The sequence below is a fragment of the Aotus nancymaae genome, unplaced genomic scaffold, assembly GCF_030222135.1.
Source record: "Aotus nancymaae isolate 86718 unplaced genomic scaffold, 86718_ANA_hifiasm-v0.15.2.pri h1tg000010l, whole genome shotgun sequence".
In the NCBI taxonomy this organism is placed as follows: domain Eukaryota; kingdom Metazoa; phylum Chordata; class Mammalia; order Primates; family Aotidae; genus Aotus; species Aotus nancymaae.
In genome coordinates, this window is record NW_026988421.1 from 51,800,981 (window position 1) to 52,089,338 (window position 288,358).

Sequence of the window (288,358 nt, forward strand, 5' to 3'; positions counted from 1 at the left end):
TTGGTTTTATAAAACCATGTTTTGTCCATATGACATTAGATATCCAGATCTTTAAATAAGTAGCCAGTTACCTGATTCTTTCTCCTAAAAGTCTGTAATGCTAGAATGTCCCACCAATCTGTGCCCCCAACACGCAGCTCACAACTCAGCATTTTAACTATGCTCCCTCCCTTGTCCAAGCTTTCACTCTTCAGTTCCCGTTTGTCGTTGGAGGCAGCTGGAGGCAGCTGGAAGGCCTTTCTCCAATTCCTACTCTTTCTTCAAGACTGAACGCAAATGTTTCCTTCATCTTGATGTCATCTGTGAAACTCTACATCCGTCATTCCTCCTCCAAGATCTCACACCAATTTAGGTATCCTTGCTATAACATTTATTACAGTGGATTGTTATTCATTAAGGGACGATCCCACAAATCTATCCCATATGCCTAGCACTAAGAATTATGATTGGCACATAGGGAACACTCAACAAATCTGTATGAAATGAATGAATGACTGCATAGAAAACCTACTTACCTAAATCCTAATTCAAATGATTAATCAAATATCTTTCATTCAACAAAATGAATTGAGTGCATTTAGAAGGTATTGTGGGGTGAAGGAGTTGTGGCCCCTTCCTCTCTGGAGCTTAGAGTGTTTCCACTGTTGAATCTGAAAAGCTAGCCAAATACATGAGTAAACCATTTAAAATTTAATTTTTTTATCAATATAACATCAGATGACATGACTGTAATGATCAAATAATTACCTGATTTTTTCAGATTCTGTTTTAAATATTAAACATTCAGTGATGATTAACATACTTTCTGATGTGAAAGGGTGAGGATTGACTCATTACTGGGACTAGGACAAGGGCAAATCATGGCTCAGCACTGTCATTCAGAGCCTCCTGTTTGTCCTCTGTAGGTCAGCTCAGTCAGAGTAAGGTATGTGGTTTCTCTGAACACGTCATTCTTGTTTCATGCACTCAGATGCCTCCTTCCCATTGTCAACATCTGCTCTGAACTTTAAGTTAAAGTCAGGCCCACTTGTTTGTAGAATAGCTCATTGACATAAAGCAAATAATACATGCCGGTCAGTCAAATCCAAAAACCTCAGCTTTAAAAACACACTTGCATTAGAGAATTTCACTGTAAATCCATTCGTTATATTTATCTTTTTATTTTTAGATCCATATAAATATGTTTTTTTTTTTTTTAAATCTAAATTGCCATATTAACTTAACTTATAAAAGCCAAACCTGGGGCTGTCCCCCGTGGCTCACACCTGTAATCCCAGCACTTTGGGAGGCTGAGGAGGGTGGATCATGAGGTCAGAAGTTTGAGACCACCTGACCAACATGGTGAAACCCCGCCTCTACTAAAAATATAAAAATTAGCCAGGAGTAGTGGCGGGTGCCTGTAATCTCAGGTTCAAGAATCACTTGAACCTGAGAGATGGAGGTTGCAGTGAGCTGAGACCACATCATTGCACTCCAGCCTGGGCCAAAGAGCAAGACTCCTTCTCAAAAAAAAAAAAAAAAAAAAAGCCAAACCTTTAACTTGTTCATCTAGTTGAAATTCAAATACATCCCCAGATAGCTCTGTTAAGGAAGAGGGACAGAATACACGGTGAAATATTGTCAGGGTAAAGACAATGAAGATTTCTTTGTTTCAACACCATAAGCCAAGCCTGTAAATACCCGTCATCCAAGTGGAAACCAATATTGATTCTTTAACATTGAGATGGAAAGGCAGACCAGGAAGTAAACTATTCAGAGAAGTAGCTCTAAAGCTTGGAATTAAATCACACTAATTGTTCCTGAAAGGGAAAATAAACACAGGTAATTAACTTCTGGGGCCTCTGTTTTTTTGTTTTGTTCTGTTTTTTCTTTTCTTTTCTTATGTGCTTTTTCAGAGGCATTGTTTTTGTTTTTTTGTTTTTTTGTTTTTGAGACAGGTTCTCTCTTTGTTACCCAGGCTGGAGTGCAATGGCGCGATCTCGGCTCACCACAACCTCCGCCTCCTAGGTTCAGGCAATTCTCCTGCCTCAGCCTCCTGAGTAGCTGGGATTACAGGCACGCGCCACCATGCCCAGCTAATTTTTCTTTTCTTTTCTTATGTGCTTCTTCAGAGGCATTGTTTTTGTTTTTTTGTTTTTGAGACAGGTTCTCTCTTTGTTGCCCAGGCTGGAGTGCAGTGATGCAATCACAGCTCACTTCAGCCTTGATCTCCCAAGCTCAAATGATCCTGCTACCTCAGCCTCCCAAATAGCTAGGACTACAGGCATGTGCCACTATGACCAGCTAATTTTTTATTTTTTGTAGAGACAAAGTCTCACTATGATGCCCAAGCTGGTCTCAAACTCCTGGGCTGAAGCAATTTTCTTACCATGGCCTCTCATGGCAGGAGGTCTCTGAATTTTATCATAGTGTGGCCATCAAAAAAGGATATTTTTTAAAACTCCAAGGCCTTGTAGATATTTCACAGTCTAGCATTTGCCAAAGAGCTCCTCCAAAGCTGTCATAATTTGGATACAGGTAGTACTACCATATGTTTTAGCAAAAGGGGAAGAAATGGGTTATATAGGATCATGAAGTCTGAAGCCAGAAGGAACTTTGGAAACTTTGGCCCCACTCAGGCCAAATCTGGTCTCTTGATGTGTTGTTTGGCAGACCCAATGTTTTTGGTTTTGTTTTTAGCAAATTTGAATGAATTGCTGATGTTTTAACACCAGAAGATTTCACATAAAAATCTGAATTTCAGGATTCTCTCAAAACATTGAAAGCTCTGATAACACTGGGCCCTCATTCTTACATAACAATTAACTGGAACTGAGTAAGTTTGCCTCTCACTGGATGAAGCATTTTCTCTCCAGGACCTTCCACTCCCTACTGCCTCCCTGATCAAGGTTGCCTTGCATTTAGTTTCACCTCTGCCATTCCCCACATCTCCACACACCTGCTACCCAACCACTGCCCCCAGTCTTCTTTGCTCATGCATGATGCCAGTCTCATCTGGGTAAACCTTGTGAACTTGCCATCACTGATCTTATTCAACTCCTCAATCTACCCATGAGGAAACTGAAGCTGAGAGACGTCCTGCTAGGGGCGAGAACAGCTTCAGGATCCTTTACTCACCAAGCCAGTGAAGAGTCATCTAAGTCCTACTCTCAAACTCAGAAGAGAAAACAGCAGGCTCTGTAAAACACCCAGAGTCTGAGAAAAGATGGGAAGGTCCAAATATTTAAAAAAATAAATACAAAAAGAGAGTGAAATATAGGCAGAGTGAGGGCCAGGCACAGAGATACATTGGTGTCATCATCTCCCTGTGTCCCACACTGTTACCAGGGTCACTGTGCTCCCGGGCTCTTGTTTCAGTTTCTCTCTCCTCCACACAACCCTATCCTGCAGAGCTTGTCCTGAGAATAGTGTTCTGGTGAAGAAATCTATGATGATATTAACAACACTGATGTGCCGGGCGCTGTGGCCCACGCCTGTAATCCTAGCACTTTGGGAGGCTGAGGTGGGTGGATCACCTGAGGTCAGGAGTTCAAGACCATCCTGGCCATCATGGTGAAACCCCATCTTTAAAAAAAACAACAACAACAACACTGATGTGTTCTTTCAGTTAGCAAACGTTTTGCACGATTTATACATGATCATGTGAGGTCTGATCTGTTGTCTAAATGCATCCTTATAGTATGCCATGTACAAAGTAGTATGTTTACTGACTAACTGATAGGAAGTACACATTGAGATTTTACTCAACTACTTATTTTAGAAGGAAATTCATAAAACTGAAATTAAAGGCAAAAATACAGTTAAGGATGCTGACACTTTATATAAATATACCAATAATGTTCAATCACATTATAATTTCTTAGCATTAAGCTAAGAATTAAAAAAATCTGGGCCGGGTGCGGTGGCTCACGCCTGTAATCCCAGCACTTTGGGAGGCCGAGGCAGGTGGATCACGAGGTCAAGAGATCGAGACCATCCTGGTCAACATGGTGAAACCCCGTCTCTACTAAAAATACAAAAAATTAGCTGGGCACGGTGGCGCGTGCCTGTAGTCCCAGCTACTCAGGAGGCTGAGGCAGGAGAATTGCCTGAACCCAGGAGGTGGAGGTTTCAGTGAGCCGAGATCGCGCCACTGCACTCCAGCCTGGGTAACAAGAGCGAAACTCGGTCTCAAAAAAAAAAAAAAAAAGAATCAAAAAAATCTTAGCATGACATGTCCTAGTCTCCATAATCTAGCCCCATCCCACCTCCCAGCCTTATCTGTCTTAAATTCGAGGCTTCAGCTACTCCAACCTGCTTTGCTTCCTTTCAACACACCAGACTTCCCTATCTCTGTGCTATTCTCTTGTTCCAGTAGGCCTCTTTTCCATCAAGGAAATCTTCTTCCTTCATTAAGTCCCAGCTAAATTGCTACACCCACCCCATAACTTTTCTTCATACTTAACCTTGAATGAACCTCTCCTTTTCTGTGTCATTCAGTAGCACACAATTGATATTGCTACCATATGATTACATTTATACTATCTTGTAACATGGATATTTGTAAACATGTCTATTTTTCTCACTAAACCGTTGAAGGCAGGGACCATGTGTTCTTTTTTTGAACTTGGTTTTTAGTTATAGTTCAATCTCATCATCCATAAGGACTACTTTGGTGTCTGCCAAGAACCTCCCAAAGAAAAGGCGAAGTAGCTCAAAATACATATATTTTTGCAATCATTAATTAAAATTGAAGTCATTAAGTGATACTTTCTTGGAAAGCCATGATGGAAAACAATATGGTGGTTCCTCAGAAAAATTAAAAATACAACTACCATATGATCCAGCAATACCACTACATACCCAAAGGAAAGGAAAGTCTTATGTTGGAGAGATAGCTGCACTTTCATGCTCCTTGCAGCATCATTCACCACAACCAAGATACGGAATCAACCTAAATGTCTACGAGTAGATGAATGGATAAAGAAAATGTGATACACACACACAGACACACACACACACTAGGAGACTAATTCAGACTTTAAAAAGAAGGAAATCGGCCGGGCACGGTGGCTTACACCTTAATCCCAGCATTTTGGGAGGCGGAGGCAGGTGGATCACCTGAGGTCAGGAGTTCAAGACCAGCCTGGCCAATGTGGTGAAACCCCATCTCTATTAAAAACACAAAATATTAGCCAGTGTGGTGGCACATGCCTGCAATGCCAGCTACTCAAGAGGCTGAGGCGGGAGAATCGCTTGAACCCAGGAGGTGGAGGTTGCAGTGAGCCAAGATCACACCATTGCACTCCAGCCTGGGCAACAAGAGTGAAACTCTGTTTCCAGGTTCCTGTAATCCCAGCTACTTGGGAGGCTGAGGTAGGAGAATCACTTGAACCCAGGAGGCAAAGGTTGCAGTAAGCTGAGATTGCACCATCGCACTCCAGCCTGGGTGGCAAAAGTGAAACAACATCTCATTAAAAAAAAAAGAAAGAAAGAAAGAAAAAGGAAAGAGAGAGAGAGAAACTCCATCTCAAAAAAAAAAAAAAAAGGGAAACTGGCCAGGCACAGTGGCTCCATGTCTATAATTCTGGCCGTTTGGGATGCAGAGGCAGGGGAATTTCCTGAGCCCAGGACTTCAAGACCAGTTTGGGAAACATGGCAAAACCCCGTTTCTACAAAAACAAAAACAAAACACACACACACACACAGAAATTAGCTAGGTGTGGTGGCACGGGAGGCTGAGGAGAAGATCACCTGAGCCTGGAAGTTGAGGCTGCAGTGAGAAGATAGAAAAGAAAAGAAAGAGAAAGAAGAAAGAAAAGAAAAGAAAATGAAAGAAAGAAAGAAGGAAAGAGAAAGAAAGAAGGAAAGAAAGGAAGGAAGGAGAAAGAAAGGAAAGAAAGAAAAAAGAAAGGACAGAAAGAAAATGAAAGAAAGAAGAGAAAAGAGGAGGAAATCCTGTCATTTGTGACAACATGGGCAAACCTAAAGGACATTATGTAAGGTGAAATAAGACAGGCACAGAAAGACTTGAATCTAAAACGGTTAAATTCAGAGAAGTAAAGAATAGAACCCTGGTTACCAGTGACTAGGGTTGGGGTGAAAAGATGTTGATCAAAGGATACAAAATTTCAGTTAGGAGCAATAAGTTCAAGAGATCTATTTTGCAACATAATGACTATAGTTAATAACACCGTATTGTATTTTGAAAAACCGTTAAGATGGTAGATTTTAAGTGTCCTCACCACACCAAAAAAAAAAAAAAAAAAAAAAAAAAAAAAAGATAAAAATTCGAGGTAATGCCTAGGTAATGTTAGTTGGGCCATTCTACAATGTATTGCTATTTCAAAATAATGTGTTGTGCATGATAAATGTACACAATTTTTATTATCTAATTCATTAATTAGGGGTTGGAAAGGTTGGAGTGAGGAAGTAAACTTGAACACATGACCACATCTGTCTAGTTGTCATCCTCTAGCTAGAGTTGCATGGCTAGATCCACCCCCAAAACACCATAATGTGTCCTGATGAAGATTCAGACACCAACCAATTCCCACCACCTTTTCAGACTCCATCAGAAGCCAGAAAAGATTTCCTAATGTCTTGATCCACTCTTCTCGTATCTTTGGCTCCTCCCAATGCTCAAGATATGAAGGATACCTGTATCGCACTCACCTACAAACGAAAGAGAAGAATCCAAGAGGGATGTTCTTAGGGGATCAGTGGTGCTCAAAGTCTGAGTTTTTGCAAAATTGCAGGTTAAACTATTTTATTATCTAATTCCCACTTCCGAGGGATTTTCTTGGGGGGTGGGGGCAGTACTGGTTTCTCGCAATGGTATGGGTATTAACAATGATATGGATATTAATTTATTTAATAAATTTACATATTTATTATTAATTAGTGCAACAGGGAATAGAAAATGGCTTTACTGTGCATTCGGTCCAGGAAAGTGGAAGGGTTTTCCTATTAGAAGTTTTAAAAGAGGCTATAATCATGCAACAAGTAATTGGGCTTTCTCTTCGGAATCTTCTCTGGTTTCCTCAGCCCTCTGCCTATACCTGCCTGAAGAATTTCTCAAAGCTGAATCCAACTCAAATATAAGAAACCGTTAGGGCGTACCAATTTACAGAATTTGATGAAACAACCGAAAATCCTACTCTGGGGTGCAGGGAACGGGAGAATCCACCTTCAATATGAACTCTTATTCAGTTAATTCAATATTTTTAAAAACCACATCAAAATTGTAGCCTAGAAAATTGATCAAAAATGTTATATCGAACAACTTAGTACATAAGTAACATATTTAGTGTAAATCCTGACTAAACTTCCGGAATAGTTTGCGTTGGATGGACACCCAAAAAATAAGGTAAAGCATTGATTTGCTTTTGACAGCCAAGTTTGTTCGTGGTTATCAGCTCTCGGGAAAGCCTCTGGGCGCTGCTGAAGCCGGAGCAGGTTACCTAGGGCGAACCTAAGATGGGGCATTAAGCACCAAGTCCTCCCAAGTTCTGGCTCAGGGTCCAGAGGTGCCGGTGCCTCCTACTGCAGTGGCGAAGGCTGGGCTCCCGCGCTCTCCCGGGGCTACCGGGTGGTGCTGAACCTGGCGCCACGATGCAGAATCCGCCCACCCCGCGCGCTGCGCTCCACATATGTCAAGAATACCCGGGGCGCCCCAATCCCAACCCTCCGGGGGCACCTGCTTACTCGCGTTCCCGACCAAGACAGCTGGAGGCCGTTCGGTCCCCCGGGAAATAGAGGCCCACCTGGATTGCGTGCACCTCTCCCTGCTCTTCCACCAGCAACCCTAGAACCTCTCTCAGGAGTCCAGGGCAGGTCGTGGGGGAGGGGCACCAAACCACCCCAGGAACCCCTCTCTTTCTTTCAACTCCGTGCAAAATGCTGCCTTCAGATTTCCAGGGAAACTTGCCTACTTTGTAGAAGCACCCCATCAAAAAGCGGGATGGCGAGGGGCGGGCGCGGGCGCGCCGCGGACACTCGAACCCCCAGCATACACCGCAGACAAAAACCCGGTTTCACGCTGCTCCACCGCCCCCTCCTACTTTCGGAGTCGGAGTTACTTCTTGTCCCACCCTTGGCACCCTCCCCGCAAGCTCCAGCCCATTACCTGAATCCCAGCCTCGGCGGGGCCTCCGGGGCTCAGCAAGCGGCGCAGTGCCCAGGGCGGCCGGGCTGGTGGTGAGGTGGGACGGCGGCCACCGCTCTCCCCTGCAGCTCCCGGCCGGCCGGGCGGCTATTTATCCGGGCCAGCCGCGGCCCTGGCTCCTGCCGGAGTATTGGACAATCGGTCCCGCTACGCGCCGACCCGGGAGCCGCCGCCCTCTCCCCACACCGACCCCCGCGGCGGCGGCGGCCACATGGAGCGGGGGAGCCGGCCCCCTTTTCTGGGCTCCACCTTCTCTTTCTCCTCCTCCTCCTCCTCCCCGGAGTTTTTCCAGTTGTCTTTTTCTCCCTCGTCTCTCTTTGCGGGGCACCCCGGCCAGTCTGAACCGGTTGTGACTGCGCGGGTGGCTGGGGGAAGGAGGAGGAGGAGGCGGAGGAGATGGAGGCGGAAAAGCGGGCGGTAGGGGCGCTGCTCCTGCTCCCGCGGCTCCCGGCCCGGCCAGTAGGGAGGGCACTGCCCGAGCCGCGGCCCCGGCCTACCCGGCCTGGAGCCACCAAGGCCACGAGAGAGGTGGGCACCGCCGGCCAGGCGCCCTCTCGGTGCGCACACACGCTCGTCTCCAGGCGCCGCTGTGCCCACGCCACCCACCGCGTGCCCGGGCGGAGCCCGCCAAGGACCGTGCGCTTTTGAGGGGAGCCGGAGTCTAGAAATGAATGCAAGTAGTCCTTGGTCTCCCAGGCTCCCGGGGCCGCCGGCGCCCTCCTGGCCGGGGCTGTATACCCACCTGGCAGTGATCCCGGGGAAACAGGCACCAGAACTTTGTGAAGTCGGTGCTCCTGGGAAGTGAGGAGTGAGGATGCCAAGTGCTGTCTTTTGTGACAGCTCCGCGGAAAAGGAGGGCGTCCCGCGGTACACACACACACACACACACACACACACACACACACACACACACACACACACACACACAGGCTGCTTCTAAGGACGTTCAGTCTGTCCCGCAGGTGAACTGCTCCAACAATACTACCATTGGCAATACTATCTTTGGCTGAAAGGTAATGGGCTTGGGGGCGGATATGGATGTCTGTTTTATCCCTCAGAGTCACTGCAGCAGCTGGTGGTTGTCCATAGGCACCAGTGGTTCGCCAACCGTGAACCCTCCAAAGTGATACGCACTTTTTGTGTTCCTGTGTGTATGCATTTTTCTGGAAAGCCACACCATACTTTCTACTGGCTTCTCAAAGGGGACAGGGGCCCCCCACCACCTTGATGAGAACTCCCTTTATACACTGAAAGTCACTAGTCCGGGCCTAGGCAAAGATTCTACACCTGGCAAAGGGTTGGTTTCAGAAGTAGGGATCAAGCTGCGGCACCTCCGTTTCCTTGTCTATGAAATTTCCAAGAATCTTGCCTGTATCATGGAGTCTGTGTGGATGAGAGCTTAAAAACCTGTGGAGCCTAGGCAGCCGTGTCACGTTTTCTTACAGCACAAACGTGACGGAGGTTCCGCCATTTTGGCCTTCATCATTCCTTTCTATTCAATTTACTGACTTTCAGGTTACAGGGAAGAGAATGACCAGTGAGAGTCAATAGTATTTTGTTTTGTTCTAAGAGGGAAGAAGAGAAAGGGGGGAAAGTAACAGTGAGAATGAGAGTAAGGTGGGCCCAAGAATAAGTTCTGGAAGGAAAAATGGAGAAACTATACTGTCAACACCATTAAAAAACTTATTTCTGAAGAGGAGAGGGGACACAGTAGGGGATTCTTAAGCTGTATTTTTTACCTGGCTTACGGTTACTCAAGTGTGTTCTTTACATGGATAATTTGTATTCTTTATGTTTCAATTTTTTTTTTTTTTAAGATGGGGTTTCACCATGTTGGTCAGGCTGGTCTTGAACTCCCGACCTCAGGTGATCCACCCGCCTTGGCCTCCAAAGTGCTTGGATTACAGGCGTGAGCCACCGCGCCCGGCCTGTTTCAATATTTTTTTAAGTTTTTTTTTGAGACAAAGTCTTGTTCTCTTACCCAGGCTGGAGTGCAGTGGCATGATCTCGGCTCACTGCAACCTCCACCACCCAGATTCAAGCGATTCTCTTGCCTCAGTCTCCTGAGTAGCTGGGATTACAGGCATGCTAATTTTTGTATTTTTGGTGGATACGGGTTTTCACCATGTTGGCCTGGTCTTGAACTCCTGACCTCAAGTGATCCACCACCTTGGACTCCCAAAGTGCTGAGATTACAGGCGTGAGCCACTGTACCCGGCCAATAAAAGATATTTTTAGCAAGTCTGTCTTTGATTCAAATACTTCTTAAGCACCAGAGCACATGTTATCTTGATTGTTGCTCAAACCAGTCAATGTATATGAACTTATGTTTGGGGGGCAAGGAAACCATGCCTGGAAAATATACTACATCCACCAACTGGCTTCTGAAATTGACATATCCCTGTAACCACTTGCACCAAGTTTTCCCAGATTTTTTTTTGGAAGAGTATATGGCCAGCACTTCCATTTCTACTCAAGCCAGCCCTCGCCTATCAACTGAGAACCAAAAATGAGTTGGTGCTCACACACAGGGTTGCTCCCAGCTTTAGATGGCTGCAGGACCAGGCTTCTAATGCAATGAATGAAGTGGATAGAAGGGAGCTTGGAGGGCTCAGAGAGCTGGAATCTGGCACTGAGGCAGTGGACACTTGGCTCAGGGGACTGTTGCCAGGCTGGAATGTGAAAATTGCCCCCATCATCTTGTGAAGGTTCATTGTTCAGTCACACTGCAAGAGAGGATTGAGACATGTAAGAGAGAACTCAGAGATCTAGTCAAGTCCTGGCACTTTACTTGCAAAAGGAATTTGACTGAGAGAAGCTCAAGATGTGCTCCAGATCACTCTGGGTGTCGGGCAGGCAGGTAAGTCAGCAGAAATAATGCCCCCAAGTTTTTACCTCCAGCAACAAAAAAGATGCAAGATTCGCTGCCTTTGGAAGAAAAGGGACCTAAGAAATGCTTTTAAAGAAAAGCTGGGGTCGGGCGTGATGGCTCATGCCTGTAATCCAAGCACTTTGGAGGCCAAGGCGTGCAGATCCCCTGAGGTTGGGAGTTCAAGACCAGCCTGACCAACAATGGTGAAACCCCGTCTTTATTTTAAAAAATAAGAAGAAAAATAAAAATAAAATAATAAAAAAGAAAAGTTGATACAGAGGTGTCAACTAAATAAAGGAATCCAGTCTTTGCTTTGTATTGTTATTAGGAAGCATTTGTAAAGAGCTTCATAATTTGTGAAATGGTCTAAGGTCTCCCTTTCTTAAACTATTTGCCACCTTAGTCCTTCAGAGAATGAGATGGATGGAGAAATTAACCTAAAGTTGTTCTTTGGTTCTTATCCCAGCAAGGAAGCAGAAACACAAAACGCAGAGGACAGAGCAAGGTGTCATATGGTTAGGGGAAGGTGGTGCACTTGACCAGCACCTGATTCACTGGTCCAGTGCTTGCCCGGCTGACCAGACTTTCCTCCCTGACTTATCACACCATGCAGGTTTCTTATCTTTTCACATGATGTTCTTCTCCTGTTATGAATGACAGCATAGCTACAAAGACCGACTATGACTACACTTTGTAATAAAAACAATGAAAGAAAACTGACTTTGTGGCTTTTATAGCAGTTGGCTTGGAGATCTATCCGTAAATCATTCTATTAATTCCAATTTATTCTCTCACACTCTAACAGATAAATGGTCAGAAAATAATAAAAGTGGATAAATCATTCTCTCTTACACTTATAGAGCTTTGTTTAAAAGGACAATTTTTCAGCTGTTTAAAGTGCCCTTAAAGATATGCTATATTGTATTTTTGTTTGCAATTCTCCAGAATACCATTTCGTATTTTTCTGCCTTTATCTTTTATCATACTATTTGAAGTTTTTTTTAATTTAAGGGAAATGGGGAAGATAAATGAATGGTGTTGTTTCGTTTGGTTTTTTAGAGACATGGTCTTTCTTACTTCTCAACAAGACTAGAGTGCAGTGGCATGATCACGGTTCACTTCATCCTCAAACCCTTAGGCTCAAGGGATCCTTCACCTTAGCCACCTAAGTAGCTAGGCTACAGGCATGCACCACAACATCCAGCTAATTAAAAAAGTTTTTTGTAGGGTTTGAGTCTTGCCATCTAGCCCAGGTGTTCAAGATCAGGCTGATCTCAAACAGCTGGGCTCAAGTGATCCTCCCTTCTTGGCCTCCCAAAGTGTTGGGATTATAGCCATGAGCCACTATGCCCAGACTGGTTAAGTATTGGTATCTTCATTTTACAGATGATGACACTGGGGTTCAGAGAGGCTAAGTTACTTGCTGAGTCACTCAGTGGGTCAGTGATGGAGTGGGATTCTGAGACTGGCCTGGCCGATTGTTAAGCCTGTGCTCTTCCCAACTTACTTTAGCAAAATGATTCAAGGCTGGGGAGAGCTAACAATGAGAACTGACTTCTTACACTAATTTAAAGCTTCACAAGAAACCTAAGAAGAAGCTTCTACTATTCTCACCTGCCTTTTGCCAATAATGAACAAGAACTAGAGAGAAGCTAAATAATTTGCCCTCAATCACGTGAGAGGTGAAGCTAAGGTTTGAACCTCTGTTGGGAACCAGCCCAACTCCGAACGTGGGCACCCTTAGTCCCGGCGGTGACGAGGGATTGAGAAAAGGAAATAAAGACAGAGACACAGGAGTAGAATTTACAGCATGGGTCCAGGGGACCAATGCTGGCATGGGAACTATGTTGGCCCCTAGCTCTGGGCTCCAAACACTTTTATTATGTGCATAATCTCATTGATGTTATGGGCGTGGAGGGGAGGGTGGAGGGGTAGGTAAGATGGGTGGGAAGCACTTGAGATCCTTCTAAGACAAGCTAAACTAGTGTGCTGAGCATTTAACATTTGAGATCCTTCTAAGACATGCTAAACTAGTACTCTGAGTTTATCACTGATTGTTATCGAGGTGCAGCTGCATCAGAAGTATAGCGGATGAGGAGCCACCGGATCTGACCACACCCAATGCATCAAGGGGCTGTTATCTCCTAAGCATTGAGGGTGCAGAGCTATTAAAATTACTCCATATTCCAAGAACCTAGGCAGAGCCCGAGTCATTCTGTGATCTCTGCCCTGCAAGGCTTTTCTCCTCCTTGCCAGTTCCCATCTGCAAAGACCCTCCCTGATCTTGTGAGCAGAGGTCGCCTCCCTTCTCGGAGATCTTTGCACAAGTCCTCTTTATGAGACCTTCATATAGTTTCCATGTTGAGAAGGCATTTGTGGGACCAGAGCAGTATTGCCTGTTCTGCAACCACCCCGGTGTTCCCTGGTGTTACTGCGCTCTCGAACAGTCTTTGCCTTAGGCCTCCTGTTGCCGCTTGATTTCTAATTAACTGCACCAGTAATGTAGTTTAGTTCGGTGTATAAACTTCAGTGTACTCTGAGCCAAGTAAGATTATAATTATTTAGCTAGAATTAACATAGGTCTCCCCTGGCCATCTTGACCCACAAACTTCAGTGACCCTGCTCTGAACCGTCACTCTAAATTCTCATGAAAGCGGAAATCAGAAACATAAAATTATACAGAATGTGCATATTCTCATGTATAAGAAAAATTAAGGCCTGATGAGGTTAAGAGAGCTGCCCAAAGTTGGCACCAAAGTGACCGAGACAGGCAGACACAGGCGATGTGAGTCCAGGGTCCACACAAAATGTAGGACCTCCAGCTGTGCTTACAAAGCTTTATACCAGGCTCCAGCAGAGTACCTGGCACATAGCAGGTTCTCAAAAGTGCACTGAAGGAGAGGAAGAGAAAATTTCTGCATGTGTCCGGGACAGTTTGAAGCCATTTCCCACATTTTAAATCCACTCATAGAATAACATGTGTTACAAATTCAGCTTACATGATCTACAGTGTCATCATTAAGGAAGAAGGGTTTACTACCAAAGGCGGAGTGTGGAGTTCAAATGTACCAATGGATCCAATTTCTTCTTGTGAAAATACAGGTGGAGTAGATGAATACTATATAAATATAAACACAAGATGAGCAAATCAAATCTTTTTATGAAATAGTGCCAGTTTTTTAAATGTGCTTTTGCCTAAGTATTTGACTTAGATGTATTACATGAAGTTTCAGACAGCAACAGGTTTCACTTCAAAGTGTTAAATTGTAGGCTTCTTCTCTTCCTCGTTACCTCATGTAAGTGAAGAGCATGACTTTTACTCTGTGTACAGGGTCCATACTGCCTAAAATTTGTAGGTAGTCCAAAGACTTTGCCCCCTGTTTCATTAAGTAAATAATTTTTATTTGGAAAATATGGTCACCTTGGATCTATCTATTCAACAGGCTGCAATTTTGATTTCTTGGGAATGATTTAGAAGAAGGCAACTAACCCATGAAAGTGAATTATACTTTCTTTGGGGAAAAAAGTAGTCAAGCAGTTAACAGTATTTAAATCAATGAAATCAATGCAGACTGAAATCAATGCAGACAGAAGCAACCTAAAAGGATGCATGAATTATCCTCCATTTACCCGACCCCAGGCTGGGCTCACATAGAATGGTTTGCTCATCTGTTTCTACCACTTACCACATTGCAGAGATACATACACTTTTCCATCAAAGTACTTGGGAGTTATTTCAAGCTAGAGCCAAGCAACTTGCTATAGACATGAAATGTGTCCCCTGCTTTATGGTTTTTGTTTGGTTGGTTGGTCAGTTCTGGTGTTTTTTGTTTTGTTTTGTCTTGTTTTGTTTGAGGCAGGGTCTCTGTTGCCCAGGCAGGAGTGCAGTGGCATGATTTTGGTTCACTGCAACCGCAACCTCTCAGGCTTAAGTGATCCTCCCACTTCTGCCTCCCAAGTAGCTGGGACCACAGGCATGCAGCATTACGCTCAACTAATTGTGTGTGTATTGGGGGAAGTGTAGACAGAGTCTCACTATATTGCCCAGGCTGATCTCAAACTCTGGGGCTTAAGTGACCCTCCTGCCTCTGCCTCCCAAAGTGCTGGGATTAAAGGTATGAGCCACCACACCCAGTCTGCTTTATTTTGAAGATGTTTCTGAATCCTGCCTTCCCAATATCCATGTTTGTTTTTACATAATTAATAGTCATCTACTTGATAATTTAATAATTTCATCTTAATTATTTAATGCTAATAATTTAATCTAAAAACCAAAGCTCACATTTTAAAGAAATTACTATACACAGTGTATTAGGGTCTGAGCAGGAAACAGGATTCATCCCAGGTAGTCAAATAAAGAAATCTTAAGGCAAAAACACTTTATAGCAATGTGGGCAGAGGCAAAAGAATAAACAGGAGACACCTAAAGACGAGGGACAGTGGGAAGTCTTTACTGCTCCCAGGGCTTCAGTGACAAAGGGAAGACCTAGTGAGCCCAGGGCCCGGGCTAGCAGCACCTGAAGGGGGCTGAAATTGGGAAGGAAGGTAGTTTATTCCCAGAGACAAGGTATCAAAATGGGTGTAGAGCAAATAAAATACCCTCGCCTCTCTCTTTGCTCTCAGATCTCTTGGTGGTGCCTACCCTTGGCCAAGCCCAAGCAGAGGCAGGCATTGAGGGAGCTACGGGAATGCTGCCTCTAAGGGTTCAGCCTCCCAGGAACAGAGTCAAAGAGGGGCAGAAACTGGATTGGGATCGGGGGTTGGCAAATGAAGAATGACTAGAACCACCATGCACTGTGCTAAGTACTTTACCTATATAATTTTATTTTCATAATGTCAAACTTATAAGGTAGGTACAATTTCTTCTATCCAAAAAATGAAAACACAGAGGTATGGATATTAAAACCCAGGCTGTCTGACTCTGGATTCTGTGCTCTCATCTACTACTATTTAACCAAGCTGTATTAAAAATAACATTTTCTTTTTTTTTCTTTTGAGACAGAGTCTCGCTTTGTCAACAGGCACCAGGCTGGAGTGCAGTGGTGCGGGCTCAGCTCTCTGCAACCTCCGCCTCCCAGGTTCAAGCAATGCTGCTGCCTCAGCCTCCCAAGTAGCTGGGACTACAGGTGCGTGCCACCACACACAGCTGATTTTTGTATTTTTTAGTAGAGACGAGGTTTCACCATGTTGTCCAGGAAGGTCTCGATCTCTTGACCTTGTGATCCGCCCGCCTCAGCCTCCCAAAGTGCTGGGATTACAGGTGTGAGCCACCGCGCGTGGCTAAAAATAACATTTTCAGCGGGGTGTGGTGGCACCTGTCTGTAGTCCCAGCTATTGGGAAGCTAAGGCAGGAAAATTGCTGAAGCTCAGAAGTTTGAGTCCAGCCTGGGCAACATAGTAAGACCCCTGATTCTAAAAATAAATAAGTAAATAAAAATGATATTTTAAAACTACTTACCTAATTAGAAATTACTTAGCTAGTAACATACATGCTCTGTGTTTGTATGTTCTTCATCATCATTATCATCACTCCTACTTTAATGAATTTGCCCTAATTTCATCAGGAATTCTCCTATGGTCAGTCTTGTGTATTTTATGTTGATTCTGCTATCTTTTTTTTTTTTTTCTTTTTTTTGAGACGGAGTTTCGCTCTTGTTACCCAGGCTGGAGTGCAATGGCGCGATCTCGGCTCACTGCAACCTCCGCCTCCTGGGTTCAGGCAATTCTCCTGCCTCAGTCTCTTGAGTAGCTGGGATTACAGGCACGCGCCACCATGCCCAGCTAATTTTTTGTATTTTTAGTAGAGACGGGGTTTCACCATGTTGATCAGGATGGTCTCGATCTCTTGACCTCGTGATCCACCCGCCTCAGCCTCCCAAAGTGCTGGGATTACAGGCGTGAGCCACCGCGCCGGGCCGATTCTGCTATCTTAAACCTTCTATCCTTTTCTTCAGTTCTGGAGATGCATCTTATTTATTATCTATACCATAAATTCCCATGTATGAACTACAAGATATACTGTAATTTTATTTATTTATTCATCAAATAATTCTTGTAGCCTGGGCGTGGTGGTTCACACCTGTAATCCTGGCACTTTGGGAGGCCGAGGCAGGTAGATCATTGAGGTCAGGAGTTCAAGACCAGCCTGGTCAACATGGCAAAACCCCATCTCTACTAAAAATACAAAAAAAAAAAAGCTACACAAGAGGCTGAGGCATGAGAATCAGTTGAACCTGGGAGGCAGAGGTTGCAGTAAGCAGAAATTGTGCCACTGTACTCCAGCCTGGGCCACAGAGTGAGATCCTGTTTCAAAAAATAAAAATTAAAAGAAAGTAATAAATCTTGTTTATTTTGTGCCATGCATCATATAAAACAAAGGAGGTTGCAATCTAGGAAAGAAGACTGACAATAATTACTAGTATGGGCTAACCACCCCCAATCAGGGAACCTGTGCTGTGTTAAAGAAACACAGAGTCGGAGGCACTGCTTGGCTTGACAGGGATGCATTCCAAGACAGAAAGGAGAGCATCTGCAAAGTCTTCATGACATGAAAGACTCCCATGGTATGCTAGGGAATTACAGTGGATTATTACAAATGATTAAAAGTCAGAGTATTTGTGGGAAGTGGAAGGTAAACAAGCATAGGGCTTTTAAATGCAGGTAACAGTTCCCATCTCTTTACAGGATAGCATAAATTGGAAAACTTGGAAGGACTCAAGCCCATTTAGAGATCTCATTGGTAGGGACTACATATCCTCATAAGAAAATTAATGAGCTCCATCCTTGCAGGGTTTTATTCAAGATTCAAATTCCGGCCAGGTGCAGTGGCTCATGCCTGTAATCCAAGCACTTTGGAGGCCAAGGCGGGCGGATCACCTGAGGTAGGGAGTTCAAGACCAGCCTGACAAACATGGTGAAACCCTGTCTTTATATATATATATAAAAAACCATCCTGGCCAACATGGTGAAACCCCGTCTCTACTAAAAATACAAAAAAATTAGCTGGGCGTGGTGGCACGTGCCTGTAGTCCCAGCTACTCAGGAGGCTGAGGCAGGAGAATTGCTTGAACCTGGGAGGCGGAGGTTGCAGTGAGCCGAGGCTGCGCCACTGCACTCCAGCCTGACACCTGGTGACAGAGTGAGACTCTATCTAAAATAAAAAAAATGAAAAATAAAAAATATTCAAATTCCCAGAAGAAAGTGTGACTGACTTGACTTGGGCCATGTAACCATCTGTAAGGTAGGGAAAGACAGGGCACTTTGAGAGTACTCATTAGGGGAGAGATGATTCTCCATAAACAAACTAGGATGCTGACTAGCAAGAAAACAACAAATGTTCTCTACGATGGTTTAGACCATGGAAGTTCTTATCTTCAAATGAAGATTATTCAGCAAAGGAAAACCACTGAAACACTCTAAACAGGGGAAGGACATGGTTGACTTTGTGTTTCAAGGTGATAACTCTTAGAAACCATGTTGGAGGGTGCACTGATTGGGAAAGAGACTAGTTAGAAAGCTGATATAATTGTTGAGGCAAAAGATAGGAAAACTTAAAATCTATAAAATTATAAAATGATAGAGTGACCAATTTGAAAGATTGAGAAGTACCAAAAAAAAATAATAATAATAACAACTAGCTGGGCGTGGTGGCGTGCGCCTGTAGTCCCAGCTACTCGGGAGGCTGAGGCAGGAGAATTGCTTGAACCCAGGAGGCGGAGGTTGCAGTGAGCTGAGATTGTGCCACTGCACTCCAGCCTGGTGCCTGGCAACAGAGTGAGACTCTGTCTTAAAAAAAAAAAAAAAAGAGAAGTACCACACAACTGGTAGTTGCTGTGATTAGTAAAGATAAAGGTCTAAGGTAGTTTCTGGATTTCCAATTAGAATTTAGAATAATAGGCTGGGCTCGGTGGCTCACGCCTGTAATCCCAGCACTTTGGGAGGCCGAGGCGGGTGGATCACGAGGTCAAGAGATCGAGACCATCCTGGTCAACACGGTGAAACCCCGTCTCTACTAAAAAAAAAAAATACAAAAAATTAGCTGGGCATGGTGGCGCATGCCTGTAATCCCAGCTACTCAGGAGGCTGAGGCAGGAGAATTGCCTGAACCCAGGAGGCGGAGGTTGTGGTGAGCCAAGATCATGCCATTGCACTCCAGCCTGGGTAACAAGAGCGAAACTCCGTCTCAAAAAAAAGAAAAAAAAAAAAAAGAATTTAGAATAATAAGAACAAAGAATTGCTAGAAAATGAGGGAAGTGTGACTCACATTGCAGGATCCTCTAGGATAGTTCCAATTTCAAATATGATGTCTCATCATTCCAATAACACACAAAAAGTTCGTGAAACTCCAGCATTATTGAATCTAAAATACATCTTCAAGATTTTTTTTGCAACTGGAAATGGTACAAAGTTATTTTGTCAAACTCAGTTTCTTGATTTGTGACTTGGAAAATATAATCATAGATCACTGAAGAGATGCAACAGAAACAAAAAGTGGAAAACCTGTGAGATACCAGTATACTGAGGAACGGTGTCTGATAAAGCAAGTGCTAAAGTTTCACTGGAAATAGGCCTGTCCTAACCAAGAAGAATCAGAAATTGATGATTAGGCTAAAGAGGTCTTAGGAAAAAAAAAAAGAGAGAGAGAGACAATATCTTTTGGCAATAAGAAGCTAACATCTGTCAAATCCTTGGGGTACAGCTGGCTCAGATAGAAGCATGCCAATAGTTCCTTTATCCTCAAACAAATCTATCATTGTGTATTTAGATGAAAAGTCATTATGTTTCCAAATCTACAGAGAGGTATGACCCACGGTACAAATACTTGCATCCATCACAAAGACTCTGGTACCCACCAATCTAAGGCTGAATTAAGCGTCAGCATCATGAACAATGATAATTATAGGCATTTTCTTTTATTGGATGTGGTCCTTCAGACATCCTTGGAGGCACAAAGAGGTTGCTTCTGGGTGATTTAATTCCTAGGGATTTTTTGTCTTGATTATTTCTCTTAGTTACACATGGTCATGAATGCTCTTTTTGAGACTGCTGAATCTGAGCCTGAGTCTTACGAAAAGGACCCTGGAGATTAGCAGGTGCAACCTCATATTCAATGTAGGATTGAATCTTCTAATTTTTTAGATAAAGAAACAGAAATCCCAAGAGGTTAAAAGAAGCAGAGGACATATAGGAAAAGAGCACAGACCCTGAAGCCAGACTACCTATTTGCCTCGTAATCTTGATGAGGGTTATCTTCTTTGTGCCTGTTTCATCATCTATAAAATGGGCAAAATAATACCTACCTCATATGGTAGTTGTGAAGATTCATGAATTAAACAACAAAAAGTGTTCAGAACAGCCTAACACCTAGTAAGGAAGTGCTATCTGAGTACTTGTTGTCATGAGTATACCAAAGAACCCAAGGCAAGTAAGGTTCTGAACCTACTTGTCCTAAAGTTAAAAGAAGAAAAATCTGGGCCGGGCGCAGTGGCTCACGCCTGTAATCCCAGCACTTTGGGAGGCTGAGGCAGGCGGATCATGAGGTCAAGAGATCGAGACCATCCTGGTCAACATGGTGAAACCCCGTCTCTACTAAAAATACAAAAAATTAGCTGGGCATGGTGGCGCGTGCCTGTAATCCCAGCTACTCAGGAGGCTGAGGCAAGAGAATTGCCTGAACCCGGGAGGCGGAGGTTGCGGTGAGCCGAGATCGCGCCACTGCACTCCAGCCTGGGTAATAAGAGTGAAACTCCGTCAAAAAAAAAAAAAAAAAAAAAAAAAGAAGAAGAAGAAAAATCTATCCATTGACAAATTTACAATGACTATGAATGGATGTCATATACACTATTCTTTATCTCCATTACACGACTGGCATCTGGGTTATTCAAATTCATCCAAGAAGTTTCTGTAGTGACAAGCAGGTATGGTAACCAGTTCGGAGAATCAAAGTCCAGAGACCATAATAGTCTGAAACGTGGCCTTTTAATGTGAATTTAAATAGAATTAAATCACTCCTCAGGCAACACCCTTCTTCCACATCACATAAATATTTCTGTAACTCGGGTACATCTTCTATCAACTGTGGTCTTAATGAAGTAAAGGATTGGATTCTGCCTTAGATGTAATTCTTGGAAAGGCTGCTAGTTCAACTTTTCTTTGGCTGGTCAAGATTATTTTTCAATAGGTTCTCTAGCCAATAGTGTTATAATATATACCAAATAAATTAAGAAATGAACATTGCTATGAGGTGGAAAAATAAATACCTAATGGAACTCCTGTGGTGCTGACAAGTGTAATTTGCAAAAAGGTTGACTTACCAAGTGTGGCCCAAATGGCATATTTTATAAAAAGAAGTATGTAACTAATGAATAACCAAAGCAAAACACTCAATATGCAAAGAACCTGCTTGTGGAAAATTAGCTATGATAATTATTTGTAGTACACAGTGTTCCACCAACCCTGCAATAATAAAGTAATCTCTTAAAGTATAAAATAGCAAAGCAAATATTTGGCACCGCACACATGCCAGGCGTAGAGTAGGTACCCAGTGATTTAGTAGGTAAATAAATGTAATGACTGTCCGTGAAAAAGTATCTCATGTTAACTTGGCTCTTCATTACTTGACCTCAGGCACTTGAAGAAAATGTGAGAAATTTCTTATGTAATTAATAATTTAATATGCAATGGGTAATAAGGAACCCCAATAATAAGGTATGTTATTACTAGATGACATAAAAGAGAAATTTAAAGAAAATAAATGAAAGTTTTAAAACTCAAACTTCTTACTTTGGTTTGTGTTTTAAAACTTTCATTTTTTAAAAAATTTCTTTATTTCATAATCTGCCTATTTAACATATGAAATGCTGAATTACCAGGTGTCAAAAATGTGCTTCCTTTCCTAGAGATTAGGAGAAATATTTTCAAAAACTATAAAAGTGGGGCAGCCACTTTGTAAAATAGTCTGGCAGTTCTTCAGAAGGTTAAAGATAGAGTCACCATATGAGCCAATAGTTTCCACTCCTGGGTATATAACCAAGAAAAATGAAAACATGCCCTCACAAAGACTTGTGCATGAATGTTCATAGCAGCATTATTCACATTAACCAAAAAGTGGAAACAACCCAAATACCCATTAACTGATGAACAAATAAAGAATATGTGGTATATCCATACAATGGAATATTATTCTGCCATAAAAGTACTTATAAATGTTACAATTTATAAGTGCAGAAGTACTTATAAATACTAAGTGGAAAGAAGCCAGACAGGAAAGGCTACACGTTATATGATTCCTTTATTTGAACATCACAAAATTTAGGTGAATCTATAGAGACAGAAAGATTACTGGTTGCCTAGGGCTGGGGAGAGGGACCTGTTTGGGGGAAAAGGTGGAGAAGCTTCTTAAGTGTACTAATGGGCATGGGGTTTCCTTTTAGCATGATGAAATTTTCTACAATTGATTGTGATGATGATTACACAACTCTGTAAATATGCTAAAAAGCATTGAATTGTACACTTTAAATTGTATGTCAATTCTATATCAAGTGAATTGTATGGCATATGAATTATATCTCAAAAAAGATGTTACTAAAAAAATACAGCAGATGTAACTTTAGCTCTGTGTGTGTGTGTGTGTGTTATGTATGTGTGTGTGTGTGGTTTTTTTTGTGTGTGGTTATTTTGTTTTTTTGCTTTCATTTTTTTCTGATTTTTTTTCTCCTTTGTTTTTTTTTTTTTTAGATGGAGGCTGTTGCCAGGCTGGAGTGCAGTGGTGTGATCTCGGCTCACTGCAATCTCCGCCTTCCAGGTTCAAGTGATTCTTCTGCCTCAGCCTCCTGAGTAGCTGGGACTACAGGTGTCCACCAACACACCCGGCTAATGTTTGCATTTTCAGTAGAGATGGAGTTTCACCATGTTGGCCAGGATGGTCTCAATCTTTTGACCTTGTGATCTGCCCACCTCGGCCTCCCAAAGTGCTGGGATTACAGGGGTGAGCCACTATGCCCAGCCCCTTTATTTTATTTTTATATGAATAAGTTCTTTAGTGGTGATTTCTGAGATTTCAGTGTATCCATCACTGCAGCAGTGGACACTGTACCCAATGAGTCTTTCATCCCTCACCACCCCCACCCTTTTCCCCAAGTCCCCAGTGTCCAATGTATCATTCTTATGCCTTTGCATACTCATAGCTTAGTTCCCACTTATGCATGAGAACATATGATGTTTGGTTTTCCATTCCTGAACTGCTTCACTTAGAATAATGGTCTCCAATTCCATCCAGGTTGCTGCAAATGCCATTTTTTTTTTAATTTTTATTTTTATATAAAGATGGTGTTTCTCAATGATGGCCAGGCTGGTCTTGAACTCCTGACCTCAGGTGATCCACCCACCTTGGCCTCCCAAAGTACTAGGATTATAGGCATGAGCCACCATGCCTGGCCAAATGCCATTATTTCATTCCTTTTTATGGCTGAGTAGTATTCCATGGTTTACATATATATATATTACAATTTACTTATCCACTCGTTGATTGATGAGCATTTGGGCTAGTTCTATATTTTTTGCAGTTGTAAATTGTGCTGCTATATACATGCATGCTATATACATGTCAGGTATGTTTTTCAAATAATGACTTCTTTTCCTCTGGGCAGATACTGTAGTGAAATTGCTGAATCAAATCGGAGTTCTGCTTTTAGTTCTTTAAGGAATCTCCACACTGTTTTCTATAGTGATTGTACTAGTTTATATTCCCACCAGTAGTGTAAAAATGTTCTCTTTTCACTACATCCATGCCAACATCTATTATTATTTGATTACAAGAATTACAGCCATTCTTGCAGGAGCAAGGAGGTATCACATTGTGGTTTTGATCTGCATTTCTCTGCTCATTAGTGATGTTGAGGATTTTTTCATACATTTGTTGGACATTTGTATATCTTCTTTTGAGAATTGTCTATTCATGTCCTTAGCCCACTTTTTGATGGGATTGTTTGTTTTTTTTCTTGCTAATTTATCTGAGTTCCTTGTACATTCTGGATATTGGTCCTTTGTCAAATGCATAGGTTGTGAAGATTTTCTCCCACTCTGTGGGTTGTCTGTTTACTCTGCTGATGTTTCTTTTGCTGTGCTGAAGCTGTTTAGTTTAATTAAGTACCATTTATTTATCTTTGTTTTTGTTGCATTTGCTTTTGGGTTCCAGGTCATGAAGTCTTTGCCTAAGCTAATGTCTATAAGGATTTTTCCAATGTTATCTTCTAGAATTTTTATGGTTTAAGGTCTTATATTTAAGTCTTTCATCCATCTTGAGTTGATTTTTGTATATAGTAAGAGACGAAGATCCAGTTTCATTCTTCTATGTGTGGCTTGCCAATTATCCCAGCAGCATTTGTTGAATAGGGTATCCTTTCTTCACTTTATGTTTCCTTTGCTTTGTCGAAGATCAGTTGGATATAAGTGCTTGGCTTTATTTCTGGGTTCTTTACTCTGTTCCATTGGCCTATGTGCCTATTTTTATACTAGTACCATGTTGTTTTGGTGACTATGGCCTTATAGTATAGTTTGAAGTCAGGTAATGTGATGCCTCCAGATTTTTTCTTTTTGCTTAGTCTTTCTTTGACTATGGGGACTCTTTTTGTGGTTCCATATGAATTTTAGTATTGTTTATTCTAGTTCTGTGAAGAATGATGGTGGTATTTTGATGAAAATTACATTAAATTTGTAGATTGCTTTTGGCAATATTGTCATTTTCACAATATCGATTCTACACATCCATATATGTCAATTCAATTGTATAATATCTGAATTATATCTCAATAAAGCTGTTATTAAAAAAAAACCCAGATGTAATTTTAGCTCTGCTTGTGGTTTTAAAAAATATGTCAGAAAGGCCAGGTGCAGTGGGTCACACCTGTAATCCCAGCATTTTGGGAGCCGAGGTGGGCAGACCATGAGGTCAGGAGTTTAAGACCATCCTGGCCAACATGGTGAAATCCCATTTCTGCTAAAAAAATTAGCTGGGCATGGTGGTGCATGCCTATAGTCCCAGCTACTCAGGAGGCTAAGGCAGGAGAATTGCTTGAACCAGGGAGTCAGAGGTTGCAGTGAGCCGAGGTCGTGCCACAGCACTCCAGTCTGATGACAGAGTGAGACTCCATCTAAAAAAAAAAAAAAGTCAGAAAAACACAGCCTTTCAATTAATCTAGTAGAGCAACAGAGCTGCTTAATATTGTGGCAAGTTAGGGGTCAGGCAAGATCAGCTTGGAATAACCATGAAAAATCACAACTTTCAGAGAGGATTCACTGTTTAAATTGTGACATATACTGCCAGAAAGGACACAGAACAATACATAGGGCCAGGCGCGATGGCTCACGCCTGTAATCCCAGCACTTTGGGAGGCCGAGGTGGGCAGATCACCTGAGGTCAGGAGTTTGAGACCAGCCTGGACAACATGGCAAAACCCTGTCTCTACTAAAAATACAAAAATTAGCTGGGCGTGGTGGTGTGCACCTGTAATCCCAGCTGCTCGGGAGACTGAGGCAGGGAGAATCACTTGAACCCAGGAGATGGAGGTTACAGTGAGCCTAGATTGCATCACTGAACTCCAGTCTGGGTGACAGAGTGAGACTCCATCTCAAAGAAAAAAAAAAGAACAATACATAGAGAAGCTCTATCTTCTGCCATTGGAAATTTTCCCTAACCATCCATGTTGCAGGATAAATGTCAGAGAAGTTATGTAGAAGCTGATTTTTATCCATTCAGCTGTAGTCACACTGGGCTTCTGTAGTGTCTTTATTAGCAGTGCGAGAGTCTGTTCTCATGCTACTATTAAAGACATACCTGAGACTGGGTAATTTATAAAGAAAAGAGGTTTAATTGACTCACAGTTCCACATGGCTGAGAAGGCCTCACAATCATGATGGAAGGCAAATGAGGAGCAAAGTCATGTCTTAACTGGTGGCAGGCAAGAGAGTGTGTGCTTTATAAAACTGTCAGATCACGTGTGACTTATTCACTCTCATGAGACCAGTATGGAGGAAACTGGCCCCATGATTCAATTATCCCCACCTGGCCCTGCCTTTGACAAATTGGGACTATTACAATTCAAGGTGAGATTAGGGTGGGCACTGCCAAACCATATCAGCTTACTAATGCTTTAATGAGTTCTGCCCCCAGGGTCTTTGTGTCTGCTTTCCTTGGCATCTGAGTCCTCACTCTTCCTCCAGGCCTCCACCTAGCAGGCTCCTCACCAGTCAAATCTGCTCCAATGTAGCTTTCTCAGGAAAACGTTCATGCTCCTGCTAGCTAAAATATTCTTCCTCCACCTAAGTTCTCTCTCTCTCTTTGCTCTGTTTTATTTTCTCCACAGCAGACGAAATTCTCACGTGTTTATCAACTTCTTGTCTGCCTTCCTCCCTGAAAACAAGCTCCGTAAGGACAGGGGCCCACCTGCCTGGTACTCTAATATACCCTGTACCTACAACACTGCCAAGTAGGCTATGGGTACTTGATACATATTTATTGGGTGAATGATCTCCCTGGTATAAGTCATAATCAACTTTCATACACAACACCCAAAAGAGCAAGCTCTGTACTTGATATTGCAGCTTATACAAGAGTCCAGCAAACAGTCTGTAGCTGCCTCCCGGCTAAAATGGCAAATGAGTCTCCTGGTTCACACTGGAAACCTAGTTGGCCACCAAGGACTTCCCGTGCCTTAGCACTAATCCTTCCTCACCCTAGTCTCAGGTCAGATGGCAGATCGCCCTCAGGGGCCTTTCCTGTGGGTTTATAAATAAGTCTGGGCTCATTGTTGATCATAGACTGGCCTACATAGCATCTTGCCCTGCGTTTGCTCAGTGAGTGGTACAGCTCCCAGTAAGATCAGTAAACAGTCATGCAGACAACAGCCCAGAACAACACCCTGGGTCTAAGTGGTCATACAAACTCCACACATTTAAGATCCCCTCTCAAACCTTGCCCTCCATCTCTACAGAGACAGTTTATCCCAATTATGTGATAGACTTAGGAATTGTTCATTCCTTTTTTTTTTTTTTTTTTTTTTTTTTTAGATTTTAATGTTCCTTCCACTGCAAATCAAGGAATTGTTCATTCTTACTGGAACGGCTCTCTGGCTTACTTTTCTTGTAAGTCATTATCTTCAAGTGGACACTCAAATGTTACCCCATCTACAACCCTTAATGAGTCACTCAGCGCTTCATAAACTGAAGAGTGCTGGTCACACAAGAGGTATCATTATAAAGCCCAAACAATTGGAAATTGTTTCCAAATTATACCTATACTTGTAAGTTCTTTGAAAACAAATTGTTTAAAATAGTATTTGAGAGTTTTCAATTATTCAAAAAATTACATTAAAATGATTTTTATGGGTGCAGCTTTAATACATTTGGGTACTGAACACAGAACAGTGATCTGAGACTCCCATTTACAAGGCCTGACTTCATATTTAATAACACAAAAAAATGGAGCTTAATGACTGGAGAATACATATGCCATTTTATTGCAGACTGAAGACTTAGAAAAGAGGAAAGAGTTACCCGTAAAGACCTTGCAAATGGTCTCCTCATACATTTAGGACAGACATAACAGGTTGCATTTTCACTCATTGAATCCTTGAGTTAGAATTGGGATGCCCTCATTACAGTTCAAACCTCTCATCTTCCAAATGAGGAAGCAGTGAGGTAAGCAACTCCTCTGGCTTGTTATGAGGCAGAATCACTGAATGGTTTCAATCATTGGCAACAGGATTCTAGAGGCAGATGATTTTTGTAAGGTCTGTTCTCACTGAGTTTAAAGAGAAGAAACTGAGGCCAGCACAAGAAGATCTGATGCGAAGGAATTTATTCAGGCTCCCGACGAGGTTCTGCGGTCCGACAGGAGGGGCCGGAGAAGTCGCATGGACTCCTCTCAGACAGGGGGTTTTATAGGGAGTGAAATATCTCGATTGGTTGTGGGAGAGCAGGACTGCTATTGGGTAAGTTACAAGCCTTTACCTAGGACTTGGCTTCTTGTTGGTTGGAATTACTCGGCTGCTATTGGTTGTTAAGACTTGGCTGCTATTGGTTGTTAAGACTCGGCTGTTATTGGCTGTTAAGACTCGGCTTTATTGGTTGTTAAGACGCTAGGGTTACCACACCTTGTTTGCATACTGAGCTCTTTTAAGAGGTCAGGCTGTGTGAGCATGGGAGAAGGGAAAAAGCCTGAGCGTGTCCGAGCTTGCCTGAGCTCGTCCAGGCTTGTCCGAGCTTTTGAAAAGGGAAGGAGTGGGGTGCAGTCTGCGTCCGTGCTCCCGGCGAGGCAACCGGCCTTACAATTTTGAGTTGGGGGTCTTGCTTCTCTCACCTTCTAGCTGCATCACCACAGTCAGGATGTCCTGTATGAACCTGGGCATCTTACTAAATTTCTCCAAATCTGCATTTTCTCATCTATGAAATGGAAATACCTCTATACTTGTACAGGTTGTTTCATAATGTATGCAAAATACAGCACAGTACATTTATTTATAAATAACAAGGGTTCTGGAAGGCATTTTCTGACCTCTCTTCTTAATTCAGAATAATTTCTTCAAGGGATTACAGCACTAAGAAGGATGCAAGCCCACTTGAATTAATACCAAGAGATTATGAAATTAATAGTGCAGAGATATCTGTGCTCAGGTATGGCCTATCTATTAGTGGCAAGTGAAGAAACACTATTCAGTTCAGTTGGAGGGTTAATTATAACAGCAGCACAGGTAGACATTAAGTTCTATGAAACATCACAGAAATCCACCAGAGGAAATGCTGTGTTACCCAGTCCATACTGTATACATACATATTTGCCATGGATATTGCTACAATCCTTTTCCAGTTCTACCAAAGGCAGTCACAGATTCGTTACCTCAAAGAGCTACTCTTGGCCGGGTGCGGTGGCTCAAGCCTGTAATCCCAGCACTTTGGGAGGCCGAGGTGGGTGGATCACGAGGTCAAGAGATCGAGACCATCCTGGTCAACATGGTGAAACCCCGTCTCTACTAAAAATACAAAAAATTAGCTGGGCATGGTGGCGCGTGCCTGTAATCCCAGCTACTCAGGAGGCTGAGGCAGGAGAATTGCCTGAACCCAGGAGGCGGAGGTTGCGGTGAGCCAAGATCACGCCATTGCACTCCAGCCTGGGTAACAAGAGCGAAACTCCGTCTCAGAAAAAAAAAAAAAAAAAAAGAGCACTCTTGTCTTCCTGATGTTTATAACAATGACTTGGATTTACGTAATTCCTTTCTGGCATGCATTTTCATGTCAGTTTTAGTCCAAATCATTTGACATTCACAGATTTCTACGTGATGCAAAGCATATCGTATCTATGCTATTTTTTGTGTGTGTGTGTCTTTATTTTAATGCAGGAGGAGTATGAGACCCAGAAGGATTAAGCAACTTGTCCAAATGTCACATAGCTCAGTAGCCAGAGCAACAAGATGGCAGGAACAGTTAGTCATGTGAGCTGCCCAGGGCTTCTCATAAGGTGTGTATGGAACACTGGGGATTTTGTTAGAATGTGGATTCTGAATTCAGTAGGTGTCAGGGCGACTAGGATTCTGGATGCCTAACAAACTCCCAGAAGCTGCCACTGCTAGTAGTTCTGGAATCACCTCTCACTATTCCCTTCATAATACAACTTGTTTGTTTACAACTTGGCCTGGCTGCCCAGCACAATCTGGCAAGAAGGAACTGAATGAGTATTTTCTAAGAGTGAAAGAAAAAATAACCTATTGCCAATTATAAAGCCACAACACTTGCATATTAAGACTCTTATCACTTGTTGAAAATGGATGTTTGTCATGTATCTTTTCTTGTCTCAAGTCACATTATGATACATAGTTGTAATTGCCAGCTCCCAAAATGACATAACCAAAAGACGCCCTGGGAAGTCAACCAGTTTAGATCTACAGCTCCAGTGGAACTATGCCTAGGTTCCAGTGGAACACAGTCACCTTCTTGGGCCAATATGATGGGTTAATGTGAGGTCATTCTAAGTGTAAGGGAGAGTGTAAATCTGAAGGAAGCCACATCACTTTTGCTCCCCCCTGAGGATAATAATGACAGTGATCTATCATAGATTAAGGGTTTCCCATATGCCAGACACTGTACTAAGTACTTTACATCAGTCATCATTTCATTTTTCTCTACAACCCTATGAGCGAGGCTCTCATAGGTAAGGAAGCCGAGATATAGGGCTGTCAAAATATAGGAAGTGACCCAGGCAGTCTGGCTTCAGAATAGATTATTTGAACCACATTGTCTACTGCCTAGAAGCTTTCAGAGAAAAGAAACTACCTGAAAATAGGAGTAACCTGATAACAGTTTCCAACAAATCTCAAATATAGGAGTTTGGGGAGAAACACAGCACATCAACAGGAAGTGGTCCTTATACCCAAAATGTAGGGTCTAATAATGCAGTGTAGGAGAAGAATAGGATTTTCTGCTACTGTTTTCAATTAAGGTTCACTTTGACTCTATTTGGTTTGTAGTTAAATATACAACACTGCTGACTGGTTAAGAGCTGGTTAAAGGATATGTCAAAAAGGTCCAGATTCCTTTCACACTTAATTAGATCTCTTATGAAAACTTGCATTAATGATTGGGCCAAATCAAAGAAAATAGTTGTCACATAGAAGAAAACAGAATTTTGTTGAGCATGCGTGTCCAAAGTAAAAACTCAAAAAGTCTAAAGGACAGAGAGTCATATGTTTTTCAAAAGCTTAAAAAGTACAAGCTCAACAGTTATATTTTAACACTGACTGTGAGATACAGAGGAAATGGAGAACACAGGGGAAGAGAACCCATTTTTGAGTGGGACATAAGAAAAAAGTAAACTTGATCTTTCTTCTTGATAAAACAATTTTATATATGGAATAAGAAAATGGGGCAATATTAAATACAGAAATTTGGGCTTGAATAAAGAATTACTGTAAGAAAAACAGTTTAGCTCTACAGATTGGTTTTTAACTACACTTGTCTTATAGTTATTATTTACCTTTGGAGGCAACATATTACAGATTGTGAAGGCTCCAGATCTGGTTCCAGACACTTCCTAGTGTTGGCCTCAAACTGGCACAATTCTTCCAAGATTCAGTTTCTTCATCTGTAAAATGGAGGCAAGAAGCACGTACCACCTAGGATTATTGTCAACCTTACATTAAATGACATAGAGTGAGCATTTAGTCTCAAATAGGAAAGCAACATAGGGTACACTCTGCCTTCTCTCCTTTCTTCTAAGTTCTGTTTTCCTAAAATAATCTTTTCTAAGTATTTTCATTCTGAAGTCTGCGTTGATAGAAATATTTCTCACTCAATTGCCCAGGGTTAAGAAAAACAATCCACCTACAAACAGATAAATTATGTGTATAAGAAAATTGGTACAGCATATGTAAAGATTATGCTACTGGAATGTTAAGCTTGTTATGTTAAAATAGAATTATATAAAATGTCACATAGGTACACATCCTAAAAAAATCAACTTCACTCACAATCTCACCTATACATTTTAGTCAATACATAAAATAATGACTATGTTTTAAAAATCCAGAAGTTTTTTGTTTGTTTCTTTTTGTTTTGTTTTGTTTTGTTTTGCTTTGAGACAGGGTCTCACTCTGTCGCCCGGGCTGGAGTGCACAAACTCGACTTCCTGGACTCACATGATTCTTCTACCTCAGCATCCCGAGTGTGAGTGTCTGGTACTACAGGCATGCACCACCATGCCTGTCAATTTTGTTTAATTTTTAGTTTTAGTAGAGATGGGGTTTCTTCAGGTTGCTCAGGCTAGTCTCAAACTCATGGGCTCGAGGGATCTGCCTATCTGGGCTTCTCAAAGTGCTGGGATTACAGATATGAGCCATCACGCCTGGCCAAAAACCGAGAAGTTTTATGACTCAGTAGGATAGATGTTTTTGGGGAAAAAAAATCCACTTCAGTATATGTGAATGTTTCATAAACCATAAAGATCTCAACAATACACAATGTTGTTTGTATTGCAGTATTCTGTTGGCTTCTAGAATAAATTGGCAATGTCATAAAATGTGAGTCACTCAACATATTAAAATACAAATTTTTATTCACTGTAATTCAATTGGAAATTTACATGGAAAGTAAAGGAAGTCAGCTTTCTAAGAAGTTATCACAACATATATAATAGACATTAAGTCAACAAAGATAACAAACAAAATTTTTAGAAGTCTTCCCACAATTTCATCTTCTAGGCTTTTGGGATTAGTAGTAGAAATTAATATCCAGTTTTTACCAGTCATATCCAGAAAACTCCTGCTCCCTAGGAAAAAAGAGAAAAGTATCCTCAAATGAACACATTGATAATACTGATTCTTTCAATTCAATCTAAGATTTCCACTATAAAAGATAGTGACCAAGGTAAGTCTTCCAGGGAATATTCCATACCTATTTGTAAGCAATCAATGAAATAAAATATTTTTCTCTCCAATAAACACAAATATTTTTCTCCCATTTATTTGACCACTTTATGTCAAAATCACAGGCTTTTCTCTATGCCAAACTTGCCTTTCTTTCTAAAACAAACTGCTCAAGGAACTTTCATAATGGCCATTCCCTTTTCATGTTATCAGTATTAAGTTTACTTATGAAGTATCTACAATCATTTCAATCATTTTTATTGGCACTGGAGAAGCTGCTATTTCTCTAACTTGTACTATTGATGTTACCAGTAAGTAAGAATTTGAAGACACGAAAAAAGGCAGGTACCGATCAAATAATTTTTTTTTTTAATGGTATTTTTCTTTCCTCAAGATCCTGTCTCATGTTTTGGTCACTTACTAAGACATCAAACATTTAATTTCCTCCACATTTCTGTATTAATAAAACAGGATTTTAAAAATACCTGGAATTTGTGGTCTGCATTCCACATTGTTCTGTCGGAACATTTTACCAACTGTCTGTTAGGCAGGGCATTTAGAAACATTTTTAATCCCTTTTACAGGGAATGCAAAGGCAAATAAGTAATTTTCAAAGCCTTACACCAAAGGTCCCCATATATAGTCAACTCAAAATGAACGTCAATATTAAAAAAGGTGGCAAGATTTGGGTAGTAAAATATTTCATCTGCTATTTTCACCCCAAAATCAAAAAGGCAGGTTAACTTTTAAGAAAGAATGAGAAAGAGAGAAGGGAAAAGAGATGAGTACTCTGCCAGAGTACTCATTTTGAGCAATCTTGATTAATTTCTATAATAAATTGCTCCATTCCTAGAGAAGGGAATTACTTGCCGCAAATTATACAGCAATCATTAGCAAAAGAAACACCCAGAATTTTCCCTGCGTGCAACAAATCCTTTTGCCTGTGTTTCAGCAACAAGGAGCAAAAATAATACATGGGTTTGCAAAGTGATTTTCCTTCCCTCCGGAAACCTCAAACTCCACCTTGTGTTTCTTCAGTCTGTGGCTCCCGGGGGTACCTTCAACTCTCTACAAAAAGTAAGAGAGAGACTGAAATAAGAAGTGAGGAGGGGGATAGACAATCGGTGAGACATGAGGAGTGAGTACAGACCCACTTCTCACCTGAATTAATCCCAGGTAGTAGTAGGTAACACAGCTTCTCACTTTTCTGCTCTTGCCAGAACAAAGTGCATTCAGCACAGGTGGTCTCTTAGCAACCTTGACTCCTGTGTTAAAACATAGCAAAAGGGTTTATTGGACAGTGAGGTAGTGTAGGAAGTGGAGGGGCAGGGAGCTTACACAGAAAAACTTTTTTTTTCCTTTAATAAACAGGCATGAGTCTCTGAACACAGAAAAACTTCTAAAATGATTTTCAAAAATAGATAGGAAGGGGCTGGGTGTGGTGGCCCATGCCTGTAATCCCAGCACTTTGGGAGGCTGAGGCGGGTGGATCACCTGAGGTCAGGAGTTCAAGACCAGCCTGGCCAACATGGTGAAACCTTGTCTCTATAAAAAATAAATAAATAAATAGATAGGAAGGAGATGTCTAAGAATAAACTTTTGAAAATATGACACTTTAATTTCTGTTTATCCCAGAATCATATAGCTTAAAACTGAACATTGGACAGAAAGATTAAGCTAAATGTTAGGATTTCCCTGGTGGGGCAAACATTCAACACAATTTTTAAAGAAATAATTCCCTAAAAATTATTTGAAACCAAGACTTTAATATCTTCATGACAAACCATAAAAACCTTTGTATGTCAGGGAACATAACTCATGAGGTTCTGTGTCTGATTTTTAAGACAGTTATCCCTCAGTACCCATGGGGGATTGGTTCTAGGATACCCCACAGATACAGTAACCATGGATACCAAAATCCATAGATGGTCAAGTCTCTGATATAGATGGCATAGGCTTTACATACTACACATATCCTCCTATTTACTGTGAATCATCTCCATATGTTACTTATAATACCTAATACAATGTAAATGCTATGTAAATAGCTGTTATGCTGGAATGTATACAAAACAATGACAAGAAAAGTGTACATATTCAATAGAGACATATAGATTCTTCAAAATATTTTTGATCTGTGGTTGGTTGAATGCGTGGATATGGAACCCATGGATCTGGAGGGCCAACTGTATTATGTTTTAATATTTTGTATCATGTTTACAAACAAATTAGAAAATGGAGGAGTGAATTTGTTACAAAAGACCAGGCTATAAAATCTGATTGCTGTCTCCTTTAACCATGTACAGTCACACGCTGCCTAATGACTTCAGTAAATAAAGGATTGACAGTAGCCCATAAGATTATAACAGAGTTGTAAAGTTCCTATGTCCTAGTGAAGTCATAGTTGTTATAATTGTGGGTCAAGATGGCCAGGGGCAGACCTATATTAATTCTAGCTAAATAATTATAATCTTACTTGGCTCAGAGTACACTGAAGTTTATACACCGAACTAAACTACATTACTGGTGCAGTTAATTAGAAATCAAGCGGCAACAGGAGGCCTAAGTTAAAGACTGTTCGAGAGCGCAGTAACACCAGGGAACACCAGGGTGGTTGCAGAACAGGCAATACTGCTCTGGTCCCACAAATGCTTTCTCAACATGGAGACTGCATGAAGGTCTCGTAAAGAGGACTTGTGCAAAGATCTCCGAGAAGGGAGGCGACCTCTGCTCACAAGATCAGGGAGGGTCTTTGCAGATGGGAATTGGCAAAGAGGAGAAAAGCCTTGCAGGGCAGAGATCACAGAATGCCTCGGGCTCTGTCTAGGTTCTTGGAATATGGAGTAATTTTAATTGCTCTATGCCCTCAATGCTCAGGAGATAAAAGCCCCTTGATGCATTGGATGTGGTCAGACCAGGTAGCTCCTTATCCGATATATTTCTGATGCAGCCGCACCCTGATTGACAATCAGTGATAAACTCAGAGTACTAGGCCAGACATGGTGGCTCACGTCTGTAATCCCAGCACTTTGGGAGGCCGAGGTGGGCGGATCACCTGAGGTCGGGAGTTCGAGATAAGCCTGACCAACATGGAGAAACCCCATCTCTACTAAAAAAAAAAAAAAGCCTCAGAGTACTAGTTTAGCATGTCTTAGAAGGATCTCAAGTGCTGTTAAATGCTCAGAGCACTAGTTTAGCATGTTTTAGAAGGATCTCAAGTGCTCTCCCCTGGCCTATCTTACCTACCCCTTCACCCTCCTCTTCCTTGCCCATAAGATCAATGAGATTATGCACATAATAAAAGTGTTTGGGCTGGGCGTGGTGGCTCACGCCTGTAATCCCAGCCCTTTGGGAGACCAAGGTGGGCAGATCACTTGAGGTCAAGAGTTCGAGACCAGTCTGGCCAACATGGTGAAACCCCATCTTTAAATAAATAAATAAATAAAAAGTGTTTGGAGACCAGAGGGCCAACGTGGTTCCCACACTGGCATTGGTCCCCTGGACCCATGCTGTAAATTCTACTCTTGTGTCTCTGTGTTTATTTCCTTTTCTTTCAATCCCTCGTCACCACTGGGACTAAGGGCACCGAAGTACGGGGTTGGAGCTGGTACCCAACAATAATGTCATAGCACAATGCATTACTCATGTATTTGTGGTAATGTAAACAAACCTATGGCACTGCCAGTCCTATGAACGCATAGCACATACAATGATGTGTGGTACGTCATACTTGATAATGATAATAAATGACTGTTACTAGTTTATGTACTGACTATACTGTAGTTTTTATCATTAATTTAGAGTGCACCCCTTGTACTTTGTTTTTTAAAAAGCTAACTGTAAAACAGCCTGAGGTAGGTCCTCGAGGAGGTACTCCAGAAGACGGCATCATTATCATAGGAGATGACAGCTCCATGCAGGGTATTGTCCCTGAAGACCTTCCAGTGGGACAAGATATGGACGTGGAAGACAGTGATATTAATGATCCTGACCCTGTGCAGACCTAGGCTAATATGTGTGTTTGTGTCTTATAAGTGAAATTAAAAATTTTAATAGAAAAAAGCTTATAGAATTAGGATATAAAGAAAGAAAATATTTGTGTACAGCCATACAATGTGCTTATGCTTTAGACTAAGTATTATTACAAAACAGTCAAAACATTAAGAAAATAAAAATGTTTATAGGCTGGGCGCGGTGGCTCACGCCTGTAATCCTAGCACTTTGGGAGGCCGAGGTGGGTGGATCACCTGAGGTCAGAAGTTCAAGACCAGCCTGGCCACCATGGTGAAACCCCATCTTTAAAAAAAAAAAAAAAGTTTATAAAGTGTCTTCTGGCAGTTCTGCTGTAAGAAGAAAAAAAAGTTTAGAAAGTAAAAAATTATAGTATATGAAAGTTAATATTTTTTCTTTTTCTTTTTTTTTTTTTTTTTTGAGATAGAGTCTTGCTCTTGTTGCCTAGCCTGGAGTGCAATGGCGCCATCTTGGCTCACTGTAACCTCTGCCTCCCAGGTTCAAGTGATTCTCCTGCCTCAGCTTTCCGAGTAGCTGGGATTGCAGGCACGTGCAGCTGATTTTTGCATTATTAGTAGAGATGGGGTTTCACCATGTTGGTCAGGCTGGTCTTGAACTCCTCACCTCATGTGATCCATCTGCCTCAGTCTCCCAAAGTGCTGAGATTACAGAGGTGAGCCACCATTCCCAGCCTATTTCTTTATTTTGAAAGTTAATTTATTATTGAAGAAAGAAAAAAAATAAATTTAGTGTAAGCTAAGTGTACTGCATTTATAAGATGTACAGTAGTGTTCAGTAATGTTCTAGGCCTTCGCATTCACTCACCACTCACTCAGTGACTCATTCAGAGCAGCTTCCAGTCCTGCAAGCTCTATTCATGGTGAGTGCCCTTTACAGGTGGACCACTGTTTATCTTTTATACTGCATTTTTACTGTACCTTTTTAAATTTTTTATTTACTTCATTATTTTTTATCTTTTTGAGATTGTGTCTCATTCTGTCACCCAGGCTGGAGTACAGTGGCACAAACATGGCTCACTGCAGGCTCGACCCCCCACCCCCGCCCCGGGCTCAAGCAACGCTCTCACCTCAGCCGCCTGAGTAGCTGGGACTATAGGCGTGCGCCACCATGCTTGGTTAATTTTTTTTTAATTTTTTTGTAGTGACGGGGTTTCACCGCATTGCCCAACCTGATACTGAAGCCCTGAGCTCAAGTGGTCCACCCTCCTTAGCCTCCAGAGTAGGTAGGGCTACAGGTGTGCACCACCTTGCCTGGCTAATTTTTTATTTTTTGTAGAGACAGAGTCCTGCTATGTTGCCCATGCTAGTCTGAAACTTCTGAACTCAAGCAATCCTGGAGAACAGGAGTGTGATTCTAGCTCACTGCAGCTTCGAACTGCTGGCCCCAAGTGGTCCTCCCACCTCAGCTTTCCAAACCGCTGGGGAGCCACTGCACCTTGACAATGTTAAAACGTTTAAAAATGATTATGACTCATACTGATGACCACCCATTACACTCCTAGGTGTATTTCCCCACCTAAAAAAAATGCATGGCTATATGTAAACAACTTAAATGCCACTAGTACATGGATAAACTGTGGCCTGGTCATATAATGAAGTACTATACTGTCTGGTAGGGGACTTTTGACCCCGTTCCCCGGCCATGTGGAAAGGGCCTAATTCCCGACAAAGGTAGCCCTTCCTCCCCTGCAGGGAGGGGCCCTTATCTCATTCCATCCAGGCCCGGCCTGAGACCAGCAACCTTCCCGCCCGGCCGGTCGCTGAACCAATCACCATCCACCCCATCAGCTCTCCCGTAACCTCCCCTCCCACAAACTCCCGCCCGGCAGGTTTCCTGCCTAGCAACCAACCTGGCCAATCACTACCCGCCGGGTCAACTCCCCCTAGCCTATCACTACCTGCCAGATCAGCTCTCCCGCTGCCCCAGGCCCTCTGCCCCTATAAAACAGATTGAACAAAGAAAGCGCACGCGATTCCTCCCTGCCCGTCGGAGTCGCCCGGAGATCCCAATAAAGTCGGTACTGGTCACCACGCTTCCTGCCTCGTGTCGGTCGAGCGCCTGCCTGCCTCCGTGGGTCGGGGTCCCACAACCGGGGTCGCACATATACAATAATAAAAATTAAACTATAGCTGTAGACAGAAACAATGGTGAATCTTACAAATATGACATTGAATTTAAAAATACAAAGATGAGTGAATCTAACAAAGATAGCATTGAATTTTTAAAAGCAAGACGCAAAAGACAACAGTGTAAGTACATTTATATAAACTAGAAAATCCAGTTAAAGTGCATGGTTTAGGGGTACATGTATGGTTGGCAGTAATGCGGGTAGTAAATTTATCAAGAAAAGAAAGGGATTTGCTGCCACAAAATCAGAATAGGCCTGACTTTAGAAAGTATAGGAGAAGGAAATAGGCAAGAGATTCCAACAATGTTTCATTTATTGTCCCTAGTGGTGGTTACACTAGCAATCACTTTTTACTATTTACTAAACTTTACATAGAACCAACCTTCCTTCCTTCCTTCCTTCCTTCCTTCCTTCCTTCCTTCCTTCCCTCCCTCCCTCCCTCCTTTCCTCCTGTCTCTGTCTCTCTTTCTGTCTCTCTTTCTCTCTCTCTCTCTCTCTCTCTTTCCTTTCTTTCTTTAGTGACAGTCTCACTCTGTAGCCTAGCTTGGAGTGTGGTGGTGCAATCCTATTTCATTGTAGCCTTGAACTCCTGGACTCAAGCAATCCTCCCACCACAGCATCACGAGTAGCTGGTGCCACAGGCATGTGCCACCACACCCAGGCAATTCCTTTTATGTTTATTTTTGTAGAAACGGGATGTCACTATGTTCCTCAGGCTGGTCTTGAACTCCTGGCCTCCAGCAATCCTCCTGCCTCAGGCTCCCAAAGTGGTGGGATTACAGACGTGAGCCACTGTGCCTGTCCTTCATATGTTTTTCTGTATGTATGTTGGACTTCATAATTAAAACAGTAAACAAAATAAAAGACCAGAGAGAAATACATCCAAATGTCAATTGTGGTCATAGTTGTTAAGTTTGGGTGGAAGGAATTTGGGTGATTTCTTTTCCCTTTGCTGTTTCCATTTCTCACTTTTCCCCCCTTGCTGTTTCCATTTTTCACATTCATTCATTTAAAAGGATATTGCCTATATAACTTCAGAACACTAAGGAAAGTAGTCTCATTACTGCTAGTCTTCTTCCCTCTGATATACTTCCAAGTAATGTATACTGATTTTATTTTTGTCAAACCAATCATTATAACAAATACAAAAGAAAGGAAAATTACATTATCTATGAAACATTTTAAGAAAAATATGTAACTTCTATGATAAACAAGGCAAATCTCTTCCACCATGAGAAACAGGAACCATGGGGTTCCTGTTTGTTTTTTCCCCTTGATGTTAGATCTGTTTCTAGAGCTAAATAATTGGAAGGACGCAAATTTGTGTCATCACAAGTTTCCTAACACACCCAGGCTTTACTGTGGATTAAAAGTATGAGTCACATGGTGCTTTGATTTACATTTTGCTAATTAGTTTTCACTCAGCTAGAATCATGGTAGTGTTTCTTTAGGATAGAAGGGGTATTTATTGGAAAGAAAAGCTATTTAACAGCAGCAATTTTCAGGATAGAATATTTCCTAGTTTTTTTTGTTTGTTTGTTTCATCCTAGTTTTTTTTTTTTTTTTTTTTTTTTTTTTCCTTTGAGACGGAGTTTCACTCTTGTTACCCAGGCTGGAGTGCAATGGCGCGATCTCGGCTCACCGCAACCTCCGCCTCCTGGGTTCAGGCAATTCTCCTGCCTCGGCCTCCCAAAGTGCTGGGATTACAGGCGTGAGCCACCGCGCCCGGCCATCCTAGTTTTTTTTTAATCTGATAAAAACATGTACCAAAAAATATACACAAATTTTAAACATGTTAGGATATCTTAAAAACTATGCTACAACTTCTGAATTTGGCTTCAGAAAACAAAAACAAACAAAAAAACTGCGCTACAACTTATTGAATGTGTTTATCTCAAGACCTTGGTCTTTTTTTTTTTTTTTTAATAAAGAGATGGGGTTTCACCATGTTGGCCAAGATGGTCTCGATCTCCTGACCTTGTGATCCACCTCCCTCAGCCTCCCAAAGTGGTGGGATTACAGGCGTGAGCCACCGTGCCCGGCCAAGACCTTGGTCCAAGACCTTGGTCTTATCTTGAACGTAGTGTTTCAACATCATAGTTAAAATGACATGACCTTCCATGTCTGATATGACAGCTGAGGTTATTTTGGGTCAAATATTTATTTTATGTTGAAACTTCAGATGATGGTAAATAATTTCCCTTCCCATGTGAACGTCTCCACCTTTCTTTTCCCCATTTCTAGAGGCCATTGGGAGTCAATTTATTATTTTATAGAATGCTGTAATGGAAGTAGAATGGATACTCTTATCCAATGTATAAGTAATTTTTCCTTTGAGATTCTATCAAGATTCAGGTCCAAATAATCTAATTCAAATTGACCTGTTCATTCCTTATTAGATAGTTGAGTAGTGGTATCCCACAAAGTTAGATGGATGAGAATAGCAGTAACCCTTGGTTTCTAGAAGCTGGATTTCATTGTATTCTCTATTCTTCACTCTGCCACCAGTTTATAGGGCCTTGCCTATGAAACCTTTACTATTTTGTTTTTTTTTTTTTTTTTTTTTTTAAAGAGAGAGAGAGAATAGGAAGGAGAAAAAAGGAAGAGAAAGAGAGAGAGAGAGAATGGGGAGGAGGGAGAAGGAAAAGAAAGAGGGAGAGAGAATGGGAGTATTGCTTTCTTGCCCAGGCTAGAATGCAATTTAGTAATGGGTATTGAAAACCTCTTTTATACTGATAATTATACTTAATGATGTAGTCAGGAAGGAATAAGGGAAGAAGATAACAAACAAACAGCCAACCAATATTTAATTTAAACCTATGAAATGCTATGCGATTACTGAGGAGTGATTTACTTCCAATTATATAGTCACCTTTGGAATAGGTGTGAGGTGGTAATGTATGTTTTGTGTATTTGAAGTGGAGAGTACTATAAATATTTATTAAGTTTACTTGTTCCGGGTCTGAGTTCAAGTTTTGAATATCCTTGTTAATTTTCTATCTCGTTGATCTATAGAATCGTTAGCTCTTCTTGTTGCATTGATCCTTTTGCCATTATGTAATGTCATTCCTCGCCTCTTTTGATCTTTGTTGCATTAAAGTCTACTTTATCAGAGGTGAGAATTGCATCTCCTGCTTTTTGTTTATTAGTTTATTTTTACTCTCTGTTCAATTGGTAAATCTTCCTCCTTCTCTCTGAGTCTTTGTGTATTGTTTCATGTAAGATGGGCCCGGATGCAGCATACCGATGGGTTTTGGCTTTTTATCCAATTAAAATATATATAAGTTTAATACCAGCATTTGATGCTAGCTGGCTGTTTTGCCCATTAGTTGATGTGAATTTTTTATTGTGTTAAAGTTCTTTGCTTTTTGATATATTTTTGGAAAGGCTAATATTGGTTGTTCCTTTATATGTATAGTGCTTCTTTCAGAAGCTCTTGTAAAGCAGGCCTGGTGGTGGTGAACTCTCTAAGTACTTGTTTGTTCGCAAAAGATTTAATTTTTCCTTCACTCATAAAGCTTAGTTTGGCTGGATAGGAAATTCTGGGTTGAAAGTTCTTTTCTTTAAGGATGTTAAATATTGGTCCCCACTCTTTTCTGGCTTGTAGGGTTTCTGCTGAGAGATCTGCTGTAAGTCTGATAGGTTTCCCTTTATGGGTAACCTGAACTTTCTCTCTAGCTGCCCTTAGTATTTTCTCCTTCATTTCAACCCTAATAAATCTGGCAATTATGTGCCTTGGGGTTGGTCTTCTTGAAGAATATCTTTGTGGTGTTCTCTGTATTACCTGGAGTTGAATATTACCCTGCCTTGCCAGGTTGGGAAAATTTTCCTGAATGATATCCTGAAGAGTATTTTCCAACTTGGATTCATTCTCTTCATCACATTCAGGTACACCTATCAAACGTAAATTAGGTCTTTTCACATAGTCCCATATTTCCTGGAGACTTTGCTCATTCCTTTTCATCCTTTTTTCTGCATTCTTGTCTTCTCGTTTCATTTCACTGAGCTGGTCCTCGACTTCTGATATCCTTCCTTCCGCTTGATCAATTCGACTGTTTAAACTTGTGCATGCTTCGCGAAGTTCTCGTGTTGTGTTTTTCAGCTCCATCAATTCACTTATATTCTTCTCTAAATTGTCCATTCTCATTAACATTTCGTCAAACCTTTTTTCAAGGTTCTTAGTTTCTTTGCATTGGGTTAGAATAAGTTCTTTTAATTCACAGAAGTTTCTTATCACCCACGTTTGGAAACCTGCTTCTGTTATTGGAACACCCGTGTAATCTATTAAGCCTTGTTCCGTTACTAATGAGGAATTGCAATCCCCTGTAGAGGGAGAGGCATTCGGATTTTGAGTATTCTCTGCCTTTTTACGCTGGTTTCTTCCCTTCATTATATATTTGTCCGTCTGTCGTCTTTATAATTACCGACTTTCTAACTGGGTCTCTGACGTCCAACTTGTTGATTCCCTGCGCCGAAATCTGAGCAATCCACTGAGCCGGCCAAAAGAGCGGTGTTAAGATTGATGGTGCTTTTCTGCCCGGGAATATCCGGACTCTGCACCAAGAACTGGCGTGCTAAGGCACCAGCAAAACCGCCACGCCGGCCACAAGAGTCGCCCTGGCGACCCGTGGAGCTCCTCCACTGGGAATCTCGTGGTCCGTGAGCAACTAATATTCGTCTGAAAGTGTGGCGTCCTCTCGTTCTTTGCGCTTTCACTGGGAGGTACGTGCCCGAGCTGCTAATCATCAGCCATCTTGGATCTCTCTCCCCTCTACTATTTTGTTTTTAAATATTTTTTTAAAAAGGAGTTTGCCGGGTGTGGTGGCTCACGCCTGTAATCCCAGCACTTTGGGAGGCCAGGGTGGGTGGATCACGAGGTTCAGAGATCGAGACCATCCTAGCCAACATGGTGAAACCCCATCCCTACTAAAAATACAAAAATTAGCCAAGCACGGTGGCACACGCCTGTTGTCCCAGCTACTCGGGAGGCTGAGGCGGAACAATCGTTTGGACCCAGGAGGCGAAGGCTGCAGTGAGCTGAGATTGTGCCACTGCACTCCAGCCTTGCGACAGAGCAAGACTCCGTCTCAAAAATAAATAAGTAAATAAAAATTTAAAAAAGGAGTTTTTCAAATCAACTCTGACTCCAGGGACCATAAGAAGAGTGTATTTTCTAAATGGCTTGGTCCCCTAGCAAAAAAAAAAAAAAAAAACTACAACAAAACAAACAAACAAAAAATCCCACTGTTATATAAAAGTATTACTAGTTCTGAGACTTCACACTTTTCTCAATTTCTCCTAACCGCTAACATTTCTCTTTATTAAGTGTGGATTTTGGGTTAGGGCAAAGAACAGAATGAATATACTTTGCAAAGTCTCTTTTTCACTCAAAAGAAAAACATTTTTCATTGGATTCAAGTTTATAGTCTTAAACACATGAGTCACACTTCAAAAATATTTTCTTTTTTGATAAAAATTTTCTAATCCTTCTCCTTGTTTCAGTCAATATCTAACAGTTAAGATAATACTGATAGAAGTTCCCTAGAGGCACATGTTGAAAAATGAGACACAATTGAAATCTGTTCATTTTTTGCTTAATAGGCCACCTAAGTAAATAATATTAATAATTATCACCATTTATTGAGGGCCTATTATGTGCCTTGCACTGCTTATGCACTATCGGAAGATGAAGAACACTGAGTATTCCGTGCGGTAGTTTAGAAACTAATCCAGTACTTCAGCTTCCAGATGCCACACTCTTTCAAGTATACTGATTTATTCGTTTTCAAATGAAAAGTTACTTTTGAAAAGATCTACATTATAATGGAAATTGACTATACTGGCATGGAAACATCACATAATTATTAATGGCCTCTCTCCTTCTTCAGTGCTGGAGCCTTTCTATATATGTGAGCTGCTGCCTGTAGAACAATGGGATAGGGGGGCTCACAGTTACCCCTCTGGGCCTGGTAACCCCACATTTGCCAGAATTCACTTTACAACAGTTAGTTGCTAATTTATTCACATCAAAACAATCTGCCCCTTTGTAAATGGGACATTGCCCAGATCACAACTGTGAGCTCACTATTTAACAACAAATTTCGCTGGAAGTACAGTTTTTTGAGATTGAGTTTCGCTCTTGTTGCCCAGGCTAGAGTGCAATAGTGTGATTTCAGCTCACCACAATCTCTGTCTCCTGGGTTCAAGAGGAGACAGAGTCTCCTCAAGCTCTCCCCAGCTACTTGCCTCAGCTTCCCAAGTAGCTGGGATTACAGGCATGTGCTACCACACCAGGATAATTTTTGTATCTTTAGTAGAGACAAGGTTTCTCCATGTTGGTCAAGCTGGTCTCAAATTCCCAACATCAGGTGATCGGCCCACCTGGGCCTCCCAAAGCGCTGGGATTATAGGTGTGAGCCACTGTGCCTGGCCAAAAGTATAGTTTTTATTATTTATTTTATTATATTTTACTATCTATTTTATTCATGTTTATTATTTGTTTTTAACCACTTGTCACCTTATGGCAAACAAGTTTCTCCCATTGACTTCCTTAATATTAACTAAGCTGAGAAATAGTAAGAATGCCGCCAAGACATGGTGTTTGACAGATGGGTCTAGAATCAGACTGACAGCGTTTGAATCTCAAGTCCGCCACTGCGCGTGAGATCTTAAGCAAGTTACATTAACTCTGTGCCTCAGCTGGCGGTTCCATAAAATGGTGATAATGGTACCTGCTTCTTGGGGTCGTCTGAGAATTAAATGAGATAATACTTGTGCCTAGAAAGTAAACATCTAATAAGTGATAGTGTCTATTATTAATTACAGTCTAGCATATTACTGTTAGACAGTAGCCCTTGAATGAATCATTCTCCTCAAGTTCTCTTTAAGCGTCTAAACAGGCCAAACTATTCAACTCCTATTCAACCTTTAAGATTCAATGTCAGCTCCTCTGTGATCCAATCTGACTTCCTTAGACAGAATGTATTTCCCACTTGTCTGTATCATGTTGCCAGTGAGCACACTGTATCATGGTTGTTTACATGCAATACCCCATAGTCAGGGCTGCCTTCCTAGAAGGTGCGGGATGGCCTTATTCATCCTGTATTCCGGTACCTCACAGTCTCTGAAACTAATTAGTTCTCAACAAATACTGACTTGACTACATTAAAGTAGAAGCTTTCTGGGAAGAATGAAAGCTCACTTTGTCCAAATGACAATTATAACAAGAAAAATATACATACTAAGTCTACTTTTCCCAGAAAATAATTTAAAAAATAAAATCCCAAAGTTGGGTGCTTGCAACTTGTCTCCCTAAGGAAAACATCTCCCTTTCCCAGAATGTTTATGTTCAAGAAAATTGTCTTTTAGAAACTTGAGAAATCATATGGGAATTATGTCTTACTAATGCTTTTCCTTTTGTTTTTGTTTTTTTGCTTGTAATTGGGGAAGCAAGTCAAGTTGCTGGAAGACAAGAAAAACTTGGCACAGGAGCTGCAGGGTTTTAGAATGGGATGATCTGTTGGGATGGTCACTGTTTCTACGGCATACTGGAGGTTTGTCCTCACTGAACTCAAATTCGGGTAATTTGGGAAAATTTGGGCATATGCAATTGTAAATGGATTGTGTTCTGCAAGCTTCTAAAATTTGAGTTCAAGCTGCATTTTCTGAACTCATTAAGGTCTCTTTCAATTCTGCCCAAAGTTGAATCATATGCGAAAGGGAATTTAACACATATCCGAGAAATTAACTTATCAATGACATGAGCCTTGTATGATAGAAAGCTTGTATGAGAATTAAATAATGGCCTATGGCTCTATGTTTAAATGCTGGCAGGCATTATTCTTGCACCTTGTTTCCTGATAAAGACATGATTTCGAGCCGGGCGCGGTGGCTCACTCCTGTAATCCCAGCACTTTGGGAGGCCAAGGCGGGTGGATCACGAGGTCAAGATACCGAGACCATCCCGGTCAACATGGTGAAACCCTGTCTCTACTAAAAATACAAAAAATTAGCTGGGCATGGTGGCGCGTGCCTGTAATCCCAGCTACTCAGGAGGCTGAGGCAGGAGACTTGCCTGAACCCAGGAGGCGGAGGTTGCGGTGAGCCGAGATCGCGCCATTGCACTCCAGCCTGGGTAACGAGCGAAACTCTGTCTCAAAAAAAAGAAAAAAAAGAAAAAAGACATGATTTCAAGGAATTTATTCTCTTTCCAGCTAAGAAAAACAACGATGGGGAAAGATTGAAAGTACTAATGAAATGTTGGTATAGAAAAGATATTAGAGCTTTTGTAAACTTCTCGTTTGACAAATGAGGCCCAGAGAAGGGAAAAGACTTGTCTGAGGTCACGCAGCGGCTTTTTCCAAAGTTAGTGCCACAGTTGACTCAGTAATTTTCTGACATTTATGATAGACTGGATTCTGCGTTTCACCAGAGTTGGCTACGTGATCACCCTCCAACATCTTTCATTCGGGCCCATGTATAACCAGAGAGTCCAGAGCAAAGCAAATCACAAGTGAAAAGCGAAAAATGTGGCAGGTCAGGGCCACAGGGTAAAGAATTTGACAAAGTGGACTTCGACTGAACACAGAAACATGTTTTTCACAGATGATCAGGCAGCAAGATGGAGTGAGGAGACAGTACAGGCTTTGGACCGGATGGAACCGGTTTTAGATCCCGGCTCTTACCAGTATTAACTCTGCAACTTGGACAAAGCACCTAACCTCAGATGCAACCCCATCTGGAGAACAGAGAGAGTAATATCCATCTTGTGGGGGGTTGAAAGGACTTTATTCATAACTAAAGTTCAGTGCCTTCTACACACACTTTGATTTTAATCTCATACAACTTTACGAGGTAGAATATTCATACCACTATTATCTTACTCGAAAAGACGGAAACCCAGAGAGGTTAAGTAAGTTGTCCAAGGTTACACATGTAGTAAGAGGTGACCAAGGATTTTTATGGAGATTTGTTTGGCTCCAATGCCCACTGCCTTAGCCACTGCAATATTGCAGGACTGGTAAAAATGTAATCCAAGAGGCCAGGCGTGGTGGCTCACACCTGTAATCCCAGCACTTTAGGAGGCCAAGGCAGGCAGATCACCTGAGGTCAGGAGTTCAAGATCAGCCTGGCCAACATGCCAAAACCCTGTCTCTACTAAAAATACAAAAATTAGCTGGGCATGGTGGTACGCACCTTAGTCCCAGCTACTTGGGAGGCTGAGGCACAAGAACCGCTTGAACCTGGGGGGCAGCGGTTCAGTGAGGCGGGATCATACCACTGAACTCCAGCCTGAGTCTCACAAAACAAAACAAGCAAACAAAAATGTAAGCCAAGAGCCCAGCGTGCTGCCTGACACTCGATAAACAGCGCTTAGTTAAAGGAAGCATCAGATTCAGAAAGACAGTCATTTCCTTGCAGCCCAACCATGAAGAGGGATGGAGTGGCTGGGTTAGATGAGAGGAAATGAATAGCCCTTAAGAGATGGAAAGCCCAGAGAAGCTGAGGCAGACACACAGACACATGAGCAGCAGGCGTCGGCTCACCTGGCAGCACTCCTGAGGGGCCCTCTGATCACCCACCGGCCCCCGGTGGAAAAGCAGGTCTCAGACCCATCAGGATCCACTGTGTTTCTCTTCCCTTCAACAAAACCTCTCATGTTCTCTCTCTCTCTCTCGCTCTCTCTTTTTTTGAGACAGAGTTTCGCTCTTGTTGCCTGGGCTGGAGTGCAGTGGTGTGATCTCAGCTAACTGCAACCTCTGCCTCCTTGGTTCAAGTGATTCTCCTGCCTCAGCCTCCCGAGTAGCAGGGATTATAGGCATGTGCCACCACACTGGCTAATGTTTGTGCTTTTAGTAGAGACAGGGTTTCACCATGTCGAACAGGCTGGTCTTGAACTCCTGACCTCAGGTGATCCGTCCGCCTCAGCCTCCCAAAGTGCTGGGATTACAGGCGTGAGCCACCGTGACTGGCCCACTCAACTTCCTTTTTAGGTCAACACCTGTTCAGTTTTGGCTTTCCCATTGATGGCCATGCCTCAAATGTTAGAAGTAAATGTTCTAGCCCTAAAATGAACAATTTTTCTACATATGAACAAACATGACTTCTGAATCATCCACTATCAGGACTCTGAACGCTAAAGTTTCTAGCTGGCAAATTCTTGCCCTAAACAGATCATACATTGCCCCTAAGATGACATAAACTTACTCAGTTATGGGCACTGAACATTAAGAAATATCCTAGAACTGAAATAATCAAAATGTTAACAACATTCTCCCTGCCAAGTTTTCCAGCCCTCCTCATGAGTTGCAGTTGTGATGCGCTTTTACAAAGCCGGATGAAATGCCCCGGGCCCTGGCTGGGGACCAGCTGTGTGAGGCTTCCTCAGAGAGCCCCAACACAGTGGGGACAGTGGACACTTGTCCTTCGAGTGGTGTGAGGATCAGGAATGGGGCCGAGGGAGGTTGTTTGTTAGGTTTGTGTTTTTTGACCTGCACATCTCAGATATCCAAACAAGTGTCATTCCCATTTGGAGATGGTGACTGGAGGTGAGTGGGGCAATCTCAGGACTTTTTTGAGTTCTCAAAAGCATTTGACAAAACATTTTAAATGGCACATACTCCTTGGTATAAATTCACTGCTGGTAATATTTTTATGTTTTTAGGTGCAGATTTCATTTCTGAAACAAACTGATTGTTCTTTGGAGTCAAGTTTAGCCGAAAATAGATGGCTAGGCTGGAGAACAGAATTTCAAGTTTAAATGACAGACTATGACCACCTTTAGAGCAGAAATGATACCTCCAGCATTTTGTACAGAGCTTGGAACAAAGTAAGTGTACAATAACTCTTTTGTTCTCCATAGGGTGGATGAGGTGTGACTTTCAGGTGTTGCTCTTCTATGCTTCACAAAGTCATTACTTAGAAGTTGGTAGTTGGCCAGATGTTGTGGCTCATGCCTGTAATTCCAGCACTTTGGGAGGCCAAGGTGGTGGATCACTTGAGTCCAGGAGTTTAAGGCCAGCCTGGACAATATGGCAAAACCCTGTCTCTACCAAAAAAAAAAAAAAAGAAGAAGAAAAAATTAGCTGGGCATGTTGGTGCACACCTGTAGTCCCAGGTACTTGGGAGGCTGAGGTGGAAGGATCACTTGAGCCCAGGAGATGGAAGTTGCAGTGAGGTAATATCATGCCACTGCACTCCAGCCTGGGAAACAGAGTGGTACCCTGGCTCAAAAAAAAAAAAAAAAAAAAAAAAAGAGCTGGGCAAGGTCATTCACGCCTGTAATCCCAGCACTTTGGGAGGCCGAGGTGGGTGGGTCACAAGGTCAGGAGTTCGACACCAGCCTGGCCAATATGATGAACCCCGTCTCTGCTACAAATACAAAAATTAGCTGGGCATAGTGGCGGGCCCCTGTAATCCTAGCTACTCGGGAGACTGAGGCAGGAGAATCACTACCCTACTTGGGAGGCAGACGTTACAGTGAGCTGAGATCATGCCACTACACTCCAGCCTGGGTAGTGATACCCAAGGAGGACTGAACCATGAGCAAGCCCATTCTGACTTTTATAGATTCCATATTAGGTTAACACATGGTGTTTTGCACAGGGTAGAAATTAAACACATATTTGCACAATTAAAGTTTATAAAGGAAAACAAAAATCCAATCATATCTCCTGAGTTACAGGGCAACACTTTGGAAAACAGATGTTGAGACAACCCTCTTTCTGTCTTATCCAGACACACAGAATCTGATGTAGCAAGGATGGAAATCAGTCCTTTGGAAACATAGAAAGACAGCTAAAAGACAAATTTTAGAATGCTGATTATAATAGAACAGATAAGTTTATGGAAGTAACAGTTTATATTTTGAAGTGGTTTTGGGAGGTTTCTCATTATCGTTGATCTTAGCTGTAGACTTAATGTCTTGATTGCTAACAACATACCATCCTCCAATCCACCTGTCTTCAGCATTTGCATGATTTACACTATTCTAAAAATGAAGTTATTAAAAGTAGTAAAAGTCAAATATTGCCTCTACAGTTTAAATTCAGGTTTCCCATCAAAAACCACATTTGGAGGCTCTGGATTTAAATTGGAAACAAATGAGAGATAATTAGGAAGATTCAGGAAAAACTCAAAGAAGCAATTTATAAATGTGTTAAAATAACTGTCACTGTCACTATACTTGGCTGCTTAGAAACACTGAGTAAACCCCACCATGTTGTAAAAGAGACTGTGATTCTCATTTTTCAAATGAGCAAACTGAGGCTCAGAGTAGTTGAGTACTTACTTAGGATCACACAGCTTGTACGTGGTCCAAGCCAGGGCGCAGCAACAAGCCCACATCTGCCTCCTCCCAGTTCACTGTAATGCCTCCCTTACACATTTTATTTAGAAGCCTGGTGCACATGTTCAAGAACTGAATATACATAAGCAAAGCAGAAAGCTGTATTAGTCTATGGTCTTGAAGAAGGATTGGGGTATCAGGTTTCAGCTCTGCTGAAGAGAACCAAACAGGGCATTGGCCTTTCTGGGCCTCAGGGTCCCCCCTTTCTAGACAGAAAACATAGTGACCTACTTTGAAGGACTCTCAGAAGCAACCATTATAAAGAAGGCTGCAAAGGCAAAGCTTTTGGCTAAAAATCAAGGAAGTAATGAACCCATGGAACAAGACAGGTGCCCTCTGTGATCCAAACCTAGAGCAAGGGGGGAAAAGACCAAAAGTGCCCAGGTCTCCTGTCCAACTCCTGTCTCCTCCCCCTCATCCCCCACATATACTTTTCATATGTGAAAATTCTCTTTGAAATCACTGAAATTCTATATGGAGAAGAAATACAAGGAGACAGGAGGTCAAGCTGCGGCCACAAGGCTTGGTCAAGTAATTTATGTATCACTAATCCTTTGCTTCTCCTCCTGCCTTTATTTAACCAAAAGAAAATGAAAGGAGTAGAAATCTAATTCATTAATCTCTCTTTATAATCAGCCTTATAAAAACCAGAGATGTGTTGCAGGGAATAGGAAACAGGCTTTGTGAGTCTTAGTGAATTTTAACCTACTATATTCTCCCTCTATCAGAAGCACAGAAGAGTCACGCTAAACTTTCCTCCAACATCAACATCTTAAAATGCTATATTAAAAAAAACACACACTTACTGTTCAGGGTTTCAATAAGCGTAGTCCAAAGTCAAGGGAATGATCTCTCTCTTTTATGAAAAACACCATATGGTCTTGGTGGATCAGGAGGCTCACTGGTCTGTTATTAATAACTGGCTTAGAGCTTTATGAAGAAACATGAGCCAGAATGTCACAGGAGGAGGCAAGTGGAAAGACATTGACAGGCACAGGTGGAATAAATTATAAAAAGAGACACTTATGCCCACACAGGAACTCAAAGAACCCATGAGAAGGAGATCAGTTCCTCTACAATCAATAGACCTTTATGTCAAGTGTTTGAAGAGTTAAACAACCAACAAAAATAACCCGAATGTCAAAAAACACCATGACTCATTTAAGGTTATACTATCCTTGGCTCTTCTGAACAATTCTTTTCCATGGACATCTGAATATATTTTTAAATTTATACATAAAATGTACATATATTGTTTACATGTTGTTTACATTAACTCCTCAATTTTAGAAATATGTCAATAAACAGATTTTGAAATGCACATTATAAACTTTTTACAGTTGTTTTTACCTGTGAGCATATCAGCTGTCCTCCCTTAGAGATCCCAAAACAATTCCTGGAAACGTATAGGTATATGTTGGGGTTGGAGGCTGGATCTTGAGATTGTATCATACATAAAAAGAAACCTGTAGAATTGATGTGGTCAGAACAGAGGTGTAATTATCACCTGGCTCTGGTTTGCAGTGGTTCTCCTCTTTTGAAAACTTATATTTCAAAACCTTCCAAATTCTGTGCTGCCCCCTCCTCCCCCACAAATGATACCAAATTGTTTATACTATTAACAGTATGTTTTATACCTAATTACATTAAACACGGGCTCTGTCTGAAGTATCAAAAGAAACTGACAATTATGTGGCTGGGAGTGGTGGTTCATGCCTGTAATACCAGCACTTCGGGAGACCAAAGCAGGCAAATGACTTGAGCTCAAAAGTTCGAGACCAGCCTGGGCAGCATGGTGAAACCCAGTATGTACTAACAAATACAGAAAATTGCCCAGGTGTGGTGGCGCATGCCTATAGTCCCAGCTACTCAGAAGACTGAGGTAGGAGGTTCATTTGAATCCAGTAGACAGAGGTTGCAGTGAGCCAAGATCATGCCATGACTCTCCAGCCTAGGTAACAGAGCAAGACTCTGTCTCAAAAAATAAAAAAGAAAACTGACAATTAGAGAAAAGTTATTGAAATATATAAAGGTACATTACTTATCTCTTTATGGAGCAATGCTTGTTAAATTGCTTCTTTTTGTTTTTTAAATAGAGACCAGATACTCACTCTGTCACCCAGGCTGAAGTACAGTATCATGATCATAGCTCACTGCAGCTTTGAACTCCTGACTTTAAGCAATCTTCCCACCTTGGCCTCTTGAGTAGCTGAAACCACAGGCATGTGCCACTGTACCCAGCTAAATTTTTCTTTTTTTCATTTTTTGTAGAGATGAGGTCTTGCTATGCTCCCAGTCTGGTCTTGCATCCTGGACTCAAGTGATCCTTCTGCCTCCACCTCCCAATGTGATGGAATTACCGCCGTGAGCCACTGCACACAGCCAATTGCTTCATTCTTAAGATTCCAGCTACGTGTCACCCTGGCTCAGACCTAGTAACTGGTCTTTTGTCAAACTAAACCTTTTTTCAGCTAAATGCTGTGATGGGTGGGGGTGGACACCTCACTACAAAGCTCACACAGTGGAGAGTTATTCTACTGAGGCAACTGTGAAAAAGAGAAACTAATATGCTAGTGATACCCAGTTTAATAGATGGGAGAGAAGGAGTGGAATAGGTATAGGGCCTTTCTTTTTTTCCCATTCTCTGGTCAAGTCAAAAATTTTGAGTATCCACTGAATATGTGTATTTTCATTTATAGAACATATGCATGTACTATTGTAAATATGTCGTTTACATCACAAAATACAAATACCATTTTTTTTAATGTTATCAGGAGAAAGCTTGAGTACAAATACAATTTCTCAAAGAAGAAACGTAAAAATAAATAGACATTCTAGTGTTTTCTTAACACACTTCCAGTGGTCCATCTTTACGGGTCCCTGGGGCATGGACACCCCACTCTGCAGCTGACTGATGAGTGTTCAGAACACTAGGCCCACTATTAGCTGTTCCGGATTGAACTGCATCCGCTAGAGACATTTTCAAGCTCAAATCCTGAGTACCTGTGAATGTGACCCTATATGGAATAGGGCCTTGCTAATGTAATCAAGATGAGATCATGCTGGATTCGGGTGGGCCCTAATCCAGTGACCCAAGTCCTTGTAAGAAGCAGGAAATTAGGACATAGTCAGACACACAGGGAGACATCATGTAACAAAGGAAACAGATATTGGAGTGATGTGTCCACAAGCCAAGGAATACCAAGGACTGTTGGAAACCACCAGAGAAGCAAGTTAGAGGCAAAGAAAGACCCTCCCCCAGAGCCTTCAGAGGGGCCGTGGTCCTGCTGACACCTTGATCTTGGTTTTCTAGTCTCCAGAACTGACACAATAAATTTCTGTTGTTTTAAGCCACCCTGTTGGTGGTAAAATTGGGCTTCGAATACTTTAAAAAGTATTTCTATAAAAAACTAATGCAAATGTTTTAAGAATTCAAATTCATAAAATTTAGGTAACTCTTTTTTAAAAAAAGGACTACTTTAATATTTGTCTTTTGATAGAAAGAGCTGTCTTCTGAGTTCTCCAAGTTCAGCAAAATGCAGGCATACATTTGTATTCTATTTGGGCTTATTTTTCTGGAACTTAGACAGCTTTACTGATTGAATAAACTAGCATTATGTTTCCTAGATGTTTAAGATGATGAAAACTGGAGATGTGTGTTTAAGTAAATTATTATTCTGACAAACTTTATTTTAACAATAATTATGTTTTGTGGTATGTCAGCTTGAAGACGGTCTCCAAGATTTTTTGGTAACTTGAAACTTATGCTAGCTTAAGTTAGTTAATGGACAGTTATTAAATATCTACATCATTTCTAATAATATAAAATACTGAAATATTAATCATTAGGCATAATTTTAAGGCTCTATGTATTTTGCCACATGGAGAAGTTGTATTATAAGGACATCTAAGCTGTAAAACATTGTAAAGTGTATATTCGTAAGCTTTGCTACAAAATTGTCGTGTCTGACAGCTTACAGCTATCTACTTCATAGCTATCTCTGTTAAATAGGAGTTAAAAAGTCATGATTGATATTGTGAATGAGATTCTCTAGGAAAAGTAATTGCAGAGAAGAATAACTTTTATGCAACGTACTCAGGATGTATTTTTGTTAAGGGAAAGGAGCATAGTTTTGTCTTAAAGTAGAATGACTGACTGTTCCAGAACGATGAAGAAGAATAGGCAGCACAAAACCTAAATGTGTAGAAACCTGTAGAAGGTGCACAGGAAGGGAATTTTATTTGCCATAGTTGAAACTGGCTAAGGTTTAGTGGCTTTATTTATAAGATTTTTCTTAAAAAGAGCCTTGATATCAAATATCATGCTAACAAAAATTAAAACTGCTTTTCTCTCTGTTAAATGACAAAATTTTATTGAATTATTTATGTACTTTTTTTTTTTTTTTTTTTTTTTTTTTAGTAAAGACGAGGTTTCACCATGTTGGTCAGGCTGGTCTTGAACTCCCGACCTCAGGTGATCCACCCACCTTGGCCTCCAAAGCGCTTGGATTACAGGCGTGAGCCACCACGCCCGGCCTGTTTTTGTTTTTTTTTTTTTTTTTAAATTTATGTACTTCTTAAGAGGTTGTTAAGACTTTTCTTTACCTTCTGAGAAATCTACCTGAAAGGCAAGGATTCTGTTTTATCAGAATGATTTTCCGTGCTTTACGTTGAGTTTTTCATGTTTTTGATTACTTAAACGAACAGTCTTCTCACTCTTGAAAGAACTAAGGTTCTTTACAATTCTGTTACCGCCTATGTTTTTTTTAAAACTTTTCTACTGTCCATTTGATTTTAAATTCACTGCTTTGTTTTAAATGTCACAGAAACAACCAAATTTCCTTGTCAATTGCATTAGTTTTGTAATGAACTCATCAGATCTTTCATTTTTGAATAATTATCATTAATAAATTAACTACAGTCATTTTCAGTCTCTTGGCATCTAGAGATAGTTTTTTTGTTTGTTTTACTTTGATTCTTCCCTGAAAGCACTTGCAAATCAGCTATAGACCAGAGTGCTTTGACCTTAGAAACGACAGTCTCAGAGCCCCACAGAAAAAGATCATGCTGAGTACTCATGGGCACAGGCTTATAAGGGTATTGCTTAAATAGGTTGGGGCCCATGCCATTGGACCATCTAGGATTTCTGGCATTCTCATTAAGAAGTTAACAGGTTCATGAGGTTACTAACCCAAGATGGAACAGAGCAAGAATAAGCCTGAGCAAAATGAGGAGGAATCATTTGGGTTTTGTTTGGAATGCTGCTAATACTTTAACTTTCTATTTTCTGGATATGAGGGCTACTTTCTCTTTTACGCTATTATCTTAAAAAATGTAGACTAACAAAAACAAAACATTTAACTGTTTCTTCCTGTTTCCTCCAGAATTCGGAAACTTTTATTGAATATTCTTATTTCCATGGCAATATAGTTATTTGCATAGGTTAAATAAGAATCTGTTCTCCTTATTAAGAGGATGTAATTGAAAACATTGCTTATACAACAAAGCTTATTCTGAATAAGGCTTTGTTTAGAATGTCGTATTTGAGAATGAATTAAGATATGGCCAATAAGCCTTAAAGGAACTGAGCCTGACTTTACAGGGTAAGCTTATGGGGTTCTCAGCCTTACAGAGGAATAAGATTCTCTTCCCAGTGGGCCAAGGAAACTGAGACTATTTGAGTGACCTTGAGAAGAGAGGAATTTGCTCAAATCTATGATTAATGTAGGTAAAATCTGATGGTGAATTCTTGGCTTGGCTTGGCTTCTTAACCTCAAGAGGTTTGAGTTTGTTTATTTTTTAAATACTCTCTCAGAAGAATCAAGCCTCAAGAGGTTTTTAAAGGTCCATTTTGAACATCCTTATGAAATCTTCCATAAAGCAAACTTTAAAGGGCCAATATGTTAAATCACCATTCTTGCTGCATATGTTAAAATAATTAGGTCAAATTTAATGACGTCAACTCTATTTTTTGACCAAGAATAAACCTTCTTTGAGATTATTTTATTTATTTATTTATCTATTTAATTTTTTTAAGAGCTAGGGTCTGGCTCTGTGGTCAAGGCTGGAGTGCAGTGGTATAATCATAGCTCACAGCAGCCTTGAACTCCTGGGCTCAAGCAATCCTTCTGCCTCAGCCTCCCAAGTAGTTAGGACTACAGGAGTATGACACTATGGCCAGCTAATTTTTTTTTTTTTTTGTAGAGACAGAGTCTTGCTCTGTTGCCCAGGCTGGTTTTGAATTCCTAGCCCCAAGCAATCCTTCTACCCTGGCCACCCAAAGTGCTGGGATTACAGGTGTGAGCCACTGTGTCTGGTCCTTTGAGATTATTTTGGTCAAAGGGGAAAGTATCTGTGGAGAGAATTTTTGTGTTTCAACGGAAAACTATAGCACATCCTGGTGGGTTACCAGATTTTGGTCCTGTTCATTGTCTTCAAACTAGTTTGAACCTCTTGTAAATTGCAGGTAACCGACAGATATGAAAAACAAGTTTTGTTACCGCCTGTACTAGATCTTGTCATCTTGTACACATTGTCAAACCGTACCAAATTTTAACTCTTCTTTTTCTCTAATATCTGTCTACAGCCTTCAAATTAACATTTCCAATTTTTATCTTTCCCTCTGTCTTGGCATCACCAAGAACTGAATCCTGACAATCCAGATTAAAATTTGTAAAGCCAGATCCTTACTGAAACTCTAAGTTGCCTTGTAGCTGCCCACTTCCTTCAGCACCTGAGGAAGCACTGTGCCTTAAAGCTCGGATGACTTGATATGTATCTTGAAATACTCATCACTGAGGCAGACTACGGAGGGGCCAGTTTCTCCCTGGAAAAGGCACTCTTTGAGCCTCAAAGGAAGTATAATAAAATGTTCAGGTTACACATGCCTTCATGTGAGAGGGAACCAAGACCAGGGACAACATTGCCAAGAACATTGACATAGTAGCTTCGACAAACTCAACGAGCAGTGCCGTATGACCCCAAAGCTTTTTGTCCACCGACCTCTTGGAATCTGCTGGACTGGATAGCTTCAGGATCTGACTCCTGGCTCCTTACTTTATTATAACCTTTTATGTTAATATTTCTCTTTTTCATTTCACTCATCCCCCCTTATAGGATGATCAGCAAGACACTAAAACAATTCACCTTTACTACTACCTCTCAACAGATGCTTCAGCTGCTTTTGCAGGAATAACACAAACAAGAGTCTTCAGGGGATTATTTCTTAGACCCTGTTTCTCCTCACTCAGGAGATTCACCAACAATTTGAGTTGTTCATTGCTAAATAATATTTATTAATCTTGAATCAAAGAAGATAATGATAATGTTGAGGGCTTTTTTTAAAAAAAATTTTAATTGTAGTAAAAGACACATAACATTAAATTTACTATCAAAACCGGTTTTTTTTTTTTTTTTCCTTTGGATGAAGACTCGCTCTGTCTCCAGGCTGGAGTGTAGTGGCATGATTTTGGCTCACTGTAACCTTTGCCTCCTGGGTTCAAGCAATTCTTCTCCCTCAGCCTCCTGAGTAGCTGGAAATACAGGAGTGCACCACCAAGCAGGCCAAATCTTTTTTTTTTTGTATTTTCAGTCAAGATGGTGTTTCACCATGTTGGCCAGGCTAATCTCAAACTCCTGACCTCAAGTGATCTGCTGCCTCAGCTTCTCAAAGTTCTGGGATTACAGGCATGAGCCACCATGCTCTCGGCCTATCTAAACCATTTTTTTTTTTTTTAATGGACAGAACCTTTATTGCTGAACATAAAACACCTGCCTGGGAGGCCTGGCCAGTGGCCTCTTAACTGGGTTCAAGACCTGGGTGGAGAGGGCTGGGGGGCTGCAGGGCCACTGCTGCCAATGGCAGTGGGGAACAGGCCTGGAGGCCACCCCTGCCTGGCACCCTGGAGGGTGGGGTATCTAAACCATTTTTTTTTTATTTCTTCTTGGGTCAAACTCTGTTCAATAAACCATTTTTAAGTGTACAGTTTAGTAGTGTTAAATACATTCACATTTTTGTGCACATTGTTGCACAAAGTCTCCACAAAGCTTTTCATTTTTCAAAACTGAAACTCTGTATTAATTAAACAACTCCCCACACACTCCCTGCCAGGTCCAGGCAACCAATATTCTACATTCTGTTTCTATGAATGTGGCTACTTCGGCTACCTCATATAAGTGGAATCATACAATATTTGTCATGTTGTGACTGGTATATTTCATTTAGTATAATGTCCTCAAGATGCATCCAAGATGTAGCATGTGTCTGAATTCCTTTCCTTTTTAAGGCTGAATAATATTTCATTGAACGCATCTACCACATTGTTTATGCATTCATCCATAAATGGATGACAGTGTTGAACTCTGCCTGAGCCCTGTGCTCCTAGAAAACAGCACTCGGGAAATCCTCCTTCCCTTTGTCCTTCCAACCAGCTTGCTGCAAAGAACCACTCTTCCCCATGTGACTTGGGTAAGACTTGTGAATGCCCCCTTGCTTACTTAGGACAAGGCCAGACACAAACCCTCCAAGTTTTGTTTCATAAATGATTACCCAAATTGTTTGTCCCCACTCACCAATGTGGACAAAATGCCCGCTAATAAGACTGGACCAAACTTCACCTAGACTTCTCCCCTCCCAACAAGCTCCTGAACTTTGACCCATCTTCAGCCTGAGCCAGCGCCAGAATATGGAGCAGCTGCCCTTCATGATCACACATCCGAGGTCTCTCTTGAGACTCTTGCAGATCTTGTGGTCAGTGTGTTGTCCTCTTACCATCATCCCCTCCTTCTACTGCAATAGTCTTTTCAAAAAAAAAAAAAACTCTGTGTTTCTCGGTCTGAATGTTTTCATTTGATTGGGATTGGTGAGAAAGTGCTGAGAGGTACACTAGATGTGAACCTGGAGGACCATGGGGTCTGGTTCCAGCATGTAAGCAGAAAATAATTTTTTTTTCTTTTTTTGAGATGGAGTCTCACTCACTCTGCCGCCTAGGCTGGAGTGCAGTGGTGTGATCTTGGCTCACTGCAACTTCCATCTCCTGGGTTCAAGTGATTCTCCTGCCTCAGCCTCCCGAGTAGCTGGGACTGCAGGCATGCACCACCATACACAACTAAATTTTGTATTTTTAGTAGAGGTGGGGTTTCACCATGTTGGCCAGGCTGGTCTGAACTCCTGACCTCAGTTAATCTGCCTGCCTCATCCTTCCAAAGTGCTGGGATTACAGACATGAACCACCATGCCAGAAAAGAATTGTTTTAGTTCCATTTTCAGGTAAGAGGGACATTCGCTGAAATTTTCATCAGCGGCAGCCCTGGGAATCCCGGTGCTGTACAAACATGCCCAACCCTGCTAAATGTTTGTGGATGGTGAAAAACATTCTCCAGTGTTCTAAGAAAAGGAAATGGATCCAAGAAAGAAAGAAAATAAATGGAATATCCAGAGCTTCAGGGAACCTTTTCCAGTCTGTGGAAGTGAACAAAGACCACCCAAATGAGAACAAGCAAAGGCTTTTTATTCAGAACCTGCTCTAGGGAGGGAGTCAACCATCATCATTTGCATCTGGTAGAGATGCAAAGACAGGTAGAGGAATGGGAATGCTTTATAGTGGGGGCGGGAATAAAAAGACTTCAGGCTGTTGGTGTGGGGAAGCTGGGGGCAGCTAAGCGGCATCCTATGTAGTGGCTTAGGGGTGCATATTTGCTTTATTTGGTTGGTCCTAAACTGGAAGCCAATGCAAAAATTAGGAAAACTGTCAGTTATTAATCAAGTTATGGCTGTTTGGGGCAGATTACTACGGGGGTTATTATTTGGCTTCCTATATTAGTTGACTTCCTGGATTGGTTACTATTTCCAGGAATTCTGGAGGGGCACCCAGAATGTAAGGGCAACACAGGGAGTCAGGTGAGAAGACTGACAGAAGGAGAGGGTGATGCTGGGGCCAAGTTCTGAAAGGAGGAGTAAGAATTTGCAAAGGAGTCAACTGGAGAAGGCATTCCAGGCAGAGCTCTCAGCAGGAGCAAAACTATGGCAAGGGCGCCCAGTGAATCCGGGTGGGGTGAGAGTGAAATGCAGCTGGCTATTGCTGGAGGATAGAGAATAAGGCACAAGTGGCCAGAGACAAGACTGTCAGAATAAGCAGCGATGTATAAAATTTTAATATCCTGCTTCATCACTTACTAGCAGTTTAACTCCAAGCAAGTTACTTAAACTCTCTATGCCTCAGTCCTCACCTGTAAAATGGAGATTATAATAGTAATCCTTATATAAAGTTGTTGTGGGGATTGAGTTAACATGTGTGAAACGTTGAGAAGTGCACAGAGTAAGAATTATGAAAGTTCTTGCTATTTTTACATAATGTCAAAGACTTCATCCTATAGGCAAGATGGGTCTGACGCTTCTAAGCAAAAGCGAGATGCAGCCAGCTTTAGTTTAGAAAGATTTGTAGGCCAGGCACAGTGGCTCACGCCTGTAATCTCAGCACTTTGGGAGACTGAGGTAGGCGGATCACTTCAGGTCAGGAGTTCAAGACCAGCCTGGCCAACATGGTGAAACCCCATCTCTACTAAAAATACAAAAATTAGCCGGGCGTGGTGACAGGTGCCTGTAATCCCAGCTACTCAGGAGGCTGGAGCAGGAGAATCACTTGAATCTGGGAGGTGGAGGTTGCAGTGAGCCGAAACTGCGCCACTGCACTCTATCCTGGGCGACAGAATAAGACTCTCTCTGAAAAAAAAAAAAAAAAGATTTGTGGAAGAGGGGTTGGTGGGGCAGGACTCAAGGCCAGAAAAGCAGCTGAGAAATCATTTATTTTTTATACAAATCCAATGATCAATATGAACCAAATTGACCTGGGGTCAGGGAGAGAGGACAGGGTTAAGCAGTACTTTGCAGGTAAAACTGGCAAGAGTTGGTAACTTGCTGGAGTTGGGTGGGGAGAGACTGCAAAAAGTCCAGGACACCACCAGGACTCCTAGTTTAGGTGATCTGGGTGGATAAGAAACAGAAAAACAAGAAGTTTGTGAGCATCTCCTATGTGTCAGGCACAGAGCAAGACATTTGACAAGAGGTGTGGAGGAACTGATCCAGGACCACAGCAGGCAGGTGGCCAAAGGACACTTGAAATGCTGCCTCTCGAAGCCCAGTTTATACACTTTCCAACATACCCCACTGCAATCTGAGAATGGTAATAAGTTCTTCTTATTCCCTTAGTTTTGATTTAATATGCATTATGCAAACTTCAATACTTAGCCTCATTTTTGTTACTGGAGACAGGTCTCTCACTTTCTTTTCTTTCTTTTCTTTTTTTTTTTTTTTTTAGACAATTTCACTTTTGTTACTGGAGTGCAATGGCATGATCTCGGCTCACTGTAACCTCTGCCTCCTGGGTTCAAGCAATTCTCCTGCCTCAGCCTCCCGAGTAGCTGGGATCACAGGTGCCTACCACCACACTCGGCTAATTTTGTTTTTTAGTAGAGACAGGGTTTCACTATTTTGGCCAGGCTGATCTCGAACTCCTGACCTCATGATCTGCCCGCTTCAGCCTCCCAAAGTGCTGGGATTACTAAAGGCATGAGCCACCGCGCCCAGCCACTTTCTTTCTTTTTTTCCTTCCCTCCACTCCCCTCCACTTTACTTCTTAAATTACAAAACAGTGTTGTTGCTTATTTTATATTTATTTATTTATTTATTTTTAAGATGGGGTTTCACCATGTTGGTCAGGCTGGTCTTGAACTCCCGACCTCAGGTGATGCGCTCGCCTTGGCCTCCGAAGTGCTTGGATTACAGGCGTGAGCCACTACGCCTGGCCAGTGTTGTTGTTTAAAACTGCCATTGAACATTGGAAATTAAAAAAAAATCCATGGAATTATGGATTAAGGCAATTTTTCAAGTATTTTCCCCCAAATTTTAAGAAGCTGATTTTGGTTTTTGCCATTAAGCAGAACCTGGTCTGATAAATGTAAATTGAAAGAAGAGGTCCATGCACCTAGCAAGAAATATACATGATTCCTTAAACAGCAAAATTCAAGAACCCTCACATTCCCTCCTCATGAGCCCAATACCCCGTTAAGTTCATCAGAGCAGCAGAAGGAAGCACTCATCAAACTCCAGGCTCGGCACATCCTTTGGCAATGTTAGAGTCAGCAAGAACCTCTTTGTTTTTCCTTAGCAGAACAACCGAGATCCCAAGTGAGGGAACTTTGTTTTAGGACAGGAGATTGGCTTATTTCAGAAAGATTTATCCAAAGTGAGGCAACTGGCAATATGTAACTAAAGGACTATGCTTCAGCAATAATATTTGTCAGGAAACTAACTTCCTCTCCTTAATTAGCCTAATAGTTTTTAAAGAGATGAGAATGTCTTTGGGATGGTGGGGGTCGTGGGGAGGAAGTAAGAGAGAACAGTCATCTAAGGGTGTTGCCAATGTCTCTGTCCAGTCTGATTCAATTTTGGCCTAGTTGCAATTCTGGGCAAATGGGAGGAAGTGGTGTGGCCAATCCAGGTGAGTACCTCCGAACTGGAGAGTACCACTCAGTTCTGGAGACTGACAGTATATCATCACATGGTCAAAGCATGAACTTCATAAGAATAAAGCACAGGAGTAATTCCTAATAAACACGGGCTCCAAAATATAGTACATATAACTCAGAAAAATTCTGAATGACAATATTCCGTATTTTAGCTGCAGCACTTACACATCACTACTGCCAAGAAAACTAAGTCGGTTTTGAAGAATGCAATGGTCTTTTTAAATTGCATTTTCAGACAATGAGCATTGAAAAAGAAAAACAGAGCTATGACAAGCTAAGTTGACTTCTATCACCAGAATTTAATATTGTGACAATCTTAGTGCAGTGAAATCATTGAATATAGGAATATTTAATAACAATTCTCATATATTGAGGGCTTAACTTGCTCTAGTCTCCATTCTAAGAGCTTCACACAGAGTAACACATTCATCCTCTTACAAGTCTAAGAGAAAAAAGAAGAAAACCACTCAGAGTGGTTATGCAATCTATCTAAGGATACAGGTGTCAGAGCCACTACTGGAATTCAGATACCCTAGACCCAGGTCTTAAAGTATACAGAGTAGCTACGGCAAAAGCATATATTTCAGTGATAAATTGTTTAAAAAAGAAAGCCACACCTAGTATCAACTGAGCTGTCTGATCACTTTGTAGCTAGATTTGACAGGAGGGTAAATCCTAGAGTAATGAAATTCTCGGTAATTTATTAACCTGTAGAGATCAAAATGGATAAGTTCCACCCCTCTTTATAGGCTGGATCTCCTTTAGAGCCACTGAAGGGCTGATCCAGCCTTAGAGATCAGAGGTCCCCAACCCCCGGGCTACAGACCAATACTGGTCTGTGGCCTGTTAGGAACCAGGCCACACAGTAGGAGGTGAGCAGTGGGGAGTAAGCATTACTCCCTGAGCTCTGCCTCCTGTCAGATAAGCAGCAACATTAAATTCTCATAGGAGCATGAAACCTATTGTGAACTATGGATATGAGGGATCTAGGCTGTGCAATCCTTATGAGAATCTAATGCCTGATGATCTGAGGTGGAAGTTTCATCTCTAAACCATCTCCCCATCCCAACCCTTTGCCCATGTGGAAAAATAGTCTTCCGTGAAACTGATCCCTGGGGCCAAAAAGGTTGGGGATCACTATTCGAGATAAGTCATTTATCATGCAAAAACAAAAATTCATTTCAGGGTTTGGGCTTATAGACACTTCAAACCTGGCTCTGAATTCAAAATGTGAGCAATTTCTCCCTAGCCTTTGAAGGAACTCTCATAGCATAAAGAATGCTAATAACATAAAGAACCTCCACTTTGTCTGAATGGCAATTAAATAAATTTAACAACTGAGGATCTTAATGCCAATTTAAGGCACCTGTTTTCCTAAAGCACACAGAAAGTGACGTAAAACAGCACTTGATTTTTAATTGCTTTAACACATAAAAATCACTACTTTTCTAATCGAAGCTGTTACAATTCCCTTTTCAGTAAATCATCTTGGATAGCTGAGTCAAACTATTTCTGTTTCTTTAGGAACAAGAAAATCGAGTACCTCTTTTCAGATGGGGAAATAGAACAGGAAGGCAGGATTCATCAGATTCAAGAATATGGCTGGAAATCTGGGCACCAGGAGAGGCTGATGAAACCTTTCTGGTTCCCTGGGTCTAACTTAGACCCTAATCCAATCAGATCAACAAATTCAGCCCTTTAGACAGTTAGGAGAAGAGAAGAGAAGATCAGAGGCTTCCTTCATTCTACATTTTTCTACTTTTAGCTCTATTAAACCATTTTAATAGACTAAAGGTGTAATGACACCCTTAGAGAAGGAGCTCAGAGCCTCAGAAATGTGCTGCCCACGTCCATGTAGCCATTTACAAAATTTTAAAATTACTATTCTTAAGTACTGACCTAGGGCTAGTGAGACAAGGAACCTACTGAAATTGGTCAAGAAGGACATTAAATACACCTTAGAGCCACACCATCAGAGGACTGACCACTTATTCTATATCGCACCTTGATTTATGCACAGTCATGCTACTCAACCTGGGGTTATACATTGCATAACCTGAACACCTTCTACAGTGAGTCACAAATGTCCAGAACAGAGAAAGGCCTGAATTTTTAAAAGCACTCAAGGCCAGGCACAGTGGTTCACACCTGTAATCCCAGCATTTTGGGAGGCTGAGGGAGGTGGATTATCTGAGGTCAGGAGTTTGAGACCAGCCTGGCCAATATGGTGAAACCCTGTCTCTACTGAAAGTACAAAGATTAGCCAGGTGTGGTAGTAGGTGCCTGTAGTCCCAGCTACTCAGGAGACTGAGGCAGGAGAATCGCTAGAACCCAGGAGGCAGAAGTAGCAGTGAGCCAAGATTGCGCCACTGCACTCCAACCTGGGGGACAGAGCAAGATTCCATCTCAAAAAAAAGAAAAAAAAAGCACCCCAAAGCTGAACCTTATATTTTCACACACACAAAAAGGAAAAACTGCAGTAAAATAAAGCCTAAAGGACTTCCTCTTCCGGATCTAGTTCTTCAGGTCCTACACACTCATAGATACCTTACTCTGATATTTGGCTAAATGTAGATTATTTCTTCAGAAGCCTCAGTACTGATGTAACTTCATCAGGACTTACAAGTTATGTGAATTCACCCCAACTTTCTTCTGGTCCTAGAGGGCAATGAGGTCAACTCACAACATAATGACAGCAGTATCACACCCCAACTAAAAAGTTAGAACACCACAGGGCAACTGCAGGCAGTGGTCTTTCCAAAACAAAAGGGAAGTCCCTACCATGCCAGCCCTGTTATCCGTGGGAAAGTATAGACAGAAACAAAAAGGGAATAAAAGAACATTCTTTTGGTTTCAAATTAACCAGTATGTCAGTCACTCCAAACAAGTTGCCCAGGGCCCACAACTTCAGTTCAGTTCTGAACAATTCCTTCAATTCCTTGCTATGTTTCTCACGTTGGAGGGTGGTGTATAAAATACCATTGCCTGCTGGCAAAAACCATAATCTCTAGCACTTTTTCTAACACTCCCTTCTTCCTTCTCATCTTTAAAAGTCTATTGATTCCCAACCTAAATGTCCATCAGTGGTAGACTAGATAAAGAAAATGTGCTACATATACACCATGGACTACTATGCAGTCATAAAAAAGAATGAGATCAGGTCCTTTGCAGGAACATGGATAGAACTGGAGGCCATTTTCCTCAGTGAATGAATGCAGGAACAGAAAATTAAATACCACATGTTCTCACTGAAAAGGGGGAGCTAAGTGATGAGAACACATGGACTCATAGAGGGGAACAACAGACACTGGGGTCTACCAGAGGGTAGAGGGTGGGGGGAAGGAAGAGGGTGAGAAAAAATAATGTGTACTAGGCTTAATACCAGGGTGATGAAATAATGTGTATAACAAACCCCTGTGACCTGAGTTTACCTAGTTTACCTATATAACAAACCTGCACATGCACCCTTGAACTTAAAAGTTTAAAAAAAAACTCTGTTGATTCCCATTATCTCAATTTCTGAAATTTTTAAACACATACTAAAGTAGAGAAAGTATAATGAATACTCAGGTATCCATCACCTAGGCAACTGACATCTTACTTCCTCAATATCCACACTCACTTCTCCATCCTCCATGAATTATTTCAAGGCAAATCCAAGATATCATGTCATTGTCTCTGCAAATATTTCATTTACAAACCTCTAAAATATACATATATTTTTAAAGTATTTTTATTATAGAGATAAGAAACAGGTTGAATGTGTCTTTTGCATTAATAAAAAGTAGTGGGGGGGAAACCCAGAAAGATTAAAGAGAATGTAGGAGTTACCATAAATTAAGGAAGAGTCTACCTTAAACCTGCATCATCTGCTGCTTGGAGTACTGCCCTTTTCCAGCTGTATTAGTTTGCTTTCATGCTGCTGATAAAGATGTACCAGAAACTGGGAACAAAAAGAGGTTTAATTGGACTTACAGTTCCACATGGTTGGGGAAGCCTCAGAATCATGGTGGGAGGCAAAAGGCACTTCTTACATGGCGGCCACAAGAGAGAATGAGGAAGAAGCAAAAGTGGAAACCCCTAATAAACCCATCAGATCTCATGAGACTTATTCACTATCATGAGAATAGCACGGGAAAAACTGGCCCCCATGATTCAATTGCCTCCCCCTAGGTCCCTCCCACAACACATGGGAATTCTGGGAGATACAATTCAAGTTGAGGTTTGGGACCCTCATGTCCTAACATTTCAAAACCAATCATGCCTTCCCAACGGGCCCCCAAAGTCTTAACTCATTTCAGCATTAACCCAAAAGTCCACAGTCCAGAGTCTCATCTGAGACAAGGCAAGCCCCCTCTGCCTATGAGCCTGTAAAATCAAAAGCAAGCTAGTTACTTCCTAGATACAATGAGGGCACAGGTATTGGGAAAATACAGCCATTCCAAATGGGAGAAATTGGCCAAAACCAAGGGGTTACAGGGCCTATTCAAGTCTGAAGTCTAGTGGGGCAGCCAAATTTTAAAGCTCCAAAATGATCTCCCTTGACTCCAGGTCTCACGTCCAGGTCATGCTGGTGCAAAAGGTCGGTTCCCATGGTCTTGGCAGGTCTGCCCCTGTGGCTTTGCAGGGTACAGCCTTCCTCCCAGCTGCTTTCACGAGCTGGCATTGTCTGTGGCTTTTCCAGGCACACAGTTCAAGCTGTCGGTGGATCTGCCATTCTGGGGCCTGAGGGACTGTGGTCCTTTTCTCACAGCTCCACTAGGCAGTGCCCTAGTAGGGACTCTGTGTGGGGGCTCCAAACCCACATTTCCCTTCCGCACTGCCCTAGCAGAGGTTCTCCATGAGGGCCCCGCCCCTGCAGCAAACTTTTGCCTGGGCATCCAGGTGTTTCCATACATTTTCTGAAATCCAGGTGGAGGTTCTCAAACTTCAATTCCTGACTTCTGTGCACCCACAGACTCAACACCACGTGGAAGCTGCCAAGGATTGGGGTTTCCACCCTCTGAAGCTACAGCCTGAGCTCTACACTGGCCCCTTTCAGCCACAGCTGAAGTGGCTGGGACACATGGCAACAAGTCCCTAGGCTGCACACAGCATGGGGACCCTGGGTCCGGCCCACAAAACCACGTTTTCCTCCTGGGCCTCCTGCCTCCGGACCTGTGATGGGAAGGGCTTCTGTGAAGTTCTCTAACATGGCCTGGAGACACTTTCCCCATGGTCTTGGGGATTAACATTAGGCTTCTTGCTACTTAGGCAAATTTCTGCAGCCCTTGAATTTCTCCTCAAAAAAATGGGTTTTTCTTTCCTACTGCATCATGAGGCTGCAAATTTTCTGAACTTTTATGCTCTATTTCCCTTTTGAAATGGAATGCTTTTAACAGTACCCAAATCACCTTTGACTGCTTTGCTGCTTAGAAATTTCTTCCACAAGATAGCCTAAATCATCTCTCTCAAGTTCAAAGTTCCACAAATCTCTAGGGGAGAGGCAAAATGCCACCAGTCTCTTTGTTAAAACATAACAAGAGTCACCTCTGCTCCAGTTCCCAACAAGTTCCTCATCTCCATCTGAGACCATCTCAGCCTGAACCTTATTTTTCATATCACTATCAGCATTTTTGTCAAAGCCATTTAACAAGTCTCTAGGAGGTTCCGAATTTTCCCACATTTTCCTGTCTTCTTCTGAGCCCTCCAAACTGTTCCCACCTCTGCCTGTTACCCAGTTCCAAAGTCACTTCCACATTTTCAGGTATCTTTTCAGTAACGCCCCACTCTACTGGTACCAATTAACTGCATTAGTTCACTTTCACATTTCTGATAAAGACAAACCCGAAACTGGAAAATAAAAAGTTTAATTGGACTTACAGTTCCACATGGCTGGGGAAGTCTCAGAATCATGATGGGAGGCAAAAAGCACTTCTTACATGGTGGCAGCGAGAAAGAATGAGGAAGAAGCAAAAGTAGAAACCCCTGAATGAACACATCAGATCTCATGAGACTTATTCGGTATCACGAGAATAGCACAGGAAAGATAGGTCCCCATGATTTAGTTACCTCCTCTGGGTCCCTCCCACAACATGTGGGAATTCTGGGAGATAAAATTCAAGTTGAGGTTTGGGTGGAGACACAGCCAAACCATACCACAGGCCATACTCTGGTACCTCGCAGGCAACCCTGTCAACTCCCTGTTGGCTTTGCTGAGTAAGCCTTTGAACTCATAATTATGGGGAAAGCTCCTCCAAATTCATGATCCCATAGTAAACGTGGAATCTTCCCCGAATGTGAGATGTGAACTTCCCCAGCACCTTCATTCCAGGGTCCTGATATTTCCCATGGATCTAAGGCCTCAGTTCTCAGGTTAATAGCTATAGCCAAGAATAAAAACCTTAAAAATGGTCCTGGTGTGGTGGCTCATGACTGTAATTCCAGCACTTTGGAAGGCTGAGGCAAGTGGACTGCTTGAGCCCAGGAGTTCAAAACCAGTTGGGCAATAAGGCAAAACTCCATCTCTACAAAATATATGAAAACTAGCAGGGCATGTTGGTGTGCAACTATAGTCCTAGTTACATGGGAGGCTGAGGTGAGAGGACGCCTTGAGCCCAGGAGGTGGAGGCTGCAGTGAGCCAAAATCATGCCACTGCACTCCAGCCTGGGCAACAGAGTGAGACTCTGTCTAAACAAACAAACAAACCCCTTAAAACAACAAAAAGGAAATATAAGCCCTATACCATTATCATATCTAGAAATTAACCATCATTCTTTCGTATCAACTGTCCAGAGAGTGTTCAATCCTTTTCCCCTTCGGTCCAGGCATCCTTGATCACACAGCTGCTGAATGGTGCATTCTTTGTTTCTGAGAGCATGCTCAGACAACACACACATATACACACAAGCGCCTCTCCAAACAGAGTTCACAGTCTTCCTTGCTCTCCAATACTACCCAATATCAGCCCCCCTCCTCTTTGCTCTGACATCTCCAATAGCTTCCCAAGGGTTTCGTGACAGTTGCCAATGGTCCCTACTCTGAAATTCCTTAAGTCTGTCAGGCCTGCCTCACAGTATGTACACCCACCTTGTTACCAACTTTTTCCCATCAAGTGGTTAAGATCACACATTCTGGAGCCAGACTGTCTGGCCTTTGCATTTACTGCATGCATGATTCTTGCCAAGTCAGTTAAACTTTACGTGTCTCAGTTTATAGTCAGACCCAGACAAAGAGGAACTGGATGAGGGGCAGCCCGCCTAGTCTAGACTGCCTGACAACAGCACAGCTGCAAGAAAAGTGATCGCCCAGTGGAGCTCCTCAGGCCCCTTGTAAACTCCCTGCTTCTGTGGAATGAACTTCTGGCCTCCTGTCCTGGCTGAAAATTAGGATGATGGTGAGGAAAGATAAAGACAGGCTAGGGTGGAAAAACTGAATAGAAAAGCCTGAGAAACTTGCATACTCAAGCTCCTGAGATGAGCATACCCCAGGAAAACAAACAGCATTGCACTTGACACATGGCATCCTTCCTCCAAAAGCAGCTACCTCTGCTGTCTTGAGATTCCTGAGGGAGTCTCATCTAACCTGTTGTCTCTGCCAAATCCAGACCAAGCTTGTTCTGAGCTTGTAGCTGTGAATGGTATTTGAGCTTCCCAAAATAAATTATTTTCCCTAATGTCACCAGTGCATTTGCCATGAGTGCTCCAAACACCAGGGGCCTTCTCATAAAGGAGTTTCCACCTACCTCCCAGGCACAGAGATGTGCTAGAACCAGCTCAAAAAGCTCACGAGAGCCAAGTGTTAAACTTCCAGGAATTTTGTGAGCTGGTCGTTAAGTAGACAATATTAAAAATTATATAGAATGACACTTCAAAAGTTTATATTAAGAACAAAGGGGGTACACAGTCAAAATGCCCCACCTTCCTAATTATTTTACATTGTACTTTTATCATGCTCTTAAGGTTATTTATATTTAATATATTTGTATGGTAGAAAAACTACACAATGGTATACTATGGCACATGTCTCTCCAAGTTCAACAAATTCACATTGGTGGATTGAAATCAGCTGTGGTGGGGGGTATTTACACTACAACAATCAGCAAGCAATAAAAATCCTCTCAGAAAGCAGAAGTGTTGAACATTTATCAGCATACGCCTATCTGACTCATCTCTGTAACTCTAGACCCGTGAGCACATCCTCATCTCAGCTTGCTGAAATCATGCTATATATGGAATATATAGTAAGGAGAGTAAGGAGCAAATTAGATAGTGTCACAGCTGAGAGAACGCACTAACACTGTGATCTTACCTCATATCTTGACCAACCTTGAGGCTTATAATACTGATTTATCACAGTCCCTTGTCTACAAACTATCTTATTATTAGCTGGACATGTGCTAGGAACTTCTGGTGCAGACCTCTCTCCAAATTCTTACTTCTCCCTTCCAAGAATGCACATAAGCTCCAGCCATATCAAACTTCTTTCACACCTGAAATAATCTATGCCAGGGGATAGGTATCGTTGGTATCGTTCAGCCCTAGCTGATTGTGCAATGGAGGGATGAGGCCCTGAGGCCCTGCCTTTCAAGAGAAATTAGGAATCTGGGTTTTTACAAACACAAGTCTACTGTTTTTTTTTTTTTTTGTTTGTTTGTTTTTTTAGATGGAGTTTTGTTCATGTTGCCCAGGCTGGAGTACAATGGCATGATCTCGGCTCACCACAACCTCTGCCTCCTGGGTTCAAGCGATTCTCCTGCCTCAGCCTCCCAAGTAGCTGGGATTACAGGCATGCTCCACCATGCCCAGCTAATTTTGTATTTCTAGTAGAGATGGAGTTCCTCCATGTTGGTCAGGCTGATCTTGAACTCCCGACCTCAGGTGATCTGCCTGCCTCAGCTTTCCAAAGTGCTGAGATTACAGGTGTGAGCCATGGTGCCCAGCCTTCATTTTTAAATTAAAAAGTATTTCAAATGTTCATGAACTGTTCAGGCCAAACCAAATGATGGTGAGAGCTTTTTAGCCCCCAGGCCACCTGTAACAGACCTAGTGCAAGGCATCAAGCCCTGTGGCCCACCTGATTTCATTGTGGACACTCATTAACCTTGCCAGCAACCTTCATTGAGGCTTTGCTGCCTTGGGCCTTTGAGGAAGCCTCTTAAACACAATCCAGAAAACCCAAATTGGGCTGGGGGGTCATTCTCTCCAGGGGCACCTTCAACCAATGGGTGAAAGGAGCCAGTGGACCCCAATGCTGAAGCACATTCTGAGTTATTCCTTGTGGATACCCTGGTGGCCTTCAGCTCCGGTTGCCCACTCGCTAACCAGCTCTTAACTTACCTTTCATTGGCCTCACTTTCTCTACTCTCCCTCTACTTCCAGGAATCACCTTGCAAGTAAGCTTTCTGCACCCATCTGTCTCAGTGACCCCAAACAGTCACCACCTGGATCAAGGCTCTTATAGCCCCCTCATCTCCACACAGGCTGATCCTTCTATCCAAGACCCTTCACCTAAATCCCACCTGTTCTTCAATGAACTGCTTAAAGATCAATTCCTTTGGAAGCTTTCTCTGACCCTTCCTTTCTTCTGATGCTGGGGAGTTCCGACCCCAACACTCACCGCACTTGGGAAGGAACTGCAGCTTCCTTGCTCCCCACTGCATTCTCAGTGCCACACACACTGGCTGATATAATTGGTGTTTTAAGAGTCTTTGTAGGATGAATGAAATGATATTGGAAATAGTGAATTACAATACAAAAAAAGAACCTTATGGCATCTAAAGTTTTAACACTAATATGTTCATTTGATCCTGAAGACATCATTCTCATTCCTCTTTTATAGAAGAGGAAATAGAAGCTTAAAAATTGCACTTAGACCAGACTTGAACTCACAGGACTCCTTCTGCAGTACCTGGCTACCCTAAGCCTCGAGGCTTCATGACCAACATCAATGTGATAGATTTCGGTAGTAAGTCCCCAGGGTTAATAATTTCCCAATTGTGGTCTACCAGAACACAGGCAAAGATCCCCTGGTGAGAGAAAAGTAGATCACGCTTAACTTGAATTTAAACAGTTCTCTGCCCGCCAACAACCCCATTTTTTTTTTTTTTTTGAGACAGAGTCTTGCTCTGTCGCCAGACGCCAGGCTGGAGTGCAGTGGTGCGATCTCGGCTCACTGCAACCTTCACCTCCCGGGTTCAGGCAATACTCCTGCTTCAGCCTCCCGAATAGCTGGGACTATAGACACGCATCACCACGCCCAGCTAATTTTTTTTAATATTTTTAGTAGAGACGGGGTTTCACTATGTTGGCCAGGATGGTCTTGATTGCTTGACCTCGTGATTCACCCGCCTCAGCCTCCCAAAGTGCTGGGATTACAGGCGTGAGCCACCGCGCCCGGCCTCCCAATTTTTTTTTTTTTTTTAGACAGAGTCTCACTCTGTTGCCCAGGCTGGAATGCAGTGGCACGATCATAGCTCATTGCAGCTTAAAACTCCTGGGCTCAGGTGATCCTCCTGACTCAGCCTCCTGAGTAGCTAGAAAAACAGGCGTGCACCACCAGGCCTAATTTTTAATTTTTAGTAGAGATGGGGGTCTCACTATGTTGATCGGGCTAGTCTCAAACTCCTGGCTTCAAGCAATCCTCCTGTCTTGGCTGGGAGGACTGTTGGGATTATAGGCATGAGTCATTTTGCCCGTGACTGACCAGCAGGGGTGCCTTTTAATGTTTCTCAGGTACAGTCAAAGAGTATAAAAATAAATCCAGAAAAGACTTAAATGATTTTTGTTTTAAATTTCAGATATTGTATTTTTTATATTTAAAGATCAATTTAGGTTTTATTTTCTATTTTTTTTTTTTTTTTAAAGATGGGGTTTCACCATATTGGTCAGGCTGGTCTCCAACTCCTGACCTTAGGTGATCCGCCCACCTCAGCCTCCCAAAGTGCTGGGATTACAGGCGTGAGCCACCACACCTGGCAGGTTTTTTAAATTTTTCTTACCATGTTTATGCTTCGCTCTGTCTTCTCAAACACATGGAGAACATTTATAAGTCTCGTTTCACATCCTTGTCTGCTAATTCCATCATTGTTTCCCTGAGAAAACATCTGTTTTTCTGAGTCTGATTTTCCCTTTTTTGTTAAGATGAAAAATTTAATATTACTAAGATCTCCTCTTGATGTACTTAGTAATCTTGAAAGCTGCACTAAGTTATCAGTGGAGTATCAGAAAATAAGACCTTTGGAAAAAGATCTAAATATGTTTAGCTCAATAGCACTCAATGCAATACGAAATCACAGTTGATATTGGACAGAAAATTTTAAGGAACAGAAATTCAAACTCTCATGTCAACATACACATCAGACACAAACCATAATTTACCATGCACAGACTTCTTCCTGTTTTTCTAAAGAGAATGTTTAAAAGTTTGAGCTGAATTATATGACAGAATATAATTGCATTTCCACAAGTTTTTAATTTAAATAGCCTACATGTTAAAACAAGGACCTCTTAGATTTACTTAAGAGTTTTACATAAACACAAAAAATGTTCTAGACCAACCGTTTCAATTTTAGAAGCACCATGTGGACACACAGCCTTTAAAAGATATTAAAATTTTATAAAGTACACATGCAGCTTAACCTTTACTTACTTGTTTTTGAGCACTTTTTTGTTTAAATTATTTTCTTCAAACTCAACCTGAAATAAAAACAGCTATCTCCACCAATAGAACATTCAAGCTAGGGCAGGACGAAGATAAGACCTGAATCCAGACGTCCTGGGTAATTCCTTGGCTAATATTTTCACCAGGCTACAACTAAAATCCAGCTTCCGTGGGTAGAGAGGAGTGTTGTCATTTGGTCATTTCAACCAAATTAAAAACTTATTGCTTTCACTGAGTTAAAATGGAATCCTGCTTAACCCAGAGTCAGTCAAAGCTCACTGAAGGTTTACTTTTATATAGAAAACAGCCTGGATTTAAATAGTCTGTACTCATAGGATGGCATCACACCACTTCTGTAATCCCAGCACTTTGGGAGGCCGAGGCAGATGGATCAACGGAGGTCAGGAGTTCGAGACTAGCCTGGACAACATGGCAAAACCCCGTCTCTACCAAAATGCAAAAAGTTAGCTGGGCGTGGTGGCAGGCACCTGTAATTCCAGCTTCCTGGAAGGCTGAGGCAGATGAATTGCTTGAACACAGGAAATAAAAGCTGCAGTGAGCTGAGATGGCACCATTGCACTCCAGCCTAGGTGACAAACTCCGTCTCAAAAAAAAAAAAAAATGGCATCACAAATGGGTTCTTGAAAACCATACTCCTAAGAGGATCCCGCTGAATACTGTGCATTTCTTCCACAGAATGTGGACTCTAACTACTATGGGCTTACGAAAATGCAACTGACAAACCATATGCCCCCCAAGCATGTCTAAAATATTACCCCAAATATTCAGTCATTGGATGGATATGGAAGAGACTAGTCCATGTCCTATTTTATGTGTGAAGGACTATACTGTACCTTCGCATCAATTTTCTCATTCTAGCCGGGCACATAACATTTTTATTTTACAGGTAAGGAACTTGAATCTCAGAAAAGTTAAGTAACTATCCCAGGGAAATAATTGGTATTCAAACCTAGAATTGATCCCAAAGCCATGTTTCCAACAAAGCAGAGGAAAAAAACACCATACAGATGGATTGAAACTTTAAAGCTTAAGAAACATCCCAGATGTGACATCCAAATCCTGTACATATATGTGTTTGTATGTAACGTTTTGGAAATGGGCGTGGCTTCCCTTTTCAAAACCTCCTAGTTTTACTGCTTTAAACTGAAATGTAACACAAATACAGAGCAGTGCACAAATCGTTAGTGTACAGTTCAGTGAATTTTCAAAACCTCAATACATCCAGGTAGCCAGCACTCTGATTAAGAAACAAAATTATTAATTAAGCTAGAAAGCTTTCTGCTCACTCATCGTTATACCTGTTGTGCGTTGTGTGCTTGCCTTATATTACGTGAGGCTACACTATATCAGACACACCAATCAGTACTTGGAACATTCTCACTTTTGCTGTTTTAAGATCTGCTCTCTCTTCCCATTCCTGTTACTGTTTTTGAAATTTATCCATTATAAAGTTCACTGAAAAGGCTTAAAAAAAAAAAAAAAAAAGAAAGAAAATTAGCTGGGTATGGTGGCTCACACCTGTAATCCCAGCACTTTGGGAGGCTGAGGTGGGTGGATCACCTGAGGTCAGGAGTTTGAGACCAGCCTGGTCAACATGGGGAAACCCTGTCTCTCTCTACTAAAAATACAAAAATTAGCTGGGCATGTTGGCGCACACCTGTAGTCCCAGCTACTTGGGAGGCTGAAGCAGGAGAACCGCTTGAACCTGGAAGGTGGAGGCTGCAGTGAGCCAAGATTGCAGCACTGCACTCCAGCCTGGGCAACAGTGAGACTCTGTCAAAAACAAATAAAACTTATGCCAGCCCCTTTCATGCCATTTTCCTAAGTTTACATTTTTTTTTTTTTTTTTTTTTTTTTTTAGATGGGATCTTGCTTTGGCACCCAGGCTGGAGTGCAATGGTGCCATTGTAGCTTACTACAGCCTCAAACTCTCAGGCTCAAGTGATCTTCCCACCTCAGACTCCTGAGTAGCTGAAACTACAGGCTTGTGTCACTGCACCCAGCTGTTTAAGTTTACTTTCTAAGGCAGCCTTTAGAGTTTACAATTTAAGTTAGATGTCTGTCAGAAGCAACAGGAAAACAATGTTGTTTTTCCCAAAGAGTGAAATGAAAAGAGATAGACTTTAAGGCTCAAGAGGTACATTTTAAAAAATTATCTTTATTTAGGTTTCTGATTCAGCACATGTATCAAAGACTAATCAACATAAAGGAGTAAATAAGAAAGTCTTACATCTCTCTAAACTCTGACCAAGAATGTCAAGATTGCCACTATTACCAGAACTCCAACCTAGTCGAGTTGTAGACAAGCTATCATGAACAACATACAGTGTGCACAGATATGCAGAGGCAAAAGGCATGCTAGCGCGTGGCTCTCCTCTTTTCCTTGTTGATATCTTTCTGTTGGACAGTCCAGTTTTGCTTTCCAGGCTAAGTTCCAAATAAAGTCCAAAGAAGGCTCAGGGTCAATCTGACCAGATACTCTTCTGGAGGAATGCATTCTTAAACTGTTGTGCCTGCAACTTTGTTTTTGCCAGGATGAAGTTCAGACCGAGATGTACAAAACAATCTAGATGACGGTGCAGACTAAGTCAAGAACTAAAGTTGAGCAGTAACCCGAGTTAAGGCATGAATGCACGCGCACGCACACACGCACGCACACACACACACACGCACACACAGCACCCATGCTATCAAGACACAGGATTCCTTCAATTGCCTCACGAGAGGCAACCTGGGCTTGGCAGTTAATGAGAACTGCTGAGCATCCCAGAAAATGCCCCCATAACTTTATGCTAACAGCTGTGTGTATGTTTTAATCAAAAAATTAAAAAGAAAAAAGAAAAAAAAACAAGAAAACACCAAAAACCTAGAAACCCCTTAATCTCTTACAATGGCTCTTGAGCATGGAACTCATGTAGCAGCATCAATGGCTGGCTCTTTAACAATTTGGAAATAAAAGGTTGTTTTACTATGTATTTCTTTGGTAGTCATCACTACAAAGTTTTCAGTGTTGGTTACCTATAAGACAAGTACTAGACAGAAGATCAAGTTACACAGAAATATTTCTTCTGTACTGATACGATACAAATATTGAGCTCTCAAAGCACAAGTTACTATGCTTTTTCTTGCCTTATAGGGCATCCTCTAAAAGCAAGGCTTCGTGCAGGAAAAGTTCATGTCTACATATTCTATTTTCCTACAAGTGAACAATTAACAAAAATTCACATTATCAATTATTTCTGGTTGAATCCATTAGAAGCCAATTACAAAGGGACAGCAGCACTTGGTGTCAAAGCCACATTCTGGTCACACATTCATTCCATGGTTGCTAGTCAGTATCTCAGGAGCTCAGAATTTAAAACTCCTTTCAGTCAACAAAGGAGTAAGTTCAATTAAAGACTTCCACTATCTGCCAAATTTCTAGAATTCTGTCTACAGTGCTAGCATGCTTGATGAGAAAAAGCAGTTCAGAGCCCAGAGAGGTGTCAGGTATTAGGTAAGTTAATTTGGTTTTGTATAAAAGGCATGGTAATCTGGCAACAGAGTACTTATCCTATTAGCAGCACAGTGGTAGCCAAGGGTCTCTGTCTGCAAGACGGGAAAATGAAGCTACTGAAGCCCCTGTTGCTTCCGCCTGCCTGCAGGATGGCTACTGATTTTACAAAGGCCTTCTGGGAGCCGATCCAGGGCTCACCTGGGAGAGTGGGTAACAGAATGGCAGTAGCCATAATGAGTCCCCATAAGAAGTGCCCACCTGAGGGAAGTCAGCTTCCCATAGGTGAGAGGGGCTCTTGCCTTTATGGGCTCAGAATCTGAATCTTACTGATCCCTGGTAGCTAGACAATTGCCAAGAAATTGTCCTAGCAGGTACTACCCAAGTGTTACAGGCTCCGCATAGGGTTGTCAAACACTTTAAAGGACATGAACTATCAAATTCAAAAGAGTAGTGTTTGTTCTATCAGTTCTGAATGCCCACCACAGGGAGAGGCAACTAGATTTATGTTGAAAAAGTGCTGTTTGAAGGAGCTGTGTTTTACTTTGAAGTGAAACGACTTGGGGAACCAGCAGAACACTTCTGCAGATGCCTGAATGTCAAGAACCTATCTCTAAAAGGCATTTATCAGGAACTGTTTGCTCACTCCAAGTGCTTTTTAAAAATTCAACATATGGCAATGTTTCAATATTTGTGCTTTCAAGAGGTAAGTAAATCGATAGGAAGCTAAGGGAAGATCATTCCATTATGGACTTTCTCGTTTGGGTGTGAGACACTATCCACAGCATCGAAATCTATGATCTCAGAAAAGATTCTTGTAAACATATACCATACTTCTCCTATAAGAAAAACTGAGAACTGTACCATGAAGGCAAAATTTGTTTGCCTACTCTCAGAATTCCTTGGAATGGCAATGTACCAGGAGGGTCAGTGAACTGTTGGTGAAAATTCCTGGTTTGACATGGCCCAGTCTGATCGTATCAAAAACCTAAAGCCTCAATGATTAAATGCCAAACTTCTTCCCTGCATCTGAGAACTGTACTATGATTATGTATATTATACATACATTATAAATAAAATTTATATAGACCTACAGTTTCTTCCAAACGATTGACGGTCTCAGTTTGGGGGTGGAAACAGGAAGAGGTGAAAAAAATCTTATTGTTGCTTTTACTCTCAAGATCTTAAAATGCTAGTCAAGCACTATTATCCAACAAGACTTTTTTTTTTTTCATTCTGTTAACTCTTCAATATGCATTTGAAGGCAAAAATGGAGGTTTCTATACTGTACAATATTAAATATCTACAATGCCATGGTTCCTTATTTTTAGGAGTGTGTTTAATAAAGAATTGGTTATTAGAGATGGTTGTCACAAAACATGGACTCTTAAAAATTACTGATAAATTAATTTTCAGTTCTGATTATATCCAACAGATACACATTCTTGTCATAAAATATACATTCTCTAGTAAGTTTTCATCCACAGCATATATAAATATGCAAACACAGGTGGTAAAAATCACTTTACTACCAAAGTACAAAACAGCAACTGCTGAAAAACAAAAATTAAGATGTTGCAAGTATTAAGAAAAGAGTGACTCAGTGTTCCACTGCAAAGTGAAACCAAATGATTTATTTGTGCTAAATGAATGGAAATAATATACTCAGAATATACTTCTTTATACACTGCACTTGCTATGCTGGGTGAAATAAGCAGCCGTCAATGCTAATGTGCTACTTTTCTTTAGACCTTTTTTCTTGTCTGCCAAGCAATACAGTATTTTTCTGGCCATTACACCAAGATATTCCTATAATGTCCATTTCAAATAGTATTTTCTAATAGTATTTTGCACCTTTAAAATATTTGTTCAAATTCTATTTTAGGAGAACACAAATGAAGAATGAAAGAGGGAAGCCACATTGTTTTTGTTATAATCACACTGCCTTCTGCAGCAGAAATCAAATAGCACATTCTAATTAGCCATTGAAACCACGGGTGAGTAGGACAACATTTATCGACTCATGTTAGAGGGGGCCAGGTTAGGTAGATTAACATGAAGGATAAAAAAGAGAATCACATCTTAATATACGATAATTATCCATCCCATTTATCTTATGAAGGTACAGCCACATGATTCATTACTTCAGGCCATCTGTTTTACGAGAGACACGGATGTCAATAATACACTGAAAATAACCTGTAAAAAGTCTATCTGTAGAAAGTTCTATTAAACAGAAAATATGTCTTGGGCACTGATTCATCTAACTTTCTGTTCTATGCTGAAAGCTAGATTTTCAAAGGTCTGAATTGTAGTGCTGAATTACTGGTATGTTTGGTAAACACTATTATAATGAGAGAACAGGGTAACAACAGCTCAGTAATTTTCTGCAAATTCATGGAAAAAATATAAAAAAGATATCTCTTTTTCTTTTACAAACCTAAAAGCCAGGAGAATGAAGCTCTGGGGCCAAGCAAAAATTGCACACTGCTGCTGAAATACCAAATACCGAATAGCGAAGGTTCCAGCCAGGGAATGGATGTACATGAAGATTCAAGTAAAACACTGATGGAAAAAGTCGTCTGGTTAGTGTTGTAGACCCACAACACTGGCTGCATTTCTGACAAACATTTACAACACAATGGATAGTGAAGCCTAGATAACCTCAGTGCAAATAAGTCAGATCCGAATATGCCAGAGAAGGAAGCCTTTGGCGTTGAGTAGACGGCTCCATTGGATGAGTCCCAACTTGAAATTCAGACTAAGCTCATGCATTAAGGCTGGGAGGAGGGGTGCACCGAATGTTGCGAAGGAGTGGGCTGCGAGGTGGCTGCAGAGGGGACCGTGGGCTGCATGGGTGGCGGGGGTGGAGGCGGAGGTGGCTGGACTGGGGTCTGTGTGTTAGGAGATGGAGGCGGCGTGGGCCGTTTGAATTTGTCAGGACTGTTGCTTCTCCGTGGTGAAGGCCTCTGCGGAGGGCACAGGAACAGCAAGTCAGTCTAGGTGCAGATGGCTCATTCTACCTAACACAGCCTGACTCGGCACTGGGGCTAATTAAACACTAACCAACAAAGACAAGAAACCAGGGATTTCCTTCTTCATCCCTACTGGTTTCTGAACCAGTAATAAAATTTAAATAAGGCAGTTTTACACTTCTACTTATGAAAAAGCTACATAAAATTACTGCACAACTTGTGCTGAACAAATTGTTGGACTTGGGTCCTTCAATGAGAGCTGTAAAATATCCCCTTAAATCTTTTCTGTCAGTGTGTGCCACTAATTCCTTCTACCGCTTATCTCCAACAAGCTTTCCATACCCTGAAAGATACAGCTCAACAAAAATCTTCCTATTTTTGAGGCTGGGCACGTGGCTCTCACCTGTAATCCTAGCACTTTAGAGGTTGAGGCGGGCAGATCACCTGAGGCCAGGAGTTCGAGACCAGCCTGGCCAACAGGCAAAACCCTATCTCTATTTAAAATACAAAAAGTAGCCAAGTGTGGTGGCGTGTGCCTGTAATCCCAGCTACTCGGCAGGCTGAGGGAGGAGAATCGCTTGAGCTAGGAGGCAGATGTTGCAGTGAGTCGAGATCGTGCCAATGCACTCCAGCATGAGTGACAGTTGGATTCTGTCTCAAAAAAAAAAAAAAAAGGTTCCTACTTTTACATATAGTCCATCAAACTGGCAAAACAGCTTCAGAAATATCTTAAGTGCATTATTAAGAGAGGGTTTTTCTTTGAAATTTAAGAATTTATTCTTTGAAATATTTGTATTTCTGTTACTGGAAATACCCTCAATCCTCTCACTCCACTAGCTACATTTCTAATGGCTCTATTTGTCAACTATATTGCCAGCTCTAAAGAAAAAACTCCCTTGGGTAGAGCTGGAACCAGATGCACTTAAGCTTCCTTGTAATTCAAGGAGAGAAAATTCTGAGTTACATGACAAGAAAGGCTAACTTCAGGAAGAATACTGAAGGTCAGTGAACTGTGAAGGTGCAGACAATAAATACCTTTAGACATTGTGGCAACCAACAATAATTCTTTATAGCGAGGAGCTGGCCAGAGTTCAATCGAAGCATTGGCCAGTGTTCAAATTATATTTCACAAAGGGTAATTTTTCATAGGAAGTGAAGTTAGTTTTGTCTCCTGGGAAGGATTTTAGTTTTAATACCAGAATTTGGTATCAAACTGTTTCGAAGTCTGTACAGTTTCAAGGTGAACTGATGGAGGAGGCAGGAAGAAGGGCAAATATCTAAGGGCACTGATCCTGATCTCCAAAACACCAGTCAGTACCACTTTCAGGAGTAAAGTGCTGTTTCCTACCCTGTGGACACTTACTGTGATACCATGGGATGTTCCCATGTGCTGCACATGAAGACCCGGGGAATTGTAGTAAGACATTCCAGCTCTAGTCAGTGAAGTTGGTGGCGTGAAACCAACTGTGTGACTTGCATATGATAGACCTGAAATATAACAACAAATTAAGTATCATTTTAAGCTCAATTATCTGGTGTCTTCAACTATCTAGGAGGTTTTAAATTGCAGAAGTTCTCAATCACCTACAAAAATACAAACAGATGAAAAGAATGGTGGGCTCCCTAAATGGTACGGACAACAAGGGAAATAAAAGTTAAGTTCTAGGACAGAATAGAGATCACAGAAATAAACATTCATATATGGTCAACTGATCTTCAAAAAGGGCATTAAGAATATACAATGGGCAAAGAGGACAATCTCTTCAACAAATGGTGTTGGGAAAACTGGATATTCACACGCAGAGGAGTGACACTGGACCTTATCTTACACTCCATATAAAAGTCAACTCAAAATGGATTAAAGGCTAAGACCTTAAACTCTAAAACTCTTAGAAGGAAAATTAGGGAAAAGCTCCTTGACATTGGTCTTAGCAATGATTTCTTGGATATGACATAGGCAACAAAAAAAAGCAAAAAAGGTATGGGGGACTTCATTCAACTAAAAAGCATCTGCACTAAGGAGACAGTCAACAGACTGAGAAGGCAACCTATAGAATGAGAGGAGGTACTTGTAAACCATACACCTGGTAAGGGGTTAATATGCAAAATACATAAGTAACTCCTATGGCTCAAAGCAAAGAAACTCAAATAGCACAATGAAAAACTGCACAAAGAACTTGAATAGACATTTCTCTAGAAAAGACACACAAATGTGCCAATAGTTAGATGAAAAGACAATTATCAGGGAAATGCAAATCAAAAGCACAGTGAGATATCACCTCACAACTGTTAAGCTGGCCATTATCAAAAAAAAAAAAAAAAAGGTAAGTGATGGTGGTGAGGATATGGAGACATACATTGTTGGTAGGAATGTAAAATGGTACATCTACTATGGAAATCAGTATGAAAATGCCTCAAAAGATTAAAACTAGAAGTGCCACATGATCTAGCAATCCCACTGAGTATTTATACAAAGGAATTGAAATCAGGATCTCAAAGAGATATTAGCAATCCTGTATTCACTACAGTGTTATTCACAATAACAAAAATGTGGAAGCAACCTCACTGTCCATCAGCAAATGAGCAGATAAAGAAAATAGGGTGTATATGAACATGTAATGGAATATTATTCACTCTAAAAGAAGGAAATCCTGCCATATGCAACAACATATTAACCTGGAGAATATTATGCTAAGTGAAATAAGCCAGTCACAGAAGGACAAATACCACATGGTTCCACTTATATCAGGAATTGAGAATAGCCAATTTCATAGACACAGAGTAGAATGGTGGTGAACTGGATGCTCAACAGGTATAAAGTTTCAGTTTAGCAAAATGAATAGCAAAAGAGAGTTGCTGCACAACATTGTACATAGTCAACAATAACTGTATTGTACATTTAAAAGAGGATAGATCTTACATTAAGACATATTTTTCACCACAATAATGATTTTCTTAAGTCGAACCCTGTCAGGAGTTCAACTGAGATTCAGGAAAGCAAAAGTCATGAGAAGGAATAAGTATAAAGCAGAGAAAATAGAGCAAAAGAGTAAACATCAAATGCAAGAAAAGCAGAAGTGTCAAAAGTTGTATCAACAATTGACCAAACTGGAGACAGATAATAAGCAGCCAATGAACTCAACCTCACTAGCCCCAGCCAAAAAAAATATATATATCAGCATATCAACAACAAGACAGGAAGAGCATGTTTGAGTGTGTGTGTGTGTGTGTGTGTGTGTGTGTGTGTGTCTCAGCCATAACGGCTAACAAAACCACTAAGAATGTCACAACTTGAGGATATTCAATACAAAGAACAAAAGCCCTACATATGCCAATGTTCTTGAAAGAACCTGGTATTTAAAGAAGAAACAACCCCCAGTCCACTATAATTTTCTGCATAGTCTTCCTCTAGGACTCCAGGATCATCTCCACCGTGTTTGTACCATCTGTATGTCCAGACTCTCCTTACTGTTAGACAGGTTTGGATTGGGGTCCAACAACAATATTTTGAAAACATCTGAAAGCGATCCTCACCTATGTGTGGCATGTGCAGCCCTGGTCTTCAGAGAGCTAGTGCAGAAGTCACCAGCTGGTCTGAGGAATTACTTGTTTATCACTGCACAAATGTGGCTAGCTGTCTACACCTCTGAGTTCCCAACATCTACCACAATACCTAGCACAAGGTAGGTTTCATATGACAAAGTGAAAAGGGAAAACAAGGAGCAGTTTGGGGAAATGTGGATAGGAACCACCTATTGACAATCACTCTGAACCTACTATCAACTATTAGAGGCTAAGCAACATGAACTCTACTTACTGCTTTTCTGAACTACATAAAAACAATATGCTTTTCCATCTGTCTTTTTTGTTTCCATGACTGAGACATTCAGCCAACTTTTCCTTTAGTTGTGCTATTATTGTAGGAGTTTTCTGTGCTCTCCACATCTAATGCTAAAAGTTTATTTTGTGATTTGACTATCAATTAGTGATGCTTTCTATTTGACATATTTCCATTTCCAATTGTGGAGTTTTTATTCACATTTACAAAAATGGAGGTCTGGGATAAAGGACAAGACTTTGGGAAATAATTGGTTGTTTAATGTGATATTTATTGGAATCACAAGTACATTATTCATCTGGGAAAAGAAAGGTTTTCTTTAAAATAACATTGGGGGATAAAATCCTAATTTTATTTCTTATGGAAGTTATTACATTTAAGAGAAAGGCTATAAAATATGAAAGTAGATCCTTGTCTCCAAATAGGGAATTCAGTTCATTTTTTAAAATCTAGTCTATTTTCTAGTATCACTGAGTTAATTTTTCTGAAGGGTAATTATGAATACGGTAAGCCACTAATCAAGAATCTTCAGACTTTCAGTGTGTGTGTGTGTGTGTGTGTGTGTGTGTGTGTGTGTGAGCAACATGGCTGTTTATTCACCCGGGGGAGGGTGGGCTGAGTCTGAAAAGAGAGTCAGCAAAGGGTGGTGGGATAGCAGTTGGTTTTCTAGGTTTGGGGTAGGCAGTGGAAAGTTATTGAAGTTACAGTTCAGGGTGGCTTTTGCAAGCTGGGAGGGGATCATAGGGTCTGGAGTCACGAGGTTGACCAAGGGAATCTTCAGACTTTCTCTTGCCTACTTAAGAAAAAAAAAATCCTGCTTGGGCACGGTGGCTCATGCCTATAATAATCCCAGCACTTTGGGAGGCTGAGGGGGCTTGAGGTCAGGAGTTCAAGACCAGCTGACCAACATGGTGAAACCCCAACTCTACTAAAAATACAAAAAATCAGCCAGGCGTGGTGGCACATGCCTGTAATCCCAGGTACTTGGGAGGCTGAGGCAGGAGAACTGCTCGAACCCAGGAGGCAGAGGTTACACTGAGTCAAGATCATGCCACTGCATTCCAGCCTGGGCAACAGAGCAAGACTCCATCTCAAAAAAAAAAAAAAAAAAAAAAAAAAAATCTCCTTCTCCTCCTCAAGACTTCTACATTTGGCTTCAAACTATATTCTGAGGCTCCAGGTCAGTAGTTCTCAACAGGAATATCAAAGCTTTGCTTGCCTTATCCCAAACCAATGAATCCCCAGGGAGGTGGACCCCAGGGCAGCTGTGAAAAGAACCATAGTGATTTTATTGCTCTTGATTGAGACCTCTATGCCTCTGTTAACAGTGTGCCCTAGCCTGAGAATGTCTTTTCTTTACCATAGTACTTGCTTCTTCCTGCCCCCAGTGTCAATAGGCACCTCACTCATGCTTTGGAGAAGGCAAAGACTAGAGTCTAGAGCCAGACTACGTTGGATTCTAGCTCTGACACTTAGCACTAAGTGAAAGTAGACAAGTTCCTTAATCTCATTGTGCTTTAGGTTCCTGAGCTGTTCAATGGGATTACTGTAGCTACCTTGCAAGGTTGTCACGAGGATGAAATGGATAATATCACAAAGTGCTTGGAGAGTGCCTGGCAAAAGTAAGGGTTTGAAACACTTTAACTCATTAACTCCTCTCAAAGCCCATCTCGAAAGCTCTCTAAGCTGGTAGCTCTCTCTTCATTGAACCTCTTTTTAAACTAGTTTATCTTGGGTTTAAAAAAATTATAACTTTTTATTTTGAAATAGTTTTCAATTCACAAGAAATTAAAAGAATATTACAGGGTTCCCATGTATCTTTCACTCAGCTTCCCCTGATTATACCTAACATAATAGCACATTGTCAAAACCAGGAAATTGACCTTGATACAATACTGATAACTAAGGTACAGACTTGGTTTGGATTTCATCAGCTTCCATGTGTGCTATTTGTGTGCTTCTGCATGTGTACAGCTCAACCATTCTTCTAATCCTAACTCAGCCTAGCAATGAGTAATCACTATAATTTTGTCATTTTGCGAATGTTGTAGAAATGGTATCATATAGTAGGTAATCCTTTGAGATTAGCTCTTTTCATTCAGTTCAATGCCCCTGCAATCCATCCAAATTGTTCTAAGTGTCAACAATTAATTTGTTTATTGCTGAATAGTATTCCTTTGACTGGACATACTGCCATATGTTTAACTACATAACTTTCTAAAGGGTATAAAATATACACAATTTATGAAATTTATTACATTTAGCCTTGTATTAAAGTTTCTTTTTTTTAACCTACTTCTGTAGGCCCTGTTGTTGATTATAAGCTCTTAGAGGTTGGAAACCATATACAATTGATTTTTGTTTTTCCTTAAGTTCTAAGTATCATGCATCTTCACCCTCTGACCCAGGAATATAATAAAGGATAACCCCTCTCCACCAAAACCTAAGTTGAAATTGCCAAACCACAAACACCAGCTTACCAAGTATAATATTATGGTTTTATATAAAGTCTTTGCTGGAATAAACTTCTCTTGCTTTGATATGGAAATAAAATAACTACAGCAAAAATTCTAAGATTTATTTCACTGTCAAGACTGTAAATTTAAAAGATGACTAATTAAAGGCGATTCATGACTGAGAAAAAACGCTAAGCAATATAAAACAAGATACAAAAGCATTTCATAATATGTATGAAACCAACTACCTAAAGGAAAATTGTAGGGAGTGGGACAGGAGACACCTGAAAATCCTAAAACATTAACACCACCTTTGGATGGAAGAATTCTGGATGATTTTATTTCTGCTTCTTTATACCCTCTGACTGCTCCAAGTTTTAATATATCTTTGCTTTAAAAAAAAATGTGGAAACAAATTAAAGGCAGACACCTTTTCTTCCTTTTAAAATTATTTGACACATACAGGTCATATATACATCTTCTTTGTAAAAATTCTAACAATTTAGATACAATATCCTCTTTAACTCCTGATCTGGCTTCTGTCCATACCACTCCATCAAAAACTGCTCTAGCTAAGGTCAGCAGTGAGCGCTCTGCTGCCCGTCTCAATCACTGATCTCCACTCCTAATTTTACTTGACCTTGCAGTTAACCACTCCCTTCTTGGTGAAATTCTTTGCCTTGACCTCAGTGACATCATATATCAATTTTCTTTCTACTTTTCTGGTAACAACTTCCTAATCTCCTTTGCCAGGTTTTCCTTACACTTGACCTCTAAATATTATAGTCTCCTAGCCCACACTTGAGTAGAGTGTTACTTCCATCTTCCTGAAGGTAGAATATCTACATATATTACTTGGAATTCTCTCCATGAGGATTTGTGTCTTCTCCTTTGTTTCTTTAGTCATTTATTCATATCAGTATGGACTCTGGATATTTGTTTGATTTTTGATTTATATTAAATAATGTTATAATGTAATAATTAATATTGCTCAAATTGTTCCAGTTTTGGTGTTTGGGAGCTCCTGTATTCTGACATACTCTCATCACTTTTTCTGGGCTCTTCTTTACTCTTTTGCACTACAAAGTAGTGCAAATCTTGTACATTCTGTGCCCCAGCTCTAGAAACATTCATTTCTCCAAGTAGCTCTAGTTATTTTAATTGGCAAAAGGAATTAGAAATCAAGATCTGTGGGGTATGTTCATTGCCATTAGGGTGCAGACCTATTTTTTAGACTTCATCATTGCCTATCCCTCATTCAGACACATCACAACATGCTAACTGGGAATGTCCTTTATTACACTGCATAAAATGATGGACAACCTGAAAAGTAACACTCTTCCTATATATAATTCATAAAAGCAGTCCAAATATAATAAAGATGATACTCTTTCTTAGTTTTAGGCTATGCATTGTTCAAGTACATTTTCAATATGTAACTTCCAATATTTCAAAAAGTTAGTGAAAACACAAGATTTCCAACGTCAATCAGAAATGGAAAGGGAGGAAAATTCAGAGCCAATAGGTTTAAAATGGAAATGAATGCTATTCCAACAGCATATTTCCACGAAGGAAGTGATTAGATATTATTAATACTGAGAACCACAAATTTTTCCAATAAAAACTAATGTGAAAAGAAAACTGGAATATTCAGGTTTTGGTGATCTTCTATGTATAGCACTACAATGTACTAGATCATAATGGAGTAATTCTACTTCCAAATAGATAACATCTCCTTTGATGATGTTATAGAATTTAAAACAGAATAAAACTATTCCCATTTAGTCTAGCTGTAAGGAAAAAAATCTAAGTGTTACTTATTACATAGTTTAAGAAAAGTCAGATAGCTTATCCATCCAAGAAGCCCCATACTTGATCTAGGTCCTACTATAGGAACAGGTACAGTGAAAGTAAAAATTATGTAAATAGACTAAGATTTTCCTCAAGAATCTTTGTAAAATACAAGTAATATTCCTAACCAAGGTCTGACATTTGCTCTTTTTCTTTTCTCAATGATTGCGACAATCTTTTTAATCAATCAGAAATTATATGCTTCTAAGGCTTTAGGTTTAAATAAATCAAACAGGGTATTAAATTATATTTAATATGAATCAGCATCACTATCACAAAATAATAAAATAACCCTCCATTTTACTTCTTCCTGACTCATGACTTCCTTTTACATCAATACATCAGAAGGCAAAAAAGGCCTTTATCATGGTAATGAAACCCAAGTGCTATTTTGGGAAAATTGAGAGGCAGAGAAGCTTCTGAAGAGAGATTTAATGGAGGGTAGAAGAAACAGGTTTGGGAACATCCTTTTGGCAAGAACAAGTTGTGACGATCGTGCTATTGATCTCTGATAGCAAGTCCTTCTGCTTGGCAATCAGCATCTTTACCCCTGTCTGATATCAGAGAGCACGCTGGCCCATCGGTACAAAGGTGGCCATCCTTTGTGCTAGACTTTATCTTTTGATTGACTCCTCTTTAAAAAAAAAAAAAAGTTATCAGCAGCACATTGCTGTGAACTTTTGTTATCCTGATGCAAAGCTGTTTTACTTTATAAAATCTTTATGCTGCCATCCTTCAAAGCAGTCACCTCACTATTCTACTGCAAAACTTGCCTCTATCACCCTCCCCTCCACACTTTTCTCCCAACTCTGCTGAAAATCTGTTTACCAGCAAGCACAAGAAAATCAGTCTCATCATTTTGGTCCCAAGATGCGATCCTTTGGCCTGTTACCTTTTCTTTCCTCCCCCTCCTCCACTGGCCACCCACTCCACCCTCTGCTTCGTCTTTCTCTCTCACTGGATCAGTTACTTGCCCTCCTGGCCTGAGAGTCCCATATCATGCTGGTGCTGAGCCACAGAGTTCAGGAAAGAGTTTTTGGGGTCAGATGGAGACAAGCAAGCCTTTGAGGGAAAGGCTGTGAGGGCAAAGACAGAAGCAGACGCCTGACAGCAGTTTGTTCCCTCTTCTGCGGCCTGCCTACTAGGGCCAGGTCCCACTCACCAATCACGGGAGATATCAGGAGGCAGCTCATGTCAGAAAGAACACACAGGCTTTGGAAACAGACATGCCCTGCCTTGCCACTTCCTGGCTGTGTAACCAGTAGTTACGGACCCTCTGAATCGCTGCTTCCTTACTTTGACATGGGGAAAATGATGCGTACGTTAATTATCCTGAGGATAAAAATGAGATTAATGTATGTGGAATATGGCAAAAGAACCCATAAAAGATGTGCTATGATGCATCTTAGAAATCTACCTAAGGCTTTTTTGTCTACCCATCATTACTTAAAATCATAGTCAAAGATATTCTTCTTTTTAAAAAGGTGAAGGCAACATAATCAGGGATGCCTATTCAATGTACCAGAAATCAATCACTGAAATAGCCAAAGACATTTGCTCACCAGGTGATATAGGCCTGCTTGAACTCGGAGAAGGCGTGTAAGGGATTGGGCTGGACACAGTGCGAGGTCTTAATCCTTGTGCAGACATCTCATTAAAATACCTAAGAGGAGAGAGGAGGAAGTGATGGAACCACCTGCATTAAAATGGTTATTAAGACAGTTTTTAGGAGAAAATGTTTGGGGTTCACATCTTGAGGTCAAAATTCTGAATGTTTAGAGTGATGTTATAGTTAGAAGCCATTTATAAAATAGACTCCCGAGTCACACCACTCTGCTGTTTGACAAACCTCACTCCAAGGATCACCAGCTGAAAAATCTAGGATGTTTAGCTCAGGATGGAGGTCAGGTGAAAGAGCTGCAGCATACCACAGAGAGGACCAGTTTTTTCTCCATCATACAATAGCTATGCTGAAATACACCTCCACTGTTCCAAGAGTTACAAAGATACTCACATGTTAGTGTCTACATTTAAATTGTTATTTGAAACTCAAAACCAAGCAAGCCCTCTGAGATTTATGTCATCAAATTAAAGCCTACAGATACTTATTCCTGTGAACAGAGTATCCACTGTTTACAAGCAAGCCCTGCTTAACTTAAATCCAGTCTCACACTAGGATTTAATGAGACCTGAGTACTGAACACCTACAGCAGGTCACGCTTGGCCACACCATGCCGAGTCTGCCTTTTTCTTGGATTCAGAAGTCACATCAGACCTGAAAGTGCTTAAGTGTGATCATCAGGAACATCAGCTTACACTCTGTGAAATGAGCAGGGAGCGCTGACTAGAAGAAATTTCTGCTTGAGAGACTTCCTGATAAACCATCCTGCACGAGCGACCCACCCTAGTGGCACCAGGTGGAATTTCTTGTACTCTACACATCCAGGAGTGGACTAAGAGGCATCTGTGGTCTCTTAAGTGCTGGGCTATTTTCTTTCCCCCAAATGTAATATCATTGTTCCTAGTAGGGAAAGTATTGGGCAGCTGTGCTCTATCTGGGATAATCTGACTTCCAAAAGGTAGGGCAAACTTTCTGAAATGAATACCGGTTCTGGAAAAAACTATTTACCTGGAAGGCTAAACTTGCTTCAGTATTGACACTGCAGTCACAAGACATATTTCCTTAGCATGTATCTTACCCCAACGTGGGTCCCTGATGCTATATATGGTCTGCATCTTATGGTATTTAATAAAGTAGCTAATAAGCTACTTAGAATTCTAGCTGATAGTGTTAGTCAAATGGTTCTTAAGGGATATAGATTTTAGAAAGAATAGGAAACTGTAGTTTTATAAGACAAAGTTTTGAGAAAGAATAATCTTTATTATTTTCAAATGAAGAAGCATAAACATGGGTATTTAAAATAGGATAATGTGTTACTGTTTTTCATTTTTTCTCATTATAAAAATATAGACTTTCATTATAATCTTAAATTTTTCTTTAAACAGCAATGTCACTGTCCACAGCAAACTGATCAACAGCGTTGTTAGTCCTCCAGATCTATTCCATCATAGAAACAGAGTGCGGATGTGCTAACATTGCCTACATGTTTCAGACAGCACATGTTGGCATTAACAGACAGTGCTACTAGTGACAGCCATGAGTAGCCCTGGTTTCAGACACTGAATGCCCAGTCCTGCTGGAGGGACCCCCAAGAATACCCAGTCTCACCTCTCACACTGAGATATGGCCCATGTAAAGCCAGGGCATCCCTGATCCAGAATGGAGAATTTCCTTGCAGAAATGATCTGGTTCAGAGAAAGGTTAATTCTCTAACTGCTGGATTTCTGTGCTGACTGAACAATTTTTTCCATCTATATTTGTTTGTTATCTTACAACCACCTTATTCCCAAGTTTAGATAGGAGGAAGAGGGAGATCTGGATGAGGCACAAATACTTGAGACCATTTTCGCTAGTTAGCCAAAGGATGGATCACTCACAGTGGGGCAATTCTGGGATTCATTGCTTAGCTTTGAACAGATGAATGCAATACATTTGTTTTATTTTTTTTAAGTGGCTATAAAAAGGCTCAAAAGTTATCGAGTGTGTTAAGCCAAGACCCTGGGATTTCAACGACCTCCACCTGTGTCCCTGCTGATTCTTTTCAACCTATGCATGCATTGTTTTCATCGAGCTGCACTATAGCTTGCTTATCCTTACGTAGTACAGGAATTAATATGTTCCCATGCTTTAAAGAGATATAACACCGGATTAAACTAATTCAACAACAAATGTAAACTCTGCTGCTTCTCTAAAATAATCCTGTCTCCTTTTCTCTCCCCACTAAATAATTTTAGAGGGGCATTTTTTTCCATCTTTTTGTGATTAAGGAAAATGTTCAATCTTTATCCCATTCTCGGCATCTGTTATTAGTACAATAAATACATATTTAAGCCATCCCCTTATACACTTAACAGGATGCCAAAGAAAAGCCCTGTGGAACCTGGGTTTTCTTTTCTTAAAACAAACGAAGAAACAAAAACAAGGCTCATAGGACATGCACACACCTTTCGTCATCCATTTCTAAGCTGGACTCACTCTCGGAGAGCTGTCGACAGAGGGCTTCTCTTCTCTCCATCTCCCTCTGTAGCTTCCTTTGCAGCCTCAAGTTCTCTTCCCTCATGTGACGTTCCTCCTCCAGATACTGTGCCATTTTCTCTGAATCTGAAAAGTCAGAGTTTTCAATTAAACCACGTTTCATGCAATCACATCCAAATCTAAAAAAAAAAGGAGACTTCAGTTTAGCCCCTATCCCATAGACAGAGGGAATTGTTACAAGACAGTCTTTCTGGCCAGGTATGGCAGCCACACTTGTAATCCTAACACTCTGGGAAGCTGAGGAGGGCAGAGCACCTGAGGTCAGGAGTTCAAGACCAGCCTGGCTCATATGGTGAAACTCTGTCTCTACTAAAAATACAAAACTTAGTCAGGTATGGTGGCTGACACCTGTAATCCCAGCTCTTTGCGGGGCTGAGGCAGAAGAATTGCTTCAACTCAGGAGGTGGAGGTTGCAGTGAGCTGAGACTAAGCCCCTGTACTTCAGCCTGGGTGACAGTCTTGCTCTGTCTCAAAAAAACAAAAAAAACACACAAAAAAGATGCTCTTTCTCATTTTCCTGCACGTAGATGGGATCTGGATTTAAAGTTCATCTCAAGTATAAAAGTTTACCAATGCTTTGCTTTTAGAAAAAAAAATATAAAAGGCATTGTTGGCAGGTTAGGCATCTTCACTCCCACTCACTTGCATTCTAAAGTGCTTTAAGTAGAAGAGGAAATGGAATTGTCGCTGAGTCTAGAAGTAGCCACTACCAGAGCTCTTCTCTACGCTGCCAGAGCTGGGAAAGGAGGGAGGCCTAGATTCCGCCCACCGGCTCTCCTACAGATACCAATTTGGCTGCCTCTCAATTCCAGACACAGTGAGCCATCTAGGGGAGTGTGTGACACTTGTTGGCATGCCTGCTGTGCACAGTGGTGGAGGCACACCAAGAAGCACTGTACTTAAGAACACATGTGATAACAGTTGACATTCTTTTCATGAGAACAGACATTGACACGGTAAATCAGAAAACTTTAGATTAATATTTCTAAGTCTAATTTGTGGTATGTGTGTGGCTGTCTGTTACCCCAACTCATGCACATGCCATGACAGATGGCAGGTGAAGACCTGTATATAGCTGGCACCCCTTGGAATGGCATCTTGCTTATGACAAATACCACTGCTCAGGAGCTGCTCCACAAATCCAGGTCTCTGCTACAGCACCTGTCTCCCAGGACAGAGCTGACCAGCCTTGGGGCTCGATGTTGGACCCCGGCTGAGCCACTTGGACTCCCTCCCCCAGGATCTGAAATGGGGAACTGACATCTTTATGGGGATCCAGGGTCTCCTTTAGCTAAGTTCCCTGGAGCCATCACAACTCTTGTCCTTCTGAGGTTATTCTTCACAGGATTCTGTGGCATACTCCACAACCTTCCAAAAAAAGAAAAACACATCTTCCTTTCTGTTTTGGCAACCTTCCCACTGCCCCCATTCCTTTCTGGTTTACCTCACACAGAATCTGCTACCAAGTAACCAGAATTATCTAATACAGAATGTGGTGTCTACCCATCTTCTTGCTTCATTCCTTTTCCTTGTCTTTGTGAATGAACTTGGGAGAAGTAAAATCTCCATATACTTATCTTATCTGAAAAGCAGCTACAAGTTCAGAGTGGCCATGAGCACATCTAAGAGTTTCCTGTAGGCTGCTGTTCCATATTGTCAGTTCAGTCCAAATTTAGGGAAGAAGGAAGGAGCTGAATGCCACACTGAGCGTTTTTCTACCACAGACTGACCCTACTTCAACTCTCAATTCCCATCAAATTAGTTTCAGTTTTAAGTAACTCTATAAAGGTCTGGCATTTTAGCCAATAAAGACTTCCGATAAGTATTCAATGATTTCCAAGACAGCATCATTACAGAATATATAAAAGCTCTTGAATATCCTTATTTTCGAAATTCAAATAAAAATACCAAAATTATTAAACACTATTACGTGCACCAAACACTAAATCCCTTGGCTGTTTCAGCATAGCCGGAAACCCTGCTGTCTAATCCGGACGCAAAAATGTCTTTAATTGAAGGCATGCTGGGAAAATATTTACAAAGTACACTTTTAATATAAACGATTTAAACTATTTCATCCCAAATATGCAAGCATGCAGAATTTTTCACTTAGCTCGACAGGAAACAAAAGATTGGCCCCTTGGAGTATTTGCTGTTTCTAGATTAGAAGGGTGACTATCAGAGCAAGCTGACTTTCTTTTCCATAATAGGAATCTTATAATGCCTTTTACAGGAAGGGTGCTAGAGACTGCCATGGAATCCTTTGCAGAATTAAAGATTAGTGAGCCTCCAAGAAGAGTAACTTCAGAGGAAACACTGTCTTTCAAAGAAAATGGCAATCCTTTAGCATCAGGCAACTCAGCAGGGGGAATCCTTAAACAATATATGTATAGATAGGAATGTCACCTGAAGTGATGGGCTGGAAGACTGCCTGGCAGTTCAGCAACTGATCTAGAAGATAGGCACAGAGAAGGCACCAGGTCCAGCACCTCTTGGTGTCACAGACTCACGTACAGAAGGCTGTTGCCAGAGCATTTCTCGGCTGCCCCCTGCTGGCATACAGCCTCACCTGACCAGATCTGTTCCTACGAGTCCTCCTCCTCCTTCTTGCACACAGAGCTCCCTAGTACTCAGGAGCCAGTTTGTATCTCCCCAGGTCTACAGCCATCTCTCAGTGTAGTAGGTCATCACTTAATATCATCCACAGATCCTTGGAAACTGACTTTAAGTGAAACAACGTATGTATGCCATAAGAACTTAACTCTTGTAAGCCTACAGTAAAATTGGTTTGGTTATACAGTAAGTTTTTTCGCTTAAAGCTTCCAAGAACTTAAGAATGATGTGAAGTAGGGACTTATTGTATTTAGTCAAAGATGGTGTGAACTGAGGATGACTTCCACACAGATTCCAAAGAGGTGGCTCCCAAATGATCCAAAGGTCTGCATGGCTTGCGTTCCCTTTCAAGTACATAGTTAGAAAATACCAATGCCCAGACCATACCCCAAGCCAATTAAGTCAGAATCCCAAGGATGAGTCCTAGCCACTGATCTATTAAATGCTGGCCAGGAGATTCCACTGTTCAAATATTGATGAGAACTGTTGAGAGAGAGGTTCGAGTTCAGATGCAGTCAGGCTTGGAGGGTGAGGAGCCACCTCGCACAGCTGCATCCGAAAGATGCCCACGTCATCTAACCTAAGGAGAAGGCAAGGAATGGAGGATGAAACGTCATTAACACACCCTTTAGGCCCAATCCAGTCACTGCAAGCAGCTAAGTGCCACTTGCTGCTTCTTTAGCTCAGCTTTCTCTGTCCTCACAAAATCCGAAATAGCACATAAAAATGCCTGTTAGTATCTGCAGTCTCTTCAGAGACCTAACAGTGCAGTATGGAGAGAGTAGTAAGAATGAATTCTCCCCATATTCCTTCTAAATTTTTGCTATGGTCACAATGAACAGTATAAATGAGGAAGAAAAACACAAACTGACAGCCCTAGAAAGAGTTCAGGAAGGTGCTAAAAGATGTTTGTGTACCCACATGGTAAAAACTCAAAAAAATCTTAATAAATATTTGAGAACATTATCTCAGCGACTTTTATCAAACACACACAGTAATTATCAACCTGAGGTCTATATCAGGATTACTTAATAGTTTTTTTTTGAGACAGAGTTTTGCTCTTGTTACACAGGCTGGAGTGCAATGGCGCGATCTCGGCTCACTGCAACCTCCGCCTCCTGGGTTCAAGCAATTCTCCTGCCTCAGCCTCCCGAGTAGCTGGGACTACAGGCATGCGCCACCATGCCCAACTAATTTTGTATTTTTGGTAGAGATGGGGTTTCACCATGTTGACCAGGATGGTCTCGATCTCTTGACCTCGTGATCCACCCGCCTCGGCCTCCCAAAGTAGGATTACTTAATTTTTTAAAAAACATACTCCTTTTTTACTCCTTGGAGTAAGCCCAGAAACCTGTATGGGGCTAGAATAGTGATTCCCTAAAGATGTCCACATGCTAATCCCCAAAACCTATAAATGCTACTAACCTCAATTGACAGAAGGGTCTTTGCAGATGTGATGAAGGGCCTTGAGATGGGTAGATTATCTTAGATTATCAGAATGGGCCCAACATAATCACAAGGACCCTAATAAAGAGAGGCAGGGGAATCAGAGTGAAAAGCAGATGTAACAACAGAGGCAGAGGTGGAGTGGTACAACTGCAAGGAAGAGGCCATGAGCCAGGGAATGCAGGCAGCCTCTAGAGCTGGAAAAGGTGAGGAAACAGGCTCCCCACCAACCTCCAGAAGAACGGCAGCCCTGATGACACCCTGATTTTAGCCTATGAGTCCCATCTTAGAACTGTAAGATGTTAAGTTTGTATTGTTTTGAGCCTCTAGTTTTGTGGTAATTTGTAATAGCAGAAATAGGCAAGTAATATACCATGTTTCTCAAAGGCTCCAGGGATGATGCTGATGCACCATCCCAGATGCTCCATAGCAAAAGAATTTGTAAGGAACTTCAGAAAAGAAAACAAAGGTAAGAACCACTGAACTTTTACAAATGCACATTCCATGTGGCCCCACAAATCCACTTCCTGGAATCTATCCTGAAGGTGTTCTTACACAGGTATCAAAGCCCAGAAACCTGTGTATAGAGATGTTCATTGAGGTGGTAGCGTAGCAACCAAAAAGGGTCCACTGGTATAGGACTAAATTATGGCATATCCATACAATCAATTAAATTGCTGCCTTTAAATAAGGGATGAAGGCAGCTCTGTACATAATGGCAGGGGAAAAAACTACAATGCATAGTAAGCAAAAAGAGAAAGGTGTAAAAAAGTGTTCATTGTGTTACTACAGCTGTCCCTCAGAATTTGTAACCCGCAAGTATACCAGTATGTGTGCATACTCTGGTCCTGCAGTCAGCCCTGAGGAACCCTTAGATAGGAAAAGTCAAGCTTTCCACATCTACATGCTTGACATCCCATGAATACTGTATTTTCCACCCACCTTTGGTTGTGGATGCAGAACCTGCAGATGAGAAGGGACAACTGTATGTATTGAAAAAAAATCCGGCTGGGCACGGTGGCTCACGCCTGTAATCCCAGCACTTTGGGAGGCTGAGGTGGGCAGATCATGAGGTATCAGGAGTTCGAGATCAGCCTGGCCAACATGGTGAAACCCCATATTTACTAAAAATACTAAAATTAGCTGAGTGTGGTGCACACCTGTAATCCCAGCTACCAGGGAGGCTAAGGCAGGAGAATCGCTTGAACCCAGGTGGCGGAGGTTGCAGTGAGCCGAGAATGCACTATTGCACTCTAGCCTGGGCAACAGAGCGAGGTTCCGTCTCAAAAAAAAAAAAAAAGAAAAGAAAAGAAATCTACAGTATAAGTAAACTAGCACAGTTCAAACCCATGTTGTTCAAGGGTAAACTATATTTGTATAAATAAGTTTATATACAAATATATCTAGAAGAATATAGTACAAATGTGTAATTGTGGGAGCAGGGTAGCTAGAGACTAGGAATAAGAGAAAGACCTATTTTTTTCACTGCATACCTTTCACTGAATTATCTGTTCAAAAGAATAAATTGGAACAGCCAAACAAACAAAAAGGAGAGATTCAAGAAAATACACAGTGACCTAGCAGGTATTCAGAACTCTAGTCTTTCGATTTTTCAACTCAACATCTTGGCCTCTTCCAAAATATTGAGTATAACTTTCAAAAGCATTTACTCTTCAAACACCATGAACAAATGTCAGCTAAGGTTGAACGTAGCAGTAAGGAAGGTAAACACTACTCTCTGCCTTAATATTTTGAAAGTGCTTTGAGGTCTGCTGCAATATTTTTTGTTAGCACAATCCTAGAGATAAACATGGGAGAGAAGATTTAAAATGTTACCTGTGATCCTGGATGCTCCTGAAATTACTTGAATTATTTTCTGAAAGTATTCTAAATGGTTTTGTTCTCCTCTACTATAACACTCAAAAAAAAAAGAAAAAAAAAAAGAATCCATTCCAGGATGATAAACTTAAGTAAACATGCATCAGTGATATACGAATTTAATGATTGCAAATTCAATGGTAATTCAATATTGGTATCAGCCTGCATTTGGTAAGGTTATTAACTCTACGGTCACAAAACCAGTGAAACCAGAGGCTACGTACGCTGTAACTGAGCAGCTCTCAGTTGCTTTTTCAGTCGTTCCACTTCATTCTTTAAAAACCTGATGTGACGCATCATATTTTCTGGAGAATCAATCTCCATGGAGATATCTCTAGGCGATGGTGGAGCAGAGACAGGCTGGTCTAATTTTTCCTGCAGGATTCTTTATTCAAAAGAAAAATTCCAACAATGACAAACAGTTTGCCTTAAAAAGACAAAACAACATACTAGCTAGCAGGTTTGTTTTGAAAGCAAGCTCCTATTTACTGCCAGAATTCACAGGGTTGCTTAATTTCTCTGCCCATTTTACATCAAACTTCTGGTTACTCTTACCTGGTATCGCAGGTCAAAAGACAGAGCTGATTTTAATCTCCTTTTTTCCTTTAAATGACTACTGGTAATTAAACAATACCGAAAAGTCTTTATTTAACATCTGGATCTGATAATTATGCCTGGAATACAGTATGTACTCAGAATCATCTGCTGACTCAATGTTCAACTTTTTGGGTTTACTGTATGACGCTGCTGAGGGAATTCAACCTTCTTATGGCTTTTGATTAAAGCTTCTAAGCTATTATGAACCTCCTTGGAGGGTAAAGTCACATAGACACTCAACTGCTGAAATTCCCTCCTGCAAAACCCGTCGTAAGGGCAAGGCAAACTAGACTAGGTGCCCTTTGCTTTTGGCCACAGCAGAGGTAAGAAGTTTAAAAACAAAACCAAAATTATCAGGTTAATAATTGGTAGTGCCACCTTCTTTACCAATTATTTTTATGTTCAAGGATATAAAATGCTGATATTCAATAGCTTTGACCAAAAAATGAAAACTTCCATACTGTTCAACCCAATAATTTAGTACTAACACATGTAAAACCCCCAACTATTTTCTACGAAGTCTTCCTTTGGCAACAGATCTCTAGATCCCTTTCCATTGCTGCTGGGGTTTTTGTCTTGTTTTGTCGTTAACTTTGTACCTTTGAGTTTGTCCAAGAACAAACTGAGTTACCTCCATCCAGGTCTACCCTTGAGAAAACTAGTGTGTTATATATTATAATGGTCCTTGCATTTATTACATAAAATATTCACTTTTCTTAAACCTATGTGGTATGCCTATATTTTGCAAATGTAGACATGAACTCAAAACAATTTACAAAAATGCATCCAAACCAACCACTTAAAGCAGAAGGACTCTGGGTAGCAAACAAAAGATCTTGGTGAAATGAATTAATGACCATTTTTAAGAAACTCACTTTTTACACCCATACACACATTCCACATACAGAATCTTCTTCCCATTCTCACAAGCCCTGCCTGACACACTCCCTAAGCACTCAGTGCTTGAAAATAAGGGCCTATCTTGCGCAAAGGGTTTAAGAAATGTTTGCTGTTGAGTGACATTCCACTTCCAAGTACATACATTTTACACAAAGAATCCTGGCCTTAAGTATGTAAAGGTATTTCTTTACAGTAGGTTTTAAAACAATGTTACTATTAAAACCTCAGCCTTCCTAACGAAGCAAATTCTAGAGATGTATAAACAATAGTACATAGTATACCCTATGTACTTTAGAAAACAACTGAAGAAGAAAAAAAAATAAAGAAAAAAACGTTAAGGCTGGGGAGGGAAGAAACAAAATTAAAAAAATAGATAAGAAAACAATTGAAGAAACCAGTTCAACAAGGTGGAAAGTTGAAATTGCATTCATCCTTGAAAATAATTTAAAGGTTAACAATAGCACCATGGCCAATTCTCTCATAGCCTTGTAACACCAAAGGAAAAGAAATTCTACTGGGACAGTGTGACAGCAAAGAATAAAGAGGTGCCCAACATGGGACTAGTTCCAAGGCTTTCAACATTTTTTTTTTCCTTTGGCAGATTAAAATGATGCGCATCACCAAAGGAATTAAAGTGTCTGCTGCTATCCCTCAGTCACACCCACAACAGCACTCTAGACACACATACACACACACACACACACACACACACACACACACACACACAAACCCTATATTGAACAGCACACTAAACAAACCGCTTTTCAGCTTCAAGCTTATCCATCCTTTTCCAGAGGCGATTGACTAGTGCTTCTTGTTCTTGTTCCAATGTATTTTCAAGGTCAATCTTCTCCCGTCTCAACTAAAGGAAGGAAAAAAGTGTTAGCAAAATGTCAGGCCACTTATACTTTGTTAACACATTTTTTGATTGAACAATTAGGACCTCTTTTGTTGGAGAAAACTGCAAATATATAGCCAATTTTCTGGCACAAACATATTAAGTATATCTAGTTCTTTAATTGAAAAAAACTAGACAGATTCATTCTTGGATGTTAATGCTTAATTGTTGTCTGGTATGTGAATTGCATTCCTTGCTTCAGCATTTACTCAAGGCACGTGGAAAGTCTTCCTTAGAGAGGACTTTAGGGGAGTTTTGGGTCCTAGTCATATCAGGACTCTTCCGGGCTTGAACCTTACCGTTCTGAGCTTACAGTTACTCTTCCGGGCTTGTCCCTTACAGTAAATCAGAAAGGTTGTATTACTATTTATATAAATAAGTCTTAACAACAGCTCCCAAACAACTCTACATACTGGCTAATGGAGGTAAAGAAACATGTACTAAGATATAAAAACATATACAAAACATGATAAAACCAAATCCACAATACTGATTACTCTAAGGATTTAGGGAAGGAAGAAAATTTGATTTGGGGGAGGCTTTGCAGTTGGAGAGGGAATCCCAATAGTGTTCTGTTCATAAAATGAAGCAAACACGGTAAAATTCAATTAATCGATATTGAGCAATACATAATAAATACTGAGAACAATGACTGGATAATGGGGGGGTGCGGGCATAGCAGTGAACCAAGGAGTCAGGAATTTCTGCCCTCATGGATCTTCCTTTTAGTGACGGTCAAGATAGTAAATCAAACTATTAATACTTATAAAATAGTATGAAACAGATATGCAGAAAAAGAGGGCTGGTACGAGAGATTCAAAGTGCAATAATAGGTTTCATAGCAATGAGTAGAGGACATGTGTTCTATCATTCTCTGTACTTGACATATTAATTAATTTTAAAAGGAAAAAAGTTTTCTCAATGCGAAGAGCCTTTCTACTACTTCCATGTTACTTCTTCAACCAGTGCCAATTCACCCTTTCAGTGGCTGAGTCAGCAAATTATTCTTGATTGCACAGCTAAAAAGATGTTAATAGATTTCACATTTCCTTAGTGGGTCACGGAGGCAAGCTCCTCATTGATCAAAGACCCCTTGTGTATACAGTAAGGCAGAACCAAAAGCATGAATAAAATGTAGTCTTTTAAAGCAACTAAACATCAGAAAATGATATCCAAAGTGTTATTTTTGCAGCCAAATGACATTCCTCTTTCTGAAACTGCTTTCTTGGTGCCTTAGTCTTAAGAAGCACCAATCTCAACCCCTGGAGATGATTAGTACAACCACCACCACCCAAGGTCCTTAAGGAGCTCACAGAGAGCAAAAGACTTGCCCATATTCACACAGGAGCACAAGACAGCCACATGAAGGTGAGCAGCTACTTGTTTCACATCTGAGCCAGAATGAATATGCATAAAGTCAGCTGCCTTAGAATCTGAACAATCAAGACCTGGGAGGAAATGATACAAGGATAATGATATCATTTTCTAAGTTTAGAAAAAAAAGGAGGTCTCAAACAGATGGGAAAAACACTCTCATATGATGACAGAGCTCTAGGCTTTTCTTTTCTCCTCTCCAAGCCATAAAAATAGCTGTAGAAACAACTGGCCATTTGAATAAAATATTTCCTACAAACTTAGGTACAGTCACAAAACAGCAGCCAATACATTGGGGAGAGACTCCTATAATTACACTTGTCTCTTATGATCATAGACTTTGAGCCAAATGCCTGGGTTCAAATCCCAGCTCCATCAATCACTAGTTAGAAAATGTTGAGAAAATTACCAGATATCATTTGCAAAATCAGGAAAAAAAATAACGTCTGGCTCATTGTATTACAGTGAGCGTCGCATTTGTACACTTACGTAAACCATCGATAACTAATCGGCACTTAGAAAGCACTGAACACTTTTTGGCTATGATAATCACCATATCTGGATATCCGTTCTATTTCTGTTCCAGCCCTCCAGAATATAAGTCCCATAAGGGACTTGTCCTGTCTGCTTCATTAATTGGTGTATCCTCAGTATCTAGAATAACATCTGGCACCTCATAGGCCATCAATATATATTACAGCGATTATTTGACAAGTGAATAAGCCATGATTACACAGCAAACTGGAAACAGAGCTTCAAAATATGTTGTTTTTGCATGGCAGAATGCAATTCTGAAGAAAAGTTCAAGGGCAAAAAGGGGGAGGTGCAGGGTGTCAATATAAATCAAATATATTGTGCCGCAAAGCTGGGACCCCATTAACGTGCAAATGCTCCTCAGAATGTTAAACAATTCATACCTGCAGCAACAATGAGAAATCCTGGAACTCTCATAGGACTCCTACTAAACTTTGTGATTCTCTGTATTAATCATACTTTTTGGCCAAGCTTTGAAGTGCAATCAACAGTCATTTCATTTTTCTTTTCTTTTTTTGAGACAAGGTCTTGCTCTGTTGCCCAGGCTGGAATGCAGTGGCACGATGGTGGATCACTGCAGCCTTAACCTCCTGGGCTCAGGCAATCCTCCTGCCTCAGCCTCCCAAGTAGGTAGGACTACAGGCACATGGCACCACACCTGGCTAATTTTTTATTTTTTGTAGGATGAATTCTTGCTATGTTGCCCAGGCTGGTCTTAAGCAATCCTCTGCCTTAGCCTTCCAAGTGCTGAGATTACAGACGTGAGCCACTGCCCCCAGCCTCTGAATTATGTTTATTTAAACAAATAACTATGAGGCATTTACCTTTAAGGATTCCATTCCAGTCTTTAAAAGTATCACAGGAGGTAGTTAGTTGAAAGCAAGAAAAAACTTCAAGCAGGCATCACTATGCAGTATGATGTCTAGTGGAAAAACTCATGCTCAATTTCTTTTAGAGTAAATATGCATAATACTAATTGTGGGAAGTAGAAAAGTTCCTTTTTAAAGTTTCCTGTCTTCTTAAAAAATAAGTGTGCTAGGCCGGGCGCGGTGGCTCAAGCCTGTAACCCCAGCACTTTGGGAGGCCGAGGCGGGTGGATCACGAGGTCAAGAGATCGTAGACCATCCTGGTCGACATGGTGAAACCCCGTCTCTACTAATACAAAAAATTAGCTGGGCACGGTGGCGTGTGCCTGTAATCCCAGCTACTCAGGAGGCTGAGGCAGGAGAATTGCCTGAACCCAGGAGGCGGAGGTTGCGGTGAGCCGAGATCGCGCCATTGCACTCCAGCCTGGGTATCAAGAGCGAAACTCCGTCTCAAAAAAAAAAAAAAAAAAAAAAAGTGTGCTAATAACTTTGTTAAGCCCTATCCTATGTAGCTGTTAGACATGTCGTGCTTACAGGCATGTAGTACACTCTATGTCCTTGTACTTTAACCGACATATCTGTGCTGGATGTGCTCACAGGCATTTCCCAGCTCTCCACTGATTTTACCTGTTTAGAAAAGTTTTAAGATATTAGCCAATCAGGTTTTACTTTAGATTGTGAGGTCTGGCTCCAGCCAACAGAAATCAGACACAGCAGTAAGGATGATCCCAAATGTGTAAGGAATAAATTTGTGTATTTTCCTTTATTCATTGTACTCTCGTGGCAAGATGGCTAGTGATAGTACTCTTCTTGCAGACCAGGAAGTAAAAACTGCTTTGCTGAAAGACCCTTTGTCTCAGTGCTGATTTTATTTTGCAGCACTGAGCATCTATTTCCAAGACTAATCAAGAACTCTGAGAAGCAAAATCAAGACAAAGCTATCTTTACCCATATGTAACTAATGAGGCATATGTCTCTGAGCAGGTCACTCGCCTGCTGCAGCCCCAATGCCCTCATCTATGAAATGAGAAGTTTGACCTGGATGACACCTGCAGTCCCTTTCTGGCCTACCCTTCTGTCATTCCTTCCCAATTTCAAGACAGTAGCTGTCTTCAGTTGGAGCTAGCTCCATCGCACATATTTAGAGCTAGAAGTAGCAAGAGGAAACCACTAGCCTGGAAGATGACATGACTCAGGCAGTGATACCACCAAGATAGGAATGGTTATCGGTCACTATGGCAGCTAAAATTGCTGGGTCCTGTTCAACCAGCAAGTACAGAGAAACTTGAGGGAAACATGGATTTAGGGCAAATCATGCTGTGGTTTGCGGGCCTATCTCCTTTGCCAACAATACTTGGAAGTAGCAGAGTTGCGGGTAGCTGATGCCAGGGAAATATGAACAGTTTAGGGAGTCTATGAGCGATTTTGGAAACAGATGAGATCAGGAAACATGGGTCGGAGCTATATGTGAATCTAGGCTCCTTCCTGGCAATTGTTGGTAGACTTACTAGCTATCAACCTACTGCCCACCTCAGCAAACCCGGGCACCCCGGGTGTGAAACTTGGGTTTGCCATCCCAATTTGCTCTACTAATTTATTTCCATGACGCAGGCAACACAGGAGGCCCCAACTCAGCAGTGTGGATTCTCAAGCACAGTAGGTCCTTGAATGTTCAACATCCTCTTATTATAATGTTGACGAGGAAAAGGCAGATTCCCAGTGGGGCCTCTATCTATGTAGAGTTCACATGTTCTCCCCATGTCTGTGTGGGTTTTCTCCAGATACTCGAGTTTACTTTCATATCCCAAAGAAGTGCAATCAGCTTGTCTACATGGTCCCTCTGGAGTGAGTGCCAGTGTGTGTTTGAGTATGTCCTGCAATGGGTTGGTGCCCTGGCCACGGTTGGGTCCTGCTTTGTGCCCTGAGCTGCAAAGACAGGCTCCAGCCACCCTTGATCTGAACTGGAATAAGCACATTAGAAAATCAATGAGTACAAATTATGGTAAAATACAAATTCATAAAGTATATGCTAATCATACAAATGCATGACAATCAATGATACAGTATGCAAGTGTTCAGCGAACCACTGTAATTGTTACCATCTGCTTTTGAACTGTGCGTTGGGAGGAGGTGTTCCTTACAATTTTTACTTTGCAAAGATTTATCCCTTGATTTTACACATGACTACTATGACCATCACTCACTGATTCACTAAAAATGGGGTACTCATCTGGTTTTCATTAATCTTTCTTCAATACATGCCTAGCTCACATTTGTTTCAATGTTTAATATCAGGAGTATGTTGGGTCTTTATATGAAGTTTGATAATATTTTTGTGACCAGAAGTATGTCATAGGAACATAACCTTTGTTTATATCAGTTAACTTCTGGTAAAACTGATTTTCATGTATGTTGTTTCACTTAAAGTCACCTTCCAAGAACTATACTGACAACATTAAGTGAGGACTTACTGTATTGCATTACACAGGCTGGCAGTGCTATAGGACCCTATATTATCTTTAGCCCTGCAAAGAACAGGGCCTCTCATTTTTTTTCAGTTTTAAAAATCTCAATTTTTCAGCATTGCTGAGGAGCACTGGCTGACATTAAAGAGCAGAGAAATTAGAGGAAATCATATTGAGTCCCTTGGTTAACTTCCCCTTAAGTTCTTTATCTGTTTCCCCACCACTTCCCACCCACTTATAATTCCAAATCCTATACAGTTAGAGCCAAAGTGAACATATCAGTTCTGCCAGTTAAAACAGATTTTCAATGCTTACACTGTACTGGTCATTGCACAGTCTCATAATATATGTTAAGTTTCCAGGATAATAAGTTGGAAATTCTTGCTTCAGATGTAAAAAGCTGAGTGAGGCAGTGCTTTCAATATGCTGGTCTCTATCTGTAATAATCTCCCTTCCACCTACTTTCTAATAATATCTGATCACTTTTAAAAAGAATTGGTGTTCATACAATATGTACCACACTCATCCATTGCCAAACATCTAATTCTCAGGTTAACCCAAACCCCTTACTGTGATTATTCCATAAGCACCCAGCACCAAGGGATAGAGCTGATTTATTCATTGGAGCTGAATATTCATTGGAAAGGCTGCTTTGTAATTAAGTCAGTTCAATGAACTGCCAAATTCTTTACTCCTCTTGAGTAGCTCTACTTTTCAATGCAGGTTAATTAACGTCAGACCAGGAGTTCTTATTATGTTCCCAAAATAAATTTAGAACTTCTTCAGTGGATATACTTAATATATAAAAATGCATCTGGCTTATTTGAATTCAGAGCTGGTCTTACCTATCTCACTAGACAGATCCTGGCCCCCCACCCAAAGAAGCAGAAAGGGAGTAGGGCAGCTGAGAGATGGCTCCCAACGCTACCACAGTTCTTTCTTACTACTGCATTTTTCCATATTAAGAGGACTGCGATACTGGGGTGGGCATAAGGAATGTTTGGCAAAAAAGCCGGATGAGAACTCTAGCTAAATATTATACTCAGTTATAGGATTTATGAAAGGTTTTAGTGAACCTTTTCAATCTGCTTTGAAAGGTTTTAGTCTAAGTACCATGTTATCATCATTACTATGGGAAAATCTGTTCTGAAACCCAAACATCTGATTTATAAAACAAATTTTGGAAAGCAGTCCATTATACCTAAGACATGTACTAATCCAGGCATAATAAAGAGAAGGGAAAGCCTATGAAATAAAGGCTATCATGTAAACAGAACACAAAGTTTGCCAGGCACTTAAAAGCCTGAGAAACACGTGAGATCCCATCTCTACAAAAAAATAATTAGTCAGGTGCAGTGCCATGCACTTCCAGTCCCAGCTACTCAAGAGGCTGAAGCAGGAGGATCTCTTGAGCCCAGAAGTTTGAGGCTGCATGAGCTATGATTGTGCCTCTGCTCTCCAGTCTAGGTGGCAGAGCAAGACCCTGACTCCAAAAAAGGAAAAAAGATAGCAGAATACTTTAAACCCACATTAACCAAACTCTTAAGTTGGCCCAATTTTTTTTTTTTTAAAGTAAGAGGCAAGTCACAAGCAAACACCAGAGTGTGTTTGTAGGGGATTAACACAACTTCCCAAAGCCTTCCAGGTTAGGTTATGTCTAAAGGTGAAGTCTAAAGGCCATTAATAGCTTAGCCCCATCTCCTATCACTTTACTATGTGATTTTACAGATGTTCAAGTGTTCAAAGTGCTGACCTGGGGTACATCAGTATCACCTGGGAAAATTTAAGTACAATACTAAAAATAGATAAAAGTCAGAAAAATGGTTACAGTTTTGCTTCTACTACAAAAGCAGAGACGATAAAAGATCCTATCTCATTCCATCCTATTTTCCCATACATCTGAGTTAATCCAGATTGTGCTTCTATATTGGAAAGAAGTGACTAACAGGATTCATGAGGGGGCTATTAAAAATGTATCATGTGCATCTGACATGAAAATAGCTGAAAGCAATTCACAATGGTCCTCGGCAAAGCCTTCACAAAGTAAAGCAATGGACACAAGTAAGGCAAAACAAGCAATGCTTGTGTCAGCTGTCTGTTCAGGTGACCAGTGGAATTTGGCTCAGTCCCGGCATCCTCCTAAGGTAGAAGATATCTGACCCTTGCATTCTGGAAAACTGTCTTTAAAAACAAAAAGACAGGCTGGGCGCAGTGGCTCACGCCTGTAATCCCAGCACTCTGGGAGGCTGAGGCGGGCGGATCACCTGAGGTCGGGAGTTCAAGACCAGCCTGACCAACATGGTGGAACCCTGTCTTTTTAAAAAGGAAAAAAAAAATTATTTATTTATTTATTTTGAGACGGCGTTTCGCTCTTGTTACCCAGGCTGGAGTGTAATGGCGCGATCTCGGCTCACTGCAACCTCCGCCTCCTGGGTTCAAGCAATTCTCCTGCCTCAGCCTCCTGAGTAGCTGGGACTACAGGCATGCCCCACCACGCCCAGCTAATTTTTTGTATTTTTAGTAGAGACGGGGTTTCACCATGTTGACCAGGATGATCTCGATCTCTTGACCTCGTGATCCACCCGCCTTGGCCTCCCGAAGTGCTGGGATTACAGGCTTGAGCCACCACGCCCGGCCAAAAAAAAAAAAAAAAAAAAAAAATTTATTAAAAAAAAAAAAGACAAAACAAGTAGTGAATCTGTGTTATAGATAAATTAACACAGGTGTTCATAGACCACAGAGTTCCCCCCAGGTGTCTATTTGACTAATCAAGCTGTGATTGCTTTCAGAATTTTAAGAAGAAGTTCTAGGTCATCAGCATGGTTCATGCAATGCTGAGAACAGAAAGAGCTGATGGAAGTCTGCCAGTGAGAAGCAAGAAAAAGGGGCAGGGATGGTGGTCACCTCCTAGACTAGAAGATCAAAGTTATAATTGAAAAGAAACTTACCAACATACATCTAAAATACAGGAAAAAGGAAAAATACGCAAAAAAAATCAGAAAGAACTATACAGCAAGATAAATACGGTCCCTTGGGTGAAAGTTAGGCTGTTGAAATTTATCTTCTTACTTTTTCCTGCCCTGCCCAATTTCTTAGTGAACATCTGCTAATTTTATAATAGAAAAAACTTAGACATCTTATCTTAAAACACTGAGTTTCCTAGTGTAACTGAAGTAACAGTATATCCAAAAACAATAATCCATTAATGCGGTATTATCTGACATATTTAAAATACAGAATGAGCCAATCAACTTTCAGAAAAATAAATGACAGTGAAATCTCAGTTATTTGGAAGATAGACTTTTCCAGATAGCTCAGAGTTAACCTTCTTTAATACAGCTTACTTCTTTTTTCTTCTAAAAAATTATATTCCTATAAGAACTAGATTTGTTCTTTGAAATTGATATAATTTCAGGACAATATTAATATGCCATTATTAACATGAAAATGACACTATTTCATAACTTAGTTCAATAAATTTTGTTTTCAATGATGAGAAATAACTTTTAAAATAGACACACATTTAATTAATCAGATTAATACAGTTTCTGGACTTAACATTTTCATCACTTTGACATAAATGTAATATTACAGAAATTTGCATACTAGTTTCACTGCTCGAGGGGCTTCTTTTAACAGACAATTGCCATTGAGAGAAAGCAAGTTTCAGCGTATTGGGTATACATTCCTTTACTATATCAAGAGTTCAGTGGAGAGGTCCTTAGGAAAGAAATGACATCTGTAACTGCTGCAAATCTATACTATCAGATCAGTGGCCATCAGACTATTACCTAAAATAATAGGCAGTTCCTGCCATCAGACTATTACCTAAAATAAGCATCTTGCTGGGTGTGGTGGTGCATGCCTATCATCCCAGCTACTTAGGATGCTCATGTAGAAGGACTGCTTGAACCCAGGAGTTTGAGACCACCCTGGACAACACAGTGACAGGGGCAGGGGGGGCAAAGAAATTCTAGGTAGAAAAGGGCAGGTCCCTGGCAGAACCCATAAGCCAAAAACCCTGAAACCACAGCCCGAAGTGAGAACTTACATCCCTGTTTTCCCACTCCAATGTTGCCTTTTCCTAAACCACCCATGGTCCTGCCCCACGCCAGCCCACCCCTATGATTATTAAAAAAAAACCCAGACTCAGCGAGTAGACGTGACTACAGCTGGACGTTGGAGAGAAATGTCGACTTCGGAGGGACTGTTTGCTGGCAAAACTTTGGAGAAGAATCCAGGCAGACTTCAGGGGAAGATTACCTACCTGCCCCATTCCCTTTTCGGCTCCCATTCCCGCTAAGAGCCATGTTCATTGGTAATAAAATCCCCCACACTTACCATCCTTCAATTCATTCATGCAACTTCATTTTTTCTAGGTGCCAGACAAGAGCTTGGTAGCTATGAGTGCAGATACAAAAGGCTGTTACACTGGCCTTCTGCCCTTGCTGGTGGAGGGCAGCTGCCTCATGCAAAAAGGCAAAGGGCCCACTAAACTGTTAACACTTAAGCCATCCATGGACAGCAGAACTAAAAGAGTACTGTAACATACCCTCTGGGGCTTCGGGAGTTGCAGGCACCTCCACCTAGATGCTGCTGCCGGGCCTGCACAGAGCTCATTCCTGTCAGTACCTAAGCAGCCGGCCAGTTCCAGCACCTGTTCACTCCAGTTCCCATACTCATTCATTACATGCTCCCTCCTGCAAGGAGCCGAGAGTGGTGGGCTAAGTAAACAAGGCACCCCTGTCACAAGTCTGCGAAGAGGTCAGGGAAATATCCTGCTTCAATACCAAGACTTCGTTCCCCTCTCATCCAAAATATTATTAAAAGTTAAAATAAGTGTCTTTAAGAAGACAACAGGGCAACTTCTCTTGCGCTAATGTGATTTATACAAAATGGAAGTTTTGGACAAACTTGATGTTCTTTATCCAAAATGGAAGTTTCCTGGATAAAGAAATCATTTCTTCCTTGTCATTACCACATTCATCCCACTTCCTTACATAGGGAGGATAAGTTTACTTAGCCATTCATTCATTTGCTGTGTGTTTAGCTAGGGAGAACACCTTTCTAAATCATCAACCGAATTCTTGTTTTGATCATAAAGAAACAGACCTGTGCATTTCACAGTTACAACCGGGGAAGTCGCAGTACAGTATCTCTGGGTTTGACTGCTCTACTGCAGCACGCCTGTGCCCTTCAATTTAACATGCAAGGTCTTTGTCCCCAGTGTGTGACCAGAAAATGCACATCATTGGATCATGACGAGCTGCCTCTCCTTTTAAGGAAATACATTGAGATTTCCCCTCCTATCATGTAACATCACCTGTGCAAATTCACCCTCATGTGGCATCTGATGCTTCAAAATAAAGTCTTACAAGATGAAACACAGTGAGTTTTCTATTTAATTGAAGTTAAGTCTAAGAAAGGAATTCTGGGGAATATTTTTCCTTTTTCATATCCTATAGAGAGACTTATCCGTGTCCCTTGACGGAGCTCAGAGTCTACTTTCACAGGTCTGGAGTTGGCATCCCTTAGTTGGCTTCATCACATCCCAACAAATGGATTCCAAAACAAATCAACTGAACAGAGAGCCTCCTGAAGCTTCTTTTGAGTATTGTGTATTGACCCTAGTTTTCTCAATTCCAAGGCATAAAATCCCACTTATTTTTCAGTTATTATCTGAGGTTTCTTTCCCACCTCTCTTGGACAAGCAGTAGGTAAGATGAATGTACCCAAGCTTCTCAGGCAACTGAAACATCAACGTAGATTTGCTATAATCAAATTCCCACCAAGCTGATTTCAGGGCTTAATATGATTATGTCTCCAATACCACTTATCTAAATGTGCAGATGTAAGTTATGATGTTTTATTTTTTAAAAAGCAGAGTAGCCAATTATAAATCCACTTAAAAAAAAGAGAAAGAGAAATAAGAAAGAGGAGAAGATGAAGAAAAAACATCAATAGTTGTTTTTCTAGGGGAATTGCAATCTGGGTCATGTTTTTTCATTTTTGTACTTGTTTTCCAAACTGTCTTGAAAGAACAATGGATTACTTTTACAATGCAAATGTTTGATTTAAAAAAGATTTCAAGACTTCCATAATTTGAAATTCTTATTTATAACTAAACTACAAAGTATGCATGGTAGTCACTAAATTTCATTTCTTTAATGCAAGTGAACTCTCAAGGAACATGATTTTTCTTTGTGTTTTTAAAATGGCACAGAAAAATCAGTAGGTGCTCTACTCAGCACAATTTCAATGGATTCCTCTCACTGTCAGAATCTGCAAGGGCAGCTTTTAACATGAATGGAATTCTAAACGAGACCCAGTATGTTCCTACTACCTGTGAATTTAAGAAACACCACTGATATGGTTTGGCTGTGTCCCCACCCAAACCTCATCTTGAATTGTACTCCCATAATTCCTACATGTTGTGGGAGTGACTAGATGGGAGATAATGGAATCATAGAAGCAGTTTCCCCCATACTATTCTCATGGTAGTGAATAAGTCTCATGAGATCTGATGGTTTTATCAGGGGTTTCTGCTTTTGCATCTTTCTCATTCTCTGTCTCTGCCATCCATGTAAGACGTGACTTGCTCCTCCTTGCCTTCCGCCATGATTGTGAGGATTCCCCAGCCAGGTAGAACTAGTCCAACTAAATCTCTTTCTTTTGTAAATTGCCCAGTCTTGGGTATGTCTTTATCAGCAGTGTGAAAAAGGACTAATACAACCATGTTCTACAACAGTTAATAAAACCAAATCACCCAAGGATGCAAACCTGAACATGAGCTACTGGCCACTCAGTCCACTCATAAATCACAAAGACACACAGATTATCAGTATAATTCACTAGAGTTAGTTGCTGTAGCTACTAGTAGCATCAGAATTGTATGAGGACTGGCTATGATACCAGTTTGGGCATATTTTTGAAATGAATTACCTTCTAGACCAGCAAGGCAGAAAGGCCATCTTATATCCTTAGCACTACTGTTAACAGTTTTTAATAACTTAGGAGCCACTATTCTAAGAACTGGAAATGTGCAAGTTTTCTTTCCTTCCCCATAGACCTTAAAATATACTAAATATTTCCCTGCTTCATTAAGACAATGAAGAAAAATAACATTTTGTCCTGAGGATTCAAATTCATCATTCTAAACCCTGGCCTCTGTGATTTGCTGTAGCTGTAGATGGTGAGGGGCACTGAGCTGAGTGAGGGTCATTCCCTGTGATGCCCCTGGAAGCTGGGGTCTCATCAAGCCTCTTTAAGTCACCCAATGTCATCTAGTGGCTGAAGGTAACCACTGAGCACAGTTAGCACTGAGGCTTGCACAAGCCTTGGTAGAGCTATGTGGCTTCTTTCCATCTGGCATTCACTGGAAAGATAAGCTTAAGTCCTCAAGTATACCACACAGCAGATACCAAAACCTCCTCTTACTCCATAACCCTGAAGTAGAGTTGGGGGAGTCAACTTCACATCTTCACAGCTCTTTTTCTGTTCTTGGCATCTTTATGTAGTACCTGCAAGCACTTTTTGCTACCTATTTTCTCTTTTCATTTCTGCCTCCTCTCCCACCTCTGCTTCTCTGCAACATGGCTGAACATAGACCCACTTAGCCAGTGTGTGCCTTTTCTTCTGCATCAATCTCAGAGCAGCTGCAGGCATTCTCCACTGGCTAGGGGGCTGCTGTGCTATGGTGAGAGCACCACTACTCTCCTCCATCACATTACTCTACCCAGTGCATTCCTCAGAACTGGCCTCCTTGGAGCAGGATCCTCAAAGGCCAGGGACCCTCCTGTCATCTTTCTTAGAAGAGTTTGTGACACACAGCAGGCAATACAATACAGGTATATTGGATTAATGCAGGATGCATGCCATACAATGGCATCAACAGCAGCATGGGCAAAAAAGAAAGTTAAAGGGATCAGATCACAAATGACACATGAGCATATATATGCCCGTAACTCAAGAGACAGATAACCAGTTCAAGGAAGGTAGTGAGACATTTGAGGCTTAAATAATATACACACTTATTTTCCTGGAAAATAGGTAGGGCAAATTAGATGTGCCATCGGAATTAGATGACACTTTTCAATATAAATGGCAGCAGCTACAATTTTTGGAGAGCTAACAGATTAGAGTCACCAGGGATACAGTGTTAAGGTTAACCTTGTCTTGGCCCTCCGTCATCTTATAGGGAAGCTGTAAGAAAGAAATAATCAAATAGAGTACTGAATGTTACAAGAGTAGGTCTGAAAATTATAGAACTACCTCACAGCACAGACACCTAACTGACTGGAGGAGGGACGCTAGTAAGGCTTGAGCAGGGATAGGATAGAGGAGGGAGAAAGAGTTCCAGGCAGAGGAAACAGATACATGAAGATCTGGAGGCAGCAAAGCATTCGGCAAGGCAGAGCACTTCTTTCAAACTGCAGGTCAAGACCCATTACTGCATTGTGAAATTAGTCTTTTGTGACCTACATTTTAATAAAAATGAACTACAATTAAATAGAAAACCAGTGCAAAGCATATAAGTACTGTTTTATGAAACTCATCACAGTGATACATACAATTACACATCATCAGTGTAGTAGGTTACCATACAAATGTATTTCTTGCTGTGCAGTCCACATTTGGATAATCCTTCATCAGAAAGAACTTCAGTACACATGGAGTGTGAGGCTAGGCAGGAAGGACAACTAATCCTCCCCAAAAACATACAAATAAGAATTACACCTGCTTCACAAAAGAGGTCAAATTGCATGCATGAGGCTACACCATTTATTACAGATGAAAGGGAGATTTGAACCCAGGGAAGTTACCCTGGGCTACATGGGCTAAGATGTCATTATAAATGGATGCTAATAAACTAAAATTACCATCCCAATCCTAAATCCAACCTTTACACATGGGGGTTTTAGTGCTATGGGAAAAGGAGGCCACCTCAGATAAGGAAATATGTCCCTAATTTCCAGGAATAACTGAAAAAAAGACACAGGACCAATTATAGGAAGGAAAAAGTAAGGGGCCTGGCATATGGTAGGCAATCCTGTCACACCATGTAAGTGTTAGCTGAATTACATGACTAACCCTCCACTGATATAGTCCCCTATTTTTCTATAGCACTACTTAATAACCATGGAGTGTCTAACCCATGTACTGTATGCCACTGTTGTCTTCTTCTCCATCAGATCATTTTCAGAGCAGAGTACACAGAAGGCCCTCATGTCTGATGAGCTAAACTTCACTTAATATATAAACTAATGTGTGCCCCTTAATGCTAGACAAGGAAAATTTTCCCTAATTGGCAGAACATATTATTTAGAATAAGATTTCTTGATACATACAGAAAATTCCAAGTTCCAAATGTTCTTACCATCATCTAAGAAAATGTGAATAGTGAATAAGAGATGGATAGTGACTGAGTTTGAACTAAAATCTTCATGTCAGGGTTTACAGGCCCTGGCTACCAGTGTTTGTTTAAAAAGCCCCAACAGCATTAAAGGCAAGTTGATTAGATTAATCTGATTTATTAGACTAATAACGTATGCTACAAAGACCGCACAATTTTACATTACTGTGAATATGCTTTTTTACATCTGCTTATAAATTGACTTTTGGCATCAAGCATTTAAAATGCTAAATAAATGCCAAAAAGGTAACTAAAATAAATGATTAAGAGCTAATGCAGGCTGTTTCAACAGGAAAGCAGCAGAGTTATTTGAAGCATAACAGATGACATTGTCTTTACTTTTGCAAAGGCTAAAATCTTTCCAGGGTCTAAAAGACGACTAGGATGAGAACCAGGGGGACCACATTTGCCACTCATTAGCTGGGTGACTTGAGAAACCCTCCCGATCTCTCTCTGGGTTTCCATTTCTGAGAAGGTAGCCTGAGCAAGTTGAGCCACTCACAGGCCAAACTGATCTATCACTGAGCAGTGATTCCCACCAAGCCCAACTCTGCAGCAAACTCTGGACGGAAAGGAAATGGAATAAGAGGCTTGTCTCAAATTCTAAGAGCCGGGCTAATGCTCCTACCCCTGGATTTATTTGATTTTCCCAGTCTCATGTCCCTACTAGCGTCTGGGGACAAAGGTAGTCTTCCCCACAACATGGACTTCTGGCTCTAAAATTCTGAGAATTATAATACTGCAAAACACCAAGAGAACTATTTATAACCCAGAGACCTTAATGATCTAGCTGTTAACATTCCCTGTTTCAAGAATAAAAGGATTCCAGATTCAAGGCCTAAGAAACAAATGAATGATATCTGACTAATCAGAATGTCCATGCCAAAGGACTGATTTTCAGTGAGATAAACTTACAGTGAGGCCCTACTGACATGTGAGTTAACTGGGACCTACCTAGAAAGAAGCTCAGCCCAGTTAAGTTCTGCTTTACAGAGAACAGGAAGGAGCCTACTCAGAAACCATGATAACCCAAGCTATACTTTCAAAACAAACACGTCGTGACCAATTCAAATCCCTGGCAGAATGCCTTCCATTATCCTTTCTGCAAGTTCAACCCACTACACACAAAGTAAGAATTATTTTAAAATTACATTTTGTGCAATTTTAAGAAGAGTTACCCGCCGGGCGCAGTGGCTCATGCCTGTAATCCCAGCACTTTGGGAGGCTAAGGTGGGCAGATCACGAGGTCAGGAGTTCGAGACCAGCCTGGCCAACATGGTGAAACACCGTCTCTACTAAAGATACAAAAAATTAGCCAGGAGTGGTGGTGCATGCCTCTAATCCCAGCTACTTGGGAGACTGGGGCAGGAGAATCACTTGAACGCAGGAGGCTGAGGTTGCAGTGAGCCCGGATCATGCCATTGTACTCCAGCATGGGTAATAGGGTGAGACTCCATCCCAAAAAAAAAAAAAAGGAGAGTCACTATGTGACCCAGCAATTTCACTCGTAGGTCTATGACTGAGAAAAATGAAAACATATGTCCACAAAAAAAACCTGTATGTGAATGTTCATAGTAGCGTTCTTCATAATAACTAAAAGATGGAAACAGCCTAAATGTCCATGAAATGATATATGGATAATTGATAGGTGTGGTATATCCATATAACAGATGACTATTTAGCCAGAAAAAGGGAAGAAGTACAGACACAACAGAGATGAAAACATTATGCTAAATGAAAGAAGCCAATCACAAAAGAGAATATACTATATGACTCTATTTACATGAAATGTCCAGAATAGGTAAATATATAGACAGAAAGTAGAACAGCAGTTGCTTAGAGGGAATAGGGGATCAGAGGTGACAGGTGAATGGTATGGAGTTTCATTTTGAGCTCATGACAATGTCCTAAAATTGACTGTGGTGATGGTTGCACAACTCTGAACATACTATAAACCACTGGCTTGTATATTTTAAGTGAGTGAACTGTAAGACATGTAAATTACATCTCACTAGAGCTGTTTAAAAAGGAAGTGAACCAGTGAAAGGATTATTAAGTAGAGGGAACAGGTTCACACCTGGTTGCTTTGGAGTCAGTGCCCAGGCCCTGAACACTAGCCTGTGCTGCCTTCTAAAATACAGAGGACCACTCACCATTCACATGCCCAAACCTACACTTAGCACTGATCTGACAAAGCAGTGGGACATGTGGGAGCATACGTGATAACTGCCTTCAAGTGGCTTATAGTTTAAAAGCACTGACAGAAAAGCAAAGGCATAAACTACATGTAAATCATTACAAGGCATAGTGTAGTGCATGCCTTTGCTCTTCTGACAATAATATAGGGTACAGGATATCCTTTGTAATACAGACTATAGCATATACTATGTCATATCATATAATACAGATAATAATTCCAAGAGATAGCCTCAAGGACTGGTAAGATCGTTTCCATGGAAACTAAGAGATTTATTTCTATTAGAGGGAAAAAACAAATATTCCCCCTAAACATTGACTAAAATTATTTATAGTCAAACAAAACACATTTAATTATCCTGGTCATATCCAAAGCAGAGTGGGGGAAATTTTTATGACAATGTTAAATTTTTCTACTTTAATTAAAACACGGTCTTCATATGCTGGATCTAAGGCTTCCTTCTAGAATGGGCTTTGCAATATACATATTTTATTGTGGAAATCTATTTCTTTACCATCAAGAATTGAAATGTCTAAAAGGCCACTAAGTTATTAAACTGGTATAGAGAATGTATGCTTCAGACTTCATTTTAAATGGGCTCAGTTACTAAAGTCTGCAAAAGGTCTTAAGACAGGGAGGCAGGACTTCTTCCCAGGGACTGTAGGATGAGACAGCCCTTCTTTCTGACACTAAGCCACCACCTCCCCCTTGTGGCCATAGCTAAATCCTCTGGGTCACAGCCCTAGTTTCAAAGTCTCCTTTAGGAGTCTGTGAACAAATACCTGAGAAGCTATAATATTTAAAATATTGACAATCATCATTGTGAAAGGCATGGCCAGACAAAGCTCTTCTAATACCAACTTCTATGAGAACTTCACGTGGTCACGTGGTTAACAAGTAAATACTTGGTACGTCAGGGACTTAAACACAAATCTTCAAAGCTTAACTTGAACAGAACTGGAGCTACTGACTATCCTCGGAATTAAACAGGTGAAGCTCTGAACAAAATCGTAAACCTAGTACCATTCCCTGCTTTGCTACAGGTAAATACAAGAATAACAGAAATAACTAAAGTCAGTCTTAAGACAAACCCTAACTTCTCTTCAAACCTGGCAGCACCATCGCTGTGTCATTCTTAGGTAAAATATTCAAACTAGAGCAGTCCTGAGAGTGATTGATGGAATGAGTGAACATAGAGTGAGGTGCACAGGGAGAATCCTGCATGTGAGATAAATCAGTCAACTTTAATGAGGCTTAGCCTAATCAGGGCAATCAGGATCTAAAATACAAACAGCTGGAAGATCTTACTCTATTGCATTTTACACGGAAACTCAGCTAGCAATACACTAGTGTCAGCCTCTTATAACTTAGGGTAACTAAAATTTCAGGACACTAGCACTGGAAAAGGCAATGAGGAACACCAAGGCTAGCGATAATATAGTCAGACACACCCTGAATGGAGCGACAATAGCTGCCCAGAGTTCTGTGCAATAAATGGGTACACAGACCAAATCTGGGCTCCCAAGGCCAATGTCCCAACATTGCTGAGGGCAGAGTACAAAGGGATCATGTGCTATTACTACTTCCCACCTTTGTACCTTGTTGAGTTTGCCATTTCTGGTTTTAGTCTGTCTTGCTCTATTTACAAATGGAGAACTTGAGCCCAGAGAAATTAATGAAGTTAACATAAGGTCATACAACCAGTATGTGGCTGACCCAAGGTGAGTTACCAAGTCTATGACTCCATATCTGTACCAACGAGTCTGGACTGGGAGAAGAGAAGGCTCAGGTAAGGCTGCTAATAATCAAAAGAAGAAAATGTTAACTGTTTATTCTGAAGAGCTTTGAAAGACCAATTTTAGTTCCATAGCAACACTGTCTTAGGAACTTTCACAGAAACTATTGTGTGGTTAAAAACATTCTTCTCGCTTTGCTTTGCAAAAAGGAACCTGACATTTCCTGCTATAAATCAGTACATCACAATTTATCTCCTGAAACTTTATTAATTGTGGTTTAAAAAGAGAAAATGTGTGAGAGAACGATAGGAACTATGTAAATCTGTCAATACTTACTTCAGAAATGAATTCTCTACTTCGGGAAGAGAAGGCTGAAAAATACTTTTGACTTAAATTCCTCAAGGCATCTTAAAGCTTAAAAGAACAAGCTGATAATGAGAAAATACAGTGTATAGGAAGAGCTATAGGTGCTTACCTGTTCTAATGTAAGTTGCTTAGAAATGGTGTCATTCTCCAGTTTTTTAATTTTCTTCATCAGTTTGTTGACCTGAAATTCCTGTTCTTGTTCAAGATGCTGTTCTAGTTCGGCTTTCTCATGCTGCAACTAGAAAATGAAAAACACACAGATGTGGGAATCAAGCAACTCAAACGCCATAAAAACACTGGCTCCAAAAGGTGACCAAACGAAGTAAGGGGCCATACCACAAAAGTTACATTACCCATTTTGGCTCAAATTTGCAAGTGTATACCTAGTAATCTGTGCCTAACTGGTCCCTCTAACTTAAAACCAAAAGTCATAGGGGATAGGAATGAAATTTGTGTTATGCAATATACTTTTTGCTACCCTTTAGGTTTTATATTATAGGCATACAAATAATTTTTTTAAAAATAGAAATTTCATACTAATTTTTATTAAATGAATTGCAGTTTATTCAGATTTGCATCATGTATGTAGATAGAGATGTCAGACTCACAAATTAGGTAAATTATTCAGAATGCTATTTCTTAGTGTACAAGTAAGCACGCCTTCACAAAAATCAGCACGATAATTATTTTTTGATACAGAGACTATATACCACACTTCCTATATCTTCCCTAAAAACCAAGAGGAAAAATATTGGCCAGTCACAGTGGCTCACACCTGTAATCCCAGCACTTTGGGAGACCAAAGTGGGTTACCACCTAAAGTCAGGAGTTCAAGACCAGCCTGGCCAACACAGTAAAACCCTGTCTCTACTAAAAATATGAAAATCAGCTGGGATGGTGGTAGGCACCTGTAATCCCAGCTACTCAGGAGGCTGAGATAGGAGAATTGCTCGAACCCAAGAGGTGGAGGTTGCGGTGAGCTGAGATTGTGCCATTGTACCCCAGCTTGGAGAAGAAGAGCGAAACTCCGTCTCAAAAAAAAAAGTATCTCATTTATGCAATTAAAAGATAATGCTATGGAGTCACTGCAAGAGAAAATTTATAAACACAAACAAACCAAACTCCAACCTACAAAACCAAAGGAAAATAAAAGAAATCCAGTGGACCCACAGGGTCTGCGGGAGGTTCTCATTAATAATCATGCATTATTTTTATAACACTCTCAATTGAGGGGTTTAGTTGATCCACAGCAGGAGTTGGCCTGATGTTTCAGAATTAAGGGAACAAAGTAAAAGTCACTAAAAGCAATGAAACACATAAAAGTTTTATTTTTTGGCCGGATAGGACACTGCTCCCTACAAGCCATCTATTTTGGCAGACACTATACACCAGGTTCTTCACTGCACTGAGACAGGCACGGTCATTTTCATTTTATATGTGACAAATTACATTATTGGACTGAAGCAATATAGCTGGAAAGTGGCAGAGCTTGGGACCCAGACCCCTCCATTACCCCAAACCAGTGCTCTCTCCCAGTGTATCACTGAGCAAACCCAAGGGAGGTCGCCTTCAGATTGCTTCACTTCAGTACCTACCAAACTCTGAGCACCTGGAAAGTCAAATGATTAAACACAGGAAAAAATAAGCCACGTATGCTTGCCCAGGGGATTCGATGTCTCTTTGTAAACCCTCCTTAGGTACAGTGGACAACTGAGAGCTGAGGCAGGCGTGATCAACTCAAAATGGTTACACATAACACTCTCCACATTTGACAGTGTACACTGCCCTGAAAACATACACTCAGTTTTTTAAAAAAAAAGCTGTTTTTGTTTTTTGTTTTTTTTTTCGGCCAGGCACAGTGGCTCACGCCTGTAATCCCAGCACTGTGGGAGATTGAGGCAGGTGGATCACATGAGACCAGGAGTTCAAGACCAGCCTGGCCAACATGGTGAAACCCTCTCTCTACTAATAATACACACACACACACACACACAAAAAGCTGGGTGTGGTGGCATGTACCTGTAGTCCCAGCTACTCAGGAGGCTGGGGCAGGAGAATCTCTTGAACCCAGGAGGCAGAGGCTGCAGGGAGGCAGAGGTTGCAGTGAGCTGAGATCACACCACTGCACTCCAGCCTGGGCAACAGAGTGAGACTCTGCCTCAAAAAAGAAAAAAAAAAAAAAAAAGGAAAATAAAATCTGACAGTCTTCCAACACTGGAAATGTTGACTAAATAGATGCTGTTTTCCCTTCCAACTGTTTTTGATGTTCAAGGCCAAAAAAACAGCTGGTCAACCTTGCAGGGACCCATGAGAAAAGCCAGTATAAGGAGGTACTTACAGTGACAAGTCTATATTTAGCTAGTTCTTCAAAACTCAGGTTCTGCAAGATCAAGCAGCAATTAAAAGAAGAACTAAGATGATACAATCAGAAGGGCAAAAAAAAAAAAAAGATGATTAAAAAAAGATAAAAAACAGAACTAAGATGAATGAATAGAGAACAAGAAGAGTTCCCAGCACCTTCAACAAAATGAACCCAATGGAACAAGCACCGCTTAGGAGGAAAAAATATAGCAAAGCATGCACATCTGCGCCTGCGGCTTTCATTCAGTAAGCGTGTTGTTCTGTCTTCTATCTGCAGGTACTATGGAAGTGGTAGGCAAGATCTACAGCTAAGATATCATCCTTGCCCTAAAAATACTTATGAACACTAAGCTTCACCAGTATCTACTAGTTATTGAGAGATGATAATCTTAAGTAGTAAAACCTTTAAACTATTTGCATAGCTTTTCAAATACAGTAGCTATGTTTTCCTCCAATGCTTTCAATTGCTGCCATTTTTATTTGAAAGAAACTTCCTTTTCTTTTTCTCAGCATCATGCCTCTGCTTTGAGGTAAACTAAAGCAATAAAGGATGTAATCTAATATTAAAAAATCTCTTGTCCACCAAGCAGCGTTTGCCATAGAATGTTAATCTGAGGAAAGGTAAGGCTCTCATTGGTTTGCAGGAAAATATCCGTATTTAGACAGATGGTCTTACACTATAAGTAGCTGATTAGGTACTTCCTTTAAGACTACAGATTGAACTAGTAATAAAGCCTATCAGAGCTCTCAATTTTAGGAGGCTTTTTCCACTCAAGAGCTATACCCTAAGGAAAATTTGATGGTAAAGCTGTCATTACCAGAACTCAAGCAAGGTCACTGGGTTACACTAACCCATTTGGAAAGTATCAAGCCATTCTGAAATCTAACTCTGTCTGCTAAAGATTCACAGTTTTTAATCATCCCCCAAATACAGTACTGAAACAAACAGTTCTGCTGCCTGCTTTGTTCTGCCACCTCTCAGGTGACATGCAACAGAAGCAGAGCATGGAGTTCCTGAACAAAGACTAGAAACAGAAAATATGGTTCTTCCTTGGAACAAAGAAACTGCCAATAAAAAGAGAAACAGCCAGGCACAGTGGCTCATGCCTGTAATCCCAGCACTTTTGGAGGCCAAAGCAGGAGGATTACTTGAGTCCCAGAGTGTGAGACCAGCCCGGACAACACAGTGAGACTCTGTCTCTACAAAAAATAGATTAGCCAGTCATGGTGGTGTGTGCACCTGTAGTCTCAGTTACTCAGGAGACTGAGGCGAGAGGACTGCTGGAGCTCAGAAGATCAAGGCTGCAGTGAGCGTGACTGCACCACTACAGTCCAGCCTGGGTGACAAACTGTGATCTTGTCAAAAAAAAAAAAAAAAAAAAAAGGCTTGCTTGAGGAAACACAGAAGTTCCTCAGTTCCCTAAAATCATGAGACAAGGGTTAAGATGAACAAGAGGTAGGAGGCAAAAGTGTGCATAGGACCTTGAAGAACTAATAAGTACATAATTTGCCTCTCACAGTTTGTCTGAGAAAAATTCAGATATTCTCCTTTGAACAGATACCATGTAAATTCAAGCAATGTGGCTCCAATACGGTTTGAACCAACACCCTGAATCAATCTGCCTGTTTTAAAGCTATAGCTTATGGTACCACAGACATAAATACCCTGGGAAGCCTGGTGCAGGTTGACTCAAGACTAGCTTTCAGTTTCATCTCTGATGCCCATCTTCAATATGGGCAAACATTTCTAAGCATGACTTTCAGTTTCTAATCATAGGTCTTAACATACTGTTACATGAACAATTGTAAATCTTCCAATAAGGTCAGAGATCCTAAACTATAACAAAATCATTCCATCTAATAATAGTCAAGTATATTTATTAATATTTTGAAATGAAACTCATGTGTCTGCCTTAAATATAAAGCTATATGCCTAGGCAGATTAAAAGGCTTTGTTCAAAAATCAGAATTTTCTACAAATACATTTTTTATAAAGTCAATCTCAAAGATTATGGAACAGTTTTATAACTCTATTTGTGCTATAAATATCCCTGTGGAATCAGATATAACCCCTCAGCAGGTCACATTTTCAACAGAATTAGGGTTATATAAAGTTTGTTCCTTGGGATCCAACAAGAAAAATATATTAACATAACTGAAAAGGGCATAAGCAATACTGCAACTATAAACTCAATTATAAATCAGTATAATTTTAAAATTCTAAGTACTAAAATGAGCATTTTCTTATAACATCCACTGATTACATACGTAGTCTCAAAGCAAACTTCCAGCCCAATGAAATATACAGTATAGCATTAATTTGATCTTAAGCAGGCTAGCCTTAAGCATCATCCAATTAGCAATAATTGTTGTGCTTATAATTTACAAAGGATTTCTGGAATCACTTCAATGAACCAGGCCTTTTACATAATAGATTCAAGAACTCTGCACCAAATGACTTTTTATTCTCAGTAAATTCTCTCTGGCAGGTAGAGGCATTGAAAATCATTTACCTGGGAGAACGTCCTCCAACAGGTGCCATAGGTACACATGTAGGCTGAATGCTTAGAGCACCTTCCCACCCAACATGAAGCAGCAGGTTTGCTGGATCCTAGGTTGTGCGAAGTGTCAATATGCAGGTCTGGGCTTGCTGTCAAGTCAGTCCTTGCCTTGGACCACTATCCCTAGGACCCAGCTTTTTCAAGACAACTTAAGAATAAACCAGGCTGGGCACAATGGCTCATGCCTGCAATCCCAGCACTTTGGGAGGTTGAGGCAGGCAGTAATCTCAGCTACTTGGGAGACTGAGGCAGGAGAATTGCTTGAACCCAGGAGGCTGAGGTTGCAGTGAGCCAAGATCGTGCTACTGCACTCCAGCTTGGGCGACAAGAGTGAGACTCCATCTCAAATAAATAAATAAATAAATAAACCTGAGATGCCCCAGCTTTGCTTTCACTAGTCAACTAATATCTCTATTACGCACAATACCACAACTAACATCCTTGGTTTATTGACAATTACCAAGGAATGGAGCTGCCTGCATTGAACCAAGTAAAGGCCACCCCTGGACAGTAACTACATTAAGTCATTACATGATTAAAACAATCAAATGTTATTAATATGAGCTTTGGAAAAAAGTAACTAATTACTTTTTTAAAAAAGTAAGTCATTACTGTCAAACAATCATAATGTTATTAATATGAGCTTTGGAAAAAAGCTCAAAAATCTCTCTCAGAACATAAAGAATCTTTCAAGAATCCACTTGTCAGCTGCTCTACTGAGCATAAATTCAGACTCCCACCTCAAACTCAGTACTTCATCACTAAGGGCCTCTTGGGCCCACACTTATTCCCACCTCCTCCTCTTCTGTTACTGGTTCCAGTATTCTGGGTCAATGCCTCACATCTCATGAGTTACCAAGGCCCATGAAGTCAGCCTCCGTAACAGCTGTCACACACACACACATTCTCTCCTTTCTGTGCTCATGGCCCCAGTCTGGTTCAGGCCTTTTATTCCTTTTCCTTTGGACTATTGCCAAAACCTCCTACTGGATCTCCCCAGGTCCACTATAGATCATCCTAGCACAAGTCTTATTACTTCAATGTCCTGCTCAAAACCCTTCAATGGCTGCCTACTATCTGTGGACTAAGTCCAAACTCACTGGCATAACATTCAAGTCCTTCCATGATCCAATCCCTATGCAAGCTTCCCACATCTTCCTCATGCTATTTTCATATTCGGTTGATGTGACAGTCTAAGGTTTACAAGCATAAATGTCTTCAGGGTTCATGCATGCAGCAAACAAAGAATAGATGGGTCTAAGCCAGGGAGTAGTGGCCACTACAGTTAAAGGAAAAGCTCATGACCTTTTCTAGACTCAAAAAAAATCCCATCATGTCGGCCAAACACTTTTGGTGACCATAATGGTCCAAGGGCTTCTAGATCACAACACCTGCTGGTCATGCTGGATCACTCTTATGGAAACTATGACACTCACTCTGCCCACATGTCCCACTCATGCTGTGCCTCTGCCTACAGGATCTAAATCCCTCCCCTCAACTTACCGAGATTGGGGGACAGCGCACAAGACTTTCCCAACGCTTTCCCACAGGCCCTCAGCATAATGTGCACTCACCCCCCTTGAAGGTATGAAGAGCACATTAACGTCTAGGTGCATTTTAATGTCTATTTCATGATGTTTTTCTCTATCTTTTCCATCAGCTACTTTTAAAGGCAGCTAATGCTTCAGGGTGATTATTATACCTCAAGCACTTTATACACACTAATGCACTTGATGGTTGAATCTCCGTAACTCTACAGTAGATACTGTTATCTGTATTTTAGAAAGAATGAAACCAGAGCTTAAAGAGGTTAGGTGATCTGCCTGAAATTTCACAGATAAAGGGTAAATCCAGGGTTCAAACTGAGGCCTCTGGCTTCAAAGCCTTTGCCCTCATCTCTGATGTGTGCTGCCATCCTAGAACACCTGGGTACATTCTCAATCACCCTTTACAGGATTGCAAGCTCTAAAAACGGCAGTGACTAGGATTTCCTTGATCCTACTCCAAAACATAGAAAATACATTGTGAATGCAAATACTGATTTAATAAATGATAACATCCTTACTTCAGGTGGACTGTTTGCCCTAGATTAAGCCTCAGGATAAGCAAAACAACAGTTGAGAGGGTAGATTAATCAAGATCTATGACATTACCCATATATCTTGGTCTGCCCCAAAGCCCCTGTTTCTCTTCCTGTTTATAGCCCCTCTCCAACTCCTAGACATAATCAATATTCTAATCTTTGAGTATTTACTTCCTAATATTTTTCCTAAGTTGTTTTTTTTAAATAACCTATGTATCCATTTATTTCCAAACATTAGTTTTGCATTCTTTCATATCCAGCCAGCTTCTTCTGCTAAATGAACTTGTTACTAACTGTGGTTTGTATTTTCATTGTCTCACAGTATCCATCTATTTATACCACAATCTATCCTCTCAACTGATGACAGGCATTTGGGTCATTTCTAGTTTTTGATCATGATCAATGGCACAAAGAACATTCTTCTACATATCTGGTATACATGTGCATGTAATATGATATATACCCAGGAGTGAAACCGCTGGGTCATAGAGAATAAATATTTCCAACCTAATTAGGTACTACCAAATTGTTTTCAAATGTGTATAATGATTTCCATTTCTACCTGCAATGCATAATAATTTATTAGTAGTATCTTGTTGTGGTTTAATTCATCTTTCCTGACTATAATGAGGTTGTATAATTTTTCCATTTGTTTACTGGCTTTTTGGCCATGTACTTATGTGAAGAGTCTGTTTAAATCATTTGCTGATTTTCCTCTGGGTTGTTTTCTTACTGATTTGCAGTTCTTTGCCATTACATATGCTGCATATCTCTTCTGTCATTCTGTGGCTCATCCTTGCATTTTCCTTACGATATGTCTCTGGTCCTCTTCTCTGGGCACACCTCCTGAGTGACGGCATTAATTTCCATGGCAATAAATAATTTCTAAAGAAAACACTCCCAAATTTATATCTCTAGCCCAGACTTCTCTGTTGAGTCAGAACCTCTGTCCAACTGCCTGTCTGTTCTCTCCATTTGGAAGCCCAGACATTGCAATTGAACTTCTGACCTTCCTACTCCAAACATATTCCACTTGCTGCCTTTTCCATCTTAAATGGTGGTAACTATTCTTCCAGTCATTGAGAACCACACCCATAAGTCTTGATCCTCTTTTTTCTACACCCCTTCTAATCCATCCACAAATCCTATGAGGCTATTTCTTCAAAATGTGCCCAGAATCCAACGTTCACCATCTTTACTACTGCTCCCTGAATAATCCACTCCATCTCTTGGCAAGTATTACAGAATATCCTTCTAATATGTCTCATTGCTCCCACCTTGGCCCCCACGCCATAATCTCTTTGTGACACAGCAACCAAAGCAATCATTTTAGGAGTCATGTAGGATCGTTTTGCTACTTTGTTCAACCTTGTGGTGGCTCCCACGCAGAATTAAAGCCAAAGTGCCGACAGTGGCTCCCAAGCCTCTATCGTATCAAGCCTCCAGACCCATTACCTCCGCAATTTCATCCATCACTCTTCTCTCCCCACAATGTCAACCTAACCACACCAGTCCCTCTGCTGCTTCTCCAACATGGCAGGCACAATCTTACTTCAAGGCCTTAGCATTTCCTTGTTCCTTCTGCCTACCATACTCTTTCCACAAAAATCTATTTGGCTAGCTGCTGCTTCTCCCAGATTTTGCTTAAATATGACTTCGATGACTTGAACTCACTTAAAATTTCAACTGTCCCTATGCCCCTTACAGTGTTCTGTATTTTTCTGTGGCACTTAATCCCTTCTCTTGGTTTTTGACGCTTTCATATTTTCACATTTAACTGCTTATTCCTGGTACACAGAAACAACAATTTTTCAAGTGAGAAAACTGAATTCTAATTACTTACCTGTAGATTCTTAAAATTTAAAATTTTTCCACGTACACAATAAGTGGCAATATTAGTTCCTCCTTTCAATCCTCACATCTTTTTCTTGCCTTTCTGAACTTGCTAGAAATCCACAACAAAAATCAATATAGGTAAATGCATTAGGCATCCTTGTCTTGTTCTTAATTTTAAAGGGAAAGTTAACTTTTCATAATCAAACACAATGGTTTGGGCAGGTTTTTTGTAAACAAATTTATTTATGAGATGGAGTCTCACTCTGCTGCCCAGGCTGGAGTGCAGTGGTACTATCTCAGCTCACTAAAACCTCTGCCTCCCACATTCAAGTGATTCTCCTGCCTTGGTCTCCCAAGTAGCTGGGATTACAGGCATGCAATTTTTTTTGGTATTTTTAGTAGAAATGGGATTTCATCATGCTGGTCAGGCTGGTCTTGAACTCCCGACCTCAAATGATCCACCCATCTCGGCCTCCCAAAGTGCTGGGATTACAGGTGTGAGCCACTGCACCTGGCCTATGTAAATACTTTTTATTAAAGTCGGGTTTAAGGTCCATTCTTGGTTCACTCAGATGTTTATTATGAATTGTTACACTTTATCAAATCCTTATTCTCCATCTATTAACATGATAATGACTTTTTCTTTTTATTCTGTGAATGTGGCAAATTACACTTGCTGATTTTCTACTGGTAAACTAAACTTGCATTCCTTGTAACAACAACGTGGTCATGGTGCATTGTCCTTTTAATATATTGCTGGCTTCATTTACTTATATTTTGTTTAGGATTTTTGCTCATGATTGAGACTGCACTATAATTTGCCTTTTCTGAACTACATATAAGTTTGAGTATTAAAGGTTATGTTACCCTTAAGATATATTGGGGATCCATTTTTTCCCCTTTAGAATTTATGGAAGAGAAATTACTTCATCCTTGAATGTTTGGTACAACTCTCAATGAAACAATTTGGACCAGGAATTCATCGTTTATGATGGCTGTTGATCTCTAATTCAATTTATTTACTGGACAGAAGACAGTCTTCTTTTTCTTCCTCAGTCAGCTGTAGAAAGTTGTGTTTTTCTAACAATTTGTCCATATCATCTGAATTTCAAATGTATTGCCATATAGTTATTCATTAGTTTTTCATTTAACATTTGAATGTCTGCAAGAAAAGTGTTATGTTTCCAGTTTCCTGCCAAAAAATTTCAAGTTTGGCTTTTACTTCTCTGAGCATAGTAAGCATGGCTGCTTTATAGTATGTGCCCAGTAATTCCAATATCTGAAGTATTTGTGAAGTCCATTTCTGTTCTGTTATTTCTGCTCATTTACATTCATGGAATCTCCTAACTTCATGTGCGTGGATCTTTAACTATGGGCCAAATACTGTATTTTAAAATTTATCTGCAGGAGAAGCTTGTAGACTAGGATGATAGTAACTTGCTCCAGAAAATTCCATCTTCTTTGGCTAGGCACCATAAATACGCGTCTACCTTAATCCAAAATCAAAGCCTTGTGTCTCTGATTTACCCAGCTGATGTAAAACTAGTTCACTCTTAGCCTAAGGATGCAACCCTTTATGATTCCAGCTTGAGGCAGGGTTGATTGATCACAGCCTCCAACTGTGGAGCAGAAGCAATCAAGTGACTTCTGCAGCCCCAGCTCCACACAAAGACCAAAAGCACAAATCTCAGGTGTTTCTGAATAAATTCCAAGTGCCCTCTGAATAAAAGCAGCCTTGGGTGCTTAATTCTTGCCCTCCTTCAGATCTCTGCCCAACAGTTCTTCACCATAATGTTAATTCTTTGACAAAGATTTTGTTCGGTTTTTGTTTATCTTCAGTGAGGTTTGTCTGAGTTACCTAAACTGCTATTTTCTACAGGAAAAGCCACAATATAACTTTTATAAAGAGAAAAAAACAGCTAGATTCTTCCAGAAATTAATTATTTTTTATTTTAGTTTCTTGTTAGCAACACCGAGGACCAGAATCAGGCCCTCGCTTCTGAGCAGATGGCTTCAGGATAATATCAGACTTCCTATCTACTTGCAATACCTAAAGGGCTAAGTTTGAGTTTCCTGGATTTCCAGGAGCATGATGCCACTAAAAGCATTAAGACCTTTAAAAAATCTGATTAGGAGGAATATTTAAAAAAAAAAAAAAAAAGGCTCCACGGAAAAGATTTTTTAAAGCCCTTGTAGGGCACTGTGGCTCATGCCTATAATCCAGCACTTTAGGAGGCTGAGGCGACCAGATCACTTGTGGTCAGGAGTCCAAGACCAGCCTGGCCAACATGGTGAAACCCTGTCTCTACTAAAAAAAAAATACAAAAAATTAGCTTGGCTAATTAAAATTAGCTCAGCTACTCAGGAGGCTGAGGCATGAGAACCACTTGAGCCCAAGAGACAGAGGCTGCAGTGAGCCGAGATCATGCCAGCTTGGGCAACACACAGAGACTCTGTCTCAAAATAAATAAATCCTTTAGGCTCTAGCATATTGAAAAATCCGTTTTGTAAAAACTGGCATTTTCTTCTTCTGAAGAAAGAGTGCTTAGTCCAAAGAATTCATTCTAAGCTGAGGCACTATTGAAAATTAAAATGAAAGGCCTATCTTTCTTACCTAGTTTATGAATGGAGGAAATAGGAAGGTGAAAACAGCAGCAGGATATAACTCAGTATTTTAAAGTAGTTACTGACTGGGCTGACTGTAAATTGTTTGAAAATGAAATGCAAAACACTAATGTTCAGAACTACAAAGTTTTTTGTTGTTGTTGTTTTGTTTTGTTTTTTTTTGAGATGGAGTCTCACTCTGTTGCCCAGGCTGGAGTGCAGTGGCATGATCTCGGCTCACTGCAACCTCTGCCTCCCAGGTTCAAGTGATTCTCCTGTCTCAGGCTCCCGAGCAACTGGGACTAAAGGTGCCTGCCACCACATCCAGCTAATTTTTTGTATTTTTAGTAGAGGTGGGGTTTCACTGTGTCAGCCAGGATGGTCTCAATCTTCTGACCTCATGACCCACCTGCCTCAGCCTCCCAAAAAGTGCTGGGATTACAGGTGTGAACCACTGTGCTTCAGCCTAGAACAACAAAGTTTTAAAGTTATTTTTAAAGTGTTTCTAGTGATAGCTAAAGTCCATCTACAGTGGAGCCAAGTATCCTTCAACAGACAAGATTCACCTTTCCACTAGAAATAACAATGTTTCCCCCACCTACTTTGGAAAATAAAGCAAGTTTAACTCTAGCTTCACTTATTTATTTTTCTTTTCTTCTACCTCTATTTTTCCCTCTACTTTTTCTCACACTTCAGGTCAAAAAAGTCAGCATGGGAAGCTTTTGAGCCCTTACTTTTGCCCTTATGATTTTTTTTTTTTTTAGAACCTGTGTTAGCACATCACATCTAGCCGTAACCTTAGTTACACACATGCACACACACTTTAAAAGAAACTCAGCAACTTCAAGACAGAAGAACTATTTCTGGTTTATTATATTATCTACTGATAAAAAATTACATTGTAATGAGAGATTTCTGGGATACTACTAACAGAATTCTGGCTTATAATTTGGCCACTGGTGGCTCAGCTTTTAAAATGCATTAAAAACAACCCAGTAGCTCTTTGTAGATGCACTGTGAATGCAAGATAGACAAGGCTGAGATTCAGATAATTTGGAATGACAACAACAAGAAAAAGCTCTGTTCCAATTGTTTTGAAAGCTTATGTTGTGATAGCAAAGTCCTCTGATCATCATTAAGGCACTGAAAAACTCCAAGCCGAGAGGGCCACAGATCTAACCATCTAACTATAAAGGACAAACTTCATTTAGATCTCTCCCCTAACATAGAACCAAGGTTTCATATGAATGGATGCAATGATGGCATCTTAGCCTTGGTGCCTTCAAAATTAACTAAATGGAGTTTCATATATTATTTATCAGCTTGACATGTGATTTTGCTACCTGCATAAACAAAATAATCTCATTGCCATCTTAGTGGCTTGGGAAACTCGAAGGGGACCGAGTGCGAAGAGGATGCTTCAGATTTTAGTGTACATGCTGGAAAAGAAGAGAACTGGGAGTCTATACTCACTTCCTTTGCCTGTAGAAATGTCATGCCACTCAGAAAGAGACTCTAAGGTTAAGTAAGCATACGCTCTACAAAAAAGAATCCAGTAAGATGGTATTGGAAGGAGAAACCACTTCTCCAGAATTGACAGGACCAGAGAAAGAAGACAAATGAAGTTCTAAGCCCTTTGTCTAGATGAACAGGCAGACCTAGAGACTTACTGAAATTATTCTTCCCAGTTTTATTTCTGTGTAAATGAGATAGAAGACTAATTCTGTTGCATGATATCCTTCTGAACTGCTCAGCTATAAATCCTTTGGTAGAGGTAGTTTCAGCAGTAGTTTTGCCCACAACTTCCTTCCTGTCTTCTATTTATCATCTTTCCATAGATGCTAAAAAAACTCCAACTACTTTACTTCCAGGAAGCATTTTAACCTCAGGAACCACGTCACTAATAATAAAAACCAGCCATACTGCCTTAATAAGAGATCCAGAAAACTTTTCTTAAGTATTTCCAGTTATCAATGTGCTCCCCTATTAGGATATGGCTATAATTTTTATTATAGTTAGAGCAGCATTAGTTTCTGAGAATCAGATCCTATTTCAAATGTGAATCGAAAGTACCATACTACAAATCTATTGATTATTTTAAGGTCTGAAATTTGCAAGCTGGATTAGATTGAAAAGATTAATATATATGTAACATGCAGTATTCTTCTTATCCTAGACCTAAACTATGATTTAAAAAACAGTTTATTAACTTTTGGTAGTGGTATTTGTTGAGAAAAGTGTAGACAATTCATAATAAGATAAGTGTGCTCCCAAAGAACAGGAAGTCAAGTTGATGCTTTGGGCCTGCAATTGCTAAAACCATTATCAAGCTCAGCACATGAGATAATTGATAAGTCTTCCAGTAGGCATTTATGATTGGTGGTTAAGAGCTTGCCAGGGGAATTAGAAATTTAAAAACAAAAAAAGTTTTACAATAGAGGACAAGTGGAGTGAATCATACTAAGACTGACAAGACAGGTAAGCTAATCATTAGAGCATTCTGATTATACTAGTTCTTAATGATGTGGGCAGTCCAGAATCTCCTGTCACTTGCAAATGAGCCTGACTCGGCAGGGGGCTTTGGTGAACTGCTGCCCATGACAAAGAGACATAACTAGCATAGCAGGACTCTGAGCTCTCTAAGTCAAAGACACAGAAGGAGGTGGTTTCAAAAGGTAAGGAGAAACCAGGCATCAGAATTTTGACATTTCCTTTTCAAGAAATAAGATGTTTTCTAGTTACAAAAGTATCGAACTGCTGTTACAAAATTAGAAGGAATAGGGCACAAAGAAAATAACATAACCTGTAAGTTCAGCACCCAAGTATAATTACCGCTATGACACTCTGAAGAATGGCCTTTTAGACTTGTTTTTCCCTAACGTACATGTTCTAAAGCAGGTCCTCAAATCATGTCATTTTACTATAACGTTGATGGGGGATGCGGGGTGGAGTTGCTTCCCCCGTGGCCACTGTCTGTGTGGATTTCCCGTGTTCTTCCCATGTCTGTGTAGGTTTTCTCCAGGTACTCCAGCGTCCCCCCACATCCCAAAGATATGCACATCCTGTTAACTGGCATTGTTTAGACGGTTCCAGTCTGAGCCAGTGTGGGTGGGTGTGCGAGTGTGCCCTGGAATAGAATGGATCCTGTCCAGGGTGGATTCCGACCTTGTAACCTAAGCTCCCCAGAACTGCCAAGGCAGGCTCTGGCCACCTGTGACCCTAAACTGGAATAATTAGTTAAGACATTATCTTACTTGTTCTTAATCAATCTTTTAAAAATGTATACATAATTCGATTTATTTCAGTGTTTAATATTAGAAGTGTTTGAGGTCTTTATTTGGAAGTTTGGTGATGTTTTTGTGACCAGAAATATGCAGTAGGAACTTAACTCTTGTTTGTATCAATCAGTCTCTGGTAAAATGAGATTCACTGGCCGGGTGCGTGGTTCACACCTATAATCCCAGCACTTTGGGATGCCAAGGCATGCGGATCATTTGAGGTCAGGAGTTTAAGACCAGCCTGGCCAACATGGTGAAACCCTGTCTCTACTAAAAATACAAAAATTAGCTGGGCATGGTGGCAGGTGCCTGTAATCCCAGCTACTCGGAAAGTAAACTGAGATGGCACCATTGCACTCCAGCCTAGGTGACGAGTGAGACTCTGTCTCAAAAATAAATAAATAAGATTCATTATACATCATTTCATTTAAAGACAAAGTTTGTAAGAACATATCAGCAAGGTTAAGTGAAGACATACTGTGTATCAAATTCATTTTTTGAGACAGAGTCTCACTCTATCCCTCAGGTTGGAGTGCAGTGGTGTGATCTTGGCTCACTGCAACATCTGCCTCCTGGGTTCAAGCAATTCTCCTGCCTCAGCCTACCAAGTAGCTGGGATTACAGGCATGCGCCACCACACCCAGCTAGTTTTTTGTATTTTTAGTAAAGATGGGGTTTTGCCAGGTTGGCCAGGCTGGTCTCAAACTCCTGGCCTCAAAGTGATCCACCTGCCTCGGCCTCCCAATGTGCTGAGATTACAGGCATGAGCCACAATGCCCAGCCTATATATAAAATTCTGACAAGTTTGCTCACAACCGCTTCTTAAAGAAAAGTTTTAATTACAACTAATGATTAAAGCACAACCTCTCTTCAAGGTACTCAAGAGTAGAATTTAGCTCTAATGCAGGTTCATGCTAAACTTAGCAAAAGTAATAGTGTTCTTTTTGGAACAATTTCTCACCAATCAGGTAGTTAATCCCATGGCCTGGGCTCAGAAAGATGTAGACTTCTCAGTCAGGTGTTTTCTGTACTGGATAGACACAAAACCAAGGGAGAAGAGCTGCATGCTCCCTTTTGTGTGTGTTTGCTTTCCTATTGGTGAGGACTGACAAATATGGAGTGTTTAAGTCATCTCCCAAACTGGATCTTTTAAAGAGCAAAGGGATTTCCTCTCATGTATACTTAAGTAAACTTGATTCCATTTTTAAAGGTATTGGATACCCAACTTGGCCATAGCAGACAGGAAGAGACACGTCTCTTTTATAGTTCTCATTTTGTTCTCAGGATCAAAGAATCCCTTTGAAATGCACATAAAAGCATTATCCAATCACTATCAGAAATAATAGCCAAAGCACTGTGACAAAACAAAAATTGATCTGCGCATAGCCTTCTCAGTCCTTTCAGTGGCCTTTGGGTGAAAAATGCTGAACACTTTCATAGTGAACAGGTCAATGCATCCATTTGTCTGTGGGTGATACCTGTTGTATGGTTTCTCTTAGCAGTCTTTTCATAGCAAGGTCCTATCCAGAAGCAAACATCCTAGAAAGCCATATTAAAATAATTACATAGTTAGAAAAGTCTATTGGTATCAATTACTCCAAAAATCTTCCAGATGGAAAACAGTATTTCCATGCTGGGTGGCAGAAAAAGTGGGCATTTAACAAAAGACTGGTTGAACCCATTAAGGAAATACATATTGGGAGCCTGAGGGATGAGTATCGTAGGCTGAAAGGCCCTTCCCCTGCTGCAGCTATGATACCCCTCCAACTGGCCAACAATAGGGGGCAGGTTCTTAGGCACTTATCAAAACACAGACATGTTGTGATAGCTGGTGTCTAAAGCAACAGATCTCCTATCATGCCTCAGAATGGCACCAGCTTGAGAAATGGCCAGAGACCTGAACCTAAAACTATCTGTTATCCATCTCCTTTCAAAACCCTAAAGACCAGGGGAAGCGGATAGGGCATTATTGTTTAATGGGCACAGAGTTTCAGTTTGAAAAAGTTCTGGAGACGGATGTTGGTGACGGCTGCACAACAAGGTGAAAATGCTTAATGCCACTGAATTGCACACTCAAAAACGGCTAAAATGGTAAATTTTATGTTATGTAAATTTTACACAACATTAAGCCTAAAAACCAAGCTGGGATGCATGACAGATTGTCTCAGGGACATGCTAACCATCCATCTGTCCAGATTCTACAAGCTGAATCACCAACAAGCTGAGACCCATTTAGAGATCCCCAAACAATGTTTTCACAGAATCACACCTTCATACTAGGCCCTTACTTTTGGCTGAAGGCAAACGTAAGACATACCCACAGGAAGACTAGGGCTACACACTGTATACCACTTTTGGCAAAAACAGTTTATTTTGTTCAGTTTTATATACTATTCAATCCCTTTAAAAAGATTCACCATCCACCGAAAAATTTTTCCATGATTTTGGTCTGATTTTGTTTTCTCTTGACCAATAACTACTTTTTTAGATATAAGAATTAGGAAAACACAATCACTACATTTCTACAAGTTATAACATTATTTAGAGGATGCTTAGAGCTTCAATTTTAAGTTCAAGCCTTCTTACCCCAAGTATACAACTATAAATAACTTCCTTCGCTGTGGCATTATGTTCTTATGTTTTCATTCTTTTTTAGTATCTTATTTTAAGGAACATCAATATTCTTGGAAGGTAGGTGGGTTACATAAGTGAATGAGAGGCCAATTCCAGACAATACAATCACTCATACTGGAGATATGCTGAGAAAAGGAACATGATCCGGCTAGGTCTTGATGGTCCTATAATGTACTTTGGTTAAAGATGCCAAAAAATAACCACGTTAATTTAAAGAAAAACATGTTTCTTGCAGTGTCAAAAATTATGGCACCTGATTACACATACACTTAGGAAAAGGAAAAGTAAGTCATAATTACATCCCCTTGATTCGAGAAGCACCAAGTAAAATAAGTCATTTAATGCTGCCCTGGTGAGATATACTCAAAGGTCAAACTAACCTTCTCCACCCATTTTTCTCCAAATCACAATGCAAATGATAAACAAAAACTTTCAGTGCAAAAATTTTGTCATAAATCTCTGCTAGACAGTAATTGCCTGGTTACCGCTATTCTTCACATTTCAGTAACTACCATATAAATCAAATTTGGTGCAAGCTTAACAGTATCTTTATTCAGTAATTAGGTAGAAAAATGAGACAAATAGAAAGACAGGGGTAAAAGTTGCCTGGAACATGTTATGGTCTTAATATGAAAGTTTCTACACCAGAGCTTCCAGTATACTCTTCCAGGATCATCTATGTGGGGAGGTAAGAAAATAACTGAGGAAGATTTTTTTAAAAAGCCTCAAGTACCTTCTTATTACAACCTCACTAATTATATAGTTCAAGCAAATCAATGAAATTGTTATTGATGATGTTACAAGGGGGTGTTTCACAGACATCTAAAGACAAAATGGTAATAATGTTCTGATAATTTTATACTTGCTCACTATTTTGAACAAGTTTTGTTAAACAATGAAAACTCAGTATCTCACTTATTTTTAAGTTCATACCCACAAACTATTTCCCCTAAGCAAATTTTACCTTCGTATTTTACCAGTAAGCTTAGAAGGGACAGAAAAAAGGGGAGGGGGAGAGAATGAGCCTCTGAATTAGAAAAATCAAACCTTCCTATATGTTTTGTGTGGCATCTTCTATATATTACTTGTCATCAATGTTGAGTTTTAATAGCAGTCTGATATTTGTCCAGTAACATACTACTCATTTGAACATGGTTGATTGTGAGTAGTTTTAACTCTCTTGGATATCTTTCTATTTCCTAAAGATGTTTCACTTTATATCTTCATATTTTAGTGCAAAAGACCCACCTATGACTGCCAAAAAGTTTATGTACTTATTATAGATTCAACAATAAAGGAGAAAAATTTCACATTTGGCATTAATCCCCATACTTCCAAAAATGCTACATTCAACATCTCATGCCAAGATCTTGCGCTCATCAGCAATTTTTTGGAAATGCTCAAGGTACAAAATAGCTTACCTAACATTCAGATGAGACAAAAAACCACAGTCTGGAGTATCACTGCTGCCACCCTTACCTGGTATTTTGAATCTCCAAAGAACTTAAGCTACAACCTCATCAGCAAATGTTACAAGCAAAGTGCTATATCAAAGTCATTTTTCCCTAGAGAGGAAAATGGGCAGAGAAGATGAGGGAGTAGAAAAGATAATTTACCTGCATCAATTTTCTGGAGAGCTCATTAGTAAGGAACTCTTCTTCCTTCTCATAATTTACAGCAAGGGTTTCTTTCTCCTTCTGCAAAGCCTGAATTTTCTTGAATAAAGTGTTACTAATGAATTCTTCTTCCTGCTCAGCCCTGGCTTGCTGTTTAAAAAAAAAAAAAAGAACAAAACACATGTTAAGGAAACAGGAAATTTACTAATTGAAATATAGTTCTTATTTCCAGAAAGGGTGCCCATTTTAATTACAGCTCTATTTTTAGCTGTGAACCAACACACCCAAGAAATGCAAAACAGAGGAATTCACCAGAGTCTATAAAAATGAATATTATTGTTACCCCAAAGAGCCCCCCTTTACTATGTGTGGTCCTTATTCTTAAAGTGATATTTCAAAGAAATTAGCAACTATCACACTGCAGTTTTTATGAAACTGTCAAAAATAAATAAGCAGAATACAGAAAGGTCCTCCTCATGTAGCAGACAGGTCAAGTCCTATGCTATGTACATCAATTCATGATAACTCTCACAGGTCACTACATCTCAAAGGTTTATAATTAAAATATGTGGGCAACATTTTTTACTGGAGCAGACTCAACTCACTTAAAAGTAAAATTATATCACCTCCTTATGAAGTCACTTAAAGGGTTTGGATAGGTTTGAATAAGCCATCAAAAAGGCATTATGGGTCAGGTGCATTGACTCACACCTGTAATCCTAGCACTTTGGGAGGCAGAGGTGGGTGGATCACTTTGAGCTCAGGAGTTGAGACCAGCCTGGGCAGCATGGTAAAACCCTGTCTCTAACAAAAATACAAAAAATTAGTCAGGCGTGGTGGCACACACCTGTGGTTCCAGCTGCTCGGGAGGCCAAGACAAGAGGATCACTTGAACCCAGAAGATGGAGGTTGCAGTGAGCCGAGATCATGCCACTGCACACCAGCCTGGGTGACAGTAAGATGTTGTCTCAAAATAGTAAAAAATAAAAGGCATTACAAATATACATGGACACATTTACATGTTTACTGAATAGCTGAATAATTACTAGAAAAAAATTATACAAATGGCTAAAACTAGTCATTAGGAGGTAGTGGGAATCTAGGGGGTGAAGGGTAAAGGTGGGTGAGAGGGGCTTCATTTTTTACTTTATTTCCCTTTTGGGAATTTTTTTGGAATCAAGTCACAAGAGGGATTAGTGAACTTTAAAAACAGAAGAAAAGGGGGTCAAGCATTATTCAATGGAGATGAAAATATTCTTCTGTAGATACCCTCCTCTCTCCCTGAAAAAAATGTTTTAATAGGTTAGGCTTATTATGATTCTGTCTAAACAGAAAAGCCTGACCATCTTTGAAGAAAATTAATCTTTTGGAAAGAGCATCCTTGTTTCAAACAAACTCAAGTCTATTTAAATAACTTTTTTTTTTTTTTTTTTGAGACAGAGTCTCACTCTGTCACCAAGCTGGAGTGCAGTGGCGTGATCCTGGCTCACTGACTGCAACGTCCACCTCCTAGGTTCAAGCGATTCTCCTACCTCAGCCTCCCGACTAGCTGGGACTGCAGGCCCGTGCCACCACACCCAGTTAATTTTTGAATTTTTAGTAGAGACGAAGTTTCTCCTTGTTGGCCAGGATGGTCTTGATCTCTTGACATTGTGATCTGCCCGCCTCGGCCTCCCAAAGTGCTGGGATTACAGGCATGAACCATCGCGCCCAGCCTAAAGACCATTTTAAACCACAACACTTTGATGCATTTATGCGAAATAATGCATTTCTGTTTTGTCTGCCAAATTGAGAGAGGAAAAGCCACATGAATTCCAAGCCTCCAGCACCTGTTATTTATAATATTCCAAGAGCCAGACAGGCAGAAGACAAATGGGCACCCACATTAAACAATTACCACCTCTTACTGTAAAAGGCTCCAACAATCACTCCCGACTCTGGCGGTTTCAATTTCTGTGTATACTCGCCAGCTTCCCCAACATCCACACACTCTAATATCCATGGTTTCTGTGGAGTCCACCCTCCCTGCTCTCTATCACTGTGGCCCTAGAGGAAGTATGCCAGCTTCTGGAACTCCTTGCTGAGCAATTCTACAAAAGAGAGCCACACATAGTACACTGACTGAAAAACAGAGCTACACAAACACAAACAGTGGAGGCTTTGGGAGAAAGTCCAGCACTCAAATTTTTTAAGCCATTCTGGTGTGGTCCAAGAGAGTTAAACAACAAAGACAAAATCCTTCAGCTAATAAATGTGTATTACCAGCCCGGGGCACCCAGTGAGAAGTCCACAGGTTCCCCCAGTGGTTCTCTTACACACCTCCTATTTCATTAACGCTTCTCAATGTCTTACTCTTTCCACTATATCAAGGAAAACTGCTGAGGACTCTACTTCCCCTCCTCCTTTAAATCAATTCCCATTTGCCTTCCAAACTCTCAAACTCCAGGATTTCATACTAGAGCAATGTGCAGGAATTCAAAGTATTCATTTAAGGCATATTTGATATATACATATCCAAGCCTGCCATCTATCTATTCAAGCTACCAGTTTTTCTGGTTTCGACTGACAAAGTCCTATATGATTTGAATTCTGACTATTCTAAAAGTTGGAGAACAGAAAGGCTGAGAGAAACTGAAGAGCTTTTGCAGGTGATTCTAGACTTGGCATTCAAAAGGGTGTTTGTCATAAACTAATTTCATTATCAGGTCAGATTCAACTTCTTGCACACTAACACACATTTAGTATTTTAGATAACTGGTAAATTTTACTACAAGCAGTAAAAGTGAAGTGGACTCAGAGGCTAGGCGGATCACCTTTCTCTTTACACAGGAGCCTAGAAGTGACAAGTAGCAAATAAGAAACTTAAGAGATTATTCCTGTGAGAAGTTGAAAATCAACCTTAAGAGTTTACATGTGAAGCTCCGCCTCCCCAATCCATCTACCCACTAAGTTATAGAGAAAGGAGATTTTACTGTAACATAAAAAAGAATTTTTGGTAGAAAGTAGATGAGTGGCTCTAGTGGAGGGGGATGGGGAATGACTCCTCATGGCTACACAGTTTCTTTTTGGGGTGATTAAAATGTTCTGGAATTGGGGTTAAAAGTTTGTACAACTTTCCCAATATACTAAAAACCACAGAACTATATACTTTAAAAGGGTGAATGCTACAGCATGTGAATTGAATTATATCTTGATTTTTTAAAAGGACTCATAATCAACACACTGTATTCACAGAGCACGGTTTCCTTTGCAGTTCTTCCCAAGGACAGTAGCAAAATGTAAAAAGAACGGGGGAGGGAGAAGCTGAAGGAAGCTAGGCCTGCTCTAAATGTGCCTTCCAAAGATGTGCCACAGGTCTTGGGATGCTGAAGCTTTGGCAGACAAAATTATTCACTGTTTTAGAATAGCCACTTATTTCTGGGCGAAGCTCATTAATAGAAAATGCCATTCTCAGGACCACTGAATGAACATGAGAAATTCTTCTGGTGAAACCTGTCAAAATCTAGCTAACTTAACAAAGGGTTAACATAGCCTGAAACACAGCTTTTATCAGAGGCCACCTTGAGCTAAGTTTTTGCCAGTTCTTATTTCTAATTGGGAGGTGTTATTCTGCCTCTCATGGCATCTAAAGGCCCAGAGAAAACATCAGTACAAGATCTCCAGGTCCTTCAAACACAAAACCCCAGAGCTCCCTCTTTTTCCCATTGGTGCTGATCAACTTAGGAATGAGCATATAAATGAGGACAAAAAGCAGGATGCTATATCCAATACAGCCTCAGGAAAAACAAAATGAAATCGGATACAGTGTCCTGATAATATGCATAAACTTATCAGAGAATGAACCATGCATCATTAAAAAGGAAGTATTAAGTGTCCATTTGACCTCTTCCTGCAGATTTCTCACATGCAGTATCACCTCAGTCTCAGTCTTAGTCCTGTTTTCCCCTACCAATCTCAAGGCAGAACTTTTTATTTAAGCTGTAAAACAAATTACCTTTCCAATGTATTGCCCCGAAAGCAGCCAGCAAGGAACCAGGTAGACAGTGGCCTACAGGCAAAGAAACCAGCCCCAGGTACCATTCACAAAGCATGAAGGTGGACAGAGGGGAGAAAAAACAGGCTACCTCATGAAATCTCATTCTCAGGTTTATCAATATATTTCCCTTTTTATCTAAAATGCTTGCCAAGTCTCAGCATATCTAAACATACCCCAATTCAAAATTAAAGTTCTATTTCCAAAGCTAAATAAATGAAGCAAGGTTTACCTATAGCTCCATAAATTCTCAAATGAAAATGTGAACAAAATAATTAGAAACTCTTTGAAGGAAGAAACATTTTCATACTGTTTTATCTGTTTGTAGACTGGGAAAATATGGAGGAAATAGAATAATTTTATGATATTTTCCTGTTCCATATTCAGGTTCTAGTTGCTATATTAGAAATTAAATTTGGTATAATCAGAACCATTAATTTGTATTGTAATTTAACACATTTCCCCTCACCCAGCAGTAATCACTGTCTGTTAATATGAGGACTAGACCACGAAGCATCTCTTCATCATTTTTTTCCCAACCTACTAAAATCTAGTAAAAGGGAAATAAAGAAAGAAAGGAAGAGTAGGAACAGGAGAAATTTACCAAGTCCTGTGGGAAAAATAAACACCAAAAAAACTACAGAAAAATCTCCTGAGTCACCACGGATTTAGGCAACCACACTCTAAATGAGCATAATTTTCTGCAGATAAGGAAAACAGTTTGTTCTGACCCACTGCTACCATAACCTGAGCACAAATCTGACAGGAGATTTTAATGTGATCGTTTAGTGTTTCTGTTCTTTTATAATGGCATTTTGGAGATCAAGGGTTAGTACAGAAAGAATTTTAAAACCCTTCACAATAGCACTCAACCACAGAAGAGAAAATCCAAGTTCCAATACCAAAATCACGCAGAATGTTGCAACTCATAATCCATTAAGCATAAAAAAAAGAACAGTTCTCCCAAAGCAAGAAATTACAGACAAACATCTATTTGGTAGCAGCCCTATGGATATGGTCAGGAGAAAGTTCAACTGCCTCCAAGATAACACATTTGCACTTATTTAAAACAAAAAAATTACTTTTAAGTAGTTGATGACTTGTTTTAATAACAAAGAATCATGAAACTAAGACAGCTCAAAGCTTTAAGAGTCCAGGCAGGCTCTATTTATTATTCTAATTATTTAAATTTACTATTTTGTTGTCTAGTCACAAATTAATGATCTTAACATTTCAGTTTGAAATAGCATATGAAATCATATTATTAGGATAGCGGGAACCACCCAACACACCATCAGGCAACTGAATAAGAACTTGTTCTTTTTAAACTGTCCTTTCCTGGGTATACCATTGATTGTTCTGGGAGATAGTGAGAGTTTTAGCAGAATCCTTCACGAGCAATGGCTGGCAACCCTTTTATTACCTTGACTGTCGGTCACAGCAATGGGTTTATCAACACCAACCACTGTCCTGTAGACATCTGTTTAATATTTAAGTGCCAGTACAGCAAGGATAGGTAGCAGATGACACAGAGGACAAGCCTGTATGTGCCTTTATTTCTACTATTAGAAGAAGCAACAAGAGGATTTCAATCACATGCCCGAGAATTACAATTCTCCATTTAGTCTTTGGAGGCACTAGACTAGTATATGCTTCCTTCACATACTGCACACTAGCTCACAATAAAAGCAACTATTAGTTGATAATTAAAGCATTCATAGTATTTATTCCATTCCAGTATTGCCAGCAAGTCACTCATATACACAGGGATTGGAAAAGAATCATTATTAGCCCTGGCAAATGTGATAATTCTGCCTCAGATTCTAAGCCCAGGCCACTATTACAGGATTGCAGGGAAAGAGAGAAAACAGCACCAAAGAGTGACTTTCTGGATAAGAATTCTTAACTGTCACTAAATTTTACCAATTGTGGTTTCTCTCAAACCAGCTTTCATGAAAGACCAGGTAGATGTCATTGCCCACCTCCATCTGCAGTGGACAGACACATGTCCTGCGCACGTCCTACTGCACATAACTAGAACACAGGTTTGCATACACATCTCATCATGTAAGTTCAACAACACCCGACCTGGTCCACGCTCGGTTCAAGAAGATGGATCCACTGGTCACTTGCTTGGATATAGAGCAATGAGAAATTGCTAGAAAAGTAGCTAAATGTTTACACTGAATTTATGAACTTATTTCCTTATCGGCAAGGGACACACAGTTGAAGTACTGCCCTGCAGACCACTCTTTAGAGGAGGTTCATAGACACTGTCAGGCTTGACTCACACTACCTGGTTTACAAGGTGGTTGGACCTTTGTCCAGCTGTATGACCCTACAGGAGTCATGGAATCTCTTCAGGGTGCTGCTTTCTCCTCTAAAGTGAAAATAATGGCACCTCCCTCTGGTTGGTTGTGAAGACAAACTGAAGTAATTCACATTAAGAGTTTATCCTAGTGCCTTGCCTTGCATGAGTAAGCACTAAAAAGATACAAAAGGGTTGGGGAGGGGACATGAACAGAAGGATTAATGAGAAAACAAGGAAGGTTTCTGGAAAAAAGTGTGTGTGTGTGTGTGCGCGCGCGCGCACGCGCGTGTGTGTGTGAATGAGGGTAAAAAAATCCCATGTTGTGTTCTCAAACAAAAATCATACAAAAGGCACAAACCACTATAAATAAATTAACAGAAACAATCTATTTTGAACCCCATATATATGCACTAACTCCCCTAAATCCTCATGATCCATTAGGCTTCAGATATTCAAATTCGCAGAAACTATAACTTTATAAAACATTTAAAAAACAAAATATGATGAATAAGCAGCAAGAGATTAACAAAAGATCAAGCAGGTTTGAAAAGAAAACAGAATGTCTTAAAATAAATGTTTACATTCATCTTGGATTTTCCATTTCAATAGCAAATCTGACACCACTGAATAGCAAAGTAAATAACCAAAAGACAAACCTAAGAATTAATCCAAAATGTGGCACAAAGAAGCAAGATGATGAAAAATGGGAAAGACTATCAAAGCACATAGGAAGGAAAATGAAAAGATTTAATACACATATAAGTAAAGATTAAGATGACAAGTATAGAGAAAAAGAAGGAAAGATTAACTGAAGATGATGGCTGGTAACTTCCCAGAACTAATAAAAGACATGAATCCATAGATATAGAAACAACCACTTTGGGAGGCTGAGGCAGGCATATCACTTGAGGCCAGAAGTTAAAGGCGAGCTTAGTCAATATGCCAACACCCTGTTACTAGTAAAAATACAAAAATTAGCCAGTATGGTGGTGTACACCTGTAATACCAGCTACTAGAAGGCTGAGGCATGAGAATCACTTGAACCTGGGAGGCGGAGGTTGCAGTGAGCCAATATTATACCACTGTACTCCAGCCTAGGCAAAAAAGTGAGACTCTGTCTCAAGATAAAATAAAAACTAAAATACCTTAAGCCACTCTGGGTGGGACAATAAACCCTCCAATCCCAGAGTCTAGGCAAACAGAGACTGCTTCAGCATGAGAGCCAGAAGCAAAACTGGTCTGTGTGTGAAGCAAAGGTAGGAACCCTTCCATCCACGGGACTCAGACACAGATCATGCCCCCAAAGAAAGGCTGGAAACTTTTCTGCACATATACACACCAGATTCAAGGCAGTCTGACTACCAGAGGAAGAAGGGAAGAGGATTGCTGAGGAGACTCTATCTCCATGACCCAGGTACCAGGGCCTACCTTAAACTGGATCAGAGGAAATGAGAATCATCCCCCTGCCTCTACAATGTACCCAGATATGAGATCTAAACCACCAAAGGTAATCTATTGCTGAAGAAGGGTCCAGGGCAAGATTATACTACAGCCCAGGCATTCGAGAACTCCTAAAAGAACTGAGAAAGTAAAGCAAGAACACTGAGGAAAGTGGGGCACTATTTTAAGTATAAGGTAACAGCAGTTCACAGCTGGAAAAATTTAATACCTGTGGCAGAATGAAAGAAAGAACATGAAGACCCAAACTCAACTCAATTACTGATCAAGTTAACTCAATCCCCTAGTCATGGCCTAACAGAAGAAGAGGCATACTCATTTCTAGGCAGAAAAACTACTGGGCGCAATGGCTTGTGTCTGTAATCCTAGCACTTTAGGAGGCCAAGGTGGGTGGATCACTTGAACTTGGGAGTTCAAGACCAGACTGGGCAACATGGTAAAATCCCATCTCTGAAAAATTTAAAAGATAAGCTGGGTGTGGCCAGGTGTGGCGGCTCATGCCTGTAATCCCAGTCCTTTGGAAGGCCAAGGCAGGTGGATCACTTGAGGTCAGGAGTTGGAGACCAGCCTGGCCAACATGGTGAAACCCCGTCTCTACTAAGAATGCAAAAACTTAGTTGGGCCTGATGGTGAGTGCCTGTAATTCCAGCTACAGGCTGAGGCACAAGAATTGCTTGAACTCAGGAAGTAGAGGTTGCAGTGAGTCAAGATCACGCCACTGTATTCCACCCTGGGTGACCGAGTTAGACTGTCTTAAAAAATAATAAAAATAAATTAAAAAAAAAATAAGCTGGCTGTGGCAGTGTGTGCTTGTAGTCCAGCTACTCAGGAGGCTGAGATGTAAGGATCACTTAAACCCAGAAAGGTTGAGGCTGCAGTGAGTCTTGATCGTGCCATTGCACTCTAGCCTGGGCAACAGTGAGACTCTGTCTCCAAAAACAAAACAATTTACCTTGGTCTCTACTGGTCTTCTACACACACAATGTCTGGCATTCGATCAAAATTTACCAAAAAAAAAAAAAATTACAAGACTGTACAAACAAAATCAAGAGATAAGACAACAGAAAAGACTCAGAGATGGCCTAAATGTAGGAATTATCACACAGTGATTTTAAACAACCATGCTTAAGATGTTTAAAGGTCTAATGGAAAAGGTAAACAATATACATAAACATATGGGAAATTTCACTGAGATAGAAACTAGAAGAGCTAAATGGAAATGATAGGAATTAAAAAGCTAATCAGAGATGAAGAATTCCTTCAATTAGCTCATCAGTTGACTTGGTGTGGCTTAAACTTTACTCAGGATAAGTCAATAGAAACTATTTTTACAAATAAATTCAAACAAAGAGCGGGGGAGGTGAGGGACAGATTATCCACGGGTTATCAAATGGTCCCACAATTTTTTTCTTCTAAAACGTTAAATTAATAAGACAGAGGATTTGAAAAGATATGGCAAAAGTTTCCAAAATTAATGAAACAGAATGAACCACAGATCCGAGAAGCTCAGAAAGTCCCATTCAGGATAAATTCAAAAGGAACAGAAAACAGACACATATCCTCAAATAATTATAATCAAATTACAGAAAATTAAAGACAAAAAGAAAATCTTGAAGGCAGCCAGAGAAAAAGGACAGTATAAAAACAGTGAAAAGGCAGCCCTGAAACTGAAGGATACTTATACATTTTAAGAAACAAGTGACTAGTAACTAGAACACATAAACAACAACTTTATTAATAAATATAACCTCTGGCCCAGCATGGTGGCTCACGCCTGTAATCCCAGCACTGTGGGACGTTGAAATGGGTGGATCACCTGAGAACAGGAGTTCAACACCAGCCTGGCCAACACACTGAAACCCCATCTCTGCTAAAAACACAAAACAATAGCCAGGCATGGTGGTGCATACCTGTAGTCTCAGCTACTCAGGAGGCTGAGGCACAAAAATCGCTTGAATCTGGGAGGCGGAGTTTACAGTAAACTGAGATTGGGCCACTGCACTCCAGTCTGGGCGACAGAGCCAGACTCTGTCTCAAGGAAAAGAAAAAAAAAAAAAATATATATATATATATATATTTATGATATTATATATGAAATATATATATATATATTTTCTTGAGACAGGAAAATGTCTCCTGTCTCAAGAAAAAAATGACACAAGCAGGCATTTTTAAAAATTTGAATGACAAATTTTTTTAAAGCTTTTAAAAGTTCATAATTACCCTCAGAAATAGTTAAAAGGGTACAAATTAAGATCACAATTTCTGACATCCCAGATTGACAAAAATTAACAAGTTTGACAATATCAAGTGTTGACAAGTAAGAAGATCAGTGGGAATTCTTATATAACATATACGGCAGTGTGCATTGGTACAGATATTTTTAAAACTAAATGTTTTTGTATTCTACTGTGTAGCAATTCTCCTGCTAGGTATAGGCCCTACATAAACTCTTCCATGTATAGAAGAAAGCAGTTGTAACATATTCATTGCACTGTTGATTATTAAATAACATACTGGAAACATCCCAAATACCAATTCAGAAGAAAAACAGTATATTCACACAGAAAATTAAAAAGCAATGAAATCAAAAGAAATACAGTTAAATATAATATGAATGAAGCTAAGAAACTTCGTATTGAAAAAAGCTGCAGAAAAATACATTTATTAATAAACTAAAAAATCAGAAGAAATAATATATTGCTTAGGGATACACTTAGAGATGAGGAGGTGGGAGGAATAGGATAGGAATGAAATTCATAGGTAGATGCAATGGTATCAGTACCATTCTTGTTTTTGAGTAGTAGGAATCCAGGTGCTCATTTTGTCATGCTTTATAACTTACATGTGTTATGGTCCACCTATTCTTTTGTTGGAATAAAATATTACATAATAAAAGTTGGCCAGGCACAGTGGCTCACGCCTATAATCCCAGCACTTTGCGAGGCCGAGGAGGGCAGATCACAAGGTCGGACTGAGACTATCCTTGCTAACACGGTGAAATCCCATCTCTACTAAAAATACAGAAAATTAGCCAGGCATGGTGGCAGGCACCTGTAGTCCCAGCTACTCAGGAGGCTGAAGCAAGAGAATCACTTGAACCCAGGAGGCGGAGGTTGCAGTGAACCGAGATCACCCCACTGCACTCCAGCATGGGTGACAAAGCGAGACTCTGTTCCCCAAAAAAAGTTAAACAATGGTATAAATATAACTTGGTGGATAAATCATTTTCCCTCTCAGAATTCATACACGTTACAATACAAAGCTCAAAAATATTATGCTATATGATAGAAGCTTGATGCCAAAGACCATATATTATATGATCCCATTTATAGGAAATGTCCAGAATGGGCAAATTTATAAAGACAGAAAGATTTGTGGTTGTATAAGGTTAGGGCAGGGAAGGTTGGGTGGTGGGGAGAGGAACAGCGAGTGTTAAAATTAGATTTTAGTACAACTCTGTAAATATAAAAACTACTGAATTGTACATCTTACATGTGTAAATTTTATGGTATATAAAATTGTATCTCAATAAGCTGTTTTTTAAAAAGCATTCTCTATGACATGCATGCTTTTCACTTATATCAGAAATATAAAAAAAGAAATGTCAATGAAATATAAAAATGTTAAATGACCTTAGAAAGCAATAAAAGATACAGACTTAAATGTATAACATAGTTCAGTAAAACATGAGAAAGCCCTAACTCTACATCACTATAACAATTCACTGACTTAAAAAATTGGACATGTCTAATACTTATCACTTTGATGTATTTAGAAAAATAGCTAGCCCATCATTCAAATATCATCTCTACTATATTTATAGGCATATTCCAACTCATAAATGCTCTAAAAGTCACAAATGTTCTAATCCGTAAGTTGGTTGTTAGGGTAACATTTTCTATTACAACAACATAAATTGCAGTCAGTTCCCATGACCAGCTTTCAAAAACTCATTCATGCCATGATGTAACTGAATTCTGCTATGAAAAGTAGCCTGAATCTGGGTCCTAAAAGCAGAGATTCAATCAAAGTAGAATAAAGTTCCCCCACCTTTAAGTATGGAACCAGTTTAAGGCATCATTTTCAAAAGCTACTTTGGTGTTTTCTTACTCTTCCTCTCAAAATTCCTATTACCTTTTGCTACATTTACAGATGCACAGTCCACTCAAGTTGCTAAGTCCCTAACCCCAGTAAAGCATAACACCCAAACAATCCTTTCCCCAAAATAAATCATGCCCGCAAATCAACAACCTTCCCTTCCTTACAAAACAAAGCTAGCACCTAACAACCCTTTCAGTGAGAAACTGAGAAGAAAGCAATCAGACTGATCCAAATTATTAATATACTAAGAGGTGAAAGGCTTTCTTAAACTGATGATTGTTAGGCGGGATACAGGAGGGCATGATAGGATCCTTGCCAAAGTATTTTCTGCCAGAACAAGCTTACTCAATCAGTTACCTATTGTAACATAACAAACTATGCCAAAACTTAAGGCTATAAACAACAACAATGTATTGTCATTACTCTATGGGTTAATGGGTGGTTTCTTGGCTGGTTTCACTGGGTTCACTCACGTGGCTGCATTCAGGTGGAGATTCAGCTGAGCTGAGACCCAAGATCACAGCCAAGATCAAGAGATAGGAACTAGACTCCCACCTCTTACTGAGAAAAACAGTATAGACCTCCTCAGATGTATGCATGATATATAAAAAGAGATGAGACAACAAAGGGCTGTGGCTAATAGTCTCAAACCACACACATTTGTAAGAATGAGAGTCACAAACTACAAGGGAGAAATGAGTACAGCGGTGTTCTGTGTTTGTGATTGACATCAATGATTAACTTAACACACGATCTTCAAGTTGATCAAATTACTACCTCCAAAACATTTTAGCTCAGAAGCCACTGGGGGAAGTTATTCACTGCCTTTGGAAGATGTGTTGTTAAATATGGAGGCTTCTATCCAGCTTCTTAACAAGAAAACTATCAATGCCACACCCTCTACATCTGTACCTATCCCTGACACCTGAGGTTTCCAACCCTGGCCCATGGGTAATGGCTAATACGTGAAGACCGGCATGTACCATTCCTACAGCTCTACATGCTTGGAAAACATGAGGTGTTTCTCAGTTGCAACTGTGCAGAGAAAAGGAGGTAGTCAAACATCTTCTAACTTCAAAGAATCAACAGGGGGAGCTCTGTGATAAAATGACCTCTGCAATAGAAAGTAGGGCCAATTACAGACAGAGATGACTGTGGAATCCAATGCTCCTCCCACCCTTTCCCCCACAAGGTGCATTCTCCAAGGCAAAGAAATCTTAAAGGAAATTAAAAACAACAAATCAGAACAAAAATCCAAGCAAAGAAAAAAATTCACTGGCAGCTGATCTCCATTTGGAGGTTAGCTGAGTGTAAAATGATTGCAAAAGAAAATGATTCTGGCCAGGCATGGTGGCTCACTCCTGTAATCCCAGCACTTCGGGAGGCTGAGGCAGGTGGATCACGAGGTCAAGAGATCGAGACCATTCTGCCCAACATAGTGAAACTCTATCTCTACTAAAAATACAAAAATTAGCTGGGTGTGGTTGTGCATGTCTGTAGTCCCAGCTACTCGGGAGACTGAGGCAGGAGCATCACTTGAGGGAGGTCAAGGGTGCAGTGAGCCGAGATCACGCCACTGCACTCCAGCCTGTTGACAGAGTGAGATTGTCTCAAAAATATATATATATGACTCCAGATTAAATACTGGCCATGCATCACTCACTGTGTGCCTAACGCAAAGCTTCTCTACACCAGGAACCCTAAATTTCTAAACAAGTCCCCACGACTTCTGATATGGGCAGGGTGAACCTCAACACTAGTCCCAGAAGGTATCTTCCATCTGCTTCCTCACCTCGCCCCCCATAATAAGTTCCTAACCGGAACTGCTGTCACTTAGAAAAATCAGCTACAATTATTCGATTTCTAAAAGTTAACATCTATGATGGAGCATCTCCTACATAAGAAGCGCTGTGTGGATGTGACACTGCATATCACAGACACTAACCCTTCCCTGAAGGGGTATATAATCCTCCTAGCAATTAAAGAAAATCAGCATCATTAATCCATACATTTAGTAATTGGCCTTGGAATGATCTTACCTTGGCTACATAAATAGCCTCAAGAACAAAGAGATTTGAAATGGGATTAAGCTGCACAGAGGAAAAAGCTAAGCATTTTTATCCACTACAGTAACAGAATAAATTCAAGAGACTTCTCAAGGCCTAAGGTCTGGCATCCAAACATCTGCTGAATAGGAAGGAGCATAAACATACAGAAATATACCAGCTCTATATATGCATATATTCATAATACTGGACAATCATCCTTGATAATGGAGGAGAATGTTTAAGTATTGATTGTATTCCTGTCACCATGGCAGGCTCTTCCATACAGTATTGCATTTAATCCATACACTGACTTCACACATTTGAGCCCCACATCATATGTAGGCAAACCAGCTCAGAGAGGTCAAGCAACCTGCCTGAGGATCTCAGCTACAAAATATGAGGGCTACAATTCAAGCAAAGCCTGGAATGGCTCCAAGACTCCTAGTCTTTCTATGGGCTAACCTCAACGATCCAGTAACAATACCTTCCTCTGATCCAAAGGCTGCAGCGTCAGTCTCCAAAAAGTCACTAACTTGCCACAAAAGCCAACATTATTTACGCTGCTGTCAGCGTGTGAACATCACAAAGCAGCTCATCTTTAGAAAGAAATGCCCTGTAATTTCCTTTCTCAAACTGAGGGAAACTAAATGTTGGGTGACCAACAGGTACTCTTTAAGATTTGCAAAAGAGTCACTTTCTGCTATCGCAACCATCACTTCAAGTAGTGTATATTCCCTGATGGCATACATGCCACACATAGTGTTCCTATGTGTTGACAGCAAGCTCTTGTAGGGTAAATGCACCAGAGAGCAATAACTTAAGCATACCTGGAGAATGACTTTTATGGTAGAGGCACCTGAATGTGTGTTCTGAGACAAGAATCCGGGAGGGGCCAACCTGGAGGTTCACATCTTGTAAACTAAAATTAAATTCTAAGGCTCCCCAAACCATCTGAATGGACCCCTTCTCTCAGCCAAGGACATTCCAAAGTTAGCCTGAAAAACTGCTTCATGCCATGATGGAAGAAAGGGTCAGACATGCCTCATATTACACCCTCCTCTCCCTTTTTGAATTCAGGAAAAGCTGACCAGCATTAACATCAACATAGACCTTAAGTCTGATAAGAAACATTTATAATCTATTCTCTCTGAAGTCTGCTACTTTGGAGGCTTCATCTGTATGATAAAAATATAGTCTCCACACCCCTTTAACATAATGCAGACATTCCTTTCTATTGATAATAACTTTTTCAACTAATTGCCAATCTTTTTTTTTTTTTTTTGAGACAAGGTCTCTCTCCATCGCCCAGGCTGAAGTGCAGCAGCACTATCACAGCTCACTGCAACCTCGACTTTCCGGACTTGGGTAATTTTCCCACCTCAGCCCTCTGAGTAGCTGGGACTACAGGTGCACGACACAATGCCCAGTTAGTTTTTGTATTATTGTTGTTATTATTATTTCGTAGAGATGAGTTTTCACCATGTTGCCCAGACTGGTCTCGAATTCCTGGGCTCAAGCAATTCTACTCACCTCAGCCTACCAAAGTGCTGGGATTACAGATGTGAGCCACTGCTCCCGGCCAGGAAGAGTTTTAAATCCACCTATGACCTGAAAGCCCCCACTTTGAGTTGTCCTGCCCTTCCAGGTCAAAACAGTGTAAATCGTACATGTATTGATTGATGTATTATGTTTCCCTAAAATGTATAAAAACAAGCTGTGTCATCAGGACCTCCTGAGGCTGTGTCACAGGCTTGTCCTTAATCTTGGCAAAATAAACTTTCTAAATTGATTGAGACCTGCTTCAGATACTTTTGGGTTCACAATCTGGGTCCCCATCCCGTCCTGTGGAACATGGGCTGTACAGGGGATTAAGGCTCTGAGTTTTGGGCTAAATGAAGGTTGCTAGGTAGAAGCTGTTGTTAAGGGGAGGGTGTTGGGTGAAAATGCTACACAAACCACAGGCTGTTTGCAAAGGCTGCTGTTTTCCTGCCCAGTCCACCACCACTGAGCCACATGATTTTCCTGCCCAGCCCATCACCACCAGGCCAAGCAGACATGTTGTTCAGCCCGCTGCCACTAGACGGTTTCTATAATTAAGGTGGTTCTCCTAACCAGCTCACTGCCACTGGACACTCTCCCCTGGATGAAAGCCCCTGGATAAAACTCCATGTCTCATTTGCTGGCTCCAGGTCTCTTACGTGGCCTTTTGAATCCGGTGCCCTCCCTGTGGAGGCTGATGGGGTTTGGCATGACAACTCTGCTAATTTAACTTTCCTCCTCATGCTTTCCTCCCCTTCTCTTTCAGATACTAAATAACAGCAGATCTACCAGGGTTAAGGGAGGACCAGTCAAAGAGGCCACAGGAGCGGGTCTGCTTCCAGCAAGCCAGTGATAAACCAGTATCATTTGAAAGTCCCGCCTACAAGGCTGGTCCTCAGATGGCAAGTGGAAACCTCAGTTGTAGGACAGTCCCACCCCCCGCACCAGCACCCAAATAAACAGTGGCTCACCGTGCCTAAGCTTTTCAAACAATATGGTTTACGATGAACACCTGCTTTCCTTTAAGATTCTGGAACTTTGGTACATGCTAAGCAGAGCCAGCCCCCAGTAAAAACCCTGGGCTCCAATGAGCTTCCCTGGTAGATGACACTTCACACGTGTGGTTACAATGCAACGCTGGTGGAACTAAGCACATCCTGTGTGAGTCTACTGGGAGAGGACTCTTGGAAGCTGTGCTTGGTTTCCTCCAGACTTTGTCTGGTGCACTTTTTCCGTATGCCAATTTTTCTTTGCAGACTTTTGTTCTAATATATCTTGGCCATGAGTATGACTAGATACTGAGTCCTTTGAGTCTTCCTAGCAAATCATCAAACCTGAGGGTGGTCCTGGGGACCCCTGACACACTCTATATCTAAAAAGAATGCCTTTTAACCTGTCTTTCAAAAGCCAACAGGAGCCATAGGAAAGAGCACAGTTCATCCTTACCATGCCCTAATGATCTCAGTGTAGTGGTATAAACTATGGCCCAAAGTCTTCCAGTTAAGCGCAACTTGACTAAGAGAGACATGAGACCACTTAGCCAGAAAAGGCTCCTCAGATCTCCAGACTCTTAACCAACTGCCAACTTACCATCACCAGCTAGAGAGCATATAGGCGCCTCCAACATAATCAGCCCCAAACATCTCTCTGGATTCCTTCCCCTGTTTCCTAAGCATTGAGGCATGGAGTTGCCCAAGTCAAAAAAAAAAAAAAAAGGGGGGCAAGAAGTAAGTCTTGGTTTTCTTTCTCTCACTACCCTTGTGCCTATTTAGCCCATCAGAAAGTCCTGTTTCCAATGGAAGTAAATCTTGAATGTCTCTTTCTGGCCTTCTCATTGCCTTTGTTCCAGCCACTATCATTCCTCATCAGGCTTACAACAGCCGCCTACCTGGCCCTGTTGATCCTTCCACTCCTGTGCTCACACAACCCATGCTCATTCTGCACACCCACAGTTTTACAAATGGAAAACTGACCACTTCTTTGCCCTGCTCAAATTCTCCAATGGCTTCCCATCACACTTAGAAATAGTGGTTCCTTGCCCTGGATCATCTACCAGCCCTCCCATGGTCCAGCCTCTGCCTGCCTCTTGCCCCCACACTCATGACACTCAGCCACTCCAGCATATCTGTTCCCACACATGCCAGACTCGCGATTCCTACTGTGGGATCCGGGCGCTAGCTAGACTCTGCCACAAAGCAGGCTGGCTACCTGTCATCTCATCTCCCTGAAGAGGCTGTCTCAGCCATCAAACCTAAAGAGCCCTCGACACCGTTCCCCACCCCATTACACTGCCTTTTTTCCATCAAGAATGTTTCTTGCCTATTGTCACCAGGATGTATCTTTTTACTGTTTATCACCCTCACCAGAATGTAGGCTTATGAGCACAATCGGGGCCGGTGGTGACTTCAGAACCTAGAACTGCGCCTGGCATATGGCAAGTACTCTGATACTGGTTAACATATGGGCACTCACTGAGATGCAGAAAAAGCCTTCTTTTGATCTCAAGAGCCTTTTCTCGCCACCCTCTTCTGCTGGTTAACTGAAGTTCAAAGCACTCGGTCAAATTCTCATGACAGAAAAGAATAAGGTATTATCACTGCTGTTGGAGGAGCTCACAGTCTAGTAGTTCCAGATCCATCACCACTTATCACACACCACATCCACTTTCACAGATGCCGCTGATATCAAAACACAGCACTATACTTGGTAGCTCTAAGTCTTCCATCCTGTCACCACTGCTGGATCACGAATCAAGCTGTAGTGGATGGTTATGTGACTGACCGCCAGCATTAACTTTCTTCATCCTCTTTTTGATAAGAGGACTCTCCTACATTCAGGTGGGACACAGAACCACCCAGCTGGATTACATATTCCAGACTCCTCAGCAGCTAGGTGAGGCTATGGGACTGATTTCTGACAAACAGGAGGTGGATGGAAGTGACATGCAACTTTGGAGTTATATCTTAAAAAACAAAGCAGTTATCATCGATGCTCCTTCCCACTTTCCACAGGCTGGAATCAAACCAGAAGTTATATGGCAGCTCCCACCACCATGGCAAGGCTAACATCCTGCGAGACGGTACAGCTACGAAACTGGAAGATCCAGTGAACAACCTCACGGAGAAGTCACCAGCCCTGGACTATTAAATGAGAGCACCATAAACTGAGTAGCTGTATTTTGGGGTCTCCTCCTCAGCAGTTTAGCCTCTGCCCTATACAATTCCTGAAATGAAAACTCATCAGTATAGGAGGAGAGTCAGATCTGGGTTTAGAAATGAAAAGCTCCCCCAAGATACAGTAAATTGGAGAGGCAAAATGCTAAAGAGTATGCACATTATGATCCCATGAGTGAAGTTTTATTTAACAAGAATATATAAATAAAATGCTTTAATGTATTATACATAAGAATTTAGATTATATAAACATGTGTAAGTATCATGTATATAACTGTAAATATTTTAAAAATTAATAAAACTGTGTCTAAGATATGTTAACAGTGCCTCTGGAGTTGCTAAAGAGGCTAATCTGTCACACCCCATTTGCAGGGCTAAGAACACTGCCTTGTCTATCTATATAAAGCATTCAAGTATGTAAAAATAAACATTCACCTTGGGTTTACATGTGTATACACGTACACACAAATCTGGGAGGGACTGCTTTATAGGCCATGGATTCCCAAAGCTCAACATCAAGATGTCATTAGCATCACCTAATATCCATTTAAAAAAAAAAAAGTTGATGCACTACTGATCCCCAGACCCTTGCCCTGACAAACTGGGTCAGCTCTGAAGGATAGGGCCCCAAGTTTCCAATGAACAGTTTGGTTAGAGAGCCTGGAGCAGATAAAAAAGATACTGCACTAGCTCATCAGGAGACCTCAGCCCTAGCCCTAGTTTTGCTGTTAACTCTTAATTAACCTTGGCAAGCTGCTCTCTTTCTTCAGCCTGCCTACATTTCCCCATCTGTAAAATGGGAGATAATCTGAAGTCCTTTATGGCACAGCAGCTGATGGATAGATGGATGGAAGGAAGGAAGGAGGAGGAGGGAAGGAAGGGAAGAAAAGGAGGGGAGGGGGAGGAAAGGAGGGGGAGGAGGAAAGAGGGAGAGGGAGGAGGGGGAGGGGGAAGATGGGGGAGGGGTGGGAGGAGGTGGGGAGGGGAAGGAAGGATAGAAGGAGAAGAGGGGAAGAGAAGGAGGGAAGCAGAGGAGGGGAAGGGAAGGAGGGAAAGAGAGGAAGGAAAGGGACTTAGAAAGGAGGAAGAGGGGAAATAGATTACAGAAAACTAGAAAATTCTCAAGTATAAAAAAAATAGTCAATTATGAAAAACATTGCTAATGTTATCCACCCCTTATAACCTCTGTACTTACTTACACATTTTACAAAATTGGTTCACGTTATATGCACACTGTATCCTCATTCCACTTACTAGATTTTAAGTATCTCTATGATTAAATGTTCCTCCAACAATTTTTGATGTTGTAAAAAACCTACCTGACTGATGTGCCAAAACCATCTCTCTACCACCTGACACTCCTTCCAGTTGTTTCCAATGCTTCTGCCCTAAGAATTGTTACAATGAGCATGCCTGAACAATGTCTGAAGCTGTGCTAGCTGGATGCTTCTTCCAGCAGATTCCCCAGCCTTGGGTATCAGTATTCAGTTAAGATATGGAGACTTGAACAGCTGCCTACATTTGCAGCTACAAAGCTGTGTCTGTTTCCGGTGCCGGTGCAGGTAAGAAAATGGTAGCCAATTTAAATCCTGTTCCTTGTCCACTTGCTCATGCGAAGGTGTCCAGGGGTTGGGCTTCTGGACTGTACCTTCTATGGAAGCCATCTGAAGAAGTAAAGTGAGTTGGAGGTTATTGATGTATTAACATTTTCTAGTTTTCAGTGAGGGAAGAGGGATGGAAGGTTAGCACGGGGTTAACTTGCAGCATAAAGTTTCTATTCTATTTGGACACAAGGATTTCATGGTCAAACTAAATCACCACCTTGATACCTGGGGCTGCATCCGGTCAAAGAAGATAATTTTCCAGATTTGGGGGTGGGTGAGGGGGGAAGATAACATTAGATAGTACATGAGCAGTAACTCTTCCCTAATAGAACTTGTAAAAAATATTGCTAATCTGTCTTTAGAAATTAAGATGAAAATCTAGCACAGGTCCTCAATCCTTTAAACACAATTACAAAATCCACAAGACTGAAAACCGAAAGCTACATTTCCCAAGCAACCAAACAACTGCATTCATTTGGTGGCAAAGCCTGATCTGAATTGACATGAGGCTCTTTGCAGCTTTATCATCAAAGTTAGCCTGCCTGTTCACATGTTTTGCTGAGGTGTTTGATGTGTCTGCTGTTCCAGCCCACTGGCGGTGCTGCCGTATACATGGTAAGTGCTCAGTACCTTTCCATAGCCCCACTCCCTTTTATGGGATGGATTGTGTCCTTGAAAAAGATATGTTCAATTCCTAACCCCACATACTTGTGAATGCGACCTTATTTGGAAATAGGTCCTTTGCAGATGTAATCAAGTTAAGATGAGATCATTAGAGTTGGCTCCAATCCAATAGGACTGCTGTCCTTATAAGAAGGGAAAATACAGACAGAAACATACAAGGAGAAGTTGACCATGTGACTTCAGAGGCAGACTGAAGTGCTGCAGCTGCAAGCCAAGGAACGCCTGGAGCTACTAGAAACTGAAGAATCAAGGAAGGATTTTCCTTTGCCAGAGGTATCACTTTGAAATACTCTTTACAAAAAGGTGGTATGTGGATTAGCCAAAGATACAAAGAGATCAATATACAAAGATATTCACAGAAATGCCCTCCATACCAATGCAAACAACCAATTCATAACAACAGGAGATCAGTGAAGGCAGAATGCTCCCTCCTGCAAACTTTGCCTCAAGATGTCTACAACTGAATCCCCAGATCCCATGAAAATGTCACTTACATGCAAAGGGGAATTAAGGGAACAGATAGAAGGAAAGTTGCCCATCAACTGACTTTAAGGAAATTATCCTGGGTTCTCTGAGTGGAACCTATATAATGACAGAGGTCCTTTAAAATGGAAAACGGAGGCAGAGAAGAGATCAGAGCGATGCCTAATGACAAGAACTTGACTTGTCATTGCTGGGTTTGAAGATGAGGAAGGGGTCATGAGCCAAGGGATGCAGGTAGCTTCTAGAAGGTGGAAAGGCAAGAAAATAGATTCTCCTCTGGGGCTTCCAGAAAAAAGCTGCAGCCTTGTCCCACTGATTTTAGCCCATTGAGACCCATATTGGACTTCTAACCTATAAAACTATAAGATAAATCTGTGTTATTTCAGGCCACTAGTAATAATTTGTTACAGCAGCCATAGGAAATCAACATAGGCACTAATAAATGATGGTTTATCCTGACAATGAAATAATACGCTGCCATAATTAAGAACAAATGAAAACTGTCATGATATGTGTCCAGTTAGGAAAAAAAAACATGCTAGGAACCACAATATGCCCCAAATTTTGCTTAAAAGGTTCAGATCGACCCTCGGATGCATTAGAAACGACTAGAAGCACACAAACCAGAATAGAGGTGGTTGTGAGGGATGGCACTGATGACCCAGTAGCTATATAATGAAGCTGTTTTCCAGAATTTCTCAAAAAAATAGCTATTTATCATCACTAAAATAATATTTAAGGTCTGGTAGAGGTCTGCTCATCTAGGGTAGCTGTTACAGGGTACTCAGTGACTGAACCAGGAAAGGTTTGGGACAGATGAAATCTTTCTGAATTGAACACCACATAGAGGAAAAAGGTTAGAGCACAGAAGTTCAAAGGTTTTTGTCCAGGTGAGCTTCAAGGACAAAGACCTTTTTTACCTTTCTATCTGTGAATGCTGAGTCCTGCATATAGTTGGCACTTCAAGCACTAGTTCATCTTAAAGTTGCTTATCTGTTGGAAACTACATCACAAGTCCAAGTTGCACCTCCCAAGGAACCAAAAACTGTTTAATTCTCCAGTTACAACATGGCAAAGTTCGAGTGAGTGGTCTGCCTCAAAGCTATTGTTCCATCAAGCCCTAATATTTTTAGTGTGTGATTCTGGAGAATGCAAAGTTTTTCAGGAACACATGTATAACATTAAGACAGAGACCTCTGTATACAATTTGATGTTTAAGACCTACACAGCAAGTTAACTAGCTGAAACTGACCAAGACAAAAGCTCTGCCCAGCTCAAGCCTGCCACATGGCATTCTGAACTTGTTTCATGATATTATGCAAAGGAAATTGTTATTCGGACGTTAACTTGAAAAATTATACTCCTATCAAAATAATAAATTCTGTAATCCTAAAAAAATCATTGTTAAAAAATCTTAAGAATACATTCACAATGCCAAGCATATGGCCAAAAAAAAGCCGACATACATACATGAGTGCATGTACACGTCATATTTTTTTGAGCCTGAGTCTCGCTCTGTCGCCCAGGCTGGAGTGTAGTGGTACAATCTCGGCTACTGCAACCTCTGCCTCCCAGGTTCAAGTGATTCTCCTGCCTCAGCTTCCAAGTAGCTGGGATTACAGGCCCGCACCACCACCTCGGCTAGTGTTTGTATTTTTAGTAGAGACCGGGTGTCTCCATGTTGGCCAGGCTGGTCTCAAACTCCTGATCTCAGGCGGTCCGTGTGCCTGGGCCTCCCAAAGCACTGGGATTATACACGTGAGCCACCCCGCCCAGCCTCACACTGATGCATTACACGCCCAGCTGCATCACTAAATAGATTATTTGACATCACTATTCTGTCACCATAAAAGCTTCTAAGAATTTTGAAAAGGCTCCCTTACCTAGAAAGGATACCAGGCCCAGGTGTGGTTTTTTTTTTCCTTAAATAGGCAAGTTCCACCAAACTTTTAAGATAAAGATAACTGCCATGTTATATAAGCTACACCTGTTAAAGGGGGAAAAAATGAAAAAAAGCTATCCAAAAGTAGCCCTGCTTTCAAACTATCCTACCAAAAAACCCAAAGGCAACTTTTATATAGCACATATACAGAAATTTTGAAAATATCAGCAGAATGAGCACAGCAATGTATTAAAATTCTAAAAAAATTATAAGCTGATAGAGTTTATCTTAGAAATAAGCAGATAACATTAGACAATTGTACTTCATTACATTGAGATTTTTAAAAATACAGTCATGTGTTGCTTAATGACAGGTTATATTATGAGAAAAGCATTGTTAGGTGATATCATCATTGTGTGAACATCAAAGTATACTTACATAAACCTAATTGGTATAGCCTACTGCACACCTAGGTTATGTGGTATGGCCTATTACTCCTAGGTCTGTATAGCATGTTATTATACTGAATACTGTAGGCAATTGTAACACAATGATTATTTGTGTATCTAAACATAGAAAAGGTACAGTAAAAATATAATATTTTAATCTTAAGGGACCACTGTCTTATACATAGTCCATCGCTGACTGAAATGCCATTATGCAGTGCGTGAATACATCACCATCTCAATAGATGCAAAACATTTGACAAAATTCTGCTCATTCACGATAGTAAAACATCCTTCATCTAAGCATCTAGCAAGAGCTTTTGTCAGATAACATATTTAATAAAGCACCAACATCATTCCTGTAAAGTTTGAAAGGAGAATAGGATGTCTGCTATCATCAATTTGACTCAACGTGGTACAGAACATCCTAGCTAAATGCAAGAAACAGAAAGGAAAGAAATGGAGGTGGTTCTTATGTGAGGGCTAGGTTCCAAGGTCAAGATGTAAGTGGAAAATGGCAGAAAGTCAGGTTCTCTTTGATTATGATACAGTTAGGGTAGGGTCAGGGAATCCGTTTCTATAAAAAACCTGCACCAGTAGAAACACCACACCAGTACATGGAAACTGACGTGGCCATCTGAGGGAAGGAGACAGACTCAGGGCCTACAAATGTTTGTGGAGCGAGACAGACAGTGAAGGAGCCAGCACTATTTAAATTATCCCTGTCTTCTGTTTAGTAGACATAAACAACAGAATATGTTAAATGTGAGTATGACCCCATTTTATGGTAAGAGATGACAGATGTTAGAAAGGAGGGGACACAAAACTGTCACTCCAGACACTCACCTACACAGTGCAAGAAAACCAACCCATAATTGTTCATCACAGTAACCAGATGCCAAACAACAACAAAGACACAAAACAAAAATCACTTCTAAATACAATGAGAAAGTAAAATTTAAAACATCCACATTGGCAAAAGCAAAGCACCTGAGAAAAAGGCTGAACACCTGTAAATTCTGTAAAAGTATATTCAAAAATACTTGAAAGTGTTAAAATGGATAAAAAATGAACCTAAATAAACAGGAGATTTTTACGATATAAACCCTCCCCAACATAAAATCCCCAAGGATTTAAAGGATATAACATAGGAAGGGAAAAATCATAACAGCTAAGACAACTTTTGAAAAACTGTGTTAGAACTTGCCGTTTGGGATATCAAAACCTACTCTAGAGTTATAACAATCAAAATAGGCTGACTAACAGGAATAGATTTAAAAAGAGCGTACACGACTAAGTTTGGGTATCTATGAAAGTTAGATGCTAGTTCAAGGAATTTAGATGCCATTTCAAAGCATTTCAATGGAATAAATGGCCATATACTATGTTTAGACAAAATTAGTACCTGAAAACATGCACAAGAAGCCCTACACTTGACAGCACAATGTCTACATTTCCAGCGCCCACCTTGTTTATTTCATCTACTTGAACTGGTCTGAGTTTTGATTCCATTGATCCAAGCACCCATCCTCATCTTCCTTCCCTTTCCTTTCTTGACTATTGTCAGGCTGGATACTGCAAGGGAAAACTTACCATTCATATTAGCCAGTTTCACAATCTAGCCCATGAAACCAAACGAGAAGGCATTCACAGCTGCAGCTTATGGATAAGGCTATGTAGCAAAACTGGGGTGCCAGAAATCAGAAGGTTAAATGCTCTGTTAGACAAGAAAATTAGAAAAGCATGTTCTGGTCAAGTCACATCCCAATCCATGTGAAAACATTCAGGAGTCTAAGGTGATTCAGAATGTGACACACAAACCCCTAACCCTTCACAGCTAATCACAACATTGGGCTCGCCAAAGCATCAAGTCTTCTACTCAAACCCTGCTTTAAAAGAGTCATAATGAGAGATTTCAGTGCCTCCATAGGGTATCCCAATGAAGTTTTCTTGGATGAACAACCCCCTTCCAGAAAATGTTTTTTCACAGGCAAGAAATGATTTAACAATTGTGACTACTCATTTAGGCCAAGCCATAAGGGAAAGGAAAGGAAAAGATGCAGTTGGGTGCTCAGAGGGAAGGGACATCTTGGCCACCTCAAATCCGTTTGGGAAGTAGGCACAGTATAAATTAGCAGTTATCATCTCATTGAGAGATCCAACAATTACTTCACAAGGGGCCATTAAGAAATTTGGGCCACTGTTAAAATCATCCTCACTCAACAGGTAAGGAGTGAAGAGTCAAGTGTGATTACGCAATGGCCAAAGGTCCACATGACTTGACAAAGATTACCTAAAACCTCCGAAACCAGTCCACACAAGGCAACCCCAGTCACTTAAGCAGCCGGAAAACAAGGATCTAAAGGGTAATGTTCTAAATATACTTACTGTTCAGAACACTTATTTAGTATCTTAAGGAATAAGAAGTTACTAAAGTTCAATCCTATTTTAAGAACACCCATATTAAAAACTATAGATTTATGAAAAACAAGAGTCTAGAAATTTTTTTTCTTGTGAAATAAGCAAGAAACTAGGAGTTAATCAGACGCTCACAGCTAGACCTCATTATTACACACTGATCGGACACTTAGAGCTAACTCACATCATTCTCCTGTAAGAAGGACATAAGCAATCTCATTAAACATCTACATCAAACAAGACCATGACAAAGTGAGACAAAACAAGAGTACTGTGAAACCCACAAAATACAAACATCCCCCATTCTTGGCTAAATTGAGTAACCACTACTTCTTTACCAATTACAGCTGTGGCCTGGCTCTAATCTGCCTTCCCTTCCCTAAAGGTATTGAGATACCCAATCACAGGATCACTCCCGCTTTCTGAAAACACCCAACATGAAAATTACCTTTGTTTCCCTGCTTTCCATCAGCCCTTTCCAATATTACCTAAGTAAAGTTCAAAGCTCCTAATAGCTTCTTTCTACACCCCTTTCCTCTCTTTAATGTGTTTTCCCCTCACTGCACTGAACAATAAACCCAAGCTTGTTCAATGACAGGTATGTTCCTAGAAGTCTTTGTCTGAGGGCACAAATGATTCATCATTTTACCAATGATCAGGCTCCCTCATACACTGATATTTCGATAAAACCAAATTTAACTTCATTTGCAAATAAACTTTTCAGGATCCTAGCTATTGCATAGAAGCATGCTACATCTATAAGACAAAATGTCGCTGGTAGAGGCTCTGAGTGCAGCAAGATTTTTAATCAAGTCTTTAAAAAATACTGAAGACATTTCCTTCTTAATATAGAGAGAATCCTCTATGCCAAGAACTCTGAAAACTGGGTAGCTTTTTCTTCTAAAGCTCAAATCATAGCAAACCATGATGACACAGATAGGACATTTTCCAATTTTACAAGTTCTGAAAATACCAACTGTACACTAAGGGGATTTTACAGCCCTATAGCAACAAATGGTTTTTCTGGACACTCTAGGTCCTATGACCCAATCTCACACAGGAAGAGACCAACAATATAGATAAATCCCACAGACAGAATGCTGCGAGAAAGATGTCAAACACGTAAAGAGTACACACTAATTCCAGTTAAGTAGAGTTCAAACTCCGCATAGTGGCTACTCTTGGAGGGATAATGCCTGGAAGGGCGCACAGTGGGGTCCAGGTGTTAGTAATATTCTGTTTCCTGAGCTGGCCACAAGTTACACATGTGCCTTCAATCTGTGAAAATTAATCGAAATGTACACTTATCATATGTGTGTAAGTTATACTCCAAAAAAAGTTTTTAAAAGAAAAAGATAAAGTGGAAGCATGTCACAATGCAGCCTTCGCTTAACTGAGACTCTGGAAGTGGCATATGTCCACCATTTAGGCCAGTTCCTTCACTTCTCTGAGCCACATCTTCCATCTGTAAATGAGGTTAACTCTTACACTCACAGGCTCCTTTTGAGAGTTATGTGAGTTACTGCTTGTATTTAGCCTGGTGCACAGAGCATGGTGGTTCAAACCACTCATGTCCTGCTGTCCAGTCTCTGCCCAGTGCCACCTCTGTGCAACTCAGGAAGGAACAATCAGCTCTGACGTGATCCGAGATGACTATCTTTCTGTAATCTGGCAGAGCATCATCTGCCCCACCCCCTTCTGCACTCCCTTTATCTCCTCCTTCCCGGACCTAAGCCCTTCAGTCCCACCCAGCAGGTCTCATGGGTCTCCTCAGCCATGTGCCTTCTGACTAAATCCAAAACATCTTCCACCATAATAGTCATCCTCAACCAATACCTTATCTATTGTTTTCGCTGTGTTATCACAGATGCTACCAAGAAGCGTGTTCACTTCCTACCACGCACCACTGTTCCTGGGACCCTGATACTGAAAGTCACCCCAGGTCAAAGAATGAGAGGTCCAGGGCAATCTCTGAGAAGTGGGTGTGAGCCAGAGTGTGATGTGTCCTTTAAGTCTTAAGAATGGTTTTAAGATTAACATGCCAGCAGCACATTCATAAGAAAAAATGAAACTACTGGGGCTTTACACGGGGGAAATTCCACCTTCTTTATCTTTGTGTCCCAGAGGGGGCATAATGGGGTGAGACAATTATCCCCCTTTCTTCTCTTAGGGATCAGCTAAGGCCTTACTAAAATTTCAGATTTATTTTGGGCTAATTTTTAGACATCAATTCATTCTAAAATTCACTGGGGAAAATGTGTAAGATTTTAAAGGGAGAAAAGGCATTAATGGCCAGAGGAGAAAAGAAGTCCAGTAGTCAAATGAAGCCAAAAGTTAAAGTTACATCGATGCTAATCAACAGGTAGTATGCGTTTTAAAAACTTCGCTAAACATCTTAGACACCTAGCAGTTTTTGTTGCCCCAAAACTGAGGAGCTCTACTTGGTATTAAGACCTAAGAAAACAATTTTCTTGTGGGAGTCCCCATGAAAGGGACAATGTGTGACAGGGTAGACGTAACCTCAAAAATACTCTCACTCTACATCCCTGTCCCTGGGAGGTGCACACTGAATGCTTAGGAATGAAGTGATCTTATATCTGAAACCTGCTTTCAGATGGTTGGACAAAAGGGAACAGAAACAGAGGGCAGGAGAGGGAGTAAGAAGGAAAGCGGGGGAGCAGAAGTGGTGACGTGGAAGTGATATGCCTTAAAAACTAGTGAAATTAGGTGAGGGGTATAAATAAGAGTGTCTACTGTACTGATCAACTTTTTCACTGAAAAAACTTTAATTCAGTAGGAAAAAAAAATGATATATTCATACCCCCAAAACACAATGAGTCCCAGGGACTCAGGAAGGTCCTATCAACCGGCTCCACTGCCCACTGTGGTCTCTTCGGTCTCTGGACCGTCAATGGACTCTGAGTCTTAGTCTTTGAGTTAAATACCAAGTGTCTTTGCAATAAGTAAACAACATTATCAGTTACGCAAAGGACTAAAGTATAGCAATGAGTGAAATGTGATACTGGAAGCTATGAGATGGGGAACAAGGAAAGGATATAAACTCTCCCTTTTATGACTTCCAAGTGAAATGGCATCAATACCTTGCAAAGATATTGCAGAGTCAAAAAGTAAGATGTACTCAGATGTCCCAGATAAGCCAACTATCACAAGTGATATTAGAAGCAACGCTATACCTTCCATGGGAGCCATCATCTCCCTCTCTCTGTATTTAGAAATCTAGACTTTCCTTTTTCTTCTCTTTGTTCTTTCAAATTCTGTCAACTGAATCTATGTCAGCACAGGCTGATGATGGGGAAAAACGTAATGAATTTAAAAGTTTCACTGGAAGGTTACTCAAAATTACAAATCCTATCCAACTGGACCATAATATTAAAAGTTTATGCTCTTTTTGGTTTGATATACACAAATTGGAGTCAACTCAATTGATTATTTAATGAGGAAACACAGTTTGCTCTAAAACTCCCTAAACTATATTTGAGAACAGAGGGCTAAGATCCCTATCACGTATACTGATGGTAATCAGGGTAGAACCTGCTTTAAGAAACTCTGTACGCAGTATAAACTGGATAAAGTTTAATGTATTGTTGTCAGAGTTCAAAACCCTCACGTTTGACAGAAAGCCTCAAATGTTGAAAAAATTTCCCAACATTTTCTAGCACTTTTACAAAAACCATCACCTTCATATGTGACTTGAGTGATCCGTACAAACAGGAGACATGTCTTTAATGGGCTCCAACAACAGTTTTAAACTCCTAACATCAACCAATCAGTGGATTCTTACTAAGAGTAACATTTGGTACTAAACGCTGTATTATCTTTGTTCTCTCACTTATTTCTAAGCTATTTAAGCAAAAGAGGAGTTTAGTGTTAAGTTGACTAAGTTTCGGGGAAAAAAATGAATGTAAGCAACATGGCAATTTATTCTAAGTAAAAGCAATCCCTTCAAAACAAACAAAAAAATAAGAAGTTCCCTCCCACAGGACCAAAAAAAGAAAGGAAGAATGTCAAAAGAAAAAGGGATTTCAGGTCGAGACAGCAATGACAATAAGCAAAAGATGACCTACCACTGCCCAAGCGAATACAAACAAAATTTCAAAAGCTCACACTCTAAGAACTGGTAATTCCACTCCTAGATTATCCTACAGATAATAAAAACCATTGCTAAGACTTGTTAAAAATTTTTAAAAGAATGTTTCCTGTGACTTGCTTTGTAGAAAGAAAGAGACTGAAAACAATCAACAGAGGAAGAGTTAAAGAGAGTGCTCCCATTTTCCAGAATACTTTGCAGCAAGCCCTTGAAAAGAAATGGGCAATTCTATACCTAACGATGGGGATAAACTCATGACACGTGTTAAGTGGAAGAAAAAAAAAAAAAGCAAGATACAGAATGATATACAATGTGCTCCCATTTCTGGGTATCTTTTAAGAGGACAATATAGCCACACATTTGTATTTGCATAATACATATCCAGAAAAACACTTAAGGCATAAGATGGCCAGGCGCGGTGACTCATGCCTATAATCTCAGCACTTTAGGAGGCCAAGGTGGGCAGATCACTTGAGATCAGGAGTTTGAGACCAGCCCAGCCAACATGGTGAAATCCCATCTCTACTAAAAATACAAAAATTAATCAGGTGTGCTGGCGCATGCCTGTAGTCCCAGCTACTCGGGAGGCTGAGGCAAGAGAATTGCTTGAACCTGCAAGATGGAGGTTGCAGTGAGCCGAGATTGTACCACTGCACTCAGCCTGGGTGATAGAGCAAGACTCCATCTCAATTAAAAAAGAAAAAAATGAAAGGGCAGAGAATAAGTGTGAACCAGGGAGAGGAAGCGATAAATCCAGTTTGGATACACTTGTTATATCTACAATCCTTCCATCTTCATTCTTTCTTCAATCCCCCACCCACGTCGGGAGGTTTGCTTAAAGCAGTAAATTATTTTGCCACATCTAGATTTTAAAACACAAAGGCTATTGGCAAAAACACATCCTAATGAAAAACTTTAAGGGAATGGATTAAAGTACAACTTTTGTGGTCAAATTTATTTAACTAAAAGTTCTAGATTGGCATGGTCCCCAGAACTTAAAAACCTACTCCTAATTTAAAAGGCATATACGCCAACATTACCCCTTGAATTAGATTCAAAGAATAATTCAAGTCTAATTCAAGATTCAGGACCTGGCCCCACCTACTTCCAGCCTCAGGGCATATCCCAATCTTACTCTAACCACAACTCGCCTTGCCTTTCAGTTCCTCAAACCTGCCCTGCACTTCTGTCGCTTTCAGGATTTTTTGCATAGCCTCTTCCCTGGGCCTAGAACATTCTTTTACCCATTCTCTTTATGGTTAACTTAAAAACAAACAAACAAACAAACACAGGGGGTTGCAGCCTACATGTATGGCACTTCAGGGAGGCTCCCTTGGCTGCCTTAAACTGCTCTGGTTCCTCTCATCACTATCGTCCAAGAAAAACATCTATCTTTTCAAGGATTTATCACAATTTCAATTCTGTAACTGTGAAATCAGTTTTCTGACGTCTATTTCCCCCACCACTAGAATATCAGCTGCCAGAGGCAGATACTGTCTCACAACCTTATATACAGAATAACCTCAGAAATATTTGTAGAGTGAACAAAGAAGGTTTGTAATATGTATGTTATTTGTAATATTTGTGAGATGAACAAAGAAGATTGGTCAACATGAAAGAAGATTAAATTTAAGGTCCGTAGCTTTAAATCTATCTTTAAGCAGGGGAAATGGAAAATACTGCAGAGTAAAATAAAACCACCAGATAAACAGAGCCCCAAACTGATCAGGATACAAAAATAATGCCAATTACACTTGAATCCATTTAAGCAGCAGCTTCTGGAGGAAGAAAAATGCTACAATAATAGTATCCAAAATAAAGAATTCAGTAATTGATCAACTAGTCACAGGAAATTATCCTAATTCCAGATCTTATATCAACTATACAAAGTGTTATACAGAGAAGGATGAGGAAAAAAGACACCACCAGGAGATGTATCTAACATGCAGCTGTGAGTTCAAGTGGTTTAATGCAATTTAAAAGAATTTCTGGCATCACTACTTGTACGTACTCTTCAGAATCTGCCTTAAATGCACTATCATTTAAACAAAAATGCAATAGACTACAAAAGTAGTCTGTCCTACTTTTTTCCAAAGAAGTAAATATACAGTAAGGTTTTACCATAAAATGTTAGTAATATTTCCTGTAGATTATAAATGACATCAAGAAACCATAAATTGCTGTGGCCAAAAAACACCAAAAGCCAAGTCAAAAGATAATTGAAAGGTGGGAAATTTTTTTGCAACTCAAAATTGAAAAAAGATCAACTCGCTGTTATAGAGTGCTAAGAAAAATGGGTAAGAGAAAGATCAAGGTCCCCAAAGACAAACAAGAAAGGATATCAACTAGGCAGGTACAGAAAAAGAATACAAATGGCTCTTACAAACGTAAGAAATGATGCTTATCCACCCCCTTGAGAGAAACGCAAAGATGGTACTAATATGTCACTGTCCATTTACCAGACTACCAAAATCCAGTGTGATAAAACCCACTGACAGTGCAGTATGGGGCCACATATCTCTCATATTCTACTAATGGAAGTGTAAACTGTACAAGCAACATCTATTCAAATTACACATATATAGAGCATTTGACACAACAGTGCCACTTCTGTGAATTTACCAAGAAAGGCAGCATCAAAAAGTGAGGGAATTCCTCTAGAATCAGCTTGCTTAGCTAGGTGTCAATTGTGGCTCTCCTATGCTCTGGGGTATGACTTTAGGCAAGTCACCCAACCCTCTTTGGGCCTCAGTTTCCTGTCTGTAAAACAAGGATAATATACTACTGGCAGCCGGGAGCGGTGGCTCACGCCTGTAATCCCAGCACTTTGGGAGGCCGAGGTGGGTGGATCAGGAGATCAAGAGATCAAGACCATCCTGGTCAACATGGTGAAACTCCATCTCTACTAAAAATACAAAAATTAGCTGGGCGTGGTGGCATGTGCCTGTAGTCCCAGCGACTTGGGAGGCTGAGGCAGGAGAATTGCTTGAACCCAGGAGGCAGAGGTTGTGGTGAGCCAAGATCGCGCCATCGCACTCCAGCCTGGGCAACAAGAGCAAAACTCCGCCTCAAAAATATACACATACATATATGTGTGTGTGTGTGTGTGTGTGTGTATATATATACGTATATATATATACGTATATATATATACATACACACTACTGGCTACTTCTTAGGACTGATGGGAAGATTGAGTCAATATAAGGAAATGGTTGAAGAAAGTGGCTAGGAATTATCCCCTCTGATACACTCACCCACATACAAAATGATCTGTGTTCAAGGTGACTGTGATATTGTGAGAACAAAGACTGAAAACAAATTAAATGCCCAATAGTAAGAGATATCCACACAATGGCTTACCATGCAACTGTTAAAAAACAGAAAAAAAATCTCCAAAGTATAATTAAATAGCAGTGGGAGGGGCAGTAAAAGAATATAATATCATATATACCACCTTCTCGGTTAAAAAGAAGGGGAACAAATACCAAGTGATGTCTTTCCTATTCAAAAAAATTCAAGTAAAAATATTTTTTAAGTGGGGCATTATTCCAAACCTCAGGGGAAATTATTATATGTACTCACAAATGTATTGACTAGCAGATCCCAAATTTTATTGCTCGGTCAAAAGCAACTATGGAATTCTTAGAAATTTTGGAATTGAATGCCCTTTGCTTTTAAGAGCTGAACTATCAGATTCCCCAACTTTTTTTTTCTTGAGAGGGGCTTTCCGGCAAAAACCGGAAAGCCCGCTAGACAAATTCTAAAAGAGCTGTAACACTTATCAGACCTCTTTTTTAACCTCCTCCTCCTCTGCCAAGGAGCTAACAGAAGAGAAAGAACCCTAGCCTGGGTGTGAGGCCACTTCCCTGGAAATTCCACCTGTCCCATTTACCAGCACTGTTCCCTGGCCAATAATTTAACAGCATGTCACCTAAGCCCCACATCCTTTGTTTTTAAAGGAGGCACGCACTACCTACTCCCACAGATTTGCCATGAGACTCAACTGAAATAATTTAGCTAAGACCACTCCATAGATGTGGCCCAAGCTGCAGATTTCAGAGCTGGAAATTCTGGGCAAACACTGCTTGTTATTCTACCTGTCCAGAAGACACGTGTCTGCACATACTGCCCACAGCTTCCTGTCTGGTGCTCTTCAGCCTTGCGTGGCTTCACACATAGCACTGAGTCAGACTTTCTGGAAGCCATAGATGCCAGTCCATCTTCCAAGGGCATGACTCCCCCAGATGCTCAGACATTCCTCAGCTAGAAGCTTTCAGGGAAGGCTGCACAGGATGCCTCACTTCGGGTCTGCTTCACACAGGTGAAGTGGTGACCCAAAATTCCTGCTGCTTCATCATAGGGGCTGGGAAGCCAGTCTACATACCTACTGAGGGCAGAACCAGCAAAACTGGGATGCTCAGAAGCTGGGGAGGAGACAGAGCAGCAGGTAAAAGGTCTCCAAGCCTTCTGTCAACAGCTTTAGGGAGGAAAGTTAGAGCGAGGGCCAGCAGCACAAGAGCAGCCTAAGGGCACAGGGCTTAATAGCAGAGGGGAGGTAAAGGTAACACCTTTGATCCCAGAAAAGCCTGGGATGTTTACCTTTCAAACTTAATTTACCAGGAGAAATATAACTAATTTTGTCAGGCATGATAATGGTATGGTTATAAAATCCTTTTATCAGAGACGCAAACTGAACCATTTATGGTGAAACTATTTCAGACTATGTGTCAATAATTAGTGAAGCTGGTGGTTTGTGGATTCACTACTTTTGTATATGCTTGAAAATTTCCATAATAGAAAAAGTTTAAACAAAATCCACTATCATCATAAAAATAAATTTCACAGCAGGGAAATGTGAGAAAAGTATTCTCACAATCCGATTGTTTGCCAGACATGCAGGGCTAGGAGATAAGGCCTCAAAGTCACTAACATAGGCAGCCATTTCTCCTCCCAGGGCATTAGCATCCTCATCAGAGCACCCTTCACCCATCAAAACTGACTGGCTCTGCCCATGAATTCCTTTCAAGGGCTACTGAGGCATCCTAAGATGCTCCCAACTGGCTATGTGGGGCATGCTCTGTGTCAGAAGCAGCTGGCCTGGAAGATATTCAGGTGCAGAGCTTCCCATCTGGCATTCCCTGCAGGAAAATGTGCATTAACCATAAATGACAAATGACAACAAGGACATGTGAAAAAGCATTCGATGGGAGGGGCTTCTGAGGCAGGAGGAGGATGGACAGGAAAGACCTCAAGTATCAATCTAGCCATCCTGAGCTGCATGGGACACTACAAGTGGAGCCCGCTGTTTCAAGCTGCCATGCCTTCATCCATGCTGATCCTTCTCCCTGGAATGTGCTTTATTCACATTTTCCTGAAGGAAAAACCTTTGAGTCTTCCAACCTTCTGCTGTCTACAAAGTACTCAACAGCTGCCCAAGCCAAACACAGTCATTCCATATTCATTCATTTCTTCCTGGGCCAGCCCTGGGTCTATCTGGCCCCAGATGCCTCACTGCCCTTTTCTCCTGCTCTGCAAGGTACAGGTGACCTCTGCAGGCTGCACTCCCAGTTCCCAAAAGCAGCCAGTGGGATTCAGCCAATAAGATGCACTAGCAAGAGATGGGAAGATGGAAGGGAGAACTTGGGGTATTTCTCCCCTTTCTCCATCTTAGGCAGCACCCAGGTCTCAAGGTCCACAGCAGTTCCAACTTCTTGGTGACCGCAGCCCCTGGGCTCTGATAACACTACCTCTTCCCTTTATTCTCCAGAGTAGGTGTGAGAGCAGTGTTCTGCTCCTGATTATTCCTGGGTTGTTTCTTTCACCACCCATCCCACTTGAGCCTCTCAGCAACTTTATCACTAGGATGACCAATCCCTGTATTACATCTTCCCTTTCAGCTCCGCGTGGTTTGTTTCCTTGTGTGAATACTGAATGATAAACTAGCCATCTTCCTTCACTCGCTATAAGGACACTGCCTTCCCACAACTCTCCAAAAGGCTCCGAGTTCCTTCATGGCAGGCACAAGGTCTTCCTGGGCTTCGGATGCCAGGAGCCCAAGGCAGGGTACTCAGTTATTGTTTATATCCTGCCTTGCTCTTGAAAGGACATCTCAAGCACATAGTTAGCACTTAGGATGTACATGAAAAATGTTGGGTTAAATGAATGCATGGGTGCCTCAATCTACACAAGTTAAGGAGGAAGGCCACAAGAAGAGAAGACTCCTGGAAACATCTTTCAGGGCTAGGAGGATTCTTTTAGGGGGAAATTGATGATAAGGATTTGACACCCAAGAATTAGAACAGTTGCCCAGACTATAGGGCAAAGACTTGCGGATTTGACACCCAAGAATTAGAACAGTTGCCCAGACTATAGGGCAAAGACTTGCGGATTTGACACCCAAGAATTAGAACAGTTGCCCAGACTATAGGGCAAAGACTTGCATTACGAATTTTCAAAAAACAAACAGCAGAAGCAACAACAAAACAGTGCTATATTCCAAACTCCTACAGGGAATTTCATGGACCATTACTGCTGCAAGTGGTCTTAGAAATACAATGTAGTGTGGTTAAGAACAGAGGCTCCCAAGCCTGGCTGTCAAATCCTGCCCCCACCACCTACCAGATGAATGATCCTGGCAAGTTAACTTCTCTGCACTCCCGTTCTCTCCCTGGCCCCATGGTTTTGTTTCAAGGGCTACATCAAGGTAGAACACATTGGTCATTAGTCATTATCCACAGCATACTCCAAGGGTCTCAAACTCAACTGCCATCAGAGCGGGAAATAAATTAGCACGTGAAGCTGTAGAGGTAAAAACCAACAGAGAGGCTGGGTACGGTGGCTCACACCTGTAATCCCAGCACTTTGGGAGACTGAGGAGGGTGGATCCCTTGATGTTAGGAGTTTGAAACCAGCCTGACCAACATGGTAAAACCTCATCTCTACTAAAAACACAAAAAATTAGCTGGGCGTGACGGTGGGCATCTGTAATCCCAGCTACTCAGAAGGCTGAGGCAGGAGAATCGCTTGAACCTGGGAGGCAGAGGTTGCAGGAGCAGAGATTGTGCCACTGCACTCCAGACTGGGCAACAGAGCCAGACACCATCTCAAAAAAAGAGAGCAAAGCAAAGCAACACACAAAAAAAGAGAGCAAAGCAAAGCAACGCAACGCAACGCAACAGACAGAGGTGATGCCTACAACAGAGCAGAGGGCGTGCCCTTGCTCAGGCCTTCAGAAGTTCTTCACAACTCTGGAGCCAAACCCTTCACCTATGGGCCAAATGCAAGCTGCCCTTCTGCAAACCCTGAATTCGAAACACACCTTTCTCAGGAAGCTGAGACTCGTCAAAAAAGACATGACTGATGCCTCATCCCTCAGAGAAGGCGAGGCAGAGAGGCCCAGTTCTCTGGTACCACTGCAGGCTGGTGAGGAAAGGAGACATACAACAAGGGGACTGGTAACGTGGCCAAGTAAAGACAGACACCTGAGCCATGCAGTCAACAATGGCTTCCAGAGAGGAGGAGACTAGGAAGCTGGTGTGGAAGAACAGGAAATGTGAAAGCAAACTGAGAGCCGCCGAGGAAGAAGTGGAGGTGCCATCGTAAGAAGACTCCAAAGAGCTTTGGAAAGGAGAGAACGTTGTGTCAGCTTCTGGGGAAGGAAAAGAGAAAAGGGAAGAAATAGGCAAGAAGCGAACCCATAATCACTGGATTGAGAAGGAAAAGGGAGATCTGTGCTGAACGCATCCTGAGGGCTTTCCTAAGTCATATCATTCATCTCCATATTATTTATTCCTAAGTCGTATCATTTATCCAAAACTGGAGAGCTAAGATACTATGATGCCTTTTCAGAGAAGAGGGCAAGGTGGCTTAGAGGTCAGCTAAATTGCCCCAGGTTCACACAGCAAGGAAGGAGCAAACAGATTTTTAAACACAGGTCCTCCAGGTTTTAGGACTACCAGGTAAGATACAGGAGGCCCGGTTAAATTTGAATTTCAGATAAACAACAAATGCTTTTCTAGTATATACAGGTGCCATGCAACATGTGGGACATACGTATACTAAAAAAGAATTCATTGTTTATCTCTAATTGAAATAGAGTTGTGCATCCTGCATTTTTATTTGCTAACTGGTAACCCTAGTTGGTTTCCAAGTCACTTTCCGTTATTCCAAGTTTTGCCAAAGCACTCTAGGGTGGGAAAATCAGAAAGCAGTTAATGAATAAAATTGAAAGGAGGGGCTGGGTGCAGTGGCTCACACCTATAATCCCAGCACTTTTGGAGGCCGAGGCAGGCGGATCACGAGGTCAGGAGATCAAGACCAGCCTGGCCAACATGGTAAAATCCCGTCTCTACTTAAAAATACAAAAAATTAGCTGGGTGTGGTGGTACGCACCTGTAGTCCCAGCTACTTGGGAAGCCGAGGCAGGAGAATCGCTTCAACCCAGGAGGCAGAGGTTGCAGTAAGCCAGTGAGCCAAGACTGTGCCACTGCACTCCAGCCTGGGTGACAGAGTGAGACTCTGTCTCAAAAAAAAAAAAAAAGAAGGGAAAATTCACACAGCCTAATAGAGAATGCTAATCTGCAACGCATAAAACAAAGAAGCATAAAAACAGAAGCAGTAGAACCTACAGAAGAGAATTGGGGCAAGAATACACTGTACTTATAGAAAGCAGTAAACCCTACAGGTTTTCATTTGTGGCCTAACAAGCGAATCCCAGTCCCTTTACACATCACCGCCAGGCAGCAATCACCCAGAGCTGCAAGGCTCTGGGCCAAGTAAGAACCAACCACGGAAGGAATGACTGCCATTAGCACTAATCTTCCTCACCTGAAAAAGAGTTCAACGAGAAGGTGTAGACAAGGAGCAGAGAGGGAGGTGGCGAAACCAAAGGGCTCCCATAGTTTTGGCTAGAGCCTCTACAACTCTGGTGAACAGACAACAGCAAAAGTGGGAAGGGCATTCTTGAGCTCACTTTAACTTGTTTATTTACAATGCAAGCAGAGTCCCTCAATCAGATAAAATATCCTCCTTGCCCTTTCTTACCATCCCAAAAGTCAATACAACCAAAATATTAATAGTTGAGGGAAAAGCATGCTTCTCAACCTTCAGAAAGTCCCCAGGCTAAAGAGCAACCCAGAGACAACAAAGAAAAGAGGTCACTTGACGACTCCCTTGCAAACAGAGAAAACTACTGTGTCCCACAGACCACCCCGGCCCATAACCAGGGATTGTCCTTCCATCATTTGGGTACTGCAATCCTGCAAAGTCAGTCCATTTCAAAGACTGATGTTTTAGTTTCTGTTCTTTAAACCAGCAGCTAAGGAGAAGTGGCACTAGGGCGTTGGCCAACAAATTCCACCTTCTGGAACCCGTACTCCGACGAAAGAGGGTCAAAAGTCTCTATCAGAGAAGCCAGCTTTGACAGTCTTCTGTCTGCCAGTAGTTCTAAAGTCAGAAAACGTGTACTTTTGCAAAAAAACACAATGGAAAGAGCTCTGTAACTGACATACAGGGAAAAACAGATCTTTTAGGAAGTGTGTTTGACTCTTGCAGTCCTGTTACTTTTACACAGCCACACAGGCCAGTATAATCCTGGCTCACCAAACCCTCAGAAACCTGCTCAGTTCCCAGGCATCCCTGAGCACCAAAGAAACAAGGGCCCTGAGAAGCCAGGTTATGACGCTCCCCAGTCTGCAGTGCCAATCAACCGCCCCCACTCAGCTTTCAAGGGATTATTTTTCTATCATCATCTTATAGGATTATCTAGAGCAGGACTGATTTTGAAATGTATTTTGGAGGACAGTAGAAGGGGGTGAGGTGGGGAAATACTAATAATATTTAATATCATTTTTCTACAGGGATAACTCACACGTTACCCCAACACTTTCCTATATGTATCATCTCATTTGATCTTCATAACTGTGGGATGGGAGCAAGATTTCTGTTAACTCGACAGACTCTTATCAGGTAAGTAAACCAAGGCTCAAAGGCCCTAAATGCAATATAGCTTAGCTAGTAGGGTAGCCAGACCTCAGTTAAGGAGCACTTAAGTGTCCTGTAGGGCCTGTATGTCCTCTGCTGTGCCACACTCCTTCCACGTCATCCCACTGCCCAGCACCAACACTAAGGGAAGGGGGTGGGGCTGCCCAGGAAGCTGACTCTAAAACTGCAAATAATTTTACAGATACTTATGCAAACCATTGCACAGCAATAAAACTGCCAGTATCTGCAACTGCATGGATACTGTTTAATATTAGTAAAGGAACTAGGATAACCAAAGAATCCAGACACACAAAATACATTCTGTATAATTCCATTTATATGAAGTTCAAACAAACAAATCTATTAAATATACTGAGATAAGTCAGAACACGGTTAATTTTTTTGAAGAGTACTGACTGGAACAGAGCACACGAGAGTGTCAGGGGTGTTGACAGTTGTATGTATTCTAAGCAGGGTGGTGGTTACATTAGTGATTTCATTTTTAAATTCACTGAGCAGCCAGGTGTAGTGGCTTATGCCTATAATCCCAGCACTTTGGGAAGCTGAGGTGGGAGGATTGCTTGAGCCCAGGAGCTAGAGACTACCAGCCTAGGCAACACAGTGAAACTGTCTCTTTGAAAAAAAAAAAAAAAAAATCCAAGAAAAAAATAGCTGGGCATGGTGGTACACGCCTGTGGTCTCAACTATTCAGAAGGCTGAGGCAGAAAAATCACTTTGAGTCCAGGAGGCGAAGTTTGCAGTGAGCCAAGATCGCCCCACTGCACTCCAGCCTGGGGTGAAAAAGTGAGACTTTGTCTGAAACAAACAAACAAACAAACAAACAAATAAATACAATCAGCACTGATTGATACATTTGTGTATTCAATGTTTGTACACTTTACAATAAATATATTGTTCTCCACTGAAGAGTTTATGAAGAAGAAAAGTGAGCACTTCCCAAAATCAATTCCACAGATTTTATTGAACAGCTGTGTTAAGGTTATGGAAAACACAAATGACCCTTCAAATAGCAGGCTTTTTATGTGGTAGTCACCACGCAAGGCACCATCTGACTGCTGTGTTCAATCCCTGTTCTGCTGCTTACTGCGATCTTCAAGGGGCTGCTGGGACTCCCTGTGCCTCGTGTCTTTCATCAGTGACACGGAGATCACAAAGGGTTGTCCCGAGGAGTCAAAGAGTCCCTAAAGGTAAAGTGTTGAAAACTGTATCCAGACACACTGCAAGACTACCGTATGTGGCAACAGTTACAATGGAATAAGACAGATCATCCTACAGCTGATAAATGACAAAATACCTGCCTTCAAATAGTTTATTAAAAAGACACAAATACAATGACAGATACGATCCGCCATCACTGGGGAGGCAATGTCCTACGTCCCAAGTCTGTGGCTTGCATCACCAGGCTCAAAAAGGCAAAAGCTAAAGAACTTGCCACTGAACTGGGTTAAATGTACACTGTTGAGTTTTCTGTACCTAAAAATAGCTACAATAATACAAATTTTCCTTCAAAAAAAAAAAAAAAAAGACACAAATAGACATCTGCACTAAGTAGCCAGAGTGGATTTCCAAAAGGCAGAAATGCTCTTACTGTTCTCACTACCGCCCTTCCGTAATGAGCTCCTGAAGGGAACCCAGGAGTTGCCCAGCTGGGCACTGTTCTCCTCCCATCCTCATTTTTCTCTGGGCATTCAGGTTCTGCCTGAGTGTAGGAGGAGTGCCTTGTCCTACCATTACTCACCCCCTACTTCTTTTGGATTAACTTGGATTTATCCTTTAGATCTTGACTAAGAAATCTCCTCCTTCCAAAGCCTGCGCTCTCTGACTCTGCCTCCACTCCTGGACTGAATCAGGGCCCCACCGCCAATGCCACCAGCACAATCTCATCCCAGTTGTTATATACAGGCACACTGCCTGGTATAGAGCAGGCACTCATGTTTGTTTAAAAAAAAAAACAAAACCGCTTGTACTGTGCTAATCAGACTATTTTTAAGTAGATACCGTAACATAAACGCAAAGAAAGAAACTGATTCCAGGCTGGGATGAGGAGGGAGGAGGAGGAATCCATAAGGCTATGCCATGTGAAGAGGTGCCATCATCCTGGGGTATGCTGGACAGGATGCAGGGGTGGGACAGACCAAGGCCCAACTGGAGGAACACTGAGCCAGAAAGGGGAGCACAAACTGTCCCCCATGCACTGAAGGCACCCTTCTCTATTGTTTTTTCTTTTCCAAGACAGAGAGTTTGCTACCCTGGCAACACTCCCTTAGGCCCAGCATCCTGGGAATTTGCTGTGGCAATGGGGCAGCGCTGACTACCCTAATTGAATAGAACTGTATAAGAACCTCTAATAGGAAAATGTCCACAACAAGATGAAGGTAAAGCTGTCCCTGGGCTGTGCATGGTATCTCATCCTGTAATCCCGGGACTTTGGGAGGTCAAGGTGAAAGGATTGCTTGAGCCCAGGAGTTCAAGACTAACCTGGGCAACATGGCAAGACCCAGTCTCTACAAATAATAATAATAATAATAATGAGCCAGGAGTGGTGGCACACATCTGTAGTCCCAGCTGCTCCGGAAGCTGAGGTGCGAGGATCACTTGAGCTCAAGAGGTTGAGGCTGTAGTGAACTATGAAGGCACCACTGCACTGCAGCCTGGGTGACAGAGCAAGACCCTGTCTCAAAGAAAATCAACCAAACAAAAAGGCTTGTCCCTAAATTAATTTATGTGCCATCTTCCCACAGATTGTAGAAGCTCTGAGGTCAGACTTGGGCTCAAATCCCAGTCCCATCTGATAGCCATGGGACCTCAGGCAAGTGATACAACCTTTCTGGGCCTAAATTTGTTTTTGTTTGTTTGTTTGTTTGTTTGAGACAGTTTCACTCCTGTTGCCCAGGCTGGAGTGCAATGGTAAGATCTTGGTTCACCGCAACTTCCACCTCCCAGGTTCAAGCAATTCTCCTGCCTCAGCCTTCCGAGTAGCTGGCGTTATAGGCATGCGCCACCACACCCGGCTAATTTTCTGTATTTTTAGTAGAGACGGGGTTTCTCCACGTTGGTCAGGCTGGTCTCAAACTCTCAACCTCGGGTGATCCACCCGCCTCCCAAAGTGCTGAGATTAAAGGCGCGAGTCACCATGCCCAGCCAATCTGAGCCTAAATTTGTAGGCTTATAGCTATGGATAAATAGTAGTACTGATCATAGAACCATAGTGAGGATTAAATGAGAGGATATACGCAAACACCTTCCAATAGTGCCTATCCCATTGTAAGGACTACATAAACATTCGCTGTTACCACAGCAACACAAAAAGATTTGGAAGTGGGACAATGATGGTGAATAAAAATTCTATAAGGTTTCTTTTTCCTTCAAACCTTGTAAACTTCTTGTTTGCCTTGCCCCAAAAGAGGTCTGGCCTTAGCCCTTGACTTCCTGGAGGTAATTTCTAACCCTTTGGAATGTCATGCCTGATAAGAGTGTCTGTTTACCTGAGGGCCTTGGATCACACAGGAAAGCCTAACAGCGTGATTCAGCCTGAGCACTTTGGGCCATGTGATATCAGCACAGCCTTCTCAGGGCCTGGAGACTGAGACCTGCCCTGTGGATGGTCAACCACGTCTACGTGATGGAGTCCCCGAAAGAACTCTGCACCCCAAGGCTTGACCAAACTTCTCTGGTTGGCAACACTCCATGCGTACTGTCACACGTTGTTGCCAGGAAAGTAATACCATCCACACTCCATGGGGAGAGGACAAGTAGAAGCTCAAGTATGTTCCTGGACTCTGCCCTATATTCTTTGCCCCTTGACTAAATAAGCTGCACCTGTGAGTATAAAAATAAATAATTTAAAAAATGAAATTACAGTTTATTCCAAATGCTATCAAGGAAATTAAAAGCATACAACACATTTCGTTAAAAATAAAAAATAGAAAGTAACCAACATCTGTGAGGTGCTGGGGGGGAGGTATGGGAGAAAGTCTCTTCCCTCCTAGAGGACAAGCTCTCACCATGGGTTATCCGCCATCCAGCATCTCCACATCTGGGTGCTTACTGGCACCAAGCCCAGAGCTGGGCATAGGGCTAGGGCACTGCACATTTGCTGAGTGACAGAAAAGAACCATATATGGGACAGCTAACAGGCAGTACAAACTTAAGTTAAAACAAGACATCAACACTTTAGGTCCAAATTTATAACTTCAAGACCAGGACAGTGAGAAGCAGCTAGCTGCTTTTGTAGACCAGCGTAAGTCTTTCTTTAAAAAAAAGAAAAAACATATATATACATATATAAAAGTCACCAGGAATAGAGGTTTACCCAGGAGTAAAAAATAGATATTATTGTTTAATGAGTATAGCGTTTCCATTTGGGATGATGAAAAGTTCTGGAGATGGTTAATGGTGATGGCTGCAAAACATTGTGAACGTACTTAATGCCACTGAATTGTACACTTACAAATGGTTAAAATGGTGAATTATATGTTGTATATGTTTTTGCCACTAAAAAAAATCATGCAAAAAAAGTCACTAGTCCTCTTCTCTGGGTACCTAAGGTGTTTCTCAATATAAACTCCATACATGCAAGGTTCAAAGTGCATAAAACAGTTAATAAACTTTCCAAGTGACATGAACCCTTACCAGGTAGTGATTTGAACCTGAAGAAGTCTAACTCTACTGTATGGCGAATACACTTAAAACAGTACTTTGGTTAACAAAAAAAATTAAAATCACCTAGTCAGTCTTCTCCTCAAAGACTAGTGGGGCTACTAAATGAAGTAGAGACACTTCATTTAGTTTTGACTCAATAAATGTCTTTGTTTAGATACACTAAGGTCTAGTGAAGCGCTCCTACCCACAGAAAACATCTCTCAGTAGAATAAAAGTTATCATTTGAGTTGGCATATCAGGATAATTTTTTAAAAAGTCAAGCTCGCATAAAAATAATTTCATGAGTTGAAAAGCTTTCTATATGAAACACCAGGTATAATTATTTTACTCTCAAATCTGTTCCTTTCGGCCTAATACAATCTCAACAAGCAGACAGCACAAAAGACTCAAACTGTTCACTTATAAAAGCAACACGTGAAGTGTGTAACACAGGTAACTAGATTCCTAAGAGTTTTCTTTGGCTCACCCATAATCCCTGCTGCTTTCATTCTTTTACTCTCTTCCTTCCTCCTTTGGAAAACGTTTTGAATTATGACCTATGCCTGGCTGAACATCCCAACTCTGTTCTGCGGTACCAAGTGGCCTCATTTGATCCTCAGTGCCCTGAGAGGCCCTGGTGGCTATTACCCAGATCACTCTGGACACACACCTGGCACCACCAAGGCTGGATTGATTTGGAACAGATGCCTGGAAGATTAGCCCATCAATCAGCACTACTTTTGTAAAAAATTAGAATTCAAAATTGCCTATAAAATAGTACCTCTAATTTTACTGCAAGAAGTCTTTGTTTTCAGATAGTTTCAGATTAAAAACTTGAGAAATTCAGTCCATCCACCAATATTCCATGAAAGAAACATGGGTGGGCCCCAGAGTATAACAGAAATAGAGGGAACACCTCTATAAAAACACCTAGATAATTTCCATGTACTGACAGATGCAGACTATGAAATTAAAACATCAATGACATTTCTTTTCAATCATCATCACATAAAAACGAAAATTAAAAACAAACCAAGAGCCTCCCTGTGCCACCTCAGCATAAATTGCGCAACAGCTCTCCCCATCTCTACCCTACAAAATAAACTACAAGCTAATTAAACTGTGAATGAATGTAACACATTGTTTTCCTTAAAGATATTCACAGAGACAGATAAACTTCATTTTGGAACCTGGAGGGTAAAATTCCCCTCCCTGGGAACCCCCACAGGAGTCAGCCTAAGCTTCCCTTCCTGCATCCAAGTGTGTGTTGGGTTCTTCTGCAATGCACAGGCCCCAAGGCTGGAGAGAAAGACAGTTTCCCTCTGCTCTGTATTCCCTACAGCACCAGGCCAGGGCCAGGCTGAATGAAAGTCAAGTTCAATCCTCGCTATGCTACTAGGGGAGTCCTAACATTCCTTTTGGATATTTGTGAGTAGCACACAGTAAGCAGGTAGGCGGTTTTATAAGCACTTGATGGCTGAATCCTGCCTCTTTGAGGCTATGTTTATTATATGCCATTTTATGCCTTACAGAAGAAGCAAAGGCAGGGGCAGAGAGGGGAGAGCAGAAAATTTCCCAGCAAAAAACAAATGAGTATTGTAATGAACTGTAATCATTAAATTGTACTCCATGTCCAATCTAGGAACCAATAACTAAAGCGGAGGGTTAATTTTAAACAACCATCGATCACATTGTTAACCCTTTCTGTAAGAATACTTATCCCTAAAGAGAGAACCTACACAAAGTGACCTCTGCAATTTACTGGTATCATGGTTGGAATAAACTTCACAGCTGTAGATTTTACAGCCATAAAAGATGAGAAAATTTGACAGTCTTGGAGAAGCAGGAAGAATCTGCAAGTTAACACCACCACAAGATCCTGACAATTAAAAATATTTTCCAGAGGATTAGGTCCTCTGCCAAGAAAATTGCAACCACCACCAAGCAGGAACATACTGAGCCTATGAACATTTACTCTGCCAACTTTGACAATAATTCAATATACCTGAAGGCACCCATATTGTGACTGAAAACAAAAAGCAACACCTACCCACTAAGGAAAAAAGTATGCAAAGGGGACAGAAAAGACTGTTATTATTCCTTACTCAGCCTGACTGCAGTTCAGTAGCTTAGATTAGCATTTTGAAGTGTAAACACAATTATTTCTGCAAGGCATGATTTAAGGAAAACACACACACACACACACACACACACAAGTACACTGTGATGATACTTGTGTCTCTGCAAGATACAAGCAGACATCTATAAGAATTCAACAATCCCTCACCCTGTTTTCAGATGCTTCCCCTATCCCTGCTACAGGTCACCAGTATCTATTGGCATTAATGCATCCCCTGCAATAGGCCAGATTTGTTCCCCAGTGGGGCATTTCAATATTAAAGAGTCATAGAAAAACACCTGAAATGATCTGTCACCATCACCAAAACCAAGGCAGCAAATCTGAACACTTCCAACAGGGCTACTTTTTCCTCCGAGTCTTGTTCAGAAACACTTAGAAAGGAGAACCTGAAAAGACTTTGTCCCCTTTCAGATAAAATGTATCAGGAACACCCAGGTGTATGCTACAAGGTAGCCCATATCACCCAAAGCTAGAAGCCAAGGGCATGCTGATTGCAGTGATCCCCAAAGTATACACTGTATCCATTCACACATCTGGGCTGTTTATCAACTATGGTAAAGAAAAGTGCTTCTGTTGTGGCAGGGGAGTGGCTCCATGATGACAAGGTACAGGAGAGTGTTGGCACCTTCATCGCAGAAAGAAACAAGTACACACATACCCATGCCTCTGGAGCCAGCTCAACAAATTTCTGAGTGTTTCCTGCATGCCAAACACTGAGGAATGTGATGAACAAGGCAAATTCTGCCCCCAAAGAAATTTACACATGAACTGAGAAAGATTTCTGTAGTTGAGTGTCAGTGACAGAGGGGGTTCTATGGAACCACATAAGCAGGTGCATACCCCAGTGTGTGACTGACAAAGAGGAAGTATCAAGACATACCAGGAAGAGGTTCAGGTGGAGGAGGCAGTACAGTCTACTTCAATTGACAAGGTAGAAGGGAGGGGAGGAATACAGAAGAACATTTAAGGGCACAAGGGGTACCATTGAGGAGATAGAGGAAACCTACTGAAGTTCTGGGTGCTAGTAGTTGAAGGAGTGAAGTGAGAGCTTAGAGAATGCACACTGTCGCCTGGTGTGGTGGCTCATGCCTATAATCCCACTTTGGGAGGCTGAGGCGGGTGGATCACAAGCTCAGGAGTTCAAGACCAGCCTGGCCAAGATGGTGAAACCCCATCTCTACTAAAAATACAAAAATTAGCATGGCATACTGGCATGCACCAGTAATCCCAGCTACTCGGGAGGCTGAGGCAGAGAACTGTTTAAACCTGGGAGGTAGAGGTTGAAGTGAGCCAAGATTGCGCCACTGCACTCCAGCCTGGGTGACAGTGCAAGACTCCATCTCAAAAAAAAATAAACATAAAAAAATAAAATGCACACTGGGCTAAATGCATGTAAGGGGTGTGGCTATGAAGCAAGCAGGGCATTCCAATCATGCAGAGCCTGATGTTTGCCTGGATCCAAGGGCAATGGAGAGCCATTGAATATTTTTAAGCAAGCAATGGCTACCTCCGATTTTTGCCGTAGACCAGCCTCTCTGGTCCTGAACAAGAGTCACCACAAACCAGATACTGTGGATTCCCTAATGACTCTTCATCTCTAGCAAATAGGACAGCACTGTAAAAGACTGTCATGACCTTTAAAATTTCAGCTTTTGGCTGGGCACAGTAGTTCACACCTATAATCCCAGCACTTTGGGAGGCGGAGGCAGAGGCAGGTAGATCACTTTAGGCCAGGAGTTCGAGATCAGCCTGGACAACATGGTAAATACCACCTCCACTAAAAATACAAAAACTAGATGGGCATGGTGGTGCATGCCTGTAGTTCCAGCTACTGGAGAGTAGGGAGGCTTAGGCATGAGAATCAATTGAACTTGGGAGGCAGAGATTACAGTGAGCTGATCGCACCACTGCACTCCAGTCTGGGTAATAGAGTAACATTATCATGCCAAAAAAAAAAAAAAAATTAAATTAGATTTTTAAAAATTAAGTACAAATAGAGTATATGAAACCCATAGGAAATACTTACAAATGTGAAAAACTCTTAAATGCTGAAGAAATATGAGAATGGCCTCTTTAAGAAGACTTGTGTACAATTAGACCTAACTGTGAGGTCATGCTTTAAGTTGTCTGAAGTTGGGTGTTTCCAAAACAATCTAAGAAATACTTTTCTAAATGGGAGAAAAAAATAGACACCACACTCTCATCATCACATTTATAAGGGTACTTGTGTACAGTCAGACCTAACTGTGAGGTCATACTTTGCTCAAAGTTGTGTCTGAAGTTGGGTGTTTCCATAAGAATCTAAGAAATACTTTTCTAAATGGGGAAAAAAACAGAAAGACACCACACTCTCATCATTACATTTATAAGGGCAATGTCGATTTGTAGCTTCAGAGAGTCTGACAAAAGTCTTAAAAATTGAAAACAACATATTAGGCTTCCAGAGTAAATAATCTAAAATATACACCAACCATATGGCAGCTTTTCTTGGTTAATGAAACCATTACACTGTTGATGCTTAAAATAGCCAGGTTTTCTAATCATGCCAGACCAACGTGTTTTTCTATTATAACTTTAAAACACCTTGTACTTCTGTATTTCCCTAAACTTCTACAATGAAGGATTAATTTTACAGTCAGAAAGATACTTAAATACTGGTGATTTATTATAGGCCTTGATTTCCTAACCAAACACATACCAAAGGTCTGAAACTGCCTGGAAGAGGTACACACCCTAGAGAACCACCTGAGGCCCTGTTTATACACAGAGAATACCAGCAACTAGTTGAGAACTTTGAAGCCATCCAATTACTGCCCATAATTGCATTTCCTCACCTTCTCTAAGACCACCACCCCTAAGACCATCACCCCTTGATAATCCTCACTACACTGAATCAGATAATCCACAATCACAGTCTCACTCATAGGACAAGCCAACAGATCTGGTCTAACATACAAAAGCTACTCAAAAAGGTGACTATGCATTTATTTCTCTCAGTCCAAAAAAAGAAATTATGATCTGTAATCAGCAGCAGGGTTCCACTGCTGACTTAATGGGAAAAATCAAATAATCAGTCAAAATATTCTATTCCACCTTTAAGCACCAAATAAAATGGCCGAGGGCAGGCTATAACTCACAGGTGCATTGGGCACTTGTGGACATGACCGAAGGCTTCTTACAGTTGATTGTCTCCCACAGGTGATGTTTACTGCTATTATACAGATGCTGAGAACACAGGCCCATGAAACTAGTCCCTCATTAAATGGGTAGTTTGATCAGAATAGCTGCTTACATACCAAAAGAGACCATTGGTTAAGAGCTTCTATTAGCCTTTGGACTTGGCTTTAAAAAGGGCATACTGAGATATTACTATACACCCACTGACAACAGCAAATGCTGGTGAGCAATGGCAACTTTTTTTTTTGGAGAGAGTCTGGCTCCGGCTCTGTCACCCAGGCTAGAGTGCAGTAGCGCGATCTCAGCTCACTGCAACCTCCGCCTCCTGGGTTCAAGCAATTCTCCTGCCTCAGTCTCCAGAGTAGCCGGGATTACAAGCATGCATCACCACCCCCAACTAATTTTTTTTCTATTATTATTATTTTTTAAGTGGTTTTTGCCATATTAGCCAGGCTGTTCTCGAACTCTTGACCTCAGGTGATCCACCCACCCGGACCTCCTCAAAGTGCTGGGATTACGAGCGTGAGACACTACCGCCGGCCCCACAACAGCAACTCTTATTCATTGCTGGTGGGAATGAAAAATGGTGCAGCCACGTTGGAAGACAGTTTGGCAATTTCTTATAAAACTAAACATACTCTTATCATACAATTCAGCAATCATGCTCTTTGGTATTTACCCAAATGAACTGAAATCTTCTTTCCAGACAAAACCCTGCACATGATTATTTCCAGCAGCTTTATTCATAATTGCCAAAACATGGAAGCAACCAATATGACCTTCAGTAGGTGAATGGATAAATTATGATACATCGAAACAATGAAAAACTATTTAACTCTGAACAGAAACCAAGCCACAGGGGTTGGGGGACATGAAAGAAACTTAAATTCATTTACTAAGTGAAAAGGCTGCATATTGTATGATTCCAACTATATGAGATTCTGGGAAAGGCAAAGCTAAGGAGAGAGTAAAAAGATCAGTGGTTGCCAGGAGTTAACAGGGAGGGAAAGACGAACAGAGCGTGGAAGACTTCCAGGGCAGTGAAACTACTCCGTGTGACAATATAATGATGGACACATGTCCAAACCCATAGAATATACAGGACCAAATAAACTCTAGACTTAGGGTGATAATGATGTATCAGTGTAGGTTCACTGACTGTAACAAATGGACCACTCTGGTGTAAGATGCTGATGGTGTAGGAGGCTGTGCCTGTGTGAAGGCAGGGGTTATATGGGAAATCTCTGTACTTCATGTTCAGTTTTTACTGTGAAGATAAAAGGGCTCTAAAAAAATAAAGTCTATTAAAAAACAAAACAAGCGGAGGGTGGGGAAAGCCTGTCTTTTCCCCAGGGTGCAGCAGAAAGGCAATGTGCCTTCCTGAACATGCACAAGGAAAATGAAGGCCATAATCACCTTTAGTGCCCAAGAACATTAACATTAATATCATAATTAGAACTAAAAAGAGCCAGGAAGGCAAGTAACAGAATTATGGTACCATCTTCCCTTCAAATTAACTAAAATAGTTAAAAATCTAACGAGACCTTCACTTAATTGAGTATCTCAAACTTCCTAGACTGCTATTAGCAAGGGCAATGCTTAAGTCAGCAATGTCAGGGATTGTACAGCTTAACCTTGACATAAACTACTAAAGTGTTGTTTATGCGAATGAACTCTCTACATTCACAGATTCATTTCATGGAGTCACATACATCTCTCCTCCCAAATTACACACCTGAGAGGTCAAATGTACCCCCATAGAATCTGGATCCTAGGTCAGTTAACAAAACCTGCAAAACCTTGAGGGAATCTCTTTTCTGCATTTATCATTCAGCTCCTCAGTAACAACTGCCAAGTATTAGGAAACCAGGCAAAACACAAGCACTTTTTTATTTGTCTCCCTGAATATATTAGTCAGAGGTTAAAGAACTGAGAGGCTTCTGGTACTTGTGCGGTGTCACCTAAAACAATTTTAACTTTACTCATTAACACCACAGGACATTTCACAAAGTATATTTGGTTGGATGTCAGTTTTAGTTAAGGGTAAGTGCTAAGAAAAAAAGCCACCACCTTATACACACTTTGGGCCAAATACTTAGAAGGCCTCTGATCTTAAATACCAGGAATGAACACAACTGTCCTACAAAGCCAACGTGTTTGAGTGAGTACAATTTACAAACCTACTTCTAATATGGTCCAAGTGTCAAACAGATAACCCTTTCATAGTCTCTGCATCCCCCCCTCCCACCATTCCTCCCTCCCAAATAAACAAAACCAGCCTGAATTGCCCACTGTATGCAAAAGGCTATTTTGTTTCATGTAAGTTTTACCACTTTCCATGGCTCACAATCTCCAAGAAACTAACCCTCTCATTTACTAACCCAAACCTTAAATAAACTGCCTCCACCAACTTCCCTCTCTTCTTAACCCCTACTCAGCAAAGACATCTCTGTCAGCCAAGAAAGCTGCATAGGAGGCTTGGAAGTGGCAGCCTCTGCAAATTCCCCACTCCCACCCCGCCTTTCCACCAAAAGGGCACTTCAAGAACTTTATCATCTCACATGAAAGTTGCTCCAATTCCATTCTCCAAAATTGGATTTGAGCATGAGAAGCTTCTTTTTACAATCAACTGCTATTTAGGCTACTGATCACGAACTTTCAGTGGAAACTTGCTTTCTACACAAATTAAGAATGCCATCTAGCTCTCATGTATGAGCCAGCATTGGGGTGTATACACACACACACACAGGCTCCTCCACTGAAGGCTATTTCCTAGCACAAGGGGCATCCTAAACTTGCCCCATTTCCAGGGTGTGAACCTCCATCCCCAAATTCATCCCTTTGTCTTCATTTCAAAATTCAGCCTAATCAGCTATTTTGCAGCAGCTATGGCAATTTATCCCCTTGATTTCTTGACACTTCCTTCTCTGCTCCTGGCTGGGAAACTTTTGATTTGAATACAGTTGTCTGTGTGGGGATTCTGCATGTTAATGATGTGGCGAGCTGGCAGGGATGATAGGTGAGAGCACACAGTGTACTTTTTCTAGTTACGTTTCGCCTCATGGCTGCTATAGGGGCCTTTCTAAACGCCTGCCACACCAGGGGAGAGACCTACAGACCAAGCTTACCCTTTTCTGGGCAGCCTCCAGGGGCCAGGTAGAAACAAAACAGATGGCCTGTTTCTCCAGTAACTAGACTAAAAAGCGACATGCTCCTAACCACTCCACGAATGAAGCAAACACACGTACCTCCCTTGCTCAGCCAGGGAGTCACAATCGCTACCCTTCCCCTGGTTTCGGCCGCAGCCCTGTACAGGCCTGGATGCTGTAAACCGTCCACCCTCCCACCCCAAAGCAAAGAGCTTCCAATGGAGGTGGGAGCATTAGCGCCGTACCCGCCCTTCCCTCTCGATCCTGGCCAGAAAACTCCACTTCCCGGATTCCCGGCCACTCTCTCCCGCCCCCTCTCCGGGTGATCCAGCTAGAGCCGTCCTGATGCCAGCTTAGTGCCCAGCCCAGCTGCGAGCCCCCACACTCTGAGCCAGGCCCCAGGAAGAGATCCCAGCTTCCTCCCTCTCTCCCAGACTGGGGTTCCTCAGATTCTGGACGCACCCCTCAAGCATGCTAGGGTTGAAAAAAGTCCTACCCCGCCCCCCAGCCACGCCGCCAGCCTCCAAACCCAGCCCCTGAGGGGCCTCCTCCCAGAGGCCAAAAGGGACCACAAATGGTTGCCACAGCAGCCTTCCCTCGCACCGCGCAAGGGTCCCGAGTACCCCGAGGAGGGCAGACCCGCGTGGCCCTGAAGGGACACCTCCCTCTCCTCCGGAGGCCAGCAGGTCCCCGCAGGGAGTGTGCTCTCAGAGGGTCCTTGGGAATCTGGGGAAGCCTCGGGGTTGCCTGGATTCGGGTGCAGCCTCTCCCCGGGCGGGCGGAGGTCGGCGCTGCGGCGCGCCCCCGGGGGGCACTCACGATGGTCACGCTGGCTTTGCGCAGGTCGCGGTTCTCCTCCTGCAGTGCCTTGCACTTCAGTTTGTAGGTCTCCAGCTCTATCTTCAGCACCTTGTTCTCTTGCTGCAGCGAGGCCAGGCGGTTGGTGAGCTCCTCCAGGCGGAACGGCGAGATGACAATGCCCCCCGATTTCCCACTGCCGCCGCCTCCCCCGCCGCCACCGCCGCCGCCCGAGGTCGACGAGCAGGACGACTGCATGGCGGCCGAGCTGCTGCTGTTGCCCCCCGCCCCGTCCGTGTCGCTCTCGCTGGCGCTGTCCGCCATGGCCGCGGCGGGCTGGGGAAAGGAGGAGGAGGAGCAGCAGGGAGGCGGCGGCGGCGGCGAAGGCCGGGCTGCGAATGAGTGGGCGCCGGGCGAGCACAGGGGAGCGCCGAGCTGGGCGCCTGGCACCAGGGCGCAGACTCGGAGCGGCGGCGAGAGAAAGAGAGGGCGCTTCCCGCTGCCAAGGGACCTCCTCTGCCAGAGAACAGAGACCCCGCCCGGGCTCTGGCAGTATTGCACTGGGGCTCGCTCCAGCCGGGTCGGGCGCGCTCGCTAGGCCGCCCAGCAAAGCTGGCCGAAAGCTAGAGGACCCGCCCGCCGCCGCCTGGTGACCACGGGCAGGCTGGGAACGCGCAGGCACTGCGGGTGCGGGAAAGCCAAGGACTGCCCCCGCACCACCGGCTAGCCAGCCACACGTGTTCTAAGGGAGGGCCTCCGAGCCCCCTGATTTAAGCCCACGGCCGCCCAGCCTCTTCCGGGCTCGCGCCCGCGGGGAGAAAAAAGAAACCTAATGGCCCATCAGCCTCGCAGGTGTCCGGGACACGTGGAAAGGTCAGCCGGGCTCCGGCATCCATCCTCTCCCGTGTTGTGGCCCCATCTTCCGCCGACTGTGTGCGCGTGTCTCCCTCTATCTGTTTCACACATACACGCAGTTTTATATTCTCAAAAGCAAGGTGTTTTTTGACTGGGAAGGCTTGGATAAAGCTAAGAGAACAAAGTTCCTCTGTAAGAGGCCGAGTAGGGTGAAACAGCAGCCACAGGTTAACCTTGTTAAGAAAGAATGTGCAGGAGAGACACAACGCTCTCTAATAACCTCATAAACCACACTTCGCTCAATTGTTTAAACAAGGTGCAACTTTTTTTTCTTTTTCTTTTTGCATCTTGCAAACATTTCCAGCACATGTCACGCAGTAGGATTTGGACAGTAACATTTATCTAATGAAGAAAAAAAGGAAAACGAAACACTTTTAGTAGAAGATTGAAATACCTCTTTAAGTGCTACTTTTCCAAAGCAACTGCAGACATAACATTATGCTATACAAATAGTACTGACTGAGTGGGAATACAACATCACCCTTCTTTGCTATCCTCTTGCTCACTCCTAGAAAACTTTAGCATGTAAAAATAAAACAGTAATTACTCTAATGTGGTCTAATTCAGGGTTCTAGCTTTGCAGTTTAAGAAATTAAAAGTCAAAAACTTTTATTCTCCCGCCCTCTTCCCAAAGAAAGGCTTGCAGGAAATTGGCCCAGCAGGTGAGATGATTCTAAACACTTTGCCCTGTTGACACGAAACAGCTTTCACTTGTGTATAAAAAATTGGATAGTGAAACTGACCAGACTAGTTTTATTACCCAAGCTTAGTTAACATTAGAACAACACATGGAAACAGAGAATAGGGGAAAAAAGTGTAATTTTTTTTCGGTTGCATTGAACTTTCTGAAAGATTTCTAAAGTATTAGGAAGAAGGAAGAATGATTCTTATTCCCACCTCCTCATTATCTATAAACCTAAATTTGATCTCATGATTAAACGGTGATTCGATGGCTCATGAAAACTGGCACCTCAGAATAAACTCGAAAACACCAAGTGTTCCAAATGACATCATCTTTCACCAAGATGGCTGCTCGTAGCAAACAGTTCAAATGCCAACTGCAACTAAACCCCAGTTTCTCCCAGGTATTTTTTAGCTTACTGCTAGAGAGCTTCTGAACTCGGTCACTGTTTGCGTAGCAGTGGGGTAATGCTTGGCTTTGCTCTTGAGAAACATACAGCCAATCTAAATCATTCTGTTACAAGTGATCCAGTATAATTTGCACTGAAATTTAGTTCTCTCACTTTTCCTTTTGGGGATCTAGTGCTTGAGACAATTAGCTAGTTAAGTTGGAAACGGATTCTGGAAAGCTCACTTGAGGGGTGAAATGGAAGAGTAAAGCTAGCAGGGAGAAGCAGCACCACAGAGAGAAACAGATTTAACAACATTCTTTCCACTTTATTCAGCACTGTGATGGAATCTTAAGAGTGGGTCTGGCTGCCATACCTCACAAGTTTCTATTGTTCCCTATTCCACAGTATTTTAAAGCTTCCACTTTTAGAGCTTATTGCAACAGGAACATTTCTTCCAGGCAGAGCAGGGGGCAAATTAACTCTATCTTAGCGTCACCACAAAACTAACCGCCTTGGAAACACTGACGGACTGCTTCAAGTCAGCAGAGGGGTGGAGTTTGAAGAGCCTGATTTTCTTAAAGGGCCCACGTCATGGTTAGCTTAAGAACGTAGTGGCCTTCAATAGGATTTGGAGGAAATTTGCATTTTGACATGGTACTTGTAAGTAGTAATCGTGTTTAGAAGACTTTAGGGAGAAAGCCATCTTCTAAAGCTTCCCTGCTGATACAGATGGGAATAAACTGGAGAATATTTTTTCACCGTGGTTTTTATTGTTATTGCAAAGCAGAAGCGTGTCTAATTTTCTACTTCTTGTAAAAGTGATTTCCCTTATAAACAGATCATTTATCACAACACTGGTTCCGTAATAGCATTACAATGGAAACACCAGTTACAAAACCAATAATATCATTATAAAACTCCTTCTCAGCTTTCTAGGGGAAATGAATCAGAAGAATAAATGGTGGTATGTGCTGCCTGGAGGAAGAAGGGACAGATTTAGGTAATCACCTCCTTGGGAGAAATAATGAAATTTAGCTTTGCCCTAAATTTAAGCTGCAAAAATACATGAACAAAGGAAAAGAATACCTTGTAGTCTAACTGCAAGGCACAACATCAAGATTTTTATTTGTCTAATGCCATTATTGCAAATGACTTACTCTATGGCCCTGGAACTTTAATGTTTTCAACAATAAAATACAAATAATAATGGCATAAATCATAGAGCAATTTTTTTATTTAATTTGTAATAGGTATAAACAAATTGCTGTACATATCTAGTTATATTAATGTTAGATCTGAGTAATTTTATTCAAATTCTAAATGGATTTAGTTGTTGCAGGACCCACCATTACCGTTTTGAAAAGAATTAGGGAGAGCCACAGAGTGTCAGAATTTGGATAGAAATATGGAAGAATGTGTTTATATAGCGCTATCATTATTTTATTTATTTATTTATTTATTTTGCGACTAGGTCTCTCTATGTTGAACAGTCTTGTCTTGAATTCCTGGGTTTGAACTCCTGGCCTCAAGTGATCTTTCTGCCTTGGACTCCCAAGGTGTTGGGATGACAGGTAAGAGCTACTGTTCCCAGCGAAAGGCTATCGTTTCTTGAAAAGTAGTTGATGGTGTATTTATTTAATTACACCTTTAATTTAGAGGCTTTGTCTAGTCCTGATGTCTAGCAAGACATTTCTGAACATTGACATTTGAGACGGTAAGTTTTTGTTTAGGGAACTGTCCTTGCATTGTAGGATGTTTAGCAGCACCCCAGCCTCTACCTAGTAGCTGTCAGTAGTATGTCAGCCAAAAACATCTTCAGATATTGCCAAATATCCTCTGGGTGGGGCGGGGGGCAAAATTGCCTCCAGTTGGGAACTACTAAACTAGTAGAACAAAAGGCAGCCCCATTTGGGAGTGGTAACACATTGATTAGATACCACCGAGTCATCAAGAGAATTTGCTTCTCATTTCATATTCTCAGTCTCAATTAGACAAGAGATCCTGGTCCCAAACAGCCATATCCACACTTTATACTATTGCTGTCTTCAGCCACTCTATTTCGTTTTTTTTTTTTTTCTTTTTGGAGACGGAGTTTTGCTCTGTCACCCAGGCTGGAGTGCAATGGCACAATCTCAGCTCACTGCAACCTCCGCCTCCCAGATTCAATCGATTCTCCCACCTCAGCCTCCTGAGTAGCTGAGATTACAGGCGCCCACCACCACTGCTGGCTAATTTTTTGTATTTTTAGTAGAGACGAGGTTTCACCATGTAGGCCAGGCTGGTCTCGAACTCCTGACATCATGTAGTCCACCCTCCTCGGCCTCCCAAAGTGGGGGATTACAGGCATGAGCCAACATGCCCGGCCTAGTCACTCTGTTTCTACAACATGCTTTTTAAAATATTTCACACTTGTTAACATTAAACTAGCCTTGCACATGCAATATCCCAACTCTGCAAGAGATCATGACTACAAGATTAATTACATATCTCATCCCTATGCTCCTGTTTTTATTCACTCATTATTGGTTCACAGGAATTAAAAGCATTAATACAGATAACAGTCTAAAGAAATAAGTCATCAGCTAAAGTAAATCATTTGAGAAGTAAGAATTTCAGGCCAGGCGCAGTGGCTCACACTTATAATCCCAGCACTTTGGGAGGCTGAGGCAGGCAGATCACCTGAGGTCAGGAGTTCGAGACTAGCCTGACCCACATGGTGAAACCTTGTCTTTACTGAAAATACAAAATTAGCCAGGCATGGTGGTGCATGCCTGTAATCCCAGCTACTTGAGAGGCTGAGGCAGGAGAATTGCCTGAATCCAGGAGGTAGAGGTTGCAGTGAGCCGAGATCATGCCATTGCACTCCAGCCTGGGCAACAAGAGCAAAACTCCAACTCAAAAAAGGAAAAAAAAAAAAGGAACATATGATTTATGTTTCTAGAGCTTTGGGAGCCAGTAATATCTATAACATTCCCTGACACAGAACATCTAGAATTGCTGACCAGGAAATGCTGCTTTAATCCTATTCAATACACAGCAGAGCTCAAAGAAACTAAAGAGAAATCCCAGCCTCCACTAGTGAAGAGGAAAATGAAACAACCCAAATGTCCACCTACAATATAAATCCTGTTGTGTTTGTGCAGTGGAATAATAACAGTAATGAGAATGAACAAACTGCGACTATATGAAACAACATGAGTAAGCCTCACAAACATAATGATAAGCAAAGGAAGCCAGACACAAAAGAGTCTATGCTGCATGATTGCATTTATATGCAGTTCAAAAATAGGCAAAATTCATCTATGGTGTTAGATGTTCGAATAATGATTCTTGTTAGAAGAAGGGAGTGATTGCAAGAATCCTAACAGGTTTCTAATAATGTTCTTTTTCTTTATCTGGGTGCTTGTTGAATAGGAATGTTCACTCATGGAAAGGTGTTGAGCTATATACTTATGATTGGTGTACCTTTCTGTATGTACATTATATGTCATTAAAATATATGTACCAAAAAAGAGGAAGGGGTAACCAAAAACCAAAGATGTAAGCCTGGCAGCTAAAACTTGGGCAACAGGGCTGAGCATGGTCGCTCATGCCTGTAATCCCCCCATTTTGGGAGGCCCAGGCGGGTGGATTGCCTGAGATCAGGAGTTCTAGACCAACCTGACCAATATGGTGAAACCCTGTCTGTACTAAAAATACACAAATTAGGGTGGAGACAGTGGCTCACACCTGTAATCCCAGCACTTTGGCAGGCCGAGGTGGGCAGATCATGAGGTCAGAAGATCGAGACTTATCCTGGCTAAGACGGTGAAACCCTGTCCCTACTAAAAATACAAAACATTAACCGGGCATGGTGGCATGTGCCTGTAGTCCCAGCTACTCAGGAGGCTGAGTCAGGAGAATCGCTTAAACCTGGGAGGTAGAGGTTGCAGTGAGCTGAGATCGCACCACTGCACTCCAGCCTGGGTGACAGAATGACACTCCATCTCAAAAAACAAACAAACAAAAGAAAAACACTTGGACAACAGCATTGTGGGTCTCATTAAACATGGAGTTATAGTTTAATGCCCGTCAAGAGCATAACTTGAGGCTTTGGGGACATACAATACAAGAAGATTTAACTAAGACATACATGGAATGCTGGAACCATCAAAAAGCTACACCCACACCAAACAGCTGAACTAGAGGGAAAAAATCTCCATACCAAAAACAGGTAGAGAACAAGGGAAGCTTGGCCAGGTGCAGTGGCTCTCACACTTGTAATCCCAGCACTTTGGGAGGTGGAGGCAGACAGATCACCTAAGGTCGGGAATTCGAGCCTAACCAACATGGAGGAAACCCCTCTCTACTGAAAATACAAAATTAGCTGGGCGTGGTGGCATATGCCTATAATCCCAGCTACTCGGGAGGCTAAGGAAGGAGAATCTCTTGAACCCAGGAGGCAGAGGTAGCAGTGAGCGGAGATTGCACCATTGCACTCCAGCCTGGGGCAACAAGAGCAAAACTCTGTCTCAAAAAACAAGAGAAAAGAGAAGAAAAGAAAACAAGGAAGCTTGTTTGCCTTAAACAGAAATCAGAGTTTTGTTTGTTTTTTTTAAGAAGTCTCTTTAGAAAAGTTCTAACCCAGACCTAAGCCTAATGGAGTTAGAGGGCACATATATACATCATACTGCTTACACGGTCCAGAAATCTCCAAGATGGCATATTATTTTGAAGATTGACCTGAAACGGAAACTCTGGGTGACAGAAATGTTCAATATCTTGACTGTGGGAATAGTTACACAAATGTACAAATTTGTCAAATCTCCTCATGTATAAAGAGTGAATTGTATTCTATGTAAAATATTACTGAAAAAAGTAAACAGACTTTAAAAATAGTTGGTGCTGAAATGGTGCTATGCCTGGTGCACCTAGCAGAAGCAAACACAAATTCACTATAGAAGGACATAGTCTCAAAATGAAATGAGATTACAACGGAAAATTGTAAAACACACAGATAAATATTCCATTTTTGAACAAAAATTAGCAAATAATAGCAGAATGATGTCCCACAACTTCAATTAATACAAATGTTTGCTAAACCTGCACTGGGGAAATTAAGTATGTTTAAAATAATTAGAGCTATAAAAGGAGCAGAAAACATAGAAAATAAAAACAGTCAAAATTAAAAACAAAACAGTTGAGTGGTCATGGTGGCTCACACCTGTAATCCCAGCACTTTGGGAGGCCAAGGCTGATGTCAGAAGATTGAGACCATTCTGGCTAACATGGTAAAACCTCGTCTCTACTAAAAATACAAAAAAAATTAGCCAGGCGTGGTGGCATGCACCTGTAGTCTCAGTTATTTAGGAGGCTGAGGCAGGAGAATCACTTGAACCAGGGAGGCAGAGGTTGCAGTGAGCTGAGATCATGCCACTGCACTCCAGCCTGGGCAACAAGAACAAAACTCTGTCTCAAAAAAAAACAGATATATGAAAGGTCTCCAAAAACTTTGTGGAAAATTTAATGAAAAGATAAAAATAAAAACGTAAGCTTTATTTTTCAACATAAGCTCCATCAAGTTCAAGACACTTTTGTCAGCAACGATACCAGCCATTTGGTCCATTCCTAAAGAACTGAGGGTCTTAGGAATTTAACCATGTCGATACAGTCTATTTTACATTATTTACTGAAGAAGAATGGATGCCCTTTACAGATTTTTTTTAAAGATTAAAAAAGAAGTTAGAAGGAACAAAATCAGTAATGTAAGTTGGATGCCTGATGACCCCCCATCAAAACTCTCACAAAATTACCCTTGTTTGATGTGAGGAATGAACAGGAATATTGTCATGGTGGAGAAGGATCCTCTGGTGAAGTTTTACCAGGCATTTTCTGTGAAAACTTTTGCTAATTTTCTCAAAACACTCTCATAATAAGCAGATGTTATTGTTCTTTGGTCTTCCAAAAAGTCAACAAGCAAAATGCTTTGGCATTCTGAAAAAAAGGTTGCCATGAACTTTGCTCTTGACTCTGTTCTGCTTTTGCTTTCACTGGACCACTTCCACCTCTTCATAACCATTGCTTTGATTGTATTTTATTTAGGGGATTGTAAAGCCATGTCTCATCTCTTGTTACAATTCTTTGGACAAATCCTTCAAAATCTTGATCACACTTGTTTAAAATTTCCACTAAAATCTCTGCTCTTGTCAGTAGCTGATCTGATGCAATGGTTTTGGCACCCATAGAGTGGAAAATTTACTCATCTTTAAATTTTCAGTAAGCAATGTGTAAGCTGAACCAATTGAGATATCTATGCTGTTGGCTATTGTTTCCACTGTTAATCATCAGTTCTCTTCACTTAGGGCACAATCAAGATTAATTTTTTCTTCTCAAATTGATGTGGATGATCTGTTGCTATGGGCTTCATCTTCAGTATTGCCTTGTACCTTCTTTTGTTTGAGACAGAGTCTCACTCTGTTGCCTAGGCTGGAGTGCAGTGGCACGATCTTGGTTCACTGCAACCTCCACCTCACAGGGTCAAGTGATTCTCCTGCCTCAGCCTCCCAAGGAGCTGGGATTATAGGCATGCACCACCATACCTCTCTGATTTTTTTGTATTTTTAGTAGAGATGCGGTTTCATCATGTTGGCCAGGCTGGTCTCGAACTCCTGACCTCAGGTGATCTGGCGCCTTCGACCTCCCAAAGTGTTAGGATTACAGGTGTGAGCCACCGCATCCAGCTGTCTTGTACCTTCTTAAAATGAGTTAGTCATTTGTAAACTGCTTTGATTTTTTTGCGGCGTTGTCCCCATAAACTTTTTTGTAGAGTGTTAATGATTTCATCCTTCTTCCCAAGCTTCACCATAAACTTGATGTTTGTTCTTGCTTTCATTTTAGTAGAATTCATCTTACTCTGATAGGGGCTCTTTTCAAACTGACATCTTATCCTTCTTAGTGCCTCCTACTAGATCCTGTTCAAACATGTTATAAAAAGTATGAGTTTGTTTTGGTGCAAAAAATATACAAAATAATTATGACGATGTAAGTTTAAAAACTAATAATAATAATAACTTTTATGGAGTATTAAAATGCTGGAAAACAACAATAAATGAGTATAGAGTATTTTAGAGTTAAGGCATTCTAAAAACTTTGTATTGTTCAAAAAGAAGACAAAATGATTTATGTTTTTGTTGAGTAATGTATGTTACAATATTTTAAAGTATAATAAACCACTAAAGGAACAGAAATGGAATTTTTATCTTCCAATTCAGTTGAGGGGAATAAAACAGAACAGTGAATACTTGTTCAATCCAATAAGAGGTTTAAAAAAACCAAAGGAGAGAGGAGAAGCAAAAAAAAAAAAACCATAATAAATGGAAATCACACAACACAGGAAATTTATAGAAATTGGCCAGGCATGGTGGCTCACACCTGTAATCCCAGCATTCTAGGAGGCTGAGGCGGATGGATCAGTTGAGGTCAGGAGTTTGAGACAAGCCTGACCAACATAGTGAAACCCCGTCTCTACTAAAAATACCACAAATAGCTGGGTGTGGTGGTGGGCACCTAAAATCTCAGCTACGAAGGAGGCTGAGGCAGCCAAATCGCTGGAACCCAGGAGGTGAAGACTGCAGTGAGCCAAGATCATGCCACTGCACTCCAGTTAGGGTGACACAGAGAGACCTGTCTCAAAAAACAGCAAAAAAATAAAGTTTATAGAAATTAACACAAACTTATCAGGCAGCACAAACTGTAGTTGAATCTACCTATTAAAACAGAGATGATCAAATTGGAAAAAATATCCAGCCTTGTGTTTTACAAGACTTAGATAACACTAAAACCAAAAACTTGGAAAATTTGAAAGTAAAAGAATGAAAAATATATATTACGTAAATACCTACCAAAAAAAAACCTGGAGGAGCCCTATTAAAATAAGTTCCTCAAAGAAATTAAAAAAAAAAAACACTGTGATATAAGAAAAGGTAGAAATCTAATAATTTGAAATATAACCAGGGAAAATATAACAATTCTAAATCTTTATACACCTGGCAGTATAGCCTCAAATATATAATATATAAACATACAAAATTAACAGTATTATAAGTTGACAAGTCCACAATTATTGTAGGTGATCATAGCAGTTTTCTGTTGAAAAATTAAGTCAATGAAAAATTTAAAAGCATGTGGATGACTTAAACACTATTAACAAGCTTGATCTAATATACATATATAGAATTGCACCCAACACTTATAGAAAAAGCATTTCATTCAGGCACACAATATATCAAAACTGACAATGAACTAGGCCACAAAGGAGGTCCCAGTGAAGAACACCTCATATGTATTAGGCACGTACCCTGTGCCAAGCTAAATGCTTTAGTGCTTTATAAATATAATATGAAATAATATAACATTATACATACAATTTAATCCTCACAACAATCCTACTTGGGTGGACACTATTGTTATCCCCATTTTAAAGATGAGAAAACTCAAGCTAGAAGAAATTAAGAAAATTGCTGAAGTTTATCAACTGATAAATTGGAAGATGGAGTTTGAACTAGCACAATCTATAGATGTGCACTTTTTAGAAAAAAATTTTAAAGATACAAGCACAGAGACTCAACACTCTGAATTAATAAGTTTTGCCATTTGGTTGTGTTTCCTAGAATCTTTTCCTTTTATCTAAAAGATTCAGCACACTTCCAGTCAAGCCCCCGTTAACAACCACTTACTGTTTGACTTCCGACTCCTTTTCTCCATGATGGATATATACCCTTCAAGTTTACATTTTATATATTTTAATAACCATTGCCACCATTAAAACCATACAATATTGTTTTGATGAGTATGCACATGTAAATGTGCACATATGTATGGTATCAATTTTATTTTAATAGTTATATGGAGAAGATAGGGCAGGACATTTTAAGTGCAAAAACAAAAAAGAGCTTATGATATAAACTGAAAAACAGTGAGAAATTTAGAGAGGCCAGGACATAAGCTGGATGAGAGCAAGTGTCTAGAGACATAAATTGGGACCAGATTTAAAGCATTTTTTAAAAATACCACAGTAACAAGATTGGATTTTGTCTTGTAGGAATAAGAACATTTATTTTTTCTTTCTAAGGAAGAAAGTGGTATATTCAGATACTTTTGAGTAAAAATAGAGATATCATAATGTCTTATCTCAAATAATGTTCCTATGTAACCACAATACAATTATTATTCATAATGTATTTAATAATAATTTCCTTAATATAATACAATATCCTATTGATGTCAAAATTTCCCCAATTATCTCCAGCATATCTTCTGAAACTGGTTCATTCAAATCACATTCTAATAAAATGCCACACATTGCATTGCATTGCAATTGGTTCATCTCTTCAATCTCTTTTGTTTTAATAAAGCCCTCCTATCATTCTTTTCATGTCATTAAAATGCTGAAGACACTTATAGAACATTTCAATTCTAGATTTCTCCCAGTTTTTCCTTTTGATATTGTTTTAACTTTTTCCTCTGCCCTTTGTATTTCCTACAAAACAGAATTAAGGTCTAAAGCTTGTTTTGATTCATGTTAAACATTTTTAGCAAGAATACTTCATAGGTGATGGTGAGTTCTTCACATTGTAATACATCAGGAGATATATGATGTCTGGTTATTGACTAAAGCATGGATGCTAAATTAATCACTGAACTAAACATTGCAGGTCTCACCATTGCACTGTTGTAGTGATGTCTTGGCGTTGGATATACTGTCATCCTGTTTCTTATCACTTGACCAATGGCTTTAGCATACATTGATGATCCTAGTTCCAAATCAGTAATTTCTTTCCTTCTTTCTTTCTTTTTTTTTTGAGACGGACTTTTGCTCTTGTTGCCCAGGCTGAATGATGGAGTGCAACAGTGCCATCTCAGCTCACCGCAACTTCCGCCTCCCGGGTTCAAGTGATTCTCCTGCCTCAGCCTCCTGAGTAGCTGGGATTACAGGCATGTGCCACCACACTTGTTTAATTTTTTTTGTATTTTTAGTAGAGATGGGGTTTCTCTATGTTGGTCAGGGTGGTCTTGAACTCCGGACCTCAGGTGATTCACCCGCCTCTGCCTCCCAAAGTGCTGGGATTACAGGCGTGAGCCACCGCTCCCGGCTCAACCAGTAATTTCTTTAGGGGTTACAAAATGGTAGTTTCTAGTTCTGTTATTTCTTCTAGTTATATTAGTTGTCATTCCTTTGTAAAGTAGAGCCTTTTCTTATTAGCTAAGATTATTTAGTTGCCCTGATATATAAATCTTACTAAGTACCTAATTATAAATACTTAATTATAGGGCATATACTCTTAACAACTGGACTTTTCTGCCTCTGCAAAGAACCACTATATAGCTTTCTGATCATAATGCAATTGAATGAGAAATCATTAATAAAGATAACTGAAATAATATATATATTTCGATATTTTAAATAGATTCTAAATAAATTATGGTCAAAAGCAAATTGAACAGGAGAATTGACCAATATTTTAAAAAGTAATAATCTTAAAACTACTTAACAAACAAACAAAGTACCAGACAAACAGTGAGATTCAGAAACAAATATATAAGGGCAAAACAACTATAAGCAATTTTACACCAAGAAATTAAAAAATTTAGACACAATGTACATTTTTTAAGAAAAAATAATTTACCAAGGACAAGTAAAACACATGAATATAACCATTGAGTTAATTTAATCAGAAGTTTAAAATGTTCCTCCACTGAAAACGCTGTCCACTGAGGTCAGAAAGATTTGTAAGAGAGTGCTACTGAATAATCAAAGAACAAATAATCCTTGCTTTATGCAAACTGTTCCAGAGAATAGAAAACAAGGCAATAACTCACAGCTATTTTATGAAAATAATATAAATGTAATATTAAAAACAGACAAGAGCAGTGCAAAAAAAAATGAAAAGCTATTAAATTGCTGACTATTCAGAATTGTTCTCTCTTTCTCAGGGCATGCAACAAAACAATATTTCTTAATTTTCTTTATGGTCAGATGTGGGCATATGACAATGTTCACTAATGTGGAATAAAAGTGGAAGTAATGTATGCCACTAACAACTAAAGAGCATAAAAAATTCCAGCCACAGTCCTCCATGCTCTTCTCTTTTATGACTGAATGTAATGGTGACCTCCAAAGCCACTGTAGAAGACACAAATTAAAGATGGCAGAGCCCCATCCTGTGTCCCTGAGAAACTACATGCAGCAGATAAGATATTTACATTTCATATAACTGACAAAGGATTAGTATCCAGAGTATATAAACAACTCCTGTAAGTGAGTAAAAAAACAAAACAAACAACCCACTGAGAAGACAAAGGATATTGACCACACAATTCAGTAGAAGTAAAAAAAAAAAAAAAAAAAAGATGGCCAATAAAGAAATGCCAAAGTGCTCAATCTCACTAGTAACCACTAAATTCTAAAGCAATACCGCAGTGAGATATCCTTGCTAAATTTTATTTAGCAACAAAATTTATATCTAACAATAGCAAGTGTTGGTGAGAATAGGAAGCAACAGGAACTCTTTTCTTTCATTCATTGATGATAGAGGCATAAATTGGAGAACAATTTAGTAAAATCTAATAAAGTTAAAGTAATTTCTTATAATCCATCAAGTCCATTCTTTGGTATACATTCTTGATAATGATCACACATGTGCACAAGAAACATTAACAAAAATCTTTGCGGAATTTTTTCTTTGCATAAAGAGCAAAGCATAGAAACAAATACCAGCAAGAGAATGGCTAAATACAGATATATTATATAGCAAGAAAACCATATTCTCTAAAGCAATATGTATCAACCTGGATAATTCTCAAAAACATTATATTAAAGGTAATACAGAACAAGTAGCAGAAGCATAGTACAGAAGATATGACTTACGCAAAGTTCAAAAGCAGGCAAATCAATCATTGTGAGTACTTACATATATAATCAGTATGAGAAGGCATGCATAATGATAAACACAAAATTCAGGATGTGGTTGCCTTTAGAAAGGGAAAAAAGTTGTATGGCTGTATCACCCTGTATGTGTGATCTTGTCTGAGAACAGAAGGTAAGCAGGGTTGGAAGTAGTTAGTGTAAGGCCGGTCACCTCGCCGGGAGCTCGGACACCCCCCCTCCCTCTCCGGGAGCTCGGACACGTCCATCCCCCCTCACACAGCCTAGCCCCCCCTTAAAGAACCCCACCAAAATGCAAACGAAGTCTTGTAACTCTACCCAATAGCAGTCGAGCCTTGTATGCAAACGAAGTCTTGTAGCGCTACCTAATAGCAGTCGAGTCTTGTATGCAAATGAAGTCTTGTAACTCTACCCAATAGCAGTTGAGTCTTGTATGCAAACAAAGTCTTGTAACTCTACCCAATAGCAGTTGAGTCTTGTATGCAAACGAAGTCTTGTAAATCTACCCAATAGCAGTCAAGTCTTGTATCTACCCAATAGCAGTTGAGTCTTGTAAAACTACCCAGTGGCACTCAAACCCTGCCTACCTGCCAATAGTAAGCTTGCCTTGCCCACACCCTGCTCTCCCACAACCAATCGAACACCTCCACTCCCTATAAAACCCCACGTCTGAGAGGAGTCCGTGCGACTTCTCCGGCCCCTCCTGTCAGACCGCAGAACCTCGGCCGGGAGCCGAATAAATTCACATTGGATCTTCTTGTGCTGGCCTCAGTTTCTTCCTTTTAAACTTGGCAAGAACCCAAGGACCCTTACAGTTAGTACTGGTATTGCAGGAATGAAGAAAGATGAAAACCGGGAACTTCAACTGAGTCTGTAATATTTTATTTCTTTAAACAATAAGTGTATGAAGGACTTGATATAAATATAAAAAATGTTAAGACTCGACAAGGCTAGATCATGTATTTTAAGGTGTTCAATAATTTTTTGTATGTTTAAAATGCAGTTGATCCCATTATTTATGGATGCCACATTCATTAATTGCTTATCTGCTAAAACTTATTTGTAACCCCCAAGTCAAAAACCATTGCACATTTGTGAACATTTGCAGATATGAACATAATAGTGGAAAAATTGTCACCCAATATTTACATTCTTACCTGAATCAGAACAAGATGACACTCTGCCTTCTTACTTTAGCTCTCATACTGTGAAAAATGTTCTTTTCACAGTCTGTTTAGCACTGCATTGCTATAGTTTGGTGTTTGTTCTGATGCAGGGCAGGTGAGTCCCCAAATTGGAGCTTATCCTGGGAGGGTTCCTGGCTTCACCCAGGAAAGAATTGAAGGGCGATCCAGTGGTGTTAGACAGCGGCTTATATTAGAGTGGCAGTGTACAGCAGCAGCAGAGGTACTGCTACCTGCAGAGCAGGGCTACTCCATAAACCGTGTGCCCAGAGTAGCAGCTCAGAGGCAGTTCTGCAGACATATTTATACCCACTTTTAATTATATGCAAATTAAGGGGAAGATTTTGCAGAAAAATGGTGGTAATATCTGGGTTGGTTTGTTGCCATGAAAAAGGGTGGTAATTTCCAAGTGTTGCCATGGCAATGTAAACTGACATGGTACTGGTGAGTATGTCCTGTGGAGAGGTGCTTTCACGTCCTCCCTGTTTCAGCTAGTCTTCAGTCAGGTCTGCAGCCTGAGCCCTGCCTCTTGAGGTCAAGTCCTGCCTCCTACCTCAGTTCTCTCAAACCTAATGTTGAAATTTGATCTCCAGTGTTTGGAGGTGGGGCATAATGGGAGGTATTTGGGTCATGGGGATAGATTCCTCATGAATGCTTGGTTCCATCCATGAGAGCTGATAGTTAATGAGCTTAGCGCCGCTCTCCCTTCTCTCTTGCTTCCTCTTTCACGATGAGATTTCTGCACATATTGGCCCTTTGTCGTCTTCTGCCATGAGGGGAAGCAGCCTGTGGCTTGCATCAGAAGCAGATGCTGGTGTTTTGCTTCTTGTACAGCTTGCAGAACCATAAGCCAAATAAACCTCTTCTCTTTATAAATTACTCAGCCTCAGGTATTCCCATGTAGCAACACTAAATGGACTAAACTGCATGCATTTCACAATTTTGTGCTTTTTTTTTTTTTTTTTTTCGTAATTTCACTGTTTAAATAGCCCCCAAGCATAGTGCTGAAGTGATAGCTAGTGTTTCTGAGTACAAAAATGCTGTGATGTGCCTTAGGGAGAAAATATGTTTGCTAGGTAAGTTACATTCAGGCATGAATTACAGCTCTGTTGGCCATGAATTCAATGTTAATAAATCAACAACATGTTAAGTAGGTGTGTTTAGATAGAAACACACATAAAACAAGCTTATGTATTGATTGGTTGATGAAAATATTGTGACCAAATGCTTACTGGAGCCTAACCCTATATTTTCTCTAGGAGCAATGACTCAGTATTTACTAATTCTGTTTGCCTCAACAGTATAGAACATAACTACCATGAATAACAAGAATCAACTGCATTTAATTTAAAATAATATAACATGTACTTCCAGGAAAGGGGCAGCCTTTCACATATTTTCTCCCTGAAAAATTTGAAAATATATAGGGAAGAATACAAAAAGTATTCCAAGAAGATAGCAGAGTAGGAAGCACCAGGAATCTCTCTCTGCATATTGACAAAAATTGCACTAGCAGAATCTGTCTGACATAACTGCTGTGGAACTCTGTGGTCTATTGAAAGTTTGCAACTACCAGAGGAAGGTTTAGATGGTAAATTTTAGCTAATTCTTGTCCATTTTGGCTTTTAGCACAGTAGCCGCCATTCCTCCCCACGTCCAGGCAGGTGTGCAGGTATTCCTGGAGCAGCTTGCTCACAGCTTGTAGGACAGGATGAACAAAAAGCACTCTGTTTTCCAAATACTAAGGAGTTGTGCCCTGATTGATGATTACTGCTCCTGATCACTGTGGTACAGAAAAGAAGCAGGCAGCCATTGTTTTTGCACTTCTCTCATTGTTTGAAGCCCTCTTTCCCTCCAGTGGAAGTGACTTCCAAAGAACTTAAAGACCAGTACCCTTTTTCTTCCTTCTCATTTTCATTTCTCTGTTTTTTCTCCTTTTGGGAGCCAGGCATTGAAGACTAGAAGGTTTACAGACAACCACAGAATACGGGAAAATTAGAAAGTGACCATGGGTGCCAAAGAGAAGATGCAGGCCTAGAAAAGACCTACGAAGACTGTAAGTTTATACCTAAGGCCAATCCTTGGCAAAGAGACAGGCTCCAACAATAAAAACCTCCAAAACAATTTTTAAAAACTACAATAACAAAAAACGGCAAACCCTGGGAAGGAGAAAAATCTTATTTCCAGAATTACCACATTATTAGATTTGAATGTCAAGTTTTCAACAAAAAAAAATCACAAGGCATACAGAGAAATTAAAAATATATGGCTTGATCATAGAAAAAATGAACCAACAGAAACTGTCCCTGGAAAGACCTGATAGATGATCTACTAGACAAATATTTAAAAACAACTGTCTTAAAAATGCTCAGTGAACTAAAGAAAGATGTGAAGAAAGTCAGGAAAACAATATATGAACAAAATGGAAATATCAATAAAGCAATAGAAAGCCTAACAAGAAACCAAAAAGAAATACTGGCGCTAAAATATATGATAACTGAAATTAAAAACACACTAGAGGGATCCAAAGGCAGATTTGAGCAGGTGGAATAATCAGGAATTTTGAAAATATGAGAATGGAAATTTTAGTGTCTGAGAAACAGAAAGAATTAGAATTAAAGGAAGAGAGCTGAAGGGACTTGTGGGACATCAGCAAGCAAACCAATATAACTAACATGGGAGTCTCAGAAAAAAAAGAGAAAGAGGGACAGAGAGAATATGGAAAAATAATAATGGCTGAAAACTTCCCAAATTTGATGAAACATATGAATATAAACATCCAAGAACCTCAGTAAACTCCAAGTAGGAGTTTACTGAAAGAGACCCACACCAAGACACATTATAATTAAACTTTTGAAAGAAAAAGTGAGAAAGTGGCAAGAGAGAAGCAACATGTCACATACAAGGGATCCTTAATAACAGTATCAGAATATTTCTCATCAGAATCTTCAGAGACCAGTAGGCAGTGGGCCAACATATTCAAAGTGCTAAATGGAAATAACTGCCAACCAATAATTCTGTATCTGACAAAACTGTCCTTCAAAAGTGAGGGAGAAATTAAGACATTCACAGATAAATAAAAGCTGAGGAAGCTTGTGACTATGAGAACTTTTCTGCAAAAAGTGCTTAAGGGAGTTTTGCAGGATAAAATCAAAGGATATTAGATAGTAACTAAGAGCTGTATGAAGAAATAGAGATCTCAATAAAGGTAATTACGTGGGCAATTATAAAAGTTAGTATTATTATAGTGGTTTGTAACTACATTTTTTGTTTTCTACATGATTTAAGAGACTAATACATTAAATCATTATTAGATTAAAATCTAGTATTATAACATTGGTTTGCAACTTCATATTTTGTTCTCTACATAATTTAAGAGACTAATGCATTTTAATGCATTTAGTTTTGTGACATTGACCCTTGAGAAGAATGAAAAAGATGCTGTAAACGAGTCAAGTTTTTGTGTTATTAAAGTTAAGCTGCTATAAATTCAAATTAGAACATTATAAATGTAAGTTATTAAATGTAATCTCCATGGTGACCACAAATAAGAGATATTTGTACACTCATGTCCTTAGAAGCATTATTTTTAATAGCTAAAGCATGGAAACAATCCAAGTATCCATTGATGGATGAATGCATAAGCAAAATGTAGTATACACATACATTGAAATATTATTCAACCTTAAAAAGGAAGAAAATTTTGGCCAGGCACGGTGGCTTGCATCTGTCATCCCAGCACTTTGGAAGGCGGAGGCAGGTGGATCATGAGGTCAGGAGTTCGAGACCAGCTTGACCAACATGGTGAAACCTCATGTCTGCTAAAAATACAAAAATTAGCTGGGTGTGGTGGCGTGTGCCTGTAATCCCAGCTACTCAGGAGGCTGAGGCATGAGAGTCACTTGAACCTGGGAGGCAGAGGTTGCAGTGAGCCAAGATTGTGACACTGCACTCCAGCCTGGGTGACAGAGTGAGACTCTGTCTCAAAAAATAAAATAAAATACAATTAGAAAAGGAAGTAAATTTCAATACATGCTATAACATGGATGAACATTTCATTATGCTACGTGAAATAAGTCAGTCACAGAAGGACAAATACTATATGATTCCACTAATATGATGTGTTTTGAGTAGTCAACACCATAGAAACGAAAAGAAGAGTGATAGTTGCCAGGGAATGATACAGCATTTCAATTTTACAAGATGAAAGGAGTTACGGTGATAGATGGTGGTGATGGTAGCACAACATTATGAATGTATGTAATATCACTGAACTGTGGTTAAGATCATAAATTTTACTATGTATATTTTACCACAATTACAAATTTATTTTAAAAAGAAAGGAAGAAGACAATATTCAGGTTGGACCTAATCTAACTGCAGAATGACTTGAATTAGACCATATTTCCTTGTTCTAAGATGTATTTGAATTTTGTACTTTTTACACTTTTGAAACTGGAATGCATCCCACTCAATCTATGTGCACATTTAATATGGACATGCCCTTTTTATTCTCCTTAAAATGTTATCAAACTGATGATGGTTGTACTATGGATTTTTTTAATTGAGGTAGTTGGTCCCAGTTACTCATTTCTCTCTAATATAAATACACATTTACCCCTCTTTCACTTACCTTTGCAATACCCTGTCTCTTTGAGCAGAATATATTTCCTGTCCCATTGACATAAGCAGAAGCTGTCGAGGTGTTTCTATGGCTTGGGCTTAACCTCTTGCACTTCAGTGATCAGACAGTACAGGCAATATAGGCAGTTGAAGTAACACTGATATGCTGTATTGACTGATATCCAGTGATTCCCTGGAGTGGTGGGAGTGTGGTCTGTGATTGAGTAGACATCTGAATGTTCCACCTGAAGCCCTTTCTGGCCTCTTCTCTGCTTGGGCAGAATATATCATTAAGCTTCATAATAGTATTTTCCCCTTTCCTGATGAAAAACACAGGAGGAAAGAGGAAACATCTGTAGAATCATCGTTTCAGGTAGGAAAGGCTGAGGAATATATCAGCATTTGGGGTATCTGCAGATTTGTGGGAGTAAACAAGTGATTTTTTAAAAAGAAGAGAAAGGAAGGTAAGATGGTATGAAAGCCAAATCTTGGAATGTATCTGGTTTTACAATTTTGACTTTTGAACCATGTGAATGTTTTGCAGAACTAAAACAAAACAAAATAAAATATTTTAAGTAATTTCTTTTTTTTTTTAAGACAGAGTCTCGCTCTGTTGCCACACACAGGGCTGGAGTGCAGTGGTGCGATCTCAGCTCACTGCAACCTCCAATTCCCGGGTTCAAGCAATTCTCCTGCCTCAGCCTCCCAAGTAGCTGGGACGATAGGTGCGCACCACTTACGTAATTTTTAAAACAACAAATTTCTAAAAGTCAAAAGTAACCCAACGAAAGGAACAAGGGAACTATCTGTTCTATCTTTGCAGCTCTTCTATAAGTCTAAAATTATTCTGAAGAAAAATGTTTTTAAAAATTACCTAAACAAGTAATCTTTACTATGTATTAAGTTGGTGACATAATCACAGAGAAAATAATTTTTAAATGTCTATATGTGGTAGGCAGAATAATGGTCTTCAAAGATAGCCTCACTTTAATCCCTGAACCTTCTGAATAGGTTACATTACAATGACAAAAAAGCCTTTGCAGATGCAATTAAGGTTATAGACTTTATACAGGAAAATTAGGCTGAAGTAGTTAGGAGGGTCTGATCTAATCACATAAACCCTTTAAAGCAGAGAATTTGACTGAAAGCAAACGAGATATTGCAGAAAGGGAAATCAGAGAGATTCCAAGCATAAAAAGGACTCAATGTATGGTGGCTGACACCGAGATGGAGAGGCCCATTCCCCAAAACTAGAGGGTAGCCTCTAGGAGCTTACAGTGATCCTAAGCTGACAGTCAGCAGAAAAACAGGGACCTCAGACTTACAACCATAAGAAACTGATTTGTGCCAACAACCTGAGTGAGTTTGGAAACGGATTATTCCCCAGAGCATCCAGATAAGTTCCCAGGCTGGCCAACTCTTGATTTAGCCTTGCAAAACCTGAAGCAGAGAAAGCAGCCAAGCCAACCTGGACTTCTGACCTATAGAACTGCGAGATGACACATTTGTGTTGTTTAACACTGTTAAGTTTGTGATGATATATTGCGGCAGCAATGAAAAAGCAATATACTATAAAACATATTTTGGCTATATTTTCCTGGAGGGATATTTTGTAAGGATAAAAAGAACAAAAATGGTGAAATTTTCTGCTGAGTAGTCTTATTTTTAGTAATTACAGTGGCATTATTTTGAAACTCTTATCAATGAATATACATTAGTCATGGTTCTAACAAGAAACAAGTAACAGACCTAAATTAGGATAATTTGAGGAGAATTTAATAAAAATACCACAGGTATATGGGCAGAATGTAGGTACGCACACAAAGAATGATGTAAGAATCTACCTGAAGGAGCAAAGGAGAAAGTTATTCCTGGACCTGTAAAGAGAGGACTGTGTGAACTCTGCTACCTGACAGAGTGGGAAATATCTGTTGAATGAGTAAATGAACTAATTTTGTTACACAGCAGATCTGATCAAACTACCATGGATAACATAAATAAAAAAAGCACTATGGCTCTAATGCCAAAGTGATTTCTCTAACTTGTCTCTCACACCATTTTTACCCCCAGATTTTTTTTAAATTGAGATAGGTGGTCCCAGTTATTCATTTCTCTGTAATAAAAATACACATTTACCCCCTTTCACTTATCTTTGCAATATCCTGTCTCTCTGAGCAGAGTGTATTTACTATCCCATTGACATAAGCAGAAGCTGTAGAGGTGTTTTCATGGCTTGGACTTAGCCTCTTGCACTCCAGTGATCCAACAAGCATTGATAGCCACAGATTCAAAAAGAACGTAGGAAAGACTTAAACCCAGCTTGCATTCTGGAGTCTTGTGCCTCAATCTAGAGCTATAGAAGGCCATATGCAGTGGAACCTAGGTGTGCCCAGACAAGCACAACCAAACTGGCCAACTTTTAGGCTCATCCATCAATTCAGAAACATTGTACTGGTGACTCTAGCCATAGCAATTTAGCAAGAACAAGCAACAAAAGGCATCCAGATTGGAAAGGAAGAAATTAAAATAACTCTTTTAACAGATGACATGATCTTTCCTTAAAAAAAAGGCTAAGGTATCCACTAAAAATTATTAGAAGTAATAAATAAATTTAGAAAGTTTTCAGAATTCTAGGTCAATATATAAAAATTAGTCACATTTCTATATACTAGTAATAAGAAAACAAAAAATGAAATTAATAAAGCAACTTCATTTACAATGGCATCAAAAAGAATAAATGCTTAGTAATAAATTTCACAAAAGAAGGGCAAGACTTTTCAACTTACAACTGAAATACCTGGCCAGGTACAGTGGCTCATGCCTGTAATCTCAGCACTGTGGGAGGCCAAGGTGGGAGGATCACCTGAAGTCAGGAATTTGAGACCAGCCTGGCCAACATGGTAAAACCCCATCTCTATTAAAAATACAAAAAATAGCTGGGTGTGGTGGCATGTGCCTGTAATCCCAGCTACTCAGGAGACTGAGGCAGGAGAATCACTTGAACCTGGGAGGTGGAGGTTGCAGTGACCCTCGCACCATTGCATTCCAGCCTGGGCGACAGAGCAAGACTCTGTCTCAAAAAAAACAAACAAACAAAACTGTAATACATTTTAGAAAGAACTTAAAGAAGATCTAAATAAATAGAGAGATATCCAATGTTCATGGATTGGGAGACATAATATTGTTAGGATGGCAATACCTCCCAAATTGATCTACACATTCAATCCAATGCCTGTCAAAATCCTAGCTGCTTCTTTCACAGAAATTGTTAAGGTGATCACAAATTTCACAGGGAAATTCAAGAGATCCAGAATATTCAAAATGATCTTTAGAAGAACAAATTTGGTGGACTCACTCTTCTTGATTTCAAAACTTACTGCAAAGCTACAGTCATATCATAGACAATGTGGTACTAGCATAAGGATAGACCTGTAGAGTAACAGAATAAAATTAAGAGTCCAGAAATAAACTCTTACATTTATATTCACTTGGTTTTCAAAAAAAAGAAAAGCCAAGACAATTCAATATGGAAACAATTCTTTTCTACAAATGGTACTGGGCAACTGAATATTGTTATTTGTGTCCAATAGTACCAAATATTAAACACATTTAATAAAGAGATATTCCAAACAGGCTTTGTGTGGGCAACACAGCTGTTTTATTTCATGATTGGGTGCAAGCGGGCCAAATCCAAGAAAGGACTGGAGAAGGGAGTAGGCGTGGGAATTGGTTTTATAGGTCGGGACATTTTTTCGAGGGGCAAGGATGTTACAGAGTAAGATCAGTTACAGTGGTGGGGGTAGGGGCAAGGAGTATACATTACCATAAGTTCAGTTACAATGGCAGGTGGGGTAAGAGTAGTTAAGATGGTAGGATGGGGAGGAGGGATATTCACAGAGCAAGGATAGTTAAGATGACAGGGTGGGATGAGGAGTATTCACATTATTATAACAGTTAAGATGGCAGGGTAGAGTGAGGAGTATTCACATTGTCATAATAACAGTTAAGATGGCAGGGTGGGGAGAGAAGCTCAATGTCTGGGGGAAGCCCTCCTTCAGAGATGCAGGGGGAGCATTTGGGCGATCAGCCGAGGCAGGCAGGACTTCAGACTTCAAATATGCATGTTCAAATAGATGAAGTTGAACTCCTACCTCATCCCATACACAAAAAAATTAACTTGAAATAGATTTTAGACCCAAATAAAAGGGTAAAACTTTCTTTTAAGGATTCTCCTGAAAGAAAATATCTTCATAAATTTGTGTTAGGCATTGATGCTGGGCACAGTGGCTCATGCCTGTAATCCCAGCACTTTGGGAGGCCATGGCGGCAGATCACCGACATCAGGAGTTAAAGACCAGCATGGCCAACATGGTGAAACCCCATCTCTACTAAAAATATAAAAAATTAGCTGGGTGTGGTAGGTGCCTGTAATTTCAGCTACTAAGGAGGCTGAGGCAGGAGAATTGCTTGAACCTGGAAGACAGAGGTTGCAGTGAGCCAAGATGGTGCCATTGCACTCTAGCCTGGGTGATAGAGTAAAACTCCATCTCAAAAAAAAAAAAAATTGTATTAAGCATTGGTTTCTTAGACATGACAACAAAAGCACAAGTGATATAAAATAAAAATAGGTAAACTAGAACTCATTAGAATATAAATACTTTTGTGTTTCAAAGACCACCATTGAGAAAATGTAAAATAACTGCATAATGAGAGAAAATATTTGCAATTCATATACCCAACAATGGAATCTATCTAGAATATACAAGAGACTCTTATTACTTAACAATAAAAGAAAATTTCTCAATTTAAAAAATGAGCAAAGAAAAAAGAATAAAAGATTTAACTAGGCATCTTTTTCTTTTCTTTGTTTTAATTGCATTTTAGGTTTTGGGGTACATGTGAAAAACATGCAAGATTGTTGCATAGGTGTATACGTGGCAGTGTGATTTGCTGCCTTCCTCCTCTTCACCTATATGTGGCATTTCTCCCCATGCTATCTCTCCCCAACTCCCCACCCCCTGCTGTCCCCTCCCACTCCCCCCCAACAGACCCCAGTGTATAGTGCTCCCCTCCCTGTGTCCATGTGTTCCCATTGTTCAACACCCATCAATGAGTGAAAACATGCGATGTTTGATTTTGTGTTCTTGTGCCAGTTTGCTGAGAATGATGGTTTCCAGGTTCATCCGTGTCCCTGCAAAGGACGTGAACTCATCGTTTTTGATGGCTGCATAATATTCCATGGTGTATATGTGCCACATTTTTCCTGTCCAGTCTATCATCGATGGGCATTTGGGTTGGTTCCAGGTCTTTGCTATTGTAAACTGTGCTGCAATGAACATTCGTGTGCATGTGTCCTTATAGTAGAACGATTTATAATCCTTTGGATATATACCCAGTAATGGGATTGCTGGGTCAAATGGAATTTCTATTTCTAGGTCCTTGAGGAATCGCCACACTGTCTTCCACAATGGTTGAACTAATTTACACTCCCACCGAAAGTGTAAAAGTGTTTCTATTTCTCCACATCCTCTCCAGCATCTGTTGTCTCCAGATTTTTTAATGATCACCGCTCTAACTGGCGTGAGATGGTATCTCAATGTAGTTTTGATTTACATTTCTCTAATGACCAGTGATGATGAGCATTTTTTCATATGCTTGTTGGCCTCATGTATGTCTTCTTTTGTAAAGTATCTGTTCATATCCTTTGCCCACTTTTGAATGGGCTTGTTTGTTTTTTTCTTGTAAATCTGTTTTAGTTCGTTGTAAATTCTGGATTATCAGGCCTTTGTCAGATGGGTAGACTGCAAAAATTTTTTCCCATTCTGTTGGTTGCCAATTCACTCTATTGACTGTTTCTTTCACTGTGCAGAAGCTGTGGAGTTTGATTAGGTCCCATTTGTCTAGTTCGGCTTTTGTTGCCAATGCTTTTGGTGTTTTGGTCATGAAGTCCTTGCCTACGCCTATGTGCTGAATGGTTTTGCCTAGGTTTTCTTCTAGGGTTTTTATGGTGTTAGGTCTTATGTTTAAGTCTTTAATCCGTCTGGAGTTAATTTTAGTGTAAGGTGTCAGGAAGGGGTCCAGTTTCTGCTTTCTGCATATGGCTAGCCAGTTTTCCCAACACCACTTATTAAACAGGGAATCCTTTCCCTATTGCTTGTTTTTATCAGGTTTGTCAAAGATCAGATGGTTGTAGATATGTTGTCTTGCCTCCGACGCCTCTGTTCTGTTCCATTGGTCTATATCTCTGTTTTGGTACCAGTACCATGCTGTTTTGATTACTGTAGCCTTGTAGTATAGTTTGATGTCTGGTAGGGTGATGCTTCCCGCTTTGTTCTTTTTGCTTAGAATTGACTTGGCTATGCGGGCTCTCTTTTGGTTCCATATGAAGTTTAAGGTGGTTTTTTCCAGTTCTGTGAAGAAGGTCATTGGTAGCTTGATGGAGATAGCGTTGAATCTGTAAATTACTTTGGGCAGTATGGCCATTTTCACGATATTGATTCTTCCTAACCATGAACATGGAATGTTTCTCCATCTGTTTATGTCCTCTCTTATTTCGTTGAGCAGTGGTTTGTAGTTCTCCTTGAAGAGGTCTTTTACGTTCCTTGTTAGTTGTATTCCTAGGTATTTTATTCTCTTTGTAGCAATTGTGAATGGCAGTTCGTTCTTGATTCGGCTCTCTTTAAGTCTGTTATTGGTGTATAGGAATGCTTGTGATTTTTGCACATTGATTTTGTATCCTGAGACTTTGCTGAAGTTGCTTATCAGTTTCAGGAGATTTTGGGCTGAGACGATGGGGTCTTCTAGATATACAATCATGTCGTCTTCAAATAGAGACAATTTGACTTCCTCCTTTCCTAATTGAATACCCTTTATTTCTTTTTCTTGCCTGATTGCTCTGGCTAGAACTTCCAGTACTATATTGAATAGGAGTGGTGAGAGAGGGCATCCTTGTCTAGTGCCAGATTTCAAAGGGAATGCTTCCAGTTTTTGCCCATTCAGTATGATATTGGCTGTCGGTTTGTTGTAAATAGCTTTTATTATTTTGAGATACGTTCTGTCGATACCTAGTTTATTGAGGGTTTTTAGCATAAAGGGCTGTTGAATTTTGTTGAAGGCCTTCTCTGCATCAATTGAGATAATCATGTGGTTTTTGTCTTCGGTTCTGTTTATGTGGTGAGTTACATTTATAGACTTGTGTATGTTGAACCAGCCTTGCATCCCCGGGATGAATCCTACTTGATCATGGTGGATAAGCTTTTTGATGTGCTGTTGTAATCGGCTTGCCAGTATTCTAATGAAGATTTTTGCATCTATGTTCATCATGGATATTTGCCTGTAGTTTTCTTTTCTTGTTGAGTCTCTGCCGGGTTTTGGTATCAGGATGATGTTGGTCTCATAAAATGATTTGGAAAGGATTCCCTCTTTTTGGATTATTTGGAATAGTTTCAGAAGGAATGGTACCAGTTCATCTTTGTATGTCTGGTAGAATTCGGCTGTGAACCCATCTGCACCTGGGCTTCTTTTGGGTGGTAGGCTCTTAATTGCTGCCTCTACTTCAGACCTTGTTATTGGTCTATTCAGGGTTTTGACTTTTTCCTCGTTTAGGCTTGGGAAGAGGCAACTGTCCAGGAATTTATCCATTTCTTCCAGGTTTTCTAGTTTGTGTGCATAGAGTTGTTTGTAATAATCTCTGATGATAGTTTGAATTTCTGTGGAATCTGTGATGGTATCCCCTTTATCATTTTTTATTCCATCCATTTGGTTATTCTCTCTTTTATTTTTTATTAATCTGGCTAATGGTCTGTCTATTTTGTTGATCTTTTCAAAAAGCCAGCTCCTGGATTTATTGATTTTTTGAAGGGTTTTTTGTGTCTCTATCTCCTTCAATTCTGCTTTGATCTTAGTTATTTCTTGTCTTCTGCTAGGTTTTGGGTTTTTTTGATCTTGCTCCTCTAGCTCTTTCAATTTTGAGGATAGGGTGTCAATTTCAGATCTCTCGTTTCTTCTCATGTGGGCACGTATTGCTATATATTTTCCTCTAGAGACTGTTTTAAATGTGTCCCAGAGATTCTGGTATGTGGTGTTTTCATTCTCGTTGGTTTCGAAGAACATCTTTATTTCTGCCTTTATTTCCTTGTTTATCCAGTCAACATTCAGGAGAAAGTTGTTCAGTTTCCATGAAACTGTGCAGTTCTGGGTTGGTTTCTGAATTCTGAGTTCTAACTGGATTGCACTGTGGTCTGAAAGACTGTTTGCTATGGTTTCCATTCTTTTGCATTTGCTGAGGAGTGATTTACTTCCAATTATGTGGTCAATTTTAGAGTAGCTGTGATGTGGTGCTGAGAAGAATGTACATTCTGTGGATTTGGGGTGGAGAGTTCTGTAAATGTCTGTTAGGTTTGCTTGGTCCAGGTCTGAGTTCAAATCCTGGATATCCTTGTTAATTTTCTGTCTCATTGATCTGTCTAATATTGACAATGGTGTGTTGAAGTCTCCCACTATTATTGTGTGGTAGTCTAAGTCTCTTTGTAAGTCATTAAGAACTTGCCTTATGTATCTGGGTGCTACTGTATTAGGTGCATATATATTTAGTATCGTTAGCTCTTCTTGTTGCATTGATCCTTTTACCATTATGTAATGTCCTTCTTTGTCTCTTTTGATCTTTGTTGCTTTAAAATCTATTTTATCAGAGATGAGAATTGCAACTCCTGCTTTTTTTTGCTCTCCATTTGCTTGGTAAATCTTCCTCCATCCCTTTATTTTGAGCCTTTGTGTATCCTTGCATGTGAGATGGGTTTCCTGGATACAGCACACTGATGGGTTTTGGCTTTTTATCCAATTTGCCACTCTGTGTCTTTTGATTGGGGCATTTAGTCCATTTACGTTTAGGGTTAATATTCTTATGTGTGAATTTGATCCTGCCATTTTGATGCTAGCCGGCTGTTTTGCCCGTTGGTCGATGCAGATTCTTCATTGTGTCGATGCTCTTTACCATTTCGTGTGTTTTTGGAGTGGCTGGTACTGGTTGTTCTTTTCTATGTGTAGTGCCTCTTTCAGGAGCTCTTGTAAAGCCGGTCCGGTGGTGATGAAATCTCTGAGTACTTGCTTGTTCACAAAGGATTTTATTTTTCCTTCACTTATGAAGCTTAGTTTGGCTGGGTATGAAATTCTGGGTTGAAAGTTCTTTTCTTTATGGATGTTGAATATCAGCCCCCACTCTCTTCTGGCTTGTAGGGTTTCTGCTGAGAGATGTGCTGTGATTCTGATGGGCTTCCCTTTGTGGGTAACCCGATCTTTCTCTCTGGCTGCCCTTAGTATTTTCTCCTTCATTTCAACCCTGGTGAATCTGACGATTATGTGCCTTGGGGTTGCTCTTCTAGAGGAATATCTTCGTAGTGTTCTCTGTATTTCCTGGACTTGAATATTGGCCTGTCTTGCTAGGTTGGGGAAGTTTTCCTGGATAATATCCTGAAGAGTATTTTCCAGCTTGGATGCATTCTCTTCTTCACATTCAGGTACACCTATCAAACGTAGATTAGGTCTTTTCACATAGTCCCATATTTCTTGTTGACTTTGTTCATTCCTTTTTACCCTGTTTTCTCTAATCTTGCCTTCTCATTTTATTTCATTGAGTTGATCTTCGACCTCTGATATCATTTCTTCTGCTTGGTCAATTTGGCTGTTGAAACTTGTGCATGCTTTGCAAAGTTCTCATGTTGTGTTTTTCAGCTCCATCAATTCACTCATATTCCTCTCTAAGTTGTCCATTCTCATTAGCATTTCATCAAGTCTTTTTTCAAGGTTCTTAGTTTCTTTGCATTGGGTTAGAACATGTTCTTTTAGCTCATGGAAGTTTCTTATTATCCACTTTCTGAAAGCTGAATCTGTCATTTCATCACACTCATTCTCCATCCAGTCTTGTTCCCTTGCTGGTGAGGAGTTGTGATCCCTTGGAGGAGGAGAGGTGTTCTGGTTTCGGGTGTTTTCATCCTTTTTGCGCTGGTGTCTTCCCATCTTTGTGGATTTATCCACCTGTCGACTTTGTAGTTGTTGACTTTCTGATTTTGGTAAGTTTAAGTCTGCAGCAGCAGAACTCATAAACCCCCCCTTTTTTTTTTTTAACCCCAGGTGTTCTGTCCCAGGGAGTTAGGGCTTTATGAGTTTCCGTTGTGCTGCTGCCGTTTTCCCTGCCCACAAGGAGGTAGTCTAGTCACTCTCGGCCTGCAGAGGCTTTGCTGAGCTGCTGTGGGCTCTGCCCAGCTTCCGTGTGAACTTCCCTGCAGTCCTGTTTATATGGGTGTAGTTAGAACTGCTTCCGTGATGTTGGCCTGCCTCTGTAGTGACGGACTCTCTCTGTAATGGTGGGTTGCCTTGGCAATGGCAGGTTGCCTCAGGAACTGCAGGCTGCCTCCGTAATGGCGGACGCCCCTCCTCCACAGTGCTGGACCATCCCAGGTTCAGTTGTGCTTTCCGTGAAAGTCTCAACCCAGAGCATTTCCGATTGCTGTTTTTTTGTTTTTGTTTTTGTTTTTGTGGGGGTGGGACCAGCTGGGCCTGGTCACCTGGCTCTCTGCCTCAGAGTCTTTTGTTTTTTAGTTGAACGGTCGGCTCTCTACCAGGTGACCTGGTCGCCTGTTGAATAGGTGCCGGGATCTGTGTGATTTCCCGTGCGGCAACCCACTGTGCCGGCTGAAACCATGGCTCTGAGATTCATGGCGCTGTTTTGCCCGGGAATCTCCTGGCCTGGCTCCCTGTTTCAGCTCCCCTTGCTGGTTAAGAGGGGACACAGTTTCATTTACTCTGCACCATGAGCCGCTGTGCTGGCTGAAACCGCGGCTCTGAGATTCGTGGCGCTTTTTTGCCCAGGAATCTCCTGGCCTGGCTCCCTGTTTCAGCTCCCCTTGCTGGCTAAGAGGAGACACAGTCTAGTTTACTCTGCACTGGGAACCCCTGCGCCAAGGCGTAGGCCAAGCAGCCGCACCGGCCAAAACAGCTGCGCTGGCGACCGGTGGGGCTCCTCCACCTGTGGATCTCCTGGTCTGTGGGCAATAAAAATCCGTCTGGAATTGTGGCATCCACTCACCTTCTGTGCTTTCACTCGGACCTGCAATCCTGAGCTTCTCCTAACCGGCCATCTTGGATCTCTCTCCAACTAGGCATCTTTTTAAAAGAAGACATATAAATAGCTTACAGTGCATGAAAAAATGCTCAATAACATTAGTCAGTAGAGAATTGCAAATCAAAACCATAAGATGCTACTTCATAACACTGCAAAGAAACAAAAACAGATATTATCAAGTGTCAGTTAGGAGGTGGAGAAATTGGAATCTTCTTACATTGATAGTTGGGTTATAAATTGGCAAACACTGGAAAACAGGTAGGCAGTCTCTCAAGATGTTAAACCTAGAGTTACTATAGTACCCAGCAATTCCATTTCTAGGTGTTTACCAAGATAATTGAAAACATATATTCATACAAAATCTTGGACACAAATGTTCATAGCAGGATTATTCAGAATATTCAAAAAGTAGAGACAACCCAAATATCAATGTACTGGTGAATGGATAAATAAAGTGCTGTATATCCATACAATGGATATAGCCACTACAGGAAATGAAGTGCTGGTATCAATACTACAACATGAATGAACCTTGGAAACACTATGCTAAAAGAAAGAAGAAGACATAAAATATACCCATTGTGTGTTTCCATTTATATGAAATGTTCAGTTAGGAAGATCATAGGGGTAGAAAGTAGAGTAACAGTGTTCAGGGGCTTGGGAAACAGAGAAATGAGGGACAAATGCTAGTAGGTATTGTTCAAAGTCACACACACACACACACACACATAGGTGCTTCAGAGTTGTATTTGTTTTTAAATGCATGTTCTCATATGATGAACAAAGCAGGGTATGTTAAGCCTAGTGATTATTTTATCTATGTTTCTCACTCTATCTTTTCCTTCCTTCTTTCTTTTCTTTCCTCCTACCTGTCAGCATTTTTCTCTTTCTTCTTGTCTTTTAATGTGAACTTTTCACTGTAGGTATTTTAATACAATAGAGATGACAGTGGACTTCCTATTTATTTTTTGATAAATAAATTTTATTTATTAATTAATGTATTTTTATTAGGCATTTTATTGCAAAATTTTTAAACTTTCTTTTTTGGAGAGAGAGTTTCACTCTTGTTCCCCAGGCTGGAGTACAATCACATGATCTCAGCTCACTGCAACATCTGCCTCCTGGGTTCAAGGGATTCTCCTGCCTCAGCCTCCCAAGTAGCTGGGATTACGGGCACCCGCTACCATGCCCAGCTAATCTTTTGTATTTTTAGTAGAGACAGGGTTTCACTCTCTTGGTCAGACTGATCTTGAACTCCTGACCTCAGGCAATCCACCTGTCTTGGCCTCCCAAAATGCAGCGATTACAGGTATGAGCCACCATGCCCGGCCCCAATTTTTTAACTTTTATTTTCTTTTTGGGGTACATGTGCAGGTTTGTTAAGTAAGTAAATTGTGTTGTGGGGGGTTTGGTGTACAGATTATTTCGTCACCCAGGTAATAAGCATAGTACCCAATAGGTAGTTTTTCAGTCCTCACTGTCCACCCGCAAGTAGGCCCTAGTGTCTATTGTTCCCTTCTTTGTGTCCACCTGTACTCAGTGTTTAACTACCACTTATAAATGAGAACATGTGGTATTTGGTTTCTGTTCCTGTGTTAGTTTACTTAGGATAATGGCCTGCAGTTCCATCCATGTTGCTGCAAAGGACATGACCTTGTCTTTTTTATGGCTGCATAATATTTCATTGTGTGTATATACCACATTTTCTTTATCCAGTCTACTGTTGATGGGCATTTAGGTTTATTCCATGCATTTGCTATTGTGAATACTATTGCGATGACCATATGTGTGCATGCGTCTTTATGGTAGAACAGTCTATATTCCTTTGGGTATATACCCAATAATGGGATTTCTTGGTTGAATGATAATCTGTTTTAGGTTATTTGAGACATCACCAAACTGCTTTTCATTGTGGCTGAACTAATTTACATTGCCATCAGCAGTGGATAAACATTCCCTTTTCTTTATAACCTTGCCAGTATCTTATTTTTTGACTTTTTAGTAATAGCCATTTTGACTGGTGTGAGATGGCATCTTATTGTGGTTTTGATTTGCATTTCTCTAATAATTAGCAATGTTGAGCATTTTTAAAATGTTTGTTCATTTGACTTTCTGGTTTTTAGACAGTACAGTAGATGATTAAATATACCCATCATCTACCTTTGACAATTATTACCCACAGATGGCCAGTGTTTAAAACTCACTATCTACATTGATCTCTATGTTCATTTCAGAACTTTGAGAGACAAATGTGAAGATAGGATGTGATGGACAAGAGATTTATTGGGGGAAAAATGGAAGGGAACTAGAGGGAACTAACAGCTGTCAGAATGAAATGCAGGTTTAACTTCTATAGAGAAGAGAAGGGAGGAAGGAAAGTTGGGTAGGCAATGTCTTAGACCTCAGTGGAGTTTTCAAAAACTTTCAGCAAAGCCAATGGGAAATTCTCAAGCCAATGTGACATGTGAGACAAGTACCCCACTCCCTAAGAATGGGCCTGCCTGAGATCTCTGCTGTACTAAGTCATTGACTGGGACTAGTCCATGAGAAACATGACCTCTGAGTAAACTGGTGATGAATTGATTTCAGAGCACAGCAGCTGGAGCTAGTCAGTTGTGCTCCTGGCAGTGGAAGATCTAAGAGGCATATTTTCATGACCACCACCCCCTTCTCTCACTCAAGTAATTATAAAGCAAACCCTTATCATTATGCAATTTCATCTTCACAGTTCTTTTTAGTGAAATCAGCATAATACCTATACCAAAATTTACCAAAATTTTCTTGGGAATGGGAGATGGGAAATAAAAGCATACCTACAGATTAATCTCATTTTACTTATATAAAAACCTTGATTAAAATGTTACCAAATAGAATTTTGTAGTAAAAAAAATTATAAAATAGGATTCATCTCAGGGATGCAAGGACATTTATCAATAAAATTTACTACATTGGCATTTCAAAGTAAAAATAATACAATTACAATGGGAGATATAGAACTTACTTACAAGATAACTTGCCAGATAACTTACAATATACTGGGGTGTAAACAAATAAACCTACAATATAATGCAGGTATGGTACTGGTACAGAAATAGGAATACGGATTACTAAAAAAGAAGAGAAAGTACAGAAATGAACACAAGTTATACCTTGTGCATAACAAAAAAGGATTTCAAAGCAGTTAGAAAATGATAGATTATATAGAAATTGTGTTATGATATTTTGCTAGCTATTTATACTTTTATTTTTTATTTTATGTATTTATTTTTGAGATAGGGTCTCACTCTGTTGCCCAGGCTGGAGTGCAGCGGCATGATCTCAGCTCACTGCAGACTTACTTCCCAGGCTCAAGTGATCCTCCCACCTCAGCCTTTCAAGTAGCTGAGACTATAGGTGCATGCCACAATGCTTGGCTAATTTTTGTATTTTTTTGTAGATATGAAGTCTTGCTATGTTGCCTAGGCTCGTCTCAAACTTCTGGGCTCAAGCAATCCTTCTACCTCAGCCTCCCAAAGTGCTGGGACTACAGTCACGAGCCACTGTGCCCTGTCTCATTTGGAATTTTAAAAATAAATAGCTAGATCTACCTTATATCTTTATATGAAAATAAATTCCAGGTGGATTAAAACTTTGTTGACAGAGAACAAACAATAAAATTACTAAAGTAAAATAAGTAAGCATTTATATTTTCTTGGAGTGAGGGAAGTTCAGTGACATGTTAAAAATTCTAAAAACCCAATGAAAATGGCAGCACAGATTTATGCATGTTAAATAGTAAGAAATGTATACACTAAATATGATACTTTATCTTGAAAAAGATGAAGTTTGGATGCAGAAATGGGGTCAGTGGAATTTCCTCTTGTGAATTCATGTGTGACGATCTAAGAAGGGTTTTCTGAAATTAGAAAATTTTAACACAGATGTGATGGTTTGTAGCACACATAATGATCTGAAGTAGCTGGTAGATGTTTGATGTGTCTGCAGTATCTTTTGTGTATTCTTATTTGACTGTGTTCAGTTGGGTGCAGTGTTCTAGTTATATCTAGTGTTTTACACAAATAAAATCACACATAAGCAAGCAAAAAAAAAATTGCCTTGCACTCAAATTATTCTCTAACACATCAGTTGGATTGGAATAAATTTCTCATTTTCAAACTAAGTGTCATAGGAGAACTGACAGAATAGTAAAGATGTCTCCATCTCTTCAAAGTAGCACTGAAAAAATACACTGGAAAACTGTGGAAGTCTGATGGGTCACTCAACTCACTCCCTGTGCCCCCGGAAACATTATGTGTCATGAATCTTCCTGGGCTAGAGTTCCATCTCATTTCCTTGATGAGTATGCACTGATCATTTCTACTTGTTTGTTAAAAAGGATGAGGCAGAATCAAACATGCCTTTGATATTAAGCTTATGTGGTCCAAACTGAAAGGGAATTTTCTAGAGCGGTTTGTATCATCTGGAGAATTCTCTTTTTCCTTTGATTCATTGGTTTTCCAGGTTGTTCACTGTGGGGACATTTTCCTCTTCTTCCCCTTTCTTCCAAAAGTCATCAATTTCAAAAGAAATTTTACTAAAGTTCTGATAAATGGCTAACCACTTAGATATGATGAAGAGTGAACAGTCATGGAGAAAGATGACCGGACGGCCAGGTGTGGTGGCTCACGCCTGTAATTCCGGGATTTTGGAAGACCGAAGTGGGCGCATCACCAGGACAGGAGATTGAGACCATCCTGGCCAACGTGGTGAAACCCCGTCTCTACTAAAAATACAAGAATTAGTTGGGCGTGGTGGTGGGCACCTGTAGTCCCAGCTACTTAGGAGGCTGAGATCGGAGAATTGCTTGAACCTGGGAGGTGGAGGTTATAGTGAGCCGATATCGTGCCACTGCACTCCAGCCTGGTAATAGAGTAAGCCTCTGTCTCAAAAAAAAAAGAGATAACTCTATTGGACTGCAAAAGTACTAAACATAACATAATTTTATAGGTAATAATTTTTCTTTTCTTTCTTTCTTTCTTTCTTTTTCTTTTTCTTTCTTTCTTTCTTCTTCTTTCTTTCTTTCTTTCTTTCTTTCTTTCTTTCTTTCTTTCTTTCTTTCTTTCTTTCTTTCTTTCTTTCTTTCTTTCTTTCTTTCGTTCTCTCTCTCTCTCTCTCTCTTTCTTTCTTATTTTTTTAAAGACGAGGTTTCACCACGTTGGTCAGGCTGGTCTTGAACTCCCGACCTCAGGTGATCCACCCGCCTTGGCCTCCAAAGTACTTGGATTACAGGTGTGAGACACCACGCCCGGCCAGGTAATAATTTTTCATCTTTGCAAATAAACTTGCACTAGTTCGAATTGGTTATTTTCATTCCTTTAATAAAGCAATATTCGATTCTTTAAATAGTGTTTGGAAAAAATAATGTTTGCAGCAGTAATTTGTGGAAATGAGTTGCTAGCCACTTAAGTGCTGCTTTTTAAAACTTTGTTCTTAAAGATGGTGAGTTTTCGGTTTTATTCTTAATAAAATAATTAGAGAAATAAATTACGTTTTTAGATTGCAATTAAAATTTTGTTAACCTCTTCTTTTACTGAGAAGATTAGAAACAATTTCTTGCTTTCGGTTTTGGAAATATTTACATTGTTTCAAAGAGTAGAAACTGTCTCCTTAAGAAAAACCATAAAAATTGCTTTTTCTTTTGAGACAGAGTCTCACTCTGTTACCCAGGTTGGAGTGCAGTGGCATGACCATGGCTCATTGCAATCTCTACCATCCAAGCTCAATCAGTTCGCCCACCTCAGCCTCCCTCGTAACTGGGACCACAGTTACGCGCCACCACACCCAGCTTAATTTTTTTTTTTTTTTTTTTTTTTTTTTTGAGACGGAGTTTCGCTCTTGATACGCAGGCTGGAGCGCAATGGCGCGATCTCGGCTCACCGCAATCTCCGCCTCCTGGGTTCAGGCAATTCTCCTGCCTCAGCCTCCTGAGTAGCTGGGATTACAGGCACGCGCCACCGTGCCCAGCTAATTTTTTGTATTAGTAGAGACGGGGTTTCACCATGTTGACCAGGATGGTCTCGATCTCTTGACCTCGTGATCCACCCGCCTCGGCCTCCCAAAGTGCTGGGATTACAGGCTTGAGCCACCGCGCCCGGCCTTAATTTTTAACTTATTGTAGAGACAAGGTCTCTCTATGTTGCCCAGGCTGGTCTCGAACTCCTGGGTTCAAGCAACACTCCCACGAGGCCTCCCAAGGTGGTGGGATTACAGGTGTGAGTCACTGCACCTGGCCTCATTTTTTTTTTAATGAGAGGGAAAGAAATAAGCATTTATTTTGCGTGTTTAAGAAGGAAATATAGTTTAGTTCCAGTTAATGAGAATAAATGCTCTTTTACAAAGGACTGCCAATTAATAAATATAGGAGAGGTGATGTAATTACAAACAGCATTCTGCACACTCTTCTGCATCATGAATTAATGTACATGGGCAAGGGTCATCAGTATATGCTAAATCATTCAGTGAAAGGTTGTTGGCAAACAGGTTACTATCACGTTGCCAAAGCTTTTCTCTAAGATGAAGAGAAAATAGTATCTTTACTAGGAAATAACCTAACACTTATCATCTGAACCAACTCACCTAATTTAGCAATACAAGCAATAGGATAGGCAAACATTGTGTGACTATTAATGGGATGCAATATGAACTGCACAGTGTCATCTATGAAATATGTATGACAAAAATGTTTAACCCAAATTGAATCAGGTCTTTAGATGTAATTTCCAGTTTATAGTAAATAAAGGTGATAGAGGATCAGGTTGAACACATCATAAACAGTAAATCAAATCCAAAAGCTAGGATATTCTACAACACAACTACCTGGTCTCATAAAATACTCATCATCAAAGAAGTGGGGCAATTTCTAAATGAAAAGATATTTAAGAGACATAGCAACCAAATGCAGTAGAGAAACTTGATTGCTTCCTAGTTTGGATGATAAAAGAAAGCTCTAGAAGACTTTTTGAGATTTTTGGAGAAATTTGAAGGTTGACTGTATATTGGGTAATATCAAGGAATTAGTGTTAATTTTTTACATGTGATAATTGTATTGTAGTTATGTAGGATAATTTTCTTATTTTAGGAGATGCGTGCTGAAGAGATAAACTGATGTATTCCCTATAACTTCTTTTGAAATGATTTCTCAAACAAAAATATGTATACAAACATACATATAAAAATGCTTTTTAATGGCAAAATGTAAAAACTTGCTGAATATGATGGTAGGCATATGAATGATTATTATAGTCTTCTTTCAACGTTTTATATTTATAATTTTTCATAATAAAAACATGGGTGAAGGAGAAAGCTTCAATTTTTATTTCAATTAGCTAGGCATTATTTCCTACAGCCTATATTACCATATTGGAGACTTAAGAATATGTAGGAACTCCGTGGCCCAGAAGAAAATTGGAAGGGAGGTAAGAGATTTAGTCTGTTAGCATTGCGTGCATCTATGGACCAAGTTCCTTGCATAAAACGAGAAGCTTTCTCTGAACAGAGGTTGCTTTTGGCATATGTCCATGGGAGAAAATCATTCTCTCAGATGCTAAAATTATATATGAATGGAAATATAAATAGAGGAAGAAAAGACAGGCTCAAGTCTTCGAGCTGTCACCTTCAAGTGATTCTATTGCTCCAGATCATTGCTCAGCTTGATAAATACTGGAAATCTTGGCCAGTTCTGAGTTGAACGTACCCATAGATATCATTGCAGCTTACTGAATTCCAGAGTGAAATGATCTTAAATAACATTAGTTTGAGTCCTAAGAAATTACAGATATGTGACCATTGTTGATCAACAAAAACGGAAATTTCATGTGGTCTACTTAGTACTTCACTCCCCTCTACAACATTCTTGACAAAGGGACACCCAATCCCTTCATGCACAAGAGAAAGGTTCGAGAAGTTCATTTCATTTTCAGACAGACTTGTTAGGATAGTCTTCCTTACATCCAGATGACATTTATCACCACTCTGTAAATACCACATTCTCTCCATTGTCCAGCTTGCTCTTTGACTGTTCAATTTTTTAAATTACTTTTGTTGTTGTTAAGATGGAGTCTTGCTTTATTACTCAGGCTGGAGTCCAGTGGCACGATCTCAGCTTACTGCAACCTCCATCTCCTGCGTTCAAGTGATTCTCCTGCCTCAGCCTCCCGAGTAGCTGGGATTACAGGTGCGTGCTATCACACTTGGCTAATTTTTGTATTTTTAGTAGAGATGGGGTTTCGACATGTTGGCCAGGCTGGTCTCAAACTGCTTACCTCAAGTGGGTCACCTACCTTGGTCTCCCAAAGTGCTGGGATTACAGGCATAAGCCATTGCACCCTGCTGACTCTTCAAATTTTTGAAAGCAGTTCTCATGCTCTGTGAAGTTTCCCCTTCTCTGTATTAAACATTTATGGCTACTTCAGCCATTCCTCCAACTAATATCATCTTAAGTTCTTTCATTATCATCTTTGAATTTATCCTGGAGAAGCTTCTGTTCATCAATGACCTGGTGTTCCTCATGTTAGATCTATTGTTCTAGACAAGATCTATTATTGCAGACTGAATAACTTCTTGTGGGGGACTGTCCTATGCATAGTATGCTGCTTAGTAGCATCTTTGGCCTTTAGGTGCTGGATGCTAGTAGTACCACTCCCCTTTCCCCTGATTTGACACCAAAAATATCTACAAATATCCCCCGTGGGGCAAAATTGCCCTTACTTAAGAATTGGTGGTCTAGCCACCAGAGAAGAACATAGTTATTATTCTAAATGTAACAAATACTTAAATTTTCCATTGGAAAAACAAGAGACTCTTGCAGTTTGGAAAGAGTTGATTGCTCTTCATAACAGAGGAAAGAAAATTTATAGTTTTAGAAGATGCTGTGAGGGTGAGAGGAGGAAGAGGGGGCATACACAGAAGAAAGTCCTGTTTTTCTGCCTAAAAGGATTTCAGTACACAAATGTCTATTATGAGATTTTAGAATTTGCTGTTGTGTTTACTCTGTAACAAATTTTAATCAAGTTTACTATATTTTGGAAAGCTTTAGGTCAGGTTGTATGTTTTGTGATCCAAAGAGGGAGACTCAGTTCCTGATCTGGGCTGATGCAGTGAAAATACAAACAAATTATGACAACAGGAGCTCAGAGACAGTGGAATCTACCGAACACTCATTGAGGACTTTGAACTATTGTGAGGTATGGACTGTAGATTCAAACCAATCTGATCACGTAATTTTTTTTTCTTTTTCTTTTTTCTGAGATGGAATTGTCTTGCTCTGTCACCCAGGCTGGAGTGCAGTGGTGCAATCTCGGCTCACTACTGTAAGGCCGGCTGCCTCACTGGGAGTTAAATGGACACACTTATCTCTCTCCATGCCAGCCTCTCCATGCTGACACACTTATCTCTCCCCATGCCGGCCTCTCTATGCTGGCTCCCTACACCCACTCCTATCTGGTCTCTCTATGCAGGCTCCACACACCCACTCCTGCATTCCTCACTCAACCCCTTCAAAATTTAAAAAGCCCGCTAAAAATTTGTTCAACAGCAGCTTAACATTGACCTCCCCAGCCGGTCAACCCACCAGTAGTCCCACCTGGCAACCAATGGCAGCTCGCCTCATCAGCACCTTGACTTCCCCTCACCAATGAAACTCACCAATGAAACTGTCTGCTCTTTGTTTGCCTAATAATCAATCAACCCTCCTCACCAATGAAACCGTCTGCTCTTTGTTTCCCTAAAGACCAATCAATTACCTCCATTCCCTATAAAACCCCACACCCTGAGAAGCCCAGTGCGACTTCTCTGGCCCCTTCCTGGACCACAGAACCTCATCCGGGAGCTGAATAAATTGGATTCTCATTTTCTCACACTGGCCTCAGTTTCCTCATTTTAACTCAGCAATATACCTTACAACTGCAACCTCCGCCTCCTGGGTTCAAGCAATTATCCTGCCTCAGCCTCCCAAGTAGCTGGGGATACAGGCACCTGCCACCACCGCATTCAACTAATTTTTGTATTTTTAGTAGAGATGGCGTTTCATCATGTTGGCCAGGTCTCAAACTCCTGACCTTGTGATCCACCCACCTCAGCTTCCCAAAGTGCTGGGATTACAGGCATGAGCCACTGCACCCAGCCTCTGATCAGGTTTGTTAGATCCTGTGTAATCCCATCTGGCATCCCTGTTTTATGTACATCCTAATCAGAGCGGGGGAAGACTATAGCCTCTCTTATTTAGATTTCTCTTTATATGTGCTAGTATTTTTCTCCCAGCTACATTACAATAATGATTCCTTTTATTAATATATGTATCTTTTTGTGAGAAGTATTATTTAATAGTTAAAAGAACTCTGAAGTTAGACTGCTTGAATTCAAATCATGGCATCATCACTTATCTCTGCTATTATGCGATGCTACTTCTTTAAGCTTCACTTTCCCCATCTTTAAAATAAGGACAATACTACTAATTCATGAGGATACTTCTGAGGATTAAATGAGTTAGTGTACACAGCACATAGCAGAATCTGAAAATGCATAAGCCCTCCATAAATGTTTGCTACTATTATTTAGTCTGTACTCATCTAAAAACTTGTTTTTTTTTTTCACATGTGCTAACACTAATAATTCTGTCTTCCCTGGTGGTATTGTCATTCTTGCATTGCTATAAAAAAAATACTTGAGACTGAGTAATTTATTGAAAAACAGGTTTAATTGCTTCATTGTTCTGCAGGCTGTACAGGAAACATAGTGCTGGCATCTCCTTCTGGAAAGGCCTCAGGAAACTTACATTCATGGTGAAAGGAGGAGCAAGAGAAAGAGTGCAGGGGTGGGAGGTGCCACACCTTTTTATTTTTTTTTTGATGGAATTTCACTCTTGTTGCATAGGCTGGAATGCAATGGCACAATCTTAGCTCACTGAAACCTCCGCCTCCAGTTCAAGCGATTCTCCTGCCTCAGCCTCTCAAGTAGCTGAGATTACAGGTGCATGCCACCAGGCCTGGCTAATTTTTTTTTTTTTTTTTTTTGATGGAGTCTTGCTCTGTCGCCCAGGCTGGAGGGTAGTGGTGTGATCTTGGCTCACTGCAACCTCCGCCTCCTGGGTTCAAGCAATTCTCCCACCTCAGCCTCCTGAACAGCTGGGATTATAGGTGCCTGCCACCACCGCACCCAGCTAATTTTTTAAATATATTTTTTAGTAGAGATGAGGTTTTGCCATGTTGGCCAGGCTGATCTTGAACTCCTGGCCTTAGGTGATCCACCTGCTTTGGCTTCCCAAAGTGCTGGGATTATAGGTGTGAGCCACCGCACCCAGCCAATTTTTGTATTTTTAGTAGAGACAGGGTTTCACCATGTTGGCCAGGCTGGTCTTGGACTCCTGAAATCAGGTGACCCACCTGTCTCAGCCTCCCAAAATGCTGGGATTATAGGCATGAGCCACTGCGCCTGGCCAGGGTCACACATTTTTAAATAACCAGATCTCCTGTGGGCTCAGAGTGAGAGCTCACTTATCACCAAGGTGCTGGCCCAAGCCATTCATGGGGGATCCGCCCCCATGATCCAAAGATCTCCCACAATTTCCCACCTCCAACATTCATTCCAACATGAGATTTGGGTGGGGACACATATTCAGACTCTATCATGGGTTTATGCTGTGTTTTGTTTTTGTTTTGAAGTTTGTTTGTTTGGGCTCTAAGTGTAGAAATTTACATTAATCTCTTCTTAATTTCATCTTGATGAGAGTATGCCACCTGGAAATCAGGTAACTTTGGCTACAATTTCAATCTACCTACCTCTTACCACAATTGTAAGAATCAATTACAAACATATGTGGTAAAATACCAAGTCAGTTGTTCTCATCTGGGAGTAAGTTTACCTCCCGGGTGGCATTTGGCAATGTTTGGAGACATTTTGTTTGTCACAATTGGGAGTTGTCACTAGTATCTAGTAGGTAGAGGCCAGGGATGCTCTTAACCATCTCACAATGTACTGGACAGCTCCTCACAACAAAAAATTATCCAGCCCCAAATGTTAATAACGTCGAGGTTGAGAAAACCTGCGTTAAATTGAAAATGTTAGTTCCTAACTGCTCTGGAACCAGACAAGCCTGATGAACTAATTTTGAATCCAGATTCTGTCCTCTAATACATTATCTCCTCCTCCCTGCTTTCGATTATGCTTAAATTTGACTAGCATGCCAGCCATCCACATCTTCATCCAAAGTATTAACAGAAATAGCATACAAGGACAAAGTCCTCCCGTCAGGGTGCTGTTGAGGCAGTATACATGGCCATAGAGCAGGAGTGCACTGATATGAATTTGCTGGAGTTTAAGTCCCATCTCTATTGATTAGTAGCTAGCTGTGTGACTATGGAAAAATTATTTAATGAATGTGTGCCTCAGCTTCCTTACCTGTAAGGTAGAGAAAGAGTAATAATACTCCCATAGAGTTGTGAGAATTAAATGGAATTAAAGCATGTAAAGTATTTAGTCTGATGACTAACCCATAGGAAGTGTTCAGTGTTAACCAATCATTGAATATTCTTTGTTGTAATGTTGTTGTTGTCGTTAGAGTCTTGCTCTGTTGCTCAGGCTGGACTATAGGGCAGTGGTGTGATCATGGCTTATTGGAGCCTCAAACATCTGGGCTAAAATGATCCTTCCACTTCAGCCTCCTGAGTAGCTAGAACTACAGATGTGCATCACCATACACACCCAGCTAATTTTTAAAATTTTTTGCAGAGATGAGGGTCCTTCTCTGTTGTCCAGGTTGGTCTCAAACTCCTGACCTCAAGCAATCCTCCCACCTTGGCCTCCCAAAGTGCTGGGATTAAATGTGTGAGCCACTGTGCTTGGCTGAGTATTCATTAGGTGTACTTGTTCAAGGAGTTGTATATTCCCTGCTCTGTAGCTCAATCAATAACATTATGATACTATTTGTCATATGCCTTGAAATTCTCTCATAATACACATTTTACTAAAAATATTCTCTAATGACTTCATTTTTTTTTTTTTTTGAGATGGAGTCTTGCTCTGTCACCCAGGTTGGAGTGCAGTGGTGCGATCTCAGCTCATTGCAACCTCCATCTCCCAGGTTCAACTGATTCTTCTGCCTCAGCCTCCTGAGTAGCTGGAATTACAGGCACACACCACCACCTGGCTAGTTTTTGTATGTGTGTGTGTGTGTGTGTGTGTGTGTGTGTGTGTGTGTATTTAGTAGAGATGGGGTTTCACCATATTGATCAGCTTGTACTCGAACTCCTATCCTCATGATCCGCCAGTCTTGGCCTCCCAAAGTGTGCCTGACCCTTTCTGTGTTTTTAAAAGACAACTGTCAGAACTCCAGAGGCCTGAGCTTTTTCTACCTTAAATGTTCCCTTTGAAATGACTATAGGTACTTTCTGATTTAAGAGTTGAAAAAATGTGTCAAAAATTTAATGCAACAATGCATGTAAACCACTTATCACTGAAATTGCCACATCCAATGCTTTCAAAAATGTCAACTCATTGTTATTAAAAGTATGACTACTCATTTTTTTTTTAAAAGAGCTCATTTGGTTACACTGGATTTCTCAGTCATGAATATGCAGGATAGTAAGACTCTCCTTTTGAAGAGGTGTTCAAAATATTTTAAACCATAAGTACATCCGCCTGAGCTTCTTACATGAGAGAAGTATTTGGGTCGAAAATCCCTAGAAAAGCGGCCAAGAGAGTCCAAGGAGGGGCTTAGGTGATGCGGAGGAAGGGCCACTGTCAAGGGATGGGGCTTGGATATTGTAAAAAGGTGGGGCTGGCCTTGGTGTTCTAAAGCCTAAGAGAAGGAAGGCCTGAGTGATATAGGGAATCAGAGCTCCACAGAGAGGCAAGATTAGAGAGGTGTAAGACCGAGAGTTAAGCCTCAGTCTCCTGCTGACCCCGCACCTCTAGCAGTGGCACAGTGAGAGAAAGCAGAGCTGAGAGCCTCGCAGGTGCAGCGTGAACTTTCAGGTGTGCCGGGACCACCACTTCCAGAAGACACAGCGGGCCCAGAGGACGCTGGGAAATTCGACTTGGCACTTTCTGCAGATGTAAGTGCTTTGTTACCCACTGCAACTGGCCTTCTCCTGGGTATTGGGATCAGACTGTGGTGTGAGGCAGTAGATGAATGCATGTACGAGTTAATAAATACACAGGGCTGATAGTCCAATGGCACCTTCTGAGGCACAGGTGGAAAAAGGGATCTTGCCAGCCTCAGGCTTGTCTACCTGGATCCCTGAGGTGGAGGTGGGACAGAGTGAGCCTCAGAGGCTGAAGGAGGTGATGTGTGTGATTCTAGCCTGCTGAAAAGACCAATTCTATTTTATTCTGTTATATGATAAATCCGTATAACATAAAACAGCATTCTAACCAGTTTAAAGTATACACTTCAATGCCATTAAGTAGATTCATAAGAAATGTTTACTGTTAAAATAAATTTTAATAATAAAAAACATTGAAGTCTTACTGTGTTATGGTGCAACACTATGAATAAAATTCAGAGTCCTTATCTGGCTTACAATGAGTTGCTTCAACCTCGCTGCAGGATTGGAAAGTATTCCTTCTTTAAAACAGTATCTGTTGAGTCTAATTTGCATTTTATTTTCCTGGTGATTAGTGATGGGCATTTTTTCATGTTTGTTGACCATTTGTATATCTTGTTTTGAGAAATGTCTGTTCATGTGATTGGCCCACTTTTTAATAGGATTGTTTTTTCCCTGCTGACTTTTTTTGATTGCCCAGTAGATTTTGGATATTAGTCCTTTATTGAAATATAGTTTGCAAATATTTTTTCCTATTGTGTAGATTACCTGTTTTCTCTGTTAATTCTTTTGCTGTCCAGAAGCTTTTTTGTTTAATTTGGTCCCATTTTTTCATTTTTGTTTTTGATGCCTTTGCTTTTGGGGGCTTGTTGGTCATTAGTTGGTCTAAGTGCAGCAGAGAGCATATCACTCAGCCCAGAGAAAGGGTGAGAATGCCTTTCACAAAGGGTAGTTGCATCTTGTTAGAAATAAGGTATTGTATGGAAATTTACATATGTGTAGAAGGATGAGTAGCCAGAAAGTGAACAGTGCAGAATTTTAAACTATGCCTATTAGCAGCCAATTTGTAGGAATCTCAAAGGGCAGATGAATATTTGAAGCTTGTCATGTGTCAGCAAAACCAGGCAGTAGGAAATGCTTCTGATTGTTATAAGGAAACTTCAGACAAATTAAACTGAGCAAACTTTGAGTAAAGAATGATTCATGAACTATGCAGCCCACAGAACCAGAACAGGTTCAGAGTGACTCTGGGGCTGCCACATGGTAAGACAACATTTATGTGCAGAAGATGGAAGTGAGGTTTAGAAATAGCTGAATTGGTTATTACTTGGTGTTTACCTTATGTCAACATGATTTTAACTGTTGGCAGCCTGTGATTGGTCAAAACCCTGTAACTAGTACTGTAGCCAGAAATTAGAGATTTAGAGAGACCAGTGGGGGCTGCAGGAGGATTTTATTGAATGTGATTACAGGCTTAGCGGAATTGCTTTCTAATTTTGAGCAAAGGACAAAGAAAATGGGGCGCCTTTTATGCACCTAGTTGGTACAAGATGATGAAGCTGGAAGCAGGTTTTATAGAAGCCAGAACAAAGAACAGTTAATTAGCTTGTGACGTGTCTTGTGATGCACTTTACATTTCAAAAGTAACATTTTGAAAACCACATTTCGCAGTTTTGAGCCTATTTGCTTTATGACCTTGCAGCTGGTGAGCAAGAAACACAGGAACTTTTAGATGCCTGGAAACTTTGCTAAGAATGTAGGGAGGATAGATAAGGTTAAATGGTTTACAGGGAGGCAGTTAATATTCTGCCTTAGGCAGAGCTGAGGAGGTATTGTATTAAACAGCACACCACACCACAAAACTTACTTTATTATATAGCAACTATAAATTGTAAGGTTTTGTTTTTCTATCAATGCTATTATTTAATTTCCTTCTTCAGTACTAGAGTAGGTTACAGTCTGTTTACCATCCATTTAGATTATTTTCACTATATATGGAGAGAATTTAGGCAAAACTTAAGAAGGCAGCTTTAGTCTAAGCTTAAATTAACAAGGTAAAGACCTAGAGGAAGAGAGGGAACATGCATGCTAGGGGAATATCGAGGGGTCAGGGGAATGTGAATTCCAGGAAACAAGTGCAAGGTCCCTGAGACAGAAACATCCTAATGTGTTTGAGAAAGAGCCAGGAGGTTTAATGTTATGGGGAGGAAGTAAGCAAGAGGGAGCATGAGAGCACTTGCATGCCATGGAAAGGATTTTGAACTTTGTTTTGAATGAGACAGGAAGTCATTTGAGGGTTTCTCCCCACCCTACTCTTCTTTGGGGTGAGGAGAAGGTGGACAGCGATGTAGATCAAACAGAAATGGCCATATATCAACAATTGTTGAAGCTAATGATGAGTAGGTATGGGAGTTTTATTACATTATTATCCTTTCTTTTGTATTTGTTTGAATTTTTTCATAACAAAAATGAAATAGACAATCAAGAACTCTTTGCTGTATGTTAAAAGTAGATGGAAGAAGGGCAAGTGTAGAAGTAAAGGGCGTAAGGCCGATTGCCTTGCCAGGAGCTTGGACACACATCCCTGCCCCGCTTTTGTCCAAAAGCTCGGACATGCTCGGGTTGTTCCCTTCTCCCCTTCTTACACAGCCTGACTTTCCCTTAAAGAACCCAGTATGCAAGCAGGGTCTTGTGAATAGCAGGCAAGTCTTTCTAGCCAATAGCAGCCGAGTCTTTCTAGCCAATAGCAGCTGAGTAATTCTAACCAATAGCAGCCAAGTCCTGTATGCAAACAAAGGCTTGTAACCTTACCCAATAGTAGTCCTGCTCTCCCACAACCAATTGAGCTCCTTCACTCCCTATAAAACCCCACGTTTGCGAGGAGTCTGTGTGACTTCTCCGGTCACTCCTGTCGTGCCGCAGAACCTCGCCCGGGAGCCTGAATAAATTCCTTCATATTGGATCTTCTTGTGTTGGCCTCAGTTTCTCTTTTAAACTCAGCAAGAACCCAAGAACTAAACCTTACAAACGGTGCCAGAAACCCGGAAGCAGTTGTAAGACCCCCCGCCGGGGGAAACTGACTCCTCCACACAAAGCCAGACCAGGGAGCCGCTGTTCCACCACAAGGTAAGACTTCTGTTGCCCACTACCCCAGTCGCTGTCTGCCTCGTAAGGTCCCTGCTCGAAACTGCTGCAGCGTCAGGGATTCTCACTGTGGGTCCAGGACCCCGGCCCCATCTCGAGAACCTGAGTGTAGAGGAGACATCCTACACACTTGTCTTCTCCCTGTAAGGGGTTTCTCAGGGTCAGGATTTTGAGGGAGACGTCCCCACATTCCTGAACCCTCTTGTCTCCAGTGCTCGGTAGCATGGCTTGGGACACTGAGCCGCTCTTCCGACCATCTCTGCAGCAGCAACTAAGGCGTGGGTACTCAGAAACCCCGTGCAAGCAGCCCTGCCTTATGGCAGAGCCAACCCCCCCAGCTTATACCAAAATCTTTATTTTGAACTAGCCCATTGGCATAAAAGGCTCCTGTTAAGTAAGAAACTGTATTTTTGGTTTCTTTCTTTTTCTGTTTCTCTCTCATTCCTTTCTCTCTCTCTCCCTCTCTCATATGTGGTCCTCTAATTTTGCCATGTGGCAGATAGCCCTAGCCCTGTCTTTTTTTTGTTGTTGTTTTCTTCCTAATTATAATCATTGTAAACCTGCGGACTTTCTGGTATCTTTGTTCCCGCCCCACCTTCTGTTCCTCTTGCACCACTGCCCAGGTGCTCCTCATCTGAGGAACTCTCCTTTCTGCTGGCCCGACCCAATAATCCTCCACCCTATGACAGACCTCAACCCCCCTCAGCTTCTCCACCTCTTAATTACAACCTGGCCTCGCCTGTTAGTGCTCACACCTGCTCGCACTGTGCTCCTAACGATGCCTCCTAGCGGGCATGCAAGGCGCAGTTCAAATGGTAGTTAATTACGATAAGCTGCGTGAAATAACTCAGGGGCCTACTGAAAACCCAGCTGCCTTCCTTGACCAGTTAACTAACGCTATGGTCCTTCACACCCGAGTAGACCCAAATTCCCCAGGTCGGACCACCCTCCTAATGGCCCATTTTATCTCCCAGTCAGCATCAGACATTAGAAAGAAATTAAAGAAAGCAGAGGAGGGCCCCCAAACTCCCATATGAGACCTGGTAAACTTGGCATTTAAAGTTTTTAATGGCCGGGAGGAAAAGGCTGAGGCCATCTGCCAGGCCCATTTACAGCAAAAGGTGAGCCTCCAAACTCAAGCTATCATAGCAGCCCTGAGACTGGCAGCCCCCTGAACATCCGGTGGGGGAGGTCCATCGAAACTCTTCCAAAAGGCTCCAAGGGCCCAGTCTAGGCCCTGTTTCAGATGTGGTCAAGAGGGACATTGGGCCTGGCAGTGCCCCTGTCCTAGTCCACCTCCTGGACCTTGCCCAAACTGCAAGCAGACTGGACACTGAAAGGTTGATTACCCAACCTGGACCACAGGCCCACTCCCCACACCTCTATGTGAGGAGCAAGCCGGTCCACAGGAATCAATCCCTTTGCCTGAATTTCTTAGCCTTCTGGACGACTGACACAGCCTGGACTCGAGGACCCCCATCACCCTTGCTGAGCCCAGGGTAAAGCTGCAGGTAGCGGGTAAGTCCATTTCCTCCTTAGTGCATATGGGAGTTAACTATTCTTTCCTACTTGGGGCCTAGCATACCTTCTCAGGTCTCAGTCCTTCTTTACTATTCCTTTACACTCTGAGTCTTACTTTCTCTTTAAAAATCCTTCAGTCAGTCTTCATCCCACTTCTCTACTCAACTCGGCTACTTTTGTTTCCTCTTCCATCCCATTCTCCCTCCCCAGCCCGTTCCTGTCCTAAACTAATGGATACATTTGTTACACCTTGGGAGGGCTTGTCTAACCTTCCTCTCTAGCCTGGATCTTACCTTTTCACCTCCGGGACGATACTTGTGGTGTAATGGGACCTTAACCAAGGTTATAAGTGCCTCTCTCCCCTCCCCCTGTGTGCCCATTACTCTAGTTGGAGGTATATGGGCAAGCTGAGCTCCTGTCTCTCCTTACACTTCCCTCTGCTCCCCGAAACAAACGAGCGTCTGTTTTCCTCCCAATAGTTGTTGGTCTCTCTCTCTAGCATCCTCTCCAGTAACAGCCAGACTCGGGAGCAGTGCCTTAGGGTACAGTGTCATTTCAGCCACCCACCTGGAAGATAAGCTCCATGTGGCCATTGAAGCGTCAGCTGCCTCTCTGGCCTTCCTCCAGCGATAAATCACGTTACTAGCCTAAGTAATTCTCCAAAACTGATGGGCCCTTGACATATTAACGGTGGAAAAAGGAGGTTCCTACAAGCTCGTATGTGAGAAATTGGATGAGTGGCTGTTAATCAAATGCTGCTTCATCCCTTCATCCGATTCATGGTTGAGGCACCAGCCGACTAACCTGTCCCCCTTACTTCACCCCTATTCAGTGGGAAGTAGTCAGAAAGAATGGCACCCTCTATCTATCATCAAAAGGTCGGAATGTAAGGCTGATTGCCTCACTGGGAGCTTGGACGCACATCCCCCACCCCCCTTTTGTCCGAAAGCTTGGACATGCTCGGGTTGTTCCCTTTTCCCCTTCTCGCACAGCCTGGCTTTCCCTTAAAGAACCCAGTATGCAAGCAGGGTCTTGTGAATAGCAGTCAAGTCTTTCTAGCCAATAGCAGCCGAGTAATTCTAACCAATAGCAGCCAAGTCCTGTATGCAAACAAAGGCTTGTAACCTTACCCAATAGTAGTTCTGCTCTCCCACAACCAATCGAGCTCCTTCACTCCCTATAAAACCCCATGTTTGAGAGGAGTCCGTGCGACTTCTCTGGCCCCTCCTGTCAGACAGCAGAACCTTGCCCAGGAGCCTGAATAAATTCCTTCATATTGGATCTTCTTGTGTTGGCCTCAGTTTCTTCCTTTTTAAACTCGGCAAGAACCCAAGGATAAACCTTACAAAGGGGACCAATTAGACGGCTCCTACACTTATCCAGGGAAGGCTTGGGATGTTTACAGTGAAGGTGTTGAGAAGTGGGTGGATTCTGGTTATATGTTTAAAGGGGAAGCAGAAAGGATTGGTTAATTAGCTGGGTGTGGTGGTGCAGGCATTCTGGGTGTTCCCAGGAGGCTGAGGTGAAAGAAACACCTGCGCCCAGGAGGTCAGGGTTGCAGTGAGCCATGATCAGGCCATCAATGCACTCCAGTCTAGATGACAGAGTGAGACCCTGTCTCAAAACAAAATAGCAAACAAACAAAAGAAAGAAAATCTTGGGTAAAGGATTTTGATGAGGAATGGAAGAGAAACAAGAATTAAGGATGACCAAGCATCCGGGAAAAATGAGTTGCTATCAAATGAGATGGGAAAAAAAGGGGATGCCTTATTTGCCATAAGCCTAGTCTTTTTTTTCATAAGGTTAGGTTTTTCTTTGTATAAGCCCTTTAAGTAAGTTGGCTTCCAGTAGAAAGCCATGTTTAGATTTAAACATGGTCTTAGAGAAAAAATTGAAAAGGAAGAGCTTTGCTATCATTAGTTGAGAATCCAAAGTTTAGTTTTAGTCTTATAAACTTTTAGATGTATATTAAAGTAAGTGTTAAGTAAACCATTGGGTATAAGAATCTGAGGATCTGGGGAAGGTCAGAACTAGAGAGATGGAATTTGGAGCTGGAAATGTGGAGATAGCGTTTAAAGCCATAAGACTAGATGACACCGCCAATTCTAATTCTCTAATATTCTGTGATTATATTGGAAAAAAAGAACCCTCCTTCTACAAAAAGCTTGCATGCACATATATACACATTTGTGGTGTTGTTTGAGATGGAGTCTCGCTCTGTCACCCAGACTGGTGTGCAGTGGCGCAATCAGGGCTGACTGCAACCTCCACCTCCTGCATTTAAGCAATTCTGCCTCAGCCTACCGAATAGCTGGGATTACAGGTGCCTGCCACCACGCCCAACTAATTTTTGTATATTTAGTAGACATGGGTTTCACCATGTTGGCCAGGTTGGTCTCAAACTCCTGATCTCAGGTGATCCACCCACCTCAGTCTCCTAAAGTGCTGGGATACCGGCATGAGTCACTAAATCCGGCCATATGTGCACATTTGTATGCATACACGCACACAGTCAGTTCTCTGAATGCAGAAACAATAGATTATCTGGAAAATGTACTCAGAGCTCAGAAGGCACTCATATTAATCACTTTTATTAGGGTTTCTAAGTGTCATTTAATAAATTGTGTGGTCTTGGGCAACACCAAATGGAGTCCAGTTGTTCTGGCAGCATGAAGAAAATAATTTTACATCTTGAAGGGTACAATGGTAGATATATGAGTGATTCTTTTTCTCAATGTCAGTAATCTTAGCAGTAATATTAATACACTAAGCAATTCATATAAAATATATATGAACATATAAAATATGAATTGTTTAGTATATTAATATGCTAGTCACCCTTCTAATAATCTGCCAATGAAGATGCCCGTAACTATTTAAACCAAAAACCACATGTGAGAGCTATGAGAGTCAAATTGTACATTCTCAAGTCTGAACCTGCTGAGTACTGTGCTCTATGGATTCTTCTAGATTTTTCCCCACAGATATTCCGTGTTTTCCAAATGGGCTGATCATTATAATTGCTAGCAGTGATTCTTGGCCCCACCCTTAGAAGGCCCAAGTTAATATATCTAGGGTGGAGCAGAGGAATTTGTTTTTCACAAGTGCTCATGTTTGGGAAATACTGCTAAATAGTTTCAAGAAGCACTTGATTCTTTCTCTCCAGATGTGCTTCCTAAGTCTCATTCTTCTGCTCTATTCCAAGGTATTTTTATTTCTGCCTTCCTTTTGCTGTTGGCAGCAGTGAGTCAAAATCACAAATAAGATGAGGTGGGGTATGGAGGTGCTGGGTTCAAGTTGTGGGGACTCTTCTACCCTAAACCCTGCAAGTTACTCTCAATCTGGTCGCCTTCCATAAGCCTGGGTTTCTCTTCATATAAGTCCTTTACGCAAGTAGGCCTCCAATAGGATTTAGTTTTAAACACAATTTTAGAGAAGAAATAGAAAAAGGAAAAACCTTGCTATTATAATTGAGGATCCTGCTACCCTCCTGAAGCCAGAGACAATTATTTAGATATTCTAGGAAGATGAATTGTAGGGTTGACAAGTAGAATAATTTTGAAATTTTTTTCTTCTTTGAGGGTCTAGGCCAGGTACTTTTCTCCCATTCAAGGTAATGAACTCCCTGAATTCTATCTATGAATATTTTAGAGTGTCTATGGATCTCATACTGGGAATCTCTGCCTAAAAACCTATTTTCCACAGTCAAACCACAGTGAAAATATAAATCAGAACATATCACTCCCCAGTTAATATTCTTCAGTGGCTTTCTCTTGCACTTAGAAACCAGACTTTTTCAATACTTACCTTCCCCAAATCCCTCCCATGCTCAACTCTCATCTCAAAACTCTCTCTTGCTCTCTCCCTCCACTCGTACAATATTTTAGAGCTACACACACTGGCCTTCTTTCTTTATCTACTTTAAGGCCTTTTCCCTACTGTTTTCTGTACCTGCAATATCTTCCCTCAATCTTCACAGGGCTGATTTTATTGTCATAGTTTAGTCTCAGATATGATAGCACCTTTTTATTTTCTGCATAACATTTATTATTAGCCAGTACATTTCTGTTTATTAATTTGTTTACTGATTTACTTTTTATTTATTTATTTTTGAGACAGACTCTCACTCTGTCGCCCAGGCTGGAGTGTGGTGGTGTGATCTCGGCTCACTGCAACCCCTACTTCCCAGGTTCAAGAGATTCTCCTGTCTCAGCCTCCTGAGTAGCTGAGACTACAGGTGCCCACCAACACACCCGACTAACTTTTGTATTTTTAGTAGAGACGAGGTTTCATCATATTAGCAAGGCTGGTCTCAAACTCCTGACCTTGTGATCCACCTGCCTTGGCCTCCCAAAGTGCTGGAATTATAGGCGTGAGCCACCACAACCAGCCTACTTTTTGTCTTCTCTCACTAGAATTTATAAAACATTCATGACAACAGGTATCTTATTGGATTCAATGAAATACCAGTGTCTAGAATCATGTTTGGCCCAAGGTGCTCACTCAGTAAGTATTTGCTGAATGAATAAATGAATAAACAGGAGAGAAATTGACAAGACTGATAAGGACCAAACTGATAAAGGTGGCTATCTCAGGGATGGGGGTGGTGAGATTGGAGGGGAAGAGGAAAAGGCTTACACGGTTTACTTTATCTTGTTTCCCACCATAAAAGGAGAAAAATGATTACAGGTGATTTTAAATTTACTTTTTGGGTTTTAACTTATTTTTCAAATTTTCTAAAATAAACACTTTTTTTTTTTTGAGATGGAGTCTTGCTCTGTCACCCAGGCTGGAGTGCAGTGGTGAGATCTCAGCTCACTGCAACCTCCACCCACTGGGTTCAAGTGATTCTCCTGCCTCAGCCTCCTGAGTAGCTGAGACTACAAGCACGTACCACCATACCCAGATGATTTTTGTATTTTTAGTAGAGACGGGGTTTCACCATGTTAGCCAGGATGGTCTCGATCTCCTGACCTTGTGATCTGCCTGCCTTGGCTTCCCAAAGTGCTGGGATTACAGACGTGAGCCACCACACCTAGCCAATAAACACTTTTTACTTGGAAATTAGAAAAGTGAAATACAGTATAAATAGAGTATAATTACTTATCAAGGTTTGCATTTTTGGAGCATGGTAGCCTCCAGATTCTTGTACAAATACCATTGCTTTTTTTTTTTTTAAGGGACATAGTCATATGTTTTGGTGTAAAGCCACATGTTAGAATATTTTCTCAATAGGTACCAGTCTGGATTTTCTTAATGCTAAGGGAAAACCATAAGACTTAGTTGGTCTCCATGGTAACTAAGTCACAGCCAAGACTAATCCCTGAGATAACAACAGAAGATATTCCAACATTGGAAAATTTTTAAAATTTCCCCCAGGTTGGGGAACACTCTGGGCATTTAGTTATCTGAACATCCATCTCAGAAACCTTCTTTAGTCAAAGGCTGCTTTCCATTGGTGATCTGAATCTAAACTGAGGAAGAATCTGCTATGCTGAAGCTGCCTCAATACAATAGTGTCCACTACACAAGTCCTCTCATATCAAAATTTTACTTATGTATTGCTCATCAGATAAGAGTTAATTTTTAGATGGAGCAAAACTTAAATTTTATATACCCCTTATTAGCCCTTATTTTATTCTGCTTTGTAAATATAATTCCTACATGTTTATGTCTTTCCTGAGATACTGATGGAAAGACCAACTTATTTAACAAATACTAATAAATATGATAGTTAATTTTAATGTATCACTTTGGCCCATTGGGTACCCAGATATTTGGTCAGATATTACTCTGGGTATTTCTGTGAGGGTGTTTTTGGATCAGTTTAACATTTGAATCAATAGACTGAGTACAACAGATTACCTTCTCTAATGTTAGTAGGCCTCATCCAATTAGTTGTAGGTGAAAATAGAACAAAAGGGCTGAATAAGAAGGAATTTCTTCTGCCTGACTGCTTTTGAGCTAGGACCTAGGTTTCTTCCTATCTTGAACTGATACGTGTGTCTGTGTATGTAATATACATATATACATCTCCTATTCTGTTTTCCTGGAGAACTCTAATACAATAATTGAGATACTGTTATGTGTGAAGCCTTAGACTAGGAAATGGGTTCCCCAGCTGTCTAGCTTAAAAGAGATAATAGGCTAGCTTCAATGTGATATGTGCTTTACAAAATGTTAAATTGGCTAAGGAGTTGAGGGGACTTCACTGAAGAGGTGACATGAGCAGGGCTGCGAAAAATGATACCAGATTAAGAAGATTAAATAAAATTAATTACTTGGTACATGTAACAAGATGAATGAATTTTACAGTCAAAATTTTGAATGAAAAAAGTCAGACACAAAAAAGGACAGATGAATAAAGTAGCTATAAATCATCCTTGAAAAACAAGTTCCTCCTAGCACTTTGGGAGGCCGGACGAACAGATCACTTGAGCCCGGGAGATTGAGACCAGCCTGGACAACACAGTGAAACTCCTTTCTACTAAAAACACAAAAATTAGCTTGGCATGGTGGCATCACCTGTAGTTCCAGCTACTTGGGAAACTGAAGTGGGAGGACTGCTTGAGTCTGGGAGTCTGAGGCTGCAGTGAGCCGAGATCATGCCACTGCACTCCAGCCTGGGTGACAGAGTGAGATCCTGTCTCAATTAAAATCAGCAACAAAAACAACAAGTTCCTGATACTGAGCTCAGGGAGAAAACGTCCCATATGTGACCATTTATTATGGTGTTAGCAGTGATATATCTAATGTATATGACACCCCCAAGAGGATCTTTTGTTAATATCCTCCTCCTCTATAGATAAAATTATTGTTCAATAATAATAATAATGTAATAATCAGTAAAAATTGTTTTCTGGATATTTTAGCTTAAAAATGAACAATTGAAAAAAGAATACATTTCAGGTTTAAAGATTCTATTAAAATTTAGTAAAATATTTCATGTAAGAACTAGAATTCACCCTTACTAAAACAGTTAACACTGTTTAATTATTTTAAAATCTCAACAGAAATAAAAGCTCCAAATAGTCACATTGAATGACAGAATTGAAGTAACCTGTGTTCTGCTTGTTTTTACAATCACTTTTTTCATTGTTTTATTTTGACTTCACTGTTTAAATATTGGAGTATGTAGTACCACAGAGGTGGAGACAAAAGCTCTGTGTGAAGCAAGCTCAATTGTGGATTGTTATGAACTTTTTCAAATGAAGGCATGTAGCTGAGACTGTGTGTAGTGGGCTCACTGTAGAAGTAGAGTTCTCTGAATTAACTTATGCAAATAATAAAACACTTATTACAGAGTAAGTGATAATGTACTAATTTGATAATTACATGTATTCCTAGAACTCAACAGTAATAACAATTGTTTAAAACAGCAGTGCTTACACTTTTTGGTCTTAGAACATCATTGTACTCTTGTATATTACTGATCTCTTTGTTTTTGTTTACGTTGGTTAAATCTATTGATATTTACACTATTAGAAATGAAAGCTCAAGAACAGTATTAATTTTAAAATTAAGTTTACACCATAAAAATACATAAACTCATATTAACATATATAATATACATTTATGAAGAATAATTAATTTTCTGAAACGAAACAAAATTTAGTGAGAAGAGTGGTCTTGTTTTACACTGATGCAATTAGAGTCTCAAATATGCTTCTGCATCCAATCTCTTGCTATATATATTGTTCGAAAGCAGATGAAACAAATCTGGCGTTACATGAATATGTAGTTGAAGGAGGTAGGATATTGTAGTAGGCTCTTTAATTAATTGTAGGTATTCGTGTTTGATAGTACACCAAAACTTGACAAAAATTAGTTTCTTACAGGTTAGTTATAATGTATTCTGAAACCATATAAGTGAAATTTTCATACTATCTCAATTAAAATCTGTTGACTTATAATCTGAATCAATCTTTTTACTCATGACTGACATTGTAGCATCGTGCATTTATGATTTGTGAAATATTACTTCCCTGGATTAATTCAACTTTTCCACATGTTGACATATTTCTTTCTTTTCTTTTTTTTTTTTCTGAGACAGAGTCTCACACTGTTGCCCAGGCTGTAGTGCAGTGGCATGATCTCGGCTCACTGCAATCTCCACTTCCTGGGTTCAAGCAATTCTCCAGCCTCAGCCTCTCGAGTAGCTGTGAGTACAGGTGTGTGCCACCACGCTCAGCTAATTTTTTGTATTTTTAGTAGAGATGGGGTTTCACCATGTTGGCCAGGATGGTCTTGATCTCCTGACCTCATGATCCACATGCCTTGGCCTCACAAAGTGCTGGGATTACAGGTGTGAGCCACTGCACCGGCCTTTTTTTTTTTTTTTTTTAATGATTATATACAAAAAGTTTATTTTAGAAATCACATATCTTTAAAAAAAAATCACACAGAGGGTATAAGTTCTTATCCTGACAAGGTATTATTCATTATTTGAATGGCAAGTGTTGTGTGGTACAAGTAAGGAGATGCAGATACCAAGTCCATATAATATTCCTGGCATGTACACCAGGCTCAAAACACTGCGACTTTTAAAAAGTGAAAAAACAAACAAACCCACAAAAAACAAAGCAAAAAATAAAAATATAGCTATTTTTGAATCACATGAAAGTATCTTGATCTTATAAATACAGGTCCTGAAACTACAGATCTATGCTGAGACTATTCCAAAAACTGTAAAACATGGACATTATTTTAATTCGCGAACAACTGAAAAGATCCAGTGGAGTGCTGTGTGGTCATTTCAGTACGTGAGCCAAAGCAGAATAATAGGGAAATATTAAATCTCTGCTTTACAGTTTAATAGGTTGAAAGCAAAAGGAAAGTAAAAAAAAAGAAGTGGGGAAGTTTGGTTGGTAATGTTTTTGGTAGAACTGGTTATCCTTGTTTCTATTTAGTAGGTGTCTTTTAGTCTTAAAAGAGTAGCACTCACAGATGGCCAAGTTCAAATATCAGAGAATCAGGACACAAGATACAACCATAAATTTATACTCACTATGGACCAAAAAATCTTTGGAAATCTGAGCTACAATCTTGTGATTTAACATGTTAAGAATTCTTAAGACAATTTTACAGATCAAAGGTTAACACGATCCTCAAGGATGACTAAAGCAGAATTTTTATGCAATAACTTCCAGAAGTTCCTATGATATAAAGCAATTACTTTTACGTTATTTACTGTTTTTATCCAATGATCCCAGATTATATTTCCAGATACTCCTACCCAGATCATAAAGTATTTGTTTTTTTGGGATAAATACAAAGCAAAGTTTATGTTTGTATGAGGGTAGTTCAGGGTTCTCTGACTCAGCTAGAGCTGAATCTAGAGAAATATTGTCATCTTCTAAAAAGTCTCAAGAAAAAGAAACGTTGTATCAATTGGTTAATTGTGTAAATCTTCTGAGAATGCAGTTACTATGTGCATCCATGATGAGAAGTTACAGTTCATGCTGAAGAGAACTGAACAGATTTAAAATCACCTAAGAACAAAGTCAATTGATATTAATCATTCCTAGATAAGCAACATCTGAGAGCAATAGCAGGCTAATCTAATTTGATTACATCAGCTCTATTTTCAATTGTTTCCCATCAAATCATAATTTTATCAGAAATTCGATTGCTAAAGAAAAGTATTGCAGGTATTGGAGGATAATGTGGGAAGTATGTTGAAAGATACTGTTCCTATAAATCATCAGGAAAAACCAGTCATTAATTTTATTGAAGTGAAAAATATATAACACTAAAGCTGCAGATCCGAGTTTTATTATCAGAATAACATCATTTCAGGATAGAATTGAGAGATTTTTCTAAAATGCTTTTGATAGACACGTTCCATTTTATAATTGCAAAAACACTGCGTTTATTAATATCACCAATCTCATTGGAAGAGTTTTCAAGCTCACAGCAGCTTTCAAGCTCACAGTAGCAGATGTAAGTTTCCAACATGCAATTTAGGTTTGAAAGCTCAACTTTTAGATAACAGATATTTTAGTTCTTTTCCTTGAAGTGCCAGGTTTACTTTGGTCATTTAAAAGAATTTTCTGCTAAATAAGTAAGTCTGAATAACTACAGCCTATCAGTTGTTTTTTTTTTAAATCAAACTGGTGTTACATAAAAAGAAAAAAAACGTGGCTAGATGAGGTCACAGTCAAATATTCACAAAGTGATTTCCGTGAGACAACAGAAGTGCTTTATTTTCCACGTTATCACGTAACAAAGATGGGTATGCTAATGTCCATATTTAATAAAATCTTTTATTTTAAAATTAATTAATTTTCTAGCTGTAGGTATAGTTGATTAAAAAGTTATATATATATATTATGGTACATTGTGAAAGGATTATCACAGTCAAGCAAATTAACATTTTCATCACCTCACATAGGCATAATGTTTTGGTGGTAAGAACATTTAGGATTTAATAAAGTTAGATGTTTTAATAAATTTTAAAATTTAATTGAAATTTTAATAAAAAGTTAAACAACAATACAATGTTTACTGCTTCATTAGGGATATTCTTAAGTAAAACTAGGGTTTTGTTATTGTTGTTAACCGTTAGTGTGTAGTGGCGAACAATACAATGTGTACTAGTCTAATCTGTGCCACTGCCTTGATTACTGCTACGGAATAAGTAGTTTTAGTCACCATTGTTTTGAACCATCAGCACGCACAGTCAACACAATGAAAAAGGAAGGCAATACTTTTTTTTTTTAATTGCATTTTAGGTTTTGGGGTACATGTGAAGAACATGCAAGATTGTTGCATAAGTACACACATGGCAGTGTGATTTGCTGCCTTCCTCCCCTTCACCTATATCTGGCATTTCTCCCCATGCTATCTCTCCCCAACTCCCCATCCCCAGCTGTCCCTCTCCTATTTCCCCTCGACAGACCCCAGTGTGTGATGCTCCCCTCCCTGTGTCCATGTGTTCTCATTGTTCAACACCCACCTATGAGTGAGAACATGCGGTGTTTGATTTTCTGTTCTTGTGTCAGTTTGCTGAGAAGGATGGTTTCCAGGTTCATCCATGTTCCTACAAAGGACATGAACTCATCGTTTTTGATGGCTGCATAGTATTCCATGGTGTATATGTGCCACATTTTCCCTGTCCAGTCTATCATCGATGGGCATTTGGGTTGGTTCCAGGTCTTTGCTATTGTGAACAGTACTGCAATGAACATTCATGTACATGTGTTCTTATAGTAGAATGATTTATGATCCTTTGGATAGATACCCAGTAATGGGATTGCTGGGTCAAATGGAATTTCTATTTCTAGGTCCTTGAGGAATTGCCACACTGTCTTCCACAATGGTTGAACTAATTTACACTCCCACCAACAGTATAAAAGTGTTCCTACTTCTCCACATCCTCTCCAGCATCTGTTGTCTCCAGATTTTTTAATGATCGCCATTCTAACTGGCATGAGATGGTATCTCAGTGTAGTACTGATTTGCATTTCTCTAATGACCAGTGATGATGAGCATTTTTTCATGTATTTGTTGACCTCATGTATTTCTTCTTTTGTAAAGTATCTGTTCATATCCTTCGCCCACTTTTGAATGGGCTTGTTTGTTTTTTTCTTGTTAATCTGTTTTAGTTCTTTGTAGATTCTGGATATCAGCCCTTTGTCAGATGGGTAGATTGCAAAAATTTTTTCCCATTCTGTTGGTTGCCGATTCACTCTAATGACTGTTTCTTTTGCTGTGTAGAAGCTGTGGAGTTTGATTAGGTCCCATTTGTCTATTTCGGCTTTTGTTGCCAATGCTTTTGGTGTTTTGGTCATGAAGTCCTTGCCTATGCCTATGTCCTGAATGGTTTTGCCTAGATTTTCTTCTAGGGTTTTTGTGGTGTTGGGTCTTATGTTTAAGTCTTTAATTCATCTGGAGTTAATTTTAGTGTAAGGTGTCAGGAAGGGGTCCAGTTTCTACCTTCTGCATATGGCTAGCCAGTTTTCCCAACACCATTTATTAAAAAGGGAATCCTTTCCCCATTGCTTGTTTTTGTCAGGTTTGTCAAAGATTAGATGGTTGTAGATGTGTGGTGTTGCCTCCAAGACCTCTGTTCTGTTCTATTGGTCTATATCTCTGTTTTGGTACCAGTACCATGCTGTTTTGATTACTGTAGCCTTGTAATATTGTTTGAAGTCAGGTAGTGTGATGCCTCCAGCTTTGTTCTTTTTGCTTAGAATTGACTTGGCTATGTGGGCTCTCTTTTGTTTCCATATGAAGTTTAAGGTGGTTTTTTCCAGTTCTGTGACAAAGGTCATTGGTAGCTTGATGGGGATAGCGTTGAATCTGTAAATGACTTTGGGCAGTATGGCCATTTTCACAATATTGATTCTTCCTAACCATGAGCATGGAATGTTTCTCCATCTGTTTGTGTCCTTTCTTATTTCATTGAGCAGTGGTTTGTAGTTCTTCTTGAAGAAGTCCTTTACGTTCCTTGTTAGTTGTATTCCTAGGTATTTTATTCTCTTTGTAGCAATTGTGAATGGCAGTTCGTTCTTGATTTGGCTCTCTTTAAGTCTGTTATTGGTGTATAGGAATGCTTGTGATTTTTGCACATTGATTTTGTATCCTGAGACTTTGCTGAAGTTGCTTATCAGTTTCAGGAGATTTTGGGCTGAGATGATGGGGTCTTCTAGATATACAATTATGTCGTCTGCAAATAGAGACAATTTGACTTCCTCCTTTCCTAATCGAATACCCTTTATTTCTTTTTCTTGCCTGATTGCTCTGGCTAGAACTTCCAGTACTATATTGAATAGGAGTGGTGAGAGAGGGCATCCTTGTCTAGTGCCAGATTTCAAAGGGAATGCTTCCAGTTTTTGCCCATTCAGTATGATATTGGCTGTCGGTTTGTCATAAATAGCTTTTATTATTTTGAGATACGTTCCATCGATACCTAGTTTATTGAGGGTTTTTAGCATAAAGGACTGTTGAATTTTGTCGAAGGCCTTCTCTGCATCAATTGAGATAATCATGTGGTTTTTGTTTTTGGTTCTGTTTATGTGGTGAATTACATTTATAGACTTGCGTATATTGAACCAGCCTTGCATCCCCGGGATGAATCCTACTTGATCATGGTGGATAAGCTTTTTGATGTGCTGTTGTAGTCGGCTTGCCAGTATTTTATTGAAGATTTTTGCATCTATGTTCATCATGGATATTGGCCTGTAGTTTTCTTTTCTTGTTGAGTCTCTGCCGGGTTTTGGTATTAGGATGATGTTGGTCTCATAAAATGATTTGGGAAGGATTCCCTCTTTTTGGATTATTTGGAATAATTTCAGTAGGAATGGTACCAGTTCCTCTTTGTATGTCTGGTAGAATTCGGCTGTGAAACCATCTGGGCCTGGGCTTTTTTTGGGTGGTAGGCTCTTAATTGCTGCCTCGATTTCAGACCTTGTTATTGGTCTATTCAGGGTTTCGACTTCTTCCTGGTTTAGGCATGGGAGGAGACTACTGTCCAGGAATTTATCCATTTCTTCCAGGTTTTCTAATTTATGTGCATAGAGTTGTTTGTAATAATCTCTGATGATGATTTGAATTTCTGTGGCATCTGTGGTGATATCCCCTTTATCATTTTTTATTGCATCTATTTGGTTATTCTCTCTTTTCTTTTTTATAAGTTTGGCTAGTGGTCTGTCTATATTTGTTGATCTTTTCAAAAAACCAGCTCCTGGATTTATTGATTTTTTGTAGGGTTTTTCGTGTCTCTATCTCCTTCATTTCTGATTTGATCTTAGTTATTTCTTGTCTTCTGCTAGGTTTTGAGTTTTTTTGATCTTGCTCCTCTAGCTCTTTCAATTTTGATGATAGGGTGTCAATTTCAGATCTCTCATTTCTTCTCATGTGGGCACTTATTGCTATGTATTTTCCTCTAGAGACTGCTTTAAATGTGTCCCAGAGATTCTGGTATGTGGTGTCTTCATTCTCGTTGGTTTCGAAGAACATCTTTATTTCTGCCTTCATTTCAGTGTTTATCCAGTCAACATTCAGGAGAAAGTTGTTCAATTTCCATGAGGATGTGCGGTTCTGGGTTGGCTTCTGAATTCTGAGTTCTAACTTGATTGCACTGTGGTCTGAGAGACTGTTTGTTATGGTTTCTGTTCTTTTGCATTTGCTGAGGAGTGATTTACTTCCAATTATGTGGTCAATTTTAGAGTAGGTGTGATGTGGTGCTGAGAAGAATGTATATTCTGTGGATTTGGGCTGGAGAGTTCTGTAAATGTCTATTAGGTTTGCTTGTTCCAGGTCTGAGTTCAAGTCCTGGATATCCTTATTAATTTTCTGTCTCGTTGATCTGTCTAATATTGACAATGGTGTGTTGAAGTCTCCCAATATTAATGTGTGGGAGTCTATGTCTCTTTGTAAGTCTTTAAGAACTTGCCTTATGTATCTGGGTGCTCCTGTAGTAGGTGCATATATATTTAGGATCGTTAGCTCTTCTTGTTGTATTGATCCTTTTACCATTATGTAATGTCCTTCTTTGTCTCTTTTGATCTTTGTTGCTTTAAAGTCTATTTTATCAGAGATGAGAATTGCAACTCCTGCTTTTTTTTGCTCTCCATTTGCTTGGTAAATCTTCCTCCATCCCTTTATTTTGAGCCTTTGTGTATCCTTGCATGTGAGGTGGGTTTCCTGGATACAGCACACTGATGGGTTTTGGCTTTTTATCCAGTTTGCCAGTCTGTGTCTTTTGATTGGGGCATTTAGTCCATTTACATTTAGGGTTAATATTGTTATGTGTGAATTTAGTCCTGTCATTTTGATGCTAGCTGGCTCTTTTGCCCATTGGTTGATGCGGATTCTTCATTGTGTTGCTGCTCTTTACCATTTCGTGCGTTTTTGGAGTGACTGGTGCTGGTTGTTTTTTTCTATGTGTAGTGTCTCCTTCAGGAGCTCTTGTAAAGCTGGTCTGGTGGTGATGAAATCTGTGAGTACTTGCTTGTTCACAAAGGATTTTATTTTTCCTTCACTTATGAAGCTTAGTTTGGCTGGATATGAAATTCTGGGTTGAAAGTTCTTTTCTTTAAGGATGTTGAATATTGGCCCCCACTCTCTTCTGGCCTGTAGGGTTTCTGCTGAGAGATCTGCTGTGAGTCTGATGGGTTTCCCTTTGTGGGTAACCCGACCTTTCTCTCTGGCTGCCCTTAGTATTTTCTCCTTCATTTCAACCCTGGTGAATCTGATGATTATGTGCCTTGGGGTTGCTCTTCTAGAGGAATATCTTTGTGGTGTTCTCTGTATTTCCTGGACTTGAATCTTGGCCTGCCTTGCTAGGTTGGGGAAGTTTTCCTGGATAATATCCTGAAGAGTATTTTCCAGCTTGGATGCATTCTCTTCGTCACATTCAGGTACACCTATCAAACGTAGATTAGGTCTTTTCACATAGTCCCATATTTCTTGTTGACTCTGTTCATTCCTTTTTACCTTGTTTTCTCTAATCTTCCCTTCTCGTTTTATTTCATTGAGTTGATCTTCAACTTCTGATATCCTTTCTTCTGCTTGGTCAATTCGGCTGTTGAAACTTGTGCATGCTTCGCGAAGTTCTCGTGTTGTGTTTTTCAGCTCCATCAATTCATTCATATTCCTCTCTAAGTTGTCCATTCTCGTTAGCATTTCGTCAAGTCTTTTTTCAAGGTTCTTAGTTTCTTTGCATTGGGTTAGAACATGTTCTTTTAGCTCACAGAAGTTTCTTATTATCCATTTTCTGAAAGCTGATTCTGTCATTTCATCACACTCATTCTCCGTCCAGTCTTGTTCCCATGCTGGTGAGGAGTTATGCTGCCTTGTAGGGGGAGAGGTGTTCTGTTTTTGGGTGTTTTCATCCTTTTTGCGCTGGTTTCTTCCCATCTTTGTGGATTTATCCGCCTATTGACTTTGTAGTTGCTGTCTTTCTGATTTTGGTAATTTTAAGTCTGCAGCAGCTGAACTCATAAACCCCCTTTTCTTCTCCCCAGGTGTTCTGGCCCAGGGGTTTAGCACTTTATGTTTTTCAGCTGTGTTGCTACCGTTTTCCCTGCCCACAAGGTGGCAGTCTAGTCACATTCAGCCTGCAGAGGCTTCGCTGAGCTGCTGTGGGCTCCGCCCAGCTTCCGTGTGAGCTTCCCTGCAGTCCTGTGAGTGTAGTTAGAACTTCTTCCGCTATGCTGGCCCGCCCCTGTAGTGACGAAGTCTCTGTAGTGGCGGGTTGTCTTGGTTACGGAAAATTGCCCCGGAACTGCAGGGTGTTTCCCGATGGAGGACGCCCCTCCCCCACAGAGCTGGACCGTCCCGGGTTCAGCCATGTTTCCAGAGGGGCCCTCTTTGTCCGGTAATCTCTTGGCTTGCCTCCTTGCCACAGCTCCCCTTGCTGGCCCAGAGGGGACACAGTCTCGTTCGCTTTGTTCAAGGAGCCGCTGCTCCCCGCCCCCCGTGCAGGCCGAGCGGCTGCTCCGGTCCAACCAGCGGCGCTGGGAACCCGGGGAGCTTTATCGCCTGTGAATCTCCTGGTCTGTGGGCAGTTAAAATCTGCTGCCCTGTGTGCCGCTGCGTCAGCTGAAGCAGCGGATCTGAGATTCCTGGCGCTCCCTTGCCCGGGGGTCTCCTGGCTTGGCTCCCTGCTTCAGCTCCCCTTTCTGGCTCAGAGGGAACTCTGTCTCTCTCGCTCTGCATAAGAAGCCACTGCCCCCCGTTCCAGGGCGTAGGCTGAGCGGCCACTCCGCTCAAACCAGCGGTGCTGGCGACCCGTGGGGCTTTTCCTCCTGTGAATCTCCTGGTCTGTGGGCAGTAAAAGTCCGTCTGGAAATGCGGCGTCCACTCACCCTCTGCGCCTTCTCTTGGAGCTGCAATCCCGACTTCCTCCTAAGCGGTCATCTTGGATCGATCGAAAGTTCATTTCTTTAAGGATGTTGAATCAATTGGCCCCCACTCTCTTCTGGCTTGTGGGGTTTCTGCTGAGAGATCTGCTGTGAGTCTGATGGGCTTCCCTTTGTGAGTAACCCAACCTTTCTCTCTGGCTGCACTTAGCCTTTTCTCCTTCATTTCAACCCTGGTGAATCTGATGATTATGTGCCTTGGGGTTGCTCTTCTTGAGGAATATCTTTGTGGTGGTCTCTGTATTTCCTGGACTTGAATATTGGCCTGCCTTGCTAGGTTGGGGAAGTTTTCCTGGATAATATCCTGAAGAGTATTTTCCAGCTTGGATGCATTCTCTTCGTCACGTTCAGGTACACCTATCAAACACAGATTAGGTCTTTTCACATAGTACCATATTTCTTGGAGACTTTGTTCATTTCCTTTTACCCTTTTTTCTCTAATCCTTCCTTCTCATTTTATTTCATTGAGTTGATCTTTGACCTCTAATATCCTTTCTTCTGCTTGGTCAGTTCAGCTGTTGAAACTTGTGTATGCTTTGCGAAGTTCTTGTGTTGTGTTTTTCAGCTCCATTAATTCACTTATATTCCTCTCTTAGTTGTTTATTCTCGTTAGCATTTCATGAAATCTTTTATCAAGGTTCTTAGTTTCTTTGCATTGCATTAGAACATGTTCTTTTAGCTCACAGAAGTTTCTTATTATCCACCTTCTGAAGCCTGTTTCTGTCAATTCATCACGCTCATTTTCCATCCAGCCTTGTTCCCTTGCTGGTGAGGAGTTGTGATCCCTTTTAGGAGGAGAGGTGTTCTGGTTTCAGGTGTTTTCATCCTTTCTGTGCTGGTTTCTTCTCATCTTTGTGGATTCATCCTTGTGTCATCTTTGTAGTTGCTGACTTTCAGATTGGGTCTCTGAGTGGACATCCAGTTTGTTGATGATGAAGTTATTTCTTTCTGTTTCTTAGTTTTCCTTCTAACATTCAGTTCCCTCTGCTGTAGGACTGCTGAGGTCCACTCCAGGCCCTGCTTGCCTGGGGATCACCTGCAGCGGCCTCCACATTTTTACTGGGAGCTGCAATCCTGAGCTGCTCCTAATTGGCCATCTTGGATCCTCCCCTCCAGAAGGTGATGTTTTAATTATGAAAATATTCTGACTCCATGGACTCTCTGAAATGATCTTGGATTACTCTAGATCTGTGGATCCTACTTTCATTTAGAACTTAAACTAATAAAGGATTTTTTTTTCTAGATTAGTATTTTATTATGACAATGTTTAGAATTTCTAGTGCATGATAATAATAAAGTGCAGACTGACTTTTAGTCAATTTTAGTATTGCCTTTACATTTTCAGACAACGAACCCTTTTACTGTCTGCATGTAATGTAGACTTTCCCAATACCCTGCCCTTGGTACACCACTGGATGATGGCAAATATCTTTTCTCAGTCTGTGGTTTATCTTTTCCTTCTCTGAATGGTAACTTTTGATGAACAGAAATTCTTAATTTTAGTGAAGTATTTAACAATTTTTTACAATTTGTCTTTTTTATGCTCATCCCAAGGTTGCATTCCTGGCATAAATCCCACCTGGTCATACCATCCTTTTTATATAAAGGAGAAAATACATATAATCATCTTGATACAGAATTTTTTTTTTACATGAAATTTAATACTTCTTTATGAACTCTCAGTAATTTAGGAACAGAAGGAAACTTTGAGGTTATGCAGATCTTATAAAATTAGTTGGAATGAAACCCTCCTCTTTTCTAGTTTCTGAAAGAGTTTTCTGTAAGATTCATATTATTTTTTCCTTAAATGTTCAGAATTCATCATTGAAGCTATTTGATTTGAAGTTTACTTTGTGGGAAGGTTTGTTAAATGAATGATTCAATTCCATTGATATGTAATTTCATTCAGATTTTCTATATCTTCCTGTATTAGTTTTGTTAAATTGTGTTTTTCAAGGAATTTTTCCATTTCATCTAATTTTTTAACAGCTTTATTGAGATGTAATCCACATGCAATAAAATTCACCTACTTAAAGTATACAATTCAGTGTTTTTTTAGTATATTCTCAGAGTTGTGCGAACATTCCCACAATCTAATTTTAGAACATTTCCATCATCCCAAACAGAAACCTCATACCCATTTGGAATCACTCTCATTCCCAACCCCTAGCTGTAGGCAACCACTAATTACTTTCTGTCTTTATAGATTTACTTTTTCAAGACATTTCTTAGTGTCTCGAAAATGTGCTGAGACAGCACAATTGCTTTATTTTTCATTTCACCACATGAAAAAGATGGGTACGAAAGGGTACAGATTTAATACACTAATATCAGTGTATTTTCAAGGGGAGAGGAATTAGGCCATGCCTTTTTTTTTTTTTTTTTTTTGAGACGCAGTTTTGCTCTTGTTGCCCAGGCTGGAGTGCAATGGAGCATTCTCTGCTCACCACAACCTCCGTCTTCCAGGTTCAAGCGATTTTCCTGCCTCAGCCTCCCAAATAGCTGGGATTACAGGCATGCACCACCATGTCTCGCTAATTTTTTTTGTATTTTTAGTAGAGACAGGGTTTCTCCATGTTGGTCAGGCTGGTCTCGAACTCCCGACCTCAGGTGATGAGAGCCACCATGCCTGGCAGGCCATGCCTCTTACTAGGAGGGCAGCAAAAATCTGTGAATGTATCTAATCTACCATATCAAATATACCACATCTGTTGAACCATAGTTCTGTTTTTATCTATTTGTATCTTTCCCAGTTCCTCAGGTTTACAGACCCATATTCTTCCAAACTTACCTTCAGTGTCACAAAGCCTTTCTTGAGTAAGAGGATGCCTACATGTTGTTTTTTCTGTGATGTAGTTATAGGCCATGTCGCTTAAAAAAAAAAGAATAAGCCAAATGGGGAGAGGTGCACGGTGGCTCATACCTGTAATCCCAGCACTTTGGGAGGCTGAGGCAGGCAGATCACGAGGTCAGGAGTTTGAGACCAGCCTGGTTAACATAGTGAAACCCCATCATCTACTAGTGATACAAAAAATTAGCCAGGCTTGGTGGCAGGTACCTGTAATCCCAGCTACTCCGGAGGCTGAGGCAGGAGATTCACTTGAACCCAGGAGGCTGAGGTTGCAGTGAGCCAAGATCACATCATTGCACTCCAATCTGGGCAACAGAGCAAGACTCTGTCTTGAACAACAAAAAAAAAGAATAAGCCAACCTCTGGCTGATGGATTAGAAATTGTCCAAACTGAGTTGATCTTTCTTTTTTGTACCATGGCAGTGTATTGTCTTTATGCTTCATCACTTTTTTTTTTTTCGCAATAATTTATGTGCGTGGTTGCTGTGCTACTAAATTGACCTCAAATTCTCTGATTTCATCTAAATGTTCTCATTTCAGGCAGTAAAAGTCAATGTAGTGAAGAGAATGCATGGGAGGAGGGCAAGAATTATTGCCTCAGGGTCATAAAATTGATTTAAAAAAAAGGTGGTGGTGCTGTTGGCTTGTGGCAGGACTCTATCCGGGCTAACAATGCCAAGTGGTATCCTTCTTATCTTCTTTTCCCTTGCCCCTTCTCTCTTCTTCCTCCTCCTTTTTCCTCTCCCTTCCCTTCCTTCCTCCTTTGTTTCCATCTGTGTGGTGGCTTCACTCCTGTAGGTGCATTCCACCAAGATAGTAATTTGGCCATGATAGTACTAGGTTTCCAAAATGGCGTCCTCAGGAGTAAGTGGGAGTCCTTCTCGTTAGTCCCAGAAGAAAATTCCTGGAGGAAATGTTCTGACTGAGGCCAGGGGGATGGAGCACTATGGTTAGCTAACTCTGTGGTGCTGGGGAAGGGCTTGTCTGTTATCAGAAGTGTAGTGGGGAATTGTCCCTAGTCAAAAATCACAGGCCACGTTGAATTTCTCTCTTTCTCCAGAGCTCTGCTGAGTTATTGGCAAACAGTAGGAGCTTCCTAAATGTTTATTGAAGAAAATGAATGAATGAATGAGTAGAAAAAAAAAGAATGAATCTGTGACTTGAAATGTCTTCCTTTTGCAAAGAAGCTTTTGACCCTATGACACTTTCTCAGATATTTCTCACTGACTACAGAAGTCAGGGATTTTGCTATTTAACTGTTTCATGGCCACCTTTGTGTGAGCTTACCTTAAAGGTACTAAGGCATGAAAGAACATGACTAAAATACTAAATCCCTTGGCTGCCTTTGGGGTTTCATCTTCTGTATAGGTCTGTTAGGTCAAGGGTTTAGTTAAGTGTGGTGTGCCCTCATAAAAGTTCCGGCTGGAAATCAAAGAGCTTTGCGGTGAGTCTGTATGGAGGTTGGGGCTAATACATAGCTTTGAGTCTCAGCAGTTTCTCATTATGAGCCTGTGCTTGGCATGAGAGCTATAGCAGTTTCTGGTATATTGCAGACAGCAGTCAATCCACAACTCCTCAAAAGCCTGGTGATTGAGCAACGAACCTTTTGAAAATTTTTCCTGAGATCTTTCATTCGCAATCACTGTGTTCAGAGAGTAGAGAATTTCAAAGACCCTTTATCATTTCATTCTCACCAGAGTTTATCTCTTTTGTCACTAGTGAGAAAAATCACAATTAGAGTCTTAGGGGAAAAAAGAAAGACAGGCTAAATGACTTCTGCAGCTCTCACACCTTCCCAGAGCAACTCTTAACCCCATCAGCCAGGGCCTGGTTGATTCTTTTTTTTTTTTTCCCCCTCTTGGTTTTATTTAGTTCTCACATACTATATAATAGTAAGGAAAAATAGTGAAGAATCAACCCACGGCATCATTTCCTTAAAAAAAGTTTTCATGTTTTATTTTGCTCCCTCTCATTTGCATGCATTCCAGTTTGAAGATAATGAAATATCAATTAAGTTTTTCACTTAACTTTATTTCAGACCATTTACCTCACTGTTCTATTTTGTTCTTAATGAATGTCTGTATCGTCTTCATGGATTTCTTTAAAGGAACAATGTTATTGATACAGCTTAATTGCTATAGCCATTATAATGTTTCTTTGTGTCATGAGAAGCAAAACAGTCATTATGTCCACAGTAGCAAAAGGACAGAATCATACTTGTTATTTTTAAAAGCTGTTCTTTTTAAACTCTCCTGGTTTGAGAAGCATGTAACCATGAAGAGTTTATTTATATTGTATGGATCATTCAGCTGAAAACTGCAAGTAATCTTTGCATTTAAGCATCCCCAACTTTTTTTCTTTTCTTTTCTTTTTTTTTATTTATAGAGACAGGGTTTCTCCATGTTGGTCAGGCTGGTCTCAAACTCCCAACCTCAGGTGATCCGCCGGCCTCAGCCTCCCAAAGTGCTGGGATTACAGGCATGAGCCACCATGCCTGGCACTATTTTTCTTTTTAAGAAATTTTAATTGACACATAATAATTATACATATTCATGGAATACAATGTGATGTTTCTATAGATGTATACATTGTGTAATGATCAAATCAGGGTAATGAGCATATTTGTCACTTCAAACATTTATCATTTCTTGTAGTGGTAACATTCAAAATTCTTCTAGATATTTTGAAATATATATCACACTACTGTGCAATAGCACACCAGAACCTATTCTTCATAGCTAACTATACATTTGTACCTGTTGACAAATCTTTCTCCATTCTCCTGCCCACCTTCCTCTCCCAGTCTCTGGTAACCACTGTTCTATTCTACTCTCTACTTCTATGATATCAGCTGTTTAGATTCCACATATGAGTACAATCATGTGGTATTTGTCTTTTTGTGTCTGGCTTATTTCACTTACCTTAATGTCTTCCAGGTCCATTCCTGTTGTTGCAAATGACAGAATTCCATTCTTGTTTATGGCTAAATAGTATTCAATTGTTTAAACCACATTTTCTTTATCTATTGATCTGTTGGTGGACAAGTAGGCTGATTTTGTGTTTTGGCTACTGTGAATAGTGTTGCAGTAAACATAGGAGTGCAGATAGTTCTTTAACATACATGTTTCATTTCTTTTGGATATATATCAAGTAGTGGAATTGCTAAATTATGTGGTAGTTCTATTTTTAATTTTTTTAAGGATCCTCCATACTGCTTTACATAATGGCTGTACTAACTTACATTCTCGCCAATAGCGTGTAAGGGTTTCTTTTTCTCTACATTTTCCAATATTTGTTATCTTTTGTCTTCTTCATAGTAGCCATTCTAACTGGAGTAAGGTAATATCTCATTATGGTTTTGATTTGCATTTCCCTAATGATTAACGATTAGCATTTTTTCATATGTCTGTTGGCTATTTGTATGTCTTTTGAGAAATATTTAAGGTCTTTTGCCTATTTTATTTATTTATTTTTAGCTATTGAGTTTTTTGAATTCCTTATATGTTCTGAATTCTTTTTTCGAACACATTGCCTGTCCTCAGTAAATACTTACATAGAAAGAAACAAACATATTGATAACTTAGACTTAGTGCTTTCACAGTAGAGTTGGTGAGAAGTGCTTTTACTCAGGGTAGTGTTTGCAGATAAAGCCAGATATTTGCTTATGAATTGAATATGCAGAAATGAAGGAAAGAGATAAATTTATTATGTTTGAAGGCCTTCTTTGGTGTAGAGAAAAAGATTAGAAATGTTTGCAAAAAAATGGATTTCTATTGGTTCAATGGGATAGAACTCATCTTTCAGCTCTAAGAGAACAAGAACCTTTAAAATTCACTGAGATACATATATGACTAAAAGAAATACCTGCAGGTGTGGGTGGGGAAATGGTGAATTTTGGAGATTGTTAATACTTGTGATTGACAAGTCAGTGGGATCTATTGCCAAAGTCGTAGGAATCATTCTTAGGAAATTTTGATCACTACTGGGTCAGGTACATGGATACCCTGTAAATCTCACTTCTGATTACAAAGAGAAGACCTCTTCTCCAAGTCTCTACCAAGTAAATTATTTTCCTTGATATTAAAACAAAAATTGCAGGTTGGGCACTGTCGATCACATCTATAATCCCAGCACATTGGGAGGCTGAGGCAGAAAGATTGCTTGAAGCCAGAAGCTTGAGACCAGTCTGGGCAGAAAAATAATACTCCATCTCTACAAAAATTACATAAATCAGTCAGGCACAGTGACATGTGTCTATAGTCCTAGGTACTTGGGAGGCTGAAGTGGGAGGATCACTTGAGCCCAGGAATGCGGGGCTGCAGTGAGCTGAGTTTGTGTCATTTGTACTCCAGCCTGGGTGACAGGATGAGAACTTGTCTCACAATAATAATAATAATTGCTTTACTTACCTTTCTCAAGTTGACAAGTTTAACTCGACATTGTAGGTACTGAATGCAGGTTGTTAACAGGAAAGACTTAGGTACTGGGAGGCTGATTAAGCACTTTGATGGGAAATTAGTAATTTGGAAACTATAGGAGCAAATATTGCACTATGGCTCATTGTTCCTGCTCATGAAGGGGTTTATTTTTGTAGAATAGGGCTGCACAGGAGAAGAATTCATAAAACCAAATCTTAAATGCTCATTTGATTTCTTAAAGATATGTGATGTCAGGCAAACCATTACCATCTCTGGCCTTTTATTTCCTCATCTATGAAATGAGATTAGAAATTCTAGCTCTGTTTGCCTTATAGAAATATTATGAGCTTTAAATTAAATGAAGATAGTAATGATAACATCATGACATTTAACATTTGGTAAGTACTTACTGTGTGCCAGGCAGTGAGCCAAGCCAGACACCGTGCTAAATTTAGTGGCTTAAAACAACAAACATTCTATTTGCTCACAATTCTGTGAATCAGCAATTTGGGCTGAACTCAGCTGCATGGTATTTCTGCTTTTCTTTGCTGGGATCATGCATGTGACTGCAAAGTATCCGTCAGCTCTGATGGCCTAACTAGTCCTCTCTTGTATGTCTGGAGATTGTAAATGGCTACAACTGGTTAGCAGAGGGGGATTCAACTGGGAGTTTGTCTCTCTTCCATGTGATCTTTCATCCTCCGATAGGCTAGATCAGGTTTCTTCATATGGGAGTTTCAGAGCAGAATTAAGAAGACGTGAGAGAAGCTGCAAGCTGCTTGTATTCTAGGCTTGGAATACATATCACTTCTACATATCCTGTTAGTCAAAGCAAGTCACAGGATCTAGGTACAACCTAGATCTACGGGGGAACAAAACTCCACCTTTTGATGGGAAGAGTGGAGAAGTCACATTGCAAATAGACAGAAACAGGAGGATCTATCATAGCCATCTTTGTGCACAATCTATTGTACTTGTCAACATACAATCTCATTTAATCTGAATAGAAACTCCGTTATTCTCATTGGACAGATAAGGAAACTGCGGCACAATCAGGGTGAATAACTTGTTCAAAATCTCATAGTCAATAAGTGTCTAAGCTGGGAGGTGAACCCAGGCAGCCTGACTCTAGAGGCCATCCTCTTTTTTAATGATCTTCAAAATGGAAATCATATCGTCATGGAGATTACTTGTGTTTATCTATATCCAGTTTTTGCCTTCTGGGGCACATGAGAGACCACACTTCCTATCCTTTATAATTTAATTGCAGCCATGTAACTAGTTCTGGGCCAATGAAGGCATTTAACAGCAGGTGCAAATTCTTTATTCTTGTTCATCCTCTGCCTCTGTGTCCCTAGAAACTGCTGGTTAAAATGGTGAAACTATAAGACAGAAGTAGACTGGACTGCCAAGTTACCATTCAGAAGGAAGCTACCTGACCTGCAGCAGTAAAGAAATAAAATTGCATGTATCAAGCAGCAGATTTTCTGATTTGTTATTTTAATGATGCCAATTCTTTTCTAACACAAACCTCATTGTATTATTCTGCTTATTTGTTTTTTTGTTTGTTTGGTTTGGTTTGGTTTGATTTGGTTTTTTTGAGACAGAGTCTCACACTGTCTCTCGGCTGGAGTGCAGTGGCGTGATCTCGGCTCACTGCACCCTCCACCTCCCAGGTTCAAGCAATTCACCTGCCTCAGCCTCCCAAGTAGCTGGGATTACAGGTGCCCGCCACTACCCCCAGCTAAGTTTTTGTACTTTTAGTAGAGACAGAGTTTCACCATGAGGCTGGTCTCAAACTCCTGACCTTGTGATTCACCCACCTTGGCCTCCCAAAGTGCTGGGATTACAGGCATGAGTCACAGCGCCAGCCTTATTCTGCTTATCAAGTGAATCTGTAATATAAAAATTGTAGTTAAACAAAAAAAAAAAAAAGGAAAAATTTAAGTCATTCTAAATCCTGCTACTCAGGGTCAACAATTCTCAATCTCTTGGCAAATGTCACTTCAGATAACTCTCTGTGTATACAAATATACAACTGGCCAGGTGCGGTGGCTCACGCCTGTAATCCCAGCACTTTGGGAGGCCAAGGCGGGTCGATCACGAGGTCAAGAAGTCGAGACCATCCTGGCCAACACAGTGAAACCCTGTCTCCACTAAAAATACAAAAATTAGCTGAGCGTGGTGTCATATGCCTATAATCCCAGCTACTCAGGAGGCTGGGGCAGGAGAATCACTTGAACCCTGGAGGCGGAAGTTGCAGTGAGCTGAGATCGCACCACAGCACTCAAGCCTGGCGACAGAGCGAGACTCTGTCTCAAAAAAAAAAAAAATACACAATTTATATAAATAATTTCATACTTCCCATATTGTTGGGTAGTTTCCTTTTATCATCAATTTCAAATCATTCTTAGTCAAATAAGAGAGACCTGTGTAGGAAACTCCGTTAATTATATAACACACAATAGGAAGGGTTTTGAGAACATACCTAAGAGTGTGGGTTCTACGTCAGAGTGCTCGAGGTCAAATCCTCATCCCATCATTGATTTAGCACAAATTACCTAATCATACTGTGCTTCAAGTTCTTCAACTGTAAAAGGAGGATAAGAATGGTATGAATAGTTCCTACTCCACAGTGAGGAGTAAATAAATTAGGTTGTATTTAAAATTTTGTACAATACCTGGCATGTTGTTGACATTCAGTAAATGTTCATTTGATAACAAGGTAGCAAATTTACACGTTCTATTGAGATGTGCAAAGAAAATGAAACTGCTTCTTTTTTTCCCCCCCTTTTTTTTTTGAGATCAATCTTGTTCTGTTGTCCAGGTTGGAGTGCAGTGGCACAATCTCCACTCTCTGCAACCTTTGTCTCCCAGGTTCAAGCAATTCTTCTGCCTCAGCCTTCCAAGTAGCTGGGAATACAGGTGCCCGCCACGACACCTGGCTAATTTTTGTATTTTTAGTAGAGATGGGGGTTCCACCATGTTGGTCAGGCTGGTCTTGAACTCCTGACCAAAAGTGATCCACCTGTCTCGTCCTCTCAATGTGCTGGGACTACAGGCATGAACCACTGCACCTGGCCTACTTCTTTTAATAGCTTTTTCTCATAATCCTTTGCTGGATAGCAGGGTGTGGCTCATGGTGGTGGAAGAAACCATATTTATTCATTCTGGTTTTAAAAGACTTTCAAGGGAACGTTTAACCAGTCTAAAGTCCATCTTTATAATGGGGCTGTTGCCCTCACACTATGTAATTTTCTTTTAAATATTTCTTTGTATAGGGTAAAAGCTTATGAGGTTTCTGGTGACAGAGGAAAATTACCTGTTCTCTTTCTTAATTTATCTTGCCATGGGATGGATGATTAGTCACTGCACTGGCATCTATTGCAGGAAAACTGGTTCCTTTGGATCTTTTGGTAAACAGTGGTATCCATTGCTGCCTCGACATGCCTGACTTGATATTGCTTCCAGTCATTGAAGGTCCTGAGCTGCAAGCTTTCCTTTCCCAACTCCAGGAATCTGTAATTCCAACAGTCTTCCCAGCCTCTCCCTATTTCCTCACCGGCACACACAGGAACTTTCTAGATTCACTGCATACCATGCATAGATCATAGAGAGCAAAGAACACTACCTGCCTCTCCTGTTTCTGCTCAACCCATCCTCCGTAGCCCTCTGCCAGAGGCTGGCGGAGTGCTTTGCATGGAGGTCCCATACTAGGATTCCAAAGTGGGAGTAGATCAAAACTCCCTCTGTTTTGGCTTTTTATTCAACCTAAGTAACAACCCTCTGCCATTCCAGCCATAGTCAGTTCATATGTCAGAGAGCCTGCTTCCTTTTCCTTTCTCTCCTCTCTTGTCCATGATTTTTAGGGGCTGATCAGGACAGGCCTTCTCCTTCATCTTCTTGTTTGCAGGAAATTCCCTTATACCACTAGGCTCTATTGCTCAACTTTGATGACAGAAAGGTTAAATCCTTACATGATAAGAAACTGGATGTCTCTTGATCTGAGAACTACTGATCACTTAGAAACTAGAGTTAAATACAAGTATATTTAACACTCTCAAATATTGCCCCATTATAATATTATCATTATCATCAGCATATAGGACATGCTTATTTCTTTCCCAGTGCCCTTCGACTTTTTCTGTGGTCTTGCATTGTCCACCACATTCTGGATTTTCTAGTTGATTTGCCTGTTAAAAGGCAGTAGGAAGGCAGTCCACCTGCTGTTTGCTTGGAATACAGGAAATGAACATCATACCATATGGGCTGTTTAACACCCACCCACATGGCCCCAGATGCAAGCATTAGATCCTCTGGCAACTGTGGGCCAGGCACCACTGGAGTGGCTGCTTTACTTAGGAATGATATATATTTTTTAAAAATCTTCTTAATTAAATTTTTATTGCACTGAAGCAAAATTAACTTTTGATCTTTCTATTGACTACAAACTGACCCAGGCTCTCTGATTGTCCATGGTACATATAGCTTAAAAATGAATAGTAAATGTTTATATCATTGGCAACTGCATAATTAACACTCTCAACTAGCAGTGCTGACCTTACCTAGATTAAATAAAAAACCCTGAATGTGGCCGGGTGCAGTGGCTCATGCCTGTAATCCCAACACTTTGGGAGGCTGAGGCGGGTAGATCACAAGGTCAGGAGTTCAAGACCAGCCTGGCCAACACGATGAAACCCCATCTCTACTAAAAATACAAAAATTAGCCTGGTGTGGTGGTGCGTGCCTGTAGTCCCAGCTACCAGGAGGCTGAGGCAGGAGAATTCCTTGAACCTGGGAGGCAGAGGTTACAGTGAGCCGAGATTTTGCCACTGCACTCCAGCCTGGGCAACAGAGTGAGACTCTGTCTCAAAAACAAAAAACAAAACCCTGAATATGAGGCAAGGGGCTGCCACTGAGACCTTTCCTAAATTTGTACTCATGTCTCAAATACCACATTTTGTCATTTATTTCTTTAAATCAAGACACAGGTTTTTATACCTTAATGTAAATGGGTTTGCCAGACAATTTTTAAAAGTTAATTTTTGTCAAGGGAAGGAATCTTAGGCTCCTATATCTCTAGGAGAATGAAGGTTTATATACCAAAGAAGAGACAGGTATAGAAAAGGGAGTGTGAGGAAGCAACACAAACTGTACAGTTTACCAGAAGCAGGTGCTTAGAAGGAGTGGTATCTGGAAGAGGGGCCCACTGCATTGCTGTAGCCCTGTAACAGGCAGCAAAGTGATACCAGTTGTACATGTCAGTTAGGGTGCTTTGCCAGGTGCTTTTTCTGGAGTGGACCAGTATTGCCCCACAATGACTGAGAGGTGCTGGAAGCAGAGGGCGAGCATCTGCATGCTTGGGTAAACCTACCCAATAAAGTTGAGATGGTATCTCTTGGCTTGTCTTCATGGCTGCAGGCTCTCATTCTTGGAAACATGATCCCTTAATGCCTGGTACGTAGCCAGCTGCAGAAAAGTGTCTGAACAGACTCCCTGCAGGGGCCAGGTGGGTCCTGTCAGTGCAACAATTATCAGCTGGACCTGGACGTGATCTCCTTCATAGCTCTCTACAGTAGTATATCTCCTACCCATGCCTCTCAGATATACACAGGAATTCTCAATAAAAAGAGCCAAATAAGAAAGATACCTTAAGGAGGAGCCAAGAGTGAACAGCAGAAAACATCAAGGTAAGAGAGGGCCATAAGTTGAGTGGAACCAGGAGTCAGAAGGAAGCTTGACAGCATCAGACCTAGAGAATTAGAACAGGCCTACAACAGGCAACACAGGTATTGGAAAATGATGGAGTGAATTCTCACAACTGGGAAAATGTTACTGAGAAGGACCTAAATGTTCCATGGAACCCTTTCCATAGTAGAATCCTTTGAAGTTAGAAAAAAAAAATATGTGTGTCTGTGTTTCCATACACACATTGGTGTATGCTGTATATACGAATATATACTGGTTCTAAGGTGCTAGATATGGAAAGCCTGTTTCTTGTATGGCACTGGCAGTATCTCTTTTGCAGTACTATCTGGAAACCAGACCTTTCTATTTTTTATGGCATTTCCTCAGGGAAAATAAGCAACTTCAGGGAAAGAAAGAGAAAATACATAGGTAAGAGAATATAGAAGGGAGAGAGTAGCAGCATAAAGGGAGCAAAGGGGAAAAACCCAGCAAAACACAGTGCATGCCTGTGAAACAGAAATGTGGGTGTCAACGCTGTAGGAGAGAGAAAGCAACCAATTGCTGGGAAGATGGATGTCAGCATTGTCGGGATCTTGTATACAAGGGTGATATTCTGCAGGACCAGAGAGACATTCATTTAGAAGCTTAGTCATGGCCAAAGTCCTGCAGAAGTCATGACTGATAGTCACAAGAAACTTAAATTGGTGGAGTGTACTCTTAGGCATTTTTCTAATTAGTTCATGTTTATTAAATGATTCCAGAGTATAGTTAAGCTCTAGTACTTGGTCTGTGTAACAAATTATTATCCCCTGAATGCCTCCTAAGAACCCTTGCCAGGTGCTGATTATATCTCTCGTACCTGAATCTAATGTGTCTGGCCCTCACCCTGAAGATTTGCCAGAATTGATCGCTGCTAGTCTCTCCATCCAGAGAAACAAGGGGACAGAATTATTAACCGAACAAGAGGGCAAAAGGGTAAAAAAGCCTACATCAACACAAGAATATATTACACCGCTGACCTGGGTTGAAGTTAGATACAAATTGCATCTTCACAGAGGTTTAAATTAAACTGAGTCCAATAGACATTTACAGGGCACCTATTTTGTACTTGGCTGGGTGGAAAAACAAACTGGCTTGGTTAGGTACAGTGGCTTATGCCTGTAATTCCGGCACTTTGGAAGGCTGAGGAGGGAGGATTGCATGACTCCAGGAGTTCCAGACCACCCTGGGCAACATGATGAAACCCTGTCTCTACAAAAAATACAAAAAAAATTAGCTAGGCATGGTTGCATGTGCCTGTAGTCCCAGCTACTCAAGAGGCTGAGGAGGGAGGATCACCTGAGCCTGGGAGGTTGAGGCCATGTGAACTGTGCCAGTGAACTGAGCTATGCATTCCAGACTAGGTGACAGAGTGAGACCCTGTCTCAAAAACAAACTGTAAGACATGGTTACCGCCCTGGAGAAGCTGAAAATATTCCCAAAGAGGCCAATGTGAACAAGTATACAATAAGATTTTTAAATGAGGGAAAAATTCCTTGTCAGTAAAAATGCGAGGAAATACAGAGGATGGAGGCACGATCTCAAACTGTAGTGAGAAAGCTCTGGGAAGAACTTGGGATTTGGGACCTAGGCCCTTGGAACATAAACCAGATTTTTAGGTGAGATTAAAAGAGATGAGAGCACCCAAATGGAGAAAACAGAATGATCCTACCAAGACAATCTCAGAACTACTTAAGAAGTTATTTGATAAAGGTAATCAATAGGCATGGTCCTCACTGGACCATGAGTTCTTCAAGAGCTGGCATCATGGCCGGGCATGGTGGCTCACGCCTGTAATTCCAACACTTTGGGAGGCCGAGGTGGGTGGATCACCTGAGGTCAGGAGTTCAAGACCAGTCTGGCCAACATGGCAAAACCTTGTCTCTACTAAAAATACAAAAATTAGCCAGGTGTGATGGCAGGCACCTGTAATCCCAGCTACTCGGGAGGCTGAGGCAGGAGAATCGCTTGAACCCAGGAGGGGGAGGTTGCAGTGAGCTGAGATCACACCATTGTACTCCAGCCTGGGCAACAAGAGTGAAATTCTGACTCACACACACAAAAAAAGAAAAAAAAATGCAGGAGAGTAGTTACAGACTGCTTTTGCTGGGAAGAAGAGAAAAATATCTACATTTTTAGATTAATTTATTTCCACATCCAAAATGTCCAGCTGAATGGACTCTGTGGAAGTACTACACACATACATACAACTTACAAATCAAGCAGTCTGTAAAGATTATTTGCCTATGTTAACTTAGCCTGCAGAAAGACAAGTTCCTCTTTTTATTATTTCAGTGATGACTACTCCTTGCCACATCTTGCACATACTGAAGATGATAGTATCTGCGTGGCTCACTGGGGTAGAGGGAGGAGACTGCACGCAGTAGAGGGACTAGCCCTGCAGCTTCCACCCTCAGGCTCAAACGGAGCAGTGTTTCAGGGCATCTCTAATCCATTAGGCTCATTAACTAGAAAGTTCTGTTTTATTTAATCACAGAAGAGACTATTTTTGTAAAATACTTATAACCTTGATCTTTCCCCTAAACTTGTTCCTCCCACAAGCATCACCATCTCAGAGAATGACCACTCTGCCTCTCTAGTTGCTCAGAGCAGAAATCTTGGGATCATTTTTGATGCCTCTTGTTCTCACTTAGCATCCGTTCAATCCATAAGTAACTCCTATCTGCTCCGCACGGTCCAACACTTCTTGCCACCTCCTCTGTGCTACTACCCTGGTCCACAATCTTTTCATGCCTGGATTACTTAAAATTCTTCTGTCTAGTCTCACTTCTTCCTCTCTTGCTCCTCTGCAGTCCCTTCTGTAAATAGCAGCAGGCACAATGCTGTTAAAACAGAAGTCTAATAATAACATATCTTCAAAATTCTCTAATGGCTCTCAGTCTCACTTAAAGTAAAGGTCAGAGCGCTCACAATGGCCTGCAGGGCCTGCCCTCCAATGGCCTACCAGACCCTGCCCCATCCGCCTCTTCCTTTTTCTTCTCTGAACTCATCTTTTACCATTTTCTCCTTTGCTTATTTCTCTTGAGCTACACTGGTCTACCTCTCGTGCTTTGAACACACCAGACAATTCCTGCCTCAGAAACTTTACGTTTGATGTACTGTCTGCCTGCAATGCTCACGTATCTCCATGGCACTGTCTCTCACCTGTTAGGTCTCAGTTTTAATGCCACTTTCTTAGTGGGTCCTTCTTTGATCACACTATTTACCATCAGCTCCCACCTCCAAACTAACCCTGTTATATCCTATCCCTTTCCTCTATAGCACTTATTCCTGTTCTGTTTATTGTCTGACATCCTCACTTGAATGCAAGTTTCTTGAGGGCAGGGATTTTTTTTTCAGTTTTGTTCCCTTTTGTAGCTACAGTACACAGAACAGGACCCAATATATAGTAAATACTCAATAAATTTTCACTGAATGGATGAATAAATTAATGAATGAAATTCACATGCTACTTGGCATTCTAAAACCTGAAGTTGTCAGTCTGTTTAAAACGGTGTATTGTTTAGAACAAAGGCAGAGGACCTGGTTACCAGGTTAACCTAATGACTGTCTCTGAAATAGTACAGTGTTAAAACTTTGCTAACGGATTATTTCCTAATGTGATCTGATCATTTCTTTTTCCATTATGATAATATAATGAAACTTGTCCAAAAGTGCCATGAAGAAAATTAAAGCAGGGAGAGAGGGCTTAGAGAATGATAGGGCTGCTTTTTGAGTTAGTGTAATCAGGGAAGGCCATTTATCAGAGGCTGGAATGAAGGGAGGGACAACCCCCTAAAGGGCTGCGGGCAGAACATTCCAGGCAGAGTGAACAATGAGTGCAAAGACCAAGCAGCTGGAACAAACTTGATGTTTTTGAGTAGTTGTAAGAAAGATAATGTGGTAAGACCAGAGTAAACATGCTGGAGAGTGGCAGCAGAAGGGATTGGAAATTTAGCCAGAGGCCAGATGTTGTAGGGGCTTTGATAAGGAGCTAGATTTTAAGTGTGATAGGAAGTCATAAGAGTATTTTAGCAGGATAATAATATGGTTATATTTACGATGTTTTTTTTTACTTTTTGAGACAGGGTCTCACTCTGTCACCCAAGCTCGAGTTCAGTGGTGGGATCTCAGCTTATTGCAACTTCTGCCTCCCAGGCTCAAGTGACCCTCCCGCCTCAGCCTCCTGAGTAGCTGCCACAACAGGGGTGTGACACTGTGCCCTGATAATTTTTGTATTTTTTGTAGAGATGGGGTTTCGCTATGTTGCCCAGGCTGGTCTTGAACTCCTGGACTGAAGCCATCTGCTTGCCTTGGCTTCCCAAAGTGCTGGGATTACAGGCCTGGGACACCATATTCAGCCTGTATTTTTTTTGGTCAGGGGGATGGTGTCTCGCTCTGTCACCCAGGCTGGAGTGCAGTGGCACAATCTCAGCTCACTGCAACCTTTGCTTCTGGGTTCAAGGGATTTTTGTGCCTCAGCCTCCTGAGTAGCTGGAATTGCAGGTATGTACCACCATGCCTGGCTAATTTTTGTATTTTTAGTAGAGATGGGTTTCATCATGTTGGCCAGGCTGGTCTCAAACTCCTGACTTCAAGTGATCTGCCCACCTCAGCCTCCCAAAGTGCTGAGAGTACAGGCATGAGCCACCACACCCTGCCCTGGCCTGTATTTTTGATTTTAAGAGATCACTCTGGCTGCTGTGTTGAAATTGATAGTAGAGGCAAAGACCAGTTAGGAGGCTACTGCAGCAGTGTAAGTAAGCAAGGGAAAATGGCAGCTTGGACTAGGGTGATGGTAGTAAATTTGATGAGAAGTGGTTTGATTCAGGACCCAGGGTCATTTATTATTTATTAGCTTTTCACTTTGAAACAATTTCAATCTTACAGAATACTTGTAATAATAGTAAAAAGGAACTTCAAACTAAATACACTTTATAGAGTTTCACTAACCTTTTTTTTGTTGTTGTTGAGATGGAGTCTTGCTCTGTTGCCCAAGCTGAAATCAGTGGTGTGATCTCGGCTCACTGCAACCTCTGCCTCTTGGGTTCAAGTGATTCTCCTGCCTCAGCCTCCCAAGTAGCTGGAACTATAGGTACTTGCCACCATACCTAGCTAATTTTTCTATTTTTAGCAGAAACAGGGTTTCACTATGTTGGCCAGGCTGGTCTTGAACTCCTGACCTCGTGATCCGCTCACCTCAGCCTCCCAAAGTACTGGGATTACAGATATGAGGCACCGTGCCCGGCCCAGGGTTTCACTGACTCTTAAAGTTTTGTCACATTGGCATTTTCTCTTGCAGTCTCTCCATTTTCTCTCTTTATTGACATGCACACTCACATTTATAGATCCTTATCCGTGTCGATGTTTATATAAATTGTTTTCTGAACTCTTTGGTTGTAAGTTACATACATTATACCTCTTTACCTCAAAATTCTTTAGTGTGTATTTTCCAAGAACAAGACTATTCTCCACAGTACAGTGGAGAAATGTACAATTTAGGAAATGTAAAACTGATACAGTACTTTTATCCAACCTGCAGGGCACATTCTGATTTCATCAGTTGTCCCAATAATGTGCTTTATAATAAGTAGAATACAGTCCAAGACTTGTCTGTTTTATTGATTTTTACAAATTTATTACTTTAATAAATCTTTCTATTCTTCAGCATATTAACTTCTGATTTTGTTTTTATTGTTTCCCTTCTTAAGTTTTTCTTTGTTTTTTCCTAGTTTTTTGAGTTGGAGATCTAACTCATTTATTTTTTGCTTTTTATTTTCCTTGATATAGGTGTTTAAAGCTATGAATTTTCTTTTGATTATTGCTTTAAATCTATCCCATAGATTTTTATATGAAATGTTTTTACCTCATATAATTACCATTTTTCAGAAAAATTCTTTAATTTTTGCTTATATTTTACTTTACTTGAGCTATTTTACTTGCTTTTTAACTTCTAGTTTCATTAAATCATTATTTCAGAGTGTATTGCTGTATATATCCATATTTCCATAAAACATAGCTTATTGATTATGTTGAACTCTTCTGGAGTCTCACTTATTCTTTGTCTGATGGTCTCATTTTGTGCTGAGGGTGATATATCAAAGGCTTCTATTATTACTGTTTCTAATTGTATCTCCTTAGTTTCTACTGTGTCCTTTTTTTGGTCTCATTTAATACTTTTTGGGGCTGAATTTTATTTTGCTTGAGATTAGAATTGCAACCCTGTCTTTAAAAAATTACGCACAAACACACTTCAATTGTTAGAGCAATTTTAGGCTCACAGCAAAATTGAGTGGAAGATTTAGAGATTTCCCATCTATCTCCTGTGTCTGCACATGCAAAAGCCCCACACATTGTCAGCATCTCCCCACCAGAATGGCACATTTCTTTTTTTTTCTTTTTTTTTTTTTTTGAGATGGCGTTTCGCTCTTGTTACCCAGGCTGGAGTGCAATGGTGCGATCTCGGCTCACTGCAACCTCCGCCTCCTGGGTTCAGGCAATTCTCCTGCCTCAGCCTCCTGAGTAGCTGGGACTACAGGCACGCGCCACCATGCCCAGCTAATTTTTTGTATTTTTAGTAGAGATGAGGTTTCACTATGTTGACCAGGATGGTCTCGATCTCTTGACTTTGTGATCCACCCGCCTTGGTCTCCCAAAGTGCTGGGATTACAGGCTTGAGCCACCGCACCCAGCTAAGAGTGGCAAAATTCTTACAACTGATGAGCCTACACTGAGATATTATAATCTCTCAAAGTCTGTAGTTTACATTGGGGTTCACTCTTGATAGTGTACATTCTATGGGTTTGGATAAATATTTAATGACATATATCTACCATTATAGTATCATACAGAGTAGTTTCACTGCCCTAAGAATCCTCTGTGCTCCACTTATTCATCCTTACCTCCTACCCACAACCCCTTGAAACCATTGATCTTTTTGCCCTCTCCATAGTTTTGCCTTTCCCCGAATGTCATATAGTTGGAATAATATGGTATTCAGGCTTTTCAGATTGGCTCCTTTTATTTAGTAATATGCATTTAAGATTCCTCCATGTGTTTTCATGGCTTGATAACTCATTTTTTAAAGTGCCAAATAATATTCCATTGTCTGGATGTACTGAAGTTTAGGTATCCATCCACCTACCAATGGGCATCTTGGTTGCTTAAAAGTTTTGGCAATTATAAATATTCATATGTAGCCGGGCATAGTGGCTCATGCCTATAATCCCAGCATTTTGGGAGGCCAAGGTGGGTGGATCACGAGATCAGGAGTTCAAGACCAGCTTGACCAATATGGTGAAATCCTGTCTCTACTAAAAATACAAAAATTAGCCAGGCATGGTGATGTGAGCCTGTAGTCCCAGCTACTTGGGAGGCTGAGGCAGGAGAATTGCTTGAGCCCAGGAGGCAGAGGTTGCAGTGAGCCGAGATCACGACACTGCACTCCAACCTGGGTGACAGAGCAAGACTTCGTCTCAATTAAAATATGTATATTCATATGCAAGTTTTTGTATGGACACCAGGTTTCAGTTCATTTGGGTAAGAACCAAGGAGCACAACTGCTGGATTTCATGGTAAGAGTGTGGTTAGCTTTATAAGAAATCACCAAACTGTGTTCCAAAGTGGTGGTGTCTTTTTGCATTCCCACCAACCTTGAGTTGCTGATGCTCCTTATTCTTGCTAGCATTTGGTGTTGTCAGTGTTCTGGATTTTGGCCATTCTAGCAGGTGTGCAGTGTTATCTCATTGTTGTGGGGGTTTTTGTTTGTTTTGTTTCGGTTTTTGTTTTTGAGACAGAATCTTGCTCTGTCGCCCAGGCTGGAGTGCAGTGGGGATATCTTGGCTCACTGCAGTCTCACCTGGTTCAAGCAATTCTCCTGTCTCAGCCTCCCAAGTAGCTGGGACTACAGGCACCTGCCACCATGCCCAGCTAATTTTTGTATTTTTAGTAGAGACAAGATATCACCATGTTGGCCAGGCTGGTCTCAAACTCCTGACCTCAAGTGATTTGCCTCGACCTCCCAATGTGCTGGGATTACAGGAGTGAGCCACCATTTCCAGCCTTATTGTTTTAAGTTGCATTTCCCTGATGATGTGTATCTTTTCATATGTTTATTTGCCATCTCTATAGCTTCCTTGGTAAGGTATTTGCTAAGGTCTTTGCCCATTTTTTAATGCTTGTTTGTTTTTTTAAGTTTTAATAGTTCTTTGTATATTTTGGATAATAGTTTTTTTTTGTTGGTTTTTTTTAGATGGAGTCTCGCACTGTCACCTAGGCTGTAGTGCAGTGGCATGATCTCAGCTCACTGCAATCTCCACCTCCTGTGTTCAAGAAATTCTACTGCCTCAGCCTCCCGAGTAGCTGGGACTACAGGCATGCACCACCACACCCAGCTAAATTTTGTATTTTTAATAGAGATGGGGTTTCACCATGTTGGTCAGGATGGTCTCGATCTCCTGACCTTGTGATCCGCCTGCCTCAACCTCTCAAAGTGTTGGGATTACAGGCATGAGCCACTGTGCCTGGCCAATAGTTTTTTGTTTTATCAGACATGTCTTTTGCAAATGTTTTCTCCTTCTGGTGTTATATCTAAAAAGTCATTACCAAACCTAGGTCATCTAGATTTTCTCCTGTGCTATTGTATTAGTGCATTTTCATGCTGCTGATAAAGACATACTGAGGCTGGGCAATTTACAAAAGAAAGAGGTTTAATGGATTCACAGTTCTATATGGCTGGGGAGGCCTCACAATCATGGTGGAAGGTAAGGAGGAGCAAGTCACATCTTACATGGATAGTGGCAGGCAAAGAGAAAGAATGAGAGCCAAGCAAAAGGGGTTTCTCTTTATAAAATCATCAGATCTCATGAGATTTATTCACTGCCACAAGAACAGTATGAGAGAAACTGCCCCCATGATTCAATTATCTCCCACCAGGTACCTCCTATAACACATGGGAATTATGGGATTACAATTCAAGAAAAGATTTGGGTGGTGACACAGCCAAACCATATGAGCTATTTTCTAGTTGTTTTATAGTATTGCATTTATATATTAGTTTATTTTCCAGTTTCAGTTAATTTTTGTGAAAAGTGTGAAGTCTTTGTCTAGATTTTTTTTTTTTTGCATATGGACATCCATTTATTCCAGCACCATTTGTTGAAAATACTATGTTTTCTTCATTGTAATGCATTTATTTCTTTGTCAAAGATCAGTTAAATCTATGTGGATTTATTTTTGGACTTTCCATTCTGTTCCACTCATCAATTTGTCTATTCTTTCACCAATACTATACTATCTTAATTGCCATGACTTCGTAGCAAGTCTTGAAATTGGATGGTTTGAATCCTCCAACTTTGTTCTATTCCTCTGGTATTGCATTGGCCATCATGGTATTTTTTGTTTTGTTTTGTTTGTTTGTTTTCTTTTTTAGACAGAGTCTTGCTCTGTCACCTAGGCTGGAGTGCAATGGCATGATCTTGGCTCACTGCAACCTCTTCCACCCAGGTTCAAGCGATTCTCCTGCCTCAGCCTCCCAAGTAGCTGGGATTACAGGTACCAGGCACCGTGCCTGGCTAATTTTTGTATTTTTTAGTAAGGATGTGGTTTTTCGACGTTGGCCAGGCTGGTTTCAAACCCCTGACCTCAGCTGATCTGCCCTCCTTGGCCTCCCAAGGAGGTGAGACTACAGGCATGACCCACCACACCTAGCCAGGTCTTTTATCTTTTTATATAAACTTTATAATCAGTTTGTTGATATCCATAAAATAACTTGCTAAAACTTTGAAATCGCATTGAATCCATAGATCAAGTTGGGAAGAACTGACACCTTGACAATAATGAGTCTTCCTATCCATGAACATGGAATAATCCTTCATTTATTTCATTCTTCTTTGAGTCTTTCATCAGAATTTTGCAGTTTTTCTTTCATACATCTTGTATCTTGTTAGATTTATATCCAAGTGTTTTCATTTTTTCTGGATGCTAATGTAGATGGTATTATGTTTTTTTTTTTTTTTTTTGAGACGGAGTCTCGCTCTCGTTACCCAGGCTGGAGTGCAATGGCGCGATCTCGGCTCACCGCAACCTCCGTCTCCTGGGTTCAGGCAATTCTCCTGCCTCAGCCTCCTGAGTAGCTGGGATTACAGGCACGCGCCACCGTGCCCAGCTAATTTTTTTGTATTAATAGAGATGGGGTTTCACAATGTTGACCAGGATGGTCTCGATCTCTCGACCTCGTGATCCACCCGCCTCGGCCTCCCAAAGTGCTGGGATTACAGGCTTGAGCCACCGCGCCCGGCCCTGGTATTATGTTTTTAATTTCAAATTCTACTTCATCGTTGGTATATAGGACAGTAGTTGACTTTTGTATACTAACCTTGTACTCTGCAACCTTGCTGTAATCATTTACTAGTTCCAATTTTTTTACCAATTCTCCTGAATTTATTACATAGACAATTATGTCATTTGCAAACAGACAGTTTTACTTATTCTAAACCCTGCTTTTTCAATGTTTACATTTAACTGGCATATCCTTGTTCTTTCCTTTATTTTTAACCTGTTTGAATCTTTTTGTTTTAGAGATATCTTTTGTATGGAGCTTGGAGTTGTGGGGTTTTTTTTTTTTTTTTTTTTTTGAGCCAACTTGAAAACAGCTTTTATTTTTATTTTTAAAAGATGTGTTTAATCCCATTTACATTTATTAATATAACTGATATGTTTGGTTCTGACTCCCATATTATTTTATATTATAGTTATTGCGTTTATTAACTATACTTTCCTTTTCTAAATGGTGTAACTTTGTGGCTGTTTCTTTAAAAATTTTGTTCGATATTTAGGAAGATCTGCATTTTTGTTCTAATGGTTGGCTTTGTATTTATAATTTAGACAGTGCTTAGTCATCTTTTGGTTGGATAAAGTTTATCTTGTTGTGCAGGAGTCAGCAAACATTGTCTGAAAGAGCTAGGTAGTAAATATTTAGGCTCTATGGCTAAGGGGCAAAACAGGCTATTAGGAAACTACTTATGTAACAGTTTACAATATAATTGCTTAAAAATTCACACACACACACACACAACTGGTAGCTGGCCAGGTTTGACCTATGTGCTGTGGTTTATTAACCCTGGTCAAACATATTCTCTATGAAAGATTCAGGAATAAATTATTCTTGAATTCTTATGTGCTTAAAATTATTTTACTACATCTTGACACTTGAAGGATAACTTGTCTGGAAACAAAAGTCTTAGATATGTATGTTCTTTCATTGACTTTTTAAAAAATGCTGCTTTACTGTTTTCATATTCATATTTTTGACACACTCTTGACATTTTGTGTCAGGTTTCCTATATACATAGTAGGACATTTTATTTTATAAATTTAGGATTAAAATAGTTCTGTAAAGTTTTGATTATAGTTTTAAATATATAGGTCTCTTCCATTTCTTGGGTTACTGTCTTCATGGTCTGCAATTATATATATGTTAGATTATCTTTGTATTCCCATCACAACCACTTTTTTTCTCACCCTTTTTTACTTCTTTCTTCATCTTATTTTCATTATCCAATGGATTTTTTTTTGTTTGGTTGATCTTGTTGGTTTTTTTTTCTTTTTCCTGTGTCCCTTACTAAATTTTCATTGGACTCTATTCTCAGATACCATATAATATATTCATTATTCTGAGATACCTGTCATTAAAAAACTCTTTATTGTGTTTACTTACCTTATTTCACTTATTCCTATATTTGACTTTTTTTCTTTTTGATTTTATGATTTTAGTTGCTTTCTTTATCTTCAAATACTTGTTTGAGGATATATTCAAATTGCAATGTTGTGTTACAGTTTGGTTTTGCTTTAGGGTTGGGTTTGGGGAAGTACATTTTATTAGCTGAAATGTTCAGCTTCTCAGTTTCTTTTGTCTTCTTCGTATATGGTAGCTTCGTATAGCAGTGGTCTGATTATTTTATAAATCTAGGCATTTGTTGATAGAGTTTCTAATTTATGAGTGCTTAGTTCAGACAGCATAGTGAAATGTAGTTTCTTTAACAAAAGGTCTTGGTGGTGATGTGGTGGAGAAGAGGGAAAGATTTGGCATGTCTTGTAGTTCTCTTCTGTTTTCATAGCATCCTTAATTTTGCCTTCTTACTTTCTTTTTTCTCTCTGTGGCACACATCTGAGGGGCATCACTACTTCTGTATTTATTTTCCTTTCTCCTAGCAGCAGTAATTCCTTAAGGCTGATGTGTCTGATATCTCACTTTCAAGCCCTTTCCTGTAGGCAGTGCTGTGTACTACTAAGTCCCAGTGTTTTCAGTATTGTAGCACTCAGTTTCAGAATGTCTCTGTCTGAGGATGATTTTGTCTGTGTTTTAAGTAGTAATCTCACTTCTTTCCTTTTCTGGTCTCTTTTCCACATAGAATTTTAACTCCCCTAACTTTCTGTATTCATAGGCTTGCAGTGGCAATGGAAGTGTAATTTTGTGTTTATATCTTTATTTACAAGTAATTTGAAGTTGTTATAGTTGAAGGCATGGGTCATGTGAGACTTTATTTACACTGTCCACCTCTTAGGTTTGTTTTTTAAAGGATGTTATAGTTTGATTGTGTCTCTCATCAAAGTTCAGGCGTTGCCAATGTGATAATATTAAGAGGTGAGGCCTTTAAGAGGTGATTACGCCAGGAGGGCCTCTCCCCACTAAATGGAATTTCGTACCATTTTATAAAAGGACTTGATGTTAAGGGAGTTCCTTCACTTTTGCTGTTCCATCTTCTGTTACGCGAGTACACAGCAAGAAGGCCCTCCCTAGATGCTGGTGCCTTGATCTTGGACTTCTCAGCCTTCATGACTGTGAAAAAATAAATTTCATTTTTTATTATTCTAAAAAATTATTCTATTCATTCTATGTTACACAGTCATAGATATTCTGTTACAGTAGCACATAGTGGACTAAGCTGTGGAGACAGAACCTATATTTCAGAGCTGACTGAAACTCTGAGGATTTATTTTAAGATAGAAAAAAGTAGACTTGTTGACAATCGGATATGAGCTTTGAAAGGGAAGAGTCAAAAATACTTCTTAAGTTATTGGCTGAGCAAATGAGGAAAAGGAGGTTGTGGAGGGGAATTGACTTAGGGGAAGTGAATAAAGATTTCAGTTTGGGATATGTTAACTTTGGGAGATTTTTGAGACGTTCAGTTGGAGATGTTGAGTAGGCAATTGGCTCTACAAATTTATATTCAGGGATAGGTTAGGACACATATGGTATGGATAGGATAAATCTTTCACTCATTTTCTATTTAGAGAATTTTGAAAATGGATGCTTCTGAGTTGAGTTGGGAAAACCATGTCTTTTAATCCCTAAGCTAAGTCTTGCTACCATTACAAAAATGTGTTTTCCAGTTGTGCTTTCTTCAGAAGATTAGCAGATAATTAATATCTTTTGAAAAGTTTAAATAGTAAATAACTTTAAAAAATAGTATGGCTGTATTGTCTGGAAACATTTAAAAACAGAGAAAAGAAATAACTAAATTCAAATGGAATCTTGCCACATAGAAATAATCACTACTGATATTTTGGTATATATTCCAGTTTTTGTATGCATATTTACAATCAGAGACACACTTAAAAAGAAATGAAGCAAAGAAATGATAGATGCTTGAGGTTTACCCTGATTTGATCAGTTACCCTGATTTGACCATTACACATTGTTTGCTTGTATCGAAATATCACATATGCCCCATAAAAATGTATAACTATTAGGCATTCATGATAAAGATGCAACCATTCTATTAGCTATGGTTCTTAACTATCTGCACTTTTCTTTTAAAGGTTAATGCTAAAAACCAAAAACCAAACAAACAACAACAACAAAAAACCCAGAAGTCCCACCAAAAAAACAAACCAAGTCAATATGCAGTCTCACATTCCTGTATAATTAAATGAGAATCTAAGGTCTGGATGATTCCTTACTTTGAACAAGAACTCCAGGCAATTAATATGATCAGCCTCAGCTACAGTTTTTTTTCTTGATGACTGCATATTGCTTAAAAACAAAACCAACCCCTGCTACTCGTTTCCTCTTTCAGGTTAAATTATCCCAAGTGAGTCCAATGAAGGAATCCTCATGTGTATCTCTTTAAGCCGTGACCAGGAAGATCTAAGAAGGTTCTACGGCATTTTAGAAACTTTTTCCCTCACCTGATCATATTTGAAGTTTTGCCAAAATAAAAAATCAAAATCTGTGCCTTGGAGCAGAGCTGTAGAACCACATCATGTCTCTTGGTTTTCATTTAAGACAGAGAGGCCATTCTGGAAATCAAAGTTTAATTAAGCACACAGCTGGGAGTGGATGGGGCTCAAGGCCTGGAACTTGCCCCTCCTCCTCATACTGCTATCCCAGGTGAGATATATTTTCCTGTTATGCTCCCCGTTGCTGGGATTCTTGAACCTTTCGCCAGAGAATTTCAGAAAGCAGCCTATGATGCACGTTCTAAGGTAGGATTTATCTAATTTCTTTTGAATTGGTGAAGATTGTACTGGGAACTAGGGTTAGACTCTTTCTAACCTCAGGAGAGT

The 288,358-nt window shown here is 40.7% G+C and overlaps 2 protein-coding genes and 1 non-coding gene across 6 annotated transcripts; all 3 read right to left on the reverse strand.

The window, feature by feature from the left end:
- Positions 1 to 32,100: 32,100 nt before the first annotated feature.
- Positions 32,101 to 69,506, reverse strand: MRLN (myoregulin). Of its 4 annotated transcripts, none has more exons than XM_064374151.1 (6): positions 69,322 to 69,506; positions 52,285 to 52,400; positions 51,741 to 51,864; positions 46,621 to 46,741; positions 33,590 to 33,693; positions 32,101 to 32,331 (listed from the first exon to the last, which is right to left on the reverse strand). In XM_064374151.1, exon 6 carries the CDS (start codon positions 32,309 to 32,311, stop codon positions 32,171 to 32,173), a length of 141 nt encoding a protein of 46 aa, XP_064230221.1. In that variant the 5' UTR covers positions 32,312 to 32,331; positions 33,590 to 33,693; positions 46,621 to 46,741; positions 51,741 to 51,864; positions 52,285 to 52,400; positions 69,322 to 69,506; the 3' UTR covers positions 32,101 to 32,170. The 4 variants fall into 4 exon arrangements, with proteins under 4 accessions (XP_064230221.1, XP_064230220.1, XP_012301209.1 ...); XM_064374150.1 differs by lacking the exon at positions 46,621 to 46,741 and adding an exon at positions 33,452 to 33,496 and having other exon boundaries at positions 33,583 to 33,693; positions 69,322 to 69,503; XM_012445786.3 differs by lacking the exon at positions 46,621 to 46,741.
- A 7,753-nt stretch (positions 69,507 to 77,259) lies between these two features.
- Positions 77,260 to 194,808, reverse strand: CCDC6 (coiled-coil domain containing 6). Its single transcript, XM_012445758.2, has 9 exons — positions 194,368 to 194,808; positions 140,146 to 140,295; positions 121,282 to 121,410; positions 102,083 to 102,186; positions 100,052 to 100,212; positions 93,800 to 93,956; positions 91,297 to 91,397; positions 82,953 to 83,077; positions 77,260 to 81,583 (listed from the first exon to the last, which is right to left on the reverse strand). Exons 1-9 carry the CDS (start codon positions 194,668 to 194,670, stop codon positions 81,389 to 81,391), a joined length of 1,425 nt encoding a protein of 474 aa, XP_012301181.1. The 5' UTR covers positions 194,671 to 194,808; the 3' UTR covers positions 77,260 to 81,388.
- LOC135274068 (U7 small nuclear RNA) lies at positions 174,158 to 174,219 on the reverse strand. Its single transcript, XR_010341881.1, has one exon. It is a non-coding gene; the product is annotated as a U7 small nuclear RNA (small nuclear RNA).
- Positions 194,809 to 288,358: the final 93,550 nt, after the last annotated feature.

What these genes read in the sequence shown, in the direction of transcription:
- MRLN (XM_012445786.3), bottom strand. Translation starts at nt 32,311, where the DNA reads ATGACTGGTAAAAACTGGATATTAATTTCTACTACTAATCCCAAAAGC.
- CCDC6 (XM_012445758.2), bottom strand. Translation starts at nt 194,670, where the DNA reads ATGGCGGACAGCGCCAGCGAGAGCGACACGGACGGGGCGGGGGGCAAC. An exon ending in GCAAAGCCAGCGTGACCATC is followed by an intron (nt 140,296 to 194,367) that starts GTGAGTGCCCCC and finishes TTTTTTAAACAG; the next exon opens with CAAGCCAGGGCTGAGCAGGA. An exon ending in TCTCCAGAAAATTGATGCAG is followed by an intron (nt 121,411 to 140,145) that starts GTAAATTATCTT and finishes TTCATTTTCTAG; the next exon opens with TTGCAGCATGAGAAAGCCGA.